Source organism: Rhipicephalus microplus, chromosome X, assembly GCF_043290135.1.
Source record: "Rhipicephalus microplus isolate Deutch F79 chromosome X, USDA_Rmic, whole genome shotgun sequence".
Lineage (NCBI taxonomy): Eukaryota > Metazoa > Arthropoda > Arachnida > Ixodida > Ixodidae > Rhipicephalus > Rhipicephalus microplus.
The window spans coordinates 333,224,678-333,492,016 of record NC_134710.1 but is presented as its reverse complement, the minus strand read 5'-3'; the positions used below and the strand labels follow the sequence as shown (position 1 = coordinate 333,492,016).

General features: G+C 44.4%; 3 protein-coding genes and 1 pseudogene across 6 annotated transcripts in view; all 4 read right to left on the bottom strand.

Moving 5' to 3' along the window:
- Window positions 1-29,986, bottom strand: part of LOC119161234 (cytochrome P450 4V2) — a 64,024-nt gene extending 34,038 nt beyond the window's left edge. Inside the window, exons 1-5 of one of the 3 annotated variants that reach the window (XM_075879670.1) lie at window positions 29,832-29,986; window positions 17,094-17,360; window positions 7,969-8,081; window positions 7,795-7,880; window positions 4,004-4,191 (exon numbers count right to left, since the gene is read on the bottom strand). In XM_075879670.1, the coding sequence (XP_075735785.1) occupies window positions 4,004-4,191; window positions 7,795-7,880; window positions 7,969-8,081; window positions 17,094-17,360; window positions 29,832-29,886 (709 nt within the window). In that variant the 5' untranslated portion in view covers window positions 29,887-29,986. Of the gene's footprint in view, window positions 1-4,003; window positions 4,192-7,794; window positions 7,881-7,968; window positions 8,082-17,093; window positions 17,397-29,831 lie in introns of all 3 variants that reach the window. The other 2 variants (XM_037413607.2, XM_075879671.1) reach the window with 2 other exon arrangements.
- Window positions 29,987-33,264: 3,278 nt separating this feature from the next.
- Window positions 33,265-57,015, bottom strand: LOC142775329 (uncharacterized; annotated as a pseudogene).
- An 880-nt stretch (window positions 57,016-57,895) lies between these two features.
- Window positions 57,896-176,228, bottom strand: LOC119161235 (cytochrome P450 4V2). The gene is made up of 11 exons (XM_037413609.2): window positions 175,901-176,228; window positions 143,917-144,029; window positions 143,741-143,826; window positions 136,617-136,804; window positions 123,742-123,811; window positions 121,892-122,018; window positions 119,465-119,617; window positions 105,347-105,520; window positions 90,154-90,220; window positions 59,433-59,606; window positions 57,896-58,360 (listed from the first exon to the last, which is right to left on the bottom strand). Exons 1-11 carry the CDS (start codon window positions 176,136-176,138, stop codon window positions 58,158-58,160), a joined length of 1,593 nt encoding a protein of 530 aa, XP_037269506.2. The 5' UTR covers window positions 176,139-176,228; the 3' UTR covers window positions 57,896-58,157.
- Window positions 176,229-184,100: 7,872 nt separating this feature from the next.
- LOC119162050 (cytochrome P450 4V2-like) lies at window positions 184,101-227,823 on the bottom strand. 2 transcript variants are annotated; one of them, XM_075879668.1, is made up of 11 exons: window positions 227,314-227,820; window positions 215,582-215,694; window positions 212,279-212,364; window positions 211,989-212,176; window positions 206,709-206,778; window positions 206,519-206,645; window positions 206,213-206,365; window positions 205,891-206,064; window positions 200,326-200,392; window positions 187,132-187,305; window positions 184,101-184,292 (listed from the first exon to the last, which is right to left on the bottom strand). In XM_075879668.1, the coding sequence occupies exons 1-11, from the start codon at window positions 227,540-227,542 to the stop codon at window positions 184,135-184,137; spliced, it is 1,539 nt and encodes a 512-aa protein (XP_075735783.1). In that variant the 5' UTR covers window positions 227,543-227,820; the 3' UTR covers window positions 184,101-184,134. The 2 variants fall into 2 exon arrangements, with proteins under 2 accessions (XP_075735783.1, XP_075735784.1); XM_075879669.1 differs by lacking the exon at window positions 187,132-187,305 and having other exon boundaries at window positions 227,314-227,823.
- Between the last annotated feature and the right edge of the window lie 39,516 nt (window positions 227,824-267,339).

Sequence of the window (267,339 nt, the reverse complement as noted above, 5' to 3'; positions counted from 1 at the left end):
TTTGTGTAGCCTCCTACGGCAGTAGACAGGCGAAAGAGCTCACGAACTGTGGATATCCACATATAAACAATTTCGAGGTTGTCGTCTTATGATTTCATTTTAGTGAAAAAACGTTGCGCAATAAGTTCTTTCTGTAACATGAGGTATTTCACTACGCTTTTTTTGTTTGCTTAGATCGTGTTCGTCATACTAGCTGTGACTAGCTTAGTGAAAAATACGATGCAAAGGTGGTTTAAAACGTTAACGTAACTCACACGTGAAGTGTATTCACAAATGGTACACATAAACTATTAGCTTAAGGAGGTGTCTGTAACGACACTGTTTATTTCCCTGCGTTTGAATGCCGCGCCACCAGATTGTGGCTGCTAGCTTTGACTCATTAATAGACACACTCTCAGCATGAAATCATTGTGAGCATTTTAGCATGCATGCTAAGTCACCCCAAGCAGTCAAAATGAGCCCATGTACGCCTAACTGGAAGTGCACTAGTAATGCCTCAATCCACGACAAGATACGTCAGTAATTTTGAAGGCTAACCTCTAACACGTGGATCAGCGGTCTCAAACTCACATCTGCCACCCTGCTGCAGTCAAGAAATTAAGCCTTGCAATGGTCCTGGACAGCGAAAAGCTGGAAGCGGGTATTTTTAATAATTGTAAGCTAATGTTTGTAATAAAAGGAGGGCCTTCTGACCTTTATTTCATTTTTCAGATGTAATGTATGCAGCATTACCGGAACAAATTTGTCGTATTCGGAAAGCATATCAATACCCATTCATATTGACTAAAATCTGGACTGAAGGGTTTTTGTTCTCCGGTTGTTTAAACACCATGTGACTGCATGGGGTGCCTCAAAATAAATTAAGACCAGTGAGGTCAGTGTAGCTTTCTTTTAAAAAGCGTTATTAATCATGACAGGCAAGAAAGTATTTCGAATAGCATTTAGCAATTTGAAAATGAACCACAATAAAAAAATTATGGGAAGAACACTGTCAACTGATGTCCTCGGGCCGCGCGCGAGAAGTCGGCGCGCCTCTTGTTTGAGACCCCTGACCTAGAGTATATCACCATGCGCGTTAAATTTGCTTTGGAACTGAATTTGAGAGCGAAAGCGAAATAGCAGCGAAAGCTATTCCTCTCTGTTACGCTCGAAACAAACTGTCGCACTTGACCTAGTGTGAAGTTTAAAGTTTGACGGAAGCCAGTCTGGTCGGGATGATACATGGTTTAAGATAAAAAACATGGAGGCACTGCGCCGACCAAAGTAAAAGTTTAAAAAGAAAAAAAAAACTCAGAAAAAAGGACGTTTCGGCTCCCACACTGAAGCCTTATTTACAGTGAAATAAAAACATGTGTAAAACAGTTCGCCTTATGTATGTTTCAGTATATCACGCAGGCAGCACGCACATACTGACGGCAGATTACCATCGTTCCTGTTTAATGTGCGCAGAGTGGTTTGTATCACGAGTGACTCAAGATAAAGACGCCGTGACAGTCCTTTTTCTCTAGTGTGACAGACCTAGTGTGAACGCTCCAGTGCCATTTGTTCTGCACGCTGTTGCAACGACTACAAACAAATTGAGGTATCGGCGAGCGTAGGAGTTTTCCGTCGTAGCGGTTGCAGCACAATGCAGTGACGCACAACCAACTGTGTCTCCACCCTGCGCGGTTGAAGGCACTCAATACTATTTAACAAGTAGCGACGTAACAAGCTCTTGCTTTTCCTTCGATTCTTATACAGAGTGACGAAACGATTGGGTAAGGTACACTTTCGTTATAGTTGTTGAATATCGATAGCAATCTCTCTCCTTTATACGGAAGTCCGCGAAGCTCGGAGAGTGTATATCACCGCAAACTGTGGGCGCTGGTTTGAAAACAAAAACGTTATCGCCGTTACTAAGGATGACGTGTTGAGGAAAAAAGATGGGTGTGAGGTTTATTGACTTTCTCTGTTGTCGATTTCGCGGGCGACCGAGCGTAACTGGCACGGGGTCGCACCGCTTTTGTTTCGTGGCACAAGAAAATGCGAACGTGCAAGGATAACATTAGATGACGCATCACACGTTCAATAGCGACAGTGGTGCTTGATGGGGCGTAGCGAAAGAAAACACACTTGAGTGCACGTAAAATCGGAACGCGTTATTATAACCGACCTTGTGCGCAACCCAAGCAGACCTTCAATTCCGTTTAACCTCATGAAAACTCCCGCATCTATTATTCGTCCGAGTATTCTAATGCTGCAAAAAAGCGCACGAACGGCAAGTAGAATATACACCAACATTAAAAGCCTAAAACAATAAAATCGGATGTTTTATTCTGGGGAGGCACTCTTTGTGCAACGCTCTCAACTTGATACACCTATTTTTTATCTCCCGGCCACACTTTGCGATTTCGGGAACAGTAATAAGAGTTAAACAAGTGAATAAATACACGCATACGCCTCGACCAGGTGGTCTAGTGGCTAAGGTACTCGGTTTCGCGCTGTTACTGTGCTGAAAGTTTATGCTGATGTCATGTGAAACGTCGAGGAGACCTTCCTCGACAGTCCAGAATGTCTGCAGCACGTGCTTTGCAGACCACGGAAGCCGCTTCAACAGGTACGTACTATTGTGATTGAAAGAAACGCGAACAGCGGAAAGCGTTGCTTTCGACTCAGTCGAACTGCGGTGTGCCTTGGCTGTGACAAGGCAGAATTTGTGCTGTAAGCCGGCGTCAACATAGGGTGGAATCTGGTTCCAACTTACGCCCATGCACCACATGTGTATCAATTGCCAGTCCTGCCGGGTACTCGGAACACACGCGCGGTGCAAAAGTACCAGCCAGAACAAGATTTTCTAATGCTGCGGTGACGCCGGCCGAAAGCACATGTAGATTCGCCTAGTGACAGTTAAGGTATGTCGTAGTTCGACCGGCTCGAAAGCAGTTCGTTCCTCGCCGTTCACGCATTGCGATAGTAGGCCGTTACAATTGTACTAAACATGCACAGTGCGCGCATCCACGCGTGAGTTGTAATACGTATGTCCTAATATTGACATGCGGCCTGCGAAAGAGTACGGCATTAGTTTTGTGCCTCATACTACAGGCATACTGCACGCAAATCGCAGCTGTAAAGTGAAACAGCTGGAGTGACGCTTGAATAAACACAATAAGCTTACTTACTCGTACACTTCACAGGGCTCGTAGTTTTTCCTGCTGATTGCGATTATAACCTAAAACGGTGTAGCTCGGCGTTTTTCGTTGTGGACAGAAATCTGTGCAATCGCAAAACACCGCACCGGCACGATTCCCGCGATGCGCTGTGAACTTCACAGGCAGTGCTCAGCAATCTCTTCCTCTTGAGCTGGTTGTTGTCGCATCAGATGACAGCGCAGTGGTACCCAGATGACATTTTATAAACAGGCGAAGCGTGAACAGGCGCTTTTTCGCATTTGAAACTCCCAGAGTCACTGCATTCCATGCTAGCGAGGCGCGCCTTGGCAGTTGCAAACAAATTATGGCGTCCCTGGGAGCGAAGGTATACCGCCGAATGCGCCTGGGTTCGAGATAGGCGGCGTCTATATCCGCGCGTATAGAGTTTGGGGAGTCTGTCCTTGCGTATATGAGTCTATGAATGTGTATGTACGTGAGGCAATACAAAGTTTCACCACGGTTTCTTCAGTATTGAAAGGAGTGAGGTCAAGCAGAATTCTTCGCTCGCTCCTGTTCAAGCTTTCATGGCATTAGTGTTTTAAAAGCCATTGTTAGCGGTGATCGAGTGAGCTGGGTTCGTGTTTGCGTTTTGGCGTAGTGGTACCCCGTTCATTCATTTAATTAGCGAGAAAATGTTTGCTGCGGTGTACATAAAGACTGTGAATTGTGTTGTTTATAACTGTCTAACGCACTGCTTCCACAATCAGTTCATCGCCTTTCGGACGAAATTGTGATTTTCATGCATGTTTCGAGGCACCAGTGTCAGTAAGGAGCAATAATTACTGCAGAGAGTCCTAGTCACAGATGTTACTTACCGAACAGTATGCCGAAGGCGGCGAAGCGTACGGGGGGTATTACATCGAAGAAGTCCGTTCCCATCGTGTCGAGCCTAGCAATCATTTCTCGAGCTCTTCGATTCATGATGGGTGCGTAGTCATCCAATACTCGGAAGTGGAAGGCTGGTGTGAGCACCTTGCGCCGGCTTCGCCATTTGCCTTTTTCACTGCGATAGATGTAGTCCAAACAACAGAAACCCCAAACATTCTTTTTCATTATTTGAAGTGTTTGTCATCCTAGCTTTTCACATATTTGACGACCTTCTTGAAGGCATCGAATCAACATTCAAGTGCTCTATTCCCGCACTTTAAAAAAAAGCGGTGTGTATTGGGCAAAAAGACATAGGAAATGGGTACACGCCAATTACGGAAGACAACCGTAATCGTCTCCTTTCTAAATTGGTTGTATACTTTTGGTGAAACTAAGCTGTAATTGAAAAAAACAACAACAAAAATTCTGCAACGTCACTACGTACTTGTGTGACCACATTTACATGCATGTAGTCACCACTCATCTCATTTCGACCTTGTTTTCTTCCAGTATGTGTATGAAGGCCAGGTCATCTTGCCTATGTCTTATTTATGTAGGATAACATTCTGTATGACTTCTTTTTGTGAATTTTCTTCTTTTACGAATGTGATCATTCTAGTGCGGGTGGTGATGAATACGGGCGCCATCATATGCAGCCATCACTTGTGCGGTAAGGAAGTTGAACATCCGCGATAATACCTAACGCCGGTAACAGCACTGACATTACATTTGCGAATATCGATCGCAGAGACGATGGCTCTGTTTCTACGGTGAAATGCAAAGCGAAAAGTAGGTTTTCTGGCGCGCCTTTCTAAGTACGACAATGAAAAATGAAGGTAGCCTGTGCTTCTGCGTGCCACACTATACTGTTGCCCTCTATTGTTCGAATAACTGGAAGAGTGCAAATAAAAAATTGACTCAGCACAAGTTGAAAGGTGTCATATCAAATGAAATTGGAGGTGTTCCACTTAATGAACAGAATGTCTTGGAAAAGACGTCGAACGTCCTGTCAATGGACTTACCTTGTGCAACGTTACGAAAACGGGGATATATCAGGGCCGGAGCTTACCGTTACACAGGATCAAGCCAGTATAAATCGTGTAATGTAAGACTTCTGTGCTTCTATTCCATCCGTTAGTAACATTTGACAAAAGTAAAACGATGTGTTTCCGCAGTATGTGGATGTATATCCAGAGCAAGTCAGCTGCATTTAAATAGACTGATGGGCACACTTCATATGCGTTATTTTTTATCGGTCTATCACACTTAGTCTATATGTGTCTCAGCTGAAGAAAAAAATGGCCGCTGTTAAGTAATGGGGAGCATCCACGCGTTCATGTTTCAGGTACAGCGAACCTTTTCTCAGTGTCTGCTTTACAACTCTTTTGCTTTGAAACACACACGCCGAAGTAGTCAGGTTATAGACCGGGCACAACACATGCAGGCTCGGATGCTCACACATGAGTGGTAGTTGTTGCATCACTGGCCATATTAGATGCGAAGCAGCTTATGAACGAGAGGTGTACTTTGTCACGCCGTAGCCGCTACTAGAGATGCCGATGACGATGATGCTGATGACAATGAAGAACAAGCGCGTTTTAGACCACACATTCTCCTTCTGCCATCATGGCACAACGCATGCGAGGTACCCACTATACCCCATGACGGTGACACTGATGGCCATGAAGGTATGAAGATTGTGATCACGGACAGCAACTGACTTGCGCAGTAGATAACGTCTCGATATACTCTACGACGCATTTCGTATGACTGGAAACAACCAACAACCACCAGGCCTCGTCTTTGCAAACTTCAGGCCAGATCCGATACGACAAAGCAGTAATAATGAAGGCAAAACGAAATGCACAACTTAACACAATCAAACCAGTTACAACCAATAAACATTTAGTATGACTGTACACTGCTTGGCACTCAGTTACATGCTTGAGTCATCTATGTCACGGGTGATCTACGGCAACACCCAACGATCCCACTGCTTTGCCCACTCATCATTATTAACGTCGGGGATATGCCTCGATTGATTTTTTTTAAACACGCAGTCTTACCTAATTATTACGATATATTCTAGCTGCACGGCAACGCTAAAAACGGGACTCCGTTCCACATCGTGGTCAACACAAGCACCTAGTAAACGTAATAAGACTGCCTCTCTGTCAACAATTATAGAAGGGGTGCAACATTGTACTTCAGTGATTGTCGAGCTACTTTGACATCTTCCTAACGATCGTGCAACTGACCTTAGCAGCTGAAGGAATTTGTTCACCGTGCAACTGAAACTGCATGCTCGAGGGAGAAAATTTTCAGACAATTCCACTCAGCAGACACCAAAAAAACAGCGAGGCAGGTGGCATGCAGTGAGGTTGGATGAAGTTGGAATGAAGTGGGTGACTGAAGTGGGAGGTGCCAGGAGTAGTGGACGAAGTGGTGAGTTGTGCAAGTAGTGAGGGGTGGGAGGAGTGGTACAAATCCTTAGTGGTATTTATACACTTTCTGAGAGTGAATGCCACTATGATATACGATTGATGGTGTACTGTGAAATTAAATCGTATCTAATGAAGTACCGCTTGTATTTGCTTAACCACGACATGCATAGCCCTTGCCATGCAGACACTTAATTTGCAAAATAATTTTATTCCATCGTTTTCGGCTGATCGTCACATTACGAATTTATTTACTATTCATTCGAACATATTTTGTGATTGCACAATTGCTCGGAGCAATTCTGTACTTCCTATGGCAATGCCCATTCTTTCATACTCAGCGATATCCTCTGTGTTTTCTTGACAAATCGTTGTGAAAGGCAATGTATGGGACCTCGACTTAGGCGCTCTTGTGTGCATAAAAATAATGCCACAGAAAGCCTTGCAGATCTTTTTGAAGGTGTCTATACTGTACAAATGCATCAGACTGTTAGTGAACATCATCGTGCGAGCGTGTTAACAACGGTTGCCTCTTTACTATATTTTTTGCATTTTCTTTTGTTGTTTATTTTTACCGCTCCCCAAGTGTAGAGCAACGACACTGCCATCTCGTATATACCGTGTACCCATCTTTATTTTTTCTTGGTCCAGAAATATACATTATCAGAGTGAGTTTTCGTGCAAGCACTCCTTACGTATTAATAACATAACAGCGAATATAACAAAAGTGCCCCAGAAAATGCAGGGAATACAAAATGAACGATGGGAAGTAAGCGAAACTTGATGTTTGTGAAGGGTCAGCTAGTTCAGACATCATCCTATAAAAAAAAGAATCAGTTCTTTTATCTGCTGTGACTAGAACAGAGACTTGAACTACTATTAGTACAGATGTTGGTGTTACGAACAAAGTAAGCATCATTTTCTTGTGTTCTCCTGAATGGCGCTTCGTTGTAGAAAGAAAGCTTAAACTTTGATTGATGATGATTGATTGATATGTGGGGTTTAACGTCCCAGAACTACCAAATGATTATTAGAGACGTCGCAATAGAGGGCTCCGGAAACTTCGACCACCTGGGGGTCTTTGACGTGCACCCAAATCTGAGCACACGGGCCTACAACATTTCCGCCTCCATCGGAAATGCAGCCACCGCAGCCGGGATTCGATCCCACGGCTTAAAATTAACTGAGAAATAACTGGGGCCAAAAAGTGACTAGCATTTCAGTCGATACACTGTGTAGGGGACGGACAAAATGATGGTATGTGTGGAAGCGTGACAAAAGCGAGGAGAGTAACTTACATCATCAGTATGCCATTCCCAATCCACGGTTTCATCATCTCGTACAAAAATGCCTTGTTCAAGTTCTGGCTATTGGTAAGAACGGACTGGAAAAAATGTAAGTTTTACGCTTGTATTACTGCCATTGCCAACGGAAATAATAATGAATAAAGAATCACCGCAGGCTGTACTTACTTCGATGGATTTTGGCGTCGTAGCGATCAGGAAGGGCTGTGGACCATAGTAAGCAACTGTGACTTCCTGGTCATATACTGTCTTGAACATTTCATTGAAATAGTTGAATATTTCTGCGAATAGAGCACATTGAAGAAATAACATCAGCAGGTACGCATTCTTTAAGGAAACTGTTACACGCAGGCAGATCAAAGTTAAAGAAAAAAGCTTCCGAATTAGTAAATACACAGCGTGATTGTTCTCATGCGCTATTATACAACAGCGTTCCCAACCATGCTTAAAGAGAAGCAACCTGCTCGTAGAGCGTCAACCTATCAATTATCGGGGATGATGGACAGAGCTACGTTGTCGTGAGCGGCAGTCGAAACTGCTGACGGACTGGGAAGCCGATGCCTATAGAGTCATGGTCACTCATTTTGCCGACGTAGGGCCAGAGTACTAAAACATACCACGCGCTTTTGCTGAGCGAGTTTTAACATCGAAGCCGTTTAACCCGGCCGTAAGTGCTTTAATGTGTACAGATGTGTACAAAACTATCATCATGCCAAACGGGCATGTGCCACGGCGATTGGGCAAATGCCACTATTCAACACTTGTCCACTAAAAATGAAGACAGTGAGGAACGGGCGGCCAACATCAATACAAATTTCTAGACAGATGTAAGCAATAATTGAGAAGAGGTTTATTGAACTATCGGGATTAATCAAGTAACCACGCGTTGCTGCTTCGCTGATACATGTATAAAGTACAACGAAAAAATACCAGGGAACGGGAAAGGCAACGGTGGCTGCTAGAAGACCCCGAAGTGATGGAAGCCTTAGATGAACTAAGACGTGTCCGTAGATCAATGACAAGTGCGAACGCTTGATTTCAGTGCAAGTTTGTGTCTGGGAAGTTTGTACATCAGTGCCATGTCTGTGGCTGTCTGTGTCTTTACTGGAATGTCTTTGCGCTGAGAAGCAACCAAAAAACAGGCTAGTATGACCTAGCAGCCGTCACGAAGCCATAGCATCAGCTACCTAATACCTAGCTACAATGTAGAAGCAACCAAATCGGACTTCATAACCGTACAGATTCGCTGTTTCAAGGCTTGTGCTACTTAGTTCACGCTTCGTAATTTTGTAAACAGTGAAACTGGTATAGGTCGTCGTATCTTGTGAGGTTTTGCAAAACATCAGGAATGGGTATGCGCAACAAGAGTTGGACCAGCCACTACAAAGCAATGTAGCTGGATGCGAGCGTTAAACGAAAGCTCTGCTGGGTGAAGTGGAGCATGTAAAACGCGGCAAAGAGAGAGAGAGAGAGAGAGAAAGGTAGAAGGACAGAAAAAATAAAGAAAAATAAAGCGATAGAAAGACAGATAAAGAAAAAAAAGAAAAAAAGTTCCAGAAACAAGAAGACACAGGCGAGCACCATGACTCTTTGCTTGCTCAATATCAAGAACCAACGAGCTCGCATAAGAGTCGTGCTATGGCACTGCAATCACGCGTCGGGCCGATACAGTAAGCTTCAATTGCATTGCGGGACATTTTGCCAACTACGTGCAAACAACTCTCAAAGAAAAGCTAGCTTAGTCGTTGGCTACGCACCAATGATATAAATCGCCGACGTTGAGTTACGTTAGTGACTGGGGCATAGTCACGGTGATGGCCTATGTTTACGCTGATCCGCAGCGTAGAATGATGAGGAGGCCGATTCAGAGCCAGAAAAGAACAGAGGCGACCTCGAAAGGTTTGTTCGTCCCCCGTAACCCCCTTATAAAAGCACGTACTCACAAAATTCTCATGGCCGCACGGTCACATAGTACTATTACGCAGTTGTCTCTTCCTCACAAATTTTGGACTCTGTAGTTACAGTTTTTTTTGCCTTATTTTCCACCATGAGATATCGCGTTGAGTTGCCTTGTGCAGGCTGTCTCAAACTTCAAAGTTCTGCCAGAATTTTAGGGCACTCAGAGTTTCCTCTTGAGTGTGATACAGTTTGTACAGCACTCACAGATTCTAACACCACATTACAAATCTCAGTATAACGACTTGTATGCCCAATTTCTCGAAATAACCACGTCATTTTGTGGCGAATCTAGAATCTGAAGATGATTTTGGCTCTGATCTACTCGTTCGAATTAGCATCACACCAACATGCACGAAAATGAAGATGGTAGAACAACAACAACAACAACAACAACAACAACAACAACAACAACAACAACAACAACAACAACAACAACAACAACAACAACAACAACAACAACAACAACAACAACAGCAGCAACAACAACAACAACAACAACAACAACAAAAAACATCTTCGTTATATTCAACCCTAAGTTGTGCTATTTGAATTCGTGGTTACTGTACGTACATACACATAAAAAAGAACAGGGCCTCGGAAAAGATACGATTAAGGTCGGGATATGTTCTGGATTTTACATTACAAGAGCACACTACACATTTTCTTTTGATGTGTGCGCACTTAGGTAGTTGTACTTTCTTTGCTGTGTTTATACGAAGCTTAGTCATGTGACTTTAAGGAGCGGACATTAACCTCTTAAAGGAGAACTCTTACGATTTCTTTTTTTTTGACATTCACCGATTTCAATAAAACTTTGAAAATGTGTTCTCGTCGGTACCATGGTGATATGCTCCAAATTATATAAACGTAAGTGATTTAGTTTAAAAAAACATATTTTAAAATTGGTCGCTGATTCTGGAATCACACTTGCAAACGTGGGCCACCCTATGCATGCGACGTAAGGAACTACGCTTTTTCGAAAACCCCGCCTTTTTAGCAGACGGATAAGCGTGCGCTTTTTTCTACGAGGCGACGACAAAGCGAAAACAGCTCAGTTTTGTCAGCTGCATACAGCGTGTTAATCATCGTTGACGTCGGATCTTGCAATATTGAGCAACGAAGAAATCGATTCGGGACATGTGTAAGATGCTTCACGCACCGGCGGGTCGAAATAAAAAAGCGATGCTTCCGCACTCAGATAGTAGCTGCAATCATCGTTGAACTTGTCGCTGGTAAGTTGAGACGAGCTAGCTCAGTCTGATTCCGCGTCGAATGACATGGCGAACTTGCTTTTCGCGCTATGTTTACATCCTGGCCAGCCGTGGTGGAGTGTAGCGGATCTCGTGACGTCATCTGGTACCCACCATGGATGACGGAGCAACTTCCTGTTTCGGGTATTTTTGACTTTGGCTTGTTTTTGACTGGAGGATTTTGCTAATTTATTTTGTATTGAGTGTATGGTTTAGTCATTAATTGACCAGTTTAGATCATAAGTATTCTGAAAACTGAACTGAACTAGATGTGCTCCACGTTACCGTCAAATATAGGGCAGTGTCAGTTCCTGGGTCTGATTCATACAGGGAAAGAAAAACCCTGAAGTATGCTGAAGCATTCAGATTGTTCAATAAAACCAGTTTACCATCGTCAGCGAAAGTATCGTCACTGTCGTCATAAAGTGAACGCGGCAAAAGATTGGCGCGGAAACTTTGAACTTTCAATTTTTTCATGCGGGGCGTAGTGTTCTAGTCATCTAGAACACTGTCATCTGGTTTGGGGTACGACAACTCTAACAAATATCCGCAAACTGCACGTCATACAGAAAAGGGCTGTTCGTGCCGTTGCAAATGCTCCATATCGCAGTCACACCACTCCCATATTTCACGACATGAAGCTGCTACCTCTACCTGAATACTACCGCGCAATGCTTGTGAAACGCTACCAGGCAGGATTAAAAGGCGACAACCTTTTAGGAACCATTGCCAACCTAAACCACCGCAAAGTTCTTTATACACGCGTTTCAATCACACATGGCTTATCCCGCGCACGCGCACTAACTACGGCAAAGAAATGCTGCGCTTCCTCCTGCCGTTTCACTTGAATGCCATATCGTCTTCCATTTGAGTGACTGTTCTGATTGTAAGTGTAGTAAGCGTATGGGCACATGCCCCATATATTTTTTTTTACTTTGGTGCTAATCTTGCGATCTTCTTTTCTTGCATCGTTACACTCTCTTATTGATATCGTATGTGTAAGGAAATAATTACGGTCATTTCTTTGAGTTTATTACTTTTCAATCTTCATGCTTTATTATGCTTATGCTTTATTATGCTTATGCTTATTATACTTTATGCTTTATGCTTGCTCAAATTTTTTGTACATTGTCACTGCAATAAAAGTGTTGCCTATGCTGCCCATTTGTAAGGGGTCGTGGTCCCAGTCAAGCCCATTAGAGGCTTTTTGACCACGGCCCTCAGCATCCCGAATGTTGAAATAAATAAAGTTCAAAGTTCAAAGTTCAAAGTCTTTTTGTGGCCTTATAACTACTTGTTGACTCTGACAGCCCCCCTTGGAATGAACGATGGGAAAAACACAAGATCTATCCTCACAACTGGAGGTAATTATGTCCTAAAATAACGCGTACGTTGTGATGAATGTGAGTCGCAAGGCCGTTTCAGTGTCCTAAATTGTGCAGTAGCAAAATTAACAGTCGCCGAAGTGCGCGGGGTTTTCCTGTAACGTGAGGAGAAACCCGTGAGACGCCATTTGTTTGAGTGACACGTAAATGTGGCCTCTTTTTCTCGCATTAGTGGTGCTGGTAAAATAGTGAGAACCTGCAAATGTACAGGTCTGTGCTCAAATATAAAATAATGAGAACCGTGAAGTGGCACGACGTAGGTTTACTGGCCTTCCAGAGATACGGGCTAACCACTGACTGGAGTGGCCAAATAGCGGTACTTACGCAAAGCCAGCCAGAGCGTTTCGTTCAAATTTTGGTGGAGGTATGACGTCATATGTGACGTTTCTACTCTGTTCACGGGATCGTCCTGTATGTGACGGTGACCAGAAGTTCCAGTTCTGCGCACTTTAGGGTACGTAAACACCGGAGTCATAACGGGGAGATTTGCGCAGCTCAATATCGCGTCAAAAGTGCGTGCAGTCGTGAATAGCCGACGCCAAACGTAGAAAATCTCATTGAGTTTTCGCAAACATCAAGTTGCCCAGCGTTTCTGCGACTCTTGTTCAGATGTTCTGCCTCTACTCCAATTCTTTCGGCCTCCTCCTGTTGTTATGGTATTCCACTTTTCGATTCCATATTGTCGCGATCCAAACTATTTGGTTCAAGCTTGCTGACTCTTTCATGCCTGCCCACGTAGCCAAACAGGTAACGTGGGAAGGCACGCGTATTTGATTGATTGATGGATTTTTTTGAGGTGTGAGAACGTTCACGAGCTTTTGAAGAGAGCCTGAAACACTTCCAAGTAATTATCAAATGAGTTTTGTTCCTTCACGAATTGATTGCCGCACGAATTTTTCGAATCGGTCAAAAACAAGCGGAGAAACAAATTTTTTGCTTGCTTTAAGGAGCCCGGCAACACTTGCTCTTGTAACTATCGAATGGTTTCACCACGGGAGATTATGGTCTTATGAATACAATGCCACAGAATGTAAACAAATAAAAAGTTTATATAATCCAAAGCCTGAGACGTTATTTCTATAGCCATATTAGGAATCACATGCTTAGGCTTAACTTTATAGGTTTTTTTGACAAAAAAGAGAAAAGAACGGTACAAAAACTAAACGAACACAACTCCTCAAGCCAGAGTTATGCGTCTATTCGAAGACTACTGTGCACAAATCATCCGACATCAGTTAACAAATTGGGCTGGTGAGAAAGCCAAAACTTGAAGGCCGTATTACCTGAACAGCTTTGCCTGTGTACTCGGGAAAGTAGGCGATCAGGTTGATGGTTTACATGGTCTTTCGTGGTGTAAAATTGAGCATGAAGCATAGAACAATGTCGCGGGAAAAACTCAGAGTGTCTCCATACTGCTTTCTTGCATAATGCACCGTTCGTTGGGAGAATAACAACATATATGACAAACACGAGCAACGTAGCACCACGGTGTAGTTTTGCCAGAGCAGGCACAGATTATGAGGACAGCGAAGTACTGAACGCAGCGTTTATGCATAGCACTAATGAACAGAGATAACTGCTATGTGAGACAAATACTTAGAGGTGAGCGACAGTTGATCACACCGCGCTGAATTTCCCCAGAACAGCTGCATAGAAATCAGGTTTTAACACTCTAAGTTGATGGGTGTTGGTCGTGCCAAGAGCAGCATCGCTGCGTTATGTTGGGTGGGTTCGGACGTGCAAACGCTGGTGCTCTGCTGTTTGCTAAGTATAGCAATCCACCGAGCATTCGCCAACTACCTCAACGAGCACCGATATCGATATCCTATTGAACTTTCTATTTTCTCTACCGGAAATACCGTCTGCTTCAAGCCTGAGCAACAGCGGACACCGACACAATAATAGCGGCGATGTCAAAAACATTATTTTGTGCAAGATGTTAGGATGTGTGTTACAACACCACACTATTTACAGTGTACACATCCAATTGATTGATATGTGGGGTTTAACGTCCCAAAACCACCATATGATGATGAGAGACGCCGTAGCGGAGGACTCCGGAAATTTCGACCACTTGGGGTTCTTTAACGTGCACCCAAATCTAAGCACACGGGCCTACATTTCCGCCTCCATCAAAACTGCAGCCGCTGCAGCCGGGATTCAATCACACGACCTGCGGGTCAGCAGCCGACTACCTTAGCCACTAGACCACCGTGGCGGGGCGTGTGCACATCTAAAAAGGTGCTTGATTGGGCTGGTTGGTGCTGCATGGTAGACGAAGAAAGTGCTTAACAGCGCAAACGACAGGAGAGGATAGAAGAGACGAGAACAGAGCGCTGACATCTAACAAATGTTTAATGTGGCTGGTGGTGTTTAAAAGAAGAAACGAGCGTGTATGACAGAGGAGATATATTGAAAAATAAATATTGGTATATATGAACGAGGTTTTGAAGGGCTGCCGAATGTGCAGGACAGCGCGTCTCGTTATATTTACTTTATTTGCACTAATTTATTTAAAAAAAAGAAGGCAAAAAACAATTCTTGAAGTAAACACTAATTCTTGAATCGCTTTCTTGAAGCAGTAATTCGTCCCTGTAATCAATTACATTTTTTTGAAGCAAGTAACTTTAGCTACTTGCTTTTATTCATGAGACTTATAGAGTTTACTAATCCGAGTAGTACGGCAAGGATGTGTCGAGTTGAAGTGCTTGCTAAGCAAATATTGAACGTTAAAGCCCATAACGTGCGCCGTCTTCATACGAAACAGCATGGAAATAATCCACTAACGATTCTCTGAATAGAACGTAGCCTGTTAAGTTGGTCGTCGAGGGAGCACGCAGTTGAACTTTCAGTGTATCTCAGTGAGCCCCATCGTGAGTGGTATTTGGAAAGGGATATTGAATGCAACGTTGCTTATGTAAGCAAGTTTACGGCGTCTACATGCGTGTTTCATAGCTTTGACAATACTGCAGAGCTGCTGATTCTGAGCTACACAAATGACACTTTGACTTTCATTTGCTCGAATAACAATAGTAAACTTTTTTTAGTGGAATGAATGATCGAATAACTAATTGTGAAGCAATAATTTACTGGTATGAACAGCATTCATATTATTATTTCGGGTCGTTGCGTACCGAAGTCGCGATAAAGACACGCTGGTTTAACCTGTATAGGTGGCTTGTGCGAGATGACATGCTACGCTCGGCGGTTGGTATGCCGAGTGGCAGCATGCACGACTGTTCTCTTTTTGCTGAGAGTGCGACAGGCTTGAGGATATGACTGTGTGTTTGCGAGATCCTCTGTTGACTCATGATTTACTGCGCAGAACAACTTAGACAAGCTTGCGAAAAGAAAGAACGGGTTGTGTGCTGTGATGACTCACGGTAGCCTACAAGAAAACTTGACAAGCCGCTGGCTTTACCCTGAGTCATCCTTCTCTCGTTTAAAGAATGTTAAAATATGAAGTGTCGATGCTATAAAAGAACGTGCAATACTTTAGGTTCAGGTCGTTAGTCCTACACCAATAGGCTGAGCTGACATAGGCCAGTCATGAAACGCGTCTAAGTCGGTATTTCACTATTGTACATGGTGCGAGAAAAAGATACCGAATATATCAATCGGACAAGAATGGACCACCAATATTTAAACTCCTACAATGATTACTTGAGGCTTTACTAGGAATAGTGGATATCAGTTCTGATTAAGCGAAACATATGCTTACCTTATAGTAGCTTGAATGTGGCTGGCGCAAATATCAGCGGCTCGATTTCCAAAAACACCAAACGATAGTACTCATAAGACCAAATTTCATCTGATTTTAACACAAAGCATATCGTTAGCGAAGGTAGCCAGCCAAACGCAAATAGCCCTTAGGAAAGAAGGAAGTAATGAAACAAAAAGGCAGAAGACAGGGGGGGGGGGGCGATTAAGCAGAGACATGTTCGGTAGGCTACCCTACGCTGGGCCACAAGTAAAGAAGAATATGAAAGGGGCAAAAAAGAAGTCTAACGAAGATGCTCGCAGAGGACACAATCGCTTGCACTAAGAAAGACGCATACCAGCGATTGTGACTGCGTCTTTTTATGTGTGCCGAATTGTGTCCCTTGAGCCTACTACTTCATCAAATATGGCTCTTCAACCAAATCCTTAGTACGCATTAAAAGAGAAAGAATACCTTTTTAATCGCACCCCAGAACTCTACGTCACGCAAATTACTGAAAAAAAATGGAAATAGCTCCGTGTATTTATTGCAAGAACGTGCTGGGAAGTTTTTCTTTCTGCATGGCTTGTGTGCCTCAAACAGTGATTATTGTCACCTGTATCGCCTTGTACAATTCACAATGAATAGAGAAAGATTTGGAAGGTAAATTAAAACAAGACGCGAGTCTTATCTCGTTGCTCAGTAATTTATTCTAGGCCTTGTTCTACGCCCACTCAGCAGAAGATGCTTTCTTTGTTCACACTTCTCACGAAATGAGAACATACTCATTGATATGACACACTAGGTATAAGTACAGTTCAGTTAATTTTTTGACAAGTGTAGAGTCCCAAATTTCATCAGTAGTTCCCATTAGAAATTACAGGCGAAACACTCTTGCGAGGTTACGTGCGTCTAGCGCACATCACCAGACAACGCGTCAAATTGCGTCCGCGGGCTCTGCAACTTGACGCGTTCTCCAGGTGATTTTTCGTTTCTTACTTGCTGTCACTGCCAGATTCGGGTCCATTTTCGACAGGCTCTGCCACATGTCGATGACGAGTGAGAATGGCCAGCGTTGCTCGGGATGGGGTACATTGCGCAGGTACCAGTACATGCGCATCCACTTGGCCACGGCCACGACGATTCTTGCGAGAAGAGCAGCGACCAGTACTGCCAGCACCACTGTCGCTTTCGGTGGGGAAACCATTGTGGTGGTCATCTTCTCGTCTGCCGACATGGCGGATCCAGCGTTCGTGGCTCCTGTTCCTGTCGGGACCGAAGCAGTTTACTCTGTCGCAGTGTCTGCGTAGGCGTGAAACACTCGCTTTTTTTTGTGACGCGCATACACCGAGCGACGCTACGTCGTCTTTCGTTCAACGAAGCACCTTCTCCCCGAGACAAACAATGAAAGCCGCACAGGGCGATGGTGAGGCGAGGAGAAGAGACAATGATGACTGTGCGGTTGCCCTATAGGTGTGAAGAGGAAAGCATTTTGGGAGAAAAATGTATGCACCCTCAATCTTGAGTGATCCATCCAAAACAAGGTTCGTTCCTAAAAGTGGCTCTCGTACTAATTCGCTCCACTAAGCGCTGTTAAGAGGATCACTGGCGTACCGGGTGAGTCATCTTACCTCGCGGAGCATTGTCCTTCGATTTTTGCTTTGACGCCTCTATGACTTGTCAAAGACCTATAGCGGTTGCTGCAAATACCCGTTTTTCAGAAGATAAGGAACTTCTGTACGCAATCAAGGGTAGTCACGAAACACTTGTACTATAGTTTGACCTCCACATCGACTAGGTATAGTCGATATATTATTACATGAGTTCATAGGTAAAAAAAAAGGGCTTGCTCAGGCTTACTTAACGAGTATATTTCGCTCTTAGGGCTCACTCGAACCGAGACTCACCAAAATGTTAATTATCGAGACGCACTCGCACTCAGACTCATCAATTTTTTCTCAACCGGACTCACTTGGACTCATACTGGTCAGCATATTACTCGTTCGGCCTCACTCAGAGTCAGACTTGCGGTTTGATGTGAGTGCGCCACACTGAACTAACTCATAAGTGCCTTAGAGAGAAATTGGCTTTTTGATTATTCTGTCAATGGTCCTACGTGGGGCATTTTGTCAATGGTCCTACGTGGGGCATTTCAAAGCAGTGGCTACAGCCCAATAAAGAGATTTCATGACGAAGCAACTCACTCGAAACAATTTTATCATGAACTTCCAGTAGAAGAGTTTGTGAGGAAAGGTCAAGGCCACCACCCCTACTTACACCTATGATCAATAAAATTGAGATGGCGTATGAACGCTGGTGCATTGAAACACGCGTGGGTAGACGTGGGTATAAACGTGAGCCTATATAAGGCTCGCAGTAAAGCTGAATATGAATAGATAAGACCATATGTCGACATAAAAAAGCAGAGCTCAATCATATTCACTCCAGATACACATTTTGCGCTTATGTATCACTCGGACTTAAACTCACCAATGTTTTTCTAAACCGGACTTAATATCGCCATAATATTACCCAGCCAGACTCACGGCCTGACTTGAGTCGGAATGAGTAGGGGTGAGTCGACTCATGAGTGGATTCGTCGACCTATGCACGAGTGACATGTGTTTTGTTTCAATGAAGAAAGAATTTTTTCGTGTAGGTTGTGTATTTGTTGAAATAAACCGAACGAATACATCCAACCATTAGGTTAATGAAAGAGTAGAGAAATTAATTTCTGTCTAATTTTAGTTACACCTTTAAAAGTAGTCATTTTATTGGAAACAGAGGGCTTGAACGCAACCTTTTAATCGCACTGTATCTTGCGGTCTAGAATGTTTAGTGTGGTTTGCTGAATTATTTCGATCTTTTTTTATACGGCCATATGAACAGGCTGTTGCCTGGCAATAATATATCTGCATTCACTATAGTTTTAAGTGAAACATATTTGAGAGTACATCATACCGTACATAGGCGAGAATAGTGAGCGTACTGAGCTATTTCTTGAGCTTTAACTAATATAGAATAAAAAAAAACAACTGCCATAAGCACGTTAGCTTTTTTTCGTTATAACGACCTTGTTACGAGTACCCGAATAGTAACGAATTTATGACAGAATTTTCACTTGCAGCCATTGTTGAGTGGTTACTTAGAAGTGTGTGCTCCTACGGTTTTTTTCTGTCCATGGCCTAATCACTTCGCCTTTGAAATATAATGTTTTAGTTATTCGATCCACCTATAGGAAAGGTTGCTCCAAGTACTTCAGTGTTTTTCCGAAATGTAAACCTCCATACTTCATATGCATGACAGTGCAAACACGTAGCAAAAAAACTGAAAAAGCACAGGAGAGAGGGCTGAATTCAACTTCGTAGAAGTCAGCATTCTGTCCGTGTTTGTGCAGTCACACCTATTGCGTCATACCTAGTTCATACCGCTCCTTACTGAATCGTATCGAAATTTTCCGATACTGCTTTTCGGCGACTTCAATTTTCCAGCAATACCTGTGACTAACCTAGCATGTGTGGCTTTCAAAAACAGTACAGAGAGCGATTTCGTTAATTCATGTCTAACGTTGGGACTAACGCAATTAGTCAATGAACCTACGCGCGACAGTGAGAACTACCTTCATATTCTTTACCTTGTTCTCATTTATGAGCCTGAAAGAGTGTCCCAGATGACGTTCCTACCAGGACTCAGTGATCACTTAGTAATCCATGCGTCTTATTCTTGTAAACTACACCACTCAGCAAAAACAACAAAAATATGACACTGCCTGATAAAGGCAATTATTCCGCTATAAACTCAGACCTAGAGCAATTCGCTGCTTTCTTTCTTATCGACCTTTCAAAGCGTTCGGTTGAAGCTAATTGGCTGCTATTCAAAAAGAAAATGTTAGATATATTCACAAGGCATGTGCCCACGATTACCGTAACCGAGAAAAAGTCATCCCCGTGGTTTAACATCACACTGAAACGCCTAAATAACAAAAAGAAACGACTCTTTCGATTGGCAAAGCGGTCCAATAGCGCATGTGCGTGGAGCAGGTACTACGTTGCAGAAATAGAATTTGATAAACTTGCTAACAAAAAAAAACCTTTAATTTTTTCACAAACATTGCCCGCTATGTTAAGCAACAGCCCCCAAAAATTCTGGCACACAAATAACCCCAGTACCTTCCAACCATTAGTACTGCACAACGATCAAAACCATCCAATTCCTGATCACGAGGCCACCGAACAACTTAACAGCTTTTTTTCTTCCGTGATTACCGTTGAACCTGTCGATAACTTGCCTTCATTTTTTAATATCAACCATAGCAAGATGCCGGACATCACATTCTGCTCAAACGGCATCACAAAACTAATCGACTCACTGAAACTCACATCTTCATGCGGCATCGATGGTATCAACGCGAAAATGCTCAAAAACATGAAATCAATTGCTAGTACACTACTCGGTCATATCTTTCAACAGTCACTATCATCAGGAGTGGTGTCGGAAGACTGGAGAGTGGGCAAGATTGTTCCATTGCCCAAAAAAGGTCCTTCATCTCTTTGCAGCAGTTATCGCCCCATTTCCCTTACTAGCGGTTGCTCCAAACTAATGTAGCATGTGATTTACTCTAACATCATCAAGTTCTTAGCCAGCAATAACTATTTTCATTCCAGTCAGCACGGCTTTCGCTCAGGATTTTCATGTGACACACAACTAGCTTTGATTTATCATGATATCAGTTCCAGCCTCGACATAAATATTACCCATTGACACCCTCTTCTTAGACTTTGAAAAAGCATTCGATAAAGTCCCGCATCAACGGCTACTACTAAAACTTTCTCGTCTAAACATTAATACAAATGTATTGAATTGGATTCGCAGTTTTCTTACCAATCGCTAACAATTTGTGCATGCTAGCTCCGCCTCATCTAGCTGTTTCTCTGTAATCTCTGGTGTGCCGCAAGGTACAGTGCTGGGACCATTACTTTTTCTCATTTACATCAATGACCTTCCATCAAACATCTCTTCAAGCATTCGCTTCTTTGCAGATGACTGCGTCGTATACCGTCTCATAGCAAACAGCGCAGACACTACAACACTTCAAAACGACCTCAATCTAATTGTATCGTGGTATGATAAGCGGTTAATGTCTTTAAACATAAAGAAAACTTCATTGGTATCTTTTCATCGCAGGCCCCATCACCAGTCAGCAGAATACACCATTTCCGGCTCTGCAGTCTCACCCGCTGAATCTTACAAATATCTTGGTGTCACATTTTCAAGTAACATTTCCTGGTCAGCCCACATGACTAGCATAGCCAACTCCGCGAATCGCACTCTAGGTTTTCTACGTAGACACTTAAGACTTGCGCCCCCATCAGTTAAACTAATATCATATGTCACACTTGTTCGTACAAAATTAGAGTATGCATGCTCTGTCTGGGATCCCTACCAATCTCACTCATCAAACATTCTCGAATCGATTCAAAATTGTGCTGCGCGTTTTATCTACTCCGAATATACCTACAATTCCAGTGTTTCCAAAAGTAAAACTCGTGCGCACCTTTCTAATCTAGAATTACGACGTCACATATCTCGACTATGTCTTTTTCACAAATTTTATCATGCCCCCATCGAAGTTCCAGCCATCCTGCCAGTCCATTGGTCATCAAGCCGCACAAACCATTCAAGCGCAGTGGATCCTCCACCAGCCCAAAGCACCGCACATCTTCGCTCTTTTTTTTTTTTTTGGGACAACCACACGGGACTGGAATTGTCTGCCTGCAACTACCGTGCACCACTCCGACCCGCATCAATTCAAGATTACCCTCGAATCACTTTTTTATGCGGTAATTAATACCCATCCCTCATGTAATACGCCAGCTGGGGCCTTTGAGGTATTCAAAAATAAATAATAAAATAATACCTACACCTGATCGAGTTTGGGCTGTCACACCTATGAAGTATGCATCACAAACTAAAGCCTGCAAGTGAACGTTACTGTATCCCTACATACATTTTCTTCGCTGTTACAGCACTATCTCTGATGCATTAGATCACTCTTCTATAGCAGCTTTGATGTGTGCCTCTAGCGTAGCGTCGGCATAAGTTTACAGAAGCCGAATTGATTTGCGGAGGTTTATAAAATCTAAAAAAAAACGGCGAATAGGTTTTGCTAGATTTTAGCTGAAATCCTACTAAATGAATGTCCTACTAAATGAATGTCGAAAGTTTTACCTCCTAACCACGTAGACTTTTTTTCTTTTTCTCGTTCATGACATTTTTTTGAAGCACAAGCGAGTTTCGCGTTTGTACTTGAAAGAGAGTAAGAAGCAACACTTCTACATTATCGCTCCATACTTATTGATACGATACAAATTCATGGTACACGAAAAACATATTTCATTGCACATGAAAAAAATACAGTACATTAAACAAACAGGCAAAGACAGCAACAACTACAGCAACATTTAGTTGAGCTGTAACATCGCAAATACCAACGAGGACAAAGAGAGACAATAGACGAATGTAGCGGTGACTTTCGATGCGCAAAAGAGGGCGCCACTGCCACGGCAAGCGTGGGATTGTCGAGAGACTCGTTGGCTTGCCGGTGATACGCACTTCCTCAGGTCTCACTGTAGTGGACCCACATATCAATCCCACATATAAATCACATATCCCACATATCAATCAATCAATCTTCCAAATGGTACCTTGAGAGAATTGCGTCGCAAATTTGAGGAGTAATCAACACCGTATTGCTAAAGAGTGGCAGGCAATGGGCGCAGGAAAGGCCGGAAAGTGGTGGCGTAGCAGGCGAGTCCTTGCCGTGACGTCACACTACCTTGAGAACAGTGACGCCAGTGTTCGTTCTCGGGGCTAATAATATCAAATTGGCAGCACTGCAGCCACGATTTACATTTCACTAACATTACGCCTGCATAAGGTCTTTTTCAAAAGCAGTTCCACTAACTGGCGTGGCTCTATGGTAGGATACATGATTGCCAAGTAGAATGCTTGGGTTCAATTCCTACTGCAGCCGTAACATTTATTCTTTTCGTTCGTCACGTCAACGCTGCCGATGTCGATTTTTACTAACGCTCTCGCATTTAAGTTATCGGTATCTGCTCTTGCCATTCCTCGGAGGATATAAACTTTCGAACACCCGTGGAGCACACACGCATACCAGGGCCCATGGTATACGGGTATAAGCCACACGTGTCTGGAGGAAAGAGTTTCACGTCGTACTTAGTGGGATTTTCACATTACTCATGTTATGACCAGACAGTCATAACTGTTAAGCACTCTTACGCTTTTTGAATAATTTTGGCTCAGCTCTACTTAAAGAGGTGACCACGAGAGCACCCAGACGTAGCCGGCTAGATTGATATAAAGACAGAGACAAATACGTAGATAGTCTTTCCAAGTGTCTGCAGTACGCGAAGAAATGGTTCGCATTTAAAAACGCCTGGAAGGTGGCCTTCTGACCATGGGTCCGCAATCCACCTGGCTGTCACAGAGCATCTGATAGTGGTCTCGTAAGTAGACTTTCAAGAAGCCTTTGCAGCATGAGAATCAGGTTGGATGCGGTACATCAACACCCGAGAAAAATAAATAATCAAAAAATTAAATGAAATTTAGCACAGCTTGCATGAAGTCGCGCAAGGCCGCGTAAAAAGCAGAGCTAGTGGGCACCGATGTAGGCCTGACTTAGCTAAGGCTTTACCATCTGACATATCTTTTTCCCGCTCCTTGCAATACTCTACTGCACATGACTGTGCTTGCACTCTGCTTTTTCTATCTTTTTTTGTGTGTTTTTTTCAACCCCCCTCCCTCTGCTTTTCTACCGTCTATCTTTGTCCCTTTTATTTTTCTTTATATTCTCGTTCTTTCTATGTATTTTTCTATATCTGTATTCCTTCTACGGTTTTAACATTAAAATGTTTTATGCCGGATCCACCAAGACTGTAGTGACGTATTGCCGTCATGGACATGACATCGATAAAATTAACACTATGAAACAAAAAAGAAAAAAAAAATGTCTACGTATCTGCGTGCTTCACTGCAAATGTCATCGAAGAATGATAGAGTTCTGCCGGCCGTACTACATCAGTCGTTGTCTCATCCGCGGCCAGCCGTAATGGTATTCTCGTACCGTTTGCTTCCTACCAGGTGGCAGCACCATATCGCCGGCACAGGGCTTCTTCATGCATAGCGTAGCTTTTTCAGCACGGCGTAAGAAACACTTTTGTCTTTAGCATTGCGTATCTATGCATTTCTAGTAAGACGACACACCACCATATACTTACGTATTGATGTTGCGCCTCATATATGCGTAAGATTTATTTTATTATCGACAGTGTTCATAGGTATGAACGCAGCCAGCAGTTCAAGATAGCTGGGCGTTCATCAATGGGCTTAAACCAGGCCCCGGAAACTCAGTGCTTGTTTTGGTTTCACGGAACATGTGCGCTCGTAGTGGTTGCCGGGCATCCTAAGACCTCTTCGACTGAATTCAGGTTGATGTGGCCCCGCCGCGGTGTTCTAGTGGCTAAGGTACTCGGCTGCTCACCCGCAGGTCACGGGTTCAAATCCCGGCTGCGGCGGCTGCATTTCTGATGGAGGCGGAAGTGTTGTAGGCCCGTGGGCTCAGATTTGGGTGCACGTCAAAGAACCCCAGGAGGTCGAAATTTCCGGAGCCCTCCACTACGGCATCTCTCATAACCATGTGGTGGTTTTGGGACGTTAAACCCCACATATCAATCAATCAATCAATCAATCAATCAATCAATCAATCAATCAATCAATCAAGGTTTATGTGGGTGTTAGCAGTTATTTCCTTTCAAGAGTATTTACAAATAAAGAAATTTGATTGAATGGGAAGTAGGTCAACTCTTCTCGAAGTGTCTTTTTTATTTTTTTTATTCGTTGAATTTGGTATCGGGCGGAGCAGGGGAAGACTTGTGTTCAGCGCCTGCCTCCGCTTTCCCTTGTCACTCACTAAGCGATGTCACAATTCGATCGCGCTTGGTTGACTGGCTGGTTTAGTGGCAATTATGACTATGTGGGAAACAAGACATTTTATATGGCGTGCAGCAAACGGAAGCCACCATGAGCCATGTCGAGAAAGTCAACCTTGCATTACACGGAGAGGGCTTACCCGGGGCATCAGATGGTTTGCGTGGCTCTGTGGTGTGTTAACCCGAGGATTTCCGATTCCGCGAAAGTTTTCAAGGTTTCCCAGCAACAACGGGTGAGTACAAGTATTTGGATCTATTATATTTAGCAGGTAATGTTGAATGAGTGCATGAGAAAACCCAGTTCTCTGCAAGCCTGACTGGGCAGACATAATCGCAGTGCCGCTAGACTAATGTGTGATGACGCGAGCATACCTGTGGCCAACCAAATGTGTTTCATTAAAGGCTTGAATGTGTGTTGACTCGGCTACAGAGTTCGTTCATCCTTTACTTTTGGCATGTGGTTCCAATGATGTGATACAATTAGAGCCCCCTTCCTGTTAATGAAAATACGTAGAGCCAGTTTGAAACTATGTGGCCCTTTGCTTCTAATATTATCACTGATATTCATCTATTGAACTCACTGTTGCTTTGAGAAATCTTTTAACAGAGAATTTCGCTGGAGCAGATGTTTTGAAAAGTGGACCTTCCTTCCTTAAAAGAATGCTTTGACAAAAACAAGTCAACCAGCCGAAACATATCCACAAGCGGGGTACCTGATCAAAGATTTCTCATGGCCTCACACTTCCATCTTACCCTGAGCGTCTGTCTTGTTTGGTGCTCATGATCTGAAAGAAAATATGCTCGCCGTCGCAACAGATGAGATTGAGTCAAGTACGACGTGACCTGTCGTGACTGTTAATAACTTTCGCGTTGGTTCGGATATTCTTGGATCATTGTTTTGTCATTATGTGCACATTCCAGTTGTGAAATAAAGCTGCTTTTGCAGAGTGACTGACCCTTCACACTACGTGCATATGTCGCTGTTGTTAGTATGGAACGTGAGATAAAGAAAGGCTAACTTTACTTGTGTTGATTGAATGCTGTCCTATATAGAAATCGGCCAGCTTTCCTTTTTTAGACTTCAAGAAACACGCGCAGAACATTTAAAAAATGGTTGACTACACTTAAAAATTGCCGCGTCCCCCGAACGGCGAGAGTACCTGCAAGAGAGCACGAACACATTCTGCTTGTAAGTGCAGTGGGAAAAGAGATCTTTCACGGCAACTCTCCTCCCCTCGGTTTACAACCTTTCCCTGTACTTTCTGACATCACCTGTTACGTAATGAGTGAAATGTATTGTATGTGAATTATTAGTGGTAGCATACCCGGCAGCCGCCAGTAGTGAAAGCGGCGCTGATGCAGTGTATCCCCTTGTGAGGGTGCGTCTCATGCCAGGTATAGGGAGTTTACCAACGTTGCTTAAACTTTGGCAGGGTGGGATAAATCAAGTGACAGACAGACAGACCAATATTCTGTGTTCAAGAATCCCGTGAAATAATCGTTTTTAAAAACATTAAGAGAAGTTCCCCCGCCGAAAGTCGAACTTCTGACTTTTCGGTCCACGACGACAAACGCCCAGTGCTTTACAGACTAAGCTACCCACGCAAATACTGAGCATGTTACTAAAATGCATTATACCTCACACACATTTGAGCGTTCGAGATTGTGCGCCGGCACAATATCTCGGACGCCATGGTTAAAGCGCCTCGACAGCAGGGAATAACATTGACCATGGTAGCATCGGAAATTTGCCGACGAACTTGAGTTCTATGACTTTCGCTTCGTGTTACCGTGTGTGACGGCTCGTTGCCGGAGTAGTGCAGTTTTCACATCTGCCAAGGCGGTTTCGCCACCGCTACTTTGAGTGTGATAGAGAGGCAACGATGGAGAGGCGACGATGGAGAGGCAACGATAGAGAGGCGACGATAGAGAGGCAACGATAGAGAGGCAAACTGCTGCAGAGAGGCAACGATGCCGACAAGCAAATGACGTACTAGTGCAGTGAGACAGAGGCCAGCGGGACATAGAACGCCTGCGTGCGTTTGTGGCTCGATCTATGAACCTCTACCTCCGGCGTTGCTGAATCGCAGTCTGGTAGTGTATGCATGAGCGCAGGCGTAAGTTACCCCATTACTCCGGAACGCACGCCGTGATATCTCTCTCCTTAATTGACGACGCTTTGAAGACGCGCATATCGAGTACCAGTGTTTATTATGTGCTCTCTGATTTCATCTTCACACGAAGTTCACGATACGCTGTGTACAGGTATGAGGCACTAGGCGTCAACGTGGGTATATTATGGGCGAAGCCAAAAAAAAAAAGGAGGAGGGTGCTGGCAAATTCAACTCCCCCAAATTTTTCCATTTTGCTTGCCCTATATATATATATATATATATATATATATATATATATATATATATATATATATATATATATATATATATATATATATATATATATATATATATATATATATATATATATATATATATATATAAGGCACATCATAAAGTATACCCCCCTCCTTCCCCCCCAAAAATATATAGCTGCGCCCCTGGAGTGTATCGAAATCAAATGATGCTATAGCCGCCTAACACCAATGTACATTGTGCAAGTTCTCATATATCACTATGCAGTAAGCACTACTTCTGCGAAGACACGTTTCATTTCCGTGTTGTACCGATTCCTGTGATGGAAGGATCTGTCATGTTTTATTTGCCCTTTCTTTCCATTCTAATTGATTGATATGTGGGGTTTAACGTCCCAAAACCACTATATTCCATTCTACTTCTCTCATTCTCTTTGTTTATCACATTTCTCTCTCTGTGCTTGTTCTCCCCCTCCTTTTCTCCTCCTCACCCTCCCACCTTTCCTGAACCTCATATTTGCTTCCTTTTCCCACCTTCTTCCTATAACATACTATACAAGGCTTTGCTAAGCTCCTCTAGTTTGCCTGGATAGCAGATTTCTTAGTACGCTTGCTGTAGAAATCGTGGCTGTGCAAGTTCAAACCTCGCCTCACCACGATAAATGTTTTCATCGAGAATTTCCCTCCTCCTTCTTCCTCTTTCAATCTCTTCCTTTCTACATATATGCATTTGTTCTCTCACAAATCAGCATTATTTCATCCCGCGCCGGACTTCTGCGAGCGAAGCAGGAGAGGAAGAATAGAACGAGGAGAGCACGGGCCGGTTAATCGTGATGAAACTTTTCTGTCTACGACGCACAACGCACCTCCAGCATGACAGCTCCGCGATAATATGTCCCGATTAGATCTATCAATTATTTACATCAGCGCCGGTCTTATTATTTTACTGAAATACTCTTCTCACTAACGGAACTGATTTTTGTACTAAATACTCGAGAATGCGAGCAGTCTTGAAAGTACATGACCAACCGTTCATAGCTGGCTAAAGTTCTCTTATAGTGTACCTACCTTTTCTTGACATTTGAATTGTACTTATCATTTTCCTAAGAAGGCTTTTCCCACGTGTCGTGAGACGAAATTATTAACACACTAATCTCTTCCCGCGCGCAGCAAAGGGGGGGGGGTCACAGGATTTATATTAGACATGGCTTCATTATTGCGCTTAAATAATGCATCAATTCATGTACCCATTTGTCCTGCGTGAGATCAAATAACACTGATTGGCGAGAAAACGAGTGAAGATATTGAGAAATAAAGATATCGAAAGAAGGAGAAAGTGGGGAATTTTCGGTGAAAACATTTTCTTGGTGATGCGAGGTTTGAACCCCTCTGCCACGGTGGTCTAGTGGCTAAGGTACTCGGCTGCTGACCCGCAGGTCGCGGGATCGAATCCCGGCTACGGCGGCTGTATTTTCGATGGAGGTGGAAATGCTGTTGGCCCGAGTGCTCAGATATGGGCGCGCGTTAAAGAACCCAGGTGGTAGATATTTCCGGAGCCCTCCACTATATACGGCGTCTCTCATAATCATATGGTGGTTTTCGGACGTTGACCCCCAAATATCAAATCGAGGCTCGAATGCGCGCGTGCACCCACGATATGAGAGCTTGCACAATGTCTATTGGTGAGGCTGCTACAGCACCGTTTGACGGGAGTACACTCATGTTAATGCCTAGTGGCACAACGCCATCACAAGAAATAATGCCCACAATCATGATTTAACCGTTGGGAGTTGACGTTGTCGACATACCTGCACACATCTTATCGTGAACCCCGTGCATATATGACATCAAAAACACATCATAAACACTGGTATTCGATATGCGCGTCTGCACTGTCGATGAAGATTTCTCTATCAGAGCTAGTAAGTGTCATGCCGCATTACTTATTTTCACCGCTAACTGACGGCGGCACCATCCCACTCCGCCACCAGAGAGCACCTTGCGTGAGAGACAAGCTCCTCGGTAAAGCACAGGTATCAGCACGGCTTGAAGAGTCAGAGGTTCAACTCCCGGCTGAGAACTTTAGTAATGTTTTTGCTTTGTCATTTGGTAGCGTGAATTTTATTAACGTCATATTCGTGACGGAAATACGTCCCTAAAGTCTAGGATGCCCACGTCATAAAACACTTGCGTGCTAGAGCACTGGATGTCTCATCGGTTAGCAAGATATACAGTCGGTTCCTCTCGCAACGAATGCTTCACTCAGTAATAAAACAACATGCATTGATGCTGGATCACCCTGTACGTGATATAATATACCGGTTAAGACTCGCGTAATAAGTTCATAGACATACTCACCTATATGCCCACATAACTCCTTTTGCACGACGATTTCTTCGAACATGTAGCCCATCTTTCTTTACCCTTGTTTCGTCGGTTCTCGGAGTGCATGTGGTCGCGCACATGACGGCTCAGTACTCGAATCGGCGCTGACTCTCGCCTTCTACCGAGAATGCCGCTTGCCGGTGCTGGCGCTCCGTGGGCGTCGGAAGAGTTGACAGGTGTCATCTCACTGATTGCCTTTCAGTCATGCGGCACATCGCTTCTCGTCGGCTATCGAGGACAGCTCTCGCTTTCGCGTGTTGGAGGTTCGTTATATGGATTTTAATAGAAACGGGCCCCTCTGGCGTGACAGGTGCCGTCGGTGCACGGTTGACTTCCCTTTGAGGTTTAGCACACGTACGTATAGGTGTTGTGTAATCGTCACTGAGCACGGGGTCGGGTGCCTGGCTTGGTGACTTGTCATCAGGCTGTCAAAAAAGCGGCACACCTTTTGACGGACCGGCTGCAGCCGCCGCGCTCTCCACTTGCTTCGCGTGGCCTTGGAACACGTGGCAGACAAGACGGGCTTTCATTGTGCTTAGCAGTGTTTTTTCACGTTTGCTGCAGGGGAGTAGCCAGACATTTTTTTCGAGGGCTGGGGTGGGGGATTCACTCCAACCCAACGAAGGGGGGGGGGGGACGCAGGCATCCGCTTTTCTCTGTGACCAGACTTTTGGTGGAAGTTTGAGCAGATTGTGTACATGTAATATATCAAAGTCGTGAGACTCCCCCTCCCCCTATTCCTATGCGTATACTTGTGAAGAGAGTAAGTGAAAGTAATGTCATCATCATCATTATCCGGACTACGACCACGGCAGGGCAGAGGCCTCTCCCATGACCCAACAATCAACTCGGTATTGTGCTTTCTGCAGCCACGTTGCACCTACGAATTTCTTAATCTCAATGGCCCACCCAACCTTCGGTCTCCCCTTCGTGCGCCTTTTTTATCTGGGAATCCAGTCAGTTACCCGTAATCACCAGCGGTTATCGTGCCTACGTGCAACGGGCCGGGTCCATGTTCATTTCTTCTTGATTTCAATTATGATATCCTTAACACCGGTTTGTTCCCTGATCCACTTTTCTTTCTTCTTGTCTCTTAAGGTTGCAGCTATCATTTTTTTCCATCATTCGCTGCGTCGTCTTTAATTTAAGGTGAACCCTCTTTTTCAGCATCCAGGTTTCTGCTATGTAGGTAAGTACCGGCAAGATGCAGCTCTTATTAACCGTCTTCTTAAGGTTTAGTGGCATATTACCATTGATGATTAGAGAATGCTTGCTGAATGCTATCCGCCCCATTCTTATTCTTTCAGTTATTCCAATCTGATGGTTTTGCTCTGCGGTTACTACCTGTCTTAAGAAGACATATTCCTTTGCAACTTCCGGCGTGTCTCCACCTCTCACAAAGTAGTGCTTTCTACCGAGACTGTTGCACATTACTCTAGTTTTGTGCATACTATTTTCAGACCTACTCTTCTGCTTTCCGTGTCCAGTTCAGTAATGATGAGCTGTAATTCGTCCCCTGAGTTACTCATCAAGGTACTTTCATCAGCGAATCGCAGATTATAAGATACTCTCCATTAACTCTTATTCCTAACTCTCCCCAATCTAGGGCCCTGAAAAGCTCCTGTAAACACGCGGTGAATAGCGTTGGAGAGATCGTCGCTCCCTGCCTTACAGCCTTCTTTATTGGAATTTTGTCGCTTTCTTTACGGAGAACTAATGTGGCTGTGGATCCACTGTAATTTTTTCCAGTATGTTTATGCAGGATTTGTCGATTTCCTGATTCCGTAGTGCCTGCATTACTGCTGATGTCTTCACTGAGTCAAAGGCCTTCTCGTAATCAATGGAAGCTATGTATAGGGGTTGGTTTTATTCCACACTTTTCTATATTACCTCATTGGAAGTATGAATATGGTCTACTCTGCAGTAGCCTGTACGAAATCCTGCTTGGTCCTTTGTTTGATTAAACTTTAATGTCGCCTTAATTCTATTAGCTATACTTTTTGTAAATGGTATGTAGAAAATGAACAGTAAACTGATCGGCCTGTAATTTCTCAAGTCCTTGACGTTTTCTTTCTTATGGAATAAAATGATGTTGGGGTTTCTAGTATAGTAATCGCTATAAAATACAGTAAACGACAGGTAGGGTGACCATTTGAAGCCAGGGCCTCTTGTCGCACAATTGAATGGACTAGTCTTCGAAAATGTATCGTTGCGATGACCAACCATATCGAAGAAGACATCGTTAATTGTTAATTTCTGTTGAGCGTAGATGACGTAGTGCTCGTCATGGCGAAGCGTGTTTTACAAGTAAAAGATGGCTCCGCTTACAACGAGGAATGAGAGGTATGCGCAGCATGTTTTTGTAGATTAACAGTTACATTTTGCTTATTTTGCTGAGCGAACAATTCCTTACTGTTGATGCTTCTGACTGCCTGCCTATGAGAATGATTTTTATGTTACGCTCTATATGCCAAGCAGTCCTGACGCAGTGATAGCTTTCAGTTAGCATTCTTTACTGAGTGCATCCAAGCATGGTTGCGACATGGTTGCGACACGGAGCATGGTTGCGACAACAAAATTTCTCACGCGTTATTTTTCGAACCGACTTTCTCGCAAGCTTGGTGGACATTACAATTGCACCGTGACGTTTTATAGTAATGAATATTCCTGTCGTAGAGGTTTTATCGTGCAATCTGCAAGGGCAAGTTAATCATTGTTGAGAAATGTTCCGTTCGTCTGAATGAAAAATGCACCTGGGACCAGACTATCCCATCTCACACAGAGTTAGCTTGTTTGCTGCATAAATGCGCTAGAAAACTTAAATACGCACAAAAGCGCATAATGTTCTCGTTTTTTTCCCCCGTAGATTTCGTCGCTCTGCGCTCTGAAACGGCAGCATTGTGGCAGGTGTCTTCCGTTGTTTGCAAGCGGGCAGCCATTATTTCCTTTTATGTCACCAGATTCAGAACTGTACAGAATAATTCACCACGCAGCATATATATGCTATGTATACACTCTTCTAACTAGTACGTGCATTGATGTTTGCAGCACTTAAGCCGGCGCAAACAGGAGGAGCCTCATACCACACAATATCTCGAGTCATCGGTTCACTAGTGGTGCAGGAATAAACTTCGGCCTTTTGCAGAGCATAGTGTGCCATATTCCATTTCTCAAAATGCGTGAACTCCGACGCGAACTGCCAGCGCATGCAACACGAGTTTACTTACGCGGTATTGTGCACCATCCGTGTCTGTCGGTTGTCTGTTTCGGGCTTTCTGATGCGAGTCGCTGGAAATTCACTGCTCACATCAACACCTTCACGTTCATTCACGTTTGTGGTATCTCATTACAACGCATCAGAACCTACCAGCCTTCTGTAGGGGCGCAATCACAAACGAGAGACGTCTCACGCGCACAGTGAGATACTTGGTAGCGCGACCTTACCGGCACCTGAAAGGAAGCAGAGAAGGAAAACGTATACCCACGGACTGTTCTGCCAGTGGAGAAACGAGCACTATAGTGTTTAAAGAGGCCCTGAAACACTTTTTGAACAAGGTCAGAAAAGGCTGCCGATCGGCAGTAGAGGCTCCCGATCACACGCGAGCTAAATGTTATAGCGCAGCACGTGGTCAGGAATTCACAATAATATATCAAAGTCAGCTAAAAATTACCCTCTCTTCCCTCGACAAATGATAGAAGACGCCCAAAAATAACTCGTAAAATGCTCATCTATCAGCCATTTGCTGATTGGAACATGGTGCGCTTGGTCGTTACTGAGATCGCCACGGGAGGCCGTCAATTGCCTAGGCGTGCGTGCGCGATCGCACTAAAAAAGCAGCATATTTGAAGATAAAAAGGAAAAAAAGTGCTCAAGGTGACGAAACGCGCGTGACGTATTTTGTTTGCCCCTCCCATCTCTGCCTGTTTAGCTTCCAGCGCTTTCGTCAAGACGCGAGAAGAGAGAATGCGATTGTAGCGTATGACTAATTTTTGTAAATCCGCTCGTACTGGACGGATTATTTAAATTTGTGCGACGTTGAATTTGTGAGGCCATAAGCTCTTCCAGTGAATGAATTTCATGGTTACTCAAAAAAGTGTTTCAGGGCCCATTTAAGCGGAACATCACGAGCTAACATGTATCATCGCTAAAGTTCTCGTTTCTCGCATTCAGTGTCACTGCCCAACTTTGCTGAGCGCATTCCACCCTAGCGATGCGGCGTCACCCCTTGAAAACGCGGCCTACACGTATTCGTGGGTAGTTCGGATTCTGTGTGAATAAGCGCCCTTCTATGAGAGTCGATGACAACGCCGAAACGCCGTAAGGTTACCATTAATGATTATTTCTTGAAGGTACCGCTTGCCCCAGTGCACACTCGACCACTGGCAAAGAGGCTACAGCATCCGAAGAAACTGTTCCCAGCTGTAGTTCTGCACTGCTTGAATACGACTGGTGTACCGAAAGAACTCCTGAAAACCGATCGCAGGATGATTCATACACGGAAACCACGATTCCTGACAACGACATTGGTCTTTGCGTGTTTAATGAGCCAAGACGCCAGACGTTGCAAGACGATGAGACTAGACGACGTTTGCTAAAGACGCTATAGAAACCAGGTGCTAACTACAGCTTTTCCTCAGTTAGTAAGCAATAATTGAAGTTCCAACCTCTGTGGAAAGAAATGTTTGCCTGGATGGTGTATTCTAAATATCAGGAGGGAGCTCTCTGGAAGACATGTGCGCTTTTTGGAAAAGAAAGTTCAGTCAAGCGGAGTCACCAATTTTTGGGTGCCTTGGTCCTCTTTCCGTTCAAGTGTTGGTAGAACGTGCTCGAAAATTTTAGAAGCCACAACGAGTGCGACTATCACAAGACCGCTGCTTTATACTTGTATCAATATTCGTGTCAATTGAAAAAACAAACAACACTATTCCAGTGTGTCATGGGTCTCTATGCTGCGGGAAGCGTTGCTTGCACATATTGTATTTCATTTCTTGTAAAAAATATATGGTTACTGTTTATATTGTTCTTAATTTTACATGATAACATGTCCGTCTGGGCTTCTTCAATGTGTGTATTTCTTGTGCGTTATGTCGCTAGTTGCAGAAATAGCTCAGTGTTTGCCCTTCTAGTCATGTCATTGTGAAGGGACGAACAAGTGAAGCGAATATATATATATATATATATATATATATATATATATATATATATATATATATATATATATATATATATATATATATATATATATATATACATACATATAATATATAAGAGAAAGAAGTGTATACCTAAGGGCTCGTTTTTCCATGTTTTGACACAATAATAATGAGATCTAACAGACAATATTGCTAAGGAATGTATAGGGGAAGGTATTAGAACCAATTTAATGTAAATAGGAAGAAAGAAAAGTGGGTGAAAAAAATAACTTGCCGTGAGCAGGAATCAAGCTACGACCTTCGATTAACGCGATATATATATATATATATATATATATATATATATATATATATATATATATATATATATATATATATATATATATATATATATATATATATATATATATATACATATATATATATATATATATATATATATATATATATATATATATATATATATATATACATATATATATATATATATATATATATATATATATATATATATATATATATATATTGTCACTCCTACTTCTAAATTCACATATAGACCCAAAAAAGTGGATGGAGGGAAGGCCGCTGTGGTAGCTCAGTGGTTAGAGCATCGAACGCGTGATTCGAAGGTCGTGGGTTCGATTGGTGCTCACGGCTGGTTATTTTTTATCCACTTTTCTTTCTTCTTATTTACATTCAATTGGTTCTAATAACTTCCCCTGTACATTCCTTGGCATTACTGTCTGTTAGATCTCATTAATATTGAGTTAAAACACGGAAAAACGAGCCCTTAGGTATACACTTCTTTCCCTTATATATATATATATATATATATATATATATATATATATATATAGGCAGGCATGGTGGTGGAGTGGCCGCAGTGTTGCAAGTAGTTGATCCTCCGTGAGCAGTCACAATGTGGTTTATTCCGGCTTTTCAGCCAAAGTCTGGCCTTCATGAGGAATTCCTAACGAAGGCCAGATATATATATATATATATATATATATATATATATATATATATATATATATATATAAATATATATATATATATATATTGTGAGCACAGTCCCCGACTCTTCTTTATCAATTGGACGTGTCATCATCGTTTGTATAATTTCCTCCTCTGTAGATACCATCATCAGTGTGTGCCAGCTCGAGCTCGTCTCGAATAAAGCTCTTCCTCATAACTGGTGAAGGTGCTTCTCGATCCCCAAGTCCTGCCGCACGTTACCATTAGAGCTCCACTAGGGTCGTCGTCTACTACTACCTGCCATGGCAGTGCAAGACAATCCTGGTTCATCCAACACCGCCGGCCTAGTGCAGCCTCTGCCTTCGACTCTGTCCATCCACAGCCACCAGCGTGATCCGCCAGTATTCTCGGGTCTCAAAGGGGATGATGTTGAAGAATGGCTACACACCGACGACCTCGTAAGCGAGTTGAACAGGTGGGATACTCTACACAAATTACGTACGGTCCGTTTCTACCTACTGATGTTGCCAAAACCTGGTTTTGGAACCACCTGCTAGATCTTCCCGAGTGGGACACGTTCGCACGGCAGCTTCTTCAGATTTTTGGTTCCCTCAGTGTTCGCGATGAGGCAGCAACGAAGAAGCTTCCTCAACGCACTCAACTGGCGGGTGAATCATACACCTCGTACATTGAGGATGTTCTTACCTTGTGCAAGCGTGTGAACTCATCTATGCCCCAAAGCGACCAAATACGCCATATTATCAAAGACATAAGTACCGTTAAATTCAATGCCCTTGCGTCACGAAATCCAACCACGACTCAAGATATCATCACCATTTGCCAGAGACTAGACGAGCTTCAGTCTTTTCGTCTCTGCCATGATGCCTCCAACAATCGTCTTCCGGCGGCCCTCGACATCCGTGCCCTGGTCCGCGGCATCGTTCGTGAGGAGCTTCACGGGTGCTGCTCTTCCAGCACTCCACCATCTACTTTAGCCTTAGCTCCAACCAACTTGCGGGACATCATTAGGCAAGAGATTGCACCTGCGTCATATCCACCTTGTTTCGCCGAATCCAGACCTCGTCAGGTACCAACGTACGCCAAAGTTGTGGCACTCTCAGCACCAACCACTATCCCAGCGGCTACACCAGGTGGTCATGTACCTGTGGCGTCAGTGTCACCATTGATGCGTCCACAGCCGTATTAGACCATGTCGCGTCTTCCTCGCCCAATCTGTTAATATTGCGGCTATAGGTGTCACATATCTCACTGTTGCCAAAGGCGCCAACAAGACGAGCAACGTGGCTACGCTCCAGTGGAACGCGGACGCTTCTGTCCACTCATGAACTACCAGCGCACGCCTTACCGGTCTTCCTTTCAGCGTTCGCCCTCTCCTCGTTACAGTATGGGTATGCCTGTGAACTCCCGTGGGTCTCGCCGCCGCTCACCATTTCCCAATCGCCATTCCGTGTCGCCTCTCTGACCCGCCTCCAATGTTCTGAATGCCCACTCGGAAAACTCCCCAATGCAGTTTTAGAAGGGGAAAGTGCATCTACCGAGCAGCCAGGAATTCCTTGAGACAGACTATCGAACTTGTTAATAGTGTTAGTAGCAGGTATACGCGTCGAAGCTCTAGTGGATACTGGCGCTGCTATTTCGAGTATTCGCTCTGACTATTTGCTCCAGTCTCCGCAAAGTCATCACACCTTACTCGGGCCCGTCTCTCCGTGCTGCGACGAACGCCATTACTCACCCACTCGCCCGGTGTACAGTCAGTGTTTTCATTGACGGTATTCGTCATCATATTGCCGTTGCCGTTCTCCGTGAGTGCACGCACAAATTTATTTTGGGGAGGGATTTCCTGTCGTCTGCATGCGCTTCTATATGTTGTCGTCAGCACCTCATTCATCTCAATCCTACGGAATCTTCTGTATCAGAACACGAAGAGCGCATTCGCCTCATCACCACTTCAGATTATGTTCTTTGCCCACCCCGAGAAGAAGTACTAAGCGTTAATTGCATCAACATTGTGGATGGCGACGTGCTTTTACTACCTTATGTGCACACGGTACATCGAGACATTCTGACTATTCCAGGCCTTGTTCGTTTTTCTGAAGGGTCTGCTTTTATTACTGCGTTAAATTAGACCTCTGAACCCTTATTGTTGCCCTGTGAATCAACAGTCACATGCGCTATTGACCCGCATCCTGTTGCAATTGTTGCCTTTCCAAGTCAAGAACACCTACCAGAGCCAAGCTCGCCGCCACTCAACTCTCCCACTCTTCTATCGGTTACGATAAGCTCTGATCTGGCAGCAGCCCAGACTCAAGGATTGCTAAATTTATTGAACAGACATCTCTCTTTGTTTGACGTTCATTCTGCTGTCTTTGGTATGACAACTTCCACGACTCACCGAATTTAGACTGACAGCTCCCGAATTCTTCACCGGCGCCCATACCGCGTGTCACTTGCAGAACAGAAGATAATCAAGAAAAACGTCTCAGACATACTTAGACGGAATATCATACGTCATTGCTCGAGTTCATGGCCTTCGCCAATTATTTTGATGTGAAAGAAAGACGGAACAGTACGTTTTTGAGTTGATTACTGGGCACTGAACAAACTAACGCGCAAAGATGTTTTCCCTCTCCCTCGAATCGACGACGCACTAGATTCATTGCATGGCGCAGAGTATTTTTCCAGCCTTGACCTACGATCGGGCTATTGGCAAATACCAGTGTCTGAATCTCACAAAGAGAAGACGGCTTTTACCGCTCCAGATGGGCTATATGAATTTAACGTAATGCCTTTCGGAATTTGTAACGCGCCCGCTACCTTCGAACGTATGATCGATGGCGTACTGCGTGGCCTGAAGTAGAAAACCTGCTTATGCTACCTCGACGAAACCATAGTGTTTTCATCAACCTTTTTGCAACATCTGCAACATCTCGAACAAGTCCTTGGTTGCCTTGCAAAATCTGGTTTACAGCTGAATACGAAAAAAATGCACCTTCGCAAGCAAGGCGATCAAGGTTTTAGGGCACTTAGTCAGCAAAGACCGTATTAGACCGGATGCTGAAAAGCTTGCCGCCGTCCTCGAGTTTTCCGTCCGTTGCGTCAAAAAGACCTGAGCAGTTTTCTCGGCTTGGCATCCTATACTTTCGGCGCTTCATACGCGATTTCGCAAGGCTTGCATCTCCACTCCATCAACTGCTTGCAAGTAACCCGTCTTTCGTCTGGTCCGACGACTGTCAAAAGGCTTTCCTGGCGCAGAAGAGAGCCCTGACATCCGACCCGGTACTATGTCACTTCGATCCAGGTGCACCCATCATTCTTCACACTGACGCTAGTGGTCATGGTCTCGGTGCCGTTCTACTGCAGCGCGACAGCACCGCACGCGAACGTGTCATCGCTTACGCCAGTCGTGCTCTGACTGCTGCCGAGAAAAATTACACAATAACCGAACAAGAGTGCCTCGCTGCTGTATGGGCCGTACAAAAATTAAGCCCATACCTCCGTGGCCGCCCCTTCACAGTCGTCGCCGACTACAACGCATTGTGCTGGCTTTGGTCGCTAAAGAACTCATCGGTTTCATGGTCGCTGGGTGCTTCGTTTACAGGAGCACAACTTCGATGTCGTCTACAGGTGTGGTAAGAAGCACCAAGATGCTGATGCTCTCTCCCGATGCCCTCCACCCAACCGTGATAGCCCACCGTCACCAATTTCACCGTAAAGTCACCGTCACCCATCACGGGTCTCAGTTGGCTAAAATCCGGCCACCCATCTACCCTTGTGTCGCATCAACGCGTTAACCCTTACTGCCGCTCCATAATAGCACGCTTATAAGCCACATCCGCTTCTCCGAACGCCCGACATCGACGACAACTGAAACAATTCAAGCTTCACGATGGTGTTTTACATCGCTATATTTACCACGTTGAAGGAAACAAATGGGTCCCCGTTATACGGCGTTGTCTAGAACGTAAGGTTCTTGAGACATTCCACGATGATCCTGCTGCTGGGCATCTCGGCTATCACAAAACGTACGAAAAAATATGCAGTCGGTTCACCTGGCCGGGCCTCTCATACCGCCATTGCCAAATATGTTTCTTCGTGTGCCTTATGCCAACGGCGGAAACGACCCACTACTGCTGCTTCTGGCTTTCTCCAACCTCTTCCTTGTCCCACTTTGCCATTCGTAGTCATCGAGATAGGCTTGTACTATCTCTTCCTCATAATATATATATTGTTGTGTATTTTTTCAGCATTTTGCTCTCTATTCTAGCGCTGTTTGCCACACTTCCGAACAATAAAACTGACTACAGCTGCCCACACTGTATTTCGTATTACGCTTCTTTAGTTTCATAACCACCAGGTCACGGGATCAAATGCCGGCTGCGGCGGCTGCATTTTCGATGGAGGCGAAAACGCTCTAGGCCTGTCTGCTCAAATTTGGACGCACGTTCAAGAGGTCGAAATTTCCGGACTCATTCTATGGCTCCTCTCATGATAATATGGTGGCTTTGGGACGTTATATCCCACCTATAAATCAATAACTCAATAAATCAGGCTTATGACCACCATTTTAATATTTATCAGCTTAAGTTACATTGTCCGTATATTAGTAGGCCTTTCTAAGGTTATGATTGTCCTGCACGTTTGCCTGTGTTGCACCTTCATCATTAGACACTTACGAGTGCCTTTAGCCGTTACAGTATAGTCAAGATATGCGTCAATATATTGTACAATCGCATACAAGCGAAGTTTGGTGGATCAGCCAAATTTTTCGTCACGTGCTCATGTGTGTGTGTGTGTGTGTGTGTGTGTTTGTTTGTCTTTTTAGATGTTGGCAGAACTTGCGAATGCTTAATAAAAATGTTACTCTCTGGCTTGAGTATATCTTAGCACACGTACTAAGAGTCACACTGTAATATGCTTGAATGTGACTTATCAGACCTTGCAACTGTGTTTGGCTTTTGGCATTAAAACGAGTCGCTGCCTAGTGAACATTATCTGTGATCAACTCTGGCGAGATTTGTTCTGGCGGGCACACATGGGACCACCACTGCAGGGTTAATCCCGTCGCCGAGTCAACTTACAACGCTGGCGGCCAAGATTCCTGCCCAAATTCTCACAGTGCGAAAGCCATGACAAACACCGTCACACGTTTTCCCGTGTGCGGAGATTATTCAGTGTAAATGCGCACAGGAATGATATTGTGATGGTAGCACCACTTAGTTTCTAAATCATGTCAGCACGAAGTGACGAAAAAAAGGTGAGTAAGTGGCGAGGGGGGGGACTCACACAAAAGATTTCGGGGGAAAATTTGAACCCCCGTGGCTACGCCACTAGTTTGCTGTGTCATAATACGGTGTGCGTCAAAACAGGAGGTGACCATTTTCGACAATGGTACCAAACAAATTTTCTGCTAACTTTACAACGAAATGCTGTGTGTTTATCATGGGCACGACGAGTTTGCTGCATCCATATTGAAGGGTGTGCCTTGGGTGTTTTCGTTTGAACAGGCAAGACAGCGACTTCGACGATAGAAAGCGGCCAGCTTGTGCACGTTATAATTTCGTCTCGACACAAGTGACCATCATGGTACTGCTGCGTTACTGCTGCATAATCGAGTCTGGTACAACTTTTGTGCGGTTTTCCAAAGTTTGATGACCGACTTGCGTTAACTAAAAAAGAAATAGAGAGTGAGAGAGAGAGAGAGAGAAAAGACGGGATCTGACCACACTAAGTACCTCAGTGGAATTGTACTTTTTCCTGTTTGGGCACAGTACGCACTAGTGCTTGATTCCAGCGACTGCACTGGAGCAAGTTGTGTCTCGCCTGAACACAATGTGCTGCTTTTCTGATGGCACCGTCAGTACTATAAGGTTCATCCGACTATTCTGGGATGTGTGCGTCACTCCTGAACGCAGTCTAGCATATATATATATATATATATATATATATATATATATATATATATATATATATATATATATATATATATATATATATATATATATATATATGCTTTTTGAACAATGACTTTTTCTAGGTTTATACAATAGACGAGGCACTTGTTCACCAGTATGTTGAGATCAGACACATTTCTATAGAAAAATCACATGTACGCGACTTCTGTCACTTACACTGTCATAGCTCCTTCAGTGACGAATTATGATGCGCTGTCAGAAACGCGTCAAATTCGCGTGGCATAACTCTATTGCCCTCAGTATTACATTCCAAGTAAAAACGTAAAGGCAAACGTGGTTTTTGTCAGTATTATTAATTAAAGGTAATGAGTGTGCAAATAATTATCTAATTCTGCCACCAGTAAGCTTCAGTACGTGCATAAAAAGAATCCACTATTAGGCCCGAAAAGCATGCCCAGTTTGTTTTTGCAGAGAAAGCTGTTACGAAATCCGAACAGGTCATGTGCGCGCTGTAGTTGTCCGCCGCCACCGCCGGTGTCCGTAACCAATATCGCAAAAAAAAAAAACTCTGCAAATAGAGAACACCAGATATACAATGAGATTCGAACACGGGTCGGCGGAGAAGAAATTAGGCTGAAATCAATTGAGATCCTTTCGAAATTACCGTTACAAAGGTAAAAGAACTTGACCATGAAGGAGAACCAGGCACTTCGGGAAGTCCGACGGGATCGAAGCATTGTCATCTTGCCGGCTGACAAGGGCATTTCGATGGTGGTGTTGGACAGCGGGGACTACGATAGGAAGGTTTCAGCTCTGTTAGAAGGGGACGCATACACACGCTAGTAAAGGACCCAACGAAGCAAACCCAGACACAGCTAAACAAGCTACTCGCGGAAATTTTCAAGCATTACCCGGATCTCAGAACACTTTACCTGCGACTGATCTGCCGTAACGGATCCGCACCGAGTTTCTCTGGACTATCAAAAATTCACAAGCCTGATGTCCCCCTCCGACCAAATGTAGACTTCACTTCCCCCCCATGCCGAGCCCGGTCAAAGTTTCTACACCGAATCTTCGCCCCACCAACCCGGAAGACACTAACTCATGTCCGTGACTCCAGCCCCTTCGTGCAGCTAGCGTCAGGTGTGAGCATCGGCTTAAGGGTCTCTTAATTTTTTATTATTCATCTTATTTGCACATTTCTCGATTTTTCGGTCATGCACAAGATGATGATAATTCGACCACAGCCACCAATGTTGCACCGACACCGACAATAGAATTTCAGCGAAACGAGCTTTTCAATTCTATTGCCTTAAAAGATGTTATCCATGTCATGTACGCCGTGACATATAAGACCAGGTTGTGGAGCTCCAATAGCAGTTTTATTATTTAGTGAGTGAAAACATTTACATAGCATGATAATAAGAGATTATGAATATTATGAATAGCTGATCATAACACAAAAACTTAACCTTGCCATGCATCTCATGTAGGCCAAACATACATGACTCTATCATGGACCTCTGACAGCCTCTTTATTATTTGGGGACTGCCAATATTAACACGATTTGATAAGAGTGCGTAACTACTGGCCTTAAGATGAAAATCATGTCATGCATGTCATGTGCACCATGACACACATTACCAACACATGGGGCTTCAATAGCAGATTTTTATCTTTTTGACTACCAATATTGACATAGCATGGTAAGAGAGTATGACTACCAAATATAAATACCGAATAAAAATACACATATGGGATAGCTTAACCTAATTTCAATTATCGTAATCTTGCTTAATCAGAACGGGCTTAACGTGGCCATGCTCAGGCTTACTCTGAACCTGCTTTCTTGTGATTAGGATAATGGAGATTAGCCAAATTCAGCCAAATCCACATAGATTTGTCGCCACACTCTATCACATTAAGAGCGACAATAGCGAAAGTTGGGCTAGTTGGTGGTTCATACTTGGGAAGTAAAAACAGCGCAAAAGTATAGACAAGGACAGAGGAAGAGACGACACCGCGCTGAACTCACAACTAAACTTTATCACCCTTCTGACTAGACATACTTAACTTACTCAAGATGACTGGTTCAGGATTACATTAATCCAGATTTGCTCAATACATCCTAATCCTGGCCATATTAATTGGGCATAAACTTCATTGTCTTATTGTGGCCATATTCAGTCATCCAAATGGCTAAGCAAGTTCAACGTACTGATAAGAGTATTACTCAAGATTAGCTTAAGTATGATTAGCCTAATCTGGCTTAATCTGGATGGGCTTGACGTGACCATTCTCCGGCATCCAAAAGGCTAGACAATCTCAACTCACTCCAAATTCACTTGCTCGTGATTAGCCTAATGTGGATTAGCTAAATCCGGATAGCAGTAAGGGAAAAAAATATATCGGATAGCAGTAAGGGAAAAAAAGGCGGCTCTGGGTAACCACCGAAAGGGTAAAGACAGAATCAGTTAGGGCATGCTTTATGATGATTCACGGGGATGTGTCTTGCTGTTTGAAACGAGGTCAGATTGCCTTAGTACGCAGAGTTATAGAGGTACGTCCAGTCAATAGGAGAAATGCACATACGCGGGCTATGTAAGAAAACGGTGGACCTTGTTTCATTGATTGTGAAGACCTCACCCCGGGTGCCCTTTCGGGCACTATTCTACATGAACCCTTGGGATTTAGAAACAACATAGAAAGGGTAAACAGGTCGGCGATAGAAGTAAGTAAAAAACGACTGGGAGATCAGCGATGAGATCAGCTGGGAGCAGGCAATAAAAAAAAAAGCCAGTAAACACACGTTCACCTACGCTCAGGCTGAGGAAGAAGGGTTGTGAATAGAAGTTTTCTATGGAATGAAAACCAAAAGCGTGAATTATTCTGAACTAGATTATGCCCTAATGTTATAATAATAATAATAATACTAATAATAATAATAATAATAATAATTATAATAATAATAATAATAATAATAATAATAATAATAATAATAATAATAATAATAATAATAATAATAATAATAATATATTGAGCTTAGTGAAGTGCAGGTAACCACCTCCTCAGAAGGGTGCACTCATTCATGCACCTATCCACTGTCATCAAAGTAACTCGCATGATCCCTTGCGGCCTTCCTTCAGATCACTGGAAGGCGAGTGATCTTTTAAAGACGATAGTCTTCCTTAAGGACTTTCGAGGCCAAAATTTTGGTCTGCCTGTCTGCCTATGCATTTGTGTGTTTGTCCGCGGTAACAATCTCCCTTATGGAATCACAGTGACCAAACGATACCTGAAACGGCTAACCCCATCTGCAGCGCCCACCAATACTGCTCAAGTTTCAGCGTTCATACTTGTTCGATTGTCAATTAAAAACAATTATTTCGCATATCTGAGGCACAATAACAACACGTGGATGTTTTGTATGTGTGCCTTTATACTGAAGAAGGCACACACAAGTAATTCTAAGCAACGTAGCGTTTTTCACGCTGCGCTGACAATGCAACTCGATGCTCAAAAATTCAAGCGTTTCCAACGCCTTGCTAAGACGACACAGTGGTGGCGCCTGCCCGTCGCTTTGCGTTCTACTCCTTATCGCCTCCGAGACAGGCACGCATCTTTCTCCGCGAGCACGCACGCATTCCTTCGTTTTCGAAGATAACAGCCAGATGGCGCTCGTGTCTAACGTGCCTCGATGCGCTCGTTAGCCTTGGCTGCACGGATCGACGCTCTGATATGCGGGGTTTAACGTCCCAAAACCACCATTTGATTATGAGAGACGCCGTAGTGGAGGGCTCCGGAAATTTCGACCACCTGGGGTTCTTTAACGTGCACCCAAATCTGAGCACACGGGCCTACAACATTTCCGCCTCCATCGGAAATGCAGCCGCCGCAGCCGGGATCCGAAGGATCGACGCTCTCTAACGCAGCGCTCCCAGAATACAATTCACCGATTTTCTCGCGCAGAACATCAAATAAACGTTTCGTTCACTCTCCACACGCAAGACTTCGCTAAGAAATGCGAACTTCAGCGAGTTTGACAATATCTATCTATCTATCTATCTATCTATCTATCTATCTATCTATCTATCTATCTATCTATCTATCTATCTATCTATCTATCTATCTATCTATCTATCTATCTATCTATCTATCTATCTATCTATCTATCTATCCGTCTACAACTTTAAGCTCTCCTGGCCGTTTGAATAATGCCATCAATACCAAAATTGGTATACCATAACATAAGTGTATGACGAGCATAAGTGACTAGTCATAATATGTATATCATGACATGTATGTCATGAATGTCAATATATCATGTTATGGTCGTGCTGCTTATGCAGTGGTTTCGCTCACATGACATATTGCAAAACTAGTATGGTATAACGTATTGCATGGCGAACATAGGTGACAGGCCCTCCCGTGGAAATCATGACATGTGTGTCATGTAAGAACATTACTACATGCCATGCTCATGATGCGCTCGCGGTGATTTCGCTAGCTTTATATAGACAAAATTTGGTATTACGTGACGTGAATGGATGATGAAGGTATATGACTGGAGCAAACATGATAATGATGACATGCATGCCATGTAAGAACATGAGTACATATGCGCTCGCGGCAGCTTTGCTAGTTTCTCATACCACATTTCCTATTATGGGATGCGAACCGATGACGAAAATAAATGACACATCCAAATATGATAATCATGACATGCGTGTCATGTAAAACGTGACTACAAGATACGCTCATAGTGCGCTTTCGATCGTTTCGCTAGCTTCACATATACCAAATTTGGCGTTATGTGACGTGAGTGGACAAAGAAGGTGTATGACTGGTGCAAACATGATAATCATGATATTCGTGTAATGTAAGAACATGATGACATACCACGCTCATGACGACTCGCGGCTGTTTCGCTAGCTTCACTGATACCAAGTTTGGTATTGTGTGGCGTGAATAGACGACGAGCACAAATGCCAGGCGCAAACATGATAATATCACGACATGGAAGTGATGTACGGCATAATTTACGTTTGCCTCGTAAAGTTGTGCCGATTTTAATGTGATAATTCAACCTTCATCATTCGTGCTTCACATATCATTGATTACCACTCTACGGGGGATCTAGCAGTTTTTTTTACTTTTTCGTGTTCTCCAATAATTGAATTGGTCACCTCACCGTCGAAAGATTGACGTATTATTTTTCGCATCTGCGGTTAGCGGCTGACATGTGAATTATTACAGTTCCAGTTTACTTCAAAGAAATGTCAATTTTAGGGTGTATTAAGTCGTGTCGATCGTCCACATTTTTTGCTGATTGATGATGAGCGAAAAGTGGAAGTTATCCAACGCCTGATAAGAAAACCACACTACTGCCCTACTACCCGACGCTCCCCGGAGAATTCCAAAAAATATCCAAGTACGGTAATTACCACACGGTTGGCAACCCTGACACACAATCATGTTCTCGGAAGTTGATGTAAGAGTTCAGTGGCACATAACAATGGTACACAAGGAGGCTGTTACAAGCTGCCACTCTAGCGTCGCCAGCGTGAAGTCGGTGACGGGAATGACAGCAGGTTAGTTCGTTCCGTACGCAAGCAGAGACAGTGAAGAGATCAGAGACGTGAGAAAACAAAACAAACTTTACTCTAGTGATATTGCAGCACACGGGATCTAGTACAACACTTCAATACAACAAACAAAATACATCAACACTGGATACAACAAAAAAGATACATATAAAAAACAATAAATCAGCTTACGAGAGAGAACTATTACAAACTACACAAACTAACAACAATAGAACTACGGAGGAAAAAGTTCGAAGATATAAACAGGTGAAGGCATACGTGTGATGACCGGCAGCGTTGCGTCCCCGACGATCGGATACGAGAAGTCGAAGAGAGTTCTGGCACGACTGCGATGTCGGCGGTGTTGCAACGCTGGTGGCTCCAGGCGGCTAGTGCTTGCAGGTGACCTCGGGCAGGTTTAGCTAACTCGAGGCGAAGTCCCGATGTCTACGTTGCAGACGTTAATATCGCGTCACAACTAGACGGACGGCTAAGTTTAGGTGGCCAGCCGATACAGAGCCACACTAAAAACTTCTAGATGAGATACTTGTTGATCTGTTTCTAAACCATGTTGGTCAGCGACTTGACTGCCTAGCAGGGCGAAATCCTGCGCTTAAATCCCCCTCGTGTCCCCTCGCTCTCTTCCTTATGGACAAGAGACCTCTACATGGGTCCAATCATGCGCGTTTCATTGTTGGAAACTCCGCCCCAAAAATATATTGACCCCACCCTTTTTTAATTAGGAGAGGGCCCTCAACTAGCGAGAGTGACAACCTGTTGGGGTGCTGTCATACGGCTTGGCCACCAGAAATTTCCCCGTGGGAATGGTCAGACTGTTTGGCTCTCAGCCGGTGCGTCCCGTAGAGTAAACCTTGTTCGGGGTACATCGCGGCCTTCCACGACCCTGCAGACGCCGCCGTAGGTACAAAGGATCAAACGTCGGCGGCGACGTTCGAAGAAGAGCACCCCATTCTGCACTTCCCGGCTCTCTTTCATGCGCCCGCCGTTCCCACGGTCAGCGGGGTAGTACGGCGCCTGTTAATTGCCGTGACGCTGGGTCGCAAAATTGGCAGTCCGTGACAGAGGCGTACATCATACAAACTTCTCACGAAGTTTTACACCGCACCTGCCCGCCCTACCTGTAGTATACACTCTAAGCCAAGAACGGCCGAAATGGGAGCAACGGCTGTTTTTACTCCTTCAGACCGACTGTTACTCTCCGAAAAGACTAAGCGGAACAAGATGGCCGACTTGTTCGAGAATGGGGGAGCAACTATATTCATCTAAGTTTGTAAGGGAGCAACGGAAGGAGGAACCACTGTAAATGCTCTCGTCACGCAACGGTTACTCCCCGGCAGGACACCGCACACAAATATGCACGCCGCCCACATTGATATTCATGGGCCAGATTATTGTTTGTTCTGTGTGCCAAACTTTACCAAACCAAAACAGTGATTTATTTTAGCATCCGCAGATAATAAGATAGCAGCGCTGGCTGAACACAGAAGGCCTGAGAATACAGCTACGGCAAGTACCTAACACACGCAGCAGCAGAATGGAGAGTTGGCACGTCAAAGCGGACCGAACGCCGAAACACGTGCAAAACAACGACAAAAAAAAAAAAGCCTAGACACGCCGTTCGTCCGCGAAGGAAGGGCGTCAAAGTCGATCAAGCACCGAAACACGTGCATAAGGAGCCCCTCCCCCCCGCCCCCTAGATATATCGGAGAAGAAAAAAAAAAGCGGACCCAGACGCGCTTTTCATCAGCCGTACACTTAGTAGCACGCTTTACCGTGTAGTTTGAGGGCAGAATGACAAATCTGCGCCATCTGCGCCCGCACGACAAGTGTGGCGCTAGGGTAGTAAGCGATGTAATTTACAAAGTAAATTTTATTGAGTGTTTATGTTTACTAGCACTTAATATAAATTACACTCAATTTTTTATATTTAATTATGAGTTTTAGTGTACCTCAGTTTTTTTTATAAGTGTATTAGGAAAACACACTGAAAGCATTGCGCTGACGCCTGTGCTGCCACTGCTCGACGTTTTTTTTTTCGGCGCAACTAGGTTCGCGTTCGCACTACTCATATTCATATGGTCTGTGGTCGGCGAGCACATGGACATGCGAGCTTGTGAGCTATGTTTTGATCGTGTGTGTGTGTGTCGCAGATTTGCGTTTCTACTTATTCGTGATGAAGGTTAGTGTATATTTATCTTTATGGAGCGCGAAGTTGTTATGGATTTTGCTGCTGGGTGGAACAAACACATCGTAAACACGTCTTCAGCTATCTGCAAGCCTGTTCGCTCGTCGGACAAAGGACTGTGCATGCATCAGCGTGCAGGTGAGGGGCATTTCCAGCAACATTTAATGCTCTTACAATACATTGTTGAGTGGTTGCGCTATTAAAAGAAAAATGATTTGCTCTTTCTTATTTACTGTATCCATTGCTAGCCGTATCGGAGTAAATTACCTCTATTATTACCGCCTGCATACCCTCTTGCTTCCCCTGTCACCACTGCAGTGCCAGTGTACTTTTGCAGTTAAAAGTTCATTTCCGCAACACTACCTCGCTTGAAAAAACATTGGGGCGGGGTTGTAGCTGCCTTCATACTGGCACTTTTCTACCATTGGCTTTATGTAACGTTAACGGCTGAGTGTTGGGGCCTTGGGCCGCATTTTTTAGAGCTGTAAAGTGTATGTAAATCAGTAAGTGAACAAATCATTGTCGCATCACTTCACTGGCATAGCCAGGCGGTTGCGCACAGAATTTTTTTAGGCCGGGCGTAGGGAGCCCATAATGACGACCATCTTCGCTTGCCCGGCCTCCAATTCAGATAAGCGGACCCCCCCCCCCCCCTCCCCGCACGCCTTAAAAAAAAAAGAATCTGCCCACATCACTGCGTCACTTGCTTCACCTCTGCGCTGAACGTACTATTTTAAAAGCGCACCATCAAGCGAGCAATTTACATATGGACAGAACAATTGGAGGAGGAATGACCCAAATCTTTCAGATTTCTTTAGTCATGCAAAACCTTCGCAAAACTGAATATTGTAAAAGACAATCATAAATGCTGTATGTTCTCGTTAGCGTTGTCATTATTCTGCATCATGAAATCTTTATGCGCTGTGAAAACTTGGCATGCCGTTGAAGTCACATATCGACGTTAATACCAATCGACAAAAATTTTGACAACCTCAATAACGCCGTTTGAGATTTGCCGCATGCACATAACTGCCAAGATTTGTTTACGCTGGTGCTCCTAAAAGTACGCTTTCCCTATTTACATGGATTTGGCTTGCACAAAGCATAAGACTTGGGCCTAGATTAACAAAGCTGTCCATGCGCAGACCTTCATGACAGCGTTTCTTGACTTGCCTTTACCCTGTTTTCTGCAGATGTTTCATGGGTTTAAAAGTGCCACAGCATGTTGACCTCCCCCACTCTGAAAAATTCGCGTTCAAAGTTCTGCAAGAGTGGGCTTAACTTTCTTGTGCACCTCCTTGCTGTTCTAAGATCCTGAAGTGTTATGCTCTTACTAGAGGTGGCAGTGTTTCTAATGTTTGTATTTCCCTCACATTGACCAAGTATGCGATCTTGGCTAGACTGGTAGCGCGTCCTCAACAAATGTCTTTGTGGTACAAGTAGAAGGCAGTACAAAATAAATAGGCAGACATTCACACCGGGAGCTAACTTCTAATAATGCTTTTTTTTGGAAACCACGGTACGCTTATTCCAATTTGTCTAACAGAGCAGTAACCTGTTTGGCTGTGAACCAACAAGATGTTGAACTAATAAAAGCTTCACATTTTGTTGCTCTCAGATATATATGTATTGGCAAGCTATCTGTGACACTGTCAAACAAAGAATCAGAATATCTGTGCATGCCTTAAGATATATTGCTTCGTTCACATATCTCGTGGCTGTGACTCGTCAACCGAGTAAACAAATGCACCCTAGTTTACTAAATTTAAAGCATTTTTTGAAGGTAGCATGGTCTATATTTATTTGTCTATAGTTTTGTCCAGCCGTTTGCGTCAGGTACAAAGAAATATACTGAAGATTATCATGTAGCCTCTGCAAATGGTTGCTTTAAAGCAGGCTTTGCATGCTTGGCTTGTGCCTACAGGTATTGCACAATTCAAGACGCAGCAGCGTATGATAGAACAGTAGAATGGAGAGCAACTATGTGCACGAGCTAAATAAGTATTTTAACATGAGCGGACGACGGTATGTGTTATTTGCCACACACATGATCTCACTTAGAATGCCCATTGGTGAGTGGGCTCATAGAAATGTCACTCAGCTGTGTATAGGAAACAAGTTAACTTAACCTAAGGGTATCTTTAACTGCTATAAATATGCCTTGTTGAGGTGCTGCACATTTTCTTCCAGAATATTGCTGTCTGAGACATCATGTGAAAAGCGTCTACCACATCAGCATTTATATGGCTTGCCAAGTAACGTTTGGCCGAACCTTCCTTTTTTTTTCACATTTTGTTTTGCAGTAGACATCCTAGAATGTAAGCGCTGCTGCAGTGTGTGTGACTCATTGTTATGTATTGATTCTGGCATGTTTAACCTCACACTTCTATTTTTTTTCTTGCAGCAATGAAATGCTTCACATATGCCTGTGGTGACATTCCGCTGCGCTAGCCTGATGGAAACACCAGCTGCGAAACTTGAGTCCTTCAGCATTGGAGAAGTTGCCCTTCTCTCACCAATGATGACACAGACTGCCCTATGCTAGAAATTCAAGATTTTTTTCCACGGATGACGCAGAAAACCTTTGATGTATTATGGTGCTTGTTTAGTGCTGGCTGTGGTGTGGCAAAGTTACTTTTACGTGTGCTCACATGTCACCTCATAAAAAGAACAATAAAGCATTTATTTTCTTTTCAATATTGTCCACTTTTTGTGTTAGAAGCACCCAAGCAGTGCTCTTCCAAGGAGCTCTCGCCATGTGTTAAGCATGTGACAAGCATACTCGAGATAAATAGTCATTTCCCCAAGGAGTAACTGGAAGCATGTGCAGTTGGTTTTCAGAGAGTAACTGCGAACACGTGGAAGGAACGGTAAAGAGTAACTGTTGCTCTTAGAAGAGCAACTGGTGGGAGTAATGGTTGGTCCGGAGGGAGCAACTGGTGGGAGTAACTGTTGGTCCGCAGGGAAGAACTGGAGGGAGTAACTGTTCATCCCCCGAAGGAGGAACTGAAAGGAGAGCAACGGTTCGTACCTCTGCAGTTACTCCTTTTAGGGGAGTAATGGGAGTGGCAATGCAAATGCTCCCTGAAAGGAGCAACCCCTATACCCCTGTTGCTCCCTTTTGGCTTAGAGTGTACTGGCTCAATCAAATCAGCCCCTTTGTTTGATACAGCACACAAGGCCAGATAGCGCATTGAGTAAGAGTGCTTGATAGAAGGTAAAAGAAAAGGTAGATAAATTGTGTGAAACGCACACATGTCGGCTACAGGTTCAATAAAAACATCATAAATGAAAAAGGAAATTAAATAAATCCAGCTTAACCACAGCCTTACACAGTCTATAGATTAGGTATTATAAACAACACAAAGAAGCAATGAGACATTCTTTATGAATAGCTTGAGATTAGACAAACAGTAGCAACAAGAAAAAGTTTTGGCATTCCTATGGACTAAGCTTAGACAAATAAAATTAAACATCTTGGCATCGTTGCCGCTGAAAGGCAGCACTGACGAGCGGCAAGGTAGACTACCACCGTTTGGTCCTCCCGTAAACCGAAAACGCTGCCCGGGTCCATGGACTTCAATTTATTTATTTATTTATTTATTTATTTACAGAGTACCTACATCGCCATATAGGCATTACGTAGGGGGGGGGGACAAAAAACAGTCAGTACAAAGGAATTCGTAGCAAAATACATAAAAATAAAAATAAAAAAGAACCACCGCCACATTTATCAGAACATAATAATGCATCACAAAATACATTTTCATACACACAGACCATACATAATGCAAGAAGAATTTCACAGCATAGAAAAAAATAAATCAATATTTGTTATATTAACCAAGTCGTCACTTAAGCTGTTCCACTCTCTTATTGTTTTTGGAAAGAATGAGTGGAAAAAAGTATTGGATCTGCATTTGAAGGTAGATATCTTTTTGCTATTGTCACAGCGAGTGGATGTGTAGGGGGGTTGAACAAGGTAGCTATGGTGATTGATTCCTGTGTTAGAGTAATATATCTGGTGCAACAGTTTAAGCCGTAGTTTCTGTCTACGTACACGTAGCAGATTCCATCCCAAAGTGGCCTTCATTTGTGAAACGCTGGCGTAGGGGCTATAATTATTTAAAACAAACCTTGCCGCTTGGTTCTGAAGTTTTTCTATTTTATTTATAAGATAGTCTTGGTGGGGGTCCCATAATACGCATGCATAATCAAGTATGGACCTGACCTGCAAAAAATATAAAGTTACCTTCATTTCGCGCATCGCCTGTTTGAAATTCCTTCGAATAAAGTATAACATCCTACTAGCTTTTGCTATGGCCGTGTCAATGTGTTTGTTCTATGTAAACGATTCAGTAAAATGAACACCGAGATACTTATAATCGCAGTGTGTGTTAATAAGTACGCCATAGATGTTATGTTGATGAAATGATTTGGATATTTTCCTTGAGAAGCTTACACTGCAACACTTTTTAATGTTTAAATTCATTTTCCATTCTTTACACCAGTCCGCTATGTGATCTAGGTCGGTTTGCAAAACGCAAGTATCAGATTCAGTCGTGATTTCTCTGTATATGACGCAGTCGTCAGCAAATAATTTTATGGGTGATGCAATGTTTTCAACTATGTTGTTTATGTAGATTAGGAACAGTAAGGGTCCTAAAACGCTCCCTTGGGGAATGCCCGAAGTTACTGCTTTGGACGAAGATTTGACATTATTTAAGACAACGGACTGGGTTCTACCATTCAAATAATTACGTATCCACTTTTGAACCTTTTTATTTATGCCCAATGCAGCAAGCCTTACATCCAAGAGCTTATGGGACACAGTGTCAAATGCTTTTTGGAAATCTATAAAAACTGCGTCTACACGACTATTGTTATCAATAGCTTTGGATACGAAATGCTGACATTTTATTAGTTGTGTGTTACAGGAATAACCTTTTCGAAAACCGTGCTGGGAGGGAGTAAAGAAAGCGTCGGAATCAAGGAATTTAAATATATTGGTATGTATAATGTATTCAAATATTTTGCAACGTACCGATGTTAAAGAGATCGGTCTGTATTTTTCTCTGAGTTTTTCATCTCCAGATTTGAAAACGGGTGTAGCATTTGCTGTCTTCTAATCTTGGGGAATAAGACCAGTTTCGAGGGAGAGTTCTTAGATGATACTTAAATATGGAGCAATAACATCATGACACTCTTTGAGAACTACTGGGGACAGTCCATCAGGTTCAATGGCTTTTGTTGCATCTAAGCGGCGTAATAATGAATCGACGCCACTAACATCAATTTGAATGTCTGGCATAATATTGCTCTGGGCGGCATTGTATAGAAGCGATGCCTGCTTTTTAGTTTCATGCGAAAAAACTGATTGAAAATATTGATTAATACATTCTGCCCTCTGGTAGTCTGACGTCACAGCTTTGCCGTCGACAGTTAAGGCTGGTATAGATATATCTTCTTTTTGGTTCTGTTTTACATACTTCCAGAATGCCTTCGGGTTTTCTTTTAAGTCTTTGCCTAATTTAACAAAGAAAGAATCTTTCGCAGATTTAATTGTTACATTTAATAAATTGTTTATTTCATCCAAGTGATTGTGGTTTACCAAACTAGGATTAGCAGAAAATATTTTATAAGCGCGTCTAGCTTTCCTGACAAGTTTGCGTATTTCTGCGTTAAACCAAGGTTTATGCGTTTTCTTTTTACGCAAGTACCTACATGGAACATGACTTTCAACCAATCTAAGCATTTTGTCTCGAAATGTTGACCACAGAGCCAACGGACAGCGTGCTTTTGACATATGCTGGAAAGTAGGAAAGAAATTTTCTAGTTCAGTTCTAACAGCAACATAATCTCCTCTGTCATAGCGGAACACTTTTCTTCGTGGAGCCTGAGATGTCCGTACACGCTGTACGCTAAGCTCCGCGACAACAGCCCTGTGGTCGCTAATACCTGGGCACACGGTAATCCCTGATACTAAGTTTTGTTCATTGCAAAGCACCAAGTCTAAGATTGAGTTTTCTCGTGTAGGTTCCAGCACGTACTGTTGTAAGTCATACAATCCGAGCAATTATTCAAACTCTTAAGTAGATACGGGAACCGTCACCAATACCACATCCAGCACTCCATCTAAAATTCGGCAAGTTAAAATCTCCCCCAAGAAATACGCTGTTAGGCATAACAGATAGCACATCAGACAGTAAACTGAACGACTCGCTTCTGCCCGGTGGGCGATAGAATGTCCCGAACGCGACATTGTTTTCCTTGGGTAAATTCACGAGGCACCAGACAGATTCCGAGTCGTTTTCAAAAAAAGTTTAGTGCTTGGCAATGTATTTGATAATAAAAGAAACACTCCCCCGCCATGCCCATGTCTATCTTTCCGATAGACAGTAAAATCTGGCGGAAAGATTTCCACATTACACACAGAGTCATCCAACCATGATTCAGTGCCCATTACAATTTGGGGCTTAATGGTAGCTATCAAGGACATGAAGCTATCGACTTTATTTTTTATGCTGCGACAATTTACTAGCAGAGCAGAAAGCCGTTCAGGCAGTGAGCAACCCTCTGTATTTTCGTTGAGGGAAACAGCATTTAGTGTAGGTCATTTGCCTCTATCCATTTGCGCATGCGCCCTCACTGGAACCGCCATCTGCGTGTCGCTATCCCAGACAAAAGCTTGCCCATTGATAATCAGTTTATCATAACTCAGACGTACACGGTTTTCTTTGCATGCTTTTTTATCTTTCGCATAGTTCCACAGCTGTCGTCTTTTTTCCTGCACGGCCTGGCTGAAATCCTCGGAAATACTGTACGAAGCACCCTTTAGCTTGAAAGCATTTTAAAGACAGTTTCTCTAGCCTTCCACTGCGAAAAGCACGCTACAATGGGCCGGTTCTTGGTTTTCTTAAAAGCCCCTATGCGGTGAGCCCGCTCAATTGATATGTCGTCGAGTTTCATCGCATCCTTGCATATTCCTTTAATTAAGTTTTCTGACGTTTCCCAAGTCTCATTTCTTTCCGTATCAGGCACACAAAAAAACCAAGTTCTGTCTACGGGTTCTATTCTCTAACTCGTCCACTTTCGCCAATAATTTGTCTTCAATTTTTTCCACTCGAGTGATGCGACTTTCCACAAGGTTTGTTTTCTGTATTAAATTCATTATTTTAGATTCCAGTTCACTTTGTTTAGTTGTAATTTCTGTTAACTTCGCAAGCACAGTTTCCTGGCCCGTTTGCATTTCTAGAAGAATCCTCTCGATGTTCGTTATTTGCTCACGCTCTGCCGCACTCATGGGTCCTGGATGTAACTCTACGTCTCCAGATAAAAATAAAAAAATTGAGAAAGCATCAAGCATCCATCGCAAAGCAAAAAGAGCACAGCATCAATAAAACACACGCTCACATGATTAAGACAACATAAAAGTTGTCGCTTGTTAATGGGGCACGACACTCTTAAAAACATAGGATTGTTGGAGCGATAACATTTAGTTCCACCTAGGTAACTAACCTGGTACATGGATAAGGGTGAGCATGGGCCGAGAAAAGTGTCGTGCCCCAGTTGTTGCAGGCCAGGTTGACCCTTTTTATGGCCACTACGCAGCGGAAACGGAAACGTTCCACGATGCGTAGAATTGGTCTCGGTGTGCCGGAGATCGCACGCAGGTTGCAGCAAATCATCCCGTGATCCATGGAAAGCACGATTCGAGGACTGCAGATCCGTTGCGATAGGTCCTGGCCAAGATTCGGTGGCGCCGTGTTTCACCGCCCCGGCGATATTCGCCGCGACAGCGAGAAATCCGAGCAGCACCTGGTACATGGATAAGGGTGAGCATGGGCCGAGAAAAGTGTCGTGATATGTGGAGTTTAACGTCCCAAAACCACCATATGATTATGAGAGGGGCCGTAATTTTGACCACCTAGGGTTCTTTAACTTGCACCCGAATCTGAGCGCATGGGCCTACAGCATTTTCGCTTCCATCGAAAATGCAGCCGCTGCAGCCGGGATTCATCCCGCGACCAGCGGGTCAGCAGCCGAGTACCTTAGCCACAAGACCACCGGAGCGAGGCCCATGGACTTCAAGCAGTCACGTGACGCATTACTATCATCATCGACGAAGGGTGGGTGGGAGAGGGGTTAATCCCTTCTTCCCCTCGCCTGACCTGAAGGGAACCTCCGGACTTCAAATGAGTTTATTCATTCATTCATTTTTATTTACAGACATTCTATAGAGAACAATTAGACAAAAAAGTAGCATGCAACTTTTAAACTTTTACATATAGATTGTGAATGGCTTTTATTTATACAAGTATATATTTACAAAAGGACAAATTGGTCTGTAAGAACCCAGTCTACAGGCACGATGCATGAAGCCAGTCTACTGTCTAAATACATTTTTGTTAGGACAAACGAATCCCGCTTAGGGTTGAAGCCTTCTTATAAATAACCTTCCGCATGCGACGTCCGCTCTTTCATTCTTTTGTCACGTGGGCGAATCTTGATTTCAAGGCCTTGAATGGCTTTGAGCACAACTTCGAAGGAAAGCTGCAGCTGATCCATCCGAAGCTTGGAGGTTATTGTATAACGACGCATGATCTGGGTTATCAGAATCTTATCTTCCAAATCGGCAAACCTTCGACCTGCCCAGAGAAAAAAAATGCTGATTAGGTATGGTATATTTTTGCACAAAATCCTATGCTATTTCGGTGTGATTTCATGAAACTCAAACAAACGTATTTCATTGTTTTTGCAAATAATGTCGAATTCATGCACATACAGTGAGCATGCCAAAGAGGAAGTTCAGCAAAGGCTTTGGCTGTAGGTAAGGATTCCGCTACGTTGTTAGCCATGATATTATTACGAGGCCTCAGTTTCTGAGTTGATTGCTTGAAAAATATAAAGTGAAAACCATATAGGCCCAGGGTTTCCAGATGTAAAGCAAATACATACTGAGTGATCTTGATGTGCCTCTCTTTTAAATTTTTCTAATCTATCTCAAACTTCTTGCTTTTAACGTATGTGCAGTACTCACGGATGGGAACGGGGCAATTGATAGGAGGCCAAGAAGTGCACGTACCTTTGTTTCCATCGTATTTATTTAGTTCATATCAGCGTTGTTTCGACTCTAACGCTTATATCAGAGCCAATGTTACTGTTTGCGAACACATATGTAGTGACATTAGACAGTTGTTTTGAGTGATTGCACAGGCCATCGTTATACTAAATATTGTGAAGTGGCGTTTTTGTCCCTGAGCACGAGCGCAGACGGTTTTATATATTATACCCAGTGTCAGAAGGTTAAAATGTGAAAATCTGTGCAGGGGACCAGTTATAATTCGTGCTTACTTAAGGGTATTGCAGTAGCAAGGAGTATTGAGTAGCGTACAAAATAGCTAAAAATATGCAAAATGAAGTTAGCGAGCTATGATAAATAAAAAAACAGTTATATAACAATTTAACGCCTATAAGCAAATGAGTACAATTAAGAATAAATAGTTCAAAACAGAAGCATTTATTAATCAACAAAAAAGGTGTTGTTGCGTATTACTGACAACGGAAAACAAAAACTGTCTTTAAAATAACGCGTGAATATGGTATATGACAGTAGAGTACAACAGTTATTTTAAAAAGCCGTTATCATATTATCATAATAATGTTATCACCCATATTCAGCGAATTTTTATTCTAGATTTTTTTTCTTATATCACTCACCAATGCAGCTCCTAAAGCCACCGGAGAATGGAATGTACAAGAAAGGATTTTCTTCCATGGTGTTTAAAAATCGTTCCGGCAGAAACACATCCGGGTTTTCATGGTACCTGGGATGTCGCTGTAGGAAGTAGATAGCGGCGACAGCAACGGATCCCCTAGGCACAGTGTATTCACCTAAGGGCGGACGGATAAAAAAACGGGAGCGTCAAATTGAGTGCCAGTATTCCTTTGTACACATAGTCGTTCGAAAGACGAATACGTCAGTCTCTTCAAAATTTATATGGTTTTTGTCAGCTCGAATTTCCAAAGTAACTTCGAGAAAGCCTTCCTGGGGAACCTTTCTGCGAACTTTTATCAAGGTAAATAGGTATAGGGCAACATTTTGGCTTTCCGTACTGTTGCTAACGAGCAAAATGTCATCTAAAAATATACACATAATGCAGCATCATAAAATCAGCACACAAACTCGTTAAAGAAATTTTATTTTCTTAGCATAAAAGTGTCGATATCACTCATATCGTTTGTCTATATATCCCAAAATAATACAAAATGAACTTCAAGCTGCTTGCATGCTAGTCGGAAGCCATTTATATTACTGAACAAGGTCAGCTACTATAGTTTTAAATATTGCGGTATCAGTCATAATGTATGCGTGCGCTCGTCAATACTTAACCAAAGTGTACAAGATTTTCCCACATGAAATTTTAGCTCGATGTAATAGGGGAAAGAGCGAGGTAAATCACAGAAAACAAAAGACGTACTCTCTGTCGTAAGCGTACACAGAGTCTGGTCGCTTTGAACGTCATCAGTCCATAACCCGAGCCCTAGAGCTGTATGATGATTGCGAAAAATCAGCGTGACAGCTGATATGGGCCACAACTATTCCGTCTTGAATGCGATTTTTTTCTCTGCACGGATTGTAAATATAAAGAAGATAGAATGTAACGAATATCAGCACTTGTGAGGTGTTACTTTGCTCACTGTCATTTTTAATCTTCCCCAATACTGGAATAGAACAGCGGGTATTATGCATGGATAGCTAATCCACCCTTCACTATTATCATAGATGCGAGATCACTTTAGAGTAAGGGCGACATGGCACAATTTATCGCAGAAACTGTAGAGTATGCCTCAGCGCAGGGTCACAACAACGTATTTTAATGGATACCCTGCCGCATTGGAATAAAGGTTAATAAAGGGGCACGCCTGGTCGTCAAGAAAGCCTAAAATTAAGGATGGTACTGCACAATTCCTATGTCTGGGCGGATATTTGAAATATTATAACGCAAGGACCCAACCACTACTTCATGAAGGAGCGATTTCATTGCCTTAAATCAAAGCCCTCATCAATTTATGAAGTTGATCCCCACAGGAAGTTCTTAATAGTGGCAGATCTTCCACGGCCCACCGAGACGTTATTTCACCGACTTCGGCTGGAAGCAGGACATGAAAATAGCTTCGCGCGCTAAGTTTACTCCGCTCCAGCTTCCTGGAATTCCATACTGTGGTAATATTATATTCTTTTGAAAAGCGTAAAATGCGCAAACGAAAGCTAAAAAGGAAGGAAGAAACTAGGAAGAGTGGACAGAGGCTCCCTTATAATAAAAAAATTACTTGAACCATGGCCTGAAATGCACCTTCAGAAGAAGAAAAAAATCTTCTCGAAAGACTTCTTTGTGGACGCCGTACTTGATGAGCGCTAATGATATACAGCTACGTGTATTTAAATACGGGTTGATGGGTTAGTTCCAGTGTTGCGGAGTAGGCATCTTCATCCCATTCCGACTCCATTCTGGAGAATTGAAACTTGTCGTGATTTTATTCTTTTAATTTCCCCAGAACTGAAATAAAACTTTGCCCGTTCAAATCCGGGAGCGGCAGGGCCGTTAAATTCCATTCCTGTAATTACTCAACGTAAGAACAGCATCTTGATGGTTTAACGAGCTAAGAACGAACGCCCCATAAATATTATGCCATGAGATTCATAAAGATTCAAGAGTACACAAAACACAGAGGTCGTAAGATCGTAGCCAGATGACAATATATATCGTGCAGTTCTAAGTAAATGTGCCCATGTGTCTAGATAGGGAGGGGGGCAGTATTGCAAAAGGGTGGCGCTGTGGGGGGGGGGGGCGGACTCTGAGGTGAGATGTCACGCAAGCTGTTATACAAAAGCTTGCAGCGAACACTACCGTCGCGCCAGTGTCAATACGCATTACATCAGAGAAGCACTTTTTAGAATATGCGTCCCAGTCACCGACAATGACAGAAGCAAAATCAAAGAAGTGAAGGACGGGGAGACAGCACGTGGCTGGGGCAAGAGTCACATATAAACTACGAGAGTGGACATACCGGCCTAAAGCGGTTGGGCTGCGCAGCTTCATGTTGGCCGTTAGAGGACAATACATCACTCCCTCTCTTAAGAAAACGCACGTTGCAGTTATGTACTGTAGTACCTTTTCTAGTGCACCATACATTTACTTGTGTATGTGGCTGCAGACGTGGCTTTCAATCGGTAGCAGTGCAGCCCTGAATTCGTCTTTACCATCCGCGATTAGACGGTTCGATATTGTAGGGCATGGTCGGGCATGAATCGGGTGTGACAGAAATGACAGAAGTGCAGCATGGCGTCGAACAGCGGCAACATTATCACGTTCCGTATCCGTGAGCATCTAAGCCAATGAAGAAGCTAGGACAGCAGCAGGACAACGCGATAAAAGAGGAGCGATAGCATGCTCGACGTGCGTCGTGGTCTTCGCCTGTTTCGTCTGCCTCTCTGCTTGGTTTCTGCTTCGTAAGTACGCCTTCATTATTTTGCAAAGTGCGTATTGTACTCGTCACTCAAGCCTTAAGCAAACATTTGTCGCATTGTACAGATCAGTGCCTACAGCATTTTCGTGCTCTTCACTTCGCGCATGATATTCATGGATTACTTCACAATAGAAAACAGCTATTTGAGATGCTGCGCAGTTTGTTCACGAGAAAATCATTTTTTAGAAGGGAGAAAGTGAATCACCGCTGGCGTCGTAAGCTTTTCTTTGCACTGGTACACGTAGTTCGAATTAATTGCATGTGTTAAATTCTGTGAAGAGAGCAGTTACGCTTAGCATCGTTATTTGTGATGTTCGATTGCTTTAAACTCGTGTTACGGGCGCCTTATAAGACGACTTGTGATTCGAGAAAAATGTTTCTTTCAGTCTACGGCGTCATCTTGTGAATAAACACTCCGTCTCCTTAGTGCTTGTATGGCATTGAAAATTAATGCGTTGTAGCTGCGGCAACTGCTCGTGACCATTTTTCGCGAAAGAAAGAAGTCCATTGACAAAAATTCGCGTGAAGGTTGGATAGAAGATATTGCTAAAATTTTGTCTCTTATGAAGAAGAAAACGCATCGTTGGCAAGCAGCATCGCCACCGTTTCGGTACTGGGCTCTGGGATCTTCTCGCTCGCCTAGTGCTGATCATCACCGGCATCTGCCTGAACGTTGCTCTGTCCCGATTGTTTTTTCATCGTAGAGCCGCCGTCGCAACACATGCCATTAAGCCTCTCTTTAATTGGTAGAGGTTGCTGACATTCCCAGTCGCCTGAACCTGGGTGCTGCCATTCACCGTCGCCTAAACCTGGAGCTGCACACCCAAACGCTACCTCCCATCATGGCCACCAACAACCGCAACCTGGTTCTTCCACTCCATCCTGCAGCACTCCCGGAGTTCTCCGCTTGCGAGAGCCCAATGTCTTTAGCGGAGCTGATGAGACCGACGTGGAAGACTGGTTCACCCACTACAAACTGGTGAGCGCAAACAACAAGTGGGATGACGCGGACACGTTGATCTCTCTGACGTTGCCGAAACGTGGTATAACAACTACGAAAACGGCATTCTGACGTGGTTCATCGTCAAAACGTCGTTTGCTGACGTTTTTGCCCGACCCGCTGTCGGCAAGTCCAGGGCCGAACAACGCTTGCGGACTCGCACACAGAAGCCATCGGAATCGTTCACTGGTTACACCGAAGACATTGTTGATCTTTGAAACCGTGTGAACACCGCCATGCCTGAGTCTGAGAAGATTTAGCACATCCTCAAAGAGATAAATGACGGTGCATTTCAGATGCTCCTGGCCCGTAACCTTGCCACCGTTGCGGAACTTGTCACGTTATGCCAAAGTTTTGACGAGTTGAGGAAGCAGTGTGCCCTGACTCAACCATTTCCCTCACATGCCGACTCGCTCTCCTGTCTTACTTCTGTTCACGATCACTCACCGACCCTGCAAGAGGTTAAAGACTTTGTGCGTGAAGAAGTAGCTCGGCAACGATCGTTGATTTCCTTCATGCAGCAGTCACCATCCTCTCGTCTGCCCTCCCCGCTCCGCGACGTCATTGCCGAAGAGGTAGCTCAAGCTGTTCCCGTCGCTGCCCACCAGCAGCCTGTGGCCACGCCTGTTCCCTATGTGCCTGCTATGCAGCCCGCAGCCACGCCTCTTACGTATGCCCAGGTGGGACGCAGCAGACCCCGCCAGCAGCCTTTGCCACCCATGTCTTCACTTGCTCCCCACTTCGCCCCTCTTTCGACACCTTGGACCACACCGCGAGTCTGAAATTCCTGGCGCACTCCTGACAATCGACCGATCTGCTACATCTGCGGTACTCCAGGACGCGTGGTACGATATTGTCGCCGTCACTTTCAAACAATCCACGACGCTACTCGGCCGTTCCCGTATGACCTACAGCCCATGCACCTACCTGCTCCCTATCCCTCACCGCATTATGGCTACACTAACCTTCCCGAGTCTCAGTCACCCCAGCCACCATCTCAGACTCAATCTCCCCGCTTTCCGTCTCCTCGCAGGCGATAACGGCCACCAATGCGTCGCCGACATGCTTTCTCCAACCGGGAAAACTGAACGCCACAGTTCCAGAGGCAAGAACTGCGCCCTTGTTGAAATGCCCAAGCCCTCGCACTTCACCTGCTAACGTCGTCACCATATCTGTCGATGGTGTTTCTACCTTTGCCCTCATCGACACAGGTGCTACCGTTTCTGTTATAGCCACCGAGCTCTGCCGCTCCCTACGCAAATTGACCACACCGCTCTTTCGACTATCGCTTCGTATGGCTAGCGCACAACCAGTTCTACCTCTCGGCACCTATACGGCCCGCATATTCATCCAAGGCTCTATGTACGTTGTCGAGTCCATCGTCCTTTCGGTGTGCTCGCATGACGTATCCTCAGGTGGGACTTTCTGTCACATCATCAAGACGTCATCGACTGCGCATGCACTGAAGTTCAATTCTCGCACCTGTGTGATGAACCCTTGCACGTAACTCTTGATCGGTCGCCAAAACTCATCGTGCGTGAGGACACTGAAATTCCACAGCCTCTCTTGCCGTTGTCCCTGTTTGCTGCGATGACCATAACGATGCTATGGTCATGCTTACACCTTCCGACATTTTCATGAGCCACAGAGCCGTTTCCTTGCCTTTCGCTGCACTTGACGTCGCTGCTGGCCAAATTAATATTTTTGTTCACAACCCCCTTTCCGCACCACTTACGCTAATTGGCGGCGAATGTCTTGGTCGAGTGGAGTACCTTGATTCTTCTTTCTTTCTTAACATTCCAGACGAATCGTGCAGTAGCGCCTCGACCGAACTTCATGCCCTTTCCCCACTGGAATTCTCGTCGAGTGACATCTCGAGTTCCATCGCCGACACCATAAGTGCTCAAGAACGCGCCGAGCTTCCTAATCGCCTCCAGCACTTCGCGAATTCATTCAACGTTTCTCAGGCGCAATGGGGTCGCACTTCCGCAGTGCACCACTACATTGACACCTGTTCGCACCGGCCATTGCGTCAAAGACTGTACCGCGTCTCTGCTACAGAACGTCACGCCATCAATGACCAGGTAGGAGAGATTCTACGCCATCGCGTTATTCAACCATCGCACAGTCCTTGGACATTTCCTGTCATTCTAGTTCGAAAGAAAAATGAATCGATGCGATTTTGCGTCGACTGCCGGCGAATAAACAAGATGACGCAGAAAAACGTCTATTAGCGCGCATCGATGACGCCTTTGACAGCCTCCAAGGAGCCGAATACTTCTCCTCCTTAGACTTACGATCTGGATACTGACAGGTTCCTACGGCAGAAGCTGATCGCCAGAAAACTGCGTTCGTTACACCATATTGCCTGTACGAATTTAACGTAATGCCTTTTTGGGCTTTGTAATGCTCCTGCCCCGTTTGAACGACTCATGGACAACACAGTGCGTGGACTGAAGTGGTCTGTGTGTCTATGCTACCTCGACGACATTGTCGTTTTCTCTCCCGATTTTCCTACACATTTGCTTCGGCTCCAACTGGTTCTGACGTGTTTAGCCAACGCTGGGCTCCAACTGAACCTTAAAAAGTGCCGATTCACCGCGCGAGAGCTGTCAATGTTAAAACACATCGTGTCCAAGCATGGTGTTCTACCTGACCCTGCAAAACTTTGTGCAGTAGCTGAGTTCCCGAAACCTACTACACTGAAAGAATTACGCAGTTTTGTCGGACTATGCTCGTACTTCCGGCGCTTCGTTCGAAATTTCGCGTCGATCATGTCACCACTGACCAGCCTCCTACGTGGTGACACAGGCCTTTCATCCTGGTCTCCTGACTGCGACGTCGCGTTTGCCACGCTCCGTAGTCTGCTAACCTCTCCTCCCATTCTTCGGCAATTCGACCCAACAGCTGCAACGAAAGTTCACACAGACGCTAGCGGGGTTGGTCTTGACGCTTTCCTTGCCCAACGCAAGCCGGGCTACTCCAAATACGTCGTCGCTTATGCGAGTCGCACGCTCACTAAACCTGAGGCCAATTACAGCGTCACTGAAAAGGAGTGTTTAGCGCTAGTGTGGGCACTTGGCAAGTTCCACCCTTAATTGTACGGTCGCCCATTCGACCTGGTAACGGACCACCATGCACTTTGTTGGCTCGCTATGTTAAATATTGTGTGAACGACAAAGAGCGCCAATATCATCATTAGGAACAGAGGAGTGTTCGAAAAAAAGAAGAGGTCAACGGGTGGGCTTCACCACTGGCGCGGTGGTTCGTCCTTTTCTCTACATTTTGGTACCCTGAAACACGGGAGGCAGGATCTTCGGAGGTGGACGGGTAGGCTTTGCCATGTGCACGGCGGCTCGTGCTTTCTTCAACATGCCATATTAAAAGATCCTTCTGGCTGCCTAGCTCGGTGGGCACTGCAAATCCAGGAGTACGACATTCGCGTCATCTATCCCAGCGGACGCAAGCATTCTGACGCTGACGCCCTGTCCCGTTCGCCTTTACCTTCCGACTCGGCCTGTGGGACCACTGGTACCAATTCCGTCGCATCTCTCGACCTTGACTCGTTTGCCAGTGAACAACACAAGGACCCGTGGATCGCTCCCCTTTTTGAATGTCTCTCTGGATCGTCGACCACTGCCGTACCACGATCTCTCCGACGTCAAGATGCTCATTTCGCCATTCGTGATCAGCTGCTACACCGACGCAACTACCCCCCTGAAGGTCTTAAGTGGCTTTTGGTTGTCCCCCGCAGCTTGCGATCACTAATATGCGCCTCACTTCACGACGATCCCCAAAGTGGCCTATCCGGAGTTTTCAAAACTTACGAACGTATTAACCATCGCTTCTACTGGGGCGGAATGTATAATTTTGTTAGTAAATTTGTTATGTGCTTCCAGGACTGTCAGCGCCGCAAATTACCGCCTTTCCACTCATCCGGTGCGCTTCAGCCGCTTCCGTGCCCTGCCAAAACTTTCGATTGGATCGGAATTGATCTCAATGACCCTCTACCGAAAACATCAGATGAAAATAGGTGGATCATAGTCGCTGTTGACCATTTAACATGCTACGCTGAGACCACCACCCTTCCAAGTACCACTGCGTGGGACGTAGCGTCCTTCGTCCTCCATCGCTTCATACTACGACATGGTGCACCTCGAGAACTACTAAGTGACCGAGGTCGAGCCTTCCTATCAGACGTCGTCACGGCTCTGCTTTCTGAATGTCATGTTGTTCATCGCAAGACCAAGACATACCACCCGAAGACTAATGGGCTCACGGAAAGATTCAACCGCACTCTCGGCGATATGCTCATGATGTATGTGACATCTGATCATACTAACTGGGATAGCATTCTTCCATTCATCACGTTCGCATACAACACCGCGGCACAGCACAGTCTACCACTGGATTTTCTCCTTTCTTTCTTCTTTATGGAGGCGAACCTTCCCACACCATCGACGCTCTCTTTCCATACCGTTCTGACGCATCAGAATGCCCATTTGTGTCCGAAGCTGACCGAAAAGCGGAAGAGTGCTGTGAACTCGCACGCACCTTTACGTCACAAAAACAACAGCGCCAGAAGGAAAACAACGCCGACTCTTCACGAAGCCACAGCTATTCCCCGGAATCACTTGTATGGCTGGCTGTTCCTTACCAAACCCCCGGCCTTTCCTCAAAACTCGTCCCAAAGTATGAGGACCCTTACCGCGTTTCCGAGCAAACCTGGCCGGTGAATTTTCTCATTGAGCCACTTTCCCCATCTGACGGCATGCGCCGGCATGGATGTGACATCGTCCACGTCGCCCGCCTTAAGCCATACCATATCCCTCTGCCTCCAGACTCTTAGGTCGCCAGGATGGCTCCTTTTCGGCAGGGGCAAATTGTGAAGAAGAAAACGCATCGTTGGCAAGCAACATCGCCACCGCTTGGATACTGGGTTCTGGGCTCGTCTCGCTCACCTTGTGATGATCGTCGCCGGCATCTGCCTGAACGTTGCTCTGTCCCGAATATGTTTTCATCGTAGAGCCGTCGTCGCAACACACGCCAATAAACCCCTTTTCACACTCTTTTTTTTCCGGTCAAATCATGCCATTCGGAGTCAAGTACTACGGCAACTGCAGCCGCTCTGCGTCCTGCCCTGTAAGTGTAGCTGTCCGTGTACAGCAGTTTACTGTTCTGCGGGGCTTTTAATAATTCCGCCTATTTGTTTATTTCATCTGTATATCTTAGAATGATGTGGTAGCTGTATTGTCATGTTTTGCAGTGCAATAAACATATCTCTTTGTGCCCGTGTTCATTTAATATTCATAAAGAAATGGGGCATGTGTTTACCAAATATGACATGAAAAAAATGTTTTCTTCTTCTGCAAGTATTTTCGTGTTTTATTGAAAATGTCTGCACAAACACAGAATGGCATCGTGTGGTTGCAAATTGGGCGGTACACGTCACACTACGCTAATCAATGCATGCAAATGACGCGTTAAAAAAGTATGACCTGCAGAGACCATCACATGCACAGAAGTGTTCTCGTAAGCCGTGTAATTCTACTGCTCTCTATAAAATGGCCTTACAGATCATTCTTTCTGCGGTTTCTATCTATGAGGTTGAAAATTTCTCCGCGCCTGTTTGATGCGGTGCGAACCCCCATCAGCCACAGGGGTCTATGCGAGTGCCCACTCTTAACTTTTTTTTGTACTACTCTTGGCTTGGGTGCCACCGAGGAGAAAAAAAATCAGAAGGCGTAATGAGGGGGTATGGCACAGCCTTTGTACTGCACGACGGATATCAAGGGCACAGAGCCGTAGTTACGCGATGAACAAAGAGGAATTTCGGAGCCAAACGTACAGTTTATATAAGAACAGAATTGTAGTAGCGGCGTTGCTTAATAAATGTACTATTCGTGTTTAATAAATGTACTATCATTGTCAAATGAAACGTGAACAGCGGAACGCATGGATCAAGCATTAGCAAAGCTATAGTACACACCATCCGGTCATCACCACTGATATGCGCGCACATCCGGTTTAGTATTGATTTGACAGTTAAAGATTGCTGAGTTAGACAAAGAGAGCAGAAAGGTAGGTCTTGAAATTAGTCTGCATAAAATGAAAGTAATGTACAACCTTGGGAAAGAACAGCGCTTCATTATAGGTAGCAGTGCACTCGAAGTTGTAAATAAGTATGTCTACTCAGGACTGGTAGTAAACATGGAGACGAACCACGAGATTGAAATAACTTGAAGAATAAGTATGGGATGGAGCATATTCGACAAGCATTCTGAAATCATGACTGGTAGATTGCCACTATCCCTCAAAAGGAAGGTATATAACAGTTACATCCTTGCCGGTACTTACCTACGGAGCAGAAATCCGGAGGCTTACAAAAAGGGTTAAGCTTGAATCGAGGAAGACGTAGTGAGCGACGGAAAGGAAAATAATAGGTGTAATCTTAAGACACCAGAAGAGAGCAGAGTGGGCCAGGGAACAAACCGTGGTTAAGGATATCACATTTGAAATCAAGAAGAAGAAATGAACATGGGCCGGGCAGGTAGCACGTATGCAGGACAACCACTGGTCATTAAGGGTAACCGACTGGATTGTCAGAGAAGGCAAACGGGTGAAGGAGAGACAGAAAGGTAGGCGGGCAGATGAGATTAGGAAGTTTGCAGCTATAGAGTGGCTGGCAGCAGCAGCAGCACATCACCTTAACATGGGAGACGCCTTTGTCTTGCAGTGTGCGTACTCATATATATATATATATATATATATATATATATATATATATATATATATATATATATATATATATTCGGAGGTCGCTGCTTTGGTTTCTGCCCGCGGCAAGTAATCTTTTCCCCCACTTTTCTTTTTCTACATTTACTTTAGAATTCGGTTTAATAACGTCCCCTATACTTTCCTTGGCGTTATTGTCTCTTAGATTTCATTAACACATTTAAGTTTCCTTCTCGTTCGTTGATCTCCTTGATATGGATTGAAGTCCCGTCAAGGAGATGATCGGTGTCGATGAAGCAGGAGGCAGGTTGGAGGTAATGAAAACTTGAAGGTATATTACAGCGAAATATTTACAGTCATATGTACATCTTGCCGAAGCACACTCATGATAACACAGACTTCAACAGCGTCTTACTCGTCTACTTAACCTTTCTTAAGTTAGAGCCTAGAACACTGTTACTACATACAACGTACTTAGTCTCACTGTTCGACCACCAAGTGGTTACGGCCCAGACAAAAGTTGCATCGTACGGAGTCGTACTGATCTATCAGTTAAGTGATTGCAGCCTCGACTGAAGAGAAACGGATTCCCCCAGTCTTAAGCATCTTGCGGTAACAAAGAAAAAGGGGAGGGGGCCACTGCTGGTCCGCCTCAACATTCTCTCATCCCATCTGTTTCCACTCAGATTAAGTCACTCCCTACTGGGCTGACCTTACTCTCGACAGCAGCACTTCTACAGTTTAAACAGGCGTTTTGGTACTCTTTCCCATCATGTCTCTCTCTCTCCACCTCCCGCGCGCTCAGGAATTCTAACGCTCGGGAGATATCGGCATTGTAGACCCGGTACATTCATGCCCTTTTCCCACACCCAGCGAGCCGAGACGAACCTCCAAAGCCGGAAATTGATTGATTGCGCGCGGAACGTAATTGCCCCCGCAGGTAGCAATCGGCCTTTGACACTCTCCGCTTTCCTTGTGTTCGGGTCGTGCATCGCTGCGACTTTGAGCCGATCGCCAGGGCAAAGCGTGTCGCCTACTTCCACTGAGCTCGCGCCCGGCTGCGGAGGCAGGACGGGGTCGCTTAATCCCATTGTGCGTTTTCCCCCGGCAGCGGCGACTTGTCTCTAAACCACAAACATTCCAAGCCGGTTAGCAGAGCGGGTTCGTTTCACATTGTGTGTTTGTCCCCAGCAGCGGAGGAGACGGACGTAGTTTGCATTCCAGAGGATAAGTGGTGTACAGTTAAACGGGCATACCGAGAGAGAGTCGAGAAAGAAGCTTTGTATAACGTAGCTTCCCGCGCTGTCGTTCCATGCTCAAAGGAAGCAATTTGCGACCTTGCCGAGAGAGATCCGAGAAAGAAGCTTTGAATAACATAGCTTCTGGTGCTGTCCCATCCGCACGATCAACTTATGAGCGGCAAAACACAACACGTCCCCCCTAAAGAGTATACTGGGCTGTCTTACGCTCAGTGATACGATAAAGCACTGCCGCGATTAAGTCACTGGATTTTCTAACCACACAACAGTTGTACACAAGCATCAAACACGATTGCAAGTCAACACTACAGGAGAATACACTAAACGAAAACAAATACATGCTAAACAATCAAGTACAGCATTGCTGCTTCAAGCAGTGAGATCACTAGTGTCTGTTTCTTGAATTGTCAATCACACAGTCCATATTATACAGCAGCACGTGGGCAGGAACATTCACGTCCCCCCCAGTTGGCATGGCACTGTTATTCTGATGGCTTCCATGAACTATTCTGAAACCTAGATAACGCATCCGCATTACCGTTACATACTCCTTTCCGATGTTGTACCGACACATGATATCGCTGTAAAGCCAGCGCCCATCTTGTTAATTTCGCCCCGTGCGGAGTCGAAGTTGTAAGGTACGACAGCGGATTGTGGTCGGAAACGACGTTTACTATGGCACCGAAAAGCCAGTAGTCAAACTTCTTTAAGGCCCATATTATTGCGAACGCTTCCCTCTCAATTGTCGACCAACGCATCTGGGTCGGTGAGAAGCGGTGGCTTGCAAAGGCAATAGGCTTCTCTTCTCCCTCGGCTGACATTTGTGCCAAACATGCGCTCAGAGGACCCGGTTGAGCAGACCATGGCGGCCGACCGGGCTGCCAGCGTCATGGACCACCACCAAATGAACGCTTGAGCGCAAAGGGGTCGTGCGGGGGCCCGGGAGCCTGCGTGCTCCAAACTCCTCTGTTGAATAAAGTTTTTCTCCTCCTCCTCCCGCCGCCGTAGCTGATGCGTCTGTGAAAAGCCAGTAGGGCTGAGATGGCTCAGGGGTGTTTAGCGCCACGGCCTCGCACAAAGATCGTTTGAGAGGCTCAAATGCCGCCTGAGCTTCCTCCGGCCAGGGTATCTTATTAGGTACCGCTTTCTTTGTTAACAGCGTGAGCGGGCTCGTCACCTCTGCATATCCTCGGACGTACTCTCGATAGTAGCCGCAAAGTCCTAACAGGCTGCGTAGTTCCTTCTTGGTGCGCGGTGGTACAAGTTCTTAACTGCTGCTATCTTTTCTGGGTCTGGTGCGTGTGTCCCTGAACCGACAATATGCCCCAGGTAATGTATGTGGGATTGCGCAATCTGACACTTCTCCGGGCTGGCTTTCAGTCCCGCCTTCTCTAAGACCTTAAGAATAATGTCTAGATGCCTTAAGTGCTCCTCCCAAGTGCTAGAAAAAATAGCAATATCATCTAGGTATGCCATGGCATACACTTGATGTTGCGACAAGAGTTTGTTCACCATTCTTTGGAAGGTTGCCGCGGAATTTTTCAGCCCGAAAGGCATCACTTTCCATGCGTATTGACCTTCATGCGTTACAAATGCGCTGAATTTCTGACTCTTTTCTTCCATCGGTACCTGCCAGTACCCGCGCCTAAGGTCCACTACCGTAATGAACTGCGCTCTGCCTACTCGGAAAATCAATTCCTGAGGATTCATCATCGGGAACGCATCCGCTTTGGTGACGGCATTTAACGCTCTGTAGTCCACACACATGCGGATAGTCCCATCTTTTTTTCCGACGCATACCACCGGGTGTGCAAACTCACTCTCCGTGGGGTAGATCAACTTCCAAGTCAAAAGTTCGTCAACTTGCCGGCTGACTTCTTTCTTTAATAGTTCCGGCACCCGATACGGAAACGCCTTTTTTTGGCTGGTGACCCGGTTCTATTTCTATTTTATGTTCATCTACCTTTGCTATACCCGGAGTGCCGTCAAAGAGGGTGCAATGTCTTTGGAACACCGCCTGTATTTCCGCCTGCGCATCAGCATCAAGGTGAGCAACCTTCTCGCTCGTTACCACTAGCTCTTCCCGCTTCACAGTGGTTGGCTGTGGGGCATATTCCACCTCCCCAAAATCATGGTCCTCATCGAAGACGACCCCAATATGACTGACTCTTGCATAGTAAGGTCGAATGTTGTTGGCGTGGACACTTTTCACCTTTCCCTCAGGTGTTTCAACGCGGTACGAATGTTCGCGCTCACGTCCAACCACTGTGAATGGGCCTAGCCATTTAGGTGACATTTTACCACTCCGATCATTGTCGAAAACCACAACTTGGTCGCCAACGTTAAAAGCTTTGAGCCTGCTGCTGCGATTATAAGCACTGGCGTAATTCTCCTGATGAGTTGCACTAGTTAGCTCAGCTATATTAGCGGCCGTCTCGAGCTGCTCCTTAAGTATCTGTAAATACTTAGCGGGGTTTTCTCTCAACGTTGCGGGCACCGGCATTTCTCCCGTCCAAGTCTTCTGCAGTATTAGAAGCGGTCCCGTGGGATTCCTTCCATACAATAGACGAAACGGAGCTACTCCGGTTACCTCATGGGGGACTTCCCGATAAGCCCATAAAACCATTGGGATTAATTTGTCCCAATTCTTGGAGTCTCTTTGAATGACATGATACAACATGTTTTTGAGTACTCGGTTCCACCTTTCTACAACTCCATTACTCTCTGGGTGTTCTGGGGTTGAAAATCTTGGCATGCAACCTAATTTCTCCAGCATCGTTTGCGTGAGCTGCGATTTGAAATTAGTGCCGTGATCGGAGCAGATCATCTCCGGAACGCCTGTGCGACTGAATATCTCAATCAGTGCATCACAAGTCGCCTTAGCTGTCAAAGAGCGCAGTGGGATCACCTCTGGCCACCTCGTGCAAAGATCCACTAAGCACAGCGCATACTTATGCCCTCTCGCTGACGGTGTGTCTAGGGGTCCAATCACATCTACATTGACAACTTGGAAAGGGTGCTCGGGTCTAGTGAGCGGAGTTATAGGCACTTTATCCGTGCGACGCTTGTCTGAACGAATTAGACATTCATGGCACGAACGACAATGCTCTAATATCTCCTTCGCCATACCCGGCCAAAAAAAATTATACCTAATGCGAGCTCTTGTTTTCTTTGACCCTAGGTGACCTCCGCATAGTGACTCGTGTGCTAAGTGCATCACCTCAGTGCGCTTATCTTTGGGGACAACTAGCTGACTCACTCGAGTGCCTGCTATTGAGTCGCAGTGGTATAATAGTCCGTCTGAAATGAACATGCCGGATTTCCCACTACGCGCATCTTCCCAACATTTCTTTAGCGTAGTGTCGCCCAACTGCACATTGCGGAACTCTACTCTTTGGCCTAATGACGCCTCCCTTTCTTCATCAGTTTGCGCCTCTTCCCCGGAATTATCTTTCTCCTCCAAGGTAAGATCGCAGGCAACTACCTTTTGTTTCTCTACTGCTTGTTCCGCCTCGTGAGCAGGCTCGGCCGGCGCTCGACAGGGTGCCAGAGGGCTGCTGGCCTTCAACAAAAGTTTCCAATCGTCCTTGGTCAACAAACAATCTGTGCCCTCGACGAGCTCATCAGTTAACGCGCAGAGTAGGTCGACGTTCTGAGGCTCCGTAACCTCTCGCGGGCTATTTAATTTGACCGGTAACGTAGCTAGCCTTGCCTCGATAGTTTTACCAAAAGCGGACACCAATCTTACCGTGCCAGACGGCTCTACAACACTTCGCGGAAGCAGACTCTCCCGGACGACGGTTATCTCACTCCCCGTATCCAAAATCGCATCTGCGGATATGCCTGCACATGATAAAGGAATTAACTGCAGTTTATCTGTGCCTTCACCCTCGTGTTTCAGAGACTTCACCTTTGCGCTAAGTACTCCAGTAGGTATTTCAGTATCCGTCTCGTGGGATAACGTTACCTTTTGAACCTTCCGCTTTGGCTCGGTAGCCTTCTTGGGGTTGTTCTCCTTATCACTACCCTTCGGGCACTCTTTAGCGAAATGGCCTGAGCCGTGACATAAGTGGCATTTCAGAGCCCCTTTCTCAACTCGTGTCGCCAGCTTCTGCCCCATTTCTACAGTTGGTTGCTTTGAAGCACGCCCTTTCCCTTTCGCTGGCTCGAAAGTTTGGAGCACTTTCGCGATCTCAGTTGGCCTAAGCCATCCCTCGCCTTCCCTTAATTTCACATACTCAAGACCCTCCATACTAAGGCCCGATTTTATGCGGTCAGCAACCATGAGTTCTGCCATCACTTCTACCGTGTCGGCTTCTCTCACTTGGAGGTAGTACGAGAAATAGGTTTTCACGCGGGACGCGAACTGCGCCCACGTCTCTTCCTTACGCTTTACTGCTCTTTCGAACCTCTGCAGGTACTCTGCCGGAGAAAGCTTCAGTTCCGTCAGCACTGCTGCTTTAACTGACTCATAATCTGCACTCTCTTGAGGGTTGAGGTTACGCAGTAGGTAACGGACTCACTCAGTTAGCGCTGGCATAACCAAATGCACGCGGCTCTCGTGCGGTACCTGGTAAGTAGCAAAAAGTTTTTGTACTTCCTCAGACCATAATGGGACATCCGCGTCACCCGGCAGGCGGAACCCTTTTAGAACTTTTGCACATTGCTGAACAGAATCGAAACCCCGGCGCCTCTGATCACCCGTCTCCGACCCAGAGTTGAACAACGTGCCATTGAGACACTCCGCGTTCATTCTATCCTGCAATAGCTTTTCGTACTGAATCTGAAGATTGAGCTTTTGAATTTCAAGCTCGAGCGTTCTCGCTTCGCTTGATTTCGGCAAAACCTGAGATGCCTGCTGCATCGATTCTTGCCTATGAGTAGGCACTGTCACCTCATTTGACTGATCAGAATTTTGAATACCATCATTGGATGGTTCTCGACTCCGATTCACATCTGCCGCACTCGTACCCTCATCTTCATTAGACTCCATTGTTTTAGCACCCCCGCGTGTTCTCACCATGTGCTCTACACATAAACTGCCATGCCAACTAGAGAAGAACGCAAGAAATCCTGCTCACCCTTTGCTGTATGCACTGTCGTTCCCGGATCTCCTCCACGGTGCCGGAGTTGGCTGCTGTGGGAGCGTCTCGACTTTGCCGCTGGTGGCTGTTGGATGCCTTGCCCCTCGGTCCTCTCAGCGCTGGTCCAGTGTATGGTGCTGCAGAGCTCGCCGATCCCTATCGACTGCGCCAGTTAAGTTTTCCTTCTCGTTCGTTGATCTCCTTGATATGGATTGAAGTCCCGTCAAGGAGATGATCGGTGTCGATGAAGCAGGAGGCAGGTTGGAGGTAATGAAAACTTGAAGGTATATTACAACGAAATATTTACAGTCATATGTACATCTTGCCGAAGCACACTCATGATAACACAGACATCAACAGCGTCTTACTCGTCTACTTAACCTTTCTTAAGTTAGAGCCTAGAACACTGTTACTACATACAACGTACTTAGTCTCACTGTTCGACCACCAAGTGGTTACGGCCCAGACAAAAGTTGCATCGTACGGAGTCGTACTGATCTATCAGTTAAGTGATTGCAGCCTCGACTGAAGAGAAACGGATTCCCCCAGTCTTAAGCATCTTGCGGTAACAAAGAAAAAGGGGAGGGGGCCACTGCTGGTCCGCCTCAACATTCTCTCATCAAATCTGTTTCCACTCAGATTAAGTCACTCCCTACTGGGCTGACCTTACTCTCGACAGCAGCACTTCTACAGTTTAAACAGGCGTTTTGGTACTCTTTCCCATCATGTCTCTCTCTCTCCACTTCCCGCGCGCTCAGGAATTCTAATGCTCGGGAGATATCGGCATTGTAGACCCGGTACATTCATGCCCTTTTCCCACACCCAGCGAGCCGAGACGAACCTCCAAAGCCGGAAATTGAATGATTGCGCGCGGAACGTAATTGCCCCCGCAGGTAGCAATCGGCCTTTGACTTTCTCCGCTTTCCTTGTGTTCGGGTCGTGCATCGCTGCGACTTTGAGCCGATCGCCAGGGCAAAGCGTGTCGCCTACTTCCACTGAGCTCGCGCCCGGCTGCGGAGGCAGGACGGGGTCGCTTAATCCCATTGTGCGTTTGCCCCCGGCAGCGGCGACTTGTCTCTAAACCACAAACATTCCAAGCCGGTTAGCAGAGCGGGTTCGTTTCACATTGTGTGTTTGTCCCCAGCAGCGGAGGAGACGGACGTAGTTTGCATTCCAGAGGATAAGTGGTGTACAGTTAAACGGGCATACCGAGAGAGAGTCGAGAAAGAAGCTTTGTATAACGTAGCTTCCCGCGCTGTCGTTCCATGCTCAAAGGAAGCAATTTGCGACCTTGCCGAGAGAGATCCGAGAAAGAAGCTTTGAATAACATAGCTTCTGGTGCTGTCCCATCCGCACGATCAACTTATGAGCGGCAAAACACAACAAACACTGTGTCAAAACGCGAGAAAACCCTTAAGTATAGCCCTTAAGCATACAGTTCTTTCCCTTATTCATTAACGAGGGTCTCGTACTGGCAGACTTGGTGCCTTAGGTTGTATATGAGGGACTCTTCGTCAGCTGCCAGCTCGGAATAAGTTCACGTGCTACGTGACGCCACACAGGCTCACAAAAAGTGTGCCACACTTGCAGACATGGCTACAGATGGTGCTGACTGACAATCCCACATTTAAAATCACATATGTACCCAATAAAGTGGCTGGGAGGATAGCCGCCATGCTAGCTCAGCGGTAGAGCATCGAACGCGTTATTCGAAGGTCGCTGGTTTGGTTCCTGCCTACGGATATTTATATTTTCACATTTACCTTACAATTCAGTCTACTAACCTTCCCTATATATATATATATATATATATATATAAATATATATATATATATATATATATATATATATATATATATATATATATATATATATATATATATATATATATATATATATATATATAAGGGAAAGAAGTGTCCTAAGGGCTCGTTTTTCCGTGTTTTAACACAATATTAATGAGATATAACAGACAGTAATGCCAAGGAATGTACAGGGGAAGTTATTAGAACCAATGGAATGTAAATAAGAAGAAAGAAAAGTGGATGAAAAAATAACGAGCCGTGAGCAGCTGGTTATTTTTTCATCCACTTTTCTTTCTTCTTATTTACATTCCATTGGTTCTAATAACTTCCCCTGTACATTCCTTGGCATTACTGTCTGTTATATCTCATATATATATATATATATATATATAAATATATATATATATATATATATATATATATATATATATATATATATATATATATATATATATATATATATATATATATATATATATATATATATATATATATATATATATATATATATATATATATAGTTACGTTTATAAATATATATATAGTTATATATAGTTACGTCTATATATATATATATAGTTACGTTTATAAATGGGTTTATGGGTTTATTACGCTGTGGCGTACTGGGAGGCTTGAAGGGGTCGTGCACCGGAGGCCTATCTCGCTAGCCGAACGTCTTCTTCTCCAATCTGCCTGTTCCCCGCTACCCGGAGGCTCATACCCAAATAACATATGCTGTAACATTTCCCTCCGCGCAGACGAAGCCCACCGGGCGAGTTAAAGAGTCTCTCTGTGAATATAGCGCTTCAAACGGGCTATATGGGCAAGTTCAGTCTTTGCAGACCGTCGGCTATTTCAATGAAGACGTGCTACGCGGTAAGTTAAATCGCTTATACGTTGTAGAACAACATAAGGTCCCGCATAGTGTGCAAGCAGTTTTTCACACAACCCACGTTTCTTATTTGGCGTCCACAGTAACACGAGGTCTCCGCGATTATACGTCACGTGTCGATGTCGACGGTCAAAACGTGTCTTCGAGCGATCTTGCGAAGCGAGGGTGCGCAGGTAAGCAAAACGTCAGGCCTCTTCTGCTCGGCAGACGATCTGGGATATACCTGAATCATGGTGGTCCAAAAACGGGAAGACGGTATCTAGGGTATGACGAGGTGGCCGAGCATACAGAAGAAAGAACGGACTGTAGCTGGTAGTCTCATGCTGTGCGACGTTAAATGCGTAAGTGATGAAAGGTATTACGACATCTCAGTTCTTGTGATCTGCTGCGACATACATAGAAAGCATGTTCGTGAGAGTCCTGTTAGTTCGTTCCGTCAGGCCATTTGTTTGGGGATGATATGGCGTAGATTGCCGAAAGCTTGAAGCGCATAGGCGAAGCATCTCTTCCACGACGTCTGCAGTGAATTGTCGCCCACGGTCACTGATAACAATTTTAGGAGGTCCATGTCGTAGAACCACAAAACGCAGCATGAATAAACACACATCAGCTACAGTTGCCGATGGTATAGCAGCTGTCTCGCAGTACCGTGTTAAGTGATCGGTACATACGACTATCCAGCGATTGCCATTAGAAGACCTCGGAAAGGGACCTAGAAGGTCAATCCCAACTTGCTCGAATGGAGTTCTAGGGGGTGGAATAGGATGTAGTCGCCCTGGAGAAGCACTGGTAGGGCGCTTGCGGCGTTGGCACTCGTTCCGACTAGAGGCGTACTGTTCCGTCGTCTGGCGCATTTTCGGCCAGTAAAATCTTTCTTGAAGCCGGCAAAGAGTTTTCGCTGTGCCTAGATGGCCGGACGTTGGGTCATCATGCATGGCCTGCAATACGGAAACGCGAAGGCTCTTCGGAACCACTAGAAGATATTGTAAGCCGGTCGTAGCATAGTTCTTTTTGTACACAAGCCCGTCGCGCATGCAGAAGCGAGTCGCCGATGATCTTGACTCGGTAGGAAGGAGCTCCTGTATGGTGCGGTCCCTTTGCTGCTCATTCTTAAAGGCATTGGCATCAGGAAATGGCAGGTCCAATGGCGCCATGTAGGTGTCCAAGTTGCCCGCGTCGCAGTCAGTCGACGGGAGTGGTAGTCGCGAAAGACAATCTGCATCAGCGGGACGACGACCACTTTTATAGAAAACCGTAAAGTCGTATTTCTGCAGACGGAGTGCCCAACGCGCCAGTCGACCAGATGGGTCACGCAGATTGACTAACCAGCAGAGCGAATGATGATCTGTCATGATATTAAAGGGCCGTCCGTACAGGTAGGACCGGAAGCGCTGCACTGCGAAGACTACTGTGAGGAATTCTTGCTCTGTGACGGTGTAGTTACGCTCGGACTTGCTTAGCGAGCGACTTGCATACGCGACGACGTGTTCTTTGGTATCCAAGCGTTGAACCAGCACGGCCCCAACACCGACACCACTAGCGTCCGTGTGAAGTTGTGTGGGAGCCAGAGGATCGAAGTGTCGAAGAATCGGATGGGATGTCAAAAGGAACTTGAACTCAGAAAAAGCGGACGCACATTCCGGAGTCCAGTCAAATGGCGCGCCTTTCTGAAGCAGGCACGTGAGTGGGTGCGCGATATTGGCAAATCCAGGGATGAATCGACGAAAGTATGAGCAGAGGCCCAAAAAGCTGCGTAGTTCTTTCGCTGAGCGAGGTTGCTTGAACGCCTCCACTGCAGCCGTTTTTGCGGGATTTGGCCGTACGCCTTCTTTGTTCACCAAGTGTCCAAGAACGAGTGTTTGGCGTTCTCCGAAACGACATTTCTTCGAGTTGAGCACTAAGCGTGCTTTGCTTAGGCAGTTCAGCACGAGGTCGAAGCGTGTGTTGTGCTCACAGAAAGTGCGCCCAAAAATCACAACATCGTCCAGATAACACATGCATACTTCCCACTTCAAACCACGCAGAATGTTGTCCATGAAGCGCTCAAAAGTTGCAGGCGCATTGCATAGTCCGAATGGCATCACATTAAATTCAAAAAGTCCATCTGGTGTAACAAATGCCGTTTTCTCTTTGTCTTCCTCGTGCATTGGAATTTGCCAATACCCTGACCTCAAATCAATAGACGAAAAGTAGGAGGCTGATGAAAGACAGTCTATAGCATCATCAATACGTGGCAGTGGGTACACGTCCTTTTTTGTGATGGCGTTGAGATGGTGGTAGTCAACGCAAAATCGCCATTTTCCAACTTTCTTCTTGACCAATATTACGGGAGCGGCCCACGGACTGCATGATTCCTGAATCACATTCTTCTTTAGCATCTCGCCAACCTGTTCATTTATCACTGCGCGTTCCGAAGGCGATACCCGGTATGGCTTTTGTCGGAGAGGTCTATGGTATGCCGTATCTATGCGATGCTTTACGCGAGAAACAGGGATTGACAGTGGAGCCTGTAGCTGTGCGAAATCTAAAAGACCAGCATGCTTGCGCAGAATACTCGCCAGGTCATTACGCTCGTCGGTGCTAAGAGACTTGTCAATCATTGCCATTATGGAGGTGTCCCTGGCGTGCAAATGAATGGAATCGGGGTTATCCGGAGAATCACTGCTCTCTGCAAGCATGGCAAGGGAGAACACCTGATGTTGACGGATCTTAGCAAGTTGTAGACCCTCTGGCAGTGCCGAAGGTTCATTAGAGCCGTTGATCACCCACAAACCAGTATGACCTTGCACAACCGACAGCGTACAATAGGGTATTAGAACATTTTTCTTTATGCAGCTGAGGTGAATGGGCTCTACGATGGCATCAAATGTCGTCTCGGTTGCAGGGGAACTGACGACAGGAACACACTTGGCAGACAAGGGTGGTACAATTGTGTCCATGGACACGCAAAGGGTACTTTCCATACAAAACGGGCTTTCCATAAACGCTACTGGAACATTTGAATCTACTGTGATCTCTCCTGTGCGGCAATCGACAGAGGCACCACAAAGATTCAGGAAATCGAGTCCTAGAATTACATCACGCGTTGAATGAAAGCGAACAGGGATTGCTCTGTTCTCTTTCTTTACATCATGCGTTGAATGAAAGAGAACAGCAAAATTAGCAATAAAATTCTGGCCACCCAAGCTAACAGTCACTGTGCAAACGCCAGCAGGTTGTAAGACATCTCCGCTCACTCCACGAAATGTATCAGCACGGTCCCAACGGAACATAACCTTTCGTCCAAGAAGGGATTTGAATGCTAGACTCATCACTGATATGGTTGCACCTGTGTCCACTAAGGCGATTGTTGAGACACCGTCAATTAGCACACGAACCTTATTTTTAAACATGCAAATTAAAGGAGGCATTTTTGTGGAAATCGATGACTGTCCAGCGACCTCACCTCCAACGGTCGCGCCGACTAGTTTTCCGGAGGCGGCGAAGGGTAGCGGCGCCTAGGAGACGGCGACCGATTGGGACGAGCGGCTGGCGGGGGTGTCAGACTGCGGTCAGAGGCCGGAGAACGGTTTCGCAGTGGCCTTATCTCGTGAGATGTGCTTCCAGGGAATGTTGGTGCTCGTGCGGACAGGTGGGATCTTGGTGAGCGGTCGTAACTCGGCGGCTGCCGGTATTGCAGTACCTGGCAATGTGCCCTTCGACGCCACAGTTGTAGCAGACGGGTAGGGGTCGTTCGCCGAACCACTGCTGAGAGCGCTCCGCTGTGAAAGGTCGCCTACCCGAACGGAGTGGATCAGCTTGCTGAATGGGAACTGCCCGCCTCTGTGGAGCGGGGCCGGTACGAAGGTGTCGGTCATACCGCTGGTCAGGCGCGAATGAGTCTCGGCGTGGCCAAGCAGTTCCAGCTTCGCTAAAGTCCGTCACACAAACCGATGGTGGCAGAGGAGCGAATGGTGCCGGGTAATAGGATGAACAGGTAGGCGGATGATGAATGGTGTCGTCGACCAGTGTGTCTTGTCGCTGTAGCTCTTCGCGCACTATTGCCCTGATAGTAGCGGCAAGGTCGGCAGGCGGGCTTACGTCAACGCTGGCGACCATTGTTACATTTGCCAGCCTACCAAATTTCGGGGCAATACGACGGGTCTTCAGCTTCTCGAAAGTACGGCAGTGACGTTGGACGGCGGAGACGGAAGTGAGGTCTACCCTGCCTATCAAGAAATTGTAGACGTCCTCTGCTATACCTTTCAGAAGGTGTCCGACCATGCCCTCTTCAGATATATGCGGGTCTAGGATCTTGCAGAGCATCAGAACCTCCTCTATGTAGGTGGTACACGTTTCTCCACGTGTCTGGGCTCTTTGAGCCAAAGTGCGCTCCGCGCTTTTCTTTTTCGCATCAGAGTCGCCGAAGCATTTTTTGAGTTCTTCGGCAAAACGATCCCACGTTGTTAATGAATCTTCATGGTTTTCGTACCACATCAAGGCGGTTTCCGTGAGAAACAGCGCGACAGTCCCCAGTTGTTCGGTGGGATCCCAGCCGTTGTACTGGCTCACCCTTTTGTAGTGTGTCAGCCACGCATCCACATCTTCCCCTGCTCTTCCCGCGAACGGGCGGGGTTCCATATAGCAATACCAAGGTGCAGCCGGCACTGACCTTTGCGTGGTTCAGAAGCCATGACCTTCGCTCTCGGCCATGACGGTTGTTGTTGGTGGCAGACCGGAGAGACGACGGCTCCGGCGAAGTTCAGACAGCTGTGACTCCGTGGTTCGTCGACGTGCTTTACCCAGCACCTCCACCACTCTGTTACGTTTATAAATGGGTTTATTACGCTGTGGCGTACTGGGAGGCTTGAAGGGGTCGTGCACCGGAGGCCTATTTCGCTAGCCGAACGTCCTTCTCTAATCTGCCTGTTCCCCGCTACCCAGAGGCTTATACCCAAATAACATATGCAGTAACAATATATATATATATATATATATATATATATATATATATATGACGCTATGATGACTGGGAGACGTGGCTTGGCTCATACGCCATGTTTATTCTATCACGCACTTCTTTCTCCTCTACTTTTCCTAACCATCCCGGCCTTCTGACGTCACAGGATTCCCCCTCTCCCCGAAAGATGTCATGTCAGACGAACAGAAACGAAAACTTAAGAGCAGGAAGCAGCGCAAGACTTCGGTAGGTGCCTAACAACATGCGGCATTAGTCCCCCTCCCGAAACGCATCGTCCCGATGCGTTCGCTGACGTCGAACAGTTTTGTAAAGGAGTATTTATCTGATGCCTGAGCACATTTATCAGTTGTCTCGTTCAGTGCCTTTCGTAGTACGGTTTCATTCGTACTACATGTACGACTTCTGGGCGGTTCCTGCGTCGGGTTGAGCACACTTGGCCTTCAGGAATTACTTCGTAGTTTCGCGTGCCTAACCGGCGAAGAACTTTGTAAGGGCCGAAATAGCGCCGCATCAGTTTTTCCGATAGGCCAGGTGCGAGTAAAGGCGTCCACACCCACACTTTGTCTCCGGGGTTGTACTGTACGTCTCTCCGCTTCAGATTATAGCGACTTGCGTCGGAGTCTTGTTGCAAAATGATACGATGTCTTGCCAATTGCCGTGCCTCTCCTCCCCTTTCTATGTAGTCGCTGATGTGTGGGTCACTCTCATTCGAATCGTTGACAGGTAACATCGCGTCTAAGGTCGTTGTGACCGTCCGACCATAAACAAGTTGAAAAGGCGTGAAGTGTGTCGTTTCTTGAACTGCGGTATTGTACGCAAATGTAGCATAAGGCAAAATACTGTCCGATGTCTGGTGCTCAACGTCCACATACATCAAGATCATGTCGGCGAGAGTTCTGTTGAGTCATTCGGTTAATCCGTTTGTTTGCGGATGGTATGCTGTAGTCCTTCTATGGTCGGTGTGAGTGAGCTTCATAACAGACTGCATCAAACGGGCAGTAAGTGCTGTTCCTTTGTCTGTAATAACAACCTTTGGTGCGCCATGTTGCAGTACAATCTGAGTGACGAAAAACTGGGCTTCTTCGTTCGCCGTTCTTTTTGCGAGAGGTGATGTCTCAGCATATCGAGTCATGTAGTCTGTTGCTACAACAATCCAGTGCTTTCCTGATGAAGAGAGAGGAAATGGACCAAGCAAATGTATTCCCACTTGCTGAAATGGCCCTTTTGGTGGCTCTATTGGTTGCAACAGACCCGCTGGTTTCGATGGTGGTATTTTGCGCCTTTGGCAATTCCGGCATGACTTAACATAATGGTGCACCGAATCCCTTGATTTCGGCCAATAATACTTCCAGCCAATTCTGGCCAAAGTGCGACTACTACCCATATGGCCAGTCGATGGGTCGTCATTACATGCTTCTAAGATTTCTGCTCGCAGTGATGATGGTGCAAGAAGCAGAAGCGTCTCACCGCTGTTTCCGAAGTTGCGCTTGTATAGGACGTCGTTCCGGAGGACATAGGATGTCAATCCACGGACGAAAACTCGTGGTACCTTAATTTGGTGACCCTCGAAGTATTGGATAAACGGGCGTAGTTCCGGGTCCATTCGATGAAGACGAGCCATATTCGACACAATCAGAACTCCAAGAAATGGGATGTCTTGTTCTTGGTCAGATGATGGAGACTCAACAGGCGCGCGAGACAGGCAATCCGCGTCATTGTGTTTGAGACCCGACTTGTAGACCACAGAGATGTCATGTTCCTGCAGACGCAGGCTCCATCTAGCAAGTCTTCCTGAAGGGTCCTTGATATTTGCCAGCCAACACAATGAATGATGATCACTTATTGCTCGAAATGGTCTCCTGTAGATGTATGGGCGAAACTTGCTGATGACCCATATAACTGTGAGACACTCTTTCTCTGTCGCTGAGTAATTGGACTCAGCATTCGATAGAGTATGGCTCGCGTAAGCAATGACCTTTTCTTCTCCATTCTGCCACTGAACGAGGATGGCACCGAGACCAACGTTACTCGCGTCGGTATGTATGTCTGTATCGGCCTCTTCATCAAAATGGGCAAGTATTGGAGGAGACCACAAACGGCGCCGCAACTCCGAGAAAGCCGCTTCTTGTTCTTCCCGCCAAGAGAATGGTACACTTTCTTTCGTTAGCCGTGTCAAAGGCTCAGCGACCTTAGCAAAGTTTTCAACAAAGCGTCTGTAGTAGGCACATAGTCCCAGGAATCATCTGACGGCTTTGTCTTGCGGTTTCGGAAAATTTTCAACTGCTGCCATCTTTCCCGGGTCTGGGCGGACGCCTTCCGCACTAACTATGTGCCCGAGGAACCGGAGCTGACGAAATCCAAAGTGACACTTTTTCGGTTTGATGGTCAATGCTGCCACGCGAATGGCATCCAGTACCATTCTCAGTCGATGGATGTGCTGCTCAAAGGTAGACGAAAAAACCCCTACATCGTCGAGGTAGACGAAACACGATTGCCACTTGAGTTCGGAGAGCACAGTGTCCATCGTCCTCTGGAAGGTAGCGGGAGCAGAGCACAAACCGAAAGGCAGCACTTTCAACTCGTGTAGTCCGTCTGGGGTCACAAACGCCGTCTTCTCGCGATCTCGTTCGTCCACCTCGATCTGCCAATATCCGCTTTTTAAGTCCAATGATGAAAAAAGTGAGCATTGCGTAACTTATCCAAGGCATCATCGATCCGCAGAAGTGAGTAAACATCACGCTTTGTGACTTGGTTCAGCTTTCTGTTGTCAACGCAAAATCGCAGAGTGTGGTCCTTCTTTTTGACTAACACTACCGGTGATGCCCACGGACTGTTGGATTGCTGGATTACATCATCGTTGAGCATTTCCTGCACTTGGTTCTTAATGGCTTCCCTTTCTTTTGGCGCTACTCGGTATAGGCGCTGGTCTTACGTGTTCTTCGACCACGTTGCGGTGCTTTGCGACGGGAGTACGTCCGACTTTCGACTTGGTGGAGAAGCACTCGACGAACTCTCTGATGAGGACAGCAATCTGTTCCTTCTGATATGACGAGAGCTCTCTGTCAATGTCTACTGATTGGAGTACGTTATCTATTGTCTCTGAAGCTTTATCAAGAGTGCAAACATCTGAGACTTGCACGTACTCATGCAGCGGTGCTACGGATGTTCCCTTCGCAACATGCTGCAGCTCATTTCGAAAGTTAGTTAATAGGACATACGCACATCCATCACGAAGGCTCACCAGGCCTCTTGCCACGCATAGTCCTTTTTCTAGCAGCAGTTCGATGTTTCCGTCCGCTAATCTGTCACAGACACTGGGAACTTCACTCCTCACAAGAACGGTCACACTAGAACATGGCGGCACGGTTACATCTTCGTCCACAATGCGGAGAGGTAGAACGATTGGTTTCTCCGCATGACAGAATGCGACGGCATTCTCCGTAGAAAACGAAACCTGGGGCTCTTGCAAGCCGAAGACTGCATTGTTTGTTTACAAGAAGTCCATGCCTATGATCAGTTCCTGGGAGCATTCAGGAAGCACAATAAAGCTGCCAACATACACAAATCCTCCTATTCCTATCCTTGCGGTGCATAACCCCCCGGGACTAACTAAGTGCCCTCCAGCGATACGTATCTGAGGTCAAGTCCATTCAGTCATCACCTTCTTAAGCTTCTTTGCGCGAGCATTACTGACAACGGAATAGTCTGCACCAGTGTCTATTAGCGCAATGGCCTCGAGGTTGTCGATAGTGACTAATATCTCGGAGGTAACGTCGCTACTACTGCACTTGTCTGTCATTGCGTAACTGCCACCGTCCTGTCAGGCTAACAATGGAGGGCCTTCAGTGGTCAGTATATCAGCGGCCTCACCTCCAGAGGTTGCTGGCTCTAGTTTTCCCGCCGCGGGCTAGGTGAACGTGGTCTTCGGATATTTGATGACGGACGAGGACTCGGCGACCGATAGCGCATCGGTGCTGTCGAACGTGACTCCCGTTGTTGCGTGTCTTGAGGTGAATAGCGTGAAGACAAGTATTCTTCGATTTCGCAGGGCCGTTCTCCGTTCCGTGGGCACGGTGCATTGACTGGAAAACCACGCAGTCCCGCTCGACGATACTGGCACACCCGGTAAAGGTGACCTGCTTCTCCGCAGTGGTAGCAAAAGGGCCGCCGGTTTACAGTGCGCCATACATCACTCTTACGTGGTCTTGCTTCCGGCATTGGTAGCGGCGTACTAGGAGAAAGCTTCGGAGGCATCACAGCAGTCGCAGCCGTCCAATTCATGCGTCCGAGGTCCTGTCGTACAACTTGCGCGTACGACAACTGAGGTGGAGGCTCTGGTTGTGCGCGCTGTAGTACCTGAAGTTGCGGTTGAAGAACCACTTGGCGCACTTCTTCGCGCACAACGTCGGCAAATGAGGACATCGCTGGATGACCTTGAGTCATTTGTATATTCTGAAGTTCTTCTCTTACCACAGCCCTCACCATTTCACGCAAGAGGTCAATGTTACTCGTGAGAGTTGTCGACGCCGCGCTAACAGATGAGACGCTTACGTCCCTGTTGTATTGGCGCGCGCGCTGCTGCTGAGTCTTTTCTATCATTGTCGCCTATGATCTGAACTCAGCAAGAGAGCGGGGTGGATTACGCACCAGGCCTGCAAAAAGCTTCTCCTTCACTTCACGCATCAGGTGCCACAACTTCTTTTCCTTAGCCATGTTCGGGTCGGCCCGGCGGAACAGTCGAGACATGTCTTCAATGTACGTGGCGACGCTCTCGTTGTTCCGTTGGTTTCACTTCTGAAGAGCGGCCTCTGCCTTTTCTTTGCGGTCCGTGTTTGGGTACGTAGCAAGAAATTCTCTTCGAAAGTCGTCCCACGACAATAAGGACGCTTCGTGGTTTTCAAACCACGTATGCGCAGAATCTTGCAGTGCCACGTAGACGTAGCGAAGTTTCCTGTCTTCGTTCCAACTGTTCAGTCTGGCGACACGTTCGAAACTGTTGAGCCAGTCCTCGGAATCCTCGAAAATATCACCGTGAAAGACCTCTGGTATGAGGGGCGGGTCCATGACGATATGAGATGCAAATGAAGTCGCTTGGGTGGCCATTGCAGGGGCTCCGGAACTTACGTCCTCCACTGGTCTCGAAGTATCGAAGAGGGCACCAAACTCGGGCTGCTCACCTCGTAGGCAGTGACTCGTTCGTTGGTGTACGGAAGTCAACTGCGCTTGCTCCAACCTTCGGGGTTCTGGGCTATGTTCCCTATCCTGATATGGGCTTGGAATCATACCCAGCACCTCCACCAGTTTGTAACGAACAAATACAGCGCCGGAAGCTAAAACAGCTATTTATTAATGGCGAACTTGTGCCCATCGACTAAATACACCAAGGTTGTCCTAAGCTCGCTAGTGAAAAACCTCGTCAACTTCTTTTGCGTCCCGCCTCGTGCCGCGCCTTCGAAAAACCACCAGGCTTCTTTTTTTAGCGCGTGGTGTGGTGACACGGTGTGGTGACACAAACGCATGGCGCGTTTAGCTTGGCGCGTTTGGCTTGTCAGTTGGTGTGGCAGAATTCATAAGAGCAGGAAGCGGCGCAAGACTTCGGTAGGTGCCTAACAACATGCGGCTATATTATATATATATATATATATATATATATATATATATATATATATATATATATATATATATATATATATATATATATATATATATATATAATTTGATTCTCGGTGGTGGTGGGCACATTTCAAATGGAGAAAAATTCAAAAACACTCATGTGCTTATACTCGGGTACATGTTAAAGAATCCTAGATGGTCTAAAGTTTATCCAGGGCTTCCCGCCTCCCCTCCCCCCGCATGCGTCATATTCACATTGTGGTTTTGGCGCGCGAAACAGGGACAGCCATGATTAATTGAAAACTATAGAAATGTTTTATAAACCTATAGAAAGTACGCTAAAGCTCGTAGTTTTTGCTGCCGTGTATGTTACAGCAGATATTCCGTTACTTGTTCAACTAACAAGCCGAAGTGTCATGCGCGCACCAACACGTGCTCTTGCTCATGCTGCTGCCTTAGTCATTCCGTCTCGCTGTTATTATTTGGCTAAAATAATAGCAATATTGTACATACGAGCAGCTTGTATACATTCTATAAAAATAGAAGCAAACAACTTTCTCACCAACGTTCATGTCTTCGTCGACGTTGCGAGCTATGAGCGGAACTGGCGGATAAAGCCTCAGCGATTCCTGCAATGAAAGACAAAGAATACTTGTCAATGTTTTGAACACACACACACACACACACGCACACACACACACACACACGCACACGCACACGCACACGCACACACACACACACACACACACACACACACACACACACACACACACACACACACACACACACACAGGGCATTAGTGTAAGCAGAATCTTCGTTGCGAACGTGCCGATGATGAAAGCCACAAGGCCGTGTCAACCGTATCGACAATAGTAGTATAGGATGGCGATCACATTATTTTTAGTTTCGTTGCTGTATGCGAGCTTATGACGTACCAATTCATCAAGCACTGTATGCACAATGGTGGATCAATTGCACGTGCTTACAGCATTCATCTCATAGTGGCGCAGCCAGTGGGGGAGAGCTTGAACAACCCCCCTTCTCAATTAATTGCGAAGCGTTTTTTGCGTACTGCAAGCCCCTCTTGCATATCTATCTATCTATCTATCTATCTATCTATCTATCTATCTATCTATCTATCTATCTATCTATCTATCTATCTATCTATCTATCTATCTATCTATCTATCTATCTATCTATCTATCTATCTATCTATCTGCCAGACTCGTGTGGCACATGCCTGTGTACCACCAGTGGGTATGTGCCACGGGTATGCGGGTATGTGCCATTGGTATTTGACAGTTTGTCTACCGAGAAAGAGCGAGAACATATATTGGTAATTTAGATGCGAGAGGTTTACGAAAAAGCGACAGTGGTCGTGTTCACCTTACAAACGCAAAGAATGAACGCCATGATCCCAGTAGGAATCGTAACCAAGAATTCTGCGCGTGTTCAAGAGGCACGCCACATCTAGGAACTGCTTTTGAAGAAACCCTATACAGGTGTAATGTTGGTGAAGGAATATATATATATATATATATATATATATATATATATATATATATATATATATATATATATATATATATATATATATATATATATATATATATATATATATATATATTTATATATATTCTTTTTCGTGCAGTGTGATCAATAGTTCACTTATGCACATGCAACCAACTAGCCCAACTTACCGTCTTACTGTTATAAGCATTACATATGCGCTCCAATCACACAGGCGTCAAGTCAGGTTAACGTCAATTGTAAAAAAGCGCCAAGTTGGTCTACGTAGAACTATCGAGGGCTACTATTCTCGCAAGCACAAGCGCTACATTTTTCCTAGCTGGTTCTGGTGTTGGTAATACCTATGTTGTTCCTCGTATCATTACGCAACTGTAAACCACTTGTTATATAAAATATATACCACTGTTCAACATACATGTCTGTGTTTATAATATTTGTACACTTCTTTAGCGCCATTTTTTAAGGTTTCGCTCAATAAACAATTAAATCGTTTCTCCGTATGTATCGCATACTATGGATTCCAAGGTACGTGGGATCTGTTTCATTTTTTCATGGGTACGCGCATGCGCACAAACACACGTTTGAACATACTCAAAGAATGGTTGAGTCCCCCTTCATTAAAGAAACAAGAACAAAAAAAATTGGGAATACACGACTAACGTCGCGCGAGCGATAGAAAAACTCGTAGCATTGGCGATCGTGACATGTTGCGAAATTACAAGTGGATGTGCGGCTGTGTCTTGTAATAGCAATTATTGATAGGGTTTAGTGTCCAAAAGCACGACATGGTTGTGACTGACGCCGTAGCGGAGTGCTCCAGAAATTCGAACCACCCTGGGTTCTTGAACGTGTGCTACTCAAGCATTTTCCCCTCGATCGAAAATGCGGCCTCCACGAGCGGCAATCGATTCTGCGCCCTGCGGGTTGGCAGTCAAGCACCGCAGACACGGGACCACTGTGGCGGGTGAACTGTGGTATAAATAGTCCATCCTAATTATAGATGTTGCATAGCGTCTGAGCAGTGCCAGCTGCTAGGTGGTAAGAGGGGGAGATACAGGAGGTGCTCTGGGTGACACTGTTACCACGTGCTTCCTTACATGGCCTTTCAAACTGCGACGTACCACGAAAACAGTTTCCGAGGAACCGGCATCATGCCGTTTCACAGTTAAAGCTTTTATGAGATCACAACAATGGCCGTTGTTGGCAAAGTAGTTATCTGCCGCCGGCGCCACCAATGTCCGTAATCACTATCGCGCAAAAAAAAAACACCATGTAAGAACATACAAAAGATGGAATGTTGTTGAGTCTCGGCCCCCTCTGGGGAAGCCTAGTATTCCATTACAGAGTTATGCCGCTGCTTGAAGCTTATTCGCAAAAAAGATGCAATGCACTATCCATGTCAGAAAGAAACGACTTTAACATATGCAATATAGCGTGAAAGAAAAGTGCAATGAAAACCAGGCCTCACAGAATGCGAACTGTGTAACCAGGTGCCACTCAATGTGGGTTGCTTAACGAATGCCCTCTAACCCCTTAAAAAAAGCTCAGCCACAATTCTTCACCATCATTAGGCTCATCAACAAAGGGAGAGAGAGAGAGAGAAGAAATATAGGAAAGGTAGGGAGGTTAACTATAGAACATGTCCAATTTGCTACCCTACACAAGTCAGGAGAAATAAGGAAGTAAAAGAAAGAAAGAGAGAGAGAGAGAGAGAAGGAGAGACACATTGCACACCACACACAGAGTGGAGGGTTTCAGGGGTGGTTGCTCAATGATGTTGCCTCCAAGTGTAGCAGGAGAGTTCGTGTGGCTATCTACGATGGTGGTCTATGTTACCATGCTCCCAAGGTTTCTTAAGTAAAGGGCCGAAGATCGAGTCTCCTTAATGCACACCGCAGAGTCCGGTAATCTTGTCCATATTGAGGACAGTGGCACCAGCAATGTAAATAGTTTCTGCACATTTCCAGTTATCGCACTTCGACAGGTCAGCCATGCCAATGCGATAGCTGAATGAGTTGGTGAGCACCACACTAACCCACAGCCGACAAAGCATTGTTGCGTCACGTCGCGAAAGCTTGGATGACACTTGAAGTTAAAGCGGCGATTCAAGATTTTGTGGTCGACGAGTGTAGTACAGTAGAGAATGGCAGTGTGTAAGCGTGGCCATATGCGCGCATGCAGCGTCGACTCTTCATAGCTGTATCATCAGTGTGGGCGCTCTATTGCGGGAACATCGGGCCGCCTCGTCGGTGAGGTGGTTAATACTAATCCCACTGTGACCCGGCAATCATTGCAAGACTATGTCGTGTCCTTGATTAGTAGCGCGATGACGAATTTGGTTGATTTGAGACACAAACTGATGGCATTTTGCACACCGTATATGCTTCGCACGCATTGGAAAGCCACCTTGGAGTCGCAGGATATGGCCCATTTAGTAGGTGATTCTTGAATAACAAATTTTATTGTAACTAAAAGAGCACTGCGCTCGGAGCCTGTAGATGTCGTGACGTCTGAGGTCTGGAACTTGACGGTGATTGATCGAGAAGGTACCACAAAGGCGCACGTCGAACTTCCCGAGACCGAACCGTCCGTGTGGACATGAATTCGGTTAGCATACGATATATGAAATTGGTCTAGTGAGACATGCTTGAGGGCTGCATATGACAGGCTAGTTTTTAAAATGTGCAGCATTTCTTAGTTGCATGATCTCGTGCTTCGGCGACGGCGGTGGCGCCGTACACACCCTTACTGCACATTATGGCGTATCGCGTCTCTATCCACATGTTCGCGTGTGCCGGCCCAGGAAGACACCGCAAAACTGTAGCTCCTCTCCCCCTCTCTCGCCTCGCAAGGCCAACTCAGGCAGCGTCTGCTAGTAAAAAGAAAATACTGCTCGTGCTGCACAACCGTTCACTGGCCACCCCGTATATGTAGGCACTGGATCGCACGTTAGGAATTCAGTCAAGGGCGTCTTTACTTGGCTTTCGCTTGACGTTGAAGCTAACGCCTCTCCTTCATTCAATGAATAAAAATAATAAAGGCTAAAGAACAATTAAGCATTCCAAATCCTACCCAATTACACAGCATTCACGCAATACCCCCACCACTCTGCGACGCATTTACTCGAGTTCCTCCCGTGGGAAGATGCGGGTGGTATTTATTTAGATATTCCCGGCACTTCAAAGTGTTCAGGGGGCCTTTGCAGGTAGCGCTCCGGGCATGGTTATATGGATGTGGGTGGGCTGCGAGATGGGATGCTGGTTAGGCGTGACTACTCTAAAAAACGCTGCCTTCGGTCTTTCTAAAGGCACGCTAGCTAGCCGTCTTTCTAAAGACAAGCTGGGACTCTGCATATAAGTGAAATCTGAGCCCGCAGAGGGTCTGCAGTTATACACGTCGTAATCGGGTGGTTTTTGGCGATGGGAATCATTGCTACCACGTTATCACACCTAGGTGTGCTAACACGGTAGGTTGCTTCTCACCACCAGCTCTCTTCGTACAATCCATTCCTTAAAGGGTCCCTGCAAACGTTTTGAAAATGGTCAGAAAACGCTGTCGATTGGTAGTAGAGACTCCAGAGAACACGCGAGACAAATTATATAGCGCACCACGTGGCCCGGAATCCACAATAAGTTATCAAAGTCAGCTAAAAATTTCTTTCTCTTCTTTCGACAAAATCACGGAAGATGGTCCAAAATAACTCGTAGAAAGCCCATCTATCAGCCATTGACTGATTTGAAGTTCGCGCGCTTGGTCGTTACAGAGATTGCCGCGGGAGGCCGCAACTTGTACACGCGTGCCCGTGTGATCGCACTGAAAAAACCGCGCAATCGCAGAAAAAAGAAATAAAAAGTGCTTAAAGTCACGAGGCGCGGGCGTTGCTTTTCTTTGGCCCTGCCTTCTCTCCATGCTTAGCTTCAAGCGCTTTCGTTGGGACGAGAAAAGAGAGAATGCGATAGCAGCATGTGACAAATCTTTGTAACTAGTCTCGCGAAGGACGGATGCTTAAAATTTTTTGCAGCGTTGAATTAGTGAGACAATAAGCTCTTCCAGTAAATTCATTCCATGCTTTCTTGAAAAAGTGTTTCAGGGACCTTTCAAGTGTTACTCATCCCAAACCCACACTCTCGCCTTCTCGTCTTCTTTTTCCCACGTGCCATTGTAGACAGGAACGGCCTTCCCTACGTCATTGTTTCCATTACCAACCCGGAAGCTTTCACTAAAGCTATGAGCGCTCATTTCTCATTATTAATGGTCAAGTGTCAAGCATCCTTATTGTACTCCCATCCCTTATGTAATTCCCCTTCATGAGGTATTGTACTCCCACCCCTTATGTAATTCCCCTACATCAGGACCTTAAGGAAATAAAGTGAAAATGAAAAGTAGCCAGCCCAAAGCAATTGTGAAGGACTTGGTCTTCAATGGAAGACGAAGAAGTGTGTTTTGAATAGGAGCTACTTCTGCTAACTCCGGCGTATTTCAGTTGTAATTTAAGTCTGTTGATCAGTTTTCGCTGCCCCCTTGGAGGGGATGGATGTAGACCACCCCGGGCGCCTGCCGGCACCAGCGGCGTCAGCGGCGGCCGCCTCCAGGAAGCGGATGGGACAAGCGAGTGACAGTGACAGTGAAGATACTCATGCTTACTATCTCAGCAGTGAGGAATTTTCAGATGACGGTTTCCAGCCTGTGCTGAGCCGCAAAGCGAAGAGGAGGAACATGAGGACATCCTCATCCTCAACTATTCAAACTGTAAGTGAAGCGCCAAAATCGAACACTTATACCATCCTGTTTCTGCCTGCACTTCCTACCGTCAGCATGAAACGCCTTAACAGACAGTCTGTGTCGAGGTCTCTGGAAACGCTCGTGCCAAATGAGATCACGGACATAAGAGTGAACGCCAGAAAGAATATACTGGCTGTGGACGTTTTGCACGCAAGCGCGTTGGGCGTTCTGCGCAGTGTAACTGACTTGGACGGCAACCAGGTGCGCTCTCATGTTCCCTTGGGATGTGATGTAGTAACCGGCGTGATCTACGACATAGATGTGGCTATTTCCAATAATGACTTACAATTTCTTGTCAAGTCAACAACTGATACTCCAATTGTTGATGTCACCTGGCTAGGCAAGTCTCGCTGTGTGAAGATTGCGTTTAAGAGCACATCACTCCCCTCTCATGTGAAGGTGGGATACTTCAGACATGCTGTGCGGCCTTTCATTCCAAAGCCTCTCCAGTGCCGTAAATGCATGAAACTTGGACATGTGAGCAGCGTCTGCGAGAATTCGGTGGTATGCCACCGCTGCGCCGAGCCCCATGAAGCGGATAAGTGCGTCGCAACTGTCAAGAAATGCTCTAATTGCAATGGATCCCATGAAGCCACATCGAAGGACTGCCCGCGGATTCAGAAGGAAATTGCCATCTTGAAGGAGATGGTGCGCGACCACTCATCTCATCGAGAAGCCGCAGCTAAAGTCAGAAGGCGTCGTTCACGTCGACGTCGGTGTTCAAGGAAGCCCGCTACCTCCTCGACACGTTTGCCAGATCCCTCATCCGTACCACCTCCTTTGCCTCCCAGACCACATGCCGTGGGAAAGGCTGTAAAGGACAAAGCCAGTGAGCATACCCTAACTGCGACATAGTGGCCTGCACTTCAAAGGGAAGCAGCATCAAGCGAACCGAAGGAGTTTCATGACGGCCAGTCCGCGATCCCGGTTCGACATCTTTCCAACCAAGACAGGCAAGTGACTGCAATCGTGCAATCATTAATTGCCACGATTCGCACGCTACTGAGCAGCATACAATCTCCGTCTGCTAAGAGTGCACTGCAACAAATACTGGATGCACTGAATCCAGTTCTTGCTAACGTCGTATAAGCACAATGGCTCAACAAAATCTCATCTTCCGCACTGAAGTTAAAAGTGCGTCGATTTTTCAGTGGAATGCCAGAGGCATGAAGTCCCGTATCTCGGACTTTCGCCAATTTGTTCGGGCTAATCAATTCCCTATACTTGTCATATGTGAACCAAACGTATCAACGCCTTATAGATTGTCCGGTTATGAAGCTTTTTGTTCAGCCGCTTGCGAAGAACGAAGCAAAGTAATTGTTTACATTCGCGCAGACTTGACTTATCTTTCGCACCCAATAAGTTCAAATGACGACAATCAGTACGTGTGTCTTCGTGTAAAGAAGAATGCAGTTTCGTTCACGCTTATTGGTGGATATATATCTCCGTCATCGCGATTTGACTGCGACAGATTAAAAGACATCCTAATGAGGACCGATGGGCCTTGGATCATCACCGGTGACTTCAACGCCCATCACAAGCTTTGGGGGAGCACTAGGATGAATGCCAGGGGCCGGAACATTGTTACATTCGCTTCCGATTACGACCTTTCCATCATGAACGATGGTACCCCCACATATCTGCGGGGTCTCACGTATGGCAGTTGCCTTGACCTGACATTGGTGTCACGGTGCTTCTCTCACAAAGTTAAATGGTTTTGCGATATTGAGACTCATGGGAGTGATCACATACCCACCTACGTGACGATCGATGGTATCATAAAAAATTTCTCTTCCGGTGTTGCAATTGGCACTGACTGGTCGATGTTTACATCGCGTGTTGAGGACGCTTGCCAAGAAGGCCTCGCCTGCAGCCTGGAAAATACCATAGCGGAAGCTATGCAAGCGTCCAAATGTAAATTACCATTTTCGTCTAAAATAACACAGTTTGACATCGAACTGGAAAGATTACGAGCTATACGAAGGCGTGCTGAACGACGATACAGACGCACAAGATCAATTTACGATCTGAGGGAAGCAAGACGGCTCCAAAAAAGATTCAACGACGCATTTACAAGCTGGAGAGCGAACGCTGGAAAGCATTCTGCGAATCTCTAGACCCTCATAAACCGCTGTCATATATCTGGAGAACAGTTCGTGGTCTTCGCTCCTCTCCGCAACAACGGCACCCTTTTAAAGCTTTGGCACTCCATCATGGAAAAACAGAACTCGAGGTGGCTAAAGAATTTTGCACGAGAGTTGCCGGGAATATTATGAACGAGAGCATCGACGCCGTGATCGTTCCTGAGACGCGATTACCAGAAATGGACATTCCATTCACCATGGAAGAACTGGAAGGTGCGTTAGTCGCTTCTAAGCGCATGTCGTCGCCAGGTCCTGATGGTATTACTTATAGTGCGTTGGGACACCTTGGACAAAAAGCCAGAAAAGAACTTTTAACATGCTTCAACAACTCCTGGCTCAGCGGCAGTGTTCCCCGAGAATGGAAAATAAGTCGATTAATACCACTTTTGAAATCGGGAAAATCACCATTGGACTTGACAGCATATCGCCCTATTGCCCTCGCAAGCTGCCTCGGAAAAGTGATGGAAAGGATGGTTCTATTTCGTCTCGAGTGGTACTTGGAACGATACAACAGATACCCTTCTTGCATGGCAGGCTTTCGTCGGGGCCGCTCCTCCATCGACTGTGTCCTTGACTTATCGACATTTGTGCAACAAGAAAAAAGTCGCAAGCGCATATCAGTGGCACTCTTTCTTGACGTGAAGGGTGCATATGATAATGTAGCTCACGATGCCATCCTCACTTCTCTCGCAGAAATGGGCATTGGTGGACGAATGTTTCAATGGATAAAAGATTATATAACTGGCAGGGGTTTCTTTGTGCAAACATATGAGGGTACAACTGCTGAACATTACACCTACTGCGGAGTACCTCAGGGAGGTGTTTTAAGCCCCACATTGTTCAATGTGGCCCTCATTGGTCTGGTGAAGGTTCTGCCAAAGTCGGTGTGCCTATCCATATACGCCGATGATATTTGCCTCTGGAGTGCTGCAGTTACTCGCCCTCAGGTGCGTGCACGAATACAGCGGGCAGCAACCCTCACAACAGCCTACCTTCAGAAACAAGGCCTAACTATATCAACTGTGAAGTGCGCGTTGATGGCGTTTACACGCAAACCAATGACGCCATACCCTGTTTACATCAATGGGCAGAGTGTCAAATATGCACGGACGCATCGTTTCCTGGGCATAATAATCGACAGAAGTCTTTCGTGGAGCCCACATTGTGCGTACTTGAAGAAGAGACTGCTATCTATTGTGCATATAATGAAATTCATGTGCGGGAAAGCATGGGGAACTTCTGTGGCCTCCATGCTACAGCTGTACAGGGCCCTATTTCTGGGTCTATTGCGCTACAGCTTGCCGGTACTGACTAACACTTTCAAATCCAATACTCATTCATTGGAGAGTTTGCAGGGTCAGGCACTGCGTATCTGCCTAGGACTGCCCCGATGCGCTTATACTTATGCCACAATCATGCTTGCCAAAGACCATCCGGTCAGGACATATAGAGTTGTGGATTGCCTCAGAGCGCACATTAGACATGCTAGCCGTGTCCCCGACCACCACTTGGCCCTTCTACCCTCCGGAAGACCACGAGCTACGTTTTCAGACGTCATAGCCAAGCACCTAAACAGCATTCCATCAGGTTATACGCCAGCTGCGAGAATGGCATGTCCTTTGTGGTGCCTCGACCAGCCGCAAGTACGTCTAGAAATTCCGGGAATCAAAAAGAAAAGCAATCACTCCAGAGTAGCATTGAAGCAAGCAACACTGCTATTATTACATGAGTTGTACTTAGACCGAACGCAGATATACACTGATGGGTCCGTCTCGTCCAGCAGCTCATCAGGTGCCGCTGTAATTCCGGCTGCAGCAATGACAATCAAGTTTAAGTTGTCACATATGACTACATCTACGGCATCAGAGCTTGCTGCTATAAGGGCTGCTTTACAATATCTCGTTCAAGAACGTCCAAGAAAATGGGTCATATTCTGTGATTCGAAGGCAGCGCTTCAGAGTTTGCAGTCTGCCATGCGTAGGAGGAGTCATGACCAATTGGTACAAGAAATAAGACATTGCCATCATGAAGCTCTAGCACGAGGGCATGATATTATATATCAATGGCTACCTGGACATATCGGTATTACCGGAAATCAATTAGCCGATGATGCAGCCCGCTCAGCCCATGAAGGAACCCATGTGGTCCCGATTCCTCTATCAAGGAATGATGCAGCAAGACAACTTTACCTGCTGGCTCGAGATCTGACACGTACGTTCTGGTCGTCTACCAGTTTCCAAAGGTGTCAATTTTATGAACTGGATCCTTCGCTCAAGCTAAAGCTACCATCACAACTTTCCCGCTCCGATGCGACACTATTATGCCGCCTTTGGTTGGGTGTTGCATTTACAAAGGTGTACTCCTTTCGCATTGGTATGGCAGACACCTCTACATGCGACTTCTGCGGAGCTCAAGAGACCATCGAACACGTCCTGTGCAGCTGCGCTTGCTACGACACACAGCGATGCCAGCTCCGGATGGTTTTGAATCAACTTGACCCCGGACCATTTTGTGTGCAGAAGATACTAGGACCTTGGGCATCTGCCTCAGTTGCGCAGAAAGCAACTAAAGCACTGCTACTTTACCTAAAGTCAACAAACCTGAGCGACCGCCTGTAGACTGTGTGTGCTCCCCGAGTGTGCTCGTGATTGTGTGTACCTTCTCATCTCTCTGCAACCTCTTTTCTCCCCTTTATCCCTTCCCCAGTGCAGGGTAGCAAACCGGATGCGCGTCTGGTTAACCTCCCTGCCTTTCCTTGCATCTTTATCTCTCTCTCTCTCTGGTCTTCAATGCTTTGCCAGACTCGGATGTCAGTCTTCTCGGCGTTTGACAGCACGGGTGTGCTGGATCGCAAATACCCCAAGAGCACTCTGTGTAGTTGAAACATGGCTGATACGGATGTGCTCCACGTTTTACCGGCGAGAAATATCATTACGTGGGCGATAGAGGTGAGCCTCTTCTTCATGTGCGAGATGCTCATACGGTGTCGATTGAAACGAGTCACCACATCAACAATGTTCACATAATACCTTGCAGATCTGTAGCGGGTGCCTGTAGTCTCCACAGAATAAATAATAGCGGGGTGCGTGCTTCCCAACCTGACCAAAATTTTGACATATGGCGTAGTGGTACCTAGCTTGTATACTTGCAAGGTAGCCCCAAGAGAGTTGGCCGCGAGCTGCATAAATGCTGCTCTTCGAGGTTTCGCTGTGACTGTACTGCGTTTTCCACCAAGGCCTGTTTTTTATGAGCATTTTGTTCGTATGTGACGCGGGATGCAACAAAATGACAGAACATCATCAGCGAAACAAAACAACAAGCAAGAAAAGGCCGTCTCTCCCAGAACGCGTGACTACTAGCATGGAACTATTGTCATGCAAGAACCAGACTCACCGTACAGTGCGAACCCAGACCGAAAAGAGTGCGCTAGGCCCTTCCTCTCTAAAGAAAGAACTTCGTTGGGTGGGGCAGTCTGGGCAGTGAACTTGAGCAAACAAGGCCTGTGCTCTTTTGTGCGTGAGCGTGTTTTACAGTTTCTTCTATTATATCTTTGATCACGTGTAGACCTCAATTATTTGAACTAATTAATCAGTTGAAACGTACAATACGTGCAAGAGGAATACAGAGAGGCGAGCCTGTGGCCAATTGAAAACTGGCTTTCGCACAAGTGCCAACACTCGTGCTCTGCGATGACGAACGTGTTGGGCGTCTCAAGGAGCTCGTTGGTTGTGGAATCTCAATAAAAAAGAAAAGAAAACCGTTCCAGCTGAAGAGAGACTGGCATGCTTTTTTTTTCATGTGAGGAACTTGATAGGCGGTAACGGGAGATTTTTTAAAACTACATATTTCAGTCAGCATTTCTGGTCTATATCGCCACAACTTTTTGGTCTATATTGTCACAGTTTTCGATGCTGACATTTAAAAAATAGAGAGAAATAGTTAGGGAGAAATAGTGAGAGAGAAATAGAAAGAAACGGCCTGTAGTGATCCGAAGTAAGACATTAAAAACTGGCAGAGAAGTCAATTATTTTGATGACATTGAATGAAGACGATGTTGTTATAACTCCAGATAGCCAACATTTTGCGACTTTAGTAACCTTCGCCATCACTAAGAAAGCGAAGATTAACGACGGCCAATTGTGTACAAATAAGTACGGTAGCTAGCCAAAGAAGGTCTGAACCTGTACTCTACACACATTGAATTAGATCAAAATTTATGACAAACATTGTAGACATTATCGTGACATCACTGCACAATGTCACAAAAGCAAGGCGAATAACGCCCAGGAAGGAATTGTATTTACAAAAATGGTGCATAGAACTGTGTGATAGCAATTAGTTTCATCTAAAAAACTATGAAGCAGTTGTTTCACTCATTGAATGAGGAGTGAGAGTTACCGAGACAAAATAATCCTTCAAACGTACAAAACCTGGTAGTTTCTTAAGACTCGTGGTACTCGCATAGCACAAACCTCACACAGAGATAATTGTAATGAGATTGAAATATTGTGATGAGATTGCATGAAAACAGTGTTAATCAAATGCAAAAAAATTACGAAAGACTGTCAAGGCTCACCCATTTAGCAGTGTATAACAATGTACTACGTACTTTCGTTGTAGGAAATGAACATGAAGTCAAATCGCTTTATTTATCTTGACATTGGAATAATTTTGTGATGCACATCAATATTCATTATTTCCTCATGCTCTTTAATTGTGGAACAAGTTAGCGGAAGAAGTGGGGAATGCTGACATAGCGCAACCAGTACAATCGTTCGTCCATCTCGTGAATAAGCTTTCTCTAGATCTTTAGTATGCTTCTACAGCAAAACTGCACTGGAAGAAACTTCAAGGAACCACAATGAAAAGTTCATTGAAGAGAGAGCTCGCTGAACTCGAATAGCTATGTTGCAACTTGTATTGGGACCTAAAGAAAATATCAGTTGTTGAAATGATTTGGACCCTTTCATTTGCAATGGAGCTTTGGTTGTCAATTTATGATTATTTAGCATGTTTCGAAAATATATTAAGGTTTCGCTGCACTTATGCAATCTTGACTGCAATGTTCATGAATTCAGACACTGTGTCCACGCTCTCATAAACCATCTCCTGCAGAAAACTCCACTGGGTGGCCAGGAAGTTCACTTTTTTTCAATTAGTTGACTGTTTTTTTAAGTCAAAATTTCTGGTGCTTCCTACGTAGCAGCTACGTACGAGTAGCAGAGATTCGAAAGAGAACAGCTGCATTGCAGATGAAGGTAATCAAGGTAGTAGCTCTAGGTCGACCAATGTACACCAAAACTTAAAGACTCATGACGCTAGGGATGCACAGTACATTGGAGGAAATAGCGGCACAAGAAAGCGCACAGTTCATTACACTCTGAACAACAAAATCTGGAAGGTTCATCCTCAAAAGGATTGGTACACCTATTACAGCGATAGATGACAACCACAAAGAAATACCCAACGATCTCAAGCACAGTATCTCGGTTATGCCTGTTCCAGGGAATGTTCACCCATTCACAACTTGAGAAGAAGGCAAGCCAGTGCGAAATCCCTGTTAGAAAAACCTAACAATCAGGCTTAGGATGATCGTTTGTCGACGCGACTTTCATGTCCAATAAACAAGCCGTCACAACGGTACTTGTGAACGGGAATGGTGAACTAGTCAACTCAGCTTCTATCTACACCACAAAATCAGAAATTGCTGAGCAAGTAGCCACTGTATTGGCTTTTTTAGACACTAATAGATCGAGGATTCACAGAGATGTTAGGGCAGCCGTTCGAGAATTGGCAAAGCAGTAATCGCTAGACAGACTCTGCCAATTCTCAAGGGAAAAGTAATCAAACCGAACACGATTATTTCGTTTCCTGCCCACGTGGAGAAATCAACGGTGCTCCCGCGAACCTCAGTGAATCTGCCCACAATACCGCACGAGAACTTGTCAACCATTCAGCCACAAGGCAAGAAGATGGTGAGGTTTAAGAATGCAGAGATAACCTCCTATCTTACAACGAGCAAATCAAGCACTTTTATCTAGGACGCAGGGTCCTCCCCCCTCCGCACAGTAAACTAAACAGAGCTCAGGCCATTACGATAAGGCTATCAGAAATGAGTACTTACCTAACCACAGTTAATTAGAAAAAAATTATCTGAAGTTCTCTATTCCTACAACATGCCATAAATGCCATGACACCATAGAGCTCATATGTTTTGGCGTAGCTCCGCGTTACGCAGCGACAAGGAAAATGCAGAAGAACGGTGGCACGGAGCTATGCGCACTTCTACAATAGAGGGACGTTATGGTCAGTCCAAAGGCTCGCGAGGCGGCTGAAAGGCTAGGTCTTGCGGTGCCAACTTGGTAGCGGCCCGCTTCTGGCTAGGGCCCTAGCGTCACCTATTGTACATTAATAAAGTTCTTTTATTCATTCATTTATCGATCCTCCACAAGGCTTATTTCTTTCTTCTCTCTTCATGACGTAGGACGCTCGCTACACTCTTTCTTGCAGACGGAGGGGCGCATGTCTCAACGGGAGAGTTACGGTGACCTACAGTTCTGAATATGCACGCAATGCGCTGTCTGTACCCAGTATTTCAGACAATTTCAGATGAATATGATGTGAGAGGCTATGCTAGGTGGGACATATATGTTCGAATACCTGATGTGGGCTCTGCAGTAATTTTGTTAAATTCAAATGCGTTAGCATTGAGTCCAAAGGTGCTTCGGTGGGAGATGTCAGAAAAGTTCGAAGAACTAAATAATTCTTTTAAAGGACATTCGTAAGTGGCAATTTACTGGATATATTTCTTACGTGCTTCATTGAATTGGATTTTTAAAAATGTTTGTGCTTTGTACTGCATTTTTTTAGATTCTGTTTCGAGTAATGTCATTGAAATTTTTGTGCCCTCTCCTGCTTAGGTCCGAATACAGCCTGAAGATATTGTAAATAAATAAATAAATAAATAAATAAAATAAATAAATAAATAAATAAATAAATAAATAAGTATGTATGTATATAATTTGTGGGTCATGCTTCTCTCGGATAGAATGTACGAGCAAATGCTCTCTAGACGTGCCTGACGTGTAACAGTACGGTCATATAGAGAACGTCGTTTTTATCACGCGATGTAGAAATTGGGGCGAGTAGGCCACGCCCCATCCTAAACATATATCCCTGGGGAATGCTCAGTTTTCATGCATGACGAAAAACTTAGCGTAGGAAACACTTAACGCAGTGATGACCCTTTTGTTTGCACAGTGAATGTTGTGGATTCGGTGAGATTAATGCAAACATACCTTAACAACGCATTCCAGGTACTTCATTTGCTTGATGTCTTCCACAGTTACATCCCTTTCCACATCTTCAACGAAAATGGCGTCAATTTCTTCGTGCAACTTTGCCTGTACTTCAGGATGATTTCCCAACAGAAAAAGGGTGTAGGCTATGGAAATGGCCGTTGTTTCAAACCCCTGGAAGAAGATGAAGGGGAATGTTTTCGCTGCCAGCAACTACACTTTGTTCTTTTATAGTGAAGTGGTGTTTTAGGTATTTCGAGTTGCATTTTACTTATATAGCCATAAGTCATTTCTTAGGGGGATATGGATCACAAGCTAACACAACTGACAATAGATATTTATTTATTTATTTATTTATTTGTCAAGTACTGCGGACACATAGTCCAAGCAGGGAGGGCAAATAAAATGGTACAACAATGAACATGTCGAAAACAAAAAGAATAAATGAAATAAGAACACTAATACAGAAATGGCGTAAACACGTTTGGCAAAACGCTACACAAACAAATTAATAGTAATCAGCATTTTGGTGTCAATTTGATTACACAATTTTGTTCAGTTATTGTACGAGGGGAAAGAATTTTTAAACGTATTCGTTCTCGTGGAGTAGGGTGTTAATGCATCTTGTCTACGGTGACGAGTGGTTCGGGTCAATAGGGGCGACAGATATAAAGATGAGTCTAGGGGTGTATTGTTCGTGTAAACTAGTTTAAGAAATTCCAGTCTGTGCTTCTGGCTTCTCACATCGAGTGGTTCAACGCGGTTAGCATTCATAAGTTCTGTGGGTGAATCCTGTCTTGAGAATTTGTTAAATATAAATCTAACTGCCTTTCGCTGCATTTTCTCGAGGTTATTCATATTAGTTTTTGTATACGCATCCCAAACAATACATGCATATTCTAGTTTGGTTCTGATTATGGTGTTATAGCATAACAGTTTTACGTCGGAAGGTGCTTTTTTAAGTTTGCGCCTGATCAAGAGGCAAAATATTCTGAAGGCTGAGGAGCAAGTTTCACTGGTGTGGTCATTCCATGTTAACGCGTTGTTAAAGGTGAATCCTAGATACTTGTATTGGGTTACTTCATGCAGGGGGATGAACCTAACTTATACGTATGAAGCAAAGGTAATTTGTTATGTGTCATTCGCATTAGTACGCTTTTGTCTGTGTTTAGTGTCATTTTCCAGTGCATGCACCATTCGAGAATATTATTTAAATATTGTGTAAGCTAATTTGATCGTTGATATAATTAATGCTTTTAAAGAGCCCGCAACCATCGGCAAATAATCGAACCTGGACACCACCTTCAACGATATTACCAATTTCGCTAATGTATATAATAAGAAGGAGAGGGCCAAGGACACTGCCCTGCGGCACACCTGATGTGACTGCAAGTGAGCCCGATTTTCACTATAAATTTCCACGAATTGATGCCGGTTTGTCAGATATGCAGCAACCTAAGAAATGAACAATCTTGGGATTCCTGCGTTTACAAGCTTCAGAATTGATTTATCGTGAGGGACAGTGTCGAAAGCTTTTCGGAAGCCTAGAAAAATTATGTCAATTTGTGCAGTTTTGTCAAGAGTTGACGCAAAAAAAATGAACAACAGTGATCAGCTCTGTGAATGTCGAATGCCCCCTCCTAAACCCATGCTGATACTTAATTAAAACAGAATGCATCTCTAAATATGTAGGTATGCTGTTTGTGACTATATGTTCAATAAGTTTGCAGCATGACGAGGTTAGAGAAACAGGACGGAAATTTTCAACTAGAAGACGATCTCCCTTCTTATGAATTGGTGCACTGTGGGCTGTCCTCCAGTCACTCGGTAATTCTGGCAACAACAGTGACGTGCGAAATATTATAACAAAACATTTCGATAAAGTTATCGCATGTCTACGAAGAAATTAATTAGGGATATTGTCAGGTCCACTAGAACTTTTGGGTTTGAGTTTTAGCAGCATAGCAAGTACACCCGGTTTCAATATAAAACTTGCATCAGAAAGTTGCAGCGCTGTACAGTTGTGTGAACAATCACTAGAATTAGAAAAAAACACAATGAAAAACTTATTAAAGTTATATAGAAGTTGTAGCTTGTCAGTAACCATCTGTCCATTCACTGTAATTTGTGATATTGATTTCTTTCTTCTCGACAATGTAATTCTCAAACTTACTTGGATCATTTTTAATGAAATTGGGCAGGGACGTGGTAAAGTAATAGGCCTTCGAATTACACATCGCAAGCGCGAGCGTTTTGTAATTCAGATATCAAGTCTGGCTTCTCATCTGCATTCTTCAATCGCTTAATTTTGAGCTTCATATGAATAATCTTACAATTTATCCATGGTGTTTGCTTGTGTACTCGCTTTTTTTTATTTGGTATGAATTTGTTTAGACAAATATGACACATATCTTTAAAGCGAGTCCAAGGTATGTTCACATTATGCAGCGGTTGTATGGGATCCTCACACCAAAAAAGACATCATGAATTTAGAGCGTGTGCAGAGGAAGGCTGTTAGATTTATTTTCGGAAAATACAAAAGAGAACATTCCCCTTCACTTCTAATGCTTACCAATAAAATAAGTTCACTAGAGCATCGCTGTAAACTTAGTCGCCTACAGTTCCTGCACAACATAATAAAAGGGAAAATTGGCCTTCAGAAGCCTTACTTTTTAGTACCCCTAAACACACGGTTGACTAGACACAGACACACCTTTTCTCTCGCGCCTATATTCGCCAAAACCAGATCTCACATGAAGAGTTGCTTTTCCGCGCACCAAAAAAGAATGGAACTCTTTATCTGTTCACGACATACAATCGGAAAACTTTACAAAAGAATTGGAAAACCACTTCTCTTAATATTTAGTATAAATATGATCAGTGTTAAACATTTCTTACAATTGTCTTGTGAATCCCATGCTCTGTGTAGTGCTCTGTTATTGTCTTAAGATTTTTTTTCGTTGCTATCTCTTGTGTAAATTGTTTTGCGAAGCAAGCGTCTTGCACTGTATGTTTTCTTCTTGCATTGTTAGTCTTTTTGTGAATGCCTCGTTATTGTATTATTGTATTTGCCCCTCCTGCATGGGCCAGCATATTGGCCTGCAGTATCGATAAATAAATAAATAAATTTTTCTCATCAAAATCAGTTAAGCAGTTTTCTAAGTAATGAATCACACATGCGTTATTTGTGCGAGAATAATCTTTGACAGAAAGGGCACATGATTTATCGGTTTTTCTACAGAAAGTAAGCAGCAAGAAAATATAGACAAGATAGTGATCTGATAGCCCGGGCTCGACAACCACCGTGAATTCAGCAAATTTGCGAGCAAAGAATACCAGGTCTAAAACTGATGATGAAGAACCTTACACGCGAGTAGGTTCAAATACAGCTTGCATGAAATCGTGAGTTAACATGATATCAAAAAGTATGTTAACATCCCGGTTGTCATGAAGCCCAGAGTCAGTGTACACCCAGTCTATACCAGGCAAATTAAAGTAACTTACAAGAATAACCTTGCTACTCAAGCATTTATTCGTAATACACGATAATTCATGCACAAATTCAGGAGCGGCGTCAAGGGGCCTATAAACTGCGAAAAGTACAAAGCTATAGCCCTAAAGCGATACCCTGATGCATAGGTATTTCAACGAGGGTATTATTTCCAGAGCAACAGCTTCAACCTGATTTTTAACTAGGACTGCCACACCCCCTCTCTTAGAAGACCTATCTACTCGATAAACATTGTAGCAACGAGGAAACACATCTTGGTCGGTAATTTCCTCGCGAAGCCAAGTCTCAGTAATAACTGTAATATGGGGGTCATGTTGAACTAACAGTATCTCAAGCGAACTTGTTCTATTTGAGAAACTTCGAGAGTTAACATTAATTATTCGCCGATGCTTATATATATATATATATATATATATATATATATATATATATATATGTATATATATATATATATATATATATATATATATATATATATATATATATATATATATATATATATATTGTAATGACGAAAACCGAAACTGGAACTCTCTCTGGCACAGACTCGCATGCTAGGAGGAAGAGGACGAAGACGAAGCAGAATAAGAACAGCCGGCCTGCAGCAAAGGCGTTGTGTCTTATTTCTCGTCGTTACAATGGCGCAGTCGACGAAGAAGACGTCATACGTCCCGGCTTCGTCATCCAGGACGCCCGCCGACATGCAGATGCGGTAAGCGTCGCTTGGGGACGGCGTCAAGGCCTCCTCAGCAGCTGTTCACCTGCCGCCACTGCCACCACCGTTCGGGGATGGCGCCAAGGCCTCCTCGGCGGCTTTAGTATACCCATCACCGGTATTTCTTCATGAAAAGGGACACCGTCTACGCGTCCTTCGCCACGGATTGTGCCGTGAGCACAGGTCGACAAGTGAACCCTGCGGCACAAGCCACCTGTCCGTACCCTCGTGGATCATCGGCAGCGTGGTTCTCTCATCGTAAAAACGCTGTTCACGCTTCCTCGATCATGGAGCCGACAGCCCTCCTGCAGCCGGGAGCACCTGTGCCGCCATTCGGGGACGGCGTCCAGGCCTTCTCGATGGCTCCTGGGCAGGCTTGCCCCGGCCCCACCACGACAGTACATGGCCTGTCGTTGACCGGGAATGCCGTTCACGCTTCCCACTGCGACAACGTCCTGCTCAGTGCTTCATCGGCACCTCAGCCGCTCAGGGGTGCTGTTCAAGCTCCCTCGGCCGAGGGTACCACAGCAGTGAGTACGCTGATCGGGGAACACGTCCCCACTGGCTCCGCATGTGGGCCGCCCGAGAGTGCCACCGAGCTTTCGCGCACCATTGCGCGACTCCGCCTCGAGGTCGGCGCCCTGACAGCGTCGAGTTCTGCGATATTCCCTGCTGCCTTGCCGGGACTTCACATTATCGATGAGGCGTTGGCCGCGGCCGCCTCGCAAGACCATTCAACAACTTCCCCCGAGAGCCGCAGCAAGCTCCAGTATACTCTCGCGGCTCTTTCACACCAACTTGGCTGTGTGGCGTCGCTATTTTCTGGAGCTTCGCCTGCCGTGACACCACCACCGGCTGCCTCCGAGCTACCCGAGTTTCGCGGCTTCCAGGACGATGCCGTCGATTGGGTGGCTACCATCAATGCTCTCGGAGCTCGCAAGGGATGGAGCGACAATCAGAAGTGGTGCGTGGCCTTAGACCGCCTTCAAAATCCTGCTGCTGCGTGGCACAGGTACGAAGGCGTGCGGCAGCAGTCCTGGGCGGACTGGAGCGCCAAGCTCATTGCTGCGTTTGGAAGAATTGAGTCTGACCTCACTGCTACCTCTCATTCTACCCTCGCCACTACCGAGCAAGGGGCTATTGAGAAGCACAACGACGAGGCAGCTGCACCCTCTGCCAACCTGCCCTACCTCGGAGATCAACCTCACGAGGCGCCGCGCCCCCCTACAGCTGTGCCGCGTGCCCCCTCCCCGGACAGCTTCCCAGAGTACCCTGCGGCAATCATCGAGACAAGCTGGACGGTGTACTCCTCCGGGCAGATCTCTGACTCCGCGTCGACACCTGACACACAATTACCCTTGACCCAACTTAGGACCGCCTATAAAGCACAGAAGCCAGTGAGCCAGCCTCCAAGCTGGTCAGCCCCAAATGGCCTGGATCCATTGACCTGCTGCGTGACGACGGCGGCTCTTTCACAACCAGCCGGAGACCAAGCACACGTCACAACGGCCAGTTTGACCCATAGTAAGGAGCCGCACCATCCCCTGCCACCTTTGCCGTCATTGGCCGAGTGCGTGGACGCTCGTAACTTGCCAAATGCCGTCTCCCCTAACGAGCCACAAGTGCCTACTCCACCTGAGGAGGATGCCATCGAAGTCATTCCGGTGCAGTTCACGGTTGCTCCGGATGGCGAGGCAACTGGCCATGTCGACATGAACGCACGTGACGGATTGGCAAAAACCTCCACTTCGACCAGCAGTGCATCAGCGAAGACGCTAGAGCACGACTTGCGTCGCAAGTCTACGCGCAAAGTCTACACAGCGATGTCGCTGATATCTATCGATATAGCCCATCGTACCTTCCCTCGCTCTGAACAACGCAGGCGTCCCCGCTCAGTGTGGGCCGCAGTACTGCATACTGGTGTCCCTGCAATGTCATCCAAGCAGCGAAGGGGTAGTCATCGCGATGGTCCGCCACCAATGCGATCACTCCGCACCAGCCAGTATCACCTGCTGGGTTTACATTCTCCAGGTGACTACATTAACTTGCCGCGCGGACGCGACCTGCAACGACCACCTCGACACAGCCAGGGTCGTCCACCAGAGTACAGGACAGTTCCACAGGACAGCTCGAGGCGTGCACATGACAGACTACCACGGCACTCCCAGTGCCGCCCTCCAGAGAAAATTGCCCTTTGCGCGCTAGCAGTCATGGCCGAGTGTAATGACGAAAACCGAAACTGGAACTCTCTCTGGCACAGACTCGCATGCTAGGAGGAAGAGGACGAAGACGAAGCAGAATAAGAACAGCCGGCCTGCAGCAAAGGCGTTGTGTCTTATTTCTCGTCGTTACAATATATATATATATATATATATATATAACCACTTCTTTTAAATAAATATATTTTTCTCATCAAAATCAGTTAAGCAGTTTTCTAAGTAATGAATCACACATGCGTTATTTGCGCGAGAATAATCTTTCACAGAATGGGCACATGATTTATCGGTTTTTCTACAGAAATAACCTGCTCACGGCTGGTTATTATTTCATCTACTTTTCTTTCTTCTTACTTACATTCCATTGGTTCTAATAACTTTCCCTGTACATTGCTTGTCATTACTGTCTTTTAGATCTCATTAATATTGTGTTAAAACACGGAAAAACGAGCCCTTAAGTATACACTTCTTTCCCTTATTTCATTAAACGAGGGTCTCGTACTGGCAGACTTGGTGTCATTAGGTTGTATACGAGGGACTATTAATCAGCTGCCCGCTCATAATAAGTTCACGTGCTACGTGACGCCAAACATGCGAATAAAAGAGTGTTTTCACACTCGTCGCTTGGCTTATAGATGGCGCTGACTGTCACTCCTACTTCTAAATTCACATATAAACCCAAAAAAGTGGGTGGAGAGAAGGCCGCTGTGGTAGCTCAGTGGTTAGAGCATCGAACGCGTTATTCGAAGGTCGTAGGTTCGATTCCTGCTCACGGCTGATTATTTTTCATCCACTTTTCTTTCTTCTTATTTACATTCCATTGGTTCAAATAACTTCCCCTGTACATTGCTTGTCATTAGTGTCTGTTAGATCTCATTATTATTGTGTTAAAACACGAAAAAACGAGCCCTTAAGTATACACTTCTTTCCCTTATTATATATATATATATATATATATATATATATATATATATATATATAACAACATAAAAGGTACTTCAAAGTAAAAAGTGCTTTTATTAAATCACATTACGCAAAATAAACAAAAAAATATCGCAATCATACATTGTAAACATCACACCGCTTTGAAATAATTTCTACTGGCAGTGCTAATGCGGGCAGTGTTATAGAAAGAAAAAAAATTCAATATCAGTTTATTGGCGCTATGGTCTGGGAGATTATTTCAATTCTTTATGGTCATGGAAAGAAGGAACTACCATATTCGTGCGTTTTGTACAGGCATTCTAATATTTTCGGTTAATGATTCCGTCGTATTAAGACGTATGTTCTTCATAAGAGACATTCATGGGAATTAATGGCATTTTTATAGCAAATATTAATAAGAAATTTGGGTATAAGTTTTGGTTCCCTCACCATTAGTGCCCTTCCTGTTAGCGTAATAGGACTGTAATTTTCAGCGAACTTTTTCTCACCTGATTTATCAACAGGAATGACATGCGCGAATTTCCAGTCATGTGAAGAAATTCCAGTATTGAGTGTATAGTTTTACATATAGCACATAAATACTGTGCAAATGATGCTATGACAATTTTTTAAACAACAATTGGCAATACAGTGCCAGGTCTAACTGCTTTCGATGTATCTATATCCCGTAAAAGGCAATCATCAACATTAACCTAAATTCCTACCTATTTCATTGGAAGCTAGGTAACTGAAAGCGCTACTACGTTGCCAGGTATACGTTGAGTAAAAACTTACGAGAAAGATTTCTTGAAAGCTGCAGCTTTTTTTTCATCAGTCTGTAGAGTATCACCCTGCAGAGTCGAAACTGGAATGCTAATACCATCTTTCCGATACTTTGTTTCACATGCTTCCAGAACTGTTTCGAGTTTTTCTTTTACCTATCGCTTTACTGGCCAAAAAAATCAATGCTTCGCTATTTTTACTGTGGAATTGAGCGTCACAGTTGGATGCCTAAGTTCTTGTTCATTAGACGTGATACTGTTATTGCGAAATTATTATACAGATAGATATGTGGGGTTTAACGTCTCAAAACCACCATATGATTACGAGAGACGCCATAGCGGAGGAAATTTCGACCACCTGGGGTTATTTACGTGCACCCAAATCTGAGCACACGGGCCTACAACATTTCCGCCTCCATCGGAAATGCAGCCACCGCAGCCGGGATTCGAACCCGCAACCTGCGGGTCAGCAGCCGAGTACTTTAGCCACTAGACCACCGAGGTGGGGCGAAGTTATTATACAAACTTATACGTTTTGACAATCAACCTTCAAATATCACCATCAAACCATGGTTTTTGTTTGGTTATTTTTTTAATATACTGCACTTTACAAGACTTTCCACTTCATTACTTATCTTATCGCGAAAAGTAGAGCATTGTACTGAAGAATAACGGCTTTCTGCGAGCTGCAAGACTGTTGGCTAGTACTATTTTGCGTCTGCAGAAGTAGAATCATAATCACTATATTCACACAAGAACACTTTTCAGTGTATTACCTGTGCTACCCGGATGGCTGTTATGATTAAATCGGTCACAGTGGCACCATAGTTGCGTATAGCTGTGAACTTGATTCAAGCTTTCGCATATGGTATCATATGGGTTTTATACACGGAAACGTGCTTAAACTACATCAAACGCTGTAGCATAAGAACAGCTTTTATTTGATTTAACAACACTGCTACGTGAAGAACTATAGAGAATCTTTCGAACTTTCGCAGCTATCTCCTTCTATTAATTGCTTCAAGGATGCATACTGTGCAATAACAAGATGAGCTCAGAAAATTCTATAAAAAACGTCCAAAAAGATCACATGTTCACGTTAAGCGGGTTTTCTTTCCTTTTAGATGGAGGACTAAATGCGTTTTTTCGCAACCTTTCCTACACAGGAAAGTTGGAAGGTGCCTGCCTTGCTGTGTGCTCAAGGTTTTACGAGAATGCACTATTTTTATTAGTGCATAGGCACGAGGGAAGTTGCTGTCATAAAAGTGTCGCAGCACGAAGACAGCTCTATAAGGAAGGAGGAAAGTGCAGTGAAATTGCTGGGCCATTTCTTATGGAAACGATGGACACGCCCTGGTAGCGTTGGATAGTTATTGGGGTATTGTCGAGAAAGATATAGATGGAAATAAAAGTGTTACTAATGTTATTCTGCAGTTACGGGCCCACCACAAAACCCTTGCACTTCCCCCATTCATGTTTGATATAGAATACTATAGGAGCAAAATTTCTTTAAAGAGGAAACGCCACTAGGAAGTGCCTAACCATTTATCGTCTGAGAACTGAATTGGGCTTAACAAAATTTTTGTGGGAGCCGAATCGAGAAACTCGCCTTTTTATCGCGATAGCAATTATATGGACACTCTCCGCTGGATTTTGCCGCTGGCACCACCGTCACTCACCGTATATATATATATATATATATATATATATATATATATATATATATATATATATATATATATATATATATATACGGTGAGTGACGGTGGTGCCAGCGTCATATATATATATATATATATATATATATATATATATATATATATATATATATATATATATATATATATAAGCACAAGAAAGAAAAAGAAGTCCTCCCGAAAAAGACTCCTGCGCGTGGAATCGAACGTGGAACCTATGAATCGCGAATGCGAGGCGTTAACCAGTGAGCCACCGAGGAGAACGTGCTTCAACGTTCAAACGGTAAGCTATATTTATATTTTTATAGCTATATTCAACGGCAAGCTATTTATATTTACCACTTACCGCTGGTGATGGGCATCTCGCGGGGGAGGGGGGGAGATTATCGTGTTTTCGCATTAAAAGCACGCGTTCTCATCCCCAACGCGTACTTTTCCCCTCAGAGTGGAGAAAGTTGGAGGAGCATATGACGAACATGGCTCTCTGATTGTGACATGAGTTGTGCGGAAATCTTGGCGTGTACGTTATGAAACCTTTTCTTACAGCCACGTGTGACACATACACGGGACGCGGGATGCGTGTATGAGCCACAGGTGGTTTACCGTTTATATCTACCCAGAAGCAGCGAACCACTTCGTTACGCTTGACTCAAGGCTAAAAAATTGACAGGTCCCACGTACAGTGGGTACCGATGATATGCGAATCACGAATGAGGAAGGTTGATATATCACATTAAGATCAACACAAGATTAGGAGGTAGACGTAAATTATGCCACCATGGCTTCCATATCATGTTTATCATGTGTGCACCTGGCATTTATGTTCGCCGTCCATTCAAGTCACGTAGTACCAAATTCGGTATATGTTAGGTTAGTGAAACGCTGGCGAGTGCGCCGTGATCAGGGCAAGTGGTCATGTTCTTACATGAGACGCATGTCATGATCATCATGTTTTCACGAGTCATATACTTTAGTCATCCATTCACATCATGTAATACCATATTCGGCATATAAGAAGCTAGTAAAACGGCCGCGAGAGCACCATCAGCGTGGCGTGTAGTAATTACTTAAATGACATGCATGGCATGATTTCCACGCTAGGGTCTGTTCCTTATGTTCGATATGAAGTCATGTCATACTACACCAGTTTTGCAGCATGTCATGTGAACGAAACCACCGTAAAAGCAGCGAGACCATGACATGTAAATCATGATACTCATGACATACATGTGATGGTTTTCATGTTATGACTGGTCACTTTTGCTCCTCATACAGTGACGTGACACAATCAGGGAGAGCTAAAAGTCATTGGCGGCTACATAGATAGATAGATAGACAGATAGACAAATAGAAAGATAGATAGATAGATAGACAGATAGATAAATAGATAGATAGATAGATAGATAGAGAGATCTGAATCTTTCGTAATACTTTGTTATTGTGTGTACAGGTTAACATTCGCCCCTTACATTGACGAAAAAGAACGTACATCTTCCATTTCTTTTTCGTGTTTCTTCACTCGATGCTTCTATGATTTCTCTTTTTTCTCCGTTGTAGATCTTGCCTGCTCCCGTCTTGTTATCGTTCTTTTGTGGATGCTTCATCGACCCTAATATTTTAACAGATAATGTAATCTCCAGCCTTCGTACACTTCACGTAGATTTCGGCAGCACATGACAGAAGCAACAACATCACAATGAAACGAAAGCAACGTCCAGCCCGGAGCCCCCGCAGCAAGCCCTGCGCCCGTTCTGGCACGTACATGCCATTAGTTCCCCGTTGACACCGACAGAGACGCCACTAGTTAGTCGAAACTCGCCCCACGCCCAATGGCTATAACTAACGACGTGTCCATCTGACACCACTGGGCTCTTAATTACCATATTTGTGTTTTAGTGCTCTCGACACGCTATGGGCGATCGTACCGAAAAAAGAAAAGCGCAAATGGCAAGCTTCATAAGGCCTGCATTATCGCTCTGACAAGCGAGGGAGACGCTGCAAAAGCCATCAAGAACCGTATCAAGCAGCAGCGCCTGGTGTCCGCCTCCGAGTGGCTCCAACCATTGCAGGCACTGCTTATTTTCGTGCGCCGCCAGCTGCTTGTTCCCCGTTGTTGCCCATAGACGCTCAGATACTGGAATGCCGACTACACACACGACTGCCGAGCACGCTTTCCCCGCTCATGCACAATTGCGCGGCGTGAGCCCGAACGTCACCACGTGATTATCCCGATGCGTTCTAGCCAGTGTTGCGGAATGGGAGAATCCATTACATTCCAATTCCATTCCGGGGAATTGCAACTTGCCGCAAATTTGTTCCTTTCCGTTACCCGGAATGAAGAAACTTACTCCATTCACACTCCAGGAATGGCAGGGCAGGCTGATTCTCTTCCTGCAATTCCTCAACGTAGAAAAGGCATCTTTATAGCTTCATCGAGCTAAGAATGAGTGACCCATCAAGCTGATGCCATCAGATGTATATTACTTGCAAAAGTACGCAAGACGCGTAACCACGGTAGAGGGATAGTAGCTTGGGGACTTATCTCGTGCAGTACAACCCCACTACCAGTTCCTGTATGACCAGTTCTCCCGCTACATATGGAATTTGAATGGTTACCACAATAACAGTTGGCAACGCATGTATTTAATTGTTTCGAGCGTATTTTACTACCTTCGCAGAATCTCTTTACTACAGCCAACAGCTAGTAGGGATTGAAACTTCTGCTGTTAGTAACCAAGCGTGCTTTCTTGGTCTCTTTAACTAGATAACTACTAAGCCAAATACGTTGCCAGATTTCTTGTGAGCACCACCGTATATCTTTCAGTAATCGTAACACTCTTTTATGTAAATTTCATCATCATTATCAGCCTCACTACACCCACTGCAGAAAAAAGGCTTCTCCCATGTTTCTACCAGTCAACTCGGTCCTGTGCTTGCTGCTGCCACTTTATGACCACGAATTACCTAATCTCATCTACCCACCTAACTTTCTGTGTTCTCCTCACCCGCTTGCCTTCTTTTGGAATCCAGTTTGTGATCCTTAATGAACAGCGGTTATCTTCCCTTGGCGCTACATGCTCTGCCCATTACCATTTCTCCTTCTTGATTTCGACTTTGATGTCCTTAACGCCCGTTTGTTCCCTGACCCACTCCGCTCTCTGCTTGTCTTTTAAGGTGAAAATTTTCTTTCCGTCACTCGCTGCATCGTCCACAATTTAAGCTGAACCCTCTTTTAAGCTTCCAGGTTTCTGCTCCGTAGGTATGTACCGGCAAGATGCAGCTGCTATATACCTTCTTCTTGAGGGATAATGAAAATCTACCACCAGTCATGATTTGAGAATGCTTGTCAAATGTGCTCCACCCTATTTTTATTCTTCTATTTACTTCAATCTAGTGGTTAGGTTCAACGGTTACTACCTTTCCTAAGTATACGTAGTCATTTACAGCTTAAAGTACTCTGCTACCTACGTCGAAGCTCTCTTTTCTTCCGAGGTTGTTATAAATTACTTTCGTTTTCTGCAGTATAACTTTCAGACCTACCTTTCTGTTCCGCTTGTCTAATTCAGTAATCGTCAATTACAAGTCGTCCCCTGAGTTACTCAGCAGTGCAATGCCATCGGCGAAGCGCAGGTTACTCTCTATTAACTCGTATCCCTAACCATCCTTAATTTTGTCGATTACCTTGGAATGAAAATTTAGTTCTAAGTGATGACACTCATATACGCAAATGGAAGGACAAACAATGATGTGTACAAAACGTTCATTATTTTTCTAAAATCTGTTGCTGATGACCAGTACACAGTGTGCTATTCTATCGTAGGAGCATAAATAGCCTCGAAAGGGCTGCTAGAATAGATACTGGCTAATTCTTGATATTCTATGTGCGTGTTTGGCGTTTGCGTGTATGTCCTCGTCTGTGACTCGTTCATGCCCGTATGTATGTTGCTGTGATGTGTACTTTCAATGGTAAATATATGAAGTAGTGAGTGACTTGTAATTATTCAACGCGGATGATGGCACTTCACTTAATATCATATGTATACATACATACATATATATTGTTGTAATATAACGGCTTTGATTAGCCAATGTACATGCACATATCGGGTTAACAATTCACTAATGTATCAACAATTTGTGTCAGTACTATTCACGAACTACTTTACAAACTAGCAAGTTTCACTTACCTGCAATTTCCTGCTTTTTACTGCATTTTATTTTTAAGTGTCGGTGTGGCCAAAGAGTTAAATTGAGATATCGAAATGACGCTTACCCCAATAAATATAGATGTGACTTCGTTCCTGACTTCATCTTCTGTTAGCGTGCCATCCACCACGTGCGCGTGCAGGAGAACGTCCAAGAAAGACTTCTTTGAGTCCACCTTCACTTTATCCATGTTGTAATTCGACACCCGTTGTTTTACAATCTGAAAAATAAGAAAGAATATCGGGAACGTAATGTTGAGTGAAAGGTGGCTGCAGGCCTTGAACGTTTATGGCACCTCGTCACAAAATTCTAAAAGCGGGGCTTATAATAGTGCATTGCAAGCTTGTGCCAGGGAAGAGCAAGTAACAAACGTATGGACGGAATTGTGAATTAAAACAAAGACAAAAATTGGCGTAAATTGCACCGTAGGCAAAATGCTAGACAGCGGAATTTATGGGCACCCAGATAGTCTTGGGGGAGGCGGTCTGCAGAATTACCTGAGTTTGGCGGTACTCATAATTTTTCCCGGCTCTGGCGACACCATTTTTTTAATGAGCTAACAGTACAAAAGGTCGAATATATCTCTCAGCACACACTGCGTTCCATTGGCTATGATAGAACGGGTCGTCATGCCATGCGACAAAGTTGTGTGGTCTTTGAAACCGGATGCCTCATCTTTAATGTGTTCGTCATTTCGTCTGAGTGCGGAAGTTCACCCACGGAGGAAAAGTGCGAAAAAGTTTTAAATGCGAAGCATTTCTTAGCGAACTTCGGCGACTGTGAGCATATCTATCTATCTATCTATCAAGCCGCTTACGTTTGGGTGCTCTTGTGGTCACCCCCTTAACTTGGCGTGAACCAAAATTAGCATGAGAGGTTAAGATGGTTTGACGAATATGACGCGCTGGTAAAGACATGAATAATGTCACAATACCATCGCGTACATCGTCAAACGCTTCCCGCCAGACAGTGGCACATACCCACGCATGTGCCGCTGGTATGCGGGTATGTGCCAGAGGTGATTGACACTTAGTATCTATCCAGGAACGACGAGAACACACATGGGAAGTTTCAACACGTGAGCGTTAAGAAATACCCGACGTCGATAGGGTCGACCCGACGAATGCAAGGAATAAATGTCAGGATCCCAGTGGGAATCGAACCCAAGCATTGTGCGTGGCAATGAAGCATTTTACCACAGAGCTACGCCAGGTCTCGGAACAACTTTTCAAATAGACGCTAATCTTCCTGAAACGGCAACAGTGTTTGCAGTGTTGCCTACCCAATTTTATAAACTTTGATACAGCCGTCACGTTGGGGTAACGTCAATTGTGGTTAGTTGCCATGCGCTGAGGTTGATTTATGTAGCAGTGTTCAGGACCAGCATCCTTGCTAGCATCAGCGCTTCATATCAGCTTCGGGTGTTGCTAATTCACAGGTTCCAGTTGGCATCGTTGCGCAAGTGCAAACAACTGGTTATATAAACATCTGCAACTCTTCTACATATGTGGATGCGTGCAACGTTTTTACATATATTTAACGTCATTTCATAAGGTGTCGCTCAATAAGAAAATTGCAACAAGGTCACCTTCCCTCCGCATGCATGCTTCGCATAACGTCGATTTCCAGGTGCGTGGTATTTGCCGAATTTTTTTATCAACGCTGCTATCGCAAGTTGCGCTCTGTATTCGTGCCATGCCCACTGCAGCGCGAGCTCAGGGCTGCACGGCCTGGGCTTCTCGGGCACACGGCTTTACTCCGAGCTCCTCGGGGGTTTTCTGCGGGCGCCAAAAGTTTTCACAGCCGGTTTAAACAGCTCCACTGCTAAAAATTGGCTGAGGTTTACCTCTTGTATACGAGGAGGAGCACTGAGAGAAGTGGATCGTAAGACTAGCGGACGAACACAACATCGAACAGCGAGCAAGACTGCGTTTTGATTGTGCCACAGCATCTTGCAGTTTGTGGAAGCTACAGGAATGTCCACCTAATGTTTAGTGTCGGCAATTGGCTGGACACTCCCTTGATAAACAGCCTCCCCAATGATTGGACGAGACCCCTATGGTTTATAATCTTTGTTCCCCTGCCCTTGATGCTGCGCTGTGCTGCCTATTGGGTTGTAGAAATAAACACTAGTACTACTACTTTGACTGCCCAACGCGTGTAATTCTGCACAATCATTCGTCGTAGGGTTTTGCACAACTGCAACGCTACAGCTAAATTTAGACCTCTAAATGGCTTAGAATACCTGTGAACCTTCGCCTGGATTCGTGGTACCCCAGTGGTGGGGTCGCGATAGAGCGCAGCTGCGACGCATTTTCGCAGTGCATCACACGTCGTGATGTCAAAGCTGCCCCATTTATTCTCCGGTAGCTGCACTCCGGCAGTTCAAAGCCATTACGACGCGATGAAGAACATTGGAAGACATGCATTTGTAGAGCTTTTTTTCTACAAAGGAAAGTTGAAAATGATGGTGCGCTGCGCACTGTTTACCTACCTGTCTGTTGTACTCGTGGATGAAGTTGACATTCTTCTTAAAGTCCTTCGAAGCCTGCGTCATGCAGTAAATAATGTTGGGCCAGTGAAAAAGGTTCATCATCCTCGCTATTATGCTGGCGCCAATCCTGTGAAACGAGAAGAGATAACCCATTGGTAGTATCGTGGTTAGCCCAAGGTATAGCCAACGATTGTGAACCAGCGATTTTTCATAAGTTTCGCATTGGCTCCAATATTCTGCTTCCAACATTTGCTCATTATGTCCATATGTCAGTTGTAAGCTAAAGCTGCTTTTATAGATTGACACTTACAGACTATGTGCATGTCTGTTTTTTTTGTACAAAACGTGCAATAAAAAAAGCACATTTTATTTGTGCCGAGTGAGTTTAGTCATACTGAGAAATCAATCAGCTTAACTTTCATCTCTTCAGAAAACATGAACAAATTCAAAATTAAAAAAGAAGATTTAAAAACTGTAAGAACGGCCGCTTCGCCCGAGTGATGAGCGGACCTGAAAGAAGGCACGAGCATTCCGCTTGCGTGCGAAGTGGGAAAGAAGAGCTTCCGTGGCTACCCTCCTGCCCTCAGTTTTTCGTACTTTCCCTCTATTTCTGGACGTCACCAGTGACGTCATGAAAGACATTTTTTTTCCTGATTTATTTGCAGATGGATGCCCGGCAACCGCCAGTGTTAAAATCGGCACTGCCGCTGCCGATAGCGAATACATGGGAGGTATAGGGATTTTCTGCTCCCTAGTTTAGTGTTGCTGGACTAACTGGGAAAGACGGCAGCCAAGCTCCTGTCGGGGAAATGTGTTTATTGAAGGGCTTGAATACGAGTTTGCTCAGCTACATAGTTTTCGTTTATTTTACTTTTGGCGTGTAGTTCAAATGATGTCATGTAAATATAGGCTGCTTCCTGCTCATGAAATACTTGTAGCAGTGATTTGAATAGTTGCGAGTCTTTCGTTTTATTAGTGTCGTTCAAATACACGTGATGAACTAAATGGTTCTAAAATTATTACAGAGACTGTCGATGGAGTTAATGTTTTGACAAGCGATCTTTTCTTCGTCAAGGCGACGCTGTTGCTTTGACGAAGACAAGTCAGCATGCCGAAACACTGCTTCAGGTGACGTTCTTTCTCGAAAAACTTCTAATCACTTTAATTCTCTTCGTGCCTCTGAACTTCAGTCTCGTTTGGTACTCCAGTTCTGTAAGGAAACTATGCGCGCCGTCTTAAGAAACGTGATTGAGTGAAATACGCCGTGTCCTATTCGCGATTATTGATAATTTTTCCCTTGATTCGGACTTTCTGGATTAAACGTTTGCTCATTATGTCCATTAGTCAGTTGTAAATTAAAGCTGCGTTTATAGATTGACACGTTCACACCACGTGTATGTATCTTTTTTGTTTCATACAAAATATGCAATAAAATGTGCATTTTATTTGTGTTGATCGAGTCTCGTGTTAGTGGAAAACCAGTCAGCTTAACTTCTGCGTCTTCAGAAAACATGAACACAATCAGAAAAAAAGTAACCAAATTTTATGGCCGAATCACCAAACGGGCCAGTGGACCTGATAGAAGGCACGAGTGCATTCCGCATGAATGCGAAGTGGGAAAGGAGGGCTTCCGCGGCAACCTTCCTCCTAACGATAGTTCATCCTGTCCCTCTATTTTGGGACCTGACCAGTGACGTCATGAAAGAAATTTTCATTTTGGGATTTATTTCTAGTAGGATGCCCAACAACGCCCGAGGTAAAAGCGGTGTTGCCATAGTGTGTGGATGCTGGCGGCACAGGCAGTTTGCGCGCCATGGTATACCTTCACTAATGAACGTGTTTTTTCGTACTCATCGTTTATTTCAAGCAGCCGCATCTTTTGGACCTCAGCTTCATTTATTTTCACACCAAGGATTGCCTCTGTAAAAAGGAGAAAGAAAAGATAAAAGAAAATATCAGCACCCAAGCACTGCGAACAGATGGCTAATAGCAAAGCTGAAACGCGTGGCTCCGTTGTTTATCACTAGGTTAATAATATCAGGCGATCAAAGACTTCTAAATGCGAAGCATTTCTTAGCAAACTTCGGCGACTGTGAGCATATCTATCTATCTATCTATCTATCTATCTATCTATCTATCTAGCCGTTTACGTTTTGGTGCTCTCGTTGTCACCCCCTTAACTTGGCGTGAACCAAAATTAGCATGAGAGGTTAAGATGGTTTGACGAATATGACGCGCTGGTAAAGACATGAATAATGTCACAATACCATCGCGTACATCGTCAAACGCTTCCCGCCAGACAGTGGTACATACCCACGCATGTGCCGCTGGTATGCGGGTATGTGCCAGAGGTGATTGACACTTAGTATCTATCCAGGAACGACGAGAACACACATGGGAAGTTTCAACACGTGAGCGTTAAGAAATACCCGACGTCGGTAGGGTCGACCCGACGAATGCAAAGAATAAATGTCAGGATCCCAGCGGGAATCGAACCCAAGCATTGTGCGGGGCAATGAAGCATTTTACCACAGAGCTACGCCAGGTCTCGGAACCACTTTTCAAATAGACGCTAATCTTCCTGAAACGTCAATACTGTTTGCAGTGTTGCCTACCCAATTTATAAACTTTGATACAGCCGTCACGTTGGGGTAACGTCAATTGTGGTTAGTTGCCATGCGCTGAGGTCGATTTATGTAGCAGTGTTCAGGGCCAGAATCCTTGCTAGCATCAGCGCTTCATATTAGCTTCTGGTGTTGCCAATAGGCATGCTCCAGTTCACATTGTTGCGCATGTGCAAACAACTGGTTACATAAACATCTGCAACTCTTCAACATATGTCTGTGCGTGCAACACTTGTAAATATATTTAGCGTCATTTCATGACATGTCGCTCGAGAAAAAGAACTGCAACACGGTCACCTTCCCTCCGCATGCTTCGCATAACGTCGATTATCAGGTACGTGGGATCTGCCGATTTTTTTTTACATTATCGGTTGCGTCTTTCCAAAAACTTTATTGGTGTTGATCGTCAGTGTGTTCGATTCTTCATTTTAAGAGGACCAGTGGTGAGCAACGGAATTTTTCCAATTTCTGTGGCACGTTCTGTGGCAATTTCTGTGTGAGTAGTGGGGCTTGCGCAATTTTCATGGTACGTTCATGTTGTTAAAAGATTTTGGTTACATACGAATTTCGCTTTCGCCTCGCCATACATGACTCCGCTGTAAAAATATGTCTAAATAGCGCTTCTTATTTAATGGTATTCTTCTTTCGTGGCATTTGCAGTGAACGCGCACCTGCGATTTATTATAGCCTTACTTGAAAGTTCAAATATATTATGGCACCACTCATCTCATGCATATTGGAATAGATCTGACGCCCGTGTAGATTTATTTGCGAGGGAACTTTATTTTTAACAAGTACGTTAGAGGGATAGGTTGGATTCAGAAAGCCTTGTATTCGTAAGTAATCTGTGCAACCAACAGGCCGCATTCACTAACGCCATGTTCAGCATCACAGCCTCTTAACAATACTACAACACAAAAACGTCCAGCCTCTGTGTTAGTACAAGACCAGAAATTTGTTCATGACGATATTTTTCGTTAATGATGGTTTCAATTGTTTTGCTGCCTTGCACATATATATATATATATATATATATATATATATATATATATATATATATATATATATATATATATATATATATATATATATTGTGAGCATCATTATTCGTTCCATCTTTTCATCTGTACATACTCATCATCACCACTCCAGTTTAGGTTGTGGGGCACATACTCGAGACAATAAAGAAGAGTCTTGAGGGTACTGGACGCCATCTTACAAGTGGTGGAGAGTGCTTCCCGATTCCCGCGTCCTCTCGCGCTCTCGGACAACCCCAGCGTCTTCTAGAACACATCCCTGGAGCTCCGTTCAGGCCGCCGCTTAAACGACCTGGGATCGGTAATGTCGCAAGCCGACCAGCCCAGCGCAGCAGCTGCACCACCGCTCCCACTGCCAAGAAACCCTTCTCACCTGGTCACCAGCCCTCAAAAGAATCCTCCGCTGTTCGCAGGGCTTCCGGGTGAGGATGTTGAAGACTGGCTCGAGGAGTATGACCGCGTGAGTGCCATCAACAACTGGGATGAGCCTGCGAAACTCACCCACGTTGCTTTCTACTTGAGCGGTGTCGCGAAAACGTGTTTTTTAAACCACACTGCAGATTTTTTGACATGGCCCGCTTTTATGCGCCAGCTCCGCCAGATTTTTGCCAACCCGTCAGTGCGCTCGGATATTGCCAAGAAAAGGCTTGGTGCACGTTTTCAACGCCCCGGCGAGTCTTACACTTCTTACATTGAAGATGTTCTCGCCCTTTGCCGCCGCATCGACAACCATATGGCGGAAAACGACCGCGTGCGCCACCTGCTGAAACGCATTGCGACGGTCGCTTTTAATGCGCTTGTGGTGCAGAATCCCCAGACCGTAGCCGATGTTGTAGCTACCTGTCAGCGCCTCGAGGAGCTTCAAACCACTCGGGTGCAACCTGATATGCCTGATCTCAGCTCGAGTCATGACACAACAGAGCTGCGTTCATTGATCTGCTCTATCATCCGCGAGGAACTTCATGCACAGTTTTCACCTCGCCACCTTGATATTCGAACAACGCCACCTGCTTCTAGTTTACGCGACGTCGTGAGGGAGGAACTGGCGTTGATCACAGGCACACCAGTTCCGAGCTCAGATCCCGTGCCCATGCCAAGTTATGCTCACGTTGCTGCAACGACGCCTGCGCCCCACCAAAGCCTGGCCTCGATGACTGTCACACCTGTTCCGAGTTCTTATCCTGTGGCCATGCCAACTTATGCTCAGGTTGCTGCTAGGACACCTGCACCCCAGCACATCCCAATGCAGCTACCAGCGCCCGATGTGAATGGTTCGCTCAACTCGCTCGCACCGCGACCATCTTCCCAGCCTTACAACTCCTGGCGCACTACACGACCGACTTGCTTTTATTGCGGCATCCGTGGTCATATTTCAAGGTTTTGCCGACGCCGTCAACAAGACGAAAAACGAAGCTACGGTGACTATGAACGGGACGACTTCTACCCAACTGGACCAACCTATCGCCGACTGTATCAGAACAGCACACGCCGGTCGCCGTCTCCGCAGAACTTTGCCTCAGTTGGCAGTTCGCGTTTCTCACGTCGTCGCTCACCTTCACCGATGCGGCGTTCCTCCTCTCCCCTTCAACCTTCTACTTCGATTCCCGACCACCAACTGGAAAACTAAACAGTGCAGCTTCGGGAGGGAAAGCTGCATCTTTTGAACTGCGTCAAACTCCTCCAGACCGCCCTTCAAATGTTTTATTGGTGTATGTTGAAGGTATACAGACAGAGGCACTAGTAGACACAGGCGCATCACTTTCCGTAATTCGTGCAGACTTTTGTGCCCGCTTGAAAAAAGTTAGGACGCCATACGATGGCCCTCCCCTTCGTTGCGCAGATGAAGTCCCTATTCAGCCTTCAAGTGTTTGTAAAGTCTGCGTTTTCATAGATGGCATCCTTCACCACATTCAGTTTCTTGTACTTCCTTTGTGCACTCACACAATCATTTTAGGATGGGACTTCCTTTCTTCGGCATCAGCTTTCATATCGTGTCGTCAGCGAGTAATTCATATGTCAGCTACTGAGAGTTCATCTGATGTCGATCCATACAGCTTCCGTTTCGTTGCTGCCGCGGATTGTTTCATTTCGCCAGGAGATGAACGAATTCTCACGATCGCTTCGGATACTATAGTTAACGGTGACGTGTTCATTGCTCCATCAGTTCCCTCCAAACCTGCGGGGCTTACCATTGCACCCGGCCTTGTGCGGTTTAACGACGGTAAGGCATTGGTCACCGCCTTGAACCCAACTTTATCGCCAGTGATGCTGCCCCAGGGCACTGCTGTGAGCTGCTTCGCTGACAGCGAGCCTTTTTCGCTGGTTCCTCTTCACGCAGAATCACCGCCTTCGTCTGCTACAACCGATACCAAGGCAACCACTGCTGATTTAAATGGTACCATAAATCCTCACCTCACTGCTGAGCAAAAGAGAGACTTCTTAGACCTTCTCCAAAAGCACAGCTTTTCGTTCGACGTACATTCCAAAGTTTTGGGCCGCACATCTGTTGCAGAGCACAGCATTGAAACCGAAGGCAGCTCCATTGTACGCCGCCGCCCATACCGTCTGTCTTCGGCGGAACGGCAAATGATTGAGGAAAACGTCGCCGACATGCTCAAATGGGATATTATTCGACCTTCATCCAGCTCTTGGTCGTCTCCTGTGGTGTTGGTCCGGAAAAAGGATGGCTCTGTCCACTTTTGTGTTGATTACAGAGCGCTAAATAAGATAACGAAAAAAGATGTATATCCGTTGCCACGCATAGATGATGCCCTGGACTCCTTACAAGGCGCAGAATATTTCTCCAGCCTTGACCTTCGATCCGGGTATTGGCAAATACCTATGTGCGAAGCAGACAAGGAGAAAACAGCATTTGCAACGCCTGATGGGCTTTACGAGTTCAACGTCATGCCTTTTGGCTTATGCAACGCTCCAGCAACATTCGAGCGCATGATAGATACTGTCTTACGTGGTCTAAAGTGGAAAACCTGCTTATGCTATTTGGACGACATCGTAATTTATTCTTCTACTTTTCCTCAGCACCTTAAGCGTTTGGACGAAGTTTTTACGTGCATTTCGAACGCTGGGCTTCAGCTCAATACAAAGAAGTGCCACTTTGCCAGCAGGAGCATCAAAGTATTGGGTCACCTTGTCAGCAAAGATGGCGTTCGACCCGACCCCGACAAGGTTGCTGCCGTAATTAATTTTCCACGTCCGGGCAATCAAAAACAATTGCGAAGTTTCGTGGGCCTGGCGTCTTACTTCGGCCGCTTTATCAGTCACTTTGCTGCCATTGCAGGGCCGTTACACAAGCTTCTGACGTCAGGAACGGCCTTCACTTGGACTGACGAGTGCGAGTGTGCTTTCCAAGCCCTTAAACGTGCTTTGACATCAGACCCCGACCTCCGTCACTTCGATGAGAGCGCACCCACTTTCCTTCACACAGATGCCAGCGGCCACGGAATCGGTGCCGTCCTTCTCCAGCGCGACGACACTTCACGTGAGCGAGTAGTTGCGTATGCCAGCCGCGCACTAACACCTGCAGAGTAGCACTACTCGATAACAGAGCAGGAATGTCTTGCTGTCGTTTGGGCCATCCAGAAGTTTCGACCTTATCTGTATGGACGCCACTTCACTGTCATTACCGACCACCATGCCCTATGCTGGTTGTCCTCGCTGAAGAATTTGTCTGGGCGACTCGGTCGCTGGATACTCCGTTTGCAAGAGTACACTTTTGACGTTGTGTACAGGTCTGGCAAACAGCATCAGGATGCCGACGCTCTCTCTCGCTGCCCTTTGCCACTTTCATCTCCAACCACGCATCTTCGATGCCCCTCAGGTGATCAAGCGGCTTCCTCTGCACTCACGTTATCACCTCTGGCAGTTGCTGGGCCACTATCTTTAAACAGCAGCGCTCAGTTTGCCGCGTGCCAACGTGACGACCCATACTGTAACCGCATCATCGGGTACTTGAATGACTCACCTTCCCCACCTAATGCCAGACTACGTCGTCAGCTACGGCAGTTCAAGCTAGACAACAATGTCCTGCAGCGCTATACTTACAATGCGGATGGGCATCGGTGGGTGCCAGTACTTCCCCGTTCACTGCGAAAACAAGTTCTCGAAGCACTCCAGGACGATCCATCAGCTGGACACTTGGGATTTCAGAAGACCTACAACCGCGTTAGGAGCCGTTTCTTCTGGCCTGGTCTTTCTACCATTGTGGCTAATTATGTCGCTTCTTGTGCACAGTGTCAACGCCGGAAACGACCAACTTCTGCTCCTGCTGGATTATTACAACCCATTCCATGTCCCGATACACCTTTTGTCGTTGTCGGAATAGACCTCGTCGGACCACTTCCCGTAACGCCAGCGGGCCACCGCTGGATCGTCACAGCCGTCGACCACCTCGCACGATACGCGGAGACCGCTCCTCTACGCACTAGCTCCGCCTCAGACGTTGCCGCCTTCTTTTTAGAAGCCATTGTGTTGCGTCATGGTGCACCTCGCACGTTGTTGAGTGGCCGGGGCAAGGCCTTCATGTCGACAATTCTTGACGAAATTCTAAAAACTTGTGGCACAGTTCATAAGACCACATCCGCTTACCACCCGCAGACAAATGGCCTGACAGAGCGATTCCACCGGACTCTAATCGACATGATATTCATGTACATCGGACCGAACCACGATAACTGGGACAAAATCTTGCCGTTCGTAACGTTTGCACACAACACCGCTGTTCAACGAACCACCGGGTATTCACCTTTCTTCCTCGTCTATGGTCGTGCGCCGACATTCACTATTGACGCCTCTTTCTTCAATGTAACGACAAAAACGTCCACGACTACGCCAGAAAATTTCGTCTCCAGGCTCGCTGACGCACGGCAACGTGCTCAACTCAACACGGAGGCCAGTCAACTAGACCGCAAGCAACGATATGACAGCTTTCGTCGAGATGTCACCTTCCGTCCTGGAGATGAAGTACTACTTTGGACGCCTGTTTGTACAGCCGGATTGTGTGAAAAGTTTCAGTCACACTTTCTCGGACCTTACGTTGTTAGTGAACGAACATCTCCTGTCAATTACCTTGTCACTCCCATCGAGGGTTCCTCGGACCGTCGTTACCGTGCAACCGAGATACTTCACGTTTCACGCCTTAAACCTTTTGTTCGCCGTACCTTTCCCGCCTAAGTCTCGGCCGGGCCGGCCGATCAAGTGTGCGGGGAAAATAAGTGTGAGCATCATTACTGGTTCCATCTTTTCATCTGTACATACTCATCATCACCACTCCTGTTTAGGTTGTGGGGCACATACTCGAGACAATAAAGAAGAGTCTTGAGGGTACTGGACGCCATCTTGCAATATATATATATATATATATATATTTACCGGAGAATAGTGGCGCCAGCTCTGTGCCAGCGTGAAAGAAGACGTTGACGTCCGTGTGGCTCGTGCTTGTCGGGTTCCTGCCTGTACCAGCTTGTTGCGGCTAACGCTTCTTCAATAATAACAAGTATTTATAAGTGAACTCGCTCGTTGCAATATATATACTGCAACGAGCAAGTTCACCTATAAATACTTGTTAATATATTGCAATGAGCGAGTTCACCTATAAATACTTGTTATTATTGAAGAAGCGTTAGCCGCAACAAGTTGGTACAGGCAGGAACCCGGCAAGCCCGAGCCACACGGACGTCGACGTCTTCTTTCACGCTGGCACAGAGCTGATGACACTATGCTCCAGTACAATTACTCCCCGCGCAGAAAAGAGCCAATTTGGCGATCTAAAGAAATGACACGACAAGGGGTTCATAGCACGGTTTGAGGCGTGATACGTGAACCGTCTCACGTCCACGGCAGCGTTGGTCTGAAGGTGGATCAGTGGGCTCAACTTCATAGTTGACGGGAGATGTTTGTCACACCACACGGTAGGGGCCATGGAATTTCGACGAAAGCTTTCGGGAAAGACTGCGAGGGGTAGACGGGACCCAGAGCGAAACCAACTTTCCTGGGTTATAGTGGGCACTAGACGCAGAGGCACCATAGTTAGTTTTCTGGCGCCATTGGTCTTGCGCGGTAAACGAGCGAGCGAGTTGACGACACTCTTCGGCATAAGCAGCTGCTTCGGAAACAGGCGTCACTTCGGAAACATAAGGTCTGTAAGAGAGAATGGTGTCCAAGGAGCATGATGGTTCACGTCCGTACAGGAGGAAGAAAGGAGAGAAGCCGGTGGTTGTGTGTGGCGCAGAGTTGTACGCATACGTGACAGAAGGGAGCACTTGGTCTTAATTAGTGTGGTCTTCAGACACGTACATGGCAAGCATATCTCCAAGGGTACGATTAAAGCGTTCTGTCATGCCTTTGGTTTGAGGATGGTATGCCGAGGTTTTCCGATGAACAGTGCGATATTCCTTGCGCAGCTCGTCGACGGCGTTCGAGAGAAACACGCGTCCATGGTCACTCAGTAATTCACGTCCCCTATAAATAAGTTCACCTATAAATACTTGTTATTAGTAATGCATCCTAAATATTCTTTTTTAAATCTTTCTAGGTTTACCTGTCTACACGCAAAAAGGTTTTCATGATGACGTGAAAATATGGATAAAATGCTGTCGGTATCGGTTACTTAGTGACCATCCTTCTCTATTTTTTCGATATGATTCCGTCAAGCTTTCGTTTTTTCCACCTCTAACGCTTTTTTGGTTGACGTCTCTCCAGCCGCTGAAGCCTCAGCCCTAGCACGGACGAGTGCACCGTGGTAGCGTTCCTCGTCATACAGTGGAAGTTTCTGCTCAATATCACGTATGTCAATTTTATGCTCTTCCGGTTGTTTGCACTCCAAGTCAATTAGTCTTTCCGAAGTCATTCGGAGTTCTTTTTCTTTCTTTTTCCTTTCGTAACTCAATGCGCAAGAACGATCATTAGCTTTTATTTCTATTCGCTGCTTGAACTCTTCCCATTGTTCTGCAAGTTTAGCTTTATCATCCATTTTTATTTCATTGACGCAGTTCATTACCTGATCTAAGAAATGTTCGTCAGTGATCAAAGTGGAATTCATCTTCCACAGCTCCCATAAATAAGTTCCATTGTTTGCTTTCTCTCCAATATCACATTTAACTAAACAATGATCACTGAAGTGTTTTGGGTAGACAGCATATGTCTTGCAGTGGGCTATAAATTCAAGCGACACGTAAATGCGATTAAGGCGTGCATGGCTATTCCCCTGAAAATATGTGAAACGCACGTCCCGCGTTCCCTCCATACAGCTGCTTCTAACTCGAATTCAGTAACTATGTCCGCAAGCTTCCTGCTACGTTTATTGTAAAAGGCGCGTCCGTCTGATCGATCTCGCCCTTTGAGGACGCAGTTAAAATCACCATGTAATACAGACTTCCTTTCCAATGTGAAGTGCTGCTTTAGACTTCAAAAAAAAAAGTAATCGCTCCTCGCAAATAGTTGGTGCATAAATACACACAATACGCCACTGACATTCATCAAATACAAAATCACAGGAAATCAATCTATCAGACGAGCAAGAGAAGGTATCTTGCACTACCAGACGCGGTAACTTCGTAATGAACAAAACACAGCCTGCAGACGTGCCTATTGCTTGACTTACAATTGTGTAAGTAACGCGCCGTAAACCTCCGCATCATGCCCCGAGTCTATTCCTCACCGTCTATATTTGTATCTTGTACAGCTGGTACATCCAGATCATGATCCACGAGCTGCCTGTAAACTTGGCTGTTTTTGCCTGGCGGCTAAACCTCGAACATTTAACGTTGCCACTCTAAGTTTTGGTGCAAAATCCATGGCTACACAGTGAAAAAGTTATCCCGGGGCATGTTGTTTACCTTCAGCGTCTAGCATAGACGCTAGACATGTCGGAGACTCCAGGTGGACTCAAGCCACTGGAGGACAAATGTGGCCAGTGTTTGTCCGTTATCGGTTTGGGACGCAGCCTTGTGCTGCTATGTCACTTGCCACCCACAGTGCACACCTAGCATTCAGTCACCGGGTATATATAGGAACAACATTCTGACCCCCCATGTAGCCCTGAAGGAACCCTTTTTTTTGCTAATATTTAAGCAATAAACAAGCATGGCGTATGTTGGAAGTTGCGGTGGCCTAATGTAAGCACTTCAATACACATGGCTTTTATCTTAAGCCTGCCTAATATTTATTATTTTTTAACTATAGCGAAAAAGTTTAATTAGTTGGCGCTCTGTCGTACGGGCTGAATTAGCATTAGCATTAGTGATTGTGGAGCCGTAAAATGCACTGAATCATACACAAAGCCCGCGCGGCCTTGAATGAACAAATTAACGAGGCACATTCAGCAGCTCCAGCGATGAACCGAGGTAGACTACCGCTACCGCGTTTGACGACTAAGCCTCACTCACGAGTACGGCATGGTGATTCGATGAATGACAGCTGGCGATCACAAAATGCTTGCTGATGTGCAGTTTACATCTCGTTATTTTTCCCAAGCACAGAAATAGGTGTCCGCTATCCACGCAGTTTAAGATACGGAGTGATAGACCTAAACGAACGAGACGGTTCGCAGTCGCTGTTCCCGTTGCTCGCATGCATTTCATGGGCATGCATGCATGCCGTACCCTGTTCCTGTGTGTCTCCGCCTCGTTCGGCGCTCGCCTTCGAGTTAGTCATTTGACAGCTGCGGTGGCAAGGCGCAGAAGTCTTTTATTCATTCCAGCAGCCTTTATTTTTTGTAAAACACATTCATTGCCTCGCAGGTAATCAGTGCTAGCTAGCTCGTAGAGCTCGCCACGGCGGCCGGTGCGCAGTGCGAGCTTGACACGATGTCGGCTTGATACCGACGGCATAGCGAGGCGTTCTTACCGCTTAGATGTTGTAGCCGGTGAAATACCACTGACACATTGAGAATCCACCATCGGCGGAGACTGGGCGAGTGCGTCGCCGGCGCAACTCTCCCACCGGTTGCCGGCCAGCCTGCCGTGGTCGAGTGAAGCCTACTTCAGACCGCTTCAAAGTTTTTGACGGTGAAACTCCAGGAGCAGCCACTGACGATCGTAACAGCTTACTTTCGCTACCATTAAATTATTCTTCAAAGTTTTTGTTACTCGGCTCTTTGAAGCGCGGCATTCACGGCGTTTCGTTGAGGAATCGGACCGATGTGCAGTGTAGTTTAACGGTGCGAAATATATTGAAATGTTCACAGTAAACCCCAACCGGGCGTTGGAATTCTTCGCTGCACTTGTTTCGTTGCCTGTTGACAGATGCTCACACGGTTAGCCACACAACGCACCTGTTTTTCACACCGACGTGCAAAGATATGCCCGTACACACACACACATACACACACACACACACACACACACACACACACACACACACACACGCACACCACACACACACACACACACGCACGCACGCACGCACACACACACACACACACACACACACACACACACACACACACACACACACACACACACACACACACACACACACACGTCCCGCCCAAAGAGGGTTTTTAAAGCTCTCATAGGGAGTTTGTAACCATGTGACCTGAAGCACTCCCTGTGGAGTTTAACAAGGTCATCCCGTTCATAAACTCTGTCATTAGGCAGGGGGCGTTTTACGATGACATGTGCCGAGTTCACTCCCTACCAGGGAGTAAATAGTTAGGGCAGGGGAGTTTTGTGGGCTCATGTGCTGGAGAAATTCTCATCTCGGCGAACTTTTGCTTACAGTGTCTGGAAACTTTAGCGCGTTCTTGTGATCAGCGGCGAGATGGTGTGACGGGCTCGCCCTGGGTCGCGCTCTAAAAGTCGTTGCTAGAGTAACTGTATATGGTCCCTACGGCACATATAGGGACCATATAGGGACCATATACAGTTGCTCTAGTCGTCGCCTCTGTGCAGCGCCGCCTCCCTGCTGTCTCTGCAGCGTGCGCGTTTATCAGACTCGTAACTCGGGAGAAGACGAACGTCACTTCGCACGCTGCCGCGACCGCGTTTACGAAAGGAGCGCGTTGCTGACACAGGACGCAGCAAGAGTTGCGACAGTTCTTCGCGCTTGTCCTATGCGCACTTGTGCGCTCGTTTTGTGCGTCATTTTTTCCCGTTTGAACTTCTCGCTTTAAGTGTCGAGCTGTGACTGTTGTTAGTCCGTGCTAGTCCGGTGTATGCTATTTTCTTGCGTGCTATCTGCTTGAGGTGTGCGCTGCAAGTTTTGAGCTGCTTGCTGTTCTTAACGTGACTCATAAATTTGTTGCTGTTGCTGAAACAATGCACAATAAACGTTCGACTACCTCTGTAAGGTCACATTTTATTTTCGTGTTATACGAATTCCTATATAGGAGATCAGCCTCTTTTTCTTATTTAACTGTCTAATGCCCAGGCACTACGATTAATGCATCGCCTTCAGGCCGGAACTGTGATTTTCATGCATGTTTCTAGACGTCAATGTTAGCATAGAGCAAGTATTAACATCTTCCCAAAGGAAACCCTGATGAAATGTGAAGCAGCAGCGTTGGGCGCGATCAGCGTTTTTGACTCGTGCCTCGTCGGTGTCCTTGGTATTCCGCTGCCGACGCTTGGGTTCGGCTTTCCTGACTCGCGCCTCGTCAGTCGTGCAGGCGCGACGTCGCCAATCGCGAACGCGATCTACTCTGCTAACCCACGCAACACCGGTGACGGCCGGCTGAGGCCAGAGCGCGTCGGCGCGTGCTTCGGCGGGTGAAGGAGCTTCGCTTCCCGGCGTCCTCTCCATAGGAAATAAATGAGCTGAAAGAGTGTTCGCTTTATGTGCGCTCGATCATTGTGAGCGGCGGAGAGGATGAAGCAAGAGAGAAGTGACACGCGTGAGCGCGTGGCAGGCGAGGGAGAGAGTGATGTCAACACACACAGCTAGGGAAGGCGTGGCCTACTTGGCACTACCCCAACACCTGTAGCGAGGGCAGCGTGGTGTGGCGCGTTGGCACGGAGACACGGATGGACAACGTTCCACAAGCTAATCAAAGAGCTGCTTCGCATCTAATAATTACTGTAGAAAGACCGCATCAAGGATGTCACTTACCGCACAGTATGACGAAAGTGGCGAAACGTACAACGGGTACCACATCGAAGAAGTCTGTTCCAATCGTGTCAAGCCTTGTGAGCATTTCTCTGGCTTTTCGATTCATTATTGGTGCGTGGTCATCCACTACTCGGAAGTGGAAGGCTGGAGTGATTACCTTGCGTCGGCTTCGCCACATGACTTTTTCACTGCGATCAATGTAGCACAAAAAACAGAGGCGACAAAGTTTTTTAAATTTTAATTGCAGTGGTTGCCATCCTAGCTTTTCACGAATTCAGTGACCTACTTGAAGGCATCGAATCAAACATTCACGTGCTCTGCGTAACGTGAGCCAAATATTCCCGCACTTTAGAAGCCACAGTATATGAATGTACGTCAACTATGGAAGACAACCGTGAGAGTTTGCTGCTTCAAATGGTCGTGCACATTCAGTGAAATAATTAGGTTGTGATGAGCAAAAACAACCACGATTGCATAACGTAAATGCGTACTTGTGTGAACACAATCACGTGTACTCACCACTCATCTGATTTTTCTGTGCTAGTTTTGTATATACAGGGCAAAACATTGTCCCCCAGGTCTTATTTTTGTAGGATTTCTGCCTGACCCCTTCTCGCGAATTTCGTTTTTTCACAGAAGAAATTATCACACTGTAGTAGGCGATGGATGTGGACACCATTGTATGCAGCCATGACTTGTGCCGTAAGAAAGCGGAACATCCGCAAAAATACGTAACGCTGGTTATAGCACTGACGTTTAATATATGAGTATCTATCATAGAGACGACTACTGTGTTGCTGCAGTGAAATGCAAGGCGAAAATGAAGTTTTTTAGCGCGTATTCCCTAGCAAGCAAAGAAACCACAGCGGTCACCTGTGGTTCTGTGCGTCACATTATCAGAATCAATGCCCATAGACTGTCGCACTACCAAGAGGAAATTAGCGGTATCATCTCGAGGAGGGTCAGTATACGACACAACGACAGCACTAGACAGTCTCTCCCTGGTTCGGCTTTGCTCGCCTCAGTGTTGACTCGTTGCCAAGAAAAGAACACTACGACTTGGCATATTTCCTGCATAACTGCAAAAAAAACGGGCTCTCCGTGACACAAAAAACCGGATTCGTTCTGGCGAGACGTGAAGTTTTCATGAAACTACGTGACAACCTATGTTTTCAATGATAGCCCACAGCGTACACATATTGGCGAGATTTTCTGTAGCCACGTAGGCAAGTTAAATGTTATTGTCTGATCTTTTCAGGTGAGATTCGCCGTGTTTTGCTTGTATATAGCATTCGTCAGTGATTTTGTTGTGCGTAGATCCCATAAGATCGTACGCTCGAAGCCGCGTGGTCTCGCGATTTGCTCTTCTACAACTGAGCGATCTCTAATTGACCAGCGCTGTACCGCTTGTTTTCGTACGTTTGTCGAAGGTGGCAAACGGTTTGCTTGCTGACCGGGGTGAGAACAAAATGTTTTCCGCGCCCAGATCATGCGGTGACGTGGATTGTTCAAAGTTGTTCGGTGGAGGCAATTGATCAGACTGCTTTCAGCGGTGATGCTAAAAAAAACATTGTGGCAACGAGAATTTCTCAGTAGACATACAAGGCTGTGAGAGCACCGAGAGTGACAGGGACGATGAACGATCATGCAGTTGATAACCCACAAGGAGCGAGTTCCACTTAAGTACTCTCATGCGTTATTGTCTTTTCACGATCATAAGTTACTTTGTATTTAATGTATAATATTTCCATCAAGATCAAAATAAAAGCATGATTTTTCTTGTGCATTGCATGTAGCTCTGTTATTGTGGATATTATTGAACGCCGCATGCCTCCAACAAGCTGCTGCGCGACCATTGAAACAGCGTAGCCAAAGGCGTGCATGTGCAGGCTTCCCCACCAGGGGAACGGGGGGGGGGGGTGAAAGCTCGTACTAGCGCCCCCTTCCCTATTCAGTCAATGTATGGGGTGGTATTTTGCACCCCTTTGCCTATTAATGTGGGCAGATTTGGCACCCCCCTCTTAGGTGACTAGGTGCGGTTGCCGCCCCACCCCATGCCTTCCGCGTGCGCACGCCTAAGGTTAGAGCGATGAAACGTGCAGTCACAACCCCCAGAGGTGCAGCCATAAAATTTTGTTCTGGGACGGGGGTACTTACCTATATTTTAGGTATGTTCATAGGTGCGTATTTATGTGCATGTATATATAACCAAAAAAACCTGAAAAAAATGTTTGAGGGGGGGTAGAATCCCCCCTCCTGGCTAGGCCCCTGACGGCCACAATGCACGCCTCTCGGCTAAATTCACCGGTAAATTTCGAACGGTACTGTTCGATTAATTTTGGCAATGTTGCGGAAGACATGCGTGTGCATTCTTTTCGATATTGATGTTTCGATCGCACTCATCGAACCTGCAAATTCGGAGTGAATTGCGCGCGGCTAGAGTCTGAGCATGTCTGCGGCACAAGCACTGCTGAATGGGATATTGAGTGCTTGTGCTCCGTTTGAACTCTGTGTTCCTGAATGCGGAAGTAATGACGACTTCATAATATGCTTGCAAACTATCACAATGTTGAACATTCGGTCCCATGGAGCAGCGACGGCGCTACTTGCTAGCGGCATGCTGCAGCAAATCTTTCGGGCAGGCTTGGTACATTCTGTCTGCATTCTGTCTTACAGTTATTCTGTCTGTACAGCTATTATGTCTCGATATACCCACACCGAAGTTATCACGATATATTCCGGGCCCGACACACGCACGCAGGCATGCACCAACACGAGGTAAACTTGTGGAATCGCTGGCCGTATCAGAAGATGTCCACGAAGTTACGTATTCAATATAGTGTGTTTTAGCTGAAAGAAGGTACCGGCGCACGAAGGACATAGAAGATTTACGGACTGCTAGACGTATGCACAAGAAGATCAAACGTCGGTTGGACAAGCTAGATTTCCAACGCTGGATTACTTTCTGCGAGTCACTCGACCCTCGTAAGCCTTTATCGCAGATATGGAGGACGGTTAGAGGTTTGCGGTCATCGCCCATTCAGAAGTTACCATTCAAGGCCTTAGCCCTTCACCAAAATCGACCAGATGTGGACGTTGCTGAAGAGTTCTGTGCCGGATTATCAGGGCAAACTCCAGCCATCAGCAGCTCACCACTTTCGAGCAGTTGTCCGCCACCACGTGACTCCTGTATGGACTTCCCGTTCACCATTCAGGAGCTCAAAGCAGCACTCGCTTGATGCAAACGGACCTCCGCACCAGGACCTGACGGAATCTCCTACAGAGCCCTGTGTCATCTGGGTGAGCGCGCGAGGATAGCTCTACTTCAGCTATATAATGATTGTTGGCTAGAGGGCACTGTCCCCTTAAGTTGGAAAACTAGTCGTCTAGTACCATTACTAAAACCTGGCAAATCACCATTGGAACTCTCCTCCTATCGCCCGATCGCATTGGATAGTGATGGAGAGAATGATTCTCGGCCGTCTCGAGTGGTACTTGGAGTATCATGAGATCTACCCAAATGCCATGGCTGGCTTTCGACGTGGTCGATCATCGATCGATAGCGTCATCGACCTAATCACGTACGTTGAGCACGAGAAAGGCCATAAGCGCCTTTGCGCCTCTCTGTTCCTTGACGTCAAAGGAGCCTATGATAACGTTACACATGAAGCCGTCCTTACCGCACTAGAAGAGATTGGAGTGGGTGGCCGAATGTTTAAGTGGATACGCAGTTATCTCCAAGTGCGATCCTATTTTGTGAGTACAGAGACCGGGAACACGTCTACACATTTCAGATGTCGTGGCGTCCCTCAGGGTGGTATACTGAGCCCCGTGCTATTCAATATAACACTAATCGCTCTCAATATGCACCTACCAAACAATATTTATCTATCAACATACGCTGATGACATCTGCATCTGGACATCTGCGGTAACTCGCCTGCAGTTACGAGCGAGAATACAGAGAGCTGCTACTGCAGCTACTTTGTATGTACGCAATTGAGGCCTGGAAATTTCCTCCGGAAAGTGCGCTCTTCTGGCATTTACGCGCAAACCCATGTCGAATTACAGAGTGTCAAATAATGGTCAAAATATACCATATCGTCGATCTCACAAATTTCTGGGTGTCATAGTCGACAGAGACATATCATGGAGCCCTCATGTGTCGTATTTGAAAAAGCGATTGACAGGCATATGCCATCTTTTCAAGTTTCTCGTTGGAAAGACTTGGGGAATGCAGCCTAATACTATGTTACGACTGTACAGGGTGCTTTTCCTTGGCTTTTTACGATACAGTCTGCCTGCATTATCAAACGCCAGCAAAACAAGTCGACGCATGATACAAAGCGTTCAGGCACAGGCGCTTCGAATATCTCTAGGTCTGCCTCAGGGTGCCTCAACAATGGCGACTATAGCTATAGCCAAAGACCACCTCGTGCAGACCCATATTGAAATTGAAGCTTTGAGGACACACATAAGGCATGTGGGCCGGACTCCCCATCACCACCTAGCCTCTCTACCAGTGGATAGACCTCATACTTCCTTTTGTCGAACAATAACTACACATGGTGACTCCCTACCAACTGGTTTTACCTTCAATTCCTCCATGGTGCCTCAAACAGCCAGTCATCAACCTGACAATACCAGGCATCCAGAAAAAACGAGATTTCTAAATACCAGCCCTCAAGCAGCTCGCCTTACTTCTGCTGTACGAGAAGTACCAAGACTGCACTCACGTTTACACCGACGGCTCCGTCCTGCCAAACAGCTCAACAGCGGCGGTCGTTATTCCAACGCATGCCACAACCATCAAATTCAGGACTGCTCATGCAACCACAACAACGGCAGCAGAGCTTGCAGCGCTTCGCGCTGCGCTGCGTTTCATTAACGACCAAAGCACGCAACGGTGGACGATTTTCTGCGACTGCAAGGCGGCACTGCAGTCACTTCTGTCAAATCTACGCCGTGGTCCACACGAGCAGTTGGTATTTGAAACAGCAGAATTGCTACACCATATAACAGAGAAAGGGCACCCCGTTATATTTCAGTGGTTGCCAAGCCACTGTGGAATTATCGGTAACAAACGAGCTGATCAAGCTGCCCGTTCAGCCCATACAGAAGACAACGACCAGTCAATACCTCTCTCAAGGACGGACGCTGCTAGGAGGCTCCGCATTCTGGCTCGCCAACGCTTCATGGCTCTTTGGAATGAGCCTCTCTTTACGCATGCAAGATTACGATCCCTTGATCCAACGTTAAGCATGCAGCTTCCAACAAAAATTCGACGAGGCGACGCTACTGCTCCGTGCAGACTATGGTTGGGAGTCGCGTTTACCCGTGCGTACGCGTTCCGCATAGGTATGGCCGACACCGCCGACTGTGCGCACTGCGGAGATGACGAAACAATTCGACATATCCTGTGTGACAGCCCGAAATACAACCTGGAAAGACAACACCTTTCTAATAAACTAAACAGGTTAGATGACCAGCCGCTGTCAGAAGAAAGTATACTGCGCCATCGTCATGACTCATCGTCACAGAAGAAAGCCGTGCAAGCGCTACTGGGCTTCTTACGAACTACTGGCCGGTCGGAACGCCTCTGAGTGGACTGATTTTGTGCGTGCGTGTGTGTCGGTGTTTTTCTCTTATTTATTTTTTAACTCTCCCTTTCTCTTTCAACCCCCTATTCCCCAACCCCAGTGTAGGGTAGCATACCGGATACTAGCATCTGGTTAACCTCCCTGCCTTCCTTTTTTCTCGTTTCTGTCTCTCTCTTTAGCATAATGGAAATGCTAAAAACGGGGCTGCGTTCCACATCGTGAGCAACACAAGCATTTAGAATAAGGCAGCCTCACTATCAAGAACTATCGAAGGGACGCAACGTCCTATTTCAAAGATTGCTAAGCTACTTTATCTTCGGCAACTGTAGTGCAAATGAAACTGCATGGTGTAAGGATCAAACACAGAAAAGGCACAGGGATCAATCGGCCTATGTCGTCCGGTTTTCGCTGGGAGGAAGGGGCACTTTGCGGTGGCAGGAACAGCAACAGAAGACTGTGCGCTTAGTTCACCGACACGTTTTGAGGAGCCCTTATACTTCTTTTACATAAGGATGCTGTCGGGCACAACTTCCACCATTTGCATGCCACGTATAACGTTCACTGCGAAGTTTATTTGTGTGTAACGAAACCCCACTTGTATATCCTTAACAATCACTTGCACATCGCCTACCGCGCAAGCTGCTCGGCTGTGAAAGCATTATGTGGGATCACTTTGCGCTGGTCGTTACTTTACGGATTTATACATTCGGACAACTTTTTGACTACGCAATGCGTTCTGGTCTCGTGAGACTTTGGATTAGCTCCTATAATAATGCCCGTCTATCGATGTTCAGCGATGTACTCTGTGCTTTATTGACAGATTGTTCTCAAGGCAGAGTGTTGGACCTTGTCTAAATCACTGTTTTGTGGTTAAAGGTAATGCCACGAAAAACCCGGCAGATCACTTATAGGCGTCTGTACCGTACAAAAGCTTCAGATTGTCAACAAACGTGCGAGTGCGTGAAGACTGGCTGCCTCTATATATTTTTTTTCTTGCCTGCCCTTTTCTTGCCTATGCTTACTCCTCTACAAAAGTGGGGCAGCTGATCGGACGCGTCCTTTTAAAATATTCTGCTTCCGACTGTTTTTCCTCTGTTCCGAAATATGCCCTCTTCGGATGACTGTTCGAAAAATCAGTCACCATAGCACGAGAGTGCCTGTAACTCAAGCGCGCCGGAAAATAGAGGGCGAGAACGAAGTATGGGATGGTGAGGGGAAATTTGATATGTCAGTCCAGCCATTAGCCTATAGGATAGAATCAGCTGTTTTACATGCTAGGGACAGGACAAAGGCTTGAATACTATTTGCACATAAGGTATTATTATGAAGACAGCAAGCCTCATTTTTTTATCTTCTCCTCAATAGCAATTCATTGCTGGAAGGCAGTGAGCAGAAACTTAAATTTTGCTGTGGCACTACTGGGGCGAAAAAGTGACAGACATTTCAGTTAACACATTGTGAAGGTGCTGAATAGAAATGATGGGTTATGCGGAAGGGTGAGAAAAAAACAAGGAAAGGGAATTACCTAATCAGCATGCCATTTCCAACCCATGGCTCCATCATCTTGTAGAGAAAGGCCTTGTTCAAGTTCTGGCAATTGGTGAGAATGGACTGGAAAAGATATAATATTTTGAGCTTGTATCACGGCCACTGTCAACAAAAATTAATAAAGAAAAAAGAGTCACCACGGGCTATACTTACTTCGATTGATTTTGGCGTCGTAGCGATGAAAAAAGGCTGTGGACCGTAATAAGCGACTGTCACTTCCTGGTCGTGTATTGTCTTAAACATTTCATTGAAATAGTTGAATATTTCTGCGAATAGATCACATTGGAAAAAAAAACGAGGTGCACATTATTTAAAAAAAAAAAAACTCGTGCACGCAGGCACAACTAATAACTTGCCCGTAAGATGTCAGCGTACCGGGCGATAAGGTTAAGACATTCAATGTACTCCATAAAATAAAATAAAATAAAATTAAATTAAATTAAATACTTTGTTGGGCACGTTGGTTCATTCTGTAATAGATTTAACTGCACAAGTTACGGCGCTCGTCTTCTCTTTTGTCTCGTGCTCAAATATATTCTTGCATACACGGGTATATGCAAGGTGTTTCACGAAAATAGAACCAAGTATATATAGAAAGGTGGTGAACCACAACTGAATGAAACCAATGACAGATGGTTCGCCACGATGTAGCAGTGGTTGGGGTACTTTATATAGTGCGTAAATAGGTAATCAACTAGGACGAATACTGCAAAATTTATAATAATATTCTTTTAGGGGAGAGCTTCGTTTTGTTACAGCGCGAAGAGCATTCCGAAATGATCGATCTGTTTTTTACGTAAAGAGCTGTATTTGAGAGAAATTTTTGTCTCAACGTCATTGGTTGTGAGCCGAAAATCATAATTTCATCTATGACCACAAAATCGAGACTGATCCGAATAAACTGAGTCACAAAAAATTTGCGGTCTAAGCGATAATCAAACCACGGTAATCTGCGTGGGGAGCAGGTATTCTAGCACAAAGCCACGGCATTCTTTGAACTTTCTTCGAAAAAAAAATCCGCCCACATCTTCCCGCATGGTGAAGTCGAGTAAATGCATCGCATAGTGGGGAGGGGGGGGGGGAGGTGGTATCGGGTGGATGGTATCGCGCGGACGGACGTACAAACACGGCCAGAGGATGGTTGACAGTTTACCGGTACAAACCCTTTGGAGCTTCGCACCACTCATCATCATCCACTCCGTGGATATGCTGTGATTTTTTTAATGAATGGAGGAGAAGCGTTGCCTTCAACGAGGGGTGGTACGCTGATGTGTGATCCAGTGCCTACTTATACAGGGTCACCAGTGATGATTTGCAGCTTGAACAGTTGGTTTTTACTATAGCAGACGCTGCCTGCATCGGCCTTGCGAGGGGATAGATGGTTATCGAATGCCTAGCTGTTATATCGTCTGTATTATTCCATTTACTGAGTGAAGGAGACGCGTTGCCTTCAACGAGTGGTGGGACGCTCATGTGCAGTCCAGCGCCTACATGTACGGGGTGGCCAGTGAGTGGTTGTGAAGCTCAAGGAGTCGGTTTTTACTATAGCAGACGCTGCCTGCGTCGGCCTTGCGAGGCGAAAGAGGGGAAGTGGTGCAAACAGTTGTCACGAGACGTAAGCATGCGGCATGATACGGGAGGCACGAGCATGCGCTGTGGGGGTGTGGACATCGCCGCCGACACACGACGCGGGACATGATGCGACCAAGAAATCTTCCGCATTAAAAAAAAAACACCACATGAATGCCATGTAGAGGAACGAGTCTCTTTGCCCCGCCATGGTGGTCTAGTGGCTAAGGTACTCGGCTGCTGACCCACAGCGGGATCGAATCCCGGCTGCGGCGGCTGTATTTTTGTTGGAGGCGGAAATGAAGGCGTACCAAGGGAATGCTGTAGGCGTGCCAAAAGACACTTACCTTGAAGTAAGTGTTTGCCTTGCCCAACGTTTCCGTTCTTTATACTGCCCGGCAGATGACGCTGTGGTTTCTGCTCTGAAGGGTACATTACACAGCATCCCATGGACGTGGCATTTCGTAGAACTTTTCTTTACAGCTACTTTTACGAGCGTTCGAAGAAAACGCAGAAGTTTGCGATAACGGAGGTACCACAAAGACGCGACGGCGCGAGTGGAGCATCACCCGGACGAAACGGAACTTTTACACAGCCATCGCTATTCTTCATTGTAACGCTAAGCTTTTTTTTTGTCATGAATCAAACACAAACGCAGAAGCCGCATTTTATTATGTCTTGAAATGTTCAGTGTTCTATTTTATGAGAAGCTTGAATACTAGTGATAGTTTGTACTCGGGACCTTTGACGTCATCGGGCTTGTTCCAAAACCTCCCACTAGGGTTGCATATAGTGGGCGACATTTACCTTAGTTTGCCGATCAGTAGAGCACTGTTCTTGAAAGTATTTATGTTTTAGAGATTCTCGAACACTGGCTTTTCACAATGACATAAACTTTTACTTGTCCTTAGTATCTCTTACTCACGTAATTGCATGAAAGAAACGTAGAATTGCACGGGGCGTCAAGAAATTCTGTAATGAGTACGTGTTTTAAAAATTCATTCATTGCAAGTTTTCAGACATACATAATCATCATTAGCTGCAAAAGCATCAACAAAGTAAGAAGGTGCTAAGGTTCCCGTGCGGCCTCACGGGTGCCTAGTGAGCCCTTCCCTGTTTCGCAAAAGGATGAATTATGGCGTAGCGGGCACTTATAATTACACTTTTTTGTTCCAAGTTTTTTAACATCATACGCCTAAATTTGCCCACCGTTTAAAAAAATTTGAGGATGTTGGAGCTTCGCCTTCAAGTGTATAGCACGACAGCGTAATCGGGCACCATGTGCATCGCCTTCACCAATGCTAGCCTCGCTTCGATTATTTGTGCATGCCTCAACATTGCCGTAAGGAAACTGTGCGCGCAACACTGATCCTCAAACTATCCTAGAACGCTTACTGCAAGTAGCACTGCGCCTTAATTAAGTTAAGATCCCACTACGCCATAATACTTTCTTTTGCGAGTCAGTGAAGGGCCTACTACGTGTACGTAAGGAAGCACTGGATTAGTAACTGTTTACTTTGTTAATGATTTTGCAGCTGATAACGATTATATAGGTCAGTGCTTCGTAATCGTCGGGCCTTTCGAAAGTTCCCACTCGTACCAAAATTCAAATGGTTTAACGAATGGCATGATTCCACGCTTCTTCCACGCAATAATACATGCGTGGAAAGGACACTAAGAGCAAACGAATATTTATGTCATCGTGAAAGGCCCATATTTGAGAACGTCTGAAACATCAATATTGTCAAGAGCTATGCTATACTCATTGAGAAATTATGTTAAACTTAGGTCACTAGACGGGCCACGAGCCCAGAGACGTCAAACTGCCGAATACAAACTATTGCTAGTAAGAAATTGAAAAATATTTAAATTTGGTTTATGAGCTCGATCGAACTTTTCAACTAGTGGACTTCTCCAAGGCTAGACCAAACTTTCTTAGCGCTAGCGTGCATTCGCCCCGAGATTAGGGTGCCTTGATGCCCGCGCGCTCCGCTCTACCCGAGATTGAGTGCGGTCGCCACCTGGTGGCCACTGTCTGAAGCGCGCCAACCGGGGACTGTTCTCTGCGTCGTCTGGTAGTCACATAAGGATATCAGGTGCGCGTACGTCATGCTCTTCCTCAAAGTGCGGCTCGTCCCGCTTTAGTAGCACGTTTAACTGCTGGTACGTGTCGCTTACACGATCTACAAAAGCATTTGATCTCGCTCGGATGTGTATGCACTGCAATAAGATCAGTTCGCGCACTTGCCGAGAGTGCTGTGTATTATAGTCATACCCTCTATTCGTTAGGATATTTTCGGTGCAGGTGCTGCTTTGTATGGAAGCACATCGTAATGTGCACTTAGCGTCACCCCAACATGTGGAGTATTATATATTTTGTCCATACGGCATTTTGGAGGCTCAGTGATAATAGAAATTTTGCGTTGTTGTTAGGTGTCTAATTGCGGCGTTGTTATTTATCAGTTATGCGATGAGCTTTAACTGTGCTTGATACATTCTTTTTATTACAGGGGTCTTGTCCTACTACAGCGAAATCTTTCTGTAAAGTAAATTCTGACATTTGGTTACTGACATTGTCCCTTAAAAATGACACATAATGAAATGACACGGAAGTGATCAAACTTGAGTCGCCGTTGGCAATATTAACGCTGGGCGAAATTTATAAAGACGCATCTCTGTGCTTAGATTTGGGTTCGCTTTAAAGAATCCAGATGGTCCATAATAATCCAGAAGCAGTGCCTCACCCTTATGTCGTATAATTTCACAAAAAGCGTCACTTTTTTCACATTGTCTTGAGCACTTTTTTGGCGTTGTTCTAGATTGATGGATTAAATGAATATTCTTCGCCTGAAAAAAAAGTCACAGCTTTGCCGCAAGCAAAACAATGAATGCGATAGCAACAAATTGGAATGTCATGCGAAGACTGGAAAACAAATCGAAATGTGCCCCATGTTGCTCACGCATAAATGACGCATGAAACTTACTCACAGGTACACATGAATGCTAATAAGTGCCACTTTCCTGTCAACTACTTTTTCTCATAATTTTGTACCCGGCGCTACATACAATTATTGCAATTATTACTGCGCTGGTAGTGGCGCGAAAATGAGCCCTCTGCCATCTACTCTCGTGAAATGGTACTGACGCCAAGATCGGCCCGGTTGTTACTCAAACTTCGCAAGCCGGCAGCGTGCCGCCAACCGAATGTCGCTTCTCTTTATCTCGTTCTCTTCTTTTGCTCCTCTCCTTAGCACCAAGTATTCAAGAAATATCCTTTTTACTTTGTGCACTCTGTAAAAAATAGCTAATGGGCGTGTTAAATGGATGAGGCTTTTTGTGCGAGGCATATTATGTACGCGTAAACAAGTATGTGACATAAATATACAATAGCGCAGTTGGCAATATTCACAAAACACGCGCTTTCTTGGTTGCTACAGCTACTTTGTGACTATTTTCTAGTCGACAATTCCTATCTCTCGCATAAAATTTATAACAATGAAAAAATTCATTTCGTGCATGAATGCGAACATATCGTCTGCGCAGCGAAGAAGAGGAAAACAGCATTCCTCTAGATCATCTAAAACCTTCCACAATATGTCTCCGCACTTTTTCTGTCTAACACTCTTTCGCTCGCTCTAGCGATGGTCGAAAGCTCGTCGAAGAGTAATGCAAGGCCTTCGATGGACACCGCGTCGTTTGTGGAGCTCAGTCAATCACCATGGTTAGAATCATTGCGCAGTGCGTTTTTTTTTCATTTTTGGAGTGGTTAAAGTCAAGAGCTGGCCACGCAGTGGGAAGCTTGCGCTTTTTTTTGAGAACTTCTGTAAATATTTCGGGCAATTGGGACAAAGACATGATGTTGCGTCTTCCTTTAGCGTACACTCATCCCATGGTATGGTTATAACTTCACCCTTGACGCTGTGGATGAAATCTTGAACGCGCTTTTCTGACTGGAAATCAGGTCACACACGACACAAGAGCTCATAGGTTCTTTGTCGAGCTTCGAAATGGCACGCTGACCTTCGCGAAGATGTGAAGCAGCCTTCGGCAGTCTGAAAAAGTACCTCTTCTCGCTCGAAGATCACACTGAATCGTAGCTGCTCTTGCACTGATTGGTCTATCAATTAATGCAGAGGAGGTTCAACGTCCCAAAACCACTGTATGACTAAGAGAGACACCGTAGTGGTGGACTTTGGCAATTTCGACGACCTGGTGTTCTTTAACTTGCGCACAAATCTGAGCACACGGGCCTACAGCATTTTCGCCTCCATCAAAATTGTAGCCGACGCAGCCGGAATTCGATCCGACGACCTGCGATTCAACAGCCAAGTACCTTAGCCACTAGACCACCGCGGCGGGGCATGCGCCACAGTTAATAAGTGAACAAGAACAAGCTTTTGTAATGAATTGAATCATTGAACGACCCACTACTTACGTAAATCGTATTGTGCTCACCTGGATGTTCTTTTGATGTTCTAAAACGCTTTATTAGGCATATTAGTGAGATTCCTTGCCCCACATGAAGCCTGCCTAAGACCAGTTTCAAAACGCATTTCAAGCGCTGGTGTGACTCAGTGGTAGAATTCTAGGCTGGCATGCAGTGGACCCCGGATAGAATATCATTGAGTTGTTGGTGCATTTTTATTTATGGTTTTTTATTTTTTGTGGTATTGGATTCGAACACCGGTGGCGGCGGCGGCGGCGTACAACTACGGCGCTGCGTGTGGCTTGTGTTTTGATCTCAGAGCAGTTTTCACTGTAAAAAAAAAAGTGCCGAAGGTTGTGACGGTAGCTGATGAAGGAGCGGATTTCTTGCCCTTTTGTCATTCCCTTCCCTGCATTACTTTCTGGGCACTCGCTAGTACGAGAGGAGGGAGAAAGCGCTTGAAGCGTGAAAGAAATCTATGTACTTGACACTCGTACTTGACAGAACCTAAAATTTTCTGCGGCTTTCGATTCATGAGGCAATTAGCTCCTTTGATGAAGTCATTCAGCGATTGCATAGAAAAATATTACAGATCCTCTTTAAAACTGAATGGTACGCTTGAAACAATATGCGCTCAGCGTGATCATAACTCCTCGAACACGCGACACCTGGATCCCAAATAAGGCTTGTTAGTCTTCACTGCAGTGACTTGTTTTGCCCAAGAAACTTCACAGTAGATAATGACAGAAATTGTTACTCTGTAAGCAGTAACAGAATACCGCAAAGCTGATCTGTGTGTGAATTCAGGTGTAGCAAATGTCATCATCCAGATGACCAGGCCTTGACAACGCCAGTACGTCGAAATGAGAATGCAAACTCGAAGCCTTTGGAAGCGTTTGTCGACACGTGTCTTTGATTGGTTAAATGCAATGATGTATTTAAATAGACAAGCACAGAGTCGGGCAACATGTCTGAAAACCCCACCGTTACAATACCTGAAACAATACGGTGCTCAGAACTCCACATACTAGCAGCGCACCGTACAGTAGCAGAGTTAGCTATGTATACTAACTACTTTGTTCGTTGTGGATTCTAAAACATTGTGGCACTGTGGTATACAAACATCAACGCGTACATACATCCTAAATAAACATAATCTTGATGACGATGTCACTCATACACACGTTTATATATTCACGAGTATTGAACGCACGATGCAGACTGTGGCAATTCGATTTGGGATTACCATGGGATCCGGTCAGTTATGCTGTAAATAGACATTCTGGCTTTATTGGAAGCACTCCATTAAAAACTATAAGAGCCACAAGTTCCATCGAGTGGTCATTTGAGTAAGTTCAGTATACATTAATTGCACAGCCGTGTGAAGAAAGCTTGTCAAAGTATAGATGATAATACGAAGAGCAGCGAAATGAATGGAGCAGGCTCATACTGAATCAATTTGCCAAATTTATTTCAGGGGTTCCACGAGCCTGAACTGCATTTACGAGGCACACCGTAGTGGGAGACCAGAGACTAATTTTGACCATCTGGCATTTTTTAACGTGCACATAAATAAAACTAGAGGAAACTTCGTTGTGATCTGAGCCACTAGACCCCCGCGGCGGGGCAGCCGCTCCTGCAGCTGGGCCCAAAACACCGAGGCATATATTAGATGCGAAGCATCTTAGAGCGGGGTTCAATCCGGTGTGCTTCGTGACCATCCTTACTGCGCACGCGCAACAGCTGGCCCAAGCACTGCCAGAACACGCTCACGAGCTAGCGCATGTCGCTCTGTGTAAGGGTCTAGATGAGATGCTGTGGCTTCACCCCCTACACTCTTTCAGCAAACATATGATGGCGTAGGGGGACAAGATACTGCCGACCCGCGATGAAGCAACGCTTTGTATCCTAGTCAGAACGCGATGGAACGTGCTAGAGCGTATCGGTCTGCGTAAGTGGCTGTGTAAGAGGCGGTGGCCACTCCCCCTTAGTCTTTCTCAGCATGAGATTCCTGGCGAGATCGTGGAGCAGCGGGTGGAGCAGTGAAAGGCTCAACGCACCGAAGCGCAACGTAAACGTGGGCAAGCGGACTCCGAGCTCCGGTCTATAGGGACGCCCAGCGGTAACGGCAACGTTGGCTGGAAGCTTCTACGAATGAAACGCGGGCTCATCATGCCGAAACGTAAAGGCAGCGTAAGCAAGCAAACCGCGCCGTATACAACGCCGACGTCGAAGCCAAGCGTCAGCGTCGAGCCTTTGAGTCGGCTGCGGACAGACGGGGTGAGCCCAACGCCCGTGCAGAATGCCTCGCTAGACAACTTGAACGCCCGAGCTTCAACGGTGCCGATGCCACTAAATAATACTAGATACGACGATAACTCTAATGCGCAACAATAACGGAAAAATCAACGGAAGTACCGAGGCAAACCGATGCAAACGTGCTGTGTGCACACTCGTGCTACGTCGCATCCCTTACGGAAACGCCATACATGGCCCATATATAAGTTATATCTGGCCATATATAAGCATATATGGCAGCATATGTGGCCACATATAGGCATATATGGCAGCATATGTGGCCACATATAAGCATATATGGCAGCATATGTGGCCAGATATAAGCATATATGGATGTATATCTGGCGGAGTCGGTTCATGTATGGGGTTATATACGGCCATATATGACGCGGTTGGCCCATATAAGGAGTCAAATCCGGCCAAATAAGGCACGGCCACACCATATATAACATATCAAGTGGGTCCTTATATGTGGAAGTGCTCTCTTATTTGGGATGAACCACGTATATATTTAGCACCGTGATCACACTTTTATGCGAATTGTAATATATAACAATTTGTACACAAAGCTGACCTGCTTATTTTTCATAACAATAGGAGTATTAAATATATATGTTGTTTCTGCCATGCAAAAAAACCGAAATTTCAGGTCAGCTTTGTGTTCGTGATAGTTGCAACTCAGTTGAATGCATATATGCATGCATTCGTGTAATTTAACTCGTACATTTTTCATGGCATTTAGGTTTGAAGCAATAAGTTGCAATTAATACGACGTAAATAATGTATACAAGAGCAGACATGTTTTACGAGGAAGGAATCGTGTCAAGTCACAAAACGTATTGAAGCTTCCGAACCTCGCTATTATTATAGAGCAATCCTAATACTATTATGTAAAGACAAAATGCATGCAAGTTATATTGTTCACATTAATGCATTGTTTAAAGTGGCAGCAAGAAATAGTAATTTCAATGCACTTTTAGCTTCCACATCGGTGGACAAAATTTCTGATTATTTGAAAGTTTTGATGGCTATATGCTCCCTTCATATAACAAGATTTCTATTAATCCTGTTGACCCCTCATCTGCAATTGCTTTCAGCAGCCATTTACTAAAATTGCATGCGCAGTGCAATGTTTAAGGGAGTATTTTCAAAAACAAAAAGAACCCACGTGAATGCAACTTGCAGGCACTATTATGATTACAATCAAGATGGAAGTTGTACTAATTTATTGCAAAATACATCTTGCGTTTCCTTTGGCTACGTATAATGTTCCTGGCTGTGCACATAGTAAATTTATCAAAAATTTTATGATTGCACAAGTGAACAATTAATTTATTGTAATGTTTTCAAGCATCAAATAAATCTCACGTCATAGACATGTACGTTAAGAAAGGTGCAACTGACTCACACGTGATACATATTTAATGGACCATGTAATGAAATGCTGAAGCTTTATAGCAACATTTAACGTAGGCTGCCGAATTCACAAAACTTCTATTTTGTGTCGGTGTGTCATTACTTGGTCGAGGTCACTAAAGCGCACGTGCCATCATCATGATTAGCCTAAACATTGCCTTGTGAATACAATTAGTATGACACATTTTTTTGCGGGCTGGCGTGATACCTAAGCCAAACTCTACATTATGTAAACAGCCCTTTGCTGTGCAGGCGCGTAACGATTCAAACTGCTTGCGAACATATCCTTTCAACACCAACACGGTAGTGCACTTACTTATAAGATATGTATGCCGGTGCATACTCAGCAAACTGCGCAAGTGCACACTCGCGTATAGAGATTCATGGGCACCAGGACACTGGCATTTCATTCAATGTGGCTAGATATTTTCGGCCATGTCAGAATGATATGAGTGTATTATTATTATTATTATTATTATTATTATTATTAATATTATTATTATTATTATTATTATTATTAATGTTGTTGTTGTTGTTGTTGTATTTCGCAAAACGTCCAACAGCAAATCCATACGCTGTCATACTGTGTCGTTATGTAAGTTTTATGAGATCAGTTATCTTGGTGTTCTTTTTGATAGCATGCTGAATTTTTTCTACTTGCATTAAATGTGCTGCCATGCGAGGCCTTCATTCTCTTCCTGTTGGCTCGACATCTCGCGAGAATCCGGTTCTCCTACAGCCTTCTACTAATGGTACACCGTGATATGTCGTGCTCAACTTGAGTACATATGCATATCTGATTTGGAATGGCCTTGCTAAATCCAGCAGTAGCGCCACTGAGTGAGTCCAGAAAAATTTCATAAGCATTTACCCCCATCGTTTCACTATAATCCTTTCAACACTGCTGGAATATTATATTTGCCACCAGTTAATGACCGGCAAAATCGCGCTGAGCTGTTATTTATTTACAAGCTAGTTCAGGGTGAGATATTCTGCCCTTCTCGGTTGTAATAATTTTCAAACTTTGCGTAAGTTATCGAGAGAGAATCGACCGTTGCATGTACCTACCAGCTTCTTTCAACACTCTATCCTTTACAGAATACCGAGTCTCTCTAACGTCAACTTTCTTGATTCGTTATGTTTTTCATAGTCTACAGTCATTTTGTTTTGTCAGTGAGGGCTGACCTGTCCTAACGTATATTTGCATATGCACAGATTCTTTCCTTTTCCGTCTTTCAGGAAGCCTTCGGCACGGTTGTGTATATTCCACATTATTTTTCAGTCCCATTCCATGAATATCTACTCTTTTGTTTGTTGTCCCATTGTGCATTGATTTTTTTTCGGCAGCTCGTTTTTGCTCTCTTCATTGATTTGCTTTTCTGTGGACAGTCTGTAATGTGTTGTTTATTATTGTTTTATTTTCGCGCGCGCCAGCGTGAAAAACCCTGTGGTTGTTCTTGGATACGTTAAAAATGATTGATTGATTATTGGTTGATTGAATTTTATTATTATCATTATAAGTCCTTGCGAAATAAGATGAAAATTTGGCTGAAACGCGTCTTCGTAGCCAGCGTACACGAAGCAGTGATTTCAGCTCCACGGAATGCCTGTCTCAAAGGTCCTCCACGTGCAGCTTTTTCGGCTCGCGGGAGCAAGTTGAAATCCATTGTTCGAAAAAACTCGCCTGACTGCATTGGTTGCAAGGGGTGCGCACAGTAAAAAAAATACAAAAAAGGGCGCCCATCGGATGGGTGGACAATTCGGAGAACGTAGTTCGAAGAAGCGCACGTGCGCCCTGCAGCCCTGCCGTGGCTTACACCAGTCTGTCCACACAGCAGGAAAGAGAGTGCCGCGGCCCATTTCAAGTAACGACGATGAAAATAGTTTGCACAAACATTCAGTCGTATGGTAATAACATTGCGTCAATAATAGTTAAAAAATGAAACGTTGTTCGCCAATAAGCTCAGGAAAATTTAGTTCTAGTGAAAAGTGCGTAAACCATTGATCTCAAGGAGTAATGTAAAGTTCATTGTGATGTGCATGGCATGCACTGTATCCATCCGCGCCATTGTTGCTTTTTTGCTCGCCGGAGTCATGGGTGCCGTGCTGATCGAGTTTGTTAATTTTCATTCCTTCTGCTCTATATTTCGTGTTCAACTACTGCTCCAATTTACACAAGATAATCGCGCAGCTCTCAGGAATCTACTTCGCTGTACGTGGCGAAATTGTGGACGGACGTGGAAGTGTTTTTGTGTGCGTGTGCGTCTGTACGCTGCTGGATTGGCGATCGTCAACTTTTCGTGCGAGAAAAAAATGGATACCTATGCCTGCGGGCAAGCGTTCCTTCAAAACTTCTTCCTAAAGCAGTACGAATGGACGTGGTGGCTTTAAGGTGTGAATAGGTTATCAGGATTAACAGGCTCCTTGAAAGACAAGTCTCGGTTAAATGTTAAGGTAAGTTCATCATTTTCATTACCTTCGCACGTTGTTCATAAATATTATGATAACTCGAAAACATACCACATTGCATGCTTGCTGAGTAAATAACTTTATGCTAATCGTGGTTATGTCATTAGGCTGTTTTGTTTAAGCGATACGACAACACTTTCTTTTTTTTTCACTTGATCCAGACAGTGCTCTATTTAATCAAAAAATCTACGCCAGGAAATTGTTGGTTTCGTGCCATTGTACTTTTCATAAATATATTGATGTAAATATACTTTTGTTGATTTTTCTCATTTTAACGCTTGAGGAAAAACCAAGGATAAATTACAACTTGCGCAATTACAAATAAAAAAGAGTTGCTTATCTCCAACTCCAAGGGTGTCATGAGATTTATGAGCCCACGTTTGAATTTGTCTTGCGTTTGAATTTATCTTTCTTCGTCTACGTTCCACTTGTTTTTATATTTACGTGTGTTTTGATAAGGACACGCAGTTAAAATTTTGTTGCTAGTTTGATTCTTCAAAACAGGGTGCTATGTCACGGATCCAAATGGAAAAACTTAAGAATAGCCCGTAATTTTGTTTCCGCCATCTACAATCAGGGTGATATAAGTGTAAATTTGACTGGAACGTGTTGCCACCGCACGTGTTATCGTAACCACATACATATGTGTGTTTTCTCCAATGAAGTTTCAGTTGTTAGTGTGCGCTGTGTCCAGGTGTCTTCCTTTCGCACTTCAAATTTTTTCGCGCAACTAAGTTAAGATGAAGTACCAACTCGCCCAGCAGAACGTGCTTCTCAATATAATGTGTGTAAAATGTTTTAGAACTTTATGCACCCACTACGCAGTCGTGAGGGAATACGTGCTGTAACCAGTGTACCTTTTGTAATGGTTGGCTGTCTTTAGACCGCAAAGTCACGTTGGTAATAACGTGTTGTGATGCTTGATGACAATGCACGCTTGTATCATGCAATATAGCTGCGATAATAAATGTTGTGTTGTGAAACCTGTATGCAGGATACATGTATTTGTTAAGCATGACAGTTATTTTCCTTGCATTTACAACAAGAGGAAGTTATTCATGCTTTATTTCCAAGCAGATGCATAGCTGTGTGGTAGAGCACTTGCATGCCATGCAAATTGCCTGCATGATTTCGATCATCACTCAAGCCCGAAAATTTATAATATTTGTTTTATTTGCATTCTCTCAATTTTCGATCATTGACAAGACGATTTTTCACGGAGAGCCACCGATGCCTACACCGGAATTTCTGCAGAATGAGCTCTTTACCACTGTTACGTTAATGATGCATTATTGGCAAAATGGAAAGCGGATTACGTTTACAAAGTACATTTTTAGTGTCCCGTTGGCAAGAAATATTGTTAAATGCCTCCGTTCCCACGCGCACAGAGACCAATAGACACCAGTTTTAGCAGTCGTTCTATAGGTCATTAGTCACAATACTTGTACATAACAAGCTTGCATACCAATCACTTTCGACCGAACTCCTTAAAAGTTGATTATCAACTCATTTAAGTTATTCAATGCACACGCAGTTCATACTGTCCATAGCAAGTCAATATTTCGTTTTGACTGACTATGGACGCTCCATTGACACGCGAGAAAAGTTTTAAACATAACACACTGTGAAAAATATCTTTACGAAACTCAAATTGGGTTCTTTTATGCTATTTATTTTTGTCAAGTCGGAATCGATAAAGCGGAATATTTACTTGCACTGTACTATTTCTCAGACCGTGTTGACCATAGGTTCAAGATAAGAATAATCGCATGCAAGACTGACGTGTTTCAAAATGATTTTTACAAAAAAAAACTACAAGATGAAACCAGCTGCCTTCTAGCATTCCCTCTACACTCCCAAATATTCGTTTTATATCATGTTAGACTTGTTCCGATTTATATGTTAGAACATGTTCCGATTTATATATGAATTTCTCTTGCAGATTGTGATTCAGGTGACTTTGATTATTTGTTTGGCTGACTATGTATTTTTTGTATTCTACTTTTCGTAAATGCTCCCCCAATGTAATGCCAATTGGTGCTGTGGGTAATGAAATAAATAGATAAATAAAAAAGTGTCGATAAGCAAGCAATAAATTTAAGCACAAAGAATGTATCTCTTCAGGAAAAGTGGACTAACAGTGACATGTGCCCACCACAAACTTTAAATATGATGCCAAGTTACATTCTAGCAAATAGTTGTTGAGAATAACTTGAGATATAATGAGGATAACTTAATTGAACAAGAATGTTCAGGGGGTATGTACTGCCTTTATTTTGCAGATGATAGTGACTGCATGCAGACCTTTCAACAAACAGGTATATTTCTAGCTGAAGAATGATTTGAGCAGCAATATTTTTTGCCGGTGACACAGGCTGAACTAATATAGATGAATCATTTGAATGGCTTTATATAAAAGTATCCATATAAGGCCATATATGAAAGCATCCATATAAGACCTTATATGGATGCTTCTATATATAGCCATATATGGCCATATACAGCAACACCCATATATGAGGATATAAGGCCCATATATGGCTATATCAGGATTTGGACATATCAGGTTATATACGGCCCATATATGGGGATTCCATATATGGGCCAGATATGCCCAATTCCTGATGTAGCCATATATGGGGATTTTTATATAAGTCCATATATAGGATTTTTGTAAGGGATGGCCTCATTGTGCCCTTTAGAGAAAGATGGCGTAATGTTTCCTCACAAGCCACGTGACATTATTCTGGCACATAAATAACCCACATAACAAAAAATAAAAGAGCGCACGCTTTGTCGCCTCTACCAACACCACCGAGACTATTCACAAGGCCCGTTCATATCCCTCTCTCCAGATGGCATACGTCACGCTAGTTGTTCGACTGTCCAGTGGCCGAGGACGCGTCGCTCAGGCGGTGGTAATGGTGACCCCGCGCACTTTTTTACCCCGAACATCGGACAAGCCACGACAGGTTTGCCTTTAATCACTACCTGCTTCGCTGGTTAGACTGCGTTAGGCTTGGATCCGTTCTCACGTGTCCTATTTTATTGGTGTTGCATTTGTGAGTATGTGATTACACATCGATCAGTGCTACATGAGACGTTGTTGTGTTCCCGGGTGCCGCGGCAATTATGACGGTGGTCCCAAAGTGCGTGTTTTCGCATTCCCCAAGGATGAAGCTCGGAAGAAGTTTTGGATAAAAGCCATTCCGCGAAAGGATTTCACACCAAGCATACACTCCAAGGTGAGAAACTGCTGAAATTTGTCTTACCGGCTCTATCGCATTACTGATGTTCTGGCTCTGTTGCTGCTAAACAGAGCGAGTATCGTGAGTGGTGGTGGTAGTTTTGTCGCGCTTTAGGTAGGGCAGTGCGGTAAAATAGAACAGAAATACTCAGGCTCGTGTCAAAGTTCCCATTAGCCCGTTTCGTATGAAAGTAAGTAAGTCGCTGTTATGCTTGGCGCAGGTCTGTGAACTCCACTTCCTCGAGGCTGACTTCATCACAAAGCTGTCACATTTTGACGCAGCGTCGGGACAGACATTGACAGTCGACAGCGAGAGGGTGCGCCTTGTGTCAGATGCTATACCATTGGTGTTTCCAAACTGTCCGTCCTACCTGAGCACGAATCGCAATCGTCGAAAATCTCCTGTCTCGAAACGAGCTCGAATGGAAGACGAGGCCTTGAGCAAAGCGATTGAGGACTCTATATGCACAAAAAGAAGCGAAGAGGAGAGAAATGCTGTGTCCTCTTTCGAAAACTTAAGAGGGAAACTTTCTGCTGTATGCAGTAATGATTTCTTGACCATCATGGCCAACGATCGTTGTGTGATGTTTCTCCGCATCGAAGATAATCCTTCACCGCACGTGAGGTTTTCCGTCACTGTGCTTGCTGATCTCTCACTTGCAGTCTCAGCAGGTATGATCAAGCTGGTTTCATTACCTTGCGGAGGTGCAGTACCAGACCCAGTGCGCGACATCCGGACGTTGTCCTCACTGCTCCAGCAGCTGGAAAAACACATGGCTGAGACGCCTGAAGTTGCAAATCCGTCGAAGACAGCGTCAGTGTTGCAGCATATTGGCCCCTTATTAAATGAACTGTCTCAAGACAGTGACATGACCGAAGAACACAGTGCTTTGTGTCGTTTGCTAAATGAGCAAATAGCTCTCGCACTCGTTTCCCCCATTCGTCGCTACAGTGCTGAAACATTAGTGTTTTCTAGCATCCTGAATTCCATATATCCGCACACCTATAACTTTGCCAGATCAGCGTCAACGTTGACTTTACCCCATCCTTCAACTCTGCGCCGCGTTTGTTCCAAGTATGGAGGCGATCCACTGAAGGAGCAAAACGAAGTGAACTTCCTCTCCTATATTCGAGAAAGAGTGAAGCGCGTGCAGCCGCACGAAAAGACGGTGACGCTAATGGTTGGTGAAATTTATATCAAGCTATACTTGGAATATAAAGGGGGCAGCATAGTTGGATCTGCAGCCAATTCTGAAGGGGCAGCCACAACCGCTCACGTTTTCATGCTCCAGTCGCTGTTGTCATCAAACAAAGATGTGCTTCACATTCTTCCTGTTGCTAAAATGACCGCCGAAATTCTACATGAGTTCTGCAAGAAAGTAATTTTAGAAGTGGAATCTATGGGCTTCCGGGTCATTGCTGTAATTACCGACCACGATTTCCTCAACCGGAAAATGATGTCGTTTTTCTCAGAGAAACAGGAAGTTAGCATTGTATATCCTCATCCAGCCGACAACAATCGGCCTCTATTTTATGTCGCAGACCCTGTGCGCATACTGAAATGCATTAGGAACAACTAGATGAATAAAAAAAACGAAGTAACATGCTTTTACTTTCCTGAAGTGAGCCTGTCAGGAGTATTTCCCAACGGGCCGCCCAGAATGAAAGCAGCATCATTTGAAGCCGTACGGCAGCTGTATGCACTGGAGCAGATATCGCTTTTCAAGCTTGGCTACAAGCTTAATTCCAAGGCAATCAATCTAACACCTATGGAGAGACAAAATGTAAAGTTGGTGTTATATGTCATTAATCCGTTTTTATCGAACGCACTTGAGACGCGTGGCGATGCCCTTGAAACCACATGTGCTAGTTCAACAGCTCTCTTCATAAACATCATGTCGACGTTGTGAAAAATCGTCAACGTGAAGACCCCTTCGAAAAGTTGCCGACTGAATGACACCCTTCAAAATCCAGTGAATTCTACGGTGGATCAACAGCTGGTTTTCCTTAGTGGTATGGTAGACTGGCTGGACGCTTGGAGCAGCGTCAACATGAGCCGTGGCTGCTTGACAAGGGAAACACATTCTGCGTTGAGACTCACTTGCTACTCCCTTGTTGAGTTGTCGCGGTACTGTTTAGAAGAACTGAAGTTCAAGTATGTCTTGCTGGGAAAATTTCAAACTGACAATCTTGAAGATCGCTTCGGTCGCTACCGTCAGCTTGCTGGTGCACAATATCATGTTTCCGTGCGGCAGCTTCTGGAGTCTGAAAAGAAAATTCGTCTGCAAAAGCTGCTGATGCTTCCCCAGTCAGACATCAGCAGCGAAAGTGACACAGAAGTATCGCAACATAACTTCTCTGTTCACATCTCAAATGATGAAATTTCCAACCCAAAGCATGACATGAAGGTCGTTGCCGATATCGCTGGATATTGTGCTCATTCAGCTCTGAAGAAGCTGTCATGCGCATTTTGCAGCAGCGTACTCGTCCTGGAGAGCAGGAACATAGATTTGGGAGGTAACACAATGATTGACAACTTGTCGAGAGGAAGCTTAAAGTTTCCGCAGCCATGTACTGTGCACATGGTGCTGGTGACAACGCTTGTTGTCGAAAATTTCACCAAGGGAGAAAATGCAAAGGCGTTCCTCGCGTCGAACAACCAACGTGGCATTGTCAGCTCCATTACCATATCACTGCTAGGAGATATTGAGCTAGAGACTTGTGAAAATCGTCATACCTCTGAGACTATCGTGCGGCATGTAGTGCGTGTTGCAACAAATGTCGCTCTGAACAACTTTTGTAGACTTCGAAATGACACCATCCAAAACACCGCACAAAAAAAAGGCAGCTGACAAAAAAATCAAAACCTTGAACAAGAAATTAGGTAGGATAGTTTTAGCCTTTCGTCCTAATAAAACCACTTCTACAAATGCATTTCTGACTATTACAGTTTGATGACTAAAGTGTAAAGGCAGGCGTAAACAAACGCAGACCGCACAGGAACAAAAAAAGAACAAAAAAAAGAAACACCGGCTTTCAATAAGTGCCCACAGCAGATATAACGAGAACGAGTGGCGACGACGGCCGGGGTGCAGGTGGGCAACTAGCGTGACGTCACGCTCTCCCTGGAGGGCCCTTGTCAGTAGTACAGGTGGTGTTGCCTCTACCCGTTGCCTCTACCAGCGCTGCTCGCGCCACTCGCCCTCGGGCCAACAGCGCTGCACACCCGCTTCGCGGGAGTGACAGAGAGGGTTAAGGCGCCGCGGCGGACATTGACAACTGAACGTATCTAGTAACATTGGTTTCAACGTTGAAGGAGGTGCTTCATCGTGGCTCAATGGCTAACGCAACATATTTACAAGCAAGAAATTGGCCGTTCGATTCCACCCGCTGGGGCATTCTTCTGGATTACTTTTTTTTTCGTGCGTTTTCGCATATATAGATACGCATATAGATGCGGTGAGTGACGGTTGTCACCGACGCTGGCGGAAAAATCCGGTCAAAAGTGTCCTTGTAATTGCTATTGCAATAAAATGTACTTTGATCCTTTCAGATAGCCAAACATTCGTTAGATCCCTGTCATGCGGATAATCAATCGTGGAAAGTTGCGGGCTGAACTGTTACATACAAGCACGCTAAATCACTGTCAGTCAATTAGGTTTCCTGAATAAACTCAACTGTCCTTGTTTCATTTGATGGAGAATAGAATAACACAAAATGTGGATGCGTATGCGCGGTTATTTTAGTTCATCGCCCAAGAATATTAAATTTCTTTCTTTGTCTCTCCTTTTTAGTAACCAAGAACAGCATGCATAATGCAAGGAACGAATTCAGTCCCACTAAAGCAGCGCGTAGTAGGTGGGACACAAGGTCAACATTTACAAATAAAAATACAATAAACATGACATATAGCGTTAAGACGCAGAGCCGCTAAGCGCGAACATCCCTTTCAATGGCTGACGTCGTTTCTTTCAAAAGTGATTGTAACGTTCTCTGAGTATTGTGCATCTATTTGGTGATGAACAACATTCATATAGGCTCAAGTCATCGCATTTTATTCTCCGACAATCAGCTTACACCATCCACAAAAAGCGCCGCTGCGTACATTCATATGCGCGCCGCCGACCACCTACCTACCCGTGCGACGCTGCTGCCACGTGTAGCCCGATCTCGGGGTGAATAGGGAACCTCGGGCCATATTCACAAAACTCACTTACGAAAACTTTTTAGCGCGAGAGAAATTTTGTTGCGTAAGTCCATTCACGAAACGAAAAAAAAAACGTTGTGAGAGGCTATCGTTGTCACATCGGCCGCTGCAATAAAGCGCGCTGCGACTGCCCGTGAACTTGTCAGCGATGGTGATGCAGTTGCTATTTTGCTTACGTCACCGAAAAATGCTCCTAAGTGGATTCACGAAGCGAAATTTTGCATAAAAACAGGATGGCTGGAAGAAAATCCTAAGAGTGGTCCAGACCGCTCTTACGAACAATGTGTCTACTTAGAACCTGCAGCCGCGGCACTATGCGTTGGTGCCCTGGGTGATTTTGAGTTAATGCACGGACATTTAGGGGTGCCTGATGACTGCTGGTTCGTTTTTATTTATTTCAGCGCTTTGAGTTTAATGTGCTGTTTCTCTTGTATGCAGTGGACGGTATTGAGAACTACCGTCGTCCAATAAGTTCGGAGTCGCCGTAATTGAACAATCCTATTGAGCGTCAATAGCGTAAACTTTTTCATGCAAAGGCTTGTGGTTGGATGAAAACCACTGTGCTACGTGAATGGTCGGTGAATTCGAACGCGGCATGGTATATGATCAACCTTGTTTGTTGTGTTGTTCTGTTGCGCCCAATTTCAACCAATAAAATGTACAACTTGAGATGCTTGCCTCATTGGTGAATATTACCACCAAAAAGATTAGTAGGATCACACTTCTTGCACGCTATTAGAAATAAAAGTAAGTGGATCTTTTCAGTTAGTGGTTCATAAAGCCTTTTCTGTGGTTGCACTCTAGTATACTTCGATCGCTCAAACTGTCCAATGCGCGTGATCTTTGAAATACAGATGATGCACTTGGGTACGGTACATCTGGAACGGGTGCGTACTTTGTAAACCGAAGCGTATTAGGGGTGTGAGTGACTGCACATGAAACTACAATCAAAGGAAGCTTTCCCCGTCGCGGGTTCGAATCCCGGCTGCGGCGGCTGCATTTCCGATGGAGGCGGAAATGTTGTAGGCCCGTGTACTCAGATTTGGGTGCACGTTAAAGAACCCCAGGTGGTCGAAATTTCCGGAGCCCTCCACTACGGCGTCTCTCATAATCATATGGTGGTTTTGGGACGTTAAACCCCACATATCAAAGGAAGCTTTCCCGCCTTCACTGTTCAAAAAGTGATATGAGCCGTGGCAATATGGCAAGCTGTCAAGACAAAATGACCCTAGTAACTTTAAATGACACTAATCCCTCAATTTTATCGAGCACACCTTGAATGAATTTGTCCCTGCGACAATTACCAGCCGTTTAACTTTGCGCACGAACATCATTTAAAGGTAGAGCGAGCCACTGGCATGTATTTTCTGCGACGCAGCGACCACTTGAGCTGAGAATAATTGCATGGCGAAGGCGAAACCACCACCGCATGCTCTCATCGAAGCAGACGACAAACGCAGCTTGTGATTGGCTGTAAAGCAATTCTCTCAACATCAGCTCACTCAGTAATGTTGCCAAAACACTTCTTTCATTTGACACGCCTGTCGCATTCGTCATATCATCCCCTTGGCCCTTGAGAGCAAATTTTGTCATGCCGTGAAAAATGCGCAAGTACTCTCTAAGAGATCTCTTACGTGCTGCGAAGTTGTCTAAAACAACATGGCGTCGTAAACAGCATACCGGTCAGTGCAAATTTCAACAAACACCTTTCGTTTGAGTTTCTTCAGCGTTCAACTCAATGTGTTGTGATTACCGCTGCTTTGTCGGTGCTATTAAGCGGTGGGAAAACCAGTGACAGGGTATCAGTGTATGGTGACGCGTAGCGAAGCCTGCGCCTTAGTGTGTTTATCAAGCGAGATCGGCGCCTGTGCATCAACGGCAGCTAGCACTCGAGAAGATTGCAATGTCTGTTTGTGCGCTGGTAACAGTTCGTTCGCTTCACTTTCAAGCCCCTGAGTTGGGTGCTTTGTGACATTTCGGATTGACAGCGTTTCGTAACGTTACTTGTGGGACCCCAAGTACGTACGGAAACGTATGGACTACGCGCTGTGTTCGGTTCTTGCTTCGCCACTGGTTAGCCCGTACACTTCTATTTTCTTGTCAGCAGTCTAGTGTTCAGGAGTTTAACAATGTTTCCTATGTTAAGATGAACAATGAAAAGTTTACTACTACACTACTACTACAGCGCGAAAGCTATAGCGCGAGAACAGAACGACGACATAGGGACAAGAAGGACGCAAACTATCGTCATGTCGCACCGACGAGCCCAAGCTGCCAAACTTCTAAGCGCGGAAGCCTTTTTTGACCTGAAAAAAGAACACCGCAGTGCGGAGAAGAAAGCGGACCACGCACACCTCCTGAAACACGCGTTCTCCGTATATATATATATATATATATATATATATATATATATATATATATATATATATATATATATATATATATATATATATATATATAAGAAAGAGCGACAAATACATCAGCAGGTTTTAGTGATTTGATATAAGCGAGCTCTTGTTTGAAATACTAAGAGATGCCTGTCTATTTACCATGTTTGATAGTTTGAAATTTTAATGTGAATTTATTTTCCAGGAGCCAAGTTGTGCTTGAGGAATTCATGTTATTATGGAACATTAGTTCCATAGATGATTACCGCTGTGTTAGCACCATACTTCACCAGGACATGTATATTGCGGTATGCAAATCCTACACGAGGCTTCAGTTTGTTTCGAAATGATTACAGCAGATTTGATCACTTTGACGAACTGATAGTTCTGTGTTGTAGTGAAAGAAGTATTAGAAGTGAGTGCTTTTAATGCTTGTTTTCAAATATATCGTTTTTGGCCCTTCACAGATCGCAGAGTCCCGTGATGCTTCACAGATTGCAGATCCCGTGATGCATCGGTTGAACGCACTGGCACATCAAGCCTTCTCTTGATTTTGAGCACCTGTACAAAAATAGGAACGATAGGTGCTTCCTACACATGTGCAAGTCTCTGTCACTGCTGAGACTGTTATGATTCAGCGAACATGGAGGTGACCTGGAAGCATGCATGGCAGCCTCATCTGAAAGGAGTGTGATCTGCCTGCGAGCTTCAATGACACAAAACTGCCTAACGGCTGGTTGAAAGGGTAGCTTTTTTAAAATACATACGATTGAGTAAACAACACTTAATGTGCACACATTGAAAACCCAAGCATGATTGCTAGCAGTGGATACTTGTATTGTTCTCACACATAATGCTAATTGAACATTATTAGAAGTAAATTGCGAGATAATTGAAAATATTGAAAGTAGAGAGCCTGCAGCTCATGAATTAAACTCCATTCATTTAGGGTTGAAAAGCTCGCGCTTTGTAACGAGCACAAATACTTGAATTCCTTATTGAGCTCTCGAACTTGTGACTCACTCTGTGAATCAAGTGTTCTGGAAGGAAATATCAAGTGGGTAAAAATCGTCTGGCTGTTCACAACTTGCAAGGAGAAAGACCTATCGTACAAGCCTCAGACGACATAGGGCCAGTGGCTGCATCTTTTACTTTATGCGGGTTTTTCTCTCTCAGTGCTGTGGCATGTTGTGTTTCATCTGTATATATGAGCACATATTTAACAATTGTACACTTTTTCACGTAGCATGATGGTTGTAACGATGATCTGTATTTTTCTAAGTTCCTGCGTTCCTGCAGTAACAAGGCATCAGGTGCTCCACGGTCATGTACAGTGTATCACGAACAGAGCACAGAAGACCTACAAGTAGAAATGAACTGCCAGTGACTGTGTTCTCCTGGTCAAAGGTCACGTCAGCAGAAAGAGCATATTGCGATCTCTGGAGCAGTTCTAATTGTATACGTAGTAGCATTCTGTGCAGCTGCAGTTTAACTTTTTAGAAGTGCATTTTCGGCAGTTAATTCACACTTGAGCATTCCAAATCTTTTAAATTTCGCATGAAAGATACCAAATTATGACAATAACTTAAAGCTTGCTGTAATGTGAGTTAGCAAATGCATTTGAGCTGAAGTTTATAGCACGCATGTTGATCAAAGTGCCTGCGTGTCTTTGCATTTCACTGCCATAGAACACAGCATCGAAGGTCGGCAATGGTAATTGTGTTTGCATTCTTTGTAGTACAAGATGGAAAGCCATGAATGCGGTGATCTTGTACTTAGCCGATATAATCCTTGAGTATACACTCATTTTTATAGCACCAATGATTTAATGTGTGTATAAGCAGTGGGAAGTGGGTTATTTTATTTGGGAGGTGTGCATCGTCCCTACTTTTAGTATATCTAATATTAGGTTTTAGTACTTGTACAATGTTATCCTACATCCGGTAGGTCTTTAACAGTCTACTTCTCTGTTTTCACTGCGTAAGTGTAACGTTTTAATGTTGTGTTTGCTCTGATTGGTTTGCTCATATTGTAATTGTGTATTATGTAAAAGACTTATCATCTATGCAGCTTTCCTCATTATTAGAAGTTAAAGTATTTATTTTATTTATATGGAGCTATAGCATGCATTTACTTATCTTCTTTAGGCGTCTGTACCATTGTTTAGCCATAACAGGGTAGGCTGGCAGGCAAAGAAGTTTATTAGTATCCGGAGGCAGGGCTCAGTCCCCCTTAGGGGTGACACAGTGGGCCACTCCCACGACGGGACGGGCAAGTGAAACTCTACGGCCGTGTTGTGTGCCCTCTGGATGACCCTAAGCTGGTCTCCTTTGTCGTGGCTTGTGAGGAGACAGTTTCAGTTCGTCTCCGTAGAGGGAGACTAGCTGCTCTCGCACAACGCATGGCATTCTCAAAGCATGTGTTCGAGAGTACATTTTGGGTGACCACAGCGCGGGCACCCCGGATTTACGCCATCCATGTATTTAGAGCCATTTAGAGGCGATGCAGACACCTCTACACGTAAGAGTCGTAGAGTGATGGATTAGGGTCTTGTTAAGTGTGAGTATACTCTAATATTGAAGCTGACAACTTAAAACTATTTTGTTAGTGGAAGTAACAATGTGTTTAAAACCATTATTACTATTCTCAGATGAGCTGTGAAAACTTTATGGAAATGTATTTACATTTTTTGAACTGTGTGAAGGTAGATGTTCTTATGTTCTATTATTGTGGTCCCTGTTTGATGCGAATGACACATAATTACATTGTAGTGGCATAGTATTAGTTGTAAGTTTACACATATTTGCTAAGCAACATTGCAATTGAGGCCAGCAGCAAGACATACATGCAGTGCACTGGAGCATCACCTCACATACTTAGTGTACAGCTTTTGCCCACTAATGAACTGATTTTTTCATTTCAAGCAGAATAACAGACAGCTGTGTGAGAACTGTGCTGATCTGCAAACATTGAAGCCTTTTTGAGGAGTATTTTTAGGAAACGAAACAAGCTCTATAGCTGTCAATATAAACAATGTTTGCACCGAGGAGCGTCGTAGCTTAGAATTGAATTATTATTGTATTGTCTAGAATTTCCTTGCTCTGTGCCGACCATTCAGCCCAGGTGATGCTTTGTTACTGTGTTGTGAATGAGCCGAGCTATGTAAGTAAACGGACTGATATTGCAGACATGTACCAAATTGTGATACGCAGCCCTTTTCTTTAGCATGACATTGTCACGGGCTTTCTTCTGGTGTTTCTTATAAAAAACGCTTGTCATTGGGCAGCAGCAGAAACTACGCACCAAGCTTTTCTAAGATGGTTCGCGAAACACCGAGTTCAGACATAACAGTGCTGGGGGATTTCTTTCCTAAGTTACTTTCGGTATATTCAAAATGAGCGTATTAAAATTCTTGTTTTACAGTTGTTCACTTTAATATTTACACCTCAGTGTATGTATGTATGTATGTATGTATGTATGTATGTATGTATGTATGTATGTATGTATGTATGTATGTATGTATGTATGTATGTATGTATGTATGTATGTATGTATGTATGTATGTATGTATGTATATGTGTGTGTGTATGTATGCATGCATGCATGTATATGTGTATGTATGTATGTATGTATGTATGTATGTATGTATGTATGTATGTATGCATGTATGTATGTATGTATCTTTTAAATAAGAAGCCATTTATCAATTAGGCCAACTTTGCTAATGATTTGGCTGAATTTCTTTCTTTTAAGCCATTATATTTTTCCATTTGCTTTTACTACATAAAAATAAATGTAACCTCACACAAATTATGTGCATTCAAATAAGTCGTTTCATTTGCCAACGTACAGTTATGAGCAAGAAATTCGGTAAAATAGAACCAACCAGCAAAGATTAGTTTATAGCATAACTCGTCTACATGACATTGCTTCTACACGTTACGTTGGTAGAATATCTTGATTTGAACATATTAATTTAAATCAGAATAAAAAAGCTATCACCCGTGGTTGTATATTTGTGTAATATTTATGCATATTGTAATACCTGTTCGCATATACTATTAAGGGCACAAACCTAGTCAAACTGAATACACGGATTTTGTCCATGCATCTGTCATCTGTACTGGAGCTAATGTTAGTAAAAACAAACTTCGGTTTAAAAATTTGTTGTAGTAACCAAAAGCGGAGTATCTCTCTTTGGCGCAAATCAATTTGCCATTTTTCTGTTCCACTTGGGACAATCGGGGACCCTCTCAACAGAACTCGATTGGCTGCTATATTCCTTTATAACCATTGACAGCGGCATTACATTGAAGCGCGCAACATAACAGGAAGCGAGAAAAAGACAAAAACTAATCATTATGTTTGTGTCTTCTTCATCTTTCCGTGCTTTTTTACCTAGATGTATGTAATGATTCTTACCAACTTAGCACGAAAACGTGTCCCTACAAAGGCTTTCAACTTGGCCGCAAGCAATTAGCTCGCTGCATTTCTAGATTTTTTTCCAAACATCGTGATGACTGACTGCGGGTCGAATATCCAGACACGTGAAAGTAATATACAAGGCATGATATTGATATTTTGGCACTGAGCACCCTGCGATAACAGAGAATGGAGGGGGAAATTATGAACTCTGAATTCTGTAATTCATGAAGGAGCACGGCACAGCGCTTTTGGGTCAAAAGAGGAGTAAAAGAAGAGAGCGCGAAACCTTCCAATGACACCCTGGAAAACTTCGTCATGTCATAACCGGCACCTCGAAGTTTTAATCCCTCGATTACGCTGTCGTATTCCTCCAGTAAATTCTTATTTGTTTAGAGCAGGCTTGACTCTTTCCCCCCTCACTCTGTTACTTTTGTGGGGAAGAGGAAACTGTAGAATACTTTTTGATCTCTTGTATAATGTTTTTAACATCAAGAAAGGTATCACTAGAAATTCTGTTACGAATCCTTGGATTAGCTTTGACAACGTCCAATTTAATATCCCTAGGTGCACATAACCTAGAGCACAAGAAAGTGTACGAGGCCGTGCAAGATTTCATTGTACAGTCGAAGAGATTTACTCAATAATCTAAGTTTCAAAAGGTTATCAGTTAACTAATGTAGACTACTGAATTTTCTTTGATATCAATCATTTATTGTTCTTTCAGTAGGAACTAATTTATCCGAACTTTTGACAGGAATAATTTACAAAAAATCAATATTTCTGTTAATATTGTTTTGGGTAGTATTTAAATATATACATTTTTTAAGCTACCCGATTCTTGGCCAATCCCCCATGGTGGGTGTGAGCCACAAGTTTAGGATCTACATCTACAGTACCCGCCTGACCACATAGTCTCAGGCCAGACAACGTCTTAAAAATGTACTCGGAAACACTGTAAATCGAACTCAGCACCTCCTAGATTGTATAGTTGAACGCTGTAACCATTCGTCCACTTCTGCAGCGCTTGAGATGAGAGCTTTCCACTGCAGCATTTACCCTATTGTTAATATATCGTCAATCCCTTGAATAACGCCAAATGCGAAACGTCTGCTGAAACTTGGTCGAAAATAGAAAAATGCATAGGAGTGCGTTCGCATAAGGTTACAAGAACGTAGAAACCACCAAGCGTGGCTGTATAACCATGCACTATTTATCTTGTACATTACTTTCATGATGTTGGGACAACCAGTTTTAACGTAGGCTACCTTCCCATATTTTGCCAAATATATATAAATAAACACATAGGCGTGTGACATCACTAATCAACTATTTTGAATTCACTGTCACTAGTGTCACTTTCACTAAATGAATACTCAGTTTGTTTCCATCATCGTTAATTAAAACGTATGTAGCTCATCAACTCGCAACCCTCATAATTATCGTTTTTTCTCACATATACAGACATTCACACTTCATCTCGCTTTCTGTGTGGCTGTCGCTCCCATAAAACACCTTTCACACTTTTTTTATGCTCTTCAAGCACTCGACGCTGCTTTGCGGAAACTTCCCCTGACGTCTGCTGGGCCAGAAAATCGTCTTTAATATCTATCACTTCAATTTCAGGCTTTCGCGGAGACGAAACGACAGTCTCTTTCTCTCTTTTCGCCCTTTTCGTGCATGTGGTAATGTCTCTTTACTTCAAGACTGGCATACACGTCCCTTGCTTTGTGTTTGCTCACGCAAACACCGCTAGAAGAAATAACTGCACCGGGTTTTGTGAAAACATTAGCACTCAAAACCCCTCCCGATGAGTCTCCCTCATTTTACGTAGACACATATTTAAGCATAAGCATATGCACCTTCTCGATTTCCGGCATAATCAAAATGATGCGGTGCATGGAACCTGCGAAATTGCGCGCGCAATCTCCTTCGATTACAGCTGTTCTATATGTCTGCAGAATTAGTCCGCAGGCACGAAAGCCGCTCTTGTGTATTGTAATAAGATTACTGTAAGAAAGGAAACCTTTTACGTTTAGCTATAAGACAACCTTAAGGTCACCACTACACCGAGCTTGATTATGCCGGATTAGTTGAGTAGCAGGGCAGCTTCTTTAAAATGTAAGTTAATTGGTCGCTTTAAACAGAAGAATAAATTTTGGGCACATATTCAAACATTGCATGCATCGATTTTTGCGTGGTTTCTTTGATGTGGTGCACTTAATGTGTTGCTCCTTGGTACTTGGCATGATAGCGCGCTGATTATTGCTTAAAGCCATCAAGGAATTACTTTTTTATGTACGGTCATTGATGAAACGCGAGCGCTTGGCTTTACGCAGGACCCCCAGACACAGACGCCGGGAAAACGCCGAAAACATGCTGCATATGTTTCGGGCTTCGGCACTGTAGCAGACGCCCGCGGAACTGGAAGCTGAGGTGCAGCAAATCATTGGCTATGATCGCATAAAGTCGATGCTAGACGCTTTGCGTGCTATCTCGCTATCACCGGCACACACTTTGTTTTTTTCTTGTCGTTTTAGCGGCTTTCGTGTGTCTTCCTCACCCTCCTAAGTGCTGAGTAAGTTAAATTCGTACCCGTGCTATCATAATCCGTCGAGAAAAGAGAATGCTTGCCTAAGAAAATGCGTAGCCAAGACAAAGCTTTGTGAATACAGCCCCTGGTGTCGCAAACGTGCCTTCGCAAGTTTGTGACACGAGGTGTATCTTGGTCAGCATCTGTCACCCTGTTTTGGCCAGTAAAAATCATGGCGCATGCATCACCGAGGCCGGCCTGGGTGGGCAGACTATCTAAGCCGAAAAAGGCCTATTCTGACAGCGTGCTTCTACTAGCAAAGTTGATACAAAAATTTTGTAGTAGTGAACGAATGCCTAACTCAGCCTTGCTCGCTCAGGAGCCTGAAGGCCGCCCACAAAGCAGTGATGTTCCGTTCTGCGCCGGAGAATTCCCATTCAGAGACATGAAAATTCTCTATTTTGGAGATTTTTCCATGCAAGTGCTGACAAAATTGCCAGCGCGATTTCCTGCACAAAAGTAATGAATTCTGCCCCCACCTACGCACACACATACTATAATTACACGTGTCTCACGCACTGGCGACTTTTGAAATCAAGACTAGCTCCCCCACTGCCGCACAACGAAAGCACGATTTTCTTAATCCATATACTGTTAGTACACTGCAAATTGTGGGCTTAAAGTCTAACACCCCTAGAAAACTAAAAATTGCTCCGCGTAAATTTCAGAAACAAATCTCAAAGACTATACTTGCATCTTCTGCATGCGTCACAACCAAATACAGCAGATGAAGGCACACTGCGCCCACTAATTATCGGTCGTCATAGAATAATTTAACCATTCCAGAAATTTTCTTCAGTATCACGAAGATTTCCTTTCCCATCCGGCTCAAAAGGACAGACCAGAATTTCCCGAAGAAAGGGAAAATTCTCTGCACGGAACATCAATTCCACTAAGCTGCATTTAAATTTTAAAATATTGTTTTACCTTTCGCCCTTCGCACAAATTTTTCATAGCCACAAGGAGTTCAATAACTCGAAAGTAGCTGCTGTTGCAAAGACAAAGAAGGAACATTTGTTTTCAAGACAGAGTTGATAAGTCTAATAAACTTTGTAGCAACTGTTATACAGCATCTATCATAAAATGTTACACATTGCGACATTTTTCAAAAGTACCATCCTTTGTTTTACGAGTATGAGACAATGTTACTTTACTGATTTTCGCGAATATATTTCATAGACGAAATCTTGTTTGTAACGGTAATATTTCTGGGTTACATCTTCGCCAACGTTCGAGAACGACGGCTAACAAAATTGACCTCGCAATGTTGAATATGTTTCATAATTTATTTGTCTCGTAAACTAGGCACTTGAAAAGAAAACAACGTTGCTTTTCGGGCTACTTGGTGACATGATCATGAAATATAAAATACTTCTAAAATACTTCTAAATCTAAAATATCGCGTTTAAGATCCATGTTGATCTGTTATGGAATCACTGGTTTGCGATAACCATGGCTAGAATACAAACTGCGATAATGTCTGCCGTGCAGCTAGCTACCTGTAACCGTGCTTTGTGTGACAGTTTTCGTGTGGCAGCGGTTACAGGTAGCTAGCTACAGTGTTACAGCTACAGTGTGACAGTGTTCGTGTGAAGTGTTCGTGTGACAGCTGTAATAATGGGCTTTAGTAGCTGAAACTGAAGGTGCCAATCAAAGTACTAAGTAAAAAAAAGACAATTTCTTTTTCTCTTGCTATCTCTTTTTTGCGCTGCAGGAATAAAATATAACGGTTCACGTGTCACATTCTTTATAAGGCTTTTCTTCCTGCCGTGGGGACACGCCTATTCTGTATGATGTGAAATCTTTCATTGAGGCAGACTCTTGATCGGCAGTGCACCTGTCTGCCGGTTGAAGTTACCCGCTGTCTCCTGGACGGGCCTGGATTCGACAAAAAGCTGCTTATAGTAATTGGTCTCTAAGTCGACCAAGTGGCAATTGTCAAATTCGATGTGGTGGTTGTTCGCTCACTGTGCTGAGAGAGTGCATTTCTTTTTCAGTTAAACTTGCAGACGTTGTTTTAATGTGGCCGCATGCTCTCGGGTAAGTTCCGCAAAACTGCTTCGCCCACGTACGAAGAGTCACAATCAGCACGTGGTATGCAGTAAACCAGATTATGCGCTTCCCCATCGGACAGCCTGCCTTTGGGCGCGGAAAAGCGTAAGTGCCAGCAAACCACCAGCTACAGTCCACTTCCACGAAAGCATGTCCGCAAATTTCATCATGGCGGATTCGAAACCTTTCTCCAAGCCCAAGCTTGGAGATGGCCCAACCCTTCTCACAGTGAGTCGGCGCGTCTTAAAGAATTTATACCCTCGATTTCCACAAAAAACAAAGAGATTACGCGGGTGCTTTTTGGGTCGTGCCTGACAAGCAGGCAGCAATCTGGCGCTAGAACAAAAGGTTGATTGATTGATATGTGGGTTTTACCGTCCCAAAGCCACCGTATGATTGTGAGAGACGACATAGTGAAGGGCTCCGGAAATTTCCACTACCTTGGGTTCTTTAACGTGCACTTAAATCTGAGCACACAGGCCTCTAGCATTTTCGCCTCCATCGAATATGCAGCCGCCACAACCGACATTCGATCCCGCAACTTGCGAGTCACCAGCCGGCTACAACAACAACAACAAAAAAATTAGTTTGGGAGAGCTCTAGCAAAATGGCGCCTATAAATGAAAGAGTAACGCGTTACATGGCACCACGCGTCATTGATAAATGATAACGTAAGTACGTTAGCCGTAACAGTTCCGAAATATTAACTAGTATGTTACTAAGTTACCAAAAAAAGTAACTCGTGACCGGTAATGGCGTTACTTGCAACGCGTTACCGCCAACACTGAGTAGAACACGCGTTCTTCCAACACATTTGTCGCGAAAAAAGAAGCCACTCATCAATATGGCACACTAAATATAAGTACGATTCAGTTAATTTTGGAATGAGGGGAAAGTTACTCTATCAAGTCAGGTGTTCTCGTCAGAAATCACAGGTGGTACACTCGCGTGAGGTTACGTGCGTTCAGCGCACACCACCAGAGAACGCGTCAAATTGCATCCGCGGGCTTTTCGACAAGACGGGTTCAACTGCTGGATTTTTGTTTCTTACTTGCTGTCACTGCCAGATTCGGGTCCATTTTGGACAGGCTCTGCCACATGTCGATGACGAGTGAGAATGGCCAACGTTGCTCGGGATGGGGTACATTGCGCAGGTACCAGTACATGCGCATCCACCTGGCTACGGCCACGACGATCTTTGCGAGAAGAGCAGCGACCAGTACTGCCAGCACCACTGTCGCTTTCGGTGGGAAAGCCGACGTGGTGGTCATCTTCTCGTCTGCAGACATGGCCTATTCAGCGTTCGTGGCTGCTCTTCCTGTCGGGACTGATGTAGTTTACTTTTGGCGGTGCGTGCGCAGGCTTAAAACTGCCTTTTTTTCTTTCTTGAGACACGCATACACCGTGTAGCACTACGCTGTATTTCGTTCAGCGAAGCACCTTCTCCCCGAGACAAACAATGAAAGCTGCACAGGGCGATGGTAGAGGCGAGGGGAAAAAAGAGACAATGGTGGCTATGTAGTTGCGTTATAGGTGTGAAGAGGAAGGCATCTCGCAAAAAAAATGCACGAACCTTCAGTTTTGTGCTGATCTATTCGAAACACCGTTCATTCGTACAAGAGGCTGCTGTTTAAGTTCCCTCCACGCTCCTCTGAGCACTAATGAAGGGAAGACGTTCGTGTCACATGAGTCATGTTATCTTGCGGTGCATTCTTTTATACGAATTCGACTGTCACGTTCTCATTACTGGTCACAGACCAAATAGTTGTCCTAAAGACCCTCTTTGTCATAATGAACTTTCGTATGTGGTCGATCGTAGCCGCGAAAGCATTGTACAATAGTTGGCCCTCTGCATTAACTACGTCTATCCAACCTTGGATGCACCATAGTATTACAGGAGTTACAGGGCTTTTGTTTTTGTGAAGGAAGGAAACTAAGAGTGGGGCTCGTTTCTTTCTCATAGTCACGGTCGAATGAATTCATCAGAATATTAGGTCAAGGAAAGCATAGGCGACTCCAACTCTTCTTTAACTTTGGGGAGCCCTTAGGAAGATTCCTTAGGCCCCGCCATGGTGGTCTAGTGGATAAGGTACTCGGCAGAAGTGGATAAGGTACGGCAGAAAGTTTATTCTTCGAGAGACACCTTTCAAAGTGCACAAAAAATAGCCTTCAAGCACCTTTCACGCAATTTTTGGGCACAAAAATTGTGGACTGGAGCTACATTTGTGAACTGTATACGAGTGCTCTGACCCGCTTGAAGTGAAATCGGCAAGAAAATTAACATTTGTTTTTATCTACATGACAAATTTCAACAGTATAAAGGTCACGTTCGCGGCGAATGTCCTGAGTGAGTCAATAGCAGTGACAGTGATTGCACTTGGTAAGCTACCTGCAACGGCAAAATTTCCTGCAGATTCAATAGAACAGATGGGCAAGCTATTTACTGCTTCAATACCAAAACTGCCACTGTCAGTTTTTCTGGTAAAATAAATTATCCTCTAAATGCCACCTCCGAGCACCTGGCTTTTTCACGAGAGACAATAAAATCGACATCGGGCTAGACATTTGACAGCTCTAGGCCGCCGCACACTATTCGTAGCTGGCTAGTCATCATACAGGGTGTCCTTATGTTGTGACCTTCATAAAAATTTTAACTTAACTTGCCTCCTGACTCGTGGCCTCCAGCAAGTTTACTAGAAAATCAATTCAGCACTTAGAGGAAGAAGGATGACTGCAATGAGCATTCAAATGTGTTTCAATTTATTGCTGCGTTGAAACACATTTTTGTTGGGAAACTGTCAAACCTGTCATCACACGGGAATTTTCAAGCTGTGGATTTGTACCTACTTGCACGTCTGTCCTTAGTTGAGCCTCGAGCTGAAGTGATAACAGAAACGCTTTTCTCAAGCGAGACCTCAGGTGACGATCTCCTTGACATCACGGAAGAGAATGCTTTGTATTGTTTTGCGGGCTACATCGCGCAGCGTTTTCTTCAGAATAGGCCAGCCGATTGTATCTGACCCATTCCTAAGGAGTGGTGATCGGTCATTCTGAGGTTCCCACCAAACTTTAGCCATGCTTCAGTCTTATGATAAAGAAGGCGTCCTTTTTTTGCTGCCTTCTGTTGGTTTTTTCGAGGTGGTGAATGACATGAAGAAATGTTTTGTCGAACATATAGGTGTGGTCACGCATTTGTGCTGCGTGACTACTGCGCTAAAAGATAAGCTAAACAATGGTCTGTCCAAAGAAATATTTTTCTCTGAAAGGTGTCACTTGGACCTGCTGCGGCCCCTTTCCTATTCACGGCTGATGCTGCACATAAATTACATAAATCGGGCCCTTAAAAAAACGGCGCGAGAGAAAGTCCGCTGCAAAAAGGAAGCTCCAGAAGCTTCAAAATTAGAAAAAAATGTCTTCCTAGGAGCTTACCTTTTAAAGTGCAGCGTCTCTTTAGGTATTCTTTTGAATATGACATTTTATAACGCACTCAAGCGCATTTCCGTGTCTGCGCAAATAGCGTACAAGGAATTGTTTTTTTTTTTGGCAGATATTCACAGCTTACCCTTTTGCTCCATAATTCACTATTGCGATATGAAGAATTTGAGATCTTGTCCTTAATGCTGTGAAGTTGAACAAGCACTAATACTATTTGGCATTGTCGCCACGAACACCTCTATTTTAATGTCAAATTAGGACGAAGCACGGTCTAGAAAAGCCAGAAATATTTTACCAAGTCAAGAAAACATCGTGTGCTAAAACCAAGTGCCACAAAAAGTTTGGGAAAGGGGGCTTTCACCAGTTTGTTAAGGCGGCTTGAGAGTCAAATGTCAAATTACCTGCAGTAAATTACAAAACTAATAGTAGTGCACAAATTTGTCCTACGCATCCTACATGACGCACGAAGCTGAGCTTATAAGCTCTTTAAATGAAAATACTTGATACGAATAAGGCAACTTTGAGGCATGTCCTGACAACCAGTCAGAACAGACTAGCTCCGAGTTATCTACCCAGGCTGATTCATTTTAAGATGTCGATCTGAATTACTTTTGCGAACGTTTCTCTATTTCCAGAAGGTGCCTATTCCGTGATATTTTTGCACATCACTCTTTCCTAGTCCAAATACTACCGACGATTAACCATCTACACTTGCCTATACTGCATTTACTTTTTATCTGTCTGCAAGGTGACATTTCATGTTTGATGTAGGATTGTGATACTCAGGCCTAACTGTAATAAAATATGTGCATTACAAATTGCGACGAATAATTGCAGTACACTGGTGTAAAAACTGTAATGATGCCCTGTTAGCAATGCTACAGCTTTGAACGATGGTTTATGCGATGCGTCGAGTAATTAAGTCACATGTTAAAATCTCAAAAAAATTTTGCTGAGTATGTAACGGTTCAAGCAGAAGCTCAGTTATGTAGTGATTTCGCTTGCTATAGATGGTTATTTCGTCGAGCTAGTTTCACAGGAAAAGTAAAAGAAGCTGGTAGGGTTGGGCTTAATGTGTTGGTCATCTGTACGGCATGATGAGCCCAATATTCATGGACTTGAATATGTTCTTATGACTATCCTTTCTGGAGAATTGTGTAATTTACAGCCAATGAACGTGAGGAACCTAGTAGCGATATTCTACATACGATGACCTGTGTGAATACTTCTCTTACGTTGATGTTAACGGTGCAGAATGTGAACATTTGTATTTATTATACGAGATAAACAAGTCTGTGTTATTGTGGCGTGTATGGAGTTTGACTGTTTGCAATATGTTGCTAATAAAATTAGCGCAATAACCACACTTTCCGACGCGCCGCCACGGTGGTCTAGTGGCTAAGGTACTCGGCTGCTGACCCGCAGGTCGCGGGTTGAAAACCCGGCTGCGGCGGCTGCATTTCCGATGGAGGCCTAAATGTTTTAGGCCCGTGTGCTCAGATTCGGGTGCACGTTGAAGAACCCCGGGTGGATGAAATTTCCGGAGCCCTCCACTACGGCGTCTCTCATAATCATTTGGTGGCTTTTGAACGTTAAACCCCACATATCAATCAATCACACTTTCCGACTACTCCTTTCTTGCCCATACAAAAATTGTGACGCGTAAAGACTTGTGGCCTCGCGCGCACTAAACGGAGAAATATTTCCAAACACATGTTTCCTGGACGTGCTGAAAGTCCACAAAACTTGTGACCAAAAGTTGGCAAAACCTAATATGCAGCAGTAACGCAACCTGAAAAAACACAACTCAAGTGGTGCTGTTTTCTGCTTGCGGCTGACACGGAAGTTGCGCGCCCGTGGAGCGCATAGCAGACGACAAAGCCGCTCGGTGTTTCCTCCTCTCTCACCTACATAAGCGTTGCCATAGCAGCAAAAGCATTTTTTATTGTTTTTTAGTTTTTAAGTTTGGCCTACTAAACACAAGGAGACAAATCAATTAGTGCTATAGTGAGGCAATTATCACTTACCTGGGGGGTATACCAGCTGACTGACCTAGCCAAGGTTTTACCAATAGCGAGGCGTCTTTCACCGTGGTGTCCACGATAGCCGCAGCTGCCGCTGACATCCCCTTTCTTTTCGACTGCGTTAACTGCCGTGTCCTGCACCATCCCTGCGGCTTCTTTGATTTCAAGAAACTGCTCTTTTCCTTGCTCTTGTTTGCGACAAATTTCGATAGTCTTCTTGTACGAGGGGCTTTCCGAAATCAATTATCTGCTGCAGGTTCTTGTCTTAAATACCCAGAACAATACGGCTGTGCAGGATCTGGTCTTCCATTAACCCGAATTCACAGGTTGTGGCTAACGTTTCTAGCTTCGTAAATGACTCATTTAAATGTTAGCCTTCCCTTTGGTTTTTGGACCCAAATATAAATTTATGATAGATCGAATTAGTTTCCGGCTTATACAACTCTTAAATTAGCAGTTAGGACGTCTACGTTATTTTCGACCTCTTCAGCCTCAAACGTGAAAGTTTGAGGCTGAAGAGGTCGATACCTTCCCTGCCTTTTCGACAATAATCACTATAACAACGTGGCTGATTGCACTTTTTTCGCTTGTTTTGTCAAATTTGTTGCAGTGAATTATAAAGTAAACTCACTCTTCCAAGCTTTTCATGCAAGCCAGGTGTTGCCCGATCTGTCCAGCGGCTTCGGCGACAGCAAGATTGTTGACGCAAAAGGTCGGGGATGTGGCCATTTCGGCTGGGCACCACTACCACCATGTAAGTGGGCTAGCAGTCGGGTGATGAGCAATGTTCACAGCATTTGAAACAAAAGTAGATATAGGCAAGAATGGTGACGTAATAGGTGACACGATTTTAGAGAAATGGCTACGGACGTTGGAGTGACTCTGCCACGCCACATGCATATATATATATAATGTGATTGTGTTGTTTAACTCAATAGTGAAGTTTGCTTTATATTGAATCAGCCCTCCTTATGTAGTCGCATTTCAGGCACCACCAGCACAACCATAACTTCAGGCGCAATGTTCGTCTACGAAGGTCTAAATCATCGCTGACCACTTAAGAGCAAAAATTGCGTAGGCATTTTTCTGCCGACTCAACGAGGAAGCTGTGTGTCCATCCGTTCCTCTGCCCTGCAAGACGAGTAACTCTAAAGGCATATTTCTATAAAACGAAACAAAAAAAATGCATTCGTGATACTGAGATCCAAGTAGGTGGCCAGTAAATTGGCGAGGAATTGTGGGATGCACCGTCTGCTACCGGCTTCCGGTTCGAGAAGAGTATACGATGGCTAACCGCTTCGCCGCAAGCCTCAGATTATTCGGGATTCGTGCGCGCGGCCGCCCGTTTATCTTCGTCCTAATAAACCATGGTCGGTTGTTCAGCCGTTGGCTGCTCCTACTCGAGTGTGGAAGGCAAACACTGGTATACTTCCTATGGAACGAAGAAAAAATAATGAGGTGGGCCGTGGCTGTGAAGGGAGCCGCAGCGACAGGTAGCCTTTGAGTACGGGACGCTGCAGCCAGAGTGTGAGAAAACCATTCTATCACAAATGCGTGTGTATTCTACACTAAAAAAAAGCTTTCGCATGAATTCGCTGCGATTATTTTATTAAGAAATAAATTGTCGGGCAAGCGCCTAGCATAATATTATGGGAACACGCGGGCGAAATCTACCTGCCAGATGAGATGAGTGCCGGCCATTGCACCGATATACATGACAAAAAACGCAAAAGTTTCACTCAAAAGTAAGTTTACACGAAGCACTGGGCGAGTCCATTTGCGTTTATTTTGGTCAAACTGTGCGCCAGGACGGCACCCATAGGAAAAAGTGCATTAACCAAGCGCAGGGGGTTTCGATTATTCGGCGTCGTCTATGTCTCATTGTATTGTTTATGTGCCGCTATTCCCTGCAGCTTGACCTAGATCACCGTTCAAATAAGCATCTGGCTTCGACTAATAAATGCATCTTATAGCGCGCTGAAGGCTAGAAAAAAATATCTCAGCGCGCTCAATAAGTGTTGCGCTTCATGCCGATAGACTGACGAGTTCGGCCGTAGCACGATCCCGAAAGGAACTCTTTGCACACCGCTACAGTCATCCCCATACCTTGAGATCTTTAAAACGGCGACTTTTAGTCTGCAGTACCATATTATACAAGGAAAACTGGTTTGCGTATCAGCTGATCTGCTAGCCATACTGACAGCACCCCCAAGCTGCATAAAAGCATTGTACATCCTTTTAGTGCGGCAAAGAAAAGTTTGCGGACCGTTCATGGCTTTCGTAGCTTGTCATCGTCACAGTCACAGGCGGCAAAAAAAAACTTCTAAAGCACTGACATTGCATGGCGAGGTGCTTTTTTCAACGAAGCAGTACAAAAATGCGAGTGTGCCGCTACTGACCCGTGTGGTGCGTCGAAGCGGAAGCCGTCGTCTCCCACAGTTTCCTGCGATTGCCCATTTTACCGGTCACCTATTGAGGGCGCCACGCCCAGATGCCGAGCGTCTTATCCATCTGGATAAGCAGCTACGCTTGCAGAATGTGAATATGTCTGAACTAACGAATGCTTTGAGGCGGCCGAATGGAAGGAAGCATTTCGTAAGAATGGAATAAAATGCCTTTCATGTCAAAATGCAATACCCATATAGAGCATTGTGAATGTGAGGACAATCCTGACTTTGCGTTACTTTAACGCACAACACGCGTTTCTTTGGTTCCGGGTCCACACTATTTGGTGCCACTCTAAACACTGTCGAATACTCGAAAGAAGATGATGGCGCCATGGTCATTCCGTGCCCACGCCGTCCCAAAAGAATTCTACAGGGAAGGCCACAACCATAGTTCGATGCAGTGAAACTTTGATGAAACAACGCTGAGACAACTCTCAAAGTAGATTCTACGTGTTTTTTATACTACATTTAACTCTGACAGTGCCACTGACAGGCTTGCTGAGACTACATGGTGGGACTCGGGCCCTGGTGGTGTGTACGTAGGTGTTGCAGTAGCGACTATCCTAGTTCTGTTTAGGCACAGGTAGTACGGCTGGGAATTATAACAATTCAGTGAACGTTGGCAGCTATCCCTTCATCCAGATTCTTCAGCTTTTACGCATGCGTATATGTCAACTAGCCCTGATAGTGATGATCGCGAAGCGGAATACCTTGATTAGCAAAAGGTTTTATAGGAAATGACAAGCAGTGGCCACCTATCATCTTCGTTACAATAGATTATTGCCCGTACCACTCGATTCTAGTATACCAGCGTTTTCTACTTCTTACACCATATAAGCTCCTGTTTTAACTCTTGTGTGTACATTTGCCAGTACCAGAAACAATTTCCGTTCTATCGATTTTTTCCCGGTATTTTTTCCCATCAGTATCAGCTCCCGCAAGACAGAGTAAACTGAAGGTCATCGAGAGTGGTCTTCGTCTGGAAGTGAACATAAAATAGATATATAATGATAGACACTGTGACGTCATAATTAGGTAGTCCGCGCCATCAAATTATTTCGCAGTAAACATCCTACTGCACAAATAGAATTGCTGTTTTGTCAGTTACGTCTCTTGCGCTACTTAAAACAACCCATTTTTTGCTCTCACGAACTTTACGATACCAGATCTGCCTGTACGGTACCAGATACCTGCTGATGTGCCTGTACAAACTGTTTGTGTGAAGTTGCGAGACGAACGAACGACCATTGGAGACATTTATTTGGCTCAGCCTGCGAAATTCGCCTGGAACTGTTCGTAAATAAATAAGCGGAGATATACATTCTCCAGGAACTAATCTTGCAGGTCAGGTCAATGACACTTTAATAATGAGCACTGCGTCAGCGAGGTGTGAGCTTCAGTTGTATTCCTTGCAAAGGCCTCAGCACTATCTCTAGTTGCAGTTGAAGCTCCTCCTTACGTACCAGTGACTCCACTCTGAAGTTTCGCAGGATGTGGGTCAACATTATTTTCTCTTCCAGCTGGGCAAACCTTTGGCCTAGGGAATAAAGAGACGAAAAAAATCCTTCAGTTAGATTACTTTTTCATAAATGTGTGCCTGCCATTACAACGTCAGAATTGTGAGACATGAAGAATGTAGGTACTACCATATTGAATTTCTATTCTCTTGGTATAATAGACGTACCGTTCAGTATTTACTCCTCAGAAGACAAGTATCCTATTGTACGGGCTCAAGAATCGAGGAACATTTACATTTAAGAGGCATGTATTGTTACATTTATTTTTATTTTTGCGTTTAGCAAACAACAAATTTGCCTCAACCGGTGTTCTGTAAAGACTACATTCACTATATATAGTATTTACTTTTTCATATTAACCGCCAATAACAACATAGTATAGATTATGTCGGCAACGGCCGCAGAATTCACAGCCATCTCATGCCAGAAGCAATAGAATTTAATTTGCGATTGTTGCAAAGTTTTGGCTTAACTCCGTGATAGCCTGCTATTTAGATACTCACGGTACATTGACTCCGTGTGTAAGCAAGACAACACTGCTTGAAATGAGTTGCTAACACATGCTAGTGAATACTGCTCTGTTGAGCGTGGGATCACTGCACATTGTAGTTTGGCTTATACGTGCCGAAGTTAATGCTAGTTGAGTTTGACGTAGTGGCGATCTAGATGTCTCTAATCTCAGACACCAGACCCGTGGCATGTCTTCTCTGATATGGCCCCTCTTAATGTACGCTCTGGTGTTCACAATCATTATAGTACGTTTTTTATTTCTTTTTTTCTGAAAAAGGACACTGTCATCTACACGAATGTAATACCAAGCTAAAAAGAAAACTTATCTGTGTTTCTTAGAAATATAGATTCCTAATAGGAGGTAGAAAGCAAGAAAAAAATGTCACAGCCCACTTTATGCATTCAGTTAAGACGAATCGAAGGTGAAATTTGTCCAGTGGGGCTATTTCACCGTCTGCTTTACAGCACGTGAACAGCGTTTTATTTTTTGTTAGTCCTTTAGTCCCACGAACGCCGCGAAGACCAAGTGAACTCGCAGATCACGCGACTAAACAAATGATGTGCGCGGGTGGTTGTGGGTGGTTTTGCACCATGAACTGGCTTTTTTCCCAAGGAACCCTTCTCAAGAACCATTAAAAGTTTTCGCCTTATGACTACCATGGTCGGAAAATAGAAAAAAGGACAAAAACCTCTACAATGCATGTACTCACTCGATGTCATCTCAGGTAATGATGAGAATAGCTGTGGTCCGAGGCCGGATTGATTAATACCTTCAGACGCAGGGACACTGAATATTTCAAAAAAGACCCACTGTGACTTTGAGGCTATAGTGTTGCTGTACTGCCAAGTATTTGAACGTGAGTTCCATATCTGACCTCGAGAGCTGCATATATGCCAATAGAATGGCAAGCACGAATGTGCATTTAGTTTTAATTATGTGCACGTTAAAAAATGCCAGATGGTCAAAATTAGTCACTGGTCTCCCACTATGGCGTGCCTCGTAAATGCAGCTCAGGCACGTAGAACCCCTGAAATAAATTGGGAAAATAATTCAGTACGAGCCTTGTTCGTTCATTTCGCAGCTCTTCCTGATGGCATCTATAGTTTGACAAGCTTTCTTCACAAGGCTGTGCAACTAATGGTACTAAACTGACTCAAATGACCACTCGATGGAACTTGCAGCTCTTATAATTTTTAATGGCGTGCTTCCGATAAAGCCCGAATGTCTATTGACAGCGTGTCTGACCAGATCCCGTTGTATTCACAAATCGAATTGCCACCGTCTGCATGGTCCCTTTAATACTAAAGAATGTATGAAGGTGTGCATATATGACATCATCGTCTAGATTACGGTTATTTAGGATGCATGTATGCACTGATGTTTTTATACCACAGTGCCGCAATGTTTTAGAATCCACAACGAACAAAGAAGTTAGTATACATGGCTAACTCAGCTACTGGACGGTGAGCTGCTACTATGTGGAGTTTTGAGCACCGTAATAATTCAGGTATCTTAATGGTGAAGTTTTTAGACAGGTCTCCCTACTATGTGCTTGTCTATTTAGATACATCATTACATTCCACCAATCGAATACACGTGTCGACAAACGCTTCCAAAGGCTTCAAGCTTGCATTTATTGTGATTTCGGTATACTGGCATTGTCAAGGCCTGGTCATCTGGACACTTGTATTCACGCACAGATCAGTGTTGCGGTATTCTGTTATTGCTTATAGAGTGACAATTTATGTTGTTATATACAGTGAAATTTTTTGGACAAAACAAGTAACTTCAGTGAAGACTAACAAGCCTTATTTGGGATCCAGGTGTCTCTTACGCTGTGATGCCTCTTACGCTGATGCTGCCTCTTACGCTGTGATGTTTGGCTCGCGTGTTCTCCGGAGCCTCGACTACCGATCGACAGTTTTCTATGACCGTGCTGAAATAGTTTTGCAGGGTGCCTTTACTAGGCTATATACTCTACAGCACATGTGTACTATCTAATATCGTCCTATCATGAATGCTCATATTGGAGTGTCTGCGCAAGCATGTCTCGGTTCAGCGCTCATGATGGGTACGCTAAAGAATGTGACGATATCTAAATAAATACGATGTTTTCCTACTGCGGCGCACCTCATAATTATACGAAGGTTCCGGCACGTAAAACACGAGACTTTGATTTTAATTTTTAAGAGTGAGATAGAGAAAACAGGTCTTCTAAATTGAGTACCGCGTAACGAAACACTCCAGTTCATATAAAAAAATCCAGTTCATAAAAACCAGAGGGAGCCAACAGCTGGTCTCCCTCTGGGTTTTAAGATATTGGCAGTGTTGAGAAATACTTTACGCACCAATGCAGTTGCGGGATCCAGCAGAGAAGGGGACGAAAGCGAAGGGGCTGACATTTCTGTTGTCCATGAACCTCTCTGGCATGAATGTGTTTGGGTCTTTGTAGACCTTGGGGTGACGATGCAAAAAGTAAATGGCACAGGCTGCAACAGTTCCTTTTGGAATTGTGTATTTTCCTGCAATAAGGAGTGGTGGCAAAAAACGCACGTATCGGACAATCCTTCAAACACGACAACGGTCACAGAAAGACGTGGAGAGGAATTGGCCTCCAATATGACAAGGAACGTTTTAATTTACAGCCAACATTTCAACCCACATCCTCTGCGTTCAAAAGCGCCGACTATGTGTAGTCACGGTGTTGAACCGTTAGCTCTGAGTTCAGAAAGCTGAGTCAGCTTTTACACACCAAAACGCTAAAATGAACCCAACGTTATTTCATATGTTAAGACGTAATGCAGAATTTTTTAATGGCAAATTAAGTTTTCGAGTCAGTTGTTCGGTCTATAAGAACAAGTTTCAATGCTTCAGTTTAGTTAAATACATTCTTTTGAATATGTGTTGATCAGAGAGAATCAATAAAATATTTTTGGAAGCCTCGGTGATGTGTTTAGCAGCTATACCTGAACGTAGCAAAGGTATGTTGTAGCTCCAACAATTTAGGAGTGGCATGCTCATGATAGCAGGTAGACGCTTAAAGTCAACCTGCGACCAGGAGTGTGAGAATTGACACTGGGGTCCGGAGTTAGAAAACCAGGGCAACAAGTGCCATACAATGCAGCCAAATCCATTTTTCTGGAGTTTTTCGTATATATATTGTCGGCGCAACCAGTCCATTTTCGCTTTTCCCCGGTAATTGGATCCCCTTTATTTACGTGAAAATCACAAACATCTATTGAAGCATGAAGTGAATGATCGCAGTCCAGGGCAGCGCGGTACAAACCGCACTTGACATTGTACTCTTGGAGACACATCCCAATTAGTGTCAAACTATTTTTCCGACTACATCAAGAGAATAGGTTGAATAGGTTGCTGAAACTGCATTGAGATTAAGGTAAGTGATTGTAGTAGGTTTTACTGCTGGTGTAACGTTCTAAAGGATTCAACATGGCAGTGAGCAGCGGGCGTTTGAATCCGTAGCATTATTTTGTTTCGGGAAACGTTGTCAATCTCTCCTCAAAGAAGAAACGACCACAACAGCACTTAGATAAATAGATAAATAGATAGACAGATCTTGGAGCTCGGGCAAACCAAATATATATATATATATATATATATATATATATATATATATATATATATATATATATATATATATATATATATATATATATATATATATATGAAAGTAGATGCGCTTTCACATAACAACTGTTTATTGTGCCGACGTTTCGACAGGAACCCTGTCTTTTTCATGGCTTGAAAAAGACAGGGTTCCTGTCGAAACGTCGGCACAATAAACAGTTGTTATGTGAAAGCGCATCTACTTTCATATTTATAACCTTGCGGCAACCGAAGTTATTCTTCTGTATATATATATATATATATATATATATATAACAGCCTCAATGTTGGCAGTGAGCAGCGGGCGTTTGAATCCGTAGCATTATTTTGTTTCGGGATTCGGGAACGTTGTCCATCTCTCCTCAAAGAAGAAACGACCACAACAGCACTTAGATAGATAGATAAATAGATAGATAGATAGATAGACAGATCTTGGAGCTCGGGCAAACCCATATATATATATATATATATATATATATATATATATATATATATATATATATATATATATATATATATATATATATATAACAGCCCCAATGTTGGAGCCCTGTGGGACTCCAGAAACAACTGATGACAAGTTAGAAGCAGAGTCACCTATTCGAACGTACTGATACCGGCTTGATAAGTAGGAGTCCAACCACTGAGTTATTTTCTCATTTTCGACCAAGTTGCGAATTTATAAAATCAGGTTGCTATGGAGTGCTCGTTCGAAAACTTTTTTTAAATCCAAAAATATAGCGTCAATTCGCCCCCTCCCCCGTTATCTAAAACTGTTGAGATGTTGTTAGTCGTGTGTATTAGTTGTGTAACCAGGGAAAATCCACGCCGAAAACTATGTTGATTTCTCGTAAAAAGCATGTTGCTCACAAGATACGTTATTAGGTGTTTAAATATAAAGTGCTCCAAAATTTTGCCGGCTGTACACAAAAGGGATATGGGGCGGTAGTTCTTTGCAGAGAGTTTATCGCCGGATTTATGCACAGGAGTAACGTTTGCAGTTTTCCAATCGTCTGCAACCACACCGTTTAGTAGACTTTCGGTAAATATAATGTAAAGGTACTTCGAGCACCACTCCGCATATCGGTAAAAGAATGCGTTTGGTATTCTGTCGGGACCTGCGGGCTTTTTAGGGTCAAGGTTGAGCAAAGCCGGAAATATTCCCGGCTCGGTAATAGTTATATCGGGAATGTAGGGGCCAGGAATATTGAAATTAGTGCAGCACTGGGTTGCACGTACAAATACAGACGAGAAAAAGGCATTCAAAGCCCTTGCTAACGAGCAGGCATCTGACACTTCCCGGTCGTTTATTTTAATTTTGCCAACTGGGTCTTTCTTTTAGGTGATGTGAGTCCAGAACTTCTTAGGGTTGGTGACAAGAAAGCCGTGCATCTTAACATTCAAAAAGTGATACTTTGATTCTTTGATTTTTTTTCTCGTAGATTGGCCCTTAGGAAAGGTAAAACATTAGGCGTTTTGGGCGCTCGGGAAAGACGCTTAACACGACGTTTTAAGTGAATTATGTCACGCGTAATCCAAGGGCTTTGGCGGTTAATCTTTCTATGTTTCTGTGGGACATATTTGTTAATACAAGTATGCATGGACGTCTTCAAGTGCAACCACAATCCGTTTAGATCGAGATACCCGTTATTGTATTTGCTCTTAAAGGTGTCGAAATCTAGTTCAAGAAAGTCCAAAATACTTTCATTGTCAGCACTGTTAAAATGTCAAAATGGCTTAATGATTGCCCACGAAGTCGAAGGCAACATATTACTTATAAACTTACCATTTCGTGATCTGAAATCCTGGGCAGAACATTGACATGAAAACCGAGGCGTAGAACGGATTCAGAAAGGAAGACAAGGTCAAGTAGTTACCTGGAGTTTGTCGAAACACGAGTAGGTTCATGCTCAATTTAGCCTTATTTACATGAAAAAACAATATCAAGCAGTAGTTCAGAGTGATCGCAGGTAGGGACAGCACACATCGAATCCCAGTATATTCGGGGCAGATTAAAATCACCGCAGAGTACCATATGCGTGTAGCGCTTGGCATACACGCCTATATAATCTGCAATTGCTTCAAGTACTGTAATGTTGGAATTTGGTGGTCTGTAAAATACACCGATAAAGATGTTGAGTTGCGGATGGTGAAGAACAATGCAAGCCATTTCAATGTTTTTGTGTTGGGGGAAAGGGGTATAGTCAAGGCTTTTTTTATTATTAGTGCCACACCCCCATCCTTTCAATCCCAGTCACAGCGATAGATTTCGTGGGACCTCGGTATCGCTACTGAGTCTGGAATTTTGTCACTTTTTGTCGAAAGGGACTTTCACTCCTAGAGTGTCGTCTCACACAAAAAGCTTACCATCGACTTTGATCTTGTCGAGCGACTGCGTCACTTTTATCCCCTTCTTTCTTAGTTCAGCAGTGCTATCCCAAAGTTTTTTCCGGGCAGCCCGGACGCGAGATGAAAAGTCTTCTGATATGCCATAATCCGTGTCTTTCAAGTTTTTACAATTTTTTAGTATCCTCGCCTTGTCTCTGCCGTTAACTAGGTTGAAAATTACTGGTCTACATTTATTTTCCTTTTTTATACCTATCCTGTGAATACATCCTATTCCGACGTTCTTAACATTTAGTATTTCACAAAGAATGTCGTTCGATACTATCTGCTCTAGTAAATCCACCTTTTCATCCTTCATCTATTTGATACCGTACACTATCAAGTTACCCCTCCGACCACGGTTTTCGAAGTCTTCAATTTTATAAACGAGGCTGTCCACTTGTTGTCGTAGTTTGTCTACTTTAGTGGTGTAACTTGTTACGGTGCCAGATAGTTCACCTAGCTTTCTCTCAATGGCTGAGAGCTTATCCCAAGTTTCAATCAAGTGTTGAGAGGCGGTACCGGAACTTTCTTTGAGTACACAAATTTTATCTAGAATCTTCTGAAACATAGCTTCTGTTGGGCCAGGGTTCGACTCAACGTCCCCACATTGAGGTAGCAGGTCTACAAAACAGTCATACACTGCAGAAAGAACAAGTAGCAGCGACCGTGGGTACGGCAGAAGCACATACATCCTCACTGCGATATTCAAGCTGAGTGCTAACCTTCGCCGCCGACTTAAAGAAGTTGTCACGCCCGCCTTCAACTGAGCTGTACTAGTCGCTGATGGAGGAACTGCCACAATTCTTGGCATGTGCTCTGCGAGAGTGTCTATTGGGGAGAGAAGCACTGTCGCTCTTTTCGCCGTTATCGAGCATTGCCCTCATGAGCTCATTCTTGGTATGGATTTTCTAGCCACACACTCTGCCCTCATGGACTGTTCAGCTGGCTCTCTCCATCTCGATTTACCTCTCTTTTACGACCCGACCAGCCCACCGCAAACCAGCCTCTGCTGCATTGATTTCACGCACCTCCCGCCCAACTCGGTCACACATGTTGACTTATCCTCCACGCCGCCAGTACCTGATGGTGATTATATGGTGGCCCCGATTCCTGCAGTGTTGCTTACGAATGGGATTACTGCGCCGCATATGATTCTGACGATTACGAGAAACCGCACCTTCCTTCCACTGGTCAACTTCTCACTCACTACCCAAGTTCTACCACAGGGTATCTTCCTGGCCAAAATTACCGCTCTCCAAGATGACCATGCCGAGCCCTTCAGAGTTGACGATTGCTGCAGCTCAGTCAGTGGTTCCACTCCATCACGCTCTTGGGGCGCCGACATTGAGCAAATGGTGTCATTGGACCTCACGTCTGAGCAAGATGCAGCGCTTTGCCACGTTCTTGAGGGCTATTGTAGCATTTTCGACTTTGCCAGCAACTCTTTAAGCCAAACGACCATTGTCGCCCATCGCATAAATACTGGCTATGCAACTCCCATTCACCGACGCCCCTACCGTGTCTCTGCGTCGGAGCGTGCAATCTTACAACATGAAGTCGGCCAAATGCTAGCGAAAAACATTGTCTAGCCTTCATGCAGCCCCTGGACTTCTCCAGTCGTCCTTGTTAAAAAGAAGGATGGAACATGGCACTTTTGTGTCGATTATCGTCATCTCAAAAAAAATTACAAAAGAAGACGTTTATCTTTTATCTCGCATCGACGACGCCATCGACTGCCTGTACGGTGCTACTTATTTTTCAACTATTGACCTTCGGTCAGGCTACTGGCAGATAGCCGTCGACGAGATGGACCGCGAAAAGACCGCATTCATCACTCCTGATGGCCTTTATCAGTTCAAGGTGATGCCCCTTCATCTCTGCAATCCGCCAGCCACATTTGAAAGAATGATGGACTCATTGCTCCAAGGGTTGAAATGGTCCACCTGCCTGTGTTACCTTGACGATGTTATTGTCTTTTCGCCCGCATTATACTCACATCTCAATTGTTTGTCAGCTATTCTGGACGTTTTTCGTCGAGCCGGACTCCAGCCTAACGCCTCCAAGTGCCACTTCGCTCGTCGTCAAATTTCCGTGCTCAGTCACCTTGTCGATGCCCAAGGCGTGCGTTCATACACCGAGAAAATTCGCGCAGTCACGAACTTTCCCGTTCCGAGGACCACAAAAAATGTCCGCAGTTTTGTGGGGTTGTGCTCATATTTCAGCGCTTTGTTAAAGACTTTGCGACCATTGCACGCCCCCTCAGAGACCTCTTGAAGAAAGACGCCTCGTTTATCTGGGGCCACGACCAAGCGTCATCGTTTTCCCAACTTATGACACTGCTTACAGCGCCACCAATCTTGGCTCACTTTGATTCATTAGCCCCAACCGAGGTTCACACGGACGCCAGTAGACACAGCATAGGAGCTGTGCTATTGCAGCAACAACGGGGACATGACCGTGTTATAGCCTACGCAAGTCGACTGCTATCTCCAGCTGAGCGCAAGTATTCCATCACGGAGCGCGAGTGCCTCGCCCTTGTATGGGCAGTCGCCAAGTTTCGTCCATACCTGTACGGGCGCTCATTCCGTGTTGTCACGGATCAACACGCGCTCTGCTGGCTAGCCTCCCTGAAGGACCCCACAGGACGTCTCGCTCATTGGGCCCTATGCCTTCAAGAGCACACGTTCTCCTTATAGTATAAAACAGGGCGATTACATCAGGATACGGATTGTTTATCCCGCTAACCCTTTGACGAAGCAACTGATGCTGACGCTATTGTGGACCTTTTTTTCATGTCGCAGCTGTTGAACATTGGCGAAGAGCAATGTCGGGATACTTCTTTAAGAGCCATCATGAACAAACTGGAGTCAAAGCCTCGCGACCCGTCCCTATGAAAATTTTGGTGAAATACGGGATCCTATATCGCCATGACCTTGATTCCTTCGGATCAGACTTACTTCCTGTCATTCCAGCGCACCTGTGTTCCACTGTCCTCCATCAACTTCATGACGCTCCCATGACGGGTCATTTGGGCGTTTCTCGCACATACGACCGGGTGTGACGTTGTTTTTTTCGGCCTAGGCCTGCCCGCTCTGTTCGACGCTATGTCACCGCTTGTGAGCCCTGTCAGCGTCGTCAAACGCCGTCTGCCCTCCCGGCCGGCTACCTTCAGCCGATCGACGTTCCCACTGAACCTTTCTTTCAAGTTGGTCTCGACCTATTGGGCCCTTTTCCACTATCTACAGCCGGAAATAATTGGATTGCTGTTGCCACAGACTACGCGACGTGGTACGCAATCACACGAGCACTCCCGACCAGTTGCGCTACCGACGTTGCGGACTTTCTGCTGTCCGACATATCAGTGCACGGTGTTCCCCGCCAACTTCTAACTGACCATCGCCGCACGTTCTTATCAGCTGTCGTTCATGAAATCCTGAGGTCTTACCATACCAAGCCCAAACTTACTACTTCGTACCATGCCCAGTTAAATGGCCTCGCGGAGCGCCTTAACAGGACCCTAACCGATTTTCTTGCCAAATACGTTGCGCCAGACCACCAGGATTGGGACATTCATTTGCCGTATGTGACGTTCACCTACAATTCATCCCGTCATAACACTGCCGAACATTCGCCCTTCTATCTCCTATATGGCCGGGACCCAACTCTACCCTTAGACACTTTGCTACCTGCGGCCACTGAATATGCCGGGGAAGCCATTGCCCGCGCCGACCACGCGCGCCAAGTCGCCCGTAACCGTCTACAGGCTTCACAGGCGCAGCAACAACAGCTTTACAATTCTCACCATAGGGACGTGCACTTTTCCCCGGGTTCTCTCGTGCTCCTCTGGTCACTTACTCGGCGTGTGGGACTCTCCGAAAAACTGTTGTAGCCCTACACTAGACCATTTCGTATTGTTCGCAAAGTGACAGACGTCACGTATGAGATTGTTCCAACCGGTCCAACAAAGTCATCGTCAGCTCCGAGCGACACCGTTCACGTGGCTCGGCTAAAGCCCTATTACCCCCCTTCGACGTCATCTGCATAGATTTAGTACCGGGACGGGGATTCTACCGCCGGGGGTTATGATACATGACAGGCGCTAAAGACGGCGCATGAAAGAGGAGGACGAAGTGAGTTTTCGTTTGATGCTGGACTCGCGCCATCTTGCTCGTCAAGTTCTGTGCGTTGTAAATAGAATAATAAAGAAGTTACTCGTATATATATATATATATATATATATATATATATATATATATATATATATATATATATATATATATATATATATATATATATATATATATATATATATATATATATGTTTGGTTTCTGCCCACAGCAAGTTATCTTTTTACACAGTTTTCCTTCTTCATATTTACATTACAATTCGAGCAAATATCTTCTATAATTTTCTTGGCATTATTATCTGCATTATTATTGTGTAAAACATAGAACAACACATCTTACCTTATATATATATATATATATATATATATATATATATCTTGGCGAAGATGCATGAACTAATTTGGGGGAATCTTGGGCCAAGGCCTTTATAGGCGAGCTTCTCTTTCAAGAGAGAGAGACAGAGAAGTGCTACATGGCGCCATATCGCTATTAGAATGTTCGACTTTCGCCCGCTTGGGGATGAGTAGCAGTAGTTGAAGCTCCCAGTGTTAGAGATACCGAAATAACAAAGAAACTAGATGGGTGGTACAACTGCCACCATAGGTTGTTATGTTATCGCCCGCATAATGCAGAGTTTATAGGTTAGTTGTCAACAACTGACGCATCTTATTTCGTCCACTGTAATTTTTGCCTTCTTTCTGATAATTTCCTCCATTCGATTAAGAATTCTAGACATTATCACTTCTTCTTTCTTTGGATTGATTATCTGCTGGCTTCGTATGTCGCCATGAGTTTGCCAAATGCATTACATGATGATTAACTGACATATAAGGTTTAACGTCCCAAAACCACCATATGATTATTAGAGACTTCGTAGTGGATGGCTCCGGAAATTTGTACCACCTGGGTTCCTTAACCTGCTCCCAAATCTGAGCACACGGGCCTACAACATTTTCGCCTTCATTGAAAATGCAGCTGCTGCAGCCGAGATTCGATCCCGCGACCTGTGGGTCAGCAGCCGAGTACCTTAGACACTAGACCACTGCAGTGGGGCCAAATGCACATTAGGCAAGCGAGTGCTACAAATACGAAAAGGAACTGTTTTGACTAGCACCGAGTGCTGTGAAGATTCTTGTTGTGAAATAACATCGAAAGAATTACGGCTTCAGTGAGTTTCGAGCCCTCACTGTGAAAATATTGCAGAGTAGAGAGAGAGAATTAAATAAAACGAAGAGACAGGGAGGTTATGCTAGAAGAGCTGGTTTGGTATCTTGTACAGGGGTGGGGGAAAAAGGTCAGAAAGAGGATATAGATAGAGAGATATACAATAAATTAGAAAAAAATTCACATGTGCACACATTCACGGAATTCCGATCACAGTATGGACAGGCCGGTTGAACGCAAAAAGCGCAGGAGCGTCTTCACAGCCTTCTTCTGCGAAATAAAGTCCTGTCTGTAGCGCAGGATTCTTTCTTCCGAATGAGTCTGGTTGTCCAGTTCGTCTAGTGCATTGCAGAGTGACTGTCTCTGCGAGCAGTATTGTGGGAATTCACACAGAATGTGCCAAGTTGTTTCGTCACTACCGCAATGGTCGCATGCAGCAGTGTATGCCATTCCCATGCGGAATGCGTACGCATTGGTAAATGCGATGCCGAACCATAATCTGCACAGCATAGTATCGTCTCGTCGGCGTTATTTCGCAGTAAATTGAAGAAGGAGAGTTGGGTCTAAGGTACATAATCGTGCATGGGTGAAATGTGACTCGTTCTATTGCGACGTGGCGCACTTGCGAGCAAGCATGTGGAGTTCCCGTGCAGCGTCAGTTCTGGAGAGCGGAATATATATTTGATCGCTTTCAGTATGGGCAGAACGTGCAGCTTGATCAGCCCGTTCATTGCCAATTATTCCACAAATACTTAGAAGCCAGTGAAAGGCTATTTGGTGTCTTTTCTTAATGACATGGTGAGTATTTTCTGCAATCTCGAATACCAGCTGTTCGTACGGGCCGTGGCGTAAAGGTGATAGAAGGGATTGCAGAGCCGCCATTGAGTCACTGAAAATTGCCCATTTTTGTGGCTGTTGATCGCTGATGAATCGCAATGCGGCACGAAGAACTGTGAGCTCTGCTCCCGTTGACGTCGTAAGGTGGGAGGTCTTGAATTTTCTTGTCGTGTCTTTTATTGGTATAACAAATGATGCCGTTGAACTTTCTGTAACACAGAGCCATCGGTGTATACGTGTATACAGCCTTGATGTCTCGTATAGCAAGAGGAGAGCAAGCTGCCTAAGAGCAGGTGACGACATATCTGCTTTTTTCTAGATGCCAGGTATAGTTAGCCGGATAATAGCCTGAGTCAGTCACCAAGGAGGAGTCGAAGGCCTGGCGGCGGGTGTGGAGATGTTGGCAAAGAATCGCGATATCCGGTTACCGTTTGGAGAAAGGACAAATGTGGTCTGTCTGCTGATAAAGAGGCTAGTTGGTGGCAGTGTGTCCGAGCAATATGCCTTATATGTGTCCTGATTGATATGTGGGGTTTAACGTCCCAAAACCACCATATGATTATGAGAGACGCCGTAGTGGAGGGCTCCGGAAATTTAGACCACCTGGGGTTCTTTAACGTGCACCCAAATCTGAGCACACGGGCCTACAACATTTCCGCCTCCATCGGAAATGCAGCCGCCGCAGCCGGGATACGAACCCGCGCCATGCGGGTCAGCAGCCGAGTACCTTAGCCACTAGACCACCGCGGCGGGGCCCTTATATGTGTCCTGAGTGCCTCAACGTCAATATGTGTCGTGATGAGGTGGTCACCAGCGATTGCCATGGTAGCAATTGTCGACGCACTACGAGGCAAGTCAAGGCAAATCAGAAGTGCCTGGGACTGAACACTCTGTAACATTCGTAGGCTTGTTTTGCTTGCATTGGTTAATGCCGGTAAGCTGTACCGCAGAAAACCGAGAAAAAGTACCCTGTACAGCTGTAGCGTTGCACAGGGAGACATTCCCCAAGTCTTCCCTGCAAACAACTTCAGTATATTTCAGATGTCTATTAACCGCTTTTGATGTACGAAACGTCATCGCTCCATGATAGATTCCTGTCAGTTATGACGCCCAAAAACTTGTGCGATCGAACGTACGGTACGGTTTTCCATTGATGCTTATGGTGTACTTATCCATAGGCTTTCGTACAAAAGCTACGAGGACCCATTTCTCTTAAGAAATTTCCAAGCCTCGATTTCAGAGGTAACGTAGTGTTTTACTGGCAGCTTTTTGAATTCTTCCTCGCAACTGCAGGCGTGTTACAGCCGATGCCCAAACGCAGATATCATTTGCGTACACTGATAGCCCGACTGTGCTTGGCAGATGCTCAGTTAGAGCAATCAGCGTAAGATTGAATAGCACAGGGCTGAGCACGCCACCGTGGGGGACGCCACTGTGGCTGTAATGTGGAGAGGTTTGACCGTCTTCAGTGCTCACAAAGAAGGATCGCATTGACAAATAAGTACGTATTCAGCAATACATCCGATCACCTACTCCTACATTTTCGAGAGCGGTGAGAACTGCTTCATGCCTAACGTTGTCATACGCGCCTTTAACGTCTAGGAACTAAGATGCGCAGAGACGCTTATGGCCTTTCTCGTGCTGGACGTAAGTGACAAGGTCGACTACGTTGCCAATCGATGATCGACCGCGCCGAAATCCTGCCTTGGCATCTGGGTAGATGTTGTTGCACTCCAAGTACCACTCCAGGCGTCCTAAGATCATCCTCTCCATATTTTTGCCTGCACAAGTGGCCAATGTGATCGGGTGAGAGTAACTTTTTTTCACAATGCTAAGGAGATCACAGGCCAAAGTCTATGCTCTACGAGGCGCTCTTAATTTGTTTGAATTACTGTGTTTACAGTTTATTCGCTTTAATGTCGTCGATTCACTCTTGCCTCTCTTTGATGGACGTTGATTAATACTGGAACCTCTTCATTTCTTCTTGATTTACGGTGATGTCCCTTGATTTATGAAGCTTCAAGTTTAACGGAAGGGCGTCTGCTTGGGATGATACATGGCTGAAGGTAAAAAACCTGGAGGCACTTCGCCGGCCAAAGTAAAAGTGAAAAAAAAAAACCATAAAAATGACGTTTTCGCTCCCATGCGGTAGCTTTGTTCAGAGCGAAATGAAAACATATGCATAGCAGTTCACCTTATGTATGTTTCAATATATCCCGCAGGCAGCGCGCATATACTGACGGCAGATTACCATCGTTCCTGTTTAAAGTTAGCGCAGTGGTTTGTATCATGAGCGACTGGAGATAAAGACGCCGTGACAGTCCTTTTTCTTTAGCGAGAACACGTTCTCTCCCACAATTGATTGTGTGACCACCTGATGCATGCTCAGTCAAGGCACTGGGTTTAACATTTGCTTTCTTCACGTTCTAAATGTGCTGTTTGAGGCGCCTTTCAAAGTCACCACTTTCACCGATATACACATCATCACAATCCGTGCACGGGACAGCGTACAACACACCGGGGAACTTCACTTTGGCTAATCTCTCCTTCACATTTACGAGCGATTGTCGTAGTTTTTGGTCCGGAACATGTGCCACATGAATAGGAACGCAGAATACGGCCGAGGGCTTCGCTTGTGGTGGGAATATACGGTGTTCCCGCAAGCTTTTCACCAGATGCAGCACGGGGCAATCGTGGACGTGCAATTTGTAGTGTGACAGCGTTAAAGAAGGAATTTCGGATTGCCACAGGCCGAGAATTCACGCCGCACCAAGCGTACGTCGGCTGCGTAGTCTTCTTTTCTTGTGCAGATTTTCTGCACACGTCTTAAAAGTGTAGAACCACGGCTATTTTGTGAGATGCGGGCTGCTTGCTATCAAATTGCAAGTAATGATTTGTGCGGTTGATTGATTTATTCGTATTTCTCACTTAGTGCCATTTCATTTATATTATTGATTCACGTTAAACTATTTTGAGTTTGATAGGCTGTTTAATATACATTGATACAATCTGGATTTACACAAGTGTAGTACGTTGATTTACTTTCTGTTCAGATTCAACATATTTTCATTTTAATATGTGCTCTTAATGCTTAAGCATCATTGTATCTGTCTCTAACGTCATGAAACCTTTGTACCATTTGTATTGACGACGCCGCCAAGCGTCGAATCTTTCAACTGATGGGCCATAGAAGGCAAATGCCTTATTATATTCTTCGCACGTAGCATTGCATTTTGTATAGAATAGTGTAAATTATACCCAGTATTGCACATGCCGCACAGCGTTTTTTTTCTGCCTTCGTGAACTCATTGAATCAGGATCAGCATAAGCGGAAGTACACGCGGAAGTACACGCGAAATATGCTAATTGGCATGGGCATGCTACATGACCTTACTCACCGATGTGCATGTCCTCATCTATGTTTCGAGCGACAAGAGGAACTGGTGGGTACAGACGAAGTGACTCCTGAAACAAGAAATTGTAGGAAAAAGAAATGATTGTTATTTAAGAAAGGTAAGTCAAGCTTAAACCCAATTACACTACTTTATTCTGTTCCCATTCTACATGTTTTCACCTAAACTAAAAAGTGTATGGAAGAAAACAAGGCGGTGTAGAACAGTTGGTACATTACAAGTTACAGTTTGAAATCACTTTAATGTGGCCACGTATTGCACACTTCAACATGTCTTAGGCAAGCTCGAACCGTAAACTAAACTTGTTAAGTTGCTTAACGCATGTCTTTAAGACGCCTATACCAATAACTAACTTTTTACTTAGCTTTAGGAGCAAATTGCACGCAGAGATCTTAAGAAGTTGTTTTCCTGTTTACTTTGTCAGACTGTTTAACCATAGCAGCCGCATGATCCTTAATTGCGTGCTGTCGAAATTTGCACTCTGTAGGCAAGGCTCAGGTGCAAGTAGTCGACTCTGCTGCATTCAAATGCACGTCCGTCGCATCCTAAAGCTTTAGGCCTTTGCTGGAGTTGAATTTAAGACGTTCACCAAAGTCCCTAACTGTGTCGTTTCTCCCAGTGAGGTTTTTCTTTCGGTATACCTTCGACACGTCTCTTTGGTCGCCAGTGTGTTTTTCGAAGACGTGTGCCTACAATGTTTCCAGATATGTGCGTTCCTTTGTTTTATTTTTCTCATTTGTCTTTCCGGAAGTACGTGCAATTTGCATGCGCTCCAGGTACGGTATGCTAGTCACACTTCAGTGGCGCGTAAGGCCGCCTGACGCGTCACATTCGCGTGTGGCCTCACCGTTTGCGGCGGCCGAGAGCTCTGTCCGTACGCGGCGAGATAAACTGTTCCTTCCGTCGAGAAGTGCCGCACCACACGCACACATGTCTTTCTCTCTGGTTTCTCAGCTTTCGAAAAGCAGGTTGTGAGAGAAAAGAAAGAAAGAAAAATATATGCCAAATACGTGCTGATTGCTGCCGCCTCAAGGCCGTCACACGTGAGTGGCCTAAAATAATTCCCATTGCTCTTTCCCTGCGCCGTCATGTCAGCATTGAATTTAAGAATGAAATCAATAAAAATGGTCGATACTTGATCGGGTGATTAGCGGACTGTGTCAAGAGCAACCTAGACAGTTTCACACTAGCATTTTCACGTCCTTGTTTCACAATCATAAAACCAGTTTTGTTTTTAAAATGGCTCGCGTGCAACTCCACCAAAAGTGTTCAAAGTTCTGCGATTTGCATTCACAGTTTGCCGTTTGCGTAAAGCACTATGCATTTGGAAGAATGGTTCCGCCTCTGAATATGCTCTTTGCAGACTATGGGACAATATGAAATGCTGCATCAATGTAAAAAATACGAGCAGCATCACAACTTTCACTAGTGTTAGTAGAATCTTGAAATCTATAAAAGCAAAGCTGAATTAATTGCTGGGACACTGTGCAAATAGTAGGAAAGACCCGAAACACACAAATGTGCTATGTCTATAAAGGTGTCTGTGGCTGCTGCATTTGGCCTGTCGTTCTAATGGCAAGGCTAGATCAATTGCCAGTTCACCGCACTAATAGGGCGAAACATGCGGGTCGGATAACTTCCGGCAAGTTATCCTTTCATTCACTTTCAGCGGCATTTATCAATTTATTTAAACATTTCAGTAAATTGCAGTTATAAACCGCCGTGCCGTCGCTGCTTTATTCTACACTTAATATGTTTTGAAAAACAAAACATCAATAGCCCTGCATAGTATAATCATTCTCGCTAGCATGTGATAGCAATGATGCAGCCAAATTTAACTAACTACCATGTCTTTTCCCTTTTCCTATTGAGAATCGGATACGAGGTTGACAGCGCTGCCGAGTATTGGCTAACACTTGGTGTATTTATCAACTTAAGCGCACACTTAAACACTCAACTTAAACCTACAAGCCAAACGCTAATTCACGTATGACGAAACGAAATATCTGAGTTCATGAAGAAGTTATACATATTTATGCCTTTAATAAAAAGTTCTTATGCGGTAACAAGCGCGCGTAAGTCGTTAAAGTGTTTGGACAGGTGCTTTTTCCACACAAGAAGTTTTCTCGACTGATCACAGAAGAAATTCGCGAATGTGAGAGATGTGTAGAAATGTGTAGAAGGCCGGCTGGCATGACACACACACACAGACACACACGCACAAACACACACACACACGCACACGCACACACACGCACACGCACACACACGCACACGCACACACAAACACACACACACACACACACACACACACACACACACACACACACACACACACACACACACACACACACACACACACACACACATGCGCGCTAGCACGCACACACGGTGAGTGCCATTGTGTAACCAGACGGCTTGCACTTGTAAAAAAAAACTTTACGAGCGACTTTGTCACTTTCTGGCGTGAAAAGTCGGACGTTCCGGTATTGCAAGACTAACTTCTCGAAAAACGAGGTTTGAAGATACATGTAACGTAGATACTTCCTAAATACAGTGTGCGTATTTTGTATCTACATCTTCGCTCCGTCTAGCAAGACAAGTACCTGTATTGGTATTTGCGATGCATTTATTATTTTATCGCTTATCTTGAAGGGACACGATGTGAAGCAGTGACTTAATTTAGACGGATCGACTGCACTATTAGAAGTCTAAAGGCACATGTTTCATTATCATAAGTACTTTATCAGCAGAGAAAACCAAGGCTGAAGTTTTGTTTTTTTAAATTTCGCACCGAAACTTCCATGAGTGATGTCACTAGTTTCAAAATCCTATCTGCGCGACAGGGGCTGTATGTTATGTTTATAGCACTTACATATGACAAATACATATGACGTTATTTTAGTTCTATGACACCTACATATGACAATGTGCTTCGTTTTTTACAGAGAAAAAGCTACGCAGGACCAGGAGACATCGTTAAAATTTATGACGCCCCGCTGTTTGATGCTGGAATTTCAAGGTGGCGTCTCCCCCCGCATTTTTCTTCGTGCGCTTTCTCGCTTATAAAGCATCGTCTAGAGGTAAAAGTGGAATTTTCGAGACTGTGCGACTGTAGATTAGTAATATGCGAAAAGGCGTTTTTCTCCCTCTTTGGTGTCCCTTTCAGATACAAGATATCTCTCTATCAGCCCCACCATGCAAAACAATGTTTGTGACTGAACTCCGCTTATCGAAGTGATACTGCTGCCACTAAGGGACCTGATTACACGATTACTTTATATTTTTACCGGAGTCCTCTAGTGAGGGAGTTTTTGAAGTTTCAGGATCAGTCGTTTTAGAATGCCAGCTATGACTTGAAAAAATTCACTTGATCCTAAATTGAAAACTAAAAACTTGCGTAATGAGCATTAGTAAACCAACTAAGCGCACAGTAAAAATTATGCGCCATAACGAGCAAAATAAGATGGTAATCAAACCAATTCTCGTTGGTGTCATTCAGTTAAAGTTTACCAAAATTTTAAATATTTGATTCTAATTACGTGAAACACCCTGTCTAGAAATTCACTGTTATTGTTTGCAGTAGAATCACCTTGCTATATCACTCAGATATATTCGTTTTTTTTAGGTCACTGTAACGTTTTTTTTGCTCTTAGAAATCATCAGGCAGTATGAGCTACATATAAGTGGCAATAGTGCAAACAGCAGCGATATCCTGTGACGTTTTTTTGCAGGAAAAATAAATTTGAGACGCTTCTGCACGGTGCAAGTTCTCTCTGAGAAAAATATTATAAGATTAAAGATTACAAATCAGTGAGCATGTTGCAAACTGACGCTTTACGCCAGCAGATAATTAGAAGATAAAAAGTAATAGCTGTTTATTTCGTCCACGTGCACAGTATGTGTAATAAGATATTGTTGCCAACGTTCTCGCTGATGCAAAGCTGACGCGTGATTCGGTATTACTCGAATGGTAATACGCTTACGAACAACGTAAAACTGCACAGTGGCATCTCACAATCGTACGGGGGCTTCTTATGGACATTCTCGTTTGTAATTGGCAACTCACTTGCGTGTAGGCAAGTATAGCAGCAGCACCCATCAGTTACAAAAGTGACCCAAGAGAACCACTGATGGCGCGGTGCATCAAGATATGTCATGTTAAGCAGATATTTTGTTAAATACGCCTTTGATGCTTCACTATATAACCTATACTAACAAATTTAGAAATGTATCAAACCATCATAACATACCGGGGAGAAATATCATATCGGATACTATTAGTTCGCAATTATCTTGTATCTGTGCCTCTAATACTTCCTGCCCAAATATAGTATAGCGATACAATTTTAAAATACGTGTATGTTTGCCCAGCCCTGTCTGTAAATACGCCCAATTTTAGTGGTGGCTTTTGAATTCTTTGAAATGCGCTGTGAAACGCCGCGAATGGTGCGGCAGTTGACGTTGCGGAGTGAGATCGTGAAAGAAGATAGTTCTGATTTTTTTCAGGGTAAATAAAATTTTTACAGACTTTCAGTATCAGTAGAGCCTCAATGTAAAGTTGAAAATGGTCCTTGTATGTTTTGTACAGCGTGAGTAGAGACAGGTGCTTTCAAACTGCTAACGACAGTTTCGTCTTTGTTCTCATCTCTGGCAGTATCAGTCGAAGTTGTGATCGGTCCAGACTCTAAGCGCCAACGAGGCGTCAAAAGTCCCTGGGAGACGAGATTTTTGTAGGAAGCGCTCTCGGTAAGCCGATGTCATCGTAAAAAGAAGTACTGGGAACGCGTAAAGTGGCTGAGGACACTCTCGGCATCCCCAAAGTGACTTCCTTGAAGACGTGATCAATTTGTAGCCGGATAGCCTGATAGCGTTTGTCAAGGTTGGCTACCAGAAAATAAATGGTATGAAAAATCAGGGATCGTATGAATAAAATATTACTAGAACACACAAAAAAGTGCTAGCACTCGCACAGTCATATTGTATATTTCGAATTTTGTCGCATACGCATGAGCTGTAATGGAATGAAATTGTGCGTCTGGCTCCAACAAACTATAAGTTCTAAAGAGTGTGTGAAAGTGAAGGCTCGTAGCAACATGCTTTGAGATCACACAATTTACAGTGTGAGCTGCGTAATATCACGGTCTGTTGGCATTGCCGCTAATTTTAGAACATCAGTTGTATCATGATGTTTTGCTTTTGTTTGCTTTGACGACTATTGCTTAGTGGCTAAAAACATGTGTTCTAGAAGGTTGGTTGTTCCGCTTGTGGCTGTAGAGTTGCTGCTGCCACACGAATGGGCTGCTATCAGACGAATACATGGGCATTAGTGCTAACGTGATCGTACGTCGGACACGTCGGGCTCTCAATGTACTACTGCAGCCCTACTACGTGTTTGTTATTGTTTGTATTCGTGATGATACATGAATAAAAAAAACTAGACTTTTTTGCATACGGCGCACTGTCTGATGTCAAATTAACAACAATCGAATGCAATAGCGTCGCTATATTAAAAAGCTTGCACTTAACGCTCTGGCACACCATACTTACCTTTATAACGCATTCTAGGTATTTCAGTTTTTTTATGTCCTCAGCAGTAACACTCCTTTGCTTGTCATTCGCAAAAATTGTATCAATTTCAGCGTGAACTTTGTCTTGTATACCGCTATTATGACCCAACAAATACAGGGTATACGATGTAGCCATGGCTGTTGTGTCGAATCCCTGGAAGAGCATACCAAGAACACAAGACATTGTACACTGGTTGACTCGACTTGGTCACAACACCTTTCTGGCTTCAGTTTCATTTTTTTTCATGCGAAACGCAATTGAACAAGAACTTAAGTGCTTCAGATGAAAGGGTATGGCTTACTCCAATGAAAAATGTGGCAACTTCCTCGGCGACTTCCTGCTCAGTTAGCGTTTTCTCGTCAATGTGCATATGTAGTAGAATATCCAGGAAACTTTTTCTTGAACCACAGCCGGCCTCTCCTGAAATATATTGTGCTTTCCGCTGTTGAATAATCTAAAAGAATGAGTAGAAGTAAAGCTTGCTTTTTACATCTCTTTTCTTGGGATGCCACTGCGGTAACAACCCATACGCATGCTCACCTATGCGAATGATATTCACATTTATGTGCTGCGTAAACAGCCATGCCAGAAAAGTCGGTGAACGTACCTTCTCGTTGTACTCTCGAATGTAGCGCGCCTTCTTCAAGAAACTCTTTCCTTCTTGAGTCATATAATACAGAGTATCGGACCAGTTAAAAACCTTGAGAACTCGAGATATGATGCTGGCAGCCAGGCTAGAAAATAGAAAGCATTATTATTGGCAAATAGATTGCTTTAAGCAGCGAGTGAGCCCTTACTCATCAGTTGTGTGAAGTAGCTTTTTGTTTGTGACTTCCTCTTCGTTGATGTTGACACCCATTGCAGTTTCTGTGAAACATAAAGCGACAGATGCAAAAAAAAAAAAAACGAGGCTTCGTTGACGTCCAGATATCAGAGATGAAACATATTGCACTGGCAATATAAGAAGCGTAGAGAAAGCAACTGATAATTATATTGAAGTGGGGAAAATAAAGAGAAACTGAATATTTGCGGGCCTCTTCGTAGAGACATCAGTTACGGTAGTAACTGAATAAATCATTATAATTACCTTTTAATAAGTGGAGACCGGAGATCGACGGAAATGAGCGAATAGGAAGCCCTTTCTGCGTAGAGGTCATTTCCACTTTGAGATTTCCGACAAGCGGGTGCTCGTAATTAAAGCAAAAGGGTAGAATATAAATGATTTGGCCGGCGAAAGCATTAACATAAATCAGCGCAACTGCTATATTCTGCGAAGACGTCCGTAATGAGCGAGAGTCGTTGTGTCATTGAGAGATGTAGCCAGAACTTGTTTTTTCAGTGGAGGGGTCTCGAACATACTGTTGGTGCGCGCGGTTTGTATGCACACGTGTATAAACGTATAAAATTGCAAAAAAAAGAACGGCGATAAGGTAGTGTTTCAATTCTCCCCCCCCCCCCTCACCCCCTTCTCCTCCTGGTTACACCAGTGCAATCATTAGAGGCTGGATTTATAGGCACTAAGAATTGGGCTGTAGACGCCAAAAATATGTAGGCAAAACAGACTTTCAAGCCCCCCAAATTGTGAACATAAGCACAATAAACTTTTACATATATTCAACTGCTCAAAAAAGACGTGCGTGACTTAGTGGCTACGAAAGAAAAGCAAAAAAATTGTAATGGTTCATAATTGCACAAAGGCGCCAAGGATTTAACATGGCCATCCAAGTGTCCTTATTTATGCATGGGTCGCAGTATGCAGTCTCATTTTTTCTTGTCCAGCGTGGTGAGCGAAATGTCGACCATTGAATAAACAGGCCACCAAGTCTCTTCTTTTCGCCATGAGTGAGAAAAGCAGCATGCACGGGAGCCAGAAAAGACCAGCAGGGTCTTTTAGCGTCGAAATAACTGAGTATAGTCGCACGGGGTAAATTTCTTTTGTGTGAGTAAGCACCTTGATGGACCCTTCGCCGGGTTTGAGCATTTAGAGCAGGCAAGAGAGATCCATGCAGTAAGCGCTCACGATCTCGTCTATAAATACAAACACTTGCAACGCTACACGCCGCGGAAAGAGGTTAAAAGTCAGGGTGAATGCCGGGCCATTCCTCGTTGTAGGTCACCGCAAATATATGGTGGCGGCGACGTAGAACAAGTAATGGTCTTGGGCACGTCACAGCAGTACGTGACAGTGCGTGAATTATTTGAGGCTACTTGTGTAACTTGTGAAATCTGTTGCTTGAATAGAAGTATGGAAGTTGATAGAAATAACAAACATACAAATGTAATCTGCGCGCCTTTTTTATTTGTATATTTATTTCGAATCGAGCAAGACGCGAGACTAAGCTTGCACCATTTCATTCGAGTTTGTGTTCTCACCGTTCTCCCATTTTGCCAGCGCCAGCCCTGACAACGCTTGGCGTGTTTTAGATTCACTTTCCCTTAGAGCAGTTCCAGTATAGCGACACTTTGTATCATGGTGAGCATACATGATTCATGCCAGTCTCCCCAAACGTGCGTGCATGAAGGGGCCTATCCCACAGAAACAGGCAGTGCACTATCAAAAACGCCGCAACCACATAACACCGCTTGCGTGCACGACCTGGCTTGGGCATGTCATACGAATGTAACCTTGTGTGAGCATAACGGGTTGATGCGTCTGCGTCATGTGATTTTCCGGCTCATTCTTTTTTCGATACCGAAGGGGGTAGGGAAAGAACTTAGCTTACAAAGTCTCACCTCCTCGCAGCATGCTTTCGCTACTGATAAAGGACAAGTTGAAAAGTTATTGCGGTAGAAAGCTCTTCATTGTGGAAGCAAGAACTTTCAGTGTCTAAGCTTTCTCATGTGACTCCGAGAATCGCCTTTTAAGCAGTTAATTACAAACGAAACAAAAGCTACGTTGATATATGTTTTTTAGCAACACTACTGACCCCTGACGGCACTCGACGGTTTCGCGTTCGTTCTCCATCTTCCTGCCGCTGCTAAGAAGCACCTACTGTTCTCTGAACCCCCTCTCCCTTGTGCTTCAGACAAACAGACGCACAGGTCTTCAAAGAGGGGCTTCAACTGTACAAGCCAGCCACCACGTCCTCAATCATGGACGCTACTCTCCTTTTATTTCCCTATCCTCCTTCCACCTTAATTTTCCTATCTTAGGCAACAAGCGGGAAAGACTACGACAACAGATGCACGTACAAAACAGATGAAGCTACGTTATCCCAACTAGCTGACAAGTGAACCCTTCAGGACTTTAAAGGAATTCAGGCACAAATGTCAAAAATAGGCGTTTTGAGGCACTATAAAACACTGTAAAAGCCCTCCTTAACAATGTAATTCATGCCTATATATCAACGTGGCACAATCGGAACGCAAAGAACAAAATAGACATGTATCGAAAATTCAGTCTCCAGCTATCAGCCACGAATCAGATTCTCTAGGTGAGTGTAAAGCTTGTGCTTGCGCATATCTCACATATGCCGCACGTACATGTTAAATCGAAGTGATGGATACACATTATTTGGTTGCACTTAATCTGAAATTTCCCTAACAGAATTATAAAATTGATACGCTGAAAACGACGGCTGCTTTGTTACGTCAGAGTGAAACTTCCCAGGACGATGGCGGGATGAAACCTAATTGAAACCGTGCCGAAGCAGAGTCTAGACGGAAAAATGGCAAGTCATCTCACTTGAACCGACGTACCGCATTAATTTTGCCGGGCATTTCGGTGCTGATCTCTTTTTCCCCACTTTGGCCAAGAAAATTGCAATATACGCCTTTTTCTTTTTTTATTCAACATCAACCTAAAAGGCAAGTGCTGCTCATTCTAGCAGACAAGCGACAGTGTTTTTTGAGCCTGTTTATAGTTCAACAATAAAAGAGATGAGCACCACACATTGCACGCGAAGATTTAGAGACCTAATCGTATATTTTCGACCATGTGCGATTTTCCTGACAAGATGCTGCTTCGGCGCGTGTTCATTCAAATTTTATCCCTTGTCACGAGTTGTTCCAGTCTCATGTAAGAGAGCACCTGTGGTCTGAGAGTGGTCAATCCATAACGTAACAAATCTGAAATATCTTGCAATATCTCTCCCACTCTCTCCCCCCCATATATATATATATGTGTGTGTGTGTGTGTGTGTGTGTGTGTGTGTGTGTCTGTGAATATATGACAAGCGTATGAAACTAAAGTTCACGAACGTTTGGGCCGGGCATTTGGGCCTACCTTTGTCACAGTGAAAGGCCCATCTTCCGAGCCGTTCATAAATTTGGATTTCGGAAGCATGTTTTCTTATCCATCATCAGATTCCTATTTCATCCCACACATATACACGTATCTGGACGAACGCAAATTGCCTTCGATGATTAGTAGAAAGCTACGATTACTGTTTCGTACATTACACTGAACTAATCTGCTCAAATGTGCTCGGTCATGGCACATTATGCAGTGAGCAGCCACATGCAGCTAGCTGATCTGGGGTGATCAAATCTCCCGCAATGTGGAATGCGCCTACAGCCTTGGTGCCGCGCTTTGTAACTTCTTTGCGCCGACTATACTCTCATTCTATCAATTATACCTGATACCTTGGTACTTCCACTTGCAAGAGTGGAGGTGCGCCGTCATAGAATTATAGATAAAAGAGAAAAAATTAAGTAGAACGAACATAAAAAAGAGAAAATGGTAGAAAACAAGAAAATGACAAAAATAATTGAGTTGACCCTAATTCATAATTAGGGGTCAGGTGCTTACTCTCGCACACCCGCATAAGTGTGTCCTGTTGCATTCTTTCTGTTAACTTATTGTTAGTTGAATGAAAGAGTTAGCCAATTATTGCCTGTAGTTCTCAATATTATTGTGTCTAGAACACGAGACCTAAAGTTTTGTTTCTTTGATTCTTAGCGAAAGTCTCGTTCTGGCAGATTTGATGCTTTCAGGTATTGTACAAAAGACTATTGGTCAGCTGATAATCAGATCCCGTGCTACGTAACGTCAACAGGCAAAAAGAAAAAAAAAAGTGTTTCACACTCGCCGTAATGTCTACTGGCGGCGCTGACTTACACCTCTTGCGTATAATTTCACATAAGCACCTTACAAAGCGGAACAAGGCATATGACAGCTGCCGTAGCTCAGTTGGTAGAGCGTTGGACGTGTTACTTGAAGGTCGCAAGTTCGGTCCTAGCTGGTGGTAAGTTATCTTTTCGTTCGCGATTATTTCTTTACATTTACATTACATTTAATACTAATAACTATCACAACGCTTTTGTGGTCATGACTTTCTGTTATTTCTCAGTTTTGCGTGTAACAAAGAAAAGGAGCCCATAAAAATTTACACTTCTTTCCTTCCTCAAGTTGACCTTGTGTTTCGTCGCACTGAGCGCGCGTTTCTCAATAAAGTTGAAAGAAGTAGGCGGCTTAAATCTGCTCCGCCAGGTTCCGAAACAATCCCTACTGCTCACAAAAAAAAACGGAGTATACAAGCTTACTCAATCAGTTTTAATAAATTATTCTGACAATGATTGTTCTCTTAAGGGAGCATAAGTATACTTATGCTCAAGTATAGCTATAACGTAAATATGCAATACAATTCTTAACTTGAGCATAAATCATTGATTTAATGCGAGTTTTTTTTTACAATATATTTTCTGAACACCCTTGTGGCAGGAAGTAGTCTGTCACAAATACTGAAAAAAAAAAAGTGGTAGTGACACTCGTTCCTCGCGCCATTACAAGAAAGTAAGTAAATATCGGGTTATCATAAATTTATTTGCGGTGTTCAAGACCTCAAACTTGACTTTCACATTGGAAGTTGTCTTCTGGCTTTTACTTTACTTAGGGGGACAACCTTATGGTTTACGCAGCTTTCTGTACTCACGTTACGTTGAGACGCTGGCTATTTTTATAAGCACACATGTTGTAAAAGTGGGTTACAACATCCTAAAACCAAATCCGTGTGCAGCTAAAGAAATCGTAGACCCAGACAAACATAGCAGTGCATAGACGCATATATGGTTTCCTACTTGGTGGAGGGGGGAAGGGGGTTGGGTCATAATAGTCATGGTGACCAATTTTTACTCACCGAAGAGCATGCCAAAAGCTGCAAGCCGCAGAATAGGGAGTATGTCAAAGGGCTTTTCCCCCAGTTGCATCAGCTTGTCAACGGCTTCTTTCGTTCGTCGATTCATAATGTGCATGTAGTTGTCCAATATTTTGAAGTGAAAAGCAGGCGTCAGTATTTTTCTACGTGTTCTCCAAGTTTCCCTGTCACTGCAATAAAAAAGCAAGCGGAAGCTCGTAGACAACACCATGTATTGAAACAGTTCAATGCTCAATGCTCAAGAATTATTTACTATTGACGTATTTACTCACCTTGTCAGAACACCATTTCCCATCCATGGTTTCATCATGCGATATATGAACGACTTATTCAGGTTCACATTACTCGAAAGAATTGCCTGGAAAAACGATGAGATTTGTAGAAAAAAATGGATACCTTGCCGCGTTCAAGCTTCTGCACTTACACGACAGTGTGAAATGTGCGGGCATATTCTACCATATCATTAAAGAATAAAAAGAGATTATCAACGCCGGAGAATGACACCCCTGGTGATTTTTACTTGGCCCGCAGTGCTACAGCGAACTGAAAAGTCTTCATTTCCCCATCAACATCATCCTTCTCGTTCCATCTACACTGCAGTAGAAAGTATTTTCCTAGCAACAAAGTTTATTTTTCTCCCTCCTTAGATCATCCAGAGTCGTTACCCTTTCCCGTCGACTTGAGCTACTTCAATGTCTGTAGTAATAGATACGATTTGATTCATATCGATGTCATCGAAATGCCAATCGTTACCATGTCCGAAAATATAGAAGGGAGAAGTTTATACTAGCCACGCAAAGCATAAAACACAGCGTAGCTGGTTGATCACAGGGGCTTAACGTGGCATTCTTGGCTGACGCTACGTCTAGCCTTGGCGTAGACAAAACACATTCGAACCACAGCACCTTCTAGGCCATGTGAGAACTCCAGCGCCAGAACTAACATTCAAAGCTGGCTGTGCTACCCCCGGTGGAAACGCGGGCCTTTCGGTGCTCGTACTCGACGCGGCGGCTGCGCGGAACTCTCTCCGTCGGTGGGCGTGATTGATAGAGAACTGCGTGCTGGGGTTTTCGCATGTACCCGACGTTTTACTTCAAGCTTTAAGAGTTTCGCCCTTAAAGTAAGTATACGGGCGTTCGCGCCCCCTTAGATATTCGAACGTCGTGACCGGTCATCGAACCCGGATTCTCGTGGCTGACGGCGCAACTTCACATATTACAGCCCTGATTTTTTCAACCATCCGATAGTTCTGTTTCTCGTTGATTTGGAGTTACTACAACCTGAAAAACACAAAAAATATTAGTTTCTGAGCACCCCATCAGTATTCAAGAGAAACGGCTCCATATTTAGGACACCAGGGCTTAGTGGTGGTAAATTCAAATATGGTAAATTTAAATACATCTACTTGTCTACATACAGAAACCACGTATTAGTTACAGCGCCTAAACTGTCCAATAGCAAGTTTTTGCGCTCGTGATACAGAGCACATTGCACTTGCATGGCCACCGTCTACCTATTGAACGCTTTGAAAGATCCAACATTATAAAAAAAATTCCGAGTCCTGCTTTGCAGTGCCAAAATTAATTTCGCCTATGTTTGCAAGGGCAAGCTGATTGAACTAAACTTAAACGTCGTCGTCTTCTAACTCCATCACGCACCAATACTATATGTCATCAAACGAATTAAATTATTTACGCACTATCTCGCTATTAGACAGACCTTACATGTTATCTAAATAGTGTGGGCAGGTTTCTCGACTAGAATAAGAAATCGGGAACTTATACAAGAGCTACACTTCTGTACTAGCCTGAATGCATTCAGATGTCTGACAACCACTGAGCCCTGGTGTCCTATATTTTGGACATGAAGATTGTCCACTGCTGCGGGTGATAAGTTAGTGGTAGGGAAGACGGACTTTGTAAACAGCCAGTTAGACATATTAGAAACAACACGAACAAATGCAATAGCTACTGATCTAATAATTACCAAGAAAGCTGTCATTCATTATTTGGTTGTGGCGAGTGTCGTCAATAACACAATCCGCCATTTTGTTTTCTGCTCTTACAAGAACATTACTACCTATGCTTGCGCAGGTTTATCGGGGAGAGTTCAGACTCATTTCTCAATATGTGACTTCATTGTGTCACATTACGCAGCAAAATAGCTTGATGTCTTTTTTGGAAGACGCCCGGCCCGAAAGGGTTAAAGTACGATGATGGTTACCAAATGCGGTCGCCAGGCATGCTATACAGAGTATACGTGATCGCTCCTAAATCACAAAAGGAAAAAAATATATTTTAGGGGTGCTTCTTAAGCCGTTTATCTGTACACGTCTTTCCAGGTAAGTGACCGCCTATTCCGATAACTCACTCAGCAGGTGCATACAGACAGGCAGACAGACAGACGGGCGGAGGGACGGATGGACCAACGGATTGACGAACAGACAGACGGATGATTCAGGGTTTACCGATAAAACCCACAGAAGCTTCTCCCCATTCCTCATCATTCACTCCGTGGATATGCTGTTTTTTTTTTTTCAATATTCAATTTAACGTGCAATTGGCATAAAGCTCATATACTACTCATGCTGTCGTACAAATTCCACAAATTCCTATTGAAATTGACTAATGTATAATTTACTGCACCTACTTTATATAAGCCGACTGTTTATTGCATCCGCCTGTTTTTTTTTCTCTTTCAGTACAGCGACATAACATAGTACTCATTTGCAGCTTTTTTAAAGATTGTGATGACACTTGATCCCAAAATTTTTTACAGTAATCTGAGTTGTGAAAACTTTTATAGCTTATTTTTGCTTATTTTATAATTTTTTGCTTAATGCAACGAATATAAAAAAGCACGCAATATGTGAATTCCTACATTTTGCCAGGACAATGATCAAAAACGGAGTATCAAGAAGCTATACATTACATCACTGTTATGTCGCTTGTATATATAACAGATGATATATATATATATATATATATATATATATATATATATATATATATATATATATATATATATATATATACATATATATATATATATATATATATATATATATATATATATATATATATATATATATATATATATATAGTGATTATTATATATATATATAATGGCTACCATAGTACTCTTTGAAATACAAAAAAAGCAAGCGAGCATTGAAAATTCTGGCAATGTTTGCAACGCTTTTCTTGATTGATTGATAGGGTTTAACGTCCCAAGACCACCATATGATTATGAGAGACGCCGTAGTGGAGGGCTCCGAGAATTTCGACCACCAGGGGTTCTTTAACGTGCACCCAAATCTGAGCACACGGGCCTACTACATTTCCGCCTCCATCGAAATGCAGCCACCGCAGCCGGGCAACGCTTTTCTTGCATAACAGCTATCCCTCGATGGCTGGCGGGTGGAGCCCGCCACTGCAGGCAGTGACCGCCATTACAGCGATAAGATAGTTGCTACGATAGCGAGGGTAGAAGGTACTAACAAGAAACAAAACTTTCGCACACCCTGGCAATGTTGTAGCTCATGGTGTCCCTTCCATAAAATGCTTTCTGCTCACCTCAAACACCGTCGGAGAAACACCAAGAAGAAATGGTTGCGGGCCGTAATAGGCAATAGCCACATCTTGCTCGTATACCTTGGAAGTGATATCCTCAAGGTAGTTGAAAAATTCTGTAAAAGAAAAGAAAAATACAGAATGGTGACTCTGCCATCAGAAGTCGTTGCAAAAATGTCACGTTTCTTAAGATCAATTAGTGAATTTTTACGCGATGTTAATAATTGAGCGAATAGTGACAGCTGAGTTTTTCTTTTACGTGTGATGCAAAAGGAGGCAAGACACGAAAGGAAGACTGGAATCCATCGTTGTGAAGTGATCTCTTCTTATTGTCGCTTGTCTCTGTGCTCTGCGTCACACCTAGGAATGAATTTGAACGTCCTTTGCTTCAAGGAAACAACACTTTGTCGGCTCCAGATATGTCTCATGAAGCCATAACTGATTGTAATTAAGCTTCTCTCCTACTGTCTCGAAGATTGCGGGTTAGATACTCTCAGCGTGGTCGACCACATGTCTAGTGATCATCGATCCGTTCCTGTATGCTGGCCTTCAGAATGCTGGCGAACCAACTAAGCAATAGATGGATAGATAGATAGATAGATAGATAGATAGATAGATAGATAGATAGATAGATAGATAGATGGATAGATAGATAGATAGATAGATAGATAGATAGATAGATAGATAGATAGAATACTTATCAACAAAAGTTTTTGTTTGATTTTCTTTATCATCTGTAGGTGTGTCTATTATGGACGTCACATTTTTGATGGAAATGTCAGTGAGGTCTCGGTGGACCCTGGCATGAAAACTTTTCGTGTTAAACCTTGTGTCCATGTACTATACTACGTAGTAGGCGTACTGTCGCGGTATAAAGACATTGTTATTTTGAATTTTCTTCTTCCTATTACACAAAGGAAACAGAACTCAGAATGTCATACTACACTGATAACATCGCTACAGACTCGCCAAAGCAGACGTGATTGCACACGCGCGCATAGGCGCGCCTGCAGCTTCCCATTATGGAGAGGCACTTTTACCACAACACTGCACTGCCAATATCACTCTACACTCACACAAAGCTGAAGTAAATTGCGTGCTTGCAGTCACCGTTATCTCAAAAAAACTACAACATTATATAAACCAACTCCCTATAATGACTGGACCAATCCTGACCGAGTAAATCTATGGCGAAGACCCCCCCCCCCCAATCTAGGTGATTAGTGGAGAGGGGGGGGGCATCCCTTCACCTATTGCAATTGGTTTCGCCCACGCACACTTTGCACATCCGTAGGACAAGCGAATTAGAAAAGGCGCGAAATTTCTGCTTAGCAGGCACACAAATTACATTGACGCATATGTTTACCAGTGTTGAATTGTAGTCAACATCTTTTCTTTCTATGCGTGGTAACACCTACGCGTATGCATATTGCTGGGGCCATTTGCTCACAGTGTATTAGCAGAAGAAAGCAATGCTTCGTTCCTCTCAGAAAAGTTGTTTTCAGTGTTTCTGCCACCCCCTGCATTTCTCGTGAGTTATGCCGATTCGCGCGTTCAAAGTTTTGCGCTCTTAGGTGCATCGATAACGGTACGTTCGACGCCTTACGCGCAGTGTTTGTCATTCCTGTCACGTTGTGGCTGCCCCATTAACACGCGGCGCATTTTTCGAGTCGGTTCAGTCAGAATCCTGGGATCGCTGATTGACACGAGAGGATATGCAGCGCCAAAATGCTCACACATATCCCGGCCAAAACAGAAAGGACTCTGAAAGTTTTCGCGAGAGGATCTGGACGAAGAAAGGGACTAGGTGAAGAGAACCTATTTCCCGGAGCTCGTTTTCTTTATTCATTAATGATTCAGCCTCGGCCTTGACTGGACAAAAAACATAGAAAAAAATTAACGCTGTCATGCGCAAGAACATCAACAAGGCACTTTCATTACCAGTAATCACGTGCTCGGACAGGTTAAGTAAACTCGGTGCACGCAAAAGCATGGATGAAGTGATCGAAGCGCAGGTCACCACCCAGGTAGCCTACCACCCGTCAAGTGTGGGATATAGGCTAGTTCTAAAAAGAGACAGAATGCTTCTCAGAATGCTCAGTGAACGAGAAATCATCTTTTACAGTGGGGCCCTGCAAATCTTCGTTTAAAAAAAAAAGCTATGGGCCATCTTCCCGAAGGGAACCCTAATGGGATGCGAGGCAGCAGCGGTGCGCATGCCGACGACCCGGTTGAATTGGGCGTCGACGTGGGTGCTGGAAGAATGATTCGTAGCGAAACTCGGAGTAGCGTTCACTCGAGTAAACGTTTGTTTGAAACTCAAAGACATGGCTTGCGGGATGCGTTGAAGACGCTTGCACTCGGCTTCCTTGGCTTGCGTATCGTCGGCGTTTCTCCCCCGTGCTATAAGCAGTACGCCACTCTTCGGATCTATTTTGCTGACAGAACCTTTCGAAAGTCTACCAGCAGACAGCGCACCAGTTGTGCCTGTCATGTATTCCGAATCAGATTAACCGCGCGGCGTCTGCGTTCTAGAGCGCGATCTGTGTTCTTGACTGGAAATTCATCGGTGTCGCTGGTCTTTTACTGCCGACGCTTGAATTCGACTTCCCTGGCTAGCGCCTCGTCGGTGTTGACGTCGCCATTCGCAAACGCGATCGGCTTCGCTAACCCTCGCAACGCCGGCGACAGCCGGGAAAGGTAATCACACCCTAGCGGTAAGCATGCCGCGACGGCGTCCTACCCGTCGGCACGATCGCGCGGCAAGCAGTGGCGCGCTGTCCATATTGCCGGCGCCGCGAGATTCTCGAGGCGTGCGCAGTGCACACACCCGCCGGCTCACGGCTTCTTCTTGCCGACAGATGGAGAAAGGTGGCTCGGGTGAGATGATGCCCATGGGAGGAATGGGCTCAAGTGTTGCAAGCGGTGGAAAGGGTGAAGTGAGAGAGAGCTAACACGCGGCGAGCACGCAGCAGGGGAGGGAGAGAGACGTCATCGCGCACTGCTAGGAGTGCATGAGCTACTTGTCACCGCTCCAACACCTGCGGCGAGAGGAGTGCTGCAAACGGAGGGACAGAGTTACACAGGCTAGTCAAAGAGCTGCTTCGCATCTAAAACCCATTCTTTCAGAATATGCATTCGCAATATAACTCACGCTGGGCGAAAAGCCCGCGAACGGGTGATTAAAGAAGGCCGTCAAAAATAGACAATCAATTCTGTTAGTCGACGCGGCTTCGTACGGCAAATCTAACACATTCCCACCGGTAATCATAGACATCAAAGGGGAATATACTACTCGCCATCGGACAAGTTAGCTACGAGTGGAGATACGGAACAGGCCGTCTAAGCCCCGACCATGACCGACCCTCTCCGCCCCCTCCCTGCACCAACAATTTCACACTGAGGAACACGTATCAAAACATTGTAATAGGGTATTTATATGGCGGGAGACGCCACCTCTATTCTTTAAAGAGGAACAGTGCATCTTTTGGCTATCTACCCATATAAGTGCTAGCGTTCATCGGAACATACCGAACCTCAACAAGCTTGCCCGTGGCTGTGTGCGAGATCTCACAAGCCGCGTCTCAGTCGTTTGCACCTACAGTGCTCCAGACGGGCTTGTTCCCGTCGCAAAGCTTTCTGAGCAGTATCGACATAGGCATAGATCCAAGGTGTCAGGACTGTAATGAAATTTATTGTTCTTTTGGGAACGTGCTTTGGAAATGCCCCGCGTTACCTAGCTGTCCTCTATACAGCAAAGCCGACTCAGAATAGGCACTTCAGAGTCCATTGCTCCAGACACAAATCCAGGGAATCCATAGAGCCTAAGAAAGCGTGGAACATAACCATTCTGGTGTAGGAAACCGACATGGGCAAGTGCAGTAGTTTCCGCGGGTCTCCACAAGAGGCCATCTCCACAAGTGTCAATTAAAACTGATTGTTTGTCTCTCTGTCTGTCCAAATCACTGTGGTAAGAAAGAAAACAAAATTTCCAGGTTTCCTTCCTTTGAGACATCAAGGCAAAAGCATTTTATTTTATTTACCGCTTTATTGATATATTACTTGAATCTTCTTTCATTCGATTGTGAGAAATGTCATCGGCCACTCATCAGCCGTGCGGATAGGCCAAAATTTGAACGCTGCCAAGAGTGTGAAGCATCTTCTATTACGCGACTGCCTCCTTTACGTGCCACAACACTGGCTTCAACGCTGGCTTGAATGGTAGCTTAAACGCTGGTGTACGGAATGGAAACACACAGCGAAAGTTGTTACTTTGTTCACAAAGTATGATTAGACAGAGTCAACAACAACTACAAGGAATTCCAAAATTTTTTCAAGAGCACTGAAATGCTTACTAGACTGAAGATAAGTCATTGTGCTGTGTGGTTATTGTATAAACGAATCGTTTCTTCCTGTCTCCGTCAACGTATGTTGTCATTATCTTTTACCCCTTTCACTATTCTCTTGTGAGGAGTAGAAAAAAAAGAGCGTTCTTGGTCAGGCCGCCCTCTCCCAATTTGGATACGTTCTTCCACTTTCTAGCCTTTACCACTTCCTGTATTCCACGCGCATTTCCATGGTTAAGCTAATACTTTCGCCTTGAAGAAAGGACATTATAAATCTGAATTTTTGACTGAAAAGTGCTTGAAGCCGAGGTCCATCATGGCTCCACTGCCGTAGTGTATTCACGAATATGACGTTGTAAAATATATAGAAAAAGCTAGAAGAAAAAGACCTCGTCACCTGGAGTCAAATGTGCGACCCTTCCCTCCGAAGCACGGCGCGAATCAACTTGACCACGAAGCGAACGTTCTTTTGCTTTCTAACGCCGAGCTATTTTTATATACCATATACCACTGGTGGTACTCAGAGATTGGTTACTTCAGTGGGTCCTTGTTTGTGCTGGCGAGATGCGCGAAAGGTTCGGAGGTTGCGTTTAACATGTCGTCACCCCGCGTGCGGTTGCTGTCTTCAGCCGTAACGGCGTGGTTGCTCGTGCGCCCACGCTTGCTTCCAGGGCGGGATGGTTTGTGCATAGTGGGCTTTCCACAAAAGTGTGCCTTGAAGTTACACAGAATATGGAGGTTTCTTCGATCACAGCCAGCATTGTTCAAACACCCTTTGCCACCGGTGCGGAAGAGTTGGCCATCGCTTTGGTGGTGAACTCGACCAACACTGGCAGCATACTAAGCGACTAAAAGCCAGCCATCTCAAATTTCGCGTGAGGTCCTGTCTCCCCTACCACCTTGCGATTTCTTCTTCCACTACTGTTGCAAGATGAGCCGAGCCACTTTGAATTGAAATGGTGCCCGCCCACTCGGGTCACCCGGCAACAAAACAGCTCACCAACGCACTCGAATATTCATCGAAGGAGCAGTGGGCCCCTCAGAGTCGAACGCCGTGATGCTGGAACCTCTGGTCACCAAGCGCTCTGATCTCGAGTAACATGCCGGCCCATCCCCTTACGGTAATCTTCCCGAACGATCTGAGATCGCCTGCCGTCGCCTACAGACCCGCACATTTCCGTATGCCTCCTAGTGCTTTGGTACATCCACCCAGATGTCAGCGATACAAGCTGCTGCCTCTGCTCCGGAGTTGTATCGTTGAACCACGTCCTCTGAAGCTGCCCCGATGATACCCAGCCAGTCAACGTTATGGGCCCAACCCCGGCTGAGGAATAATGGGAGGAACTTCTCTCCATTGCTGACAGAATCATCCAGACACGGGTCCTGGAACGAGTGGAAGCCGTCATCGAGAATCATAGCCTGGCAGCCTACGTGGCTTAGCCTCCATTACTTCTCACCCCTTCGATTCATACAATTGTTGCTCACTCACTCGCTCGCTGCAGCTGTAGTGTTTTGAAGAAAGCGCGCTGCTTGCACACAAGTAGCAATTCTGGCACTTGCTAGTTCGCGATCGTCTTGCGTGTACTTGTGTGTTGTTTGCGTGTACTTGCGTGTACTTGTGTGTAATACGTGTGTCCTTTATTGTGTTTCAGCTGAGCGCTTTGAGCATCGAGCTGTGGCGGTAGCTAGTTCGCGCTCGTTATGCTTTTTTCGTGCGGGCTTTTTGCTTGAGGGGCGCGCTGCAAGCTTTAAGCGGCTTGTTGTTCTTCACGTGACGTTACAATTTTTTGCAGTGACATCAATTCTTTTGACCTTGTGGTGGAGCAATGCAAACTAAATGCTACACTACTTGCATGCAGGCAGGTTTCACTTTCATGTTATTTCGGTTCCTATGACAGATGGATCAGTAATCTTTTTTTTTTCTATTTTAGCATGGCGTTTGCTGGTAAGTGATGTACAACCGCACGACAACCTCACTTTCCAAGATGGTTTGTATGCCTCCTAAATAACAGATGTTCCCCATGAATCAGCCTCAGTCATTGTTTAGCGAGTGTATCAGCCATTTTTGTTGTTGCAGCCAATCTTCACATGGACCAAATGGGTCATGTTTTAGGCTATAGAGTACAGATATATCGATAACTGCTTTTAGGCTTCACTGCGGTCGCACTGAATAACTTTGTGAGCGAAGCAAGTCGCTCGAAGTTGGCTGCCTTTTGCTAACTATTTTGTTAAAAGAGTGAACGATCGGTATGTGCAAGGGTAATAAGTTAATCAGGCGGAAGGCAATCGCCTAATGCACTAGTGGTGAAAGGACAAATGGTGAAAATTGTAGGAAAAGAACGAGAAGCGAAGCTCGAAGCATATGCACAGACGCTTCATCGTTCATCGCTCGCGAGTCACAAGCGATGACCGAATGAAGGCCAAGGCATAGCGAAACAGGAGGCCAAGGTCTCGGTTTGGGGCATGCGCCTCGGTACACTATTACTCAGGCACCTCTTAAATAGATAGATAGATAGATAGATAGATAGATAGATAGATAGATAGATAGATAGATGGAAGGATAGATAGATAGATAGATAGATAGATAGATAGATAGATAGATAGATAGATAGATAGATAGATAGATAGATAGATAAATAGGGTCGCTAACTTCTCGCTATAGAACTGAACTTAAAAGCTCTACCTCCTCGTGTTAATGTGTGAGATGATTAGTACACTGCTTATATAATTGATATATAGTTAAATGCTAAGTGAATTTTCTCACCACTTCAAATTTGATAAATCGTAGGCCTGCGTCCGTTGTCAGAATACATTGACGCCAGGTACCAAGAGTACCTGGCGTCAATGTATTCTGTGGGAAACATGACTTTTCATCTACTGGGTTAGGCTTAGATTGACCTTAGTCTGTAGTTTTCTCAAGTCATTCTGTTCTTTGTGAGCAAGGGCAAGCCTGTTTGAGCTCCTGATCGGTTAATACATTGATAACGTTTATTGAAGAGTGGAATACAACAGAAAGATATTGACTCTCCATTCTTTGAAATGTGTATTAGAGGTTTTATCGGTGCTACACCAGGGTCCACCGTTCACTACTCGTTATAGAGCGCCACTTCATTGGTTCCTTTTCAGACTCCCATGTCGATGGGCTCCCAAAGAGCTGGTTATCATCACATCGTCGTTCTTATTATTCACCCCACGGTGTATGGTTAGGATGATAGTCATAGTATCTGTGACAGTTACATGCTATAAGTCAGGACTGATGCGTCGTGCCAGCAGTTCACCTTCCTGTAAGTCTGTAAAAACTGAGTTGCATCCATGTTTTTTTTTTCCTACCCCTCGTATCAACATGCGTTGCGATGTTGTTCGCCGTCTTTTTTCGGGATTTTTCAGCAAATGAATAGATTGAATACTAGTGTCTTCAGCTTTTAGACGGAGACAGAGTGATGCATAACAAATGACAATTTCAGCAATAGAAACTCTTCAAGTAAAGCAACGAGGCTACTACTTCGGCATGAGAGGTTCACTCCATTGTGTTTATGAAGAAATATAAAAAAATGCAGATATCTCTGTTATAGCTTACAGTCTTTATTTTCTGGTCTTCAACAATGCATGAAAGACGTCATGATGATGTTGAAAGACTACTGACGGCTACATCGCGCACACAGGGGGGCACTGCGAACCGCGTCAAGGTGTAGAGTTACTGTATAAAACATATACAGCAACTTTAGGTCGATGATGTTGCGCACCTAAGTGAGCCGTATTGAGGCGCGAAAATTTATGAGGCCTGACGAGCCTGACTTTTACCCTCCTCTTTCCCTGTTCATCACCACCTGGCTTGACTGGATCAGCGCCAAAGGCGAAAAAGAACAGCATCAACTAGTCGCGCAGGTGGGCTAAATGCTCGGCCTTTACTTTGTAGCGGAAAATAAAAGTCGTTTACTGCTATCACTACTACTATAAGGAATATTCGAGTGCATGAAATTTGGGGTTCTCCCAAACTTTTTTGTTGTGTTGCATTCCAGAAGTCTGACGAGACTCCGAAATGCCGCACTGACACTAAACTTTTAGGCGAAGTTGTTGAAATGGCGATGACATCTTTGTCATTCTGGAGACACGTCTTCTGGAGACGGTCTTCTTTGTACATTCTGGAGACACGTCTAAACATTAGATTTTACAAATAAATACATAGTATACAAGTTTCGTAAGAAAAAGAAAAGCCTACTTGTCGCGCTACAAAATTGAAGCGTTTCCTCATACCTATGAAATAATCAGATCAATGTGCCTTTCGTAATTCGACTATATCACCAGTACCTAAGAGTCGTAATTTGGCAAAAAAAAGAAAACTAGAAAACTGAGAATTGAGAGCATTCTAACAATATTTATGGCGTACAAAATATTTTAGTGGTGCTTTCACAGCAGAAAACCTTTGGGTCACTCATTGATTACTGTGCAGCGCTGGTTTACCGTTTTTAACTCTATAGGCAGTCTGCAATAATCGATAGCCCTCAACTATGGCAAATACAGTGGCGCGAGTGCATTGATGTGACGTTAAGTTAATTGATTAAAATAGAAACAACGCAATTAATCCACTTTACGGCTAATGAAGCACTTCTGGCGAAAGGAAACCTAACGTGCAGTTTAACGAAAGGGACATTTGCTAGAAAACTTCCCATTAGCCACTGCAGAATGGAATAGTTCACCTGAACGTGTTGTAATTGAACGTGACCTATCAAATTTTGAAATGTACAAACAAATTTGTTGAGTGCTGATGCGTAACAGATTGATATTTTTATTTATTTGTGTTTTCTTTTTTAATCACATTATACTTCAGCCGTACTTTGTATCTTTGAAATTTAACCTGCTTCTTTGTAAATTCTTTTTTTTCTTCATTCTTGGGTGTTTGAAGGTTCCGTCTCTCTTGTGTATTCTCCCCCCATATGTAGTACCCCACCAGGGGCCTTTAAGGATTAATAAATGATGATGATGATGACTACCGGCAGCTACTAACGATGGCGTGTGTTGGAATGTTGCTGGAGCCATTATTACTTTTAAAAAGGGTCTAGTTTTAACCCGAACAAAGCGGAGCAATGCAACTGGAACGATTCCAGTGACAGTCCTCGTCATATCCCACTGGTTGGTGGTTGCATTTTTCAGGAGCCTTTCACTCTTCTTTTTGTTACGTATTATGTCAGACACTTGCTTTATTTAGTTAAGTGAGCTGCAGCAGGAACATTTCAACTATTGGTATTGGCACTAGTAGACACGTAAAAAGAACGTTATCGTATAGGTATTATCTAAAAATAACGTAATCGTATAGGATCATCCGTTGATCCACCATCATAATGTTGATTACCAACCATTTTTTAAACGTTAGGTACTAGTGTCACTTATATTATACAGTTTAAAATGTACCTCGAAAACGCCAGCAGCTACTATATATGAGATTACCTTAGTTTTGCTAATTACGCCATCTTTTGTTGATCAAATAAAATGGTTATATTGATTTTTTGAAGTTTGTGAATGTTTGTTTGAAATACAAAGTTCCAGAATTCTAGAGCTTTCTTTAATATAGCTGCCTTGATGTTCACAAAATATTCGTGTGTTATTCAACTGGCATTCGTATTCGATTCGGCCTGATGATTACTCGATTCGTATTTTGTTCAATTCGACTCTGAAATTCACTATTTTTACACCCCTACTAGTAACCGTAGATAAATGTGCTACTGTAGAGATTCAAAACCACTGCGAGCTTTATGCACGCTTCTGAGTTAGGAATATAAATGAATGAGTTTGAATCCACCACTGATACAGAAAGCTTGTAAAAAGCTTGGAGTTTCAATGTTTTACTAGCTTTGTTTTTAAGAGAGTAGAATGGCGAAAGTTTAGGATTGGTTGTACCAGACCATTATAAAAATACGTGCATGGATTCAACGCAGAAATGTGCATCAGGAGCAGTGTTGCCACTGATGGCTACTTTTCGCCAAATTGGCGAATTTGAGAGGCCCATGGTAACCTAAAATTTAATTGGGGACATGGCGAATTTTCAGCGATTTTCGTCTAAGGTCTGGACTGAGTTGTGTATTCTATTCTCAGCGTCTTGAAAACAAATGGGTGACAACATTTTTTCTATTGCTTATAGTTTTAAACTCACCAGTAGGAGGTCAACATTACGTGCAATTCAGTACGTCTGTCCTGTTCTTCGTGTATGTTTTCTCAATTCACCAAGTTGCTTGAGGCACTAGTGCATCCACCAGCACCCTCCAAGCACAATTTAGGTCAGCTGAATTCTCGCGTGCTGCGATTTGGTGGTGTGTATTCAGTTCTTTAGGGGCTCCATCAGCTTTAGGTGTCTTTAAAGTTTGGCTTCTGAAGTGGCTAGGTGACGTTTAGGCCACGTGTTCCGACCGCAGATCCAACTGTTCTAAATAGACTGTTGACTTCTTCCCGGCTGTAATATCTTCTAATATTTTTATGTGGAGTTTAATATTTTTAATAACATTCTTTTAGGGTCGGCCAAGAAGTCGGCTTCTTTGGACAGTCTTCAGAAACTTCACTGAGGCGAATATTTAGCGTAAGCGTGACCGCAAAAAAAAAACGTGTTGCGTGCATTACGATGGTTACGCTCCACTCTAGAATTTATTACCTTTGTTTTATAATTATAAGTTCCTCGGTTATCAAAAACAACATTCCACTCAATGATATTCTCGAAATGTGTAAGAAGGCTACCCACGCCCTCCCCCTCTTGTTGTCGCGACTGCTTCATCCTGTACACACTACAACTAAAACCGTTACAAACGTTTCTTATGAGGCGCTGGGATTCAGAAACTCCGATGGTGCATGCATACCGTTTCTGAATGGTACCATGGTGAAGCGGATGGTGCAACTTGCATTTAAAACGTCATTATAATAAAGGGGTGACCGACGATGTTGTTGTGCACGGGGCTATACATAATTAGCAATCTCTATTACTAGGCACGCAACACATATGTAGAGTGGCGACTTTTTTAGCGAAATTTGAAGAGTGGCGACGTTTCGCTCGTCGTTTGGCGAATTTCACTCGAATGTCAGTGGCAACTCTGATCAGGAGACTGCATATATCTAAACACATATAAGGCAGTGCGATGCGGAGATAGAACGAAAAGTTCGGAGATTTTCCTTTTCTTCGTGAGTACACGAAAATAACTAGGAACTGGAACGTGAATGCAAACAAACAAAGAAAACATGTATAGAGTACCATGGACTACGCTGTAAAGAAGTTTGGTGCTTTTTTTATCCACTCTGCGGAAAGCCCGTTTGCTTCTGTTATTAACTAACACCGCCCTAAAATCGCACTCGTGTGCTAGCTCGTTGCTGTACATTAAAATTTAAATGACAATGATAAAAGACACTTACTCGCAGTGATCGGAAGGTTCCGGTCCATTTTCCGTAACGCCATCCAAGTATCGAGAAGCAGAGAGAAGGGCCATTTTTCCTTCACGCGGGGCACGTGTCGCAGATAGTAATACATACGGATCCATTGGCACGTGAGTTTAGCACACAGGTAGATGATTATCGCTAATCCAATGGCGGCTACAAGTTTTCCGATGATGAGAACGTAATGCACGGCCGCCGACGCTGACATATTGCGAGTGGTTGACAGTTCGGCCAACGAAGAGTCTGTAAAGAAAAATGACACCTTAGTTGCTCATTAAGGCACGTCAGGACCGCGAGTGGCTGTGCCTGTCATGCGGGTTCTCAGTGATGAGGACACGCAGATTCGCGGCGAAGAACGCCGTGCGTTATACGAGGCCAGGTTGCATGCTAGCGCATACTGGACTGAAAGCCCCAACGCCGCTGTCACCACCACACAATTGATCCAGTGCGTGTGCTCATTCGTCCATGAATTTCCCGTGTATGCATCACAGCGCGTTCTATTTCTCTCGCCGTCATGGGTGTCTCTTTTGTGAGTTTCCGAGTTTCCTCCGCCGGACGTCCCACGCTGAGACCAAGGTAGCTTACTCGCTCAAGGCAGTTGTTTTTCGGTCGCTTCACGCTTCTATCTCGTTAGTGGAGAGTGAAGGGTGCCAAGACAATCGCGACGTCCTGCTGCGATGACTAAGTGGCTATGGCGAATTGCGGCGAGCTCGAAGGGTTTAAACCGGCAGGTTGTTGCGGTGATCACTCTCCGATTGGCTCGAAGAAAAAAATACCCCTATTAGAATAATGGCATGTTACATCCTGAACGTTATACCTCGGTGTAACCTTTGTACATCGCGGTAATATCTGATGCAACTTCATGGTTAAATTAATAGCTACATCACAACGGGCGCAACAAATTCAGTCGTGTGAACAAAAATAAGTCACCGCAACTTCATGAAGTGAATGATAATGATAATGAGTGGGCGAAGCAGTGGAACTGATCGCTGTTACCCTAAATCACTCTTGACATCGCCCACTCACGCATGTAAATGAATGACAAAGTGGTGCACTGCTATACATAATATTCATCGGTCATGAATAGTATGTCGTGTTAAGTTGTGGATTCCTTTTCGTCTTCATTATTACTGCTTTGTGGCCTTGAAATGTAGAGATAATAGTTTTTATATGGGATCTCGCCTCACGTCGGCAAAGAGGAGGTCCATTCACTTCCCCCTAGTGGTTCTTTGTTGTTTCTGATCATACGATATGCATAGTAGAGTGTACCGAGATGTCATACACTGCATAAAGCAGTCGTTGTTCATGATGTCAACGTTGAAGTCTCTGACAAGTACGAAGGGGTTGTTCTTCTACTTTCTTTCATAATCGCGCATGACTCGATCGATTTATACCTTTTTACGTTGCTTCGGAAGAGGTTTGGGGCCAAGTACCCTGTCATGATGATGGTTCCGTCAGATAGCTTCATTGCAGCGTGTTCGCCGCTACCCCAACTCCGAGTCCGCTAGGCCTTTGTTGCCGTTTTGCCACCGCTTGCCGAGCTCTCGCCTCAGTGCTGCAGGTTGTTGGCTTGGCCGTCGAGCCGCCGCTTCACGCGCCATATTCGAGTCCGCTTGTCTTTTTTGACGTCTAGTCATTACTTGCCGTGCCCTCGCCTCCGGAGTAGCTTGACGTTGGCGTTGTGCGCTAGCCGCCACTTCCCACACTTCACCTTCATTTTCATCCATGGGAGAAAGAGAATGTTCCATGGTCTGAAACGCGCATGCACACGCATTTGCACCGCAGCGCCCCCACGTGCACTCAGCGTCATCATTATCGGAGAGCCTGCATGTGTTAACGCACCTATTCTTTTTCGTCATCAGCCTAGGCGTGCGCACAAACAGGCACGAGGGGGGCATCCCCTAGTCAGATAAAAGGGAGTGGGGTGCAACGTCAGCCTCATACATTCACATAATAAGGAGAGGGGCGCTGGGACGAACCTTCACCCGCTACTCTGAAGGGACACCCTGCACTCGCTCATGCTCGTCAGCTTCATCCTCATTGTCATTGCGTATAGTGGATACCTTGCAGTGTTATGGAATGGGCGCCTCCATTCCATTCCGATTCGACTGCGGGGAATTTGAACGTGTCGCCATTCCATTCCTCTCAATTCCTAAGAATAAAAAAAGGAAACTTTAGTGGTTCTACTTGCCTTTTCTGCCTGGAGTTATTATTATCAGTGCGAAAAGTGCTACGCAGTCCTGTTATTTTTTTATTACAATGAAGCTCCGCAGACGTTCACTGAGTGTGTTCTAGTGGATTTGCAGGTCTTCTTGGTGTGAGCTTCACTTCAAGTCCCTGTGATTGCCACACAACTATGCACAGTTCCAGCTGTTGCTCAATTTCGGGAAATTTCAAGTGAAATATCAAAATGACGCATGAGCTGAGTGAGCACAAGTTTTGCTTCTTGCACAGCGAAGCGCTGACCTGGACACGATATGATGAAATAACCACAAGAAGAGAAACTCTGGAGAAGCAGCAAAAGAAAAGAAATGAACGTGAATCTGGCGTGACACAAAATGGCACAAAGTTGTCAGCTGACACCCAACTGGGAAAAGGACTCAACTGAATCAATACAGAAATACTTCTTCACTATTTCCTAATTTTAATTTATTTAGAGTTGTTTTTTATCGTTACCTGACTTGTTTATGATACTCAATTGTGCCTTGTATATGTATTTATGTTGTACCCTGCCCCTCCTGCATGAACCTCATGGCCTGTCGTATTTTGTAAAAAAAATAATGCGTTTTTTGTTTGTTTATATAACCACTCTCATCCATCACTTTTATATTGAGCCGTGCTTTATATATCGCAAGCAGTATCTCTTTTTTTCGTTTATTGAGCAACTTTACTGTTTGGTTTGATTGTTGTTCTATTGCTATGTTGCCCTAAAACTAAAGTTTGCTCTATTTACATGTCTCTTCAGCCAATTCTTCAGCCTTTTAAACAGCTGATAACTTCTCGGGCGTCATTAAAACAGTGCTTTCTTGTAGAAAAAAAAAACAATTTTTCTTTCCTTAACAATCGTGTTCGCTTTAGTTGACATCACAAGTAAAGACCAAGCTTTCGATAGATGGCATGGTTGCATGTTATAAGATGGATAAGGTACAGCATTCTAGTGGTGTGTATGGAGGTATGAGTAGTCAAATAAATTTTACTTCTGGGCCACTTTTTTTCTCCTGTTTTTTTTAATTTTCTATGAACAGTTGCGATTGCGTTCCGGGCCTTCTTATCGCTTGTAACGACTTTGTTTGAAGATTCACGCTATTTTCTTATTCAATTGTATTTCAAGGCCTCAACAGGAAAAGCACGCGTTTACCTATGCAGTTTTTTGGTCCGCCAAATAATGGCATGTAGGCGTGCGGTTGCGGCTGTGTGGCGTCGCATAAGAACTTGTCAGGCACGAAACTGGTCGATGTTTTATCGAATCGAGAGTGTCCATGCAAGTAATAGATGAGAACCAAGGCCATGGTTCCTCTCGGTATCAGTTGGTTTCCTGCAAGAAGGGCAACACAAAGGAGTTGCAGCGAAAAAGAAGCACCTGACAACGCCTTTTCAATTGGCAATACCATTGCATTCTTTTAGAGTAGCTGTAAAATATAGGCAGCCCAGACAACAACAACAACAACAACAACAACAACAAAATAATAATAATAATAATAATAATAATAATAATAATAATAATAATAATAATAATAATAATACTTAAATAGTGAAGCTGACCACGTCAGTGTTGACAAGAACATATTTTTTGCTTCTTAGACATACTTACTGAACCAATTGCAGTTTGCTCTGCAGGATGTGCTTACTTTTGTAAACCGAACTGCAGCCTAGAAGAAGCTCACGTGTATAGCTATGAAAACATTTTGCCGACATTGTGGCTTATCGGCTGCTAGAGTCTTTCAGTACTATTTATTCGAGCTGACTGTAACCAGAATGTTTGAGAGCATATATGCATAAAGCACTCGCACAGGTTTCTAAGCTGATCGCATGAAATATATTATCAGTATGCCTAATTATCACTGTGCTTTAAACGGACACTAAAATTAAAGGACAAGAGCTTCGCCTCAAGAGTAGAAGGCGACAGTGTAACATTGGCCATCTAAAACTTTCGAAGAATGCCTACTGTGACATAATTTTTTTTGCGAATTCACCGTGTATCCTTTGTGCGACCGTAAGGTAACATGCGAACGCATCGACCTACATGGTTGATGCTTATGCAACTGATGATGATTGACTATGTCTGAGCGCTTTGTAATCAGCAGGCATATAGCCACTCGCTCGTTGGTAGTCCATTTCAGACGTTTAAACGCTTGGTGCAATTCTATGCTTCTGCTCCACAATAATATGCCCTGAGGACACTTATCTCAGCACACGACATTCGTACAGTGATTGTTTTCCAAACAACTTAGAGTACGGGAATGGTTTTGTGGTAGGACATCTGCATGCCTCGCAAAAATTCTAGAACTCAGACCGATGATATTTATTTTCCTCATTAGTAGCTACTTACAATTTTCGCTCACGAACGGTGACTTTTCGCTTACAGCGACCCTTACGCCGACACCGGAATTCCATTGAAACAAGCTCTCTAACACAATCGCAATAAGAGTAGATATACGGTCTGCACATATTGTCAAAACAGTATTCCGAAAACTTCGCCGAACTTTTTTTGTGTCAATAAAGCCCGTAAATGGCAAAAAAGATACCAGGAACAGTAAGCACTAGTATATGTTAAAAATGAGAAAGCCTGAATACCATAATAGAATTCATGGGCCTGCATGCAGTGGCAGACTGCAATGCCAACGCGAAATTTTCGTTGTCGAGCCCAGCGTGACGAAATGAGTGACGTCGAAATTCAGGTCCAAGCAGCATGATGCCATAAAGCATAGTGTGAACAACTGTTATCTAGGCGGTGTTGGTTTAATCCAGTAGGTCATACACTGAGCTTCTTAACTTGGGGCCATCGGCAGTTTAGAACTTGCGGCCACCATTGATTTTCCATTCTAATCTGTTTTTTAACCATTTTTATTAATGAAAACCTTGGAGGGGGGCAAAGTTTGAAAGCAAGAGACGAATTGTGTGGACAACGCGCAAGTAATGCCGGTTTGGCACGATCCTCTTTCTTCTCACGCAACACCCCGACGGAGATGGAAATGTTGTAGGCCCGTGTGCTGAGATTTGGGGGCACGTTAAAGAACCCCAGGTGGTCGAAATTTCCGGAGCCCCACACTACGGCGTCTCTCATAGTCATATGGTGGTTTTGGGACGTTGAACCCCACAATCAATAAATGTCATGCAACACCAAGTGCACCAGCATTGTTCCCTCTGTTTTATCGTAGTGACAACTTGACAAAGGTAGAAGGAACAACAGGGACACAAAAAACCGCTCAATTTCAAATGAAATTAATGAAGAGGTTCGGGATACTTTTCTATGCAGGGTGCAAGATCAGTGCGCATGGCCTACAACAAGTGTGTGAGTGCATAGCAATGTTTACTCAGAATTGAGTACTGCCTCTAGAAAAAGTGAAGTGATGGTGTGCTTATCCATCGATCCGTGACCTTCCTGATATAAAAAAAAAATTGGCAGATCCCGTACTGTGGAAATTGATGATATGATGCAAAGCAAGAATGAGGAAGGTTGATATGTCACCTTAAAATCAGCAAAACATTACGAGACGGACGTAGATTATGCCGTACATGACTTTCATGCCATGGTTATCATGTTTGGATGTGTCATTCACCTTCTTCGTCTATTCACGTCACGTGATACCAAATTTTTTATCGCGTGACGTGATATGTAGAGCTAGCGAAACAGCCGTGAGCACGCGATGAGCGTAGCATGTAGTCATGATTTATATGACAGGAATATCATGATTATAATGTTTAAACGTGTCATTTAACTTCGCTGTCTATTCGCGTTACGTAATACCGATGTTGATATATATGAAGCTAGCGAAAGGCCGTGAGCGCATCATAAGCGTGGTATGTTGTCATGTCCTTACTTGTCACTCATATTATGATTATCATGTTTGCACCAGTCACATACCTTTGCCATTCATTGACATCACGTAACACCAAACTTGGTATATTTGAAGGTAGCAAAACGGCCGCGAGCGCATCACAAGCATGGCATGTAGTCATGTTCTTACATGACATGCATCACATGATTATTGTGTTTGCACCAGTCATATACCTTCGTCATCCATTCCCATCCCGTAATACCAAATTTGGTATTTGTAAAGCTAGCGAAACGACTGCGAGCGCACCATAAGTGTGGCGTGTAGTCATGACTAGTCATAACATGAAAATCATGACATGCATATTATAATTTCCACGTTAGGGCCTGTCACTTACGTTTGCCATGTAGTCATGTCATACCACACCAATTTCGCAAGACCATTGCAAGAATTCGCCAGGATTCGGAACCACCGCACGACCAGCAAGATCATGAAATGTAAATCATTACATTCATGACATACATGTCATGATTTTCTTTTTATGACTAGCCAGTTATACTCTTCAAAAAGTCAGGTCATGCCATACCAATTTTGGTATTGATGCCATTATTGAGATGGCCAGGAGAGCTAAAAGTCATCTCAGTTTCATTCTTCGTTCTTGCTTTTTTCGAAAAGCTTGTTTTGTGGGCTAGAGGACCAGCCCTACAGTCCTACATTCTTAAAGTGACCGGATCACTTTCAGTAAACTCAGTTATAGGTCAGCGTCATTGCCTGTTCATGCTGTTTGTTTCTATCCTTGTCGCGCTGTAACTACGATATACCACCATAAATGAATTCACCCAAATTAAGGTCATGTCCCTCTGTTTCGAGTGCCGAGCACTTTAAAGACCCGGGTTGTAGTATGATGTACGCTGTCATCGCTTGGCATAAAGCCAGCAAAACCGCGTAAAACGTAGAAGAGGAAGCTAGTGACAACTAGAAAGAAAGAAAGGGAAAAATAAGAAGATAATTAGAAAAGGCAAGAAAGAGAAATAGATAAGGAGGGAGGAATAAAACAGGAGTAACAAAGAGGGGAAATACAGAACAAAAGTAGAAACATAAGAACAAAGACAGAGAGGTGGAAACAAAAAGAAAATTGACAATAAAAAAGAAGACTGCCCAGCTATGCACTTCCTTCAGGCATGGCACCACTGAGACGACGCTGTCTTAATTTTTTTTCGCTCAGCTTTGTGACATTGCGCACACGTGGTGGAATTTCTAAGCCAATGGGAATTTAAGTGCTGCGAGCTGGCTCTACGACAGGTTCAATGACAGTCACTTTATAAAGCTGCATATGAGTATAATCGGGAATGCACTTCGGTGTGCCCAAGTGCGAAATACCGAAATAGACGCTTAACTAACTTGGAAGGACTCGAGGCAGAGCAGAAAAGTGTGTTAACATCACAAAACAAATCGGCGTTCAGACTCGCTTTCTTCCTTGAAGGTTACGCGTTGTTTTTTTATCTCGGGGAGCACGTGCTAACTGGCCGCCCTCCCCCCCCCCCCCAACTATCTTTTTTTTTTTGCCACAATTTCAGTGCTTCAAGTACACGGTACAAAAGGCAGATCTCTTCTGCAGAAGTTTGCAAAGTGGATGAGTGTTCATGGGAGAAATTATCCATCATTCGCCCGTTTCATGCATAAAGCTACCAAATAACTCCATTGCATTTTCTCAAATATCAAGCTTCCGGAATAGGGCAATCGCTGACAGTGAGTGTGACAGATCAGTACTGGAAGAATTTCTTCAACTAGGAGGCTTTCATCCTGAGAATTTAGGTGTATTTCACCAGTAGTGTCAGCACATTAACAGGTGAATAACAATTTCTTTCTTTCGCGTACAGTTTTCCGGGTTTCTGATTTCCATTTATAGAACTGATTTTCAAAATTCAGTGTCCTGGGGGTTATACAATGCTCAGCTGATTTCCTGTCACGCTCCTCATTTTAATTCCTATTTCGTCACGCATATACAAGCTAGCAAACCATTTACGAGAACTAGGTTAACCTCTCTGCCTTTCCTTTTGATGTATTTTCCTCCCTCTGCTCCCGCACTGCCACCTGCTAGCTTTCTGGTTAGCCTGAATGGTGGGTAACCTACAAGAATAAGTGCCAGTGCTTCTGTTCAGTGACATCTGAGAGTAAATTTTGCATCAACTATGAACTTTTTTCAGACAAATACCGCATAAACTTTCTCTGTGACTTCATGCTGCAAGAAAGGGGGAGAGAAGTTTGCGTGTAAATTAAATATTACCAAGTGCTTGGTCAACGTGAACTGTGTAACCCACTCTCACGCAAACAAAAAAGCAACTCTGACCATCATTAAATAAGCTATCTTTCACTTATGAAGAAATCCATCGTTTTTGTAAAATACCCACGCTCCTCTAAAATTAAGACTTTACAACTGAGGTTCAATGTAATGTTTTGTTTGCTCGTGGCCACTAATCACATAGAAGCAATTTTGCAAATGTCGCTATAAAATAACAAGTGCATCATGTGCTGGCCGACATGTCAATCTACATTACCATAGAATTGAAATACCACTTTTCTTTATCGTCTAGCAGCCTGCTGTCAATGTGACACTTCCGGCTTCAAAGTGTACTCACTCGGAGTGTGATTGAACTTTCATCTGCAACTGACTGCAGCAGTGAAATTGTGCTGACCAAGAGAACCAAGAATGCACTAAATAAACAAATGATTGTACAGGTGCATGACATCTGTTTGCATTCATTTAAAGGTGCCGTTTCTTGATTTTAGCACATAATAAAACACACTTGGGTACAAAAGAACTTAGAATGTTACGCTTCCTGAATAAAAAACACTTGTCTGGCATATCTATACATGCCAGAAATTCAAGAGAGGATGAAAGCTTGAATATTTGAAAACTTCGCGAACATTGAGTGTCGCGGAAGCCGACATTTTGACAAGCTGACTTGCCTTATTTAAGGTTTTACCTGTCTTTGCAGTTGATGTTGCATCTGCTTTTGCAAAAGCAGTTTAAGCGCAGTTGTCGAAACGTCGACTTCAGCAACTCCCCATGTCCACAAATTCTTATGTCTTCATGTATGACATAATTACGGCTTGATTACGTTAGTTCTAATCAATTTTCATGTCCGCCTTTATGTAGCGTTCCATAGGAACAGATGTGTAGAGGCAAAATGTTTCTTCGAAGAAAAGGAGAAAAAGTCAGTTTCGCTCTCAAGGCATAATATCAATAGCAAAAACAACGCATTAGACAACAATGCATAGGAAACTTTTTATATATATTGGGCGCATTTCTTGAAAGAATTAGCTTTATATATAATGAGACTGGCAGTTTTTTTTTGTCGGGCGAGGCACACGGAGAAAAAGAGGATTGATCCCTGTACCGTCTCACACTCCGTCGCCCGTATATATTGTAGCCAACCTTTGCTTACTTGGTAAATTGGCAAGCATAATGTCACGTGTGCACAAAAATAGCAAGAGAGTTCACACACAGCGCTGCTCATAACGCTGGTGTTATAAACAGTGCAGGTACAATTTTGAGGCACATCACGTTGCTTCCTGCTTCAACTATAGCCTCGTGAACATCGACATACTACGGCCTCCGTCTTAAGACGTACCAGAACAGAGCTTCCAGACGACATCTCTGTTCGCTCAGCCTAAACACTCATGGACAGACACAGAGCTACAATAAAGCCCTTAGGTAATCTTTTGCTCAAGGCACTTTCACACGCAAGATAATACCAATGATAATAAATAAAATATTTGGGGAGCATTTCTGCCATTGAAAAATAAACACTGTCTAGCTTTCACGTGTTTCCTATGTTAAAAAACTTGCTTTTTGCCACTTTCGTATCAATAAAGTTATGTATGCGATGTCGACAGCACACGTGCCGCTTATGACCGGGAAGTGTCGGGACCTTGGTGATAAGGTCAGGTCCCGGAAACTGATCGCCAGTTTCTGTTTCAAGGATTATGCGTGCTCTTAGCGGTTGTCGGGAATCTTAAGATCTGGTTGAACGAAGTGAGGTTGATGGGGATTTTCACATAAATTGCCTTGGACAAGAACTTATAAATTAAGAAGTTTGATTGAACTGTAAAGAACGCTACTTTTGTTTATTTGTATTTCCTATTGCTTACTTTAGGATTTACATATTGGGCGAAGCATGAAAACTGGCTGACTTGTATTCGTAGCGCTTGCCTCCACTCATCCTTGACCCTCCATCAGCATTATCACAAGTTTGATCACGCTCGGGTATCTCGGTCCGTTGCAGTGCCAAATATAGATACAGGAAAGAAAAGACATCTCACGTGGCCAGCAGTGAACGGGAGTTGCAGTATGACACTTCGAGCAGGTGAACCATGCATTAAAAGAGTATGACTAAATCGGGCTATGGCAAAATTTGCGCATCAACCCACGGATTTTCAGTTACACGAAGGTTCTACGGGTTTCCTAGTGACTGCGGGTGAGTACGAGTATCTGGTTCTATTATTTATCCTGACATTCATTTTACTTGAGTAAACGAGAAAACCAAAATTTTCCAAGCCTGACTGGATTGAAATAAGTGCAGTGTCGCAAGACTAATTCGTCATGACGACAGTCTACCGGCTGCCGTCATATTAGATTGATTGATTGATATGTGGGGTTTAACGTCCCAAAGCCACCATATGATTATGAGAGACGCCTTAGTGGAGGGCTCCGGAAATTTCGACCACCTAGGGTTTTTTAACGTGCACCCAAATCTGAGCACATGGGCCTACAACATTTCCATCGGCTGCATTTCCATCGGAACTGCAGCCGCCGTAGCCGGGATTCAATCCCACGATGTGCGGCCCAGCAGCCGAGTACCTTAGCTACTAGACCACCGCGGTGGGGCTGCGGTCATATTAGGTCTAACGACTGACTTAAATCGCGACGGTCCACGTACACAGTCAGTTCATCTTTTCATTTTTGGCTTGTGTTTTAAGTAATGTAAAGCAATTATAGGCTTCTTCAAGTCCATGGTAATGCATGAATCCAGTTCGTAACGTTCTGAGTCTGTACTTGTAATATTGTCACCTAAATGCAAGTAAAGCAACTTATCATCATCATCATAATCATCATCACCATCATCAGACTGACTACGTCCACTGCAGGACAAAGGCCTCTCCCATGTCCCGCCAGTTAACCCGGTCCCGTGCTTGCTGCTGCCAATTTATAGCCGCAAACTTTTTAGTCTCATCTGCCCACCTAACCTTCCGTCTCCCCCTAACCCGCTTCCCTTCTCTCGGAATCCAGTTAGTTACCCTTAATGACCAGCGGTTATCCTGTCTACGCGCTACATGTCCGGCCCATGTCCATTTCCTCTTCTTTATTTCAACTATGATGTCCTTAACCCCCGTTTGTCCCCTAATCCACTCTGCTCTCTTCTTTTCTTTTAAGGTTACACCTACCATTTTTCTTTCCATTGCTCGCTGCGTCGCCCTCAATTCAAGCTGAACCCTCTTTGTAAGTCTCCAGGTTTCTGCTCCGTAGCTAAGTACCGGCAAGATACAGCTGTTATATACCTTCCTCTTCAGGAATGGGGGCAATCTACCTGTCATAATTTGAGAGTGCATGCCGAATGGGCTCCACCCCATTTTTATTCTTCTAGTTACTTCAATCTCATGGTTCGGCTCTGCGGTTATTACTTGCCCTAAGTAGACATAGTCTTTTACAAATTCAAGTGCAATATTACCTATCTCGAAGCGCTGCTCTTTTCCGAGGTTGTTGTACATTACTTTTGTTTTCTGCAGATTAATTTTAAGACCCACTTTCCTGCTCTCCTTGTCTAACTCCGTAATCAAGAGTGGCAATTCGTCCCCTGAGTTACTCACCAATGCAATGTCATCGGCGAAGCGCAGGTTACTAAGGTATTCTCTATTAACTCTTATCTCTAACTGTTCCCATTCTAGGCTTCTGTTTACCTCCTGTAAGCACGCGGTAAATAGCTTTGGGGAGATTGTGTCCCCCATCTTTACACCCTTCTTGATTGGTATTCTGTTGCTTTCTTTATGAAGCACTATGGTAGCAGTTGATCCCCTGTAGATTACTTTCAAAATGTTTATATATACTTCATCTACGCCCTGAGTCCGTATTGTCTGCATGACGGCTGATATTTCTACTGAATCAAACGCCTTCTCGTAATCTATGAAGGCTATGTATAGTGGTTGGTTATACTCTGAGCATTTCTCTATTACCTGATTGATAGTATGAATGCGGTCAATTGTTGAGTAGCCTGTTCGAAATCCTGCTTGTTCCTTTGGTTGATTGAACTCTATTGTTTTCTTTACTCTGTTAGCAATTACCTTTGTAAATAGCTTGCATACTACAGAAAGCAAACTTATCGGCCTGTAATTCTTCAAGTGCTTGTTATCTCCTTTCTTATGTATTAATATGATGTTAGCGGTCTTCCAAGACTCTGGTACGCTTCTCGTTAGGAGACACCTCGTAAACAGGGTGGCTAGATTTGCTAACACAATCTGTCATCCATTTTTCAGCAGATCTGATGTTACCTGATCCTCACCAGCAGCTTTGCCTCTTTGCATGCTCTCCAAAGCTTTTCTGACTTCTATCATTACTGGTGCGGAGTCATCTGGGTTACTGCTAGTTCTTATAGTATGAAGGTCGTGGTTGTCTCGGCTACTGTACAGATCTCTTTAAAACTCCTCCGCTATTTTAACTATCCTATCCATATTGGTAGTTATTTCGCCTTCTTTGTCCGTTAGTGCATACATCCGACTTTTGCCTATCCCAAGTTTCCTCTTCACTGCTTTGACGCTTCCTCCGTTTTTCAGAGCATGTTCAATTCTCTCCATGTTATACCTTCTTACATCGCATACCTTACGTCTAATAATCAACTTCGGAAGCACTGCCAGTTCTATTTTGTCTGTTGTACTTGACACTTTTATGATTTGACGCTTCTTAATTAGGTTCTTTGTTTCCTGGGAAAGCTTGCCAGTGTCCTGTCTAACTACCCTGCCTCTAACTTCCACGGCACACTCCGTAAAGATACTCGTCAGATTATGATTCATTGTATCTACGCTAAGGTTGGTTTCCTCACTAAGAGCCGAGTACCTTTTCTGCAGCGACACTCTGAATTCCTGTACTTTCCCTCTCAGTGCTAGCTCATTGATTGGTTCTTGCGTATCAGTTTCTGTCGTTCCTTCTTCAAGTCCAGGCGAATTCGAGACCGTACCATTCTATGGTCACTGCATCGTACCTTGCCAACCACTTCCACATCCTGCACGATGCCTGGGTGTGCACTCATTATAAAGCCTATTTCATTCTTATTTTCGCCATTAGGGCTCCTCCATGTCCACTTGCGGTTTTCTCGTTTTCGGTAGAAGGTATTAAAAATCGGTAAATTATTGCGTTCTGTGAATTCCACTAGTAGCTCTTCTCTGGCGTTTCTAGTACCGATGCCATAATCTCCTACTGCCTGGTATCCAGCCTGCTTCTTTTCTACCTTTGCATTAAAGTCGCCCATCACTATAGTGTACTGTGTTTTTACCTTACTCATTGCCGATTCCACGTCTTCATAGAAGCTTTCAACTGAAGCGTCATCATGGCTGGATTTGGGCGCGTAAGCCTGTACTACTGTCATCTTCTATCTTTTATTCAGTTTAATTACGATACGTACCACCCTTTCGTTATTGCTATTGTATTCCTCTATGTTGCCAGCTATGTTTCTGTGAATTAGAAACTCCACTCCCAGTTCTCTTCTGTCTGCCAAGCTCCGATAGCAAAGGACGGGCCCATTCTGTAGCACCGTATAGGCCTCATCTGTCCTCCTAACCTCACTAAGGCCCATTACATCCCATTTAATACCCTCTAGCTCCTCGAATAGTACAGCTAGACTTCCCTCACGAGATAAGGTTCTAGCGTTAAACGTCGCCAAGTTCAGGTTCCAATGGCGGCCTGTCCGGATCCAGAGATTTTTAGCACCCTTTGCTGCGTTGCAGATCTGACCGCCGCCGTGGTCAGTTGCTTCGCAGCCGCTGGGGACTGAGGGCCGTATGTTATTTGACGTATGCATGTGGGAGGCAGTGGCCAGATACTGCACTAGGGTGGCCAATCCTTCTCTGGTGAGGGAGTGCGTTTCCGGCGGTGGTTACCGGTGAGGCCGCAACCGAGGCCTCTTAATGCAGTTCCATCAACACGCGGATTTTTTTTTAATCCGGTTAAGAACTGCGCGGCACCGGGATTTGAACCATGGACCTCTTGCATGCGAGGCGGACGCTCTAACCACTACGCCATTGCCACAAGAATTAGGACCTCTCAACCTCACACAAGATCTGTAATCCTCAAGGCCACCAAAAGCCTGAGCCTAACCAGTGCTATACACCTGTAACTATCCGAGGCATCCCTAATTCATAAGGTGCAACACATCACGACAAGGACAGAGAAAAAGGACACACACAAACAGCACTGTGTGTGTGTGTCTTTCCTCCCTATCACCGCCGTAATACACTACGCCGTATGAATTCTGAATCGTAACCAATTAGCCCGGCAAAGTGCCTTAGCAAACATCTTGAGCAATATATATTCTTTCTGTGAGGAGGGGGAAGGGTGGAGTTTTTTATGCTTAGATAGTGCACTGTTATACAGTTTTGAATTATTGTGTTTTTTAATCACCAAGAACATATCAAGTTTTCATTCACCCAGAAAGATTTTCTTCGTTCTTTTTGATCCAGCAATGTTCTAAATGTTACACTTGACTGGTTTCAGTTTTATCTATGATTTTTCTTTTGCAATCAGGCATGAAGAAAAATGGGAACACACAAGTATGCAACACAATGACGCCAGGTCTGAATTTGCTGCATTATTTACATAACCACATCTTGATATTTGCAGTGGTAGACTGATGTGTCCTAAATGATTTTTATACGACAAACAAGAATTACCTAATGATGGCAATGTAAATGTACATAAGGCTTTCACATTGAAAAGTGCTAATGATTTTTTTTAATTTATAAAGCAAGTATGCCAACTGCAGGTAATAATTTATCCTGGTGCAAATAATGTTCAAGATGAACTGCAGGTGTGATAAATCATGAAAACTTTCTCTTCAGTAATAGTGCATTCAAACAGTGGACCGAATTCGAATTTATCATGGACGTGTTGAACTATACCACAGACGATCTATCTGCAGGCACATTCACAAGACGGACGTCATCCTATTATACAAGAGCACCAGAGAGCTGGATTACTCTTGACCATAGCTTCTGTACTGGTCACCAGCAGACTGCTTTAAGAGTACTTCACGACAGCGGGGCCGACCGAAAACTACGCCTACTGTGTCAAATAGTGACGAGGACTGCAATTTGTTTTAGTAAAAATGGTTTTGTTGGCAGAAAGGCTAGATGAGAAAAAGAACCTGCTGTACAGAGAGCTTCTGAAGACTGACCTTGCTGCTGTCACGCATGGGGCGCCGCATGTGAAGTGATGTATTGTTTTATACTGACATTTTTTGTGAATAACAAGTACCGCCCCTGGACGTTGCTCTGCCGCAAATTGTGTTTGCTTCTCCTTATTTGCATGTTTACTTTAAATTCAGTGTTGAAAACATGAGCCATTTTCTGAGAATCGCTCTCGGCGATAGCGCCACTTTGCAAGCCATAAAATCCCGCATGTGCAATGATTAAAGTTACAACTTACCTGCAATTTGATTAAATTTACAACTAACCTACACTTGTACAACCCACCGATAAGTGCACATTGAGAGTGATAGTTGCCCCAAAAGTGATTGTTTTAGAATACAACCTTAAAAATGAACAGAACCATGAGTCGGCAAACCAAAAACTGACGTCGACTATGAGGACAGCCATACAACTCAAGCAAAAGAAAAGTGTGCTGGTGGCCAGACACTCTTAGTTTCTCCGCTAAAGCTACAGAATTCTAATGCCAGAATCCAGATGTGAAAAACAAGTTGGAATTAGCCGTCCACAAGTCACGCTAACAAGGCACAGATGGGTAATGTGACAAATATCACCCGTCCCTCCTAACCCGGATTCGGTTCGTCATCTGAATGCACTGCAAACATGTTATGTAGCAACACTGAGTGACTAGAATGGGTAAAACGTAAAATTTTCGTATGACTAGACTGCTGCTAAGATGACACAAAGTACTACAAATGAGCTCTTATGCCTATATTTGCCTTACCAGAATCCCATAGACTCATTCACTTGCTTGGGCTGCACTATCATTAGCAACTCTTATTAATTTGCCCCCACAATGGTAAGTGCGGCTCTTCCAACAATTTGAAGTATAACACGGATCAAGAAAGATAACTATACATTTCATTATTTCATTACATCATAGTTTTTCACTAAGCGCATCATATTTCAAGTACGAAAAAAATTAGAAGACCTCTCTCTCTCTCTCTCTCACACACACACAAAGGTGATTAACTGCAACTGAATGACCCCCCTCCCTTGTTTTTTTTTGGGGCGGGGGTTGATATAACCAACAGAACGTTATCAGCACATGAATGCTAATGTTGATGCACTTTCCATTTGATCACAAGATGCTTGAAACTGAATGGGATTTAAGTTTCCAGGGCCGTTAATTTTTTTCAGTGTGTAGGCAACACAATGTCTTATCAGATGTATTACTTGACATACTTCTACTACGACTGGCTCAGTATTGAGTAGGTGGATACACACTAAATAAACATCAATTTTCAGCTTGTCATCCCCCATAAGCACTGATGCATAATACCTCTGAAACTATTCCTAGGATAAAGCAGCACTTCTTGGCACCTGATGTATAAGTCATGCTTTACCATCATTCCCATTTCATTTTAATTTGCCTATCTTAGCACCTCATAAGGATGGCGGAATGGCAAATATTTGACAAATAGAATTTGAGACGTGAGACAAGGTAAATTCAGGGGTATTGTGTACCAAACCAACAATATAATTGTGAGGCACGATGTAGCATTTAACACAGCACAAAATTGGGCCGGATCAGGCTTTCACCATTAACCTCCATCAATATGCTCCATGACCAGAAAATCAATCAATATCAGCAACACAACCCTTTATCAGCTAAAACCACCATGGTGGGTAGGCGCAAGACTCATTTTCACTTTCGTATAAAAAAACAAGACTTGGTTTTTTGAAGGCGCCTTGTAGCATGTTTCTAAATAGTCATTAAGTGGCCTCAATGTCAAGAGTTAATTGTCTCAATAGACTGCCATTAGCATCTATCAAGGACCAGCGGAGGTACAAGGATTTGTCACACGCTCTTAGTGCTTTCTCTCTGCTTTCCTCCCAAGGAGCATGCTGAAACCTACACAGCAGGGAGCCTGACAAGGGGGCAAGAAGCTACGTATATGTCAGCTGCGCCATGACCTAGAACACGTTCTTTTTTACTTTTCTTTCAATGCATGGCTCACTTTCGGTTTGATCACGAGCGTGATGGTGTAATTATATAGTGTAATCATAGCACTGCATACAGAGCGTGACGTGGGCCCGGCGCAGCACACAAAGGCGGCAGCTGCAACTATGCAGCTCATAATGCTGAAATTGGCCAATAAGATGTGATTGTGGATATACTGCATCATTTGTTTAGAGATCAGCAAGCAATTTAAAGCTGACTTTTAAGTTGATTCTATGTCGTGTGCTGCACTACAACGCTTCGCTCACATGTTTACAGAAATATCGACTACCAAATGCCAGTATCGTGACCATGCTGAAAGAGTGTTCCAGGGTACCTTTAATAACAGAATACCATTTTTACCAACGGATTTTATCCTACACACTTTCATGCTTTATGTGAAAACAATGGTAGCACTGGCTGGCACTAATGAACACTATGTTGGGCAGAAAAGTTTTTCAGAAAGTAACTGGGCATGTTGCAGTGAGGTTCTTGAAATTTTCACAAAACAATTGCAGATAGTCTATGATCAAGATTGGTGCTGGTGCTGGTAAATAGCCCTTCACAAATATGAATAAAGGTAGTTTACTTAATGCTTTGATAAATCGTGAAGTCGCCCTACTGAACCTTGCTAAGGCACGTTTCAAGGCTAGTTGGTTGGGGTTCATTATTCATATGGCGTAGCGTACCACGACAGGGAAAGGCACTGAAACATTGTCATGATTTACATTTCATGCTCTTGCTGCTCTTGCAGTGGTTTTGTTCACGTGACATTTTGCAAAACTGATATGATATGACATGAATGCATAGTGAACGTATGTGCCAGACCCTAAATCTGAAATCATGACACCTATGTCATGATTTCCACGTTAGAGTCTGTCATGTTAAGAATTGTCATAACCACACGCCACGCTCAAGGTGCGCTCGCGATCGTTTCGCTAGCTTCACATATACGAAATTTCGTATTACGGGACGTGCAGTGACGACGAAGATACATGACTGGTGCAAATATAATAATCATGATATGAGTGTCATGTAAGACCATGCCAACATGACACGCTCATGATTCGCTCGCGGCCCTTTCGCTAGCTTCGCATATACAAAATTTGGTATTACGTGACGTGAATGGGCGACGAAAGTAAATAACACGTCCGAACTTGATAAGCATGACATGTGTGTCATGTAAAATATGACTACATGCTATGCTCATAGCGCGCTCTCAGCCGTTTCGTTAGCTCCACATATACAAAATTAGGTGTTACGGGATGTGAATGAACGACGAGATAAATAACACGTCCAAACATGTTAATCTTGATAAGCGTATCATGTAAAACATGACTACATGCTACGGCCATAGCGCGCTCGTGGCCGTTTTGCTAGCTCCACATTTACCAACTTTGGTAACACATGACGTGAATATTAGAAGAACGTAAATGACGCGTCCAAACATGATAATCATTACATGCGTGTGATCTAAAACAGGACTACATGGTACGCCCACAGCGTGCTCGTGGCCGTTTCGCTTGCTCCACATGTTACATCACGTGATAATAAGTTTGGTATCACGTGACCTGAATAGACGACCAAGGTAAATGACACATCCAAACATAATAATCATTTCATGGCAGTCATGCACGGCACATTTTACGTTCGCCTCGAAACCTTGTGCTGATTTGAAAGTGACATATCAACCTTCCTCATTCTTGCTTCGCACATCATCCATTCTGAGAGTACGTAGGATCTGCCTTTTGTTACGCCGTGATCTGAATTCGGCCGCTGTTGCTGGTGAGGGAATTGAACTCGCACCATTGTGATTACCATTCAGCTATACAGCATAACCTCTAAGTCAGAATGACGGCTGATGTTCTGATGTACGGTATAAGTGTTATTGTTGCAGCGTCTCGCCGAATGGCTGTTAAAATTGCCATCCGACATATTTATGGTACTCATAGTCTAGCAAATGGTGGTGTCATCATCATCATCATCATCATCATCATCATCATCAGCCTGACTACGTCCACTGCAGGACAAAGGCCTCTCCCAAGTTCCGCCAGTTAACGCGGTCAAGTGCTTGCTGCTGCCAATTTATACCCGCGAACTTCTTAATCTCATCTGCCCACCTAACCTTCTGTCTCCCCCTAACCCGCTTGCCTTCTCTGGGAATCCAGTTAGTTACCCTTAACGACCAGTGGTTATCTTGTCTACGTGCTACATGCCCGACCCATGCCCATTTCTTCTTCTTGATTTCAGCTATGATATCCTTAACCCCCGTTTGTTCCCTAATCCACTCTGCTCTCTTCTTGTCTCTTAAGATTACACCTACCATTTTTTTCCATTGCTCGCTGCGTCGTCCTCAATTTAAGCTGAACCCTCTTTGTAAGTCTCCAGGTTTCTGCTCCGTAGCTAAGTACCGGCAATATACAGCTGTTATATACCTTCCTCTTGAGGGATAGTGGCAATCTACCTGTCATAATTGAGAGTGCTTGCCAAATGTGCTCCACCCCATTCTTATTCTTCTAGTTACTTCAATCATGTGGTTCGGCTCCACGGTTATTACCTGTCCTAAGTAGACATAGTCTTTTACAACTTGAAGTGCACTATTACCTATCTCGAAGCGCTGCTCTTTTCCGAGGTTGTTGTACAATTTTTTCGTTTTTCTGCAGATTCATTTTAAGACCCACCTTTCTGCTCTCCTTGTCTAACTCCGTAATCATGAGTTGCCCTTTGTCCCCTGAGTTACTCAGCATTGCAATGTCATCGGCGAAGCGCAGGTTAATGAGGTACTCTCCATTAATTCTTATCCCTAACTGTTCCCATTCTAGGCTTCTGAATACCTCCTGTAAGCACGCGGCAAATAGCATTGGGGAGATTGTGTCCCCCTGCCTTACACCCTTCTTGATTGGTATTCTGTTGCTTTCCTTATGAAGCACTATGGTAGCAGTTGATCCCCTGTAGATTTCTTCCAGGATGTTTATATATACTTCATCGACGCCCTGATTCCGCAGTGTCTGCATGACGGCTGATATTTCTACTGAATCAAACGCCTTCTCGTAATCTATGAAGGCTATGTATAGTGGTTGGTTATGTTCTGAGCATTACTCTATTACCTGATTGATAGTATGAATGTGATCGATTGTTGAGTAGCCTGTTCGAAATCCTGCTTGTTCCTTTGGTTGATTGAACTCTAATGTTTTCTTTACTCTGTTAGCAATTACCTTTGTAAATAGCTTGTATACTACAGAGAGCAAGCTAATCGGCCTGTAATTCTTCAAGTCCTTGTCATCTTCTTTCTTATGTATTAAGATGATGTTAGCGCTCTTCCAAGACTCTGGTACTCTTCCCGTAAGGAGACACCTCGTAAACAGGGTGGCTAGTTTTTCTAACACAATTTGTCCCCCATCTTTCAGCAGATCTGATGTTACCTGATCCTCACCAGCAGCTTTGCTTCTTTGCATGCTCTCCAAAGCTTTTCTGACTTCTTCTATCATTAGTGGTGTGGTGTCATCTGGGTTACTGCTAGTTCTTATAGTATTAAAGTCTTGGTTGTCCAGGCTACTGTACAGATCTGTGTAAAACTCTGCTATTTTAACCATCCTTTCCGTATGGGTAGTTATTTTGCCTTCTTTGTCCCTTAGTGCATACATCCAATTTCTGCCTATCCCAAGTTTCCTCTTCACTGCTTTACGCTTGCTCCGTTTTTCAGAGCGTGTTCAATTCTCTCCTTGTTATACCTTCTTACATCGGATACCTTACGCCTACTAATCAACTTAGAAAGCTCTGCCAGTTCTATTTTGTCTGTTGTACTTAAGACTTTCGTGATTGGACGCTTCCTAATGAGATTCTTCGTTTCCTGGGAAAGATTGCCAGTGTCCTGTTCAACTACCCTGCCTCCAACTTCCACTGCACACTCTGTAATGATACTCGTCAGATTATCATTCATTGTATCTATGCTAAGGTTGGTTTCCTCACTAAGAGCCGAGTACCTGTTCTGAAGCAAGACTCTGAATTCCTGTACTTTCCCTCTCAGTGCTAGCTCATTGATTGTCTTCTTGCGTATCAGTTTCTGTCGTTCCTTCCTCAAATCTGGGCGAATTCGAGACCGTACCATTCTATGGTCACTGCATCGTACCTTGCTAACCACTTCCACATCCTGAATGATGCCTGGGTGTGCACTCATTATAAAGTCTATTTCGTTCTTATTTTCGCCATTAGGGCTCTTTCACGTCCACTTGCGGTTTCCTCGTTTTCGGTAGAAGATATTCAAAATCCATAAATTATTGCGTTCTGCGAATTCTACTAGTAGCTCTCCTCTGGCGTTTCTAGTACCGATGCCATTATCTCCTTCTGCCTGATTTCCCGCCTGCTTCTGCCCTACTTTTGCATTAAAGTCTTCCATCAGTATTGTATACTGTGTTTTTACCTGACTCATTGCCGATTCCACGTCTTCATAGAAGGTTTCAGCTGAAGCGTCATCATGGCTGGATGAAGGCGCGTAGGCCTGTACCACCTTCATCTTGTATCTCTTATTCAGTTTAATTACGATACCTACCACCCTTTCATTAATGCTATAATATTCCTCTATGTTGCCAGCTATGTTTCTGTGAATTAGGAACCCCACTCCCAGTTCTCGTCTGTCAGCCAGGCCCCGATAGCAAAGGACATGCCCATTCTGTAGCACCGTGTAGGGCTCATCTGTCCTCCTAACCTCACTGAGCCCTATTATATCCCATTTAACACCCTCTAGCTCCTCGAACAGTACAGCTAGAACTCCCTCAGTAGATAAGGTTCTAGGGTTAAACGTTGCCAAGTTCAGGTTCTCATGGCGGCCTGTCCGGATCCAGAGATTCTTAGCACCTTCTGCTGCGTTGCAGATCTGACCGCCGCCGTGGTCAGTTGCTTCGCAGCCGCTGGGGACTGAGGGCCGTGAGTTATTTGACGTATGCATGTGGGAGGTAGTGGCCAGATACTGCACCAGGTTGGCCAATCCTTCTCTGGTTAGGGAGCGCGTTCGCGGCGGTAGTTACCGGTGAGGCCGCACCCCAGGCCTCGTAATGCAATGCAGTTCCATCACCACGTGGATTTTTTTATCTGGTTGGGAACTGCGCGGCAGCGGGATTGGAACCACGGACCTTTTGCATGCGAGGCGGATGCTCTAACCACTGTGCCATCGCTGCTTATTGTGGTGTAAAATGGTGATGTAAAAGTCCTTAAAACATCTATACTTCAGTCTATTCCCAATGAAATGACGTGCTACGTACCGCGGTGAATATTGTGACTGTTTCGTGGAGGATTTTCGTCTGCTAAATCGATTCGTCCTCTAATTGCATTTGGAGAAGGATATCCAGTAAAGACCTTGTGTAGTCGTTTCCTCTATTTTAGGCCTTCATCGCTCCTTTTCTTTTCAAAAGTATATAGAAAAATGGTAGAGCGACACGTGAGGATGGTGTATCTGAGAAGGTAGCCTTCATGTAAGGGTCCGCAAAAATCAGTATTCGTCTTTCGTTCCGCTGTGGTCGAGTATAAATTTGGAAGACCTTCAAGATCGACACCTTCATACCGACTCTTGACGCTTCAATAGGTACTCAGCCAATAGCTTTCATTTAAATTATATTTGAAACTTTGTGCGATGGTGCGGCAATGAACTATCACTTCACATTCAAGGGAAAGAAAATCAAGACGGTATGAAAGGATGAATAGAAAGCAATGGTAATCAAATAAATTAAAATAATTATGGGAACTATGATGAAAATGTCTCTATATAGAGCTCTAATCTGTCAAATCATATAGAGTTTTTACACCACAAAAATATCAAAAAGCAACACATAAAATAATTTATTTGGCTAGTAAGTATTTACAGAATGCTTCAATATTAATTGCGAACACATAGGACATCATAGAAAGAGACATGATTACCGGTAGAGTTCAACTGATCTTTAATTGACCTGAAATACAAAATACATAGCATTTCACTGTGCATACGCAAGTCCCACTTCACGGACACTTTTATTGCACAAGAGCACCACCACATATGTTGGGTGCTTTTGTGCGTGTTCGCCAGTAATATAAAAAGATAGAATAAAACACGTTCTTGTGGGTAAAATATACAGCTTTTGTCTGGCACTTTAGTGCACAAATTTTTTTCACAATTAAGTATTTCCTAATCACAAAGGGACGCAAGAAGAAGGGCATTAAAGAAAGGCCACGCATTTTCAAAGACGTTTAACAAATAGTGCATGTCATAAGAGGAGGAAGAAGGTGTGCGTGAGAATGGCGGTTGTTGCTTCGCGCAATGCTTGCAGATCAGGCGTCAGAAACTATTCTTAGCAAGCAGGCTGCAAGAACGAAATTTAGCCCCGCAAGGGCCAAGACCACGGCTGGTACGCAAAATAATGTAGAAATGGAGGTCGTTTGGTGGGGGGGGGGGGGGGTAACAACATTTTGACTAACGCTGTCACTTGAATAAAAAAAATGCCGTTATATCACGTATGAATAATTCCTTAACAGAATTTCACAGCTGAATTCAAGCACCATACCGATATCGGTATCTAGAACGACTGTATTCAGGAGACGCCAATTCTTAAATATATTTTTATTTCCGCGGCTGTGTTTCAGCACATTGCTGCTGCATCGAATGCTTCTCATACACTCACAAACACACAAAAAAGCGCTTGAGATCAATTTTCCCTCTGTATCTCACACAAATAAATTAAATATTATCAATTCTGATAGGTGACAAAATAATTCTGGTACCATTTAGCCATATCGCTAATTTATTGTTTGATTGATAGGGGGGTTCAACGTCAAAAGCACCATACGATTATGAGAGACGCCGTAGTGGAGGGCTCCGGAAATTTCCACCACCTGCGGCTCTCTACCATTCACTCAAATCTGAACACACGGTCCTAAGCATTTTCGCCTCCGTCGAAATTGCGAAAGTCCTTGCCGGGACGCTGAAGTGACGTGCCGGCAAAGACTGACCTACTCCGCTGCCGACGGAGGCCGATGATCGCTTCTTTCTGAGCCCACTGTGCACCCGCTCTTCCGCGATACGGGGGTGATTTCTCTCCAATATCGCGCTCTAGGCTACGCAAAGTACAAAATAAAGGTATTTATTGCTATCAAACACTAACTAAGCAGCAGAAAGTATACTATGTATACTTGAGGATATCTAACTCCCATCCGAACGGATGACCCACTTTGAAAACGGGGGTGTAGGACAGCGAGACATTAGTTGTTCTCACTAATGCACGTGCTCCACGAAATCAGGGCTAAGAAAATAATCGTGGTAAATGGGTCTAACTGCATTACAACTTGACATAAATTACGCGATTTAACACGTGTGTTGAAGTATTACAAATGAAATTAGGGTATTCTGAATTTACTAACGGAATTCTCATTGACCGTGCAAGTTATTTTTGCTTCTGCAAAAAATGTTGGTCATTTGCAGATTTGCGCTTCGTGATGCAGGAGAATTTCAGATGAATCTGTCTGTCATAGGTACCCACTTATAATATTCACAAAGTTAAAGGGGCCCTGCAGCGCTTTTTGAGCATGGTCAGAAAACGCTGCCGATCGGTAGTATATAGGCGCCCGACAACGCGCGAGCCAAGTACTATAGCGTAGCACGAGAATAAATTAACAAATTCAGCTAAAAACTGCTTACTCTTCTCTTGAGAAATCACGGAATAGACGTCAGACTATAGAGTTCTGCGGACACGCAGCGCCACCCGTCGAGGCAGTTTTGAGTAGTGCAGAGCCCGAATTCCTTGAACAGTTTGCTGCACAATTAGGTGCAACTACAGCGTACGAAACAACGATTGAACTAAATATTAGGTGTATTTGCGCATTGAACACTTAGTGTAAGAGCTACGTATTTCTTTTCGCTAGTTGAACGCGTCACCAAACCGCCATGAAGTGCTTGCTGGTTCACTCGCCAGAACGACAGCGATAACAAGAGCAGACGAAACACCTCTGCACTCTACAAAAAAGATCCCAGTCGACGCTACTGTTGCATTGTGAATTGCCCCGGAGGTAAAGGACTTCAGTTTTGCCAATTTCTGCAGCTTTCGCGAGGCATAACGGCGAGAGCACTGGATACAGACCGTCGCGAACGTGTTGGGTAAGCAAATTACTCGCGTTCTTCACAGCTGGTCGCATGAGGATCTGTGATATTTAGGGTGATATGACTGCACCTAATAGTTACCACGGAGAACTGTGATAACTTTGAATATGAAGCCTAACAGAGCCTCTGACCGCGATGCACGCCGTGCAACAGTAGACAGGTGACGCACGCGAAAAACGTCGCACACGCCACGACCACCGATAATCTGAAGTGGTCGCCACCACACAGCATTACGCACGTAGGGCTTTGAAGGCTCTGAGTTCCGGATTTAAGTAGGAAATGCGGACGTGTACATCACACTTGTAAATGGCGAAATGAACGAGACAACAATAAGGTTTTTTTTTTTGCCGCTGGTTTCTGCGATTGCCATGGCTATCTCGGAGCCCTTGGTTTTGCCTTTCGTTGTTCACTGAGAAAATAGACATGCATGTATCCCCATTTTCAGTATATAGAAACGGAAAACAACCATCAACTTACATTCTAGCAATAGTTCAACGCACAGGAACTGAGAGATCAATAGACAATGCAACTGCAAAGACGAAAACCGTCATGGTATCGGATAAAGCGAGCTTCCTATCATTGATCGTAAGATAGATTGCTTGTGTATGCACTTTATCGCTTGGAGTCATGTGTAAGCTCAAGTTCAATGCATTTATAGAACGCACGTCAGAATGCTTGCCTCAAACTCGATGGCATGCGATGCTCGCTTGCACTTAAATTGCAGCACACCAATATAAGTGAAACATCTTTTGCGTTGTACCCGCAGTTCGCTTTGATGAGCTTCACTTTTCCGAAGTGAGGTTGTATTGACGGAAGGAGCTTGCCAGGTCTTTAATTTATAAGAAACTGCCTCTCAAGAACGACAGAAAAGGAAGGCCTATGCACGTTCATTTGCGGGCGGCTCTATTTGCACTACCCATTTATGACGAGTGCATCGATGGGGTCGCTTTTGGCGGCATTTTTCGCAGCGCCACTTGGGCAGAGTCTGGCGTCCATAAGCCCAAATATCACTCGTAGTAAGCCCATCTATCAGCCATTGGCTCATTTGAACATGGCGTGCTCGCTCGTTACATAGATTGCCGCAGGAGGCCGCTACTTCTCCACGCGTGCGAGCGCGATCGTTCTGAAAAAGCCGTGCATTCGAAGAAAAAAAAAAATGAAAAATTGCTCAAGGCCATGAGGTGCGCGTGACGTTTTTCAGTGACCCTGCCATCCCTCCCTGCTTAGCTTCCAGCTTTTTTGTCGTGACGAGAGAAGAGAGAATGCGATTGCAGCATGCGACAAATCTTTGTGACTCCACTCGCACTGGAATGATTCTTAAAACTTTTACAGCGTTGAGTTCATGAGGCAATAAGCTCTTCCAGTGAATTCATTCCATGTTTAACTAAAAAAGTGTTTCAGGACCCCTTTAAGGTAAAGCTGCAAACCACAAAATGCTTTCCAGAATACTTACACGTCGGTATACTCACAAAGCCTGATTTACGCGAGCAGCTTACTTAATATTTCGCCACGTTATGAGCTGTGAAGTTCACTTCACGTGGGAGCACTGACGATAGGAATAATTTGCAAAACAAACACCAGAAAGCCGAAATGAACTGTTTCGATGGTGCATTTAGCTTCGTGACCCACGTAATAGTGAAACGTTCTTTGCCTTAATGTAGCAATGCTTGGTTTCGCCCGTCATGGTCATATAAAAGGCCTTGCTTTGCAGGGGTAGTCAACTGTGGAAAAAATTTATTTGTCAGGGAGCTACCTGAACTGTACTTATGAGCGTGACAGCAGAGTAGCTAAATGATGTTGAAAAAAGACACCATCGGACAGCAGTAGCAGTTTCTGCAATAATCTCAACGTGTTTTTGTAGTGAATTTGAGCACGCAAATCATTGAGAAAAAAATCTCAACACATCCACGGTGTGGATGATGATGAGTGGGGCGAAGCGTCCGTCCGTTCATCCACCCATGTGTCCGTCTGTCTGTGCATGCGTCCATGCGTCCAATTGCGTTCGAGAAGGCAGACGGCTCACGGGTAACACCGACGAGACGCGAGTCAAGGAAGCCGAGCGCAAGCGTCTTCAACGCGCCCACCGCTCTGATTTGTCCACGAATGATCCCCCACGCGTGGCAACTATCCAGGAGACTGCAGAAACGCACTCGTTCTCCATGTACCCAGGCACAGCCCGCGCAGCATCCAATCGAATAGTACGGTACAGCGCCATCTAGAGTATCCTCACTCAACCGAAGTTTGTATGTACTTCTATGAGACAGGGCCGTCTATACTGTTCGGGAGATACGGCCTTCTTTTTTTCTAGTCTCTTCTTCTTTCTGTTACGCGTGACGCATGACAAGGTTACACTAAAAGGAGCTTCGCTCCTTAAGCATGAAGCTAAATAACGTGATGAATGAGCAACTACACACAAGAAAATCTAGCGCAACAGTTGCGGCGATATTATCTGGCGAGCGCATTCATGAAATTTTGCGACAATTCATACATAGGCACGTGTGCGGGGCTTCGTACACAGGGAAAAAATGCTGCCGGTAGTTACTCAGATCAGTCCAATAAAAATACCACTTCTGGAAGTGAAACCATCGTATGTTTTAAAGGAATCACCCGTGAAGAACACAAGCTGAAATGCAAATATGCCGTCGAATACGTTTCAAAAGTGCGACATGATTGCTAGGCACGCTGTAGAGTATTAATGGCCACCTCACATTTTTGAACATGCCGTTGTATATATACAAATGTATTGACTTCCTGTTCACCCCTGTCGAAATGCGGCTGACGCGGCCGAGAATCGAACCCATCCCCGAGGTAAGCAGCACGACACCATAACAGACGTGATCAAAGTGTGTACGTTGGAGCGTGGGCACTTTTGGTGAATCGACTGAAACAAAAAAGTTGAGTTTTTCATTGGTTTTTTCATGCACAATATTGAGGCTGCTTTCGTCATTTATTTTAAGCGTGAGACAAAGAAAAAGGTGAATGCTGGCAGTGGAACGGCGTAAAAAGCGAACACGTGTTATGGATACGTGCGCCAAAGCAAGAATTGAAAAGTCTGTGCCATGACGTCATGCAAGCCTCCCACTAGACGGCGCCACTTCAACTTCTCCGGGCTAATTTATGAGAGGCAATGATAGGTGCAGAAAGCTTGCAATGCCTCCTATTCAGGAGGTGGTGCAAATACACGCTGTGTTCAGAGAGCCTCTGAGTGGACCGGGGGAGCATCACAACATATACTGAGAACAAGAAAGAAGGTGGCTCTCGCCCTCCAAGTCGTCTGAGGCGTTTGTACAAGGGAACCTACGAGTTTTATTTATTCTTCATTTGAGAACAAGGGACCTTCTCCGGCTTGAAGTTTCACTACTTCCCTGTAAATAATTGGCTCAAACAAGGGCTTGATCGTTTCTTGTTTTTGTTTCATTATGTGTTTTCTGCTAAAAAATTCCGAATAATTCAAAGAATGCAGAGCTGGCAGGCTGTAAGAGTCATTCCGACTAACTTTTTTGTTTCTTGGTACAATTGGTGATCGAGTGATGGGTGCCTTCCAACTCGCAAAACACTTCGTGCGTTTGCAAAAGTGACACCTTCGTAGTGCAATTAAAAAAGATCTTTGGACGGTAGCCTAATCACCGAAGAGAAGTATTCAAATCTGACGAACACAAAGAACACTACGAAGAAGACACTCATGTGATCAATGGTTTGTTTGTGTCACTTCTCTCAACAGCCAATTTCACCATGTATTTTCACCTATCAGCTTTTCCGAACAAATTCTTGGCAAAGTAAATTTCATTTTGAGTCACTGATTTTGTAGTTGCAAAACAGAACAGAGGTAGGTTCCTTTGTCTTTTTGTGTCATGTAGTACGATAACCTTTTTAGTAGAACATAGGGTTAGTGAGATTATTTCTCTTTCAAGCATGCACTTCTGGTCTAAAAGTATCTTCCCGTGTTTCCCGAATATTCGGAAAGAGTCTTGTAGAAAATGAAAGCAGCACGACATTGGTGGTTCTGGTTCAAGTAAATATATATTTGTCGCATATAATACGGGCACTTAAAAACTTAAACATGAGTCAGTTAACTGTCATGGTAATTAATGAGAAAAAATTGAGTGAGCTTATATTGAAAAAGCTGTTGTTTTTCTTGTGAGAAACTCAGATTGTTGCGCCACTTGGCGTTCCGATTTCAGCTGCGCTCCGAGATAAGCTTACGTAGGGAAATGAAACGCAAGGTTTTCTCGAAGTATGCACCAAAGCACACCACAGCTGAGGTGTAAGTGCCACTCCCAGACACCCGATGCATGAAGGAAGTCGACTGTATATTTTCTATCTTGATTCGAGTGTTCCTTAACGCAAGTATTTTTGTAGAGCATTAAGCACTTCTCTGTTCAAGCTAGAATGAACGATCAATATATGCAGTGTAAACGAACTACAACAGAAAGGAAAGAACTGCAGATTTAGGGGCTCGTTTATCCTGGTTAAACAAAATAATAAGGAGTAAGACGCAATATTGCCACCATTTATGAACGAGCCACTTTGGCTCATAGTCATTTTGGGCTGCGAAGAAGAAGAAAACATTTTCGTTGTTCTGGTTCAGGTGAATTCCTGACTGCAGGTCTTGTTTTGTAAGATGTAGCTGTCTTTAAGATGGCCGACACAGCCGAAGTACACGTACCCAGCGTCTCCACCAGCAATGTCACGAGCAAAACGTGTCTGTTATTTTCAGCAATATTGCACGGGGTTCAAGCACTGTGTCCGAAAATCTTGAAAAATAAAGTGCGATATTTTCTTTTTCTCTTCAAAAGTAATTTTTTCGCCATGGCAGGCTCACTAAAGTGAGTAAAGGCAATAATGATGAAATAAAATAAATTAGGTACTTATTCTTATTTACTGAAGAAGCAGGTAGTCGGGCGAAATAGAAAAACAGCAACTCTTCCTAGCAAGAGCCTGTATAGCCGCTTTCATACTCCAAAAAGAGCGCCGCTGGCAATCATCAGCGAGTAATAAAATCTGACAGATGGGCTCTGCGAAACCGACACCAAAACTAGGAAGAGAGCAACGGCCATACTCCTGCGAGACATTCAGAATGAGCGAGCTTCGTTGTGCCAACCATCGACGGATTTCGCTTTGTGATTGTGCGGCTTTCGTTAGCCGTTAGAGCACGTATGAAGCACGTATACGTTACCGAATGCAGATCGAACACCACCGCATTCATAATTAATAGAGATCTCACTCAGGTCGTCTGGCAGTTGGCTCATCAGAGCTTCACTTTTGGCTTCGCCACTGAACTTTGTGAACTTTCATTGTTTCAGAATATTTGCTCGAGGATGATTTTTGAAAATTTTAAAGCTACTATGGCACTTTCGCATGAAGGACAGCAATTATCCCATTAGACACGACTGGTTCTCTACACTAATGCTACGCCTAGGCATATTAAGATGTGCGCCACCCCAGACGATTTATGAAGATATCAAGATATTACTTTATTCACCTCAATATTTATTATATTCGAACACATATTCTGAAGTATCCTGTAGCTTCATGTTTTTAGAAAAATACTTCATAAAAATATTAGACGAGGGATAATATTGAAAACATGTTAAAAATTGAGCCAAGTTTGTTTAATAATGCTCTTGTATAACTTTCCATTTACAGTTTTGTAGCTCCTTCGAACACCAGTCTGCCCATGTTGTCACCGGTATCAGTCGACAACTGGCTTTGTGATTGAAAAAAAAAGAAAAAAAGAAAGAGGGACATGAGCAAGAAAGAAATCGATGGAAGCTAGTTTGTACATGATCTGATTTTCCGACATAAGTATTTCACAGAGTTATTTACTCTAACTTATATAAAATAAATTGAACGCTTTTATTAGCCTCGAAAATATAAGTTTTTATTTTGGAAAGTTTTACTGTGTAATACTAAACCGCTTAAAAATAACAGCATCAATCTACTGCATGTTGGTGTCATTGTCGCAAAAAAAAAAGAGACAACGGGCTCGTCAGCCGGATATCTTGAAGGATAGAATTTGTAATGCATTAAAGTGGTGACTTTAAATTCGGTGAGGGTGTCTATCAAACCAGAATTTGTTTTAATGCTTAGTAAGTAAATGAAAGAAGTTAGAGTAACCTAGTTGGCAGCAGGCAAAGAGGTGCACCCGACAGGCCATATATATGCATGTAGTCGGGTGGTCTTGCCACTTGATTCGAGAGCTTTGTAACTGGGTGAATTGCGGGTTTTGAAAAAGCAGATGTTCGCTAGTACCGAACAGCTGCTACTGCACTCAAAGGAAACAGCTCTATTGTTTTGCTTGTGTAATGGCTGTAGCATTAAAAAACTTGTGCCAGTTTCCTGCACTCTAATATACACGCTGGAGAGATTTGGTTGTGTTTACGAACTAATCTCGCAAAAGTACTGCTTTTATGAATCCTCTGTCTTTCTGGTATGTTCAAAAATTTGTTACAAAAAAAGAACTTCTGGCAAAAGCAACTAAAGATGTGTATGTCTGCGCGAGAAGACCGTAAAATTATGGCTGGTTTGTGACAATGATGCTGTAATAATAGCGGACAGCATACATTATTAAATGTCAGTCAACACTTATCATCACTTAGTTTACACCAGTGTTTATTAAGACAAATTTGGCGACACTAGTTGACACTTTCCAATGGTAAGCCAACACTGTAGACAACATAAACAATAATTTAGCCAACACTTGCCGATATTGTCTCTATTATAGCCAGTACTAGCCAACATAACACAGTGTAGGCAGTATGCAAACAAAAAAAATTCAGGCACTGCCAGCTCGTAATCTAAAATACGCTATATACTTGGAGCACAGCCTACCTGAAATCAGTCGAAAAAGTGCTATGCTGTATTCGCAATGAACAAAAAAGCATATATAGCACCTAAAGCAAACACTAAACACTAAGTAAACACTAAGGTTGACCTTTATTGTTAAAATATTAGTACAAAAACCTCGTAGTGCCACTTTAGTTCCAAGGAAGTGAATACTATGAAATAAAATTGAGCTTTATTGGTTCAAGTTGCTTTAGCGCACTTCAAATCAGCCGTGTGAAAGTGGACTTTTGGACGTCACTGTTTCAGTGGGCAACGTTGCCCGCCTTTACTACGGGGCCGCGACGCCAGTAGCAGCAGAGCTATAGGAGTGAGAGCTACGGTAGCAACAACGGCCATTGAACGATTATCTGTCATCCCAGAGGCCATGGTGCTTCTTGCTTGGTTCAACTGGCCCCGGCAAGATGGCAGCACTTATCCAGCCTAACCAACCAGAAACTGAACTTTTGAACAACTCGTGGCATTCCCCATATTAACGCCAAGCAATATTTTTTCCATAAATCAAACATATACGGACAAGCAGCATTTTATTACGTATCTTTACGCACGGAAAGCTCCTAATTTATTTCAGCTAGTTTGATTACTAGTGAATGATTGTAGGGCGACGCTCTTACTTCACCGAGATTATTTCAAAATTTCTTCCTCGTGGCGTAATTTGTGTGATAAATTTAGCTCAATTTCTTGGTCAGTAAGGCACTACTGTTGATAATAGGGCTGTGTTAGGGCGTTGTCATACATTGAGCTTTCACTCTAACAGAAATTGCCATTTGTGGTCAGTGTCCCTTCAATGAAAGACGCCGGTTTTTCGAAGGCAAAATATATTGGTAAATTCGGTTCCTGAAAATATACAGTTTTGATCAGAGCCTACTTGACTCCGCACGTATAGGTTTAAACGAGAGGAAGGAGAGGGGACGGCATTGTCTTCTCGGTACCATTTTTGTTTGCTTACATAAGCATTATTGCGACTCGCTCCTTTTTCTGGAAGTGTTTGCCCCGAAAAAGAACGGCATAATCGTGTAATTCAGTGATTCTATCGCATCAGCATTTTTGCTTTCATATATTAAGTTGGAAACTAGAAGGAAATGTGGTGCTAACTTCATTACTTATCTGGAATTCATGTTGACGCATGGTATGGGCACAAGTTATTGTACAGTCCACGGGGATTGACACGTGGCATCAATTTCTTAGCATAGCGATTGCTATCGAAAAATTTTAGGAATAATCGTGCCATGTCACTGTGAATACTGCCACTAAAGGTAATTTTGACCCTGCAGTAGGCGCTATATTAAATATGACACCGATAGCGCATGAACTGTAGGAGCTAAATCAAATAGCACGTAAACAGCTTAGCCCTAAATTGTCGTGCTTTATTAATTGAAAAAATTTACCAGTACATATGGTTTAAATTTTTAACTGGTGCTATAACGTTGTGCCTTTTCGCCAGTGCAAGGCGAATCACCGACCAGTCTAATTAAGCTACTTGTTACAAAATCTGATCAAATAAGTAAGGCAAGTCCACTTACCAAGCAGTATTCCACATGTATTAGACTTCAGGATGCCCAGAAAATCAAAATAATTATCGCAATTATTGGCTTCGTTCTTTAGAATCTTCAGTACTAGTGATTCTTCTCTCCGACTGATCGCAGAAACAAATGACCACACATTCCGAGTGCTGAATGCAGGATTCATAGCTCGCTTCCGACTACACTGCATACGTTTATGACTATAATTTGAGAAATAGAAATGTCACTGATGAGAAATTTACCATGCAGTAGCACGCAATAAAAGTAGCAGTAGTGGAAAAAGAGAGAGAGAAATAATTAAAACGAAGAGACAGGGAGGTTAACCTAGACGAACTGGTTTGCTACCCTGTATGGGGGTGGGGAAAAGGGTCGGAAGGAGGATAGATATAGAGAGATATAAAATAAATTAGAAAAAAAGCACATGCGCACACATTCAGGGAGTTCCGATCACAGTCGTTTGGACTGGCCGGTAGAACGCAAGAAGCGCAGGAGCGCCTTCACAGCCTTCTTCTGCGACATAAAGTCCTGTCGGCAGCGCAGGAGTTTTTCTTCTGAAAGAGGCTGGTTGTCCACTTCATCTAGTGCATTGCAGAGTGACTGTCTCTGCTAGCAGTATTGTGGCAATTAACACAGAATCTGCCAAGTTGTTTCATCACTGCCACAATGGTCGCATGCAGCAGTGTCGGCCATTCCTATGCGGAACGCGTGCGCATTGGTAAATGCGACGCCAAACCATAATCTGCACAGCATAGTAGCATCTCGTCGGCGTAATTCCGGAGGAATTCGAAGACTGAGAGTTGGGTCTAAAGTACCTAACCGTGCATGGATGAAATGTGACTCGTTCCATTGTGACGTGGTGCGCTTGCGAGCAAGCATGCGGAGTTTCCGTGCATCGTCAGTTCTGAAAAGCGGAATTGATATTTCATCGCTTTTAGTATGGGAAGAACGGGCAGCTCGATCGTCCCGTTCATTGCCAATTATTCCACAATGACTTGGAAGCCATTGAAAGGCTGTTTCATGTCCTTCCTCAATGAATTGGTGAGTCTCTTCTGCAATCTCAAATACCAGCTGTTTGTACGGGCCGTGGCGTAAAGGTGATAGAAGGGATTGCAGTGCCGCCTTTGAGTCACTGAAAATTTTCTATTTTTGTGGCTGTTGATCGCTGATGAATTGCAATGCGGCACGAAGAGCTGTGAGCTCTGCTCCCGTGGATGTCGTAAGGTGGGAGGTCTTGAATTTTCTTGTCGTGTCTTTTATCGGTATAACAAATGATGCCGTTGAACTCTTCTGTAAAACAGAGCCGTCGGTGTATACTTGTATACAGCCTTGATACGTCTCGTATAACAGGAGCAGAGCAAGCTGTCTAAGAGCAGGTGATGACATATCTGCTTTTTTCTTGATGCCAGGTATAGTTAGCCTGATATTAGCCTGACTCAGGGACCAGGGAGGTGTTGAAGGCATGGCGGCGGGTGTGAAGCATGTTGGCAAAGAATCGCGGTATGTGGTGACCATTTGGCAAAATGACGAACGTGGTCTGTCTGCTGGTAAAGAGGCTAGATGGTGGCAGGGTGTCCGAGCAATATGCCTCATATGTGTCCTGAGTGCCTCAACGTCGATACGTGTCGTGATGAGGTGGTCACCGACGATAGCTATAGTAGCCATTGTTGACGCACTACGAGGCAAGCCGAGGAAAATCCGGAGTGCCTGGGACTGAACACACTGTAGCGTTCGAAGGCTTGTTTTGCTTGCATTGGTTAATGCCGGTAAACTGTACCGCAGGAAACCAAGAAAAAGTACTCTGTACAGCTGTAGCATTGCACTGGGAGACATTCCCCAAGTGTTCCGTGCAAAGAACTTCAGTATATTACAGATGTCCATTAACCGTTTCTTCATGTACGAAACGTGATCGCTCCATAATAGATTCCTGTCAATTATGACGCCCAAAAACTTGTGCGATCGAACGTATGGTACAGTTTGACCATTGATGCTTATAGTGTACTTATCCAAAGGCTTTCGTGTAAAAGCTACGAGGGTGAGTTTCTCGGAAGAAATTTCCAAGCCTCGATTTCGGTAGTAGCGTAATGTTTCAGTGGTAGCTTTTTGAATTCTCCCTCGCAACTGCAGGCGTGTTACAGCCGATGCCCAAACGCAGATCGCAGATATCATCTGCGTACATTGATAGCCCGACCGTGCTTGGCAGATGCTCAGTGAGAGCAATTAACGTAAGATTGAACAGCACAGGGCTGAGTACGCCACTCTGGGGGACGCCACGGAGGCTGTATTGTGGAGAGGTTGGACCGTTATCAGTGCTCACAAAGAAGGATCGCATTCACAAATAACTACGTATCCAGCGATACATCCGAACACCTACTCCTATATCTTCGAGAGCGGTGAGAACAGCTTCATGCGAAACGTTGTCATACGCCCCTTTGACTTCTAGGAACAAATATGTGCAGAGACGCTTACGGCCTTTCTCGTGTTGGACATAAGTGACCAGGTCGACTACGTTGTCAATCGATGCTTGACCACGCCGAAATCCTGTCATGGCATCTGGGTAGATGTTGTTACACTCCAAGAACCACTCCAGGCATCCCAGGATCATCCTCTCCATAACTTTGCCTACACAACTGGCCAATGCGATCGGACGATAAGATGAGAGGTCCAACGGTGACTTGCCTGGATTCAGAAGTGGAACTAGGCGACTTGTCTTCCAGCTTGTCGGGAGCGTTCCATCTTGCCAGGATTTGTTGCACAACTCCAAAAGGAGGATTCTCGCGTGTTCACTCAGATGGCACAAGGCCCCATAAGAAATTCTATCGGGCCCTGGTGCCGACGTGCGTCCACACAAAGCTAGTGCTGCTCTGAGCTCCACGATGGAAAAAGGCATATCCATGCGGGAATCCAGTGTTTGTGGACAGTTAGTCGAGGGCAATAGGCTATTGGGCACTGCGAGTGGCCCAGATACTCTGGCACAGAAGTCTTCTGACACGTCAATGCCGCGTCTCTGTTCAGAAATTGCGAGAGCCCTGAATGGTGACCACTGAGTGGGTTTTGTGTGGAGACCTCGTACCGTCTTCCACAATTGTGATAAAGGTTTTCGTGGGTCAAGTTACTCACAAAAAGCAGTCCAACGTTGTGACTCGAGTTTATTTATCCGGCACTGAATCTCCTTTTGTATACGTCGAGCAATTAGTAAGTCTTGTATTGCCTCCGTGCGTTGGTATCTTCGTTCAGCACGCCGTCGGATTGCTCGAAGTCGTTTTAGCTCGATGTCAAATTCTGTTATTTTGGGAAAGCAGGTGAGAGTACACGTAGTATCGTGTACTTTTAATTATGTCCTCTATGTTGAGGGATATGTTTGCTTCACATTGCTCTTCCGTGTGAGACTGGAATTTTAACCAGTCCAATCTCTGAACACTATCGCGTATCTTAGCATGGGACAATCCTTCGATTTGGACGTAAGAGGGAATGTGGTCACTTCCATGCGTTTCTATGTCTGGAAACCTATCAGCATGCCTGACGAGGCCTCGTGAGACAAAGGCCAGGTCAAGGCCGCTGCTATACCTTGAACCACGTAGGAATGGTGGACTGCCATCATTTACCAAGAAAAGTTGGTTGTCGGAGGCGAAGGACACCAACTTTCTCCCTTTAACATTGGTCTTCGAACTTCCCCAGATTGTATGATGGGCGTTGAAGTCGCCAATTATAATGCATGGGTGAGAAGTTGCTGACAGGATACCTTGTAGTCTTGTATGGTCGAAACAGCTTTACGGAGAGAGGTAGGCACCCACAACCGTGATGGTAAGTCTCCTTTTCACTGTCACACTTATATATTGATGGTCGTCGTGGGGTGACACCGGATGATCAATGTAGGTGAGGTCGCGGCGAATAAACATCAGAACTTTGCTATTGCCCGCAGTTGTAGACGACATGAATGACTCATAACCAGAAAGTCTGTTTTCTTTCTGCAAATTTGGCTCGCAGATGACAATGATGGCGAACTTATTGGTGTACACGAACCGACGGAAATCGGCGATGCGTGTCCTCAGTCCTCAGACATTCCATTGAATAATCGCTGATTTTCGGACCTCTTCTCTGAAAGACAGTGGCTGGTGAGCCATTACTCACTCGAGCGCTGCGAGTACTGGACTCAAAGCGTTCAGTAATTGCAATGCACTTCTTGCTGACGGTGTGTGCAAGTTGCTTAACAACAAGCGTATGGCGTTAATTAAGGGTCGCAAAAGAGCTATCACTTGCTGATCTGTGTTCCGCAAGTCCTCCATTGCAGCAGCTTGCTCTGAAGAAGACGGCTTCTGCTGCGGCTCTTCTGAGCGTTGTGTACGCGTAAGTAGAGGCCACTCTTCTGTAGAGACTGGTCTGCCCCTTTGCTCTTTTCCAACGTCTGTGTTTGCCGTGCTGTAAACTGCAGCTGGCGATCTTTCCTGATGCATCGACTTATTGCCTAAAGTTGGCGCTCTCCGACGTGAAGACCTTCGACGGCGACGTCGTCTTCACCGGATTTTCTCGGCAGCTTCTTTGTGGGTTGAGCTGTCTCGTACCATTTGCTTCAGAATAGAAAATTTTTTCTTCATGTGCGGACATTCTTTCGAATAAGCCTTGTGAGCACCCTGAAAGTTAGGACACTTCAGTGTGGTAGCGCTACAGTTGTCTTCCGCGTGTGGTTCGGCGCACCGGGGGCACGCAGCGGAGCTCCTGCAAACACCCTTTACATGGCCGATCTTCTGACAATTGAAGCATTGCACGGGTTTAGGAATGAACGGTCGAACTTGATGACGAAAGTAGCCAACCTTCACGTATGCGGGAAGACACTCACCTTCGAACGCTACTCTCACACAGCGTGTGTTACCAAGCCGTCCAATGCTGACAATGACGTTGTCTTGACTCGCTGGTTTTATAAGTATTGGAAGGTCTGCGTTTGGGATTTCCGTGTTAATGTCGTAAATGACTCCTGATGTGGTCACACCATCGGCTGGTATGATGGACCTAACTGCAATGTTTCCTAGTTGTGTTACTTGTTGCAGCGTGCTCAGCGCACTCGGGTGCCGCACATCGACAGCCAGGATGTTTCATCTTGTATTAAGCCGTAGGTCTTTAATCTCTTTCGGCACAGTGTTCTCAAAATAGAGCGAAAGCATTTGCCTGTTCAGAACACGCAGACTTTTGGTAGCGTTCTTTGGCACAAACAGAATGGAATAGGGCCATCGCTGGGGCGCCGTTTTCACGGTGGCTGTACTTGACACCAGCGATAAATTGATGATCAGTCGCTTGGCCTTGCGGTGCAGGACAGATTGAAAGCCGTCGTCTGAGGACTCGTCGCAAGATGCGGAGTATAGCTTAGTGTCATCGCTCTCACTGGATGTGTTTCCTCGCTTCCTCGAGGTAGTGGCTGTGGTCGAACCGGAGTCGGACGTCACCTCGTGAGGTTGTACATACATTACCGCAGTAGTGGAAGTAATTAGGCAAGCGTATGCTGCATGCGAAAATGAAGTCATACGAAATATATAATCTCCAAGCATAGTGCCACTTGCAAAGTTTGTGTTTTTTATTGAAGTTTGTAATGAACAAATAGACCAAAAGAGATCATCAAGCTTGTTTCAAGGCCATTGGCAACAGCCACGGGTTTTATTGCAGAACTCTTCCTACGCGAAGTTTAGAACACAGTGGATGAACAGAAATCGCTGTTAGAATTCATTAGTTCATAGATTCACCCACATGTAAAAAAAGAGAGAGAGATACGATTCACTGATTGCACATATTTTCCAACCAAACAAGCCACACGTTCGTAATTTCTGCTCGAGTGATACTTAAGCGGCTAATTGAATTGAATAAATTTACACTCCTTATTGAACCACCAGACACAAATGGTAATGTTCTTATTCCACTGAAGCGTTTTTTAAATGCATACAAAATGTTCAGATTGTGTGCCCTTATAATTTCGAAGCATGAAAATTTGAATCAGTAGCTGCCGAGTTAAAAAAAATGCTTGTGAAACTACGTGGTCAAGGCTTATTGACCACTTTGATGATTGCGTAATAACCCACTCCGCCAGCAGGCAAATATGTCATCATTAAATGTATCGCCAAA

Bases quoted from the DNA above. Each gene is read 5' to 3' on its own strand.
- LOC119162050 (XM_075879668.1), bottom strand. From the start codon at position 227,542: ATGTCAGCGTCGGCGGCCGTGCATTACGTTCTCATCATCGGAAAACTT. The intron at 206,646-206,708 runs GTAAGGGCTCAC...TCTATTTTCTAG, and splicing joins CTACTTCACACAACTGATGA to CCTGGCTGCCAGCATCATAT. The intron at 200,393-205,890 runs GTAAGTATGGTG...TTCTTGTTTCAG, and splicing joins ACCTAGAATGCGTTATAAAG to GAGTCACTTCGTCTGTACCC.
- LOC119161235 (XM_037413609.2), bottom strand. From the start codon at position 176,138: ATGTCTGCAGACGAGAAGATGACCACCACGTCGGCTTTCCCACCGAAA. The intron at 59,607-90,153 runs GTGAGAAAGTTG...GTCCGCCCTTAG, and splicing joins CGACGAAGACATGAACGTTG to GTGAATACACTGTGCCTAGG. The intron at 58,361-59,432 runs GTGAGTGATATA...TTCTCTGGGCAG, and splicing joins TGGCTTTAGGAGCTGCATTG to GTCGAAGGTTTGCCGATTTG.